Source organism: Sphaerodactylus townsendi, linkage group LG02, assembly GCF_021028975.2.
Source record: "Sphaerodactylus townsendi isolate TG3544 linkage group LG02, MPM_Stown_v2.3, whole genome shotgun sequence".
Taxonomy (NCBI): Eukaryota; Metazoa; Chordata; class Lepidosauria; order Squamata; family Sphaerodactylidae; genus Sphaerodactylus; species Sphaerodactylus townsendi.
In genome coordinates, this window is record NC_059426.1 from 70,888,809 (window position 1) to 71,135,317 (window position 246,509).

Genomic DNA, 246,509 nt, shown 5'->3' on the forward strand with positions numbered 1-246,509 from the left:
TTCCAGCCAAGTGGAAAACCATATTTAGGAGCAAAGACACAATACAGGAAAAATTCTACCGCCCAGGCCTCCCTCCCTCTAAGGTGTTCATGATGAGCAGTAAGAAATATCCATTGGCTTCCTTCACTGACCACACCTTGCAGGCTAAGGTAATGTTCATGATTCAGTGTTGATGGATACTGTTAGGTGCCCTTACAGTTTCCTCAGCAGCAACAGCTCTACTGGGCATTGAGAACTTGTGTGTGTGTTTCACGTATTCAAGTACAAGCCTTTATGTTGGCCCGATTTAATAGCCTTCCTTCAACTGTGACATCCGGCAGATACCAAAAAATCCCGAAACATCAAAGGTTCTGTCGATGTGGCTCACTTGACTCCCTGACTCATATTCTGCTTCAATGTGTCCTAAATGCTGATGTACGATCAAGTTTGATTCACCCTCTATTATTGGCAAAGAAAATACAAAACTCTACTTATGTTGTACATTTTCTTTTACAGGACCATTATTTTGATGGTACTTGTTCAGTTGCTTCCTTCCTGGACATTATTTTAAAACGTTATCTATTGTTTTTATTTGCTTATTGCTGCTGATCTATATCTAATTAGTTATTTAAATGTTTATATATTTGTTGTTATACTATGCTAATAAAAGGCATATTGATTGATTGATATTCAAGTACAGCATAAGGAGAGGCAAAACTCTTCCATTTCAAAATTTCCTTCAGAGACAGAAACTTGTGTTAACTCCCAAAGGCTGCACTCAGTTTGAGCTAACTAGAAACTCTACCCATTCTAACCTTAAAAACGGAGTCTGCCATTTATATTTGTCTCTTACATGCTCAACTATTCCCTTTTTCTTTTTGGTATTCTAGAGGCACCTTAAAGACTAACAAGATGTGGCTTATTGTTGGTCTTTCCTTCAGTTGCTTGTACCCCACTACTTTATATCACTCTAGATCTGAGCTCCCTTTCCCTTTTCTCAGATCTCTTTGAGTCTGAGGTACAGTCTGTTTTCCTACCTCTCCCCAAACCAGAAAAGTATGCAGCCCCCAGGATCACTTTGGAGCCTCACTCATTTAAGTCCTCTTTTCTGGCAACTAAAACTGACTAATGTATGTTACTCCTGAAACCATAAATCTTAGGTGAAGATCTGTTGAGGGTGCAAAATTTATAAAATAGAATGAATTAAAAACTAAATTTATTTTAAGAAACATACAGTGTTCAGAATATTTGACCACTTCTCCTCTCATCCTAGTGAAGTACAAGGCAATAAATTTACAGTGAAGGGTGTCTCCTCACCAGCAAGTGAGATGACTTAATTCTCAGACTGGGCAAAAGTGGCCACAACCTGTAAATTACTGGCCTTGCAGTGTAAATGTCTAATGCACAGATGTAAGGCTGTTTATATTGTGCTATGCTTAACATGAACTTCACCAGAGAACACTAAGTCAATCTAGTTAGGAGCCAGTGTTGCCAGCTGGCCTGGAGGAAAATGTCCTGCCCTTTAATAAAGGCTTAATGTGGGGAAATAGGTAGGTGAAATTGTTCATTGCATTGAAATAAATGACATCATGTGTAAAATAACATCAGACTAAGTCTCTATTAAAGAGGCAGGACCTTTTCAAATCTAGGTTAATTGGAAAAACCTATCAGGACCTCACCGTAAGCGTAATCATTGTATAAGGTAGCCAATCCTCCCTAGGCCCAGCTGTTCCTACTGCCGCTCATTGGATCAGTGGGAGCAAAATTGGGGATGGGGATAGAATTGCACCATAGAGTTTCAGATGATGTATTGAATTCACTTCTGGGGTTCATGCTGGAAGTGACATATCTGGGTTAGCAACCCTAATGTTGAAATTTTCAGTGGGCGTAGTTGCTTGTGGCCTCCGATAAGGGGTGGTGGTCAGTTGCTGCTGGACCCCTCCACCTCCATCGGGGTGGGCCAGCAGCTTGATCACATGGGTGGAGCAATTTTGCGCCTCCATGCGATCAAATGGGTGGTGCCTGGGGACACGGGATACCCATGGGCCCTGTTGCCAACTATAGGTTGGAAAATTCTTGGAGACTTTGTAGTGAGGAGGGCATGGTTTGGGGAGGGGAGAGACCTCAGTGTAATACAGCCATTTTCTCCAGAGGGACAGATCTCACCATCTGGAATTCAATTGTAATTCTGAGAGATTTTCAGGTCCTACCTGGAGATTGACAACCCTAGGCCTAACAGCAACTTCTGGGTGGCTTGATACCACCTGACTTGCATGACTCTACTAGACCTGGCTGCTTGCTACTGTTCGGCAGCAACCACCCTATGAAAGCCAGTATGGTATAGCAGTTAGAACTTCAGAGTAGGGACTAGGAGATGCACGTTCAAATCACCATCTTCCTTGTGGAACTTACTAAATGTTTTTGGGCCAGCCTAACCTATCTCTTAGAATTGCTGTGCAGATAAAGAGGAAGAGGGGAGAATAATGTCAGATGCTTTGATCCCCACTGTGAAGAAAGGTGGGGTATAAATAATATACAACAGCCTCCAGGTGATTTGATACAGCAACCTTTAGTAGACTTGCATGATTCTACCAGGCCTGGCTACTTGCTATTGTTCAACAGTAGCCACCCTAAGAGAACCATATGAACCACCCTATGATAGCTGAAGATGGGAGGCAGATAAAGGTATGTTGGTGAATGGCTAAGCAGGAGGGAAGGAGACAGAGAAAGGGGAAAGAAAAAGGGGTTGCCAGGAGAACAGAAAAAAAAAGAAATAGCATAGGGAGGAGAATACAAGCAAAAGTGAGATGCTACTTCACAACTCATTGAGAGTTCCCTATGATGCCAGTGAACCAGGCCCAGTAGTTAGCATCACACAACTGGGCCACAGTTTTCCTAGGTAGAGGTAGGGGGCGGAGCCAAAGACTGAGAAGCAGCTAAATGAAAGTTGGTTGGGTGAGAAGGAGATAGGATTGCCAATTTCAGATGAGGAAATGCATGGAGGTTGTGGGGAGGAAGAGGAGGGACATCAGAGGGGTATAATGCAATAGGCTGCACACTCCGAGTGGCCATTTCCTTGAAAGGAACTAAAGTTGCCAGCCTCCAGGTTGGGATTGGTGATCACCCAGAATGTCTACTGTTCTCCAGATGATAGAGATCAGTTTTCTTGGAGAAAATGGCTGCTTTGGAAAGTGAACTCTATAGTGTTATATCCTGCTGAGGCCACTTCCCTCCCAAACTTCATCCTCTGGAAGCTCCACACCCAGATCTCCAAGAATTTCCCAACCTGGAGATTGCAACTTTAAGGGGCATCAGATCACTGTAGCTGGGAAATCTGTTGTGATTCTAGAAGATCTCCAGACACACTGGAAGTTGGCAACCCTAGATGAAGAGCAAAGGGAAGAGGCTATCAGTATTTTCAACAGAGGGAAAGTGGAAATAGTGAGGAAGGGGGAAATTAGATGCCTCTCACAAGTCCTTATGAGTTCCCACGTATAAAAATCTAATGCAGTTTATTTTATTAGGTTGGCAGTCTGCAGCTGTCTCACAACATGAGTCTGGTTATTATCATGCCTCGATCCCTGTCGCAGAATCTTTCTGATGTGGAGAAGCGTCTCAGTGGGGATGTCTTCAAGTCAGTGATGGTCAAGCTGGATCACATCTCTTTGAGACCCACTGTAGTGACTATTCCTAAGTTCAAGGTGGACTCTTCCCTGGATCTCATGTCCATCGTGGGAGAGATGGGTAAGAAACTGGGGACGGGAGGATTAAAAGCAAAAAAGAAAGGGTCATCAACTTTATACAGTGAGTTATAGGGAAAATCCCATCCTGGACACTTTATTCCTTTCACTTGAATCCATTTGTCTTTACCTGAGGAATATAGGTGGACTGATTGGGAAATGGACAAAGAGATTCATGGCCTGTTCTGCATAGAACATTTACATTGGGGCTCTTCTGTGTGCAGTGAGCTTGCAGAGGGGTCTCTTCACGTTTTTCTGTTTGCACTCGAGGAGCCATTCTCTGTATGCTCCAATGCTACCTTACTGGTCTCAGTGCACCTCTGCAGCTTTTCCTGGTTTTCTTAACTCCACCCATCAGCTCCTCTTAAAGGCACACATCTAATCACACCTATAATAATAATAATAATAATTTATTATATTTCATAAACCGCTCAATCCCTGAAGGGCTCTGAGCGGTGTACAGGGCCCATAAACAAGGCCGATAAAACAATAGATAGAGATATAAACATGAACATTAAAACCCTTAAAAATTTTCCATAGCAGCATCCACATAAAATCGAATTAAAATTACATTATTTATGGCGTCCGGTCCCAAGGCTGGGAGGGGACCAGCAACACCGAGAATGATGGGCTACAGTGCCTTTCACTGGGATCATGCTCAGAGGGTAGCAGTGGATGAGAGAACCTCAGCACACTACCATTGGTGTGTAGTTTTCCCCTAGGAGCAGTCCTTTCCTCAATACTATTTAATATCTCCATGCACCCTCTAGCCCAGCTGGTCTGGAGCATTGGCCTGGGGTGTCATCAGTACGCTGATGTACTAATGCATGTCTGGAAATATTACCGAGTCATCATATTTTGATACATTGCCAAATGCAGTCTACCAGCCAAATGCTTGTAAACTAGGAAGAAATAAATCCAGGAGCTTTATCAAATTCATAATTTAATAGCGACTTTATGGCCAGGTCTGTGCTAGGTGATCTAATCCCACATATCTCTGGTGGCAGTTCTGGGTTTCTGTCATGAGTTTTCCAAGGTAGGAAATAGTTCATGAATCATCTGAGATTATATTATTTTATTCATTCCATCCATTATTCCTTTCTAGCATATGGCATTTTCTTTGAAGCTAACCTGTGTGGCATTTCTGAGAACGAAGAGCTGGCTGTGTCCAGTGCCCAGCACCAAGCTGTGATGGAAATCAATGAGGAAGGAGTGGAGGCAGCTGCTGCCACAGCTATTTCCCTGGCACGTACAGCTAATTTCTTTGAAGTACAACAGCCCTTCATCTTTGTGGTAGTGAATGAGAAGAGGATCCCCATCTTCATGGGTCGCATCAACAATCCAAAGGCATGATAACTTCCTCCTTGCTCCTATCACCTTCTGTCTCTAAGGGTGTCACATTGTCCATCAGTAGAATTGTCTTAGGCTCATATTTCAGTATTTACACATGATACTTTGCTTGGTGAGGTGGATTCACAGGTCCCTTTTTGTTTTTAAGCATTACTTTAAAAATCTTTCATTTCTATCTTCTGTGGAGGTCGGGTTCTCCTTCTGTTTTAATTTTTTCCCAATGTATTTGCTCCTCACTGGCCTAGGAAAAATCTCATTGTTTTCATTTATGTTAACAGATTGAAAAGGAGGTCTCATTGTAAGAATCTTTCTTTTCCCAGATGTACTGACTGCAACAATCCTATTAGCCTCTTGCATTTTCACCTGCTTGATAAGGAATAAAGAATGACCATACTGATTAACTTGAATGTTATTGTTGTGTTTCTGGAAGAGGATGCTAGAGGTAATTTTGGGTGAGAGGGTTTTATTAGGGTAAGAATGAATGTCAGTTTATTGGATGAATTAGAAATATAGGCCTCATGGAGATCCTGGGTTATTGTGAAAATGATGAAATCAATTTTCAAGTTACTGAGGCTTCAGAGAAGAAAAGGAACCTAAGGAGAACAATCCTCCCTGACAGAAAATGTACCTGACTAAATATAAAAGGAATAAAACCAGATTTTATTTCAAACATATAGGATGTGTTTTTATTTTATAGAAAATCACTGCTCACAAGTAACCAGCTGATTTAATGTTCCTCCCTATCATAAATTTCCTGAATAGAGACTACCGCAACTGAATGAGGTAGTTTCACATTTCACTCTAAAACTCTGTACGACAGGATGTATTTTATTTTATTTGTGTGCATAGTTTTGTGTGAAGGAACAGACTTGGAAGGCTTCCCCCCATTCCTTCAGGCCAATCTCTCGGAGGCTAGCAAAGCCTAGGGCCTTCCCAAGTCACCATTCAGTGATGCCTCCCCTTTTTCTTGGTTCCTGGCAGTACCAAAACAAACTGGGTAGTAACTGCTGCCAGCAACTCTCAGAGTATCTCCTGCTAAACAGAGCTGCACATTTAACATTTACCTGCATTGCTGTTTACAGGTTTTGCTTAGTTGCTTCACCTCCTGCTTCACTCCTAACAGCTACCATGGGAGCAACCTTCACAATTTTGAGCTATTGACTTCAGGGATGGAGAGCTTAATCTGTGCCCTTCCCCTTTACCATACTTCAGAGAGCAAGACCAAATAGGCATGGTATGGTTCCAGAGGTCAGGCTTAGCGCATTCAAAATACAATCAAATTTAATAAATGACAATACAATGTTTAATAAAAACAATATGCATGGTCTGTTTGAGCTTTCAAACTAAATGATGTTTAAATAGGCTAGGCTAGTATTCCTTGAATGTGCAGTAGTCTGAAGTTCAGCATTACCTTAGTTCTCAGAGTTGGGATTTCTCTCCAGTGCCCTTGCCACATGAGCAAGGTGGAATCCCTAGGTAAAGCTTCAGTTCTGCATGGTGTGTGTCTCCCTGGGCAAAAATTATAGAAGAAAGAACTTCTTCCACAAGGCTTGAGAGTTTATAATCTACTCTGGGGAATTTGCCCCACCTTGGGGTTGTTTAGATCCTCCTTCCTCAAGAGGAAATGAATCAATTCTACTCATTCAGCTGTCCACATCTCTGTGCCTTTGGGTGTTGCATAATGCTAGCAAAAATTGAAAATATTATGTAAAAAGGAAGAGCCAAAATTAGATGGATTGACTCAATAAATGACCTCAATAATGGCCCCCCGTTTTCAAGATCTGAGTAAGGCTGTTAATGACAGGAGGTTTTGAAGGTCATTAATTCAAAGGAGCACCGTAAGTTAGAAGTGACTTGAGGGCACAAAAAACACTGAGATCTTCTTTCCTCAAAAGGAATGGAACAGATTCTATCTATTCGACTATCCATCTCTCTCTCTCTCCCCTGGTTGCTGCATTCCATTAAGACATGAGACAATAAACCAGTGGTGGGATCCAAAAATTTTAGTAACAGGTTCCCATGGTGCTGGGATTCAAACTGTGGCGTAGCGCCAATGGGGCTGGGTGGGGCACGACAGGGGCGTGGCCGAGCATTCCAGGGGGTGGAGTATTCCTGGGTGGGGCTGTGGCAAGGACGCAGCTGCTGCGCCGGTCCTTGGGCGGGAAACGAATGCACGCAGGCGCAGGCTGCCATGCACGCCGGTGCACCTCCTGCTAGACTGCTTCAAGTTCTGCGCGCTACTGCTGAGAGGAGGGGTGTAACTAAGGCAAAAATCACATGGCAAAATCACCAATTAGTAACCCCCTCTCGGCACACACAAATGATTAGTAACCTACTCTCGGGAACCTGTGAGAACCTGCTGGATCCCACTTCTGCGATAAACTATTGTCTTCTGTTGGTCTCTGGTCTCAGTTGTTAGAGTAACCAAGAGCTTGAGTGGTTGGCACTTCAGGCTTGATAGCATAGCAACTTCCCTAACACCCTCCTTTCTTCTAACTGAATTTTCCACTCGATTCCTGAGTGTAATCCCAATAGTTGAATTTTGGGGTAATCCCAATAGTTGAATTTTGGGGTTTAGATTCATTTCTCCTAAGTGTGTTTCTTCATGTGAACCTCCCTACACACACACACCTGTAGTCTTGAAATAGTACAGGCCAGACACAGGCTTACATGCTCATCTGCCATTTGTTAATACACTCCAAAGTTGCAAAGATAAATCAGACTTTGAGCTCCTGACTTTGGTTTACTAAATTTCTCAGACAAAAACAATCTGGAACAATCTCTTAGGTTTCCTCTCATAAAGCCAGACTATTGCATTTTAAATAAAACATTCTGTAACACCCTCATATATTTCCACTGGTATATTCTGTCTTCTACTTTTTCTTGCCAGGAAAGTACACAGTGTATTACTTAAACTAAGGAAAACACAGAATCCCTTCCCACTGCATGCACAGACTTTGTGAAATTTGAAACATTAATAATTAATCTGAAAACTTTGATCTGGAGAGAAAACACATCTGAAAACAGTCTAATCTGGAAGCTTCCCATTCAGACTGCAATGAATATGTAAATGAAGCAAGTGGTTTCATAAAACACTTTTATCATGTACTTTTGTTCAGTTGATGCTTTGGACTACTCCAATAAGATCAAAGACACAAGAAGAGAATGGGACTTTCTCCACTTTCCTTCTACTGACAAAATGGGAATTTGTTTCTAGGACGGGGCAGGGGGGGCAGGGATCTGTCTCTTACTCTTTCATATCTGCAAGCTGAGCTGCATAAGGACTGGCCATTTCTGTTCATCACTGGAAGTTTTTAAGTGTAAGGGGACTTTTTTCTTTCCATAACCACAAAGAATAGCAGCACAAATTGTCAATATAATATCCACAAGCAGGTTACAAGATCTATTCAATTCTGGTATTTATTCTTTTGGGGGGAAATGCTACAGGCTCTTAGCGCCCATGGAGATAATCAAATAATTCCATGATGCTCAGATATTTTTTCTCTAGAGCAGTACACTTTTCCAATAGTTATCACTTTTTTGATCCTGCTGAGATAATGATGAAAATAGTCACTACAAAATTGCTCAATATCCAGGGAAGAGTGTATATTGCTAACTCCAGCTAGTACAGATCATCATGGCTCAGCTGTTATCAGGACCTAGCTGGAAAATGCATATTACTCCTCTTTTGCAGTCACTCTATTGGCTGCCTGTTAGTAACTCGGCTCAGTTTAAGTATTGGCTATCACATAAAAAGCCCTTTATGGCCTTGGACCCTCATATATGTGGGATCACCTCTCCCGCTATGCTCCCACACAACAGCTTGCTCATCTGAGCAGTGCCTTCTGAAGGGCAACAGGTATATTTAGAATATATAATCCTATCAAACAGAATAACGAGCAGAAATGTGAATTGTGCGGCATGTCAAATGAGAATAGTTATCTCTCAAAAGACCAGCCATTTTACCTCAGAAGTTCATAAGCATAAGGAGAACTTTAACTGAGAGAGAAAACATATAAACAGTATATACATATCAACAAAGTATCACATATACATGGTTACATTCAAGGTTCATCGTTTGTTACAGTTTTGGTTGTGCTAGTAATCTTAAACAGTATCTTTTGGTCAGAGCACTTTTACATGGCATTGGTTAAGCAGTGTACAGAGCAACCTCTTCACTCAGTCAGTCAGGGAACAACAGAACATTACCAATGGATTTTAACTGTCACCTTTAGAATGTTCATGCAGCTTCCCAGAATTTCATGCTGCTTGTGCTACTGCTGCATGCAAACAAGGCTGCAAATTCCAACGCTTTCTGCAGATGCTATGTTGCAAATGGGCAAAATCAACAGTTGCCCTTATATATGCATTCTCTATTGTGGACTTTTCCTCAATGATGAGGTCAGAAAGGATCCCATTCTCCTGGCTTTCGGCAAACTATGCAAAACTGAACTGTTCAAGGAGGCTTTTCTATATAGGCAACAGGTCAGTTCTATATGGGTAACAGGGCTGTACTATAACAAAATGGTTCAGAAAGATACTTAGGAAAAGAATTAGGGACTGTAAGTAGGATCTGTTATGTAATTTTTACATCATTTAACCTGTCATATTAATACTTATGCTTCATTTCAACTCTATTTTCAGACACATGGTTGGTTCCAGCTTTCTAAAATACTAATCCTATCACATTGTTTACTGAATATCCCATTCTGTTGATTGTATTGACTCTATAATTGCCAGGTCCCCAGTGAGAAAAGCAGACTATAAATAACATAAACAAAATGAAATATATAACCCAGCATAGGAATGATCCTGAGCAGGAGCAATGACCACTCTGGTGGAAATAGAACAGTACCCAATGTACCACTCATTCCCATTTCCTCTGTGGGTTGTCCAGAAAGCAAAAATTGCATAGAAAAGATATTATTTTATTTGGGAGAATTGTGAAGTTGCCGAGGGTGATCATCTGCAAAATGGATTGAGGATCAGCCTAGAGATGGATGGACTGATGAAGTCTGAAGAAAGAATGTGCAAATTCATCTTGGCAAAACTCTACACTTTTTAGAAATATACAGTAGCCAGAGATATAGAAAAAGGTTTGGTTTTATTTAAAAGGGTAGCCACCTCCAGCATTATAAAGTAGTGCTGCTGGATATTACAGGGAGTCGACAAAATATACAGGGACAATAGACAATGTTATTAATGGCATTATATATAAATAGAACAAGCAGATAACAGAAGTCTAATAGTCCCATTGCTCTGTTCTGGAGCCAACCACTCCACACATGCATCCTCAGAATCACGTAGAGACCTTATGTCTCTTCATCTCTCATATACAAACTTGTACTCCTACATATCAAAATTATTATACAGTGAGAAGTATGCACACATATGCCTCAGCTGCAAGGAAACTGGATATGCTCCAAATAGGTTAGCAGCTCTTGGACAAGGCGGGGTCCTTTGATGATCTCCTCCCATGTCAACTCAGCAAAGGACCAGGTGACTGTACAAGGTGACGTACACAAAGCTGAAGGCTCCGGCTAAAGAAAAAAAGGAAAAATATGGAGCAAAAATGTCAAAACAGTGATATAGACTGATATGTGATATGCATTGCAGACACAAGAAATTAAAGCTAAGTGGAAGATTTTTGATCTCTGTATTCCCTTTCATATTATATAATTTACTTCATTTATAGACTCTACCTTTCTCCCCAGTGGAGATCCAAAGTGGTGTAAATGGTTCTCCTCTCCTCCATTTTATTTTCTCAACAACCCTGTGAGTTAGATTATTTTGCTGTGAACCGCCCTGAGCCTTTTGGGGGAGGGCAGTATACAAATTAAAGTTCCATTCCATTAGACTAAAAGAGGAAGTAACTGGCTTAAATTCAGTAAGCTTAATGGCAGAGTGGAGATTCGATCCTAGATCTCCCAGATCCTATTCCAAGAAGGACTACTACATCACATTAGCATCAGTCATGGCATAACATAAGGAATGCATCAGTAACCAGTGGCTTTTCCTTACAGATCTTCCCAATGGAAAGGTTACATTGTGGGAGCACTGCACATGTAGAAGTAAGGAACATGGTAGTAGAAGTGGAGGTAGAAGTAAGGAACACCAATAGAGGCAGAATCTTCAAAAATGTGCACCTTCCATCTATACAATGTCCACGGGTATTTTAACTGCTATCTCTCTAAAAATATGTTAACAAATATGGAACACTTCAAGCAGGGGAATATGGAAGCAGAATGAAGCAAGGAATATTGTGGATGCTCCCAGAAACAGTGCAGCCAAAGGGAAGCTAAGGAGAATCAAAACACCCAAGGTCAATGCTGATTTTCTTTTAGTGTTCCTCAACTTGCTTTAGACATGCTTCTAAAAGTTATTTTTATTTCACAGATTATCCAGTTAAATCCAATTTTATCAGTACCTTTTTGAAAAGCAATATTTTTTTCAGCATTAAAAACTGATTTGGGAAGGTGGGTATGGTGGTATTATGATGTCATAAGAACCAGTCAATCTATTTTGTGCACACTCAACTTCTGTGAGAAACTAGCAGATATGGTTTCTCTTAAGTTCATTTTTTCAGGGAAGAAGGTATATCAACACAAAATATGCAAGTACATATCCAAAGTGATCTGACCACAAAAATTATGTAGGTCTGTACATCTGCTAAACTGGGTGGGCAATTTTTTGTTCCAGAGAGTTCTGATACTCTTCGTTGATATATGATAGGCAGACATTGAACAAATTAAGAAGTTTAATCTTACTTTGTTTTCATGCTGGGGAAAAGCTATATCTGTGGTAACTGCCTGTTAAAAGCATATATGTTTTCTCAGGGCAAGAGACCAGCAGTTCTGTAGTGGGGGACATTCACAGTTTTACAAAAAAATACAATAAGCCATGAACAGTCCTCGATCATCACCATCACAGTGTGAAAGAAACATCTCAGAAATCATTGTTCATGTAGCTATAGGTTGCTGTCTCAGCAGAATAACATTAAGAAAACAAGTTATGAACTATCACAGTGTGAAAACAAACTCTGAAGGAATGGACTCTTTTACCTTCATTTTCTTTATTGCAGATTCCAGACGTTGAAGGAAGTTCTGGCAAATCATAACTGCCCTGGTGATGCTGGATGGCAAACCTCTGATCTCCTGGGTATTATTTATAAAATGCTGGAGGCATTGGGCATACTGACATAGTCTAGTTTCCATGCTATCCTGTGAGACAAACGAGACAAGGCTCTGAGCAGCTGCACATTTACTGCTGGTATGCGCAGTTGCTTTAAATCAGTGATCTTCAGCCCAGAGATCAAGACCTTTAGGAGGTTAGAGGAGCCTCCCCTGCTAGCCTGCAATATCCTCTACAGCTGCTTCTTTTTATTGCCTTTTGGAAGAAGCTACTGCTAGTGCATATAGGCAGAGAACATGATGCCACAACTCCTGCTTCTCTTTGCTGGCACAGTGAGAGTCAAACTAGAAGTGATATTTGTCATATCTTCTCCAGAGGGACTGGTAGCCATTTGCCACCTGACGGTCCTGTGGAGCATACAGTCACTCAACAGGGCACATAATATCTTCTGGGCTTATATGGGGTCAAGAAAATAAAGCAGGGAGAGGCAGGAGGCTCTCTTTCCCTCACGCTATAATCCTGGCTAGAATTGGGGGCCCCCACAGCACTTTTAGAGGAAGTTCTCCATGGGGACCAACAACTGGAGTTTGGCTGTCAATCACCATGGAAAACATGTATCAAATGTCTAGTCTGGCCCTGAGAAGAACAGTTAGGCAGTAAAGTCCACCCTGTGGTGGAGATGATTCCCAGATAGCTTTGACCTTTGACTTGCTCCTCCTAATTCTCAGATTTTCTTTCCATCCTTTGCCGTCTTGGTCAGCTTGCCCATAGTCCTGACTTCGTGCACTAGCTTTGATATCTCTTGATCCCTCTTTTCCTGTCAGGTGATTCTGATAGCACATGCTTGCAACTCAATGAATCCCGGATGTGGAAAGTTGATGACCTCTAATTCAAACCACTTGATGTCAAAGCACCAAAAATTATCATATTTTAGAAATGACAGGGGCAGTGCAAGGTGAATTTTAGTACAGCTGGGTCTCCTATGGCCAGGAGTTTCAAGAGGAGGGACAAGGGACAAAATTCAAAGGGCCTGGGCATGCTGTGGTCTCAGGAAGCTGGATACATCATATGGTTCATTTTCATATTATAGCTGGGTCATATCTGGGTGTTACAAGGTAGACCTTGGTCTGGATAACTGTGGTTGTTCTTTGCTGCCCTGCCATTAACAAAACTGTAGAGAGGAGAATATTGGCAAGTACATTTCCTATCATTATAGAGGAAATAACATTCTCCTTTTGTAACTACTAAACACCAAAGCCTGGAATCCAGACTTGCATTGCAAGTGGCACTTCCGATGCTTCTCCCCCGTTTCTCTTCTGTCAAATACAGACAGTATGCATGTCAATAAGAGCCCCATCACTATTAGGAATAACTCCTCTTCAGCTGTAGCGCATGGAATAAATGCGACTAAAGATACAAAGGGGGAAATGAAGGGGGAATGAAGGTGTGTGGAATGATTTCACATAAAAAATGTTTCCCAGACACAAAGTCTGACCACTGAGAAAAATTGTGGCAAGCTGTGCATGCAGAAAAGGCCACTGAGTGCCTCCCACAAAGAAACAAGAGGTTGAACCTAAGGGATTAGGGGCTGTGTTCATCTATGGTACAGCCTGATCTGTGAATTGCCTTTGTTGTTGCGCTTAAGATCCCTACACCGCTACCAATATAAATAAAAGATCAACTCTGCTGGAGGATGGAGTCACTCAAAAGAAAATGCCACCCAACAGCTGAGGTGCTAGCTTGAAACCAGCTATAAACCTATTAAAACTGCATGGATGGCAAAAATACAAGGGTTCTCAATGTAAGCCTGTGTGACCATATTTCCTTCTACACTCACATTCCAAGGAGCTGTAGCATGGCCACAATCTCCACAAACCTTGGCCAGGGTTACCCATTACAATTACCACACTCAGACAACGCGCCACAAATAGCCAACTGAAACTGCAGTTACCCAGACTAACCACAGATAAGATGTTATTATGTTTGCCAACTTGGGGACGCTATTTGTTAAATAAACAAACTAATGTTAATGAATGTCTTTCTGCAGGAAGCAGGATGTCTTTCTGCAGGAAGCAATAAAATGGATTGCAAATGAGTACTTAAAATAAATGAACAGGCAAACTGTTATGCAAATGGGTTTACTAATTGATCATGCAACTTCAGTGTTACATACAAATGCTAAAAAGGGGGAATTCCACTTAACACATGCAAATTACACGTACAAATTGCCCTTTTATCACTTTTAACGATTGCAAATGGTTCTTTCTCCCACCCTGGGTATTTCACAGGCATATATACTCCACTGGCTTTACTACCACCAGATCCTCTGAAGATGCCAGCCACAGAGGCAGGCGAAACATCAGGAGAAAATCCTACTGGAACAGGGCCATACAACCTGGAAAACCCACAGCACCCTAAACTATTCAAACACTGAGCATATCCATCATAAAGCTTTCTCTCTTGGAATTTTTGTTTTCCTCAAAATGACTGTATTTCTGATATATGTGACAGCAGCTCTGGATCAAGCTAGCAGCAGATTTTGCTCTACTAAGGCAGCTCTCCATCACTGCCTTCCATCCTTACCAGGTCCATGGACTGGTCACTGTTGCCACTGTTTCCAAGAATACATATTGGTCCTCTTGACAGTCTACCTCCATAACCCTCATACTGCAAATGAGAAAAATAGGTGTAAATTGGGGACCCATGATGGAACACAGGTAGGAAGGGAATCCCACCCCCACCCCCCCGCACTGGTCCCTACTTCTCTCTATCTTTTCTGAGACCTTTCTGTACTTTCTCCCTCATTTCCCACTCTTTCCAGGCCTTCTACTTCCTTCTGTTTTATATTCTTGCTCTCTTCCCAGCTCTTTCTCCACTTTCTCTCCCAATATCTCCCTCCCCTCTGCTCCCAGTCCTTGCTGTGCTTTCTCCCCTTGGCTTCTCCTCAGAGACAGAGGAAAAGGGCAAAGGCTCCCCTCCAGTGGTGAAATTCAGTCTATTTGCACCACTTCGGTAGAACCGGTAGCTAATCCCACCACTGAGTCCCACTACCAGTTGTAATCCCATCACTGAGTCCCATCACCAGAAGTTCGGAACCAGTTATTAAATTATTTGAATCCCACCACTGCTCCCCTCCCACTGCCCTTTCTGCTGACAAAAACACATATAAGCAATTCCCCCCTTTTTTTTCTCTGGGCCCCTGCAAAGGCATGCTCAATGGAACCTCTGCGCTGAGATTTTATCTGTGCCTTCTCCTCCCATTCACCACCCATTCGCCATTTCCCCACCACAATCTCCTGGAGACTTCTTTCTTACCATTTTTAAAAAATCTGGTTTAACAATATGACAGTATACCTATTACTGACTTTTTTTAAAAGCATAAAGCCCATGGGTGCAAAGGAAGGGGAGGAATAGCAGACAGACAGGGAAATGGGGCTAGGTGTAGTTAGGATTGCTAAAAACCTGGGTAAAAAAATGCCCTGCTCCTTTAAGAGAAGCTTAATATGAGGAAATGGACAGCCGAAACTTTTCATAATATGGAAATAAACAACATCACTTGGTAAATAATATCCCATTAAGCCTCTACTGAAGGAACAGGTCTTTTATTGTCCAGGTTATTGGAAAGTATAGATATGTGCAAACCTGGTTTTAGAAGATCTTTCAGAAAATATACCAAATAAGGTTTGGAAAAACCTTCAGCTGGGCTGGGGAAAACTGGAAAATCAATTGAAGCACAACAGTTTTATGTGGAAACCAAAATAAAATATGCTTCAGGTTTCTTTGTAAGGGGTGATGCAAAGCAAGGGCTACAAGTAGCAACCAAACACTGAAGGATGCAAGTCTTTCATTTTAAAAAGAAAGCGTACAACTCACTTGGTTGACCTGGGGCCAGTCATACCCTTTTAGACTAACCTACTTCACATGACCATTGTTAGGATAAAATTCATGCTGCCCAGATTTCTTGGAGACTGGGGGGATAAATATCAAATAATTATTAATAGTTTTACTATTTGAGTTTTGAAACTTAAAGTTTTCTTCTGAGGAAGTATTTGTGTTTTTCCCTGCTCTCTCATGCTAAACAGCTAGACATTTTTAATGAAATCTGGTTTCCCTGAACTGAAACTGCTGGTTATTAAGAAGTTATACAAAATTGAGGAAGGAATATATTCTCCAAGTCAAATGAGCTAAATTTCTTCAGTCCTATACTGTTTATGATACTGCCCATCATCCCGGCAGTCAGCAGGATAAGCTTAAGTGGGGTAACTTTATGATTTTGTGAACAGACTGAGCTATGATCTTTAAATTTTGACATTAAAACAGTTGTTTTCTCATAAACTTGTATGCTGTCTTGAGCACATCTTGAACACGTAGAATTGTTGTACTGGAATCTAGTCTCAGTCAAGAAGGGAGACAAGTTGGTAGGGGAACAAAGAGGGCAGAAAGAATCTACCATTAGTCTTACATACCTCAAAGATAACGTGAAGATCTCTTAAACTTTTCTTCAAGCTTTTTATAATGTAAATGGTATTGGGCAGCTCTTCAGAACACGTGGGTCCAGGAATAAGAGGGCACCCCTGGCATAAGCTCCAGATCATCATCAGTGCTGACATCAGCGATGCAAATTTGTGCTGTCCTGTAACAAAAGGAAGACTGTGCATCAGAGTTGCCATTGAAGCTAATTTTAACAACATCTCCACAAAATCTGTTAGAATGTCAATAGCAGGAAATTATACCACGGTGAGTGATAACTCAAGATTGAAAAGGCCTTAGCAAAATGTAATGATCACATTTTTGAAAGGGAAGCAGAGTTGGGGAGAGTCATTTTTTCCTCAATACTATGGAGTGATTGACCCTCTGGCAAAGTGTAAGAGCACTGGATTGTATTGTCCAAAGTGGCTCCAAGAGGAGAGGAGTTAGGAAATTATCTGATAATTTAAAGTCAATATTTAAATATAGAAGGGACTCTCACTATCTAATTTCAGAGGAAAGTGGGATTCAATCACTTCTCCTCCTGGTTCCATAGCATGGAATTCATGTTGCCTGTAGGGATTTAGTCATGTGAGAACACCACTGGATTGCATTCACCACTGACCAACCTTCAAAAAGTAGCTTACTGGTAAGTGATGGCATGTCTAGGAGGAATTCCCTAGTGATCATTTAATTCAAGCTAACTGTAACCTGGATTGTAAGAACTAGTGGTCAAGTATTAGCAAGTGATAATGAGAATTCTGACATGAATTAGGCCTTTTCCACACAAGTTGTTTACAATATTTCCTGCTGCGAAATGCTACATTTTTCTTTGAATTCTACATTTTTTCTTCTGTTTGGCCGTTTCCGCACAGAGGCGGAAACGGCTAGGTCGGCGCATTTCGCACCGACCCGACGACACTGGGACCGTCCACACGGACAGTCCTGGCAACAGCCGGGCAGCCGGGCGCTTGCGTGAGCTGCCGGTGAATCTCGCTTCGACCCAGCATACTTCCCGGGCTCTCGGCGCTGCCACCAAATTGCCTCGGGGACATGCCTTCCCCTGGCCTCTGGCGCATCGCTTCAGCGGCGAGGGTAATGGCGTGTCCCCAGGCCTCGGCGATGCACCGGAGGCCCAGGGACAAGGTAAGTGCCGGGTGGGGAAGGCGTCCCGAAGCCGCTGCTGTTCGCTCGGCAGCAGCTTCGGGGCGGTGTTTCCCCAACAAGAGCGCTTCCAAGCGCTCTGGGGAAACGCCGGCTTCGGGCCGAGCGGGCAGCGTGAGGGCGGCGCGGCTGCAATGCAGCTGCGCCCCTCTGTAGCGTAATCGGCGTAGTATGCCTGGAGACGGCGTTTTTGCCGTCTCCAGGCCGCCATTAAATGCCCGTGCGGAAACGGCCTTTGATTCTAGAAACGTTTTCCCTTCATTTTATCTCTGTTGTTTTCCTGAGCACTTTAACCATGATTTTTTCAATTTATTTCCAAGCTAGCTTCCCTTGAATGTGCAATCAGATGGAAATGATCTTTATTCTCTTTCCCTCCAAACATCTGCCCTATCAATCTATCTCATTCATGTCCCCATGTAGTCGTCCAATCTCCCCTTCAGCCAGTGGTGGGATTCAAATAATTTAACAACCGGTTCTGGTGGTGGGATTCAAATAATTTAACAACTGGTTGTTTACAAGCACCATTTTAACAACCGGTTCTACTGAAGTGGTGCGAACCTGCTGAATCCCACCACTGCCTTCAGCCATTTTCTCCTCCCACTCCTCTGTTTTCAAAAAGAATAGACAGCCAACATGGTGTAGTGGTTAGCAGCAATGGACTCTAATCTGGAGAACCAGGTTTGATTCCCCACTCCTCCACATGAAGCCTTCTGGGTGAACTTTGCCTAGTCACTGTTCTTTGAGAATTCTCTCAGCCCTTACCTACCTCAAAAGCTGTCTGTTGTGGGGAGAGGAAAGAAAGAGTTTGAAAGCTACTGTGAGGCTCCTTACAGGAGATAAAAGCAGACCATAAATCCAAACTCTTCTTCTTTACTTTTTTTCTCTGTGTCATATTGAACTAGTAATGTAACACTGAGGCAGAGATACAAAAAAGCAGGGGCTACTGAATCAACTTTGTCAATTTCACATAGAACTTGCAATGTAACATCGATAGTTTGATTAGTGATTAATTAATTAGAACACAGGTGTCAAAACTCACGGCCCTCCAGATGTTATGGACTACAGTTCCCATCATCCCTTGCCAGCATCATTCTGGCAGAAGATGATGGGAGCTGTAGTCCACAACATCTGGAGGGTCGCGAGTTTGACACCTGTGAATTAGAAGTTTAAATCCCCTTTTCCCTCCCTGAATGCCCCCAATTGAAATTGGGACATTGTGTGTTAAGTGCAATCAAGTTGCTTCATAGTCTAAACTCTAGTTGATTCATAGGTGACCCTGTGAATCTATGTCCTCCAAAATGTTGTATCACTAACAGCCTTGCTGAGGCCTTGCAAACTGTGGGCTGTGCGGCTTCCTTTATAAAGTCAATCATATTGAGTCTTCCTCTTTTCCTGCTGCCTTCAACTTTACCTAGCCTGATTGTATTTTCTGGTAAGTCTTGTCTACTCATAATGTGAGCAAATAGCCTCAGTTCGGTCATTTCAAGGGACTCTAAATAGAACATATAGTTTGATCCATGGACAGGAGGGGGTGTTTGCTGTGGCTGCAGGGACCTGTATCAGAAGGAGAGATATTTGTATGCTTGTCATTCGCATTGACTTTATGTATATAATTTTATATTAACTTCAGGACAAGTATCCATGCAAGGTTTGTTCTGTGCTGCTTGTTTGAAGCACCACTGAAAACAGGGTTTTACACAGCAGTTAACATGGCTTTATATTTCTTTTATACTTTATTCCTGTGGGCAAAATGGAGAGCCAGATTGGTGCAGCTGCAATCAGAGTATCATCTGGGAAACTCAGGTTGAATCTCCGTTCTGCTGGGATGCTTTTTGGGTGGCTATGGGCCAGACACCTACTCTCAGCCTAGCCTACCCCACAAAGGGTAAAATGTAGAAGAGGAGAATGTTGCAAGCTTCTTTCTGATGACCTCATTTCTGTTCTTTGGGGGGGAAAGGTGAGGTATAAATGGAGTAAATAAAAATAAAAATAAAAAGGCTTCTTCATGCACAGCTTACCACAGATTTTCCCAGGGGTCAAACCTTGTGACTTGGAAATAATTCCTGTGAAATAATTTTGCATACCTTCCCGCCCACCCTGTGGTTTTGGGTCCCTCCTTATCTCTTCAGTTGCATTTATTCCACATGCTACTGCTGAAAATGTATTATCCATGATGGTGGTGGGATGTCATCTGTGTGCATCTGCTTGAACATTACATTGCTAGTTTGATATGACAAAGAGGGGTTTTTTAAAGTTCCTTTTGAAAACAAAGGAGGAGGAGGAAATGGCTGAAGGGGACTACATGAAGTGTAGATCAGAGCCAGGTGTTTGGTGGGGCAGAGAAATAAAGACTGTTTCAACTTGATTGAATGCTCAAGGAGAGCTGGCTCTGAAATGGAGGGGGGGAAGTAAAGGTGCTTAGGAAAACAATCAAATCAAGAAAAAAACTTGTGGAATTTTTTAAAAAAACATAGCATTTGGCAACAAGGAACATTGTGAACAACATGTGGAAAGGCCTAATTCATATAAGAATTAAGAATTTTCACATGCCAATACTTGACTATTTGCTAGCTTGGAGAGGAACTTCATTACAGATGTAAGTGAGCCAGTGATTTTGTTTTTAGTACAAAAACCTAAACAGCATGGAGATGATCTGGCCACAAGTACAGTGTGTCAAAAAGAAAGCTGGTAATACAGAAGTCTTCAAATCAGTAAAAAAATGAAATAAATTTTCACTGTTCTATGGGATTTAAGTTTAGCGGACTAAAAGTACATTCCTGGGGAGTGCTAAAACCGCTCAGGAGGCGGCATGACTCCAACACCAGTTTAAATGCCCCTTGCACTAGCGTGAAGGGCATTTACACTGGCACAGAGGCACTTAGACTAGGTGTTGGCAAACTATGTGGCAGTCTCCCACCCAGGTGTCAGCACTACCCTGGTGCCAGTTCTCCTCTGGTGCAAGCAGGGCTGGAGTGAGGGGGAACCACACCCACACGTGTGCATCCTGTGCCCCTGCCACGCCCATGCTGCAGAACATCCCCACCATGCCCTGGCCCCATCACCGCACCAGCGTACACCCTGTGCATCGCGCACCCCCCTGGGTGCAAGAGCCCATACCAGCACTGAAGGGATCTTCCTGGGGTGGGGCTGGCTTCAATTCGTTTTCTGCGTTCTCTCTACCCTGGAACACTTAGGTTGGCAAGATCAGTGGTGCAGCCCATTGAGCTGCATGGGCCACTTTCACAGGGAAAGGGGCAGCACCACTTTTGACTTGCTGTTTGTGACAGAGCAAGCCTCTTTGAAGGTGCCACAGCTGCACCATGGCTGCGCCTTCCCCTGCCACAGTACAACTACCTTCTCCACCCAGAACTGCACTGCGCATCTCAGCTGGGAGTTACGTGTTCCATACTGATACTGTTGTAACAGAAAGTCAATAATTACCATAATAATATTATTATATAAATAATAATATAATAATATAATTAAACCCAAACTCATCTTCTTCCTTCAACAGATTTCCCAGCACTTAGCAAGGGAAACAGTGTGCAGAACAGGTTAGAATCTTTTGATTTCTGCCATTTACCCTACACGTGCCTGCGTATTTTCAATGGGGATTTTTTTTTTCATTTTGGAAATTTTTTAAATTAATTTTAGGATCCTGAAAGAAAAATTAGAAAACATAAAACATTTTTAAAACAAAATAATAAAATCTGTTTTAAATTAAACTGGGATTTATATTTTTCATGGGTCAGTGAAAACAAAAAAATAATCTTGTAGCTAGGCAGTGGTGATAGGCCATTTCCATTCATTTCCATTCTCTTGTCACCCTTGACCCACCTGACACTCCACAGCCTCTCTCCTATGAGTAATCTCACAGATATATGCCTGGCAGCAGCAAATTAGGGTGGGTCATGCATGCATACCTGCCCTAGGAATTTGAGCCAGGCAGCACAGCTGTAAGACTGAATACATTCTTTGGGTAGAGAGATAGATACGCCACTTCCTCTCCTGACACAACAGGTGTAGCTTATTGCTTATTAATGCCCTAAAGGACAGTCTAGAGGAACTTCCCCAATTCATCAGACAAGAAGAAACCAAACAATGGAATTTCAGAATCAATTGACATGAGGAGCAACAAGAGAAAATACTTCGGTAGCGCCATTACTGATGTCAAATCCGTGGCAATAATGCCTATTAGGAGGTGCTGCCAGTATGTCATGCCATTTGTATACTGTATCTCTGATACCCATTCTCTACTGACCTCCCCTTCATAACAACTCATGTTACTTCCTCCATATTCCAGACCAAAGATTTCCAAATTCATAAAACTCTACAACTCTCATGAATCCACTGAAGGAAGATGCAGTGAACCAGACTGTATTATTGTCAAATCACAAAACACAAGCAATAGAATAATATTATTTTATTGGGTGAATGAGCAGCTTTTTGAATTGTTGAACAAATCCCAACTAGTTAACTAGTTTTGCTAATTCTCCCTCATGATAAACCACATTTCCTGTTGTATGGTTGGCATTTTTTTTCCTGATAGGATTTCAGAAATTGGCTCTTATGGGTTTTCCAGGCTATGTGGCCATGGTCTCACCATGCCATACTTCTGAAGATGCCAGTCATAGATGCGGATGAAACATTAGGAGCAAAAACTACCAGACCATAGCCACATAGTCCAAAACCCCCACAACAACCAGTTGATTCCAGCCATAAAAGCCTTTGACAATAAATTGGATTCCTGAAATTTAAGAATTTTAGGCAGAAGCCTAACTGATGAAGCTCACAACTACCTTTCCAGGTTGGAAAACACCATCCATTTAATTCCCAAGTGTCAGACAGCTGTCAAAACATGAAACCTGTAAAAAACAAAGTTTCTGACTTACATGACCAACATCTACTACAAGAATACACAGCTCTATTGAGGTTCTAAAGCTCTCAGGCTCTTTCACTTTTATACGTCACAGTGGGCAAAATATAGTAAATACATCTGATAGATCAAGTATGCCCCAAAGACTTTAGATCAGTGGAAGAACCCTGGCATCCATCTATGACATCTTTCACCTTGGGCTGATTTGTTTGTTTATTTGTTTTCCAAAGTAGATAAACTTCTAGTCAAGCACCCAAACAAGAATCCAGATATGCATTGCTGCCCAACATGACCAATGATTGTTCTATGGGCAACTTTATTCCCACGTATCAGCACTTTGAGTGCTTCAACTGAATATCTTTTTCCTGGTAGTCATCTCTCCACGGAAGTTTTGATACATCCCCTATGAACAGTGAGTCTCCTACTTCACGGACCTGTGAGATGAAGAACCACTTCCTTCCACTAGCTGAATCTAGCTACCTTTCTGTTCTCATCACAGTATCTGCTAAGGAAGCCTTCATGCAATGGAATGCAGTGCTTGCCAATCGCCTCTACTTACTCTGCTTCATTCTGCTCCAATTCAGTGTTTTCCTGCTCCTTAACTGCCCCTTATCTGTCGCTTAAGGGTCTTTTTATCCCATTCTGTTTGCTGGTGATCACGCCCCTGTGCTGACATCACTCTGGTTCCCAGGAAGAGTGGCATATTACTTTGGTGAATCAAGGGACAGGATGTGGGGGGCAGATCTTTGTAAAGAATGAACTCATGGGCATGTCTGGTTGAAGGATTCCCCCACAAGAGGCTGGGCCTGATGATGCAGAGAAAACTTTAAAATGAAGTCATCTGATATATATAGTTTTCACCTGGAGCAATTTGAGTGCTCTTGACAATGTAAAGAACAGAAAGGGGTTTTCCAAGCCGAGGAAGTCTTTGCTGGCATCTGATAGGAAAAGATGCTACTGAGTTCCTGTGTCCAGCTCTGAGGAGCACATCTTGGAAAGGATGTTGAGAAGATGAGGGTTACAGACATGATTGATAGAGCATATAGTACTGGGAAAAGTTTGAAGCACTCACCAAGATATAGCCATTATGTGCCCAGGTTTTAGCTTTGCAAATATGAAACTTTAAAGCCTGTGTCCACATGGCTTCCAAACTGGAACATTTCATCAAAGCATCCATATGAAAGCATTCCTTGGTCATCCTTTTTTTCAGGTTTTCCCCTGCTTTGTTCTAAACTTTCCTCAAACCTATGTTGCTTTTACCCTTTTGGAAAGAACATAGTCTAAGTGCTCTAGCACACTATTTTGATGGAGAATTTTGCAATTTCAAAGGACCTGCCTGTATCGGTGCCATTTTACTTTCAACAGTCCCTTAGGGTCACCATTTTCCCCACAGAACCCCCAGAGGGCTTTTTGAGGACTGGTAATTGTTATAGCACTATAATGCTAAGCATTTATGTCTAATTTTTCCTTAGTCTTTAGAACTTACAGAGCAGATCTCAGTTCATTTCTCAGCAGTCTCTCAGTCTCACACAATGGTACTCATTTCATTGTAGAGAACCACATTCACAGTTACCCTCAACCAAAAGAGCCACATTTACTTTTATCCCTGCCATGGCACCTGCATCTTAGGGAGTATTATAATGTACCTTTGGCTGTGGCAGTTTCAAGGTGGGATCCAACTACCAACTGCAACCCCATCCAGGCAAGGGCTTTAACTACATTCTTGAAAAATGTGCGTAACTTTTTTACTTATTTTGGCAATTGCCAAAACTTCTTTTTCCAAATGTTTAGGGTTGCACCAGGTTCTAGCTATGAGCATTTTGAATGCAGTCAGCTGAACTAACACAACACAATACTTTAATACCCCCATTAAATAATCTTGAAGGTAACATAAATTACCATGTTATTCTATTAATTTCTAAATCAACCCTGTTCCAAAATTTTCAGATGTATGGATAGAGCCACCACATGTGCAAAACATTTCCAGTATGTATTTGGTCTGTCTAACACTCTTACTGTTGTTATAATTAAAACTTTCAGATTATTCTGTGTTAGTGGAGATCAGAGGCGAAGCTGGGAGAAACAGAGCCGGGGTGTAGTCGTGCCCGCAGGGTCGCAAGGAAGAGGCGAGACGTGGAGATATCATCTGGTGGAGAGAGCCAGCAGCAGGAAGCGCGGGATTCCGTGAACCTGGCAACTCTGCAGTGCGCTAGTCCCCGACACCTTTTATTAGGGTTTCATTGTGGGCGTGCAAAGGGGTCGGATGGATGGGAGAGCGGGAGAGCGGGATGTGATGCATGATCTCATCGGGCTGCTACGTGCAGGAGGAAGTGTCCACGTCTGGGTCTAATCCCCACCTGAGGGCGAGAGCCCTTTTGTCCCTTTGTCTGGGACACCTGGTGACTGCGAGTCGGGTAGTTCATGACCTGTGACTCACGGGGGAACGGGGGTTGGGGGAGCGTGTGCGCCCAGAAGGCCATAGCCGGCACCGGCATTCCAGGCGCTCTTTCTACGGTTCTGCTGGGTTCACGGGTTCACCCCTACATCTCCCCGCTGCTTCTAACGTTTTAGAAAGGGAGCCGAATTAGTTGGGGCAATTTAGGTAAAACGCTTTGCCTCCCCCCAGGAACTTGCTCGAGCTGGTTGAGCTGTTTGTGCAACATGAGAACCTGGCTATGTATGTAGGAAAGTCCATGAAGGGTTTCTTACACATTAAGCAAGCAAAGGCAGAGACACATTGACTTAAAGCTGCAGTGATCCAACAACAAGGCGTACAATAATCAGACTACAATGAAGAATTGTACAATAGCATTCAACTATCCCCTGGCAGCCAGCTCCAAAGGGCATGACTCACCTCAATGGGGCAAACACATCATACTTCCAGATTAGATACAATATCTTGCAACTCATGCACTTTCATATGAACTTCAAATGGGAGTTATCAGAGAGATTAAAACAAATAACATATTATGTACATTTTCACAACTCTTGGTGATGCAGTAAACAGCAAGTAATCAATAGCTGCTGATTATCTAAAGTCGCTTAAGGAGTTCCTGTTGCCTCGGAGGCCAGAGCATCCAGAGCAGTGGAGGTGGAATTAATGGACTTCCGCAGAAGGGCACAGGCCAGCCGGCCAATAGTCTTGGCATGCTGTAGGTAGCGAGTCCTGGGACTCCCACCAGGAGGCTGGCGAGGGAGACGGATTTGCTTTGGAGAGAGCAACTGGCGTACGCTCCGCAGGAAGGGTCGAGGGGAAGTGGGTGGAGCGGCGACGGCGCTTGGGCTCCCGCGGTGGAGCCTGGGGCAGGGATCGATGGTGAGACGGGCTAAGACAGCAAAGAGTTCCGCCGGAGAGGCGAAGCGGGGATAGAAGTTGGAAGGTTCTTTCCCCGCATAAGTCCAGGAACCAATCTTTAGGAAGGAGGATGTTCCCCGTGATATAGGGGAATGTCCTCTATGTGTAAGAAGTTCCAGTTGGCTTTTGAGCCGGTGCGGACCGGCCTCGGGCCGGCTTCTTGTCCCGCTTTACATCGGCAATGCGGGCACAAGTGTTGGACTGCCATGGTATTGGCGACAGGTCTTGGTGATGAGGGAGAGAGCTTCAGCGGGAGGGTCTTCGAACAACGGTCCCTCCCCAGTCAGTGCTCATGCGGAGTACCTGATAGACGCAGGGCGCTTCCATGAGCAGGGCCTCAGGCCAGACTCCTCTAGGAAGTCCCTGCAGGAGCTTTGCAGACGGGAAGCAGGCAGGAGCTCGAAGCAAACTTCCCACCCCCCAGATATTGGCCATTCCAAGCAGAAGGATCGATGACGCTGGCAGCCGCAGCAAAACCGCCTCCCAGATGCTGCTGGCTTGATTTCTTTAAGATCCAAGAGGGGGTGACCGAGCTTACCACCGCAGGAGGCAACAGAGCAAGCAGGATGATGGTGACTGTGGAATTTGCAGTAATAACCAGCGAGAAAGATACCAGCGACAGATCCTCGGGTGTCTCGGGCAGCTTAACGCTTGTTGCAGCAACTCCCCGAGCCTGGCTGGTCAGCGTTGCCTTGATGTCCCCCCAGGTCATCCGGGTCCTTGGACCGCTCTTATTTCGCCGGCGGGCTGCTCCGTCGAGGTCAAGGGGCAGGGCTATCCTCCAGGAGATCCGCCTCCATTTCCGGGATGGGGTTGGTTTCCTTCTGGTGCCACTCCATGGGCTGGGCCGGATATGGTGAGCTGGAATCCACAGGGGACCTGTAGGAGAAGGACTGAAGCATTAACCCCTCTTCCCCAGGTTATGAGGGGGGGCGGGCCCCACCAGGCTCGATCTCGGAGCTGGCGGTAGTAGACTTGGGTGTGGGGGAGAGGCTTGGACCATCTGCAGCGCCTCTCCATGGTGTGGATCTGCTGCCCAGAGGGTAGGGCGAGCAAGTTTAAGTAAAGTTCACGTAAGTATAGTCAGTTGGATGAGACCGACCAAAAGGGGGCCACCCAAAAAGGGGGGCTACCTACTCCCCTTTCTTTAATTTGTTTGGATGTGTACGGGAGGGACGAAGGGCAGGCAACTCCTATGGAGCGTTGGCCTCAAAACGTCATCAAGATGCGTCAAAGCGAGGGTCCGAGCCCCCGGGGAGGGGGGGGCGAGCGGACCGTTAAGGAATTGTGGGTATGCATACTTAATTTGAGGAATAAAAGGGATTCTGGGGGCTTTCGTAGAGAGGGGGATGCATCAGAAAAACAGGACAATCACACACTTGCGGGTTGGTCTTTGGGACAAAAGACTGGAGGAAGTTCCATCTTAGGGTGGATGTACTTACCGTGACCCCAAAGGTTAAGGCAAACCTGGCGCCTAGAAACTGGGATCGCACCTGAGTATCTTGGGGAAATGCCGCCCGCCAAAACCACTCCTTAAGGGGCGGTTTCGGCTAAGCAGCCGCGATGGCGCAAACTACGCTTCTCAAACCAGGTTTGTTAGGGGCATAGTAGGGCAACCCCCTTTTAACCTGGGGCCTGTCCGCTGGCGAGTGCTGCGGTACCAGGACGGACGTATGATTTTAATTCAGGGAGGGCCAAGTCAGCCAATTGGCCCTCCCGGGCCTTTGCATGGTTGAAAATTAAAGCGGGAGAGAAAAAAAAGAAAAGAGCTTCTGGGCAGGAGTTCTAGGGCTGAGACGGGGAACACAGTCGGGGTTGGGAGGTGGAGATCTCAATGTGACCGGCTGCTAGCTGTTCTTCTTCTGGGCAGCGGCCATCACCTCATTCAAACGGCGGTCTTGGTGATCCATGTGGGGGGGGGAGTAGTGGGAGTGGGTTTATCCATCCCAGACTAAGGTCGTCTTGACCTGACTCATGAGATCCCTTCCCCACAAGTTAACGTGGATGTCCAAGACGATGGGGCGGACTGTGAGTTGCCGCTCGAGCCCCGGGCTGCAGACCGTGAGCGGGCGGATGCTCCATCTCGCGGTTTGCTTTCCCCCCACCCCCCAGATGCACGGGCAAGCCTCTGTTGGCCACTGATCAGGCCATTCGGCTGCTCTGATGACGGTTATGTCAGCGCCGGTGTCCACAAGCCCCTTGAACGGACACCCTTCTATGGCGAGCTTCAGGTACGGGCGGGAGCTACCGATGGGCGTCTCCACTGCCGCCACAGTGGTGCCGGCTGCGCCTCGATGGCTATTTGGGCTCGTGGCCTTTATTGAATCGGCGGCAGGCAGCGCGTGGGGCAGGAGGATCAGCTGTGCGCAGCTGATCCCGCTGGGCAATTCCTGCGGGATGTTTATCCACACCTGAATGTGAACGGCTCCCTGATGTGTGGAGTCAATGACCCCTGGAACGACAAACAACCCCTGCTCAGCGGCGGAGGCCTTGGGCAAGACTAATCCGACGGCCTCCGAGGGAATGGGATCGCTGTACTGGGTCGGAGCAACGAGGATCTCATGGGGGAACTTGAGGGAAAGAGGTTGGGTGCAGGTGAGAGAGATACCACTGGAAGGAGGTGGTTTGGGCGCGGGCCTCGGTTCTTGGGATCGGTTCAGTATTCTCCTCCTTGGTCCTGGGCTGGGGAGAGGCCCGGGTGCGAGTTTCCCGATGGGCATTCGCTTCTCCAGTGAAAGCCCTCCCGACACTGGGGGCACTTGGTCCTGGGCCTTCCCGGGGGCCTTCGCCTCCTGGGAGAGGATCCTCCTCCATCAGGGTTGTAAGCCCCCCCACCGGGCGACCTACAATCCTTCCGGAAGTGCCCCGGCTTGCCGCAGTTGAAGCACTCGCCTTGGGGTTGCCCCCTGGTGGTGGAGAGTGCTGCAGCTAGGAGACTGGCCTGATGGGCGGGAGATCCGATATCCTGGCAAGCCTTAAGCATATCGGCCAGTTCGGGGTTCTTCCCCAAACCCGTGATCACTCTGCGGCACTCGGCGGAGGCGTTCTCCTTGGCGAGGCACATGAGGAGCTTATGCTGGGCTACGTCGTTGTCGACCTGTCTCTGCAGGGCCTCCTGGAGCCTGTTCAGGAATTCAGCATAGGGCTCCTGAGGCTTCTGCCGGACGTTGGAGAAGCTTTGGGTTGGCTGTCCGGTAGTGGGTACTTTCAGAAACGCCTTGTAGGCGCAGTCAGAGGCGACCGTAAGGGTGGCCTCCGGCAGGACGATCTGCGCATTGGGAAGGGCGAAAGCTTCACAGCCATAAAACTGCGCGGCAGTATAGGCACCGCCAGAGGCTGCTCCTCTGCTTATGCATTGCTGGCGGTACTCGCTTTCCCAGACAACATATTGCGCAGGGTTCAAGAGCATGTGGAAGGTAGTTTTCCAGTCCTCCGGAACCATTACGTGATTCCGCATGACTGCCTCCAACATGCCTCTCACATAGGGGCTGGTAATTCCCACGTCCCGTATTGCCTTGCGGAGCTCGGTGAGAACGTTGTAACCTATGGGGCGATACTCGACAACTCGCTGGATGACTCCATCTTCCCCCACGTGGTCGGTGAAGTGGACGGGGCACATAGCGAGGAGGTCGGCATCATCTTCCATCAGGGTTTCCTTCCTCCGCAGATCATGGTTAATACACTCTGCTAGAGTTTTGAAACTCGTGCCATTATGTGGCATTGATGGAGGTGTGGTGGCTTCGGAAATGGAAGGGGGAAGCGGAGCAGAAGGCGGAGCGAAAGGAGGAGGCAGTAGAGCTGCGAGAGTGCAAGCGGGAGAGTTTGAATGAGGCAAGGAAGCAAGTGAAACAAGAGGAGGACAGGCGTCCGGTTTAGTGGATAGAGAAAATTCCGGGGTTGAAATTGTAGGTGAAGGATCGAAAGGAGGGAGATCCATGGCAGAGAAACCATGGACCTGCAGGCTGATGGCGACATAACATTGCCTCCACATCAGTAGCAGCGACATCGGCGCGCGAGGCTCTCTGTGCAGAGTGCGCCCGATGATTTCCCCAGTCCTTAAGATTCAATGTCCCCCTCTCTGGGTACCATGGACATTGCCTATCAATCTCCCCAACCAATTCGCGCAGATCCCTTTTCTTTACTGAGACTCTGGCGCTTTTTGTCAGCGTTTTCAGTTCGCCAACGTGCTTGTCATAAGCCGTGCTTTTGCAAGCTCCCATACTTACCAGTGGTTCGTCAGACGAGAGAGTGTCCTAGAACGCGGGTCCGAGGATGCGCCGATCCAGTGGACGGTCGGTACCGAGAACGTGGGTCCGAGGATGCGCCGATCCAGCGGACAGTCGGTACCGAGAGGCCCTTTCCCAGGCGACGGTAAGCGGGCGGAGGTTGGAGATTCCCAGGTTTCGGCACCAGCTTGTAGTCTTGCCCGCGGGGTCGCAAGGAAGAGGCGAGACGCGGAGATATCATCTGGTGGAGAGAGCCAGCAGCAGGAAGCGCGGGATTCCGTGAACCTGGCAACTCTGCCATGCGCTAGTCCCCGACACCTTTTATTAGGGTTTCATTGTGGGCGTGCAAAGGGGTCAGATGGATGGGAGAGTGGGAGAGCAGGAGATCATCATGTGATGCATGATCTCATCGGGCTGCTACGTGCAGGAGGAAGCATCCGTGTCTGGGTCTAATCCCCACCTGAGGGCGAGAGCCCTTTTGTCCCTTTGTCTGGGACACCTGGTGACTGTGAGTCGGGTAGTTCATGACCTGTGACTTACGGGGGAACGGGGGTTGGGGGAGTGTGTGCGCCCAGAAGGCCGTAGCTGGCACCGGCATTCCAGGCACTCTATCTACGGTTCTGCTGGGTTCGCGGGCTCACCCCTACACCGGGGGGCATGTTTTCCACACACCCCCATGGGCTCCCACGCCACCCCCTGCCCCTGCCCCCCCTTGCCACACTTACCTGGTGGGGAGGGTCACTCAACAGGCAGTCCACCAACTTGCATTCTGTTGATAAATATACAGTATTCTCCTGGTCAATTCTCCCAGTAACAAAGCCAGTTTGATCAAAATAAATATATTAGACATTCTTTAATCTATTCATCAGCACTGCTGTAAATATTTTGTAACCTATAATAAAGATAATTGCCTACCCAATTTTTTTTTACTCTTAGGTTTTTTAAAAAAATGTTTTTGCTTTATTCCACGAATCTGGAATATTTTGCTTCTGGAAATACTCACTGAATTGTAGGGACTATATGCTGAATTTTTAAAAATATAAAAAGCTATTCTGAAATTCTTCTGGAAATCCATCTGGAGCAACTTGGTGTCTTATTTAATGTAAACTTTTGTATCACTTGTCTTAAGCCATTAGTGAATGTAATGTATACTTTCTAAACAACTTTGAATACCTAGAAAGTCTGGCTTATCAAATTGGTACCGTTTCTGAGATAAATTTACAAAAGCTGTTGTGGTTTCCAGAGGCGTATCTAGGCAAACCTGAATTTGGCGCCCCCCCTCCCCCATGGGCAGCTGCCCTCCCTCACCATGACCAAACAATGATTTTTTTTTACACCAGGTCGTTTCAAAGTCACCATCACATTATAGAACATGCCCCAACTCACAAATCTGAACACAACAATGGGCCATGCCACACAACAGAAATAAAATGTTTTGAAAACATTTTCAAAATGCTTTCAAAATGTTTTATTACTGCTATGAAAACATGTTATGGTGTTGTACCCAGTCCCCCCCAATTGGGGGAAACAGCATCACTTTCAATGTTATTTAAACTGGGGAGCCCAGATTCTCCCTTTAAGGTGGATTTAAAAGGAGAATCTGGGCTCCCTAGTTTAAACAAATGATGCTGGAATCCCCCCCCCCCAAACAGCATCATTTTCAATTGTGTTTAAACTAGGGAGATGAGATTCTCCTTTTAAATCCACCTTAAAGGGAGAATCTGAGGTCCCCAATTTAAACAACATTTAAAGTGATGCTATTTTGGGGTGGATTCTCCCCCACCCTGAAACACCATCACTTTCAATGTTGAAACTTGGGACCTCAGAGTCTCCCTTTAAATTCATGCCGAAGACCCTACTGATGATACATCCCTGGTTTGGTGAAGTTTGGTTAAGGGTGTCCAAAGTTATGGACCCTCAAAGGTGTAGCCCCCATCTCCTATTAGCTCCCATTGGAAACAATGGGGGATGGGGGCACTCCCTTTGGGAGTCCATAACTTTGGACTCCCTGAACCAAACCTCACCAAACCTGGGTGATATCATCAGGAAAGTCTCCCAAAACATCTCTGAAATTTTGGTGCTGATAGCCTAAAAACAGCACCCCTGCAGGCCAAAAACAGAAAAGCACTAAAAATACCAAAAAAATCACAAACGAAGCTGCATTTTGGCGCCCGCCACAAGGGGGCGCCTGTGGGCAACTGCCCAACTTGTCCAATAGGCAAATACGCCATTGGTGGTTTCTTTAGTGCAGATCTTTATACTTCAGAAATATTTAGAGGAATCATCTGTTTGTTGGATAAATGATTTGACAAAAGTTTATCTTCTTTATTCATTTTCTTAAAATACAGTTGTTTTGCAGAAGTTATGACTTTACTATCTGATAATCTAAATATTCTGGTGAATATGTGTACTTTTTATTTTGTATTTTAGTTGTATAGAAAGCTATTTGGGGAATAATTCTTCAAATGTATGCTTTGGTTGTGTTCCAAAATAAGTATAAACTAATATCAAAAATGGAATCAAATAAAAACAATTCAATAATGTTTTTCATTTGTCATATGGTACATCCTATTTTGATTCAGCAGCAGAATATATACATCATCATCATCCTAAGACCCCAATACTAATGGTATGCTATTAGTATAGTACCTCTAGTCAGCTTCTTGTGGTTGTAAAGCAAAAAGGAAATAACTGAATTTTTTAAAAAATTATTTATTAAATTTGATATTTTATTTTCCCTGGCCAAAACTGGCTCAGGGAGGCTAACACGTCCTTCAATAACAATTATTAATACAATGTACATAATTAATAGTTAAATCATTTTAAACATTACAACTTTAAACATATAGTAACAATTTTACAGATGGCAGCTAAAACATACCTTGGAAAGGCTCCAGCTACATAGTGCTGACACTGAAGTCCATAACAACTGTGATGACACCTACAAATTATGGAGTCGCATACTATTGCCTCTGTGATTGGCAACCACCAATGCAGTCAACCCACTAATGTGGCACCAATCCACCAATGTCATACTACTGCTCTCCACATATAGAACACCAGAACACAAAGGTCGATTCCCCATAGTCAATTAATTGTATGATAATCATGCGAAATAACCAGGTTTCAGCAAGAACTCCCCACTGCCTGATCGCCAAACACGGATTCATTCCAGTTCTGGCACTCCCTCTCCCCTTTATCACGTGTTTTTTAAGAACCTGCATGGAAGTGCACCTTTTTTAAAAAAAACACTCGCCAAATCCAGATCTGTGGGGAGGCTTGGAGGTTGAATCTAGATTTATTTTTCCCGCTGTAGGAAGTGACGCGGAGCCTTCCAGCCAATCAGAGCACGGCGGGCTGTGTTCAATTCGTGGGCAGCTCTTTTTCTTTGTTTTGCGCTGGCGGAGGCTACATGGAAACGTGGCTACATGAAACATGGCTGCGTGGAATGAAAAATAAGGAAAGTAGTCAACTACCTTAAATAATGATGCCAAAAATGAGGATACTTGCTGTTACAGGGAGAAAATGGGGGACTTACTACACTGTTGGGCACTCAGAGAATCTGCCCACAACATGATGGGTGACCTGAAAAGAATGGTATGTGGGCAGATTCTCCCTGACAATGGACAGTGTGGAACCTGAAGTGAACAGGTGAAAGGGAGGGAAATAAATCATCTCCTGCCTGTTGTGTTCGCGCGGGAGCGCCTCTAACCTGGGATTGTGCAAAAAGATTGCTAGTTAAGCAATTTTCGAAAATCCAAAGTTAAGGGGAATGAAATGGGTGAAACTGTTTTGGGAAATAGCACCTGTGTGAAGTCCCCACCCCCCACCCCAACAGTTTATATAACATCCTACACCTGTTGTACTTGGCCTGTGCAGAATCCACCAGAGTGTACAAACAAGGAAGAACAGATGGCAGCACAACAGTGTCCTTATAGCAAGCCTATCAATACTTACTGAAGTACTGTACTATTGGTAAAATGTGGCTGGAACACACACTGGCTGACTTTCTGACATATCCTTAGACCCATTTCCTCTTTAGCTAAATGTGTGATGGAATAGACTCAAAGGCTATAATTATTTCTGTAAGTGAAATGCAAATCATCTGGTACTGGATGAGAGACTAGGGTAGGGCATATTTCGGAATGAATCTGTGAACCAAAGTGCTAATTTTCTTGCATGTCAGGTCCTGCCTGCTTGCTTTTTATGCATTAATCTCAAGAATACATGACGTCAGAAAAGGATGCATTGGTCTATGTGAGAGAATGGCAGTGAATTAACCTTTGCATACGTACTTGTAAGAAACTTCCTGACCCTGAGGCAGTGTGAACTGTTAAAAATTAAACATTAATTCCAATAGCAATGCTCTCATGTTTTCAGTGCTTTGTGTTTTAAATTCTGGAGATAGACAAGACAAGCTGGGTTCCTTCTGTGCAGGATGAACACCAACCTTTTCTTTTGGAAGACCATTCATGAATAGTTCAGCTAGTTGAACAATTACTACTTTTACTAGCAGTCTGTGTTCATCCTGTGCATGCTGTTGTTCTTAACCATGGATCGGAGGGTCTGAGCACTTTGCAATATCCATGGCCTGGAAGTTAGCAAGCAGGAGGGCCTAGGGCCAGCTTGGCAGATATGCCCACACTGCTCCTGGCATCTAGAGCTCTATGCTGACCAACACTGTTTATTCACGCTGGCACCATCCCCTAAAACCTAAGCAGAGGCATAGCTCCAATGGGGGTGGGGCGCAACACACCGGGCGCATGCCCCTAGAAGGGGTGTGGCGAGGGTGTCTGGGGGTGGGACGGGGCATTCTAGGACGAGGGCAGAGGATGTACCAGTGCACCAGGCACTTTCCCCTCTGAAACTAAGCTGCACCTTCACTGGGAAACAAACATCCTACCACCACCTCCTGATCTGTTCAGTTCTGAGAAATTCTATTTCATTTCCCATTCTGCAGTGGTTTACAAGAATAACCGGGTAGGCTACCAAACAGGCCATTTCAGCTTGTGATAGCATTTTTTTAAGTTGGTGGAACTCACCCTTCAGCATAAGGTCAAAGGAGACTAGTACAGTGAATGATGTGACAGAATACTCTAGTATCCTGTGTAATATTATGAAGAATGCTGGGTGCGTTACAGCTGTGAAGATCAGGGGGTATCAGAAAAGTGAAGAGGGTTTATTTTAGAGTTAATTTCATTTTGTGTCAGTTCCAATGGAAAAAAATTGAATGTTGGGATGTACAAATGTTGGGAAAGACGACATATGAAATATTTTCCCTTTTGGAATGAGTGAAATAATTTTTAAAATAAGGTTTTAGTCACTCAGAACATGTGGCATGAAATTTTTATGTGGTATAATTTACAGCATTTGATAATGATAAATTGTATTAAAGTTGTAAACGTTCAGGGGGGGAAATCAGAGAGGGGATTGTTCTTAGGACTTTTTCTGCCATATTAAAATTTGGAGAGCACTGGGGGGGGGGGGGGATCTTTTGGAATGTGTGAAATTCAGGGAAGACTGCATTTTCCACCAACACAAGGAGTCAGGTAATTCTCTCTTTCTGCGGCAGACCCTGGATTTGCCTCTCATTCTCTTTGCCCAAGGACTGCATTTCAGGGAAGTCAGTGGGCTGCGGCTTCAGAAGAGAGAGAGGAACTGATGGTAGTGCCTTGTATCTAATTCAATATTTTACTCACTCTAAAGATGTAGCATGATATATTTATGCAGGGCAATCTTCAGCATTAGATAATAATCCCTATGTATATTGTTGACATATACAACATTTAATTGTTCAAATTTGGATAATTTTAGCAGCCCTGGGTTGAGAAATACCTGGAGATTTGGGAGTTGAGTATGAGGAAGGCAGAGTTTGGAGAGGGGAGGGACTTCAATTGGGTATAATACCATAGATTCCACCTTGTAAAAGATGTCATTTTCTCCAGATGAATGGATCTCTGTCATCTGGAGATCAGTTGTAATAGTGGGAGATCTCCAGCCTTGCCATAGAAACCAGTGGTGGGATTCAGCAGATTTGCACCACTTCGGCAGAACCGGTTGTTAAAATGGAGCTTATAAACAATCAGTTATTACATTTTTTGAATCCCACCACCGGAACCAGTTGTTAAATTATTTGAATCCCACCACTGATAGAAACCCTTTAGTGGTGTAGCTTTACACTGGTGTTGGAAGCAGGCTTAGGATATAGGGAGTTGACTAAGATCAGTTCTATCCATGGCGTGTCTTTGGTGCCTTCCAGTTCTACAGTGGTGTAGTTGTTACATCGATGGCACACTGGCAGGGCTGACCACTAGTTATTTATGCCAGCAAAACTCTGAGACATGGCTTGGGGTTTAGTCATTGTCCTAAACCCTATGCCAGTTATGGGCCAGAATTTAGGATGGAGCTGTCAGGCATTTATACTTGATAATTTCATAAATCTGCCAAATAATATAACGTTATATGCTAATTTATAAAGGATTAATTTATGTTGTTAAAAAGTAACATAATTTAAGTCTAATAGGAAATGAGTATTGCATATATATCAATTTCCCCCAAAATTTCTGGTTTTGCTTGAGAAAATAAACCACCATTACCCCTGTTTAACTCCATAGCTTTCAAGATTTCTGGAAAATTTTACATCTCTACCTAGCATTAATAATTGTGTAGTCAAGGACGTAGGTAAGGGGGGAGGGTTTCCTCGGGTTCAACCCCCCCATTCATGTCCGAAGCTCCGCCCACCCGTATCTGCTATGGTTAGCTTTTATGGAAACATTCTTAGTGTTTTTTCTTTGTTCTTGGCCAGCAGGGAGTGCATTGTTTAGGCTAGCAGCACCAAACTTTCAGGGATTGTTTGAGGGACTCTCCTGATGATACTACCCAGGTTTGGTGAGGTTTGGTTCAGGGGGTCCAACGTTATGGACTCCCAAAGGGGGTGCCCCCTTCCTCCGTTGTTTCCAATGGGAGCTAATAGGAGATGGGGGCTACACCTTTGAGGGTCCATAACTTTGGACACCCTGAATCAAACTTCACCAAAACTGGGATGTATTATCAGGAGAGGCTCTTACTGATACCACCCAGGTTTTGTGAAGTTTGGTTCAGGGGGTCCAAAGTTATGGACTCCCAAAGGGGGTGCCCCATCCCCCATTGTTTCCAATGGGAGCTAATAGGAGATGGGGGCTACACATTTGAGGGTCCATAACTTTGGACCCCCTGAACCAAACTTCACCAAACCTGGTGGTATCATTAGGAGAGTTTCCTAAAGATACCCTGAAAGTTTGGTGCTGCTAGTTTAACAATTGCACCCCTGACAGCAGGCACCCCCCAAATTTCTTCAGATTCTCCTTTTAAATCCACCCCCTTTGGCATGGATTTCAAGGGAGAATCTGAGGTCCTCAGTTTAGAAGAAGAAGAAGAGTTTGGATTTATATCCTCCCTTTCTCTCCTGTAGGATACTCAAAGGGGCTTACAATCTCTTTGACCTTCCCTGCTCACAACAAACACCCTGTGAGGTGGGTGGGGCTGAGAGAGCTCCAAAAAGATGTGACTATCCCAAGGTCACCCAGCTGGCGTGTGTGGGAGTACACAGGCTAATTCCCCAGATAAGCCTCCACAGCTCAAGCGGCAGAGCAGGGAATCAAACCCGGTTCCTCCAGATTAGAATGCACCTGCTCTTAACCACTACGCCACTTTGAAAGTGATACTGTTTCATGGTGGGTGATAATCCACCCCAAAACAGCATCACTTTCAATGTTGTTTAACTGGGGACCGCAGATTCTCCCTTTAAAGTGAATTTAAAAGGAGAATTTGGGCTCTCTAGTTTAAACACCATTGAAAGTGATGCTGTTTGGGGGTGGATTCCAGCATCACAGCGGCTGCCCGGGGGTGGGGAGGACGGGACGCAAAACTGGGCTCCATTTTCCCTCTATGCCTCTGCCCAGAGGGGAGGGCAGAAGGAACTGCCAGCTGCCGACTGGGAGCCCAGCTGGTGGGGGCAGGGGAGGGAAGGGCGGGAGAGTCTGCTGTCCCGGCTTTGGAGAGCTACTTTTATAAGCGCTAGGCCGGGGGCGGGGCTTGGGGAGGCGTGGCAATGCCCTAGGGGTGGGTAGGGTGTGGCCCCACCCCCGAACCCCCCCCCCATAAAAAATCTATACCTACGTCCCTGTGTGTAGTGCACAAGCTGAGAGGTGACTAAGCTCCATTGTGATATCAGAGTGGATGCTGGAATGCATTTCTTGGTTTGCAACAAGTGGTTTGGCAACAAGCCGAAAGCTGCAACTGAAGACTCCCTGTGTTATCCCAAAAGATTTCATCCATTGGTTGGTGTCAGCTTGGGCCAGCAAAATATCCTGGGATGAGCAAAGCATCATGGACATATTGCAGATTAAGTATGGAGTAGGCAGGGAGAGATATACAGAGGAAGCAGCTTTTGTGACTGAACTGCTACGTGTGCAGGTTCATTTAGTATGCCCTGCAAATATTCAAGTTCTGCCAATGGGCTTTTTGTGCCCCAGGTGTACATGCTACCTTTCACTTCAAATTGATGTGCTGAAAATTTCAGTCGCTGCTATTCCAATGCCCACAAAAGTTGTCTTTAATTTCTAGATTAAAAGTTCTTCTCTAATGGGAAATGAAGCCAGGAATGTAGCTTGGGGCTCCAGTTTACTGTAATCCCAGCATCACTGCACGTATGCCAGGGTGGAGAGTTTGCAGGAAATGATTGGCAATTAGAACTAACATTCTTTTTTCCCATCTTGTGAAACAGAGGGAAATAATTCCCCACAATAGGAATATTTGTGCCATCTATCTTCAGCATCAATATAATTTGGATTTGGCTTGGAATTTTGCCACTGGTATTGCCAGGCTGGTATTTACCACTGGTATCTTTTGCCCATTCCAGTCAAACTGAAGGAGAAGATGGGGCTTGGGGCTTCTGTTTAAAATATAGCCACCACCAAGGAGTTACACACAGACTCACCACTTCTAGACATGGCTAGAGTTTTCCAGGGAAAACAGAAAGTGACTTAAGCTGGCCCATCAAAGAAATATTCGAGAGGGCAGACAACTAGGCGTTTCTATGACAAATCAAATTTAATGGCATCACCATGGTATTCATAATGGCAAGGCGATAATTGTACTCTTGAAAGACTACCTCTACATGTGAGAAGTCTTGCCACATGGTTAAACTTGTCATTCCGTAGCTACGTTTGTCCTTTGCTCAGTACTTTCGGACCAAACAAGAGGTGAAGGCAACAGTCTTGTTTGTTTATTCCGATGTCTGTCCCACTTACCTGAAAAGGGGAGGGGGTGTTTCATTTTAATATCACAAAGGCTTTTTTTAGGTGAATGGAGCTGAGCCCTACTTGCTCTCCTCATTATTTCTCCATGTTCCATCTACTCCTATTCCATCTCCAATACCAGAAGGAAACAGGACCGGGGAAACATGTCTGAAGCATAAAGGTTTAATTCCCCTCACTCCTTTCATTCAGCTGCATATCACAGCAGACACATGGGTGCCACTGTCACATTTAAGTTTACTTTGACCCCTTCTGCACATGAAGAATAATGCACTCTCAATCCACTTTCAATGTACTTTGCAGCTGGATTTTACTGTGCAAAATAGCAAAATCCACTTGCAAACAATTTGTAAGTGGATTGAAAGTACATTATTCTGCATGTGCAGAAAGGACCTTTCATAGGCCACAATCCGAATGCAGCAGTCTGACATCCGTTCTGAACTGGAGTTACCTTCCCACACTGACTTTTCTTCATTGTAGAAGCATTGTTGAAGTGAATGCAGAGATACTTCCAACATCAGCTGTAGTAGTGCACTGCCGACCCAGCAGTGCCGTAGTAGAACGTTGGGACGCCAACGGACCTGCGGCCTTGCCGGTCGCATCGCACCCCCACTCCTCATCCCCCCCATGAGTCACGGGTCATGAACTGTCTGGCTCAATCACCGGGCGCAGGGACAATGGTCTTGCCCCCAGGTGAGGATTAGGCTCAGACGCGTACGCTCCTCTCCGCACGTAGCCAGATGAGATGATGATCTCCCCGCCTCCCGCTTCCCGGAACTCCCCGAGTAACAATAAAAGGTGCCAGGAACCGGCAGACGGGAGACTCGCTAGGAACACGGACCTCCGGTCTCCCGCTGCTGGCGATCTCCACCAGATGTTATCTCCGCGTCTCGTCTCGTTCTTACGCTGACCGCGTGGGTCGACTACAATCAGCACAGCATTTTCACAGGACCTTTCTCCATATTTTCCCTGGTCATCAATCTCCACCACCACTTGCATGCCTATCCCCAGCCCTTGTCACTGGAAGGCTTTTCGCTGGCTTAAAAAATCAGTACTTGCTAAATTGCTATAGTGAAAGAAATTAGACCTATCTCAGAATTCAGCTGTCTTGGGATGTTGTGGATCACCTTTGGGTTTCAAGGCAAAATTGATGGTGAACATTTCACTTCATTTTGCTGGGGGACTCTGGCAGGTTCTTGACAGCTTTTGTGATAGAGCAAGCAGCGATATTATTTAAAAAATTTCCAGAAGACCTTCCAGTGGCTTTGGGGTGGGAGGTGGGAGCTGATTGGAATGCAGCCACACACAAGCCATTTCCTCTGAGAAATCCCCTGATAATGCACTGCTTTCCTTAAGAGTAGAGCACATCTCACTTCGCTGTTGCCTTCCTCGGGCAGTGAAGGTACAGACCCCCTCTGTGTATCCCAGTGAGTCCCAGTGATGCAGACTATAAATAAATGTAAATAAATGTATGAGGTAGGGAGGCCAACTCAGGCTTGGAAAGTTCCTGGAGATGTGAGGGTGGAGCCTGGAAAGGATGAGGTTTGGGGAGGGGAGGGACTTCAGCATTGTGCAATGCTACAGAGTTCTACATCCGAAGCAGATGGTTTCTCCTGGGGATGATTTTTGTGGTCAGGAAATCTGATGTAATTTTGGAAGATATCAGGCCTCACCTGCACGCTGGCAATTCTAGTATAAGGCTCTATGTTGCCACCCATTGCCTGCACTTATGAAAGGCCTGAAGAAAATAAATTACAAATATCCTGAATTTACTGTTCGACATATTTTTGTGGAATAAGAATTAAGGGCGTGACTAGCACTTAATGAACAAGACTTGCCTACAGATGAAAAGTAAAGAAAATAATTTAAGGCTTTAGGCCAGTGATGGCGAACCTTTTCGAGACCGAGTGCCCAAACTGCAACCCAAAACCCTCTTATTTATCGCAAAGTGCCGAGACAGCAATGTAACCCGAATACTGAAGTTTTAGTTTAGAAAAAACAGTTGGCTCCGAGGCGTGCGTTACTCGGGAGTAAGCTTGGTGGTAGTCGGTGGCTTTGCTTTGAAGCAACTGGGCAACTCTTCCGACGGGTGAATCACAACCCTAGGAGGGTTTACTCAGAAGCAAGCCCCATTGCCAGCAACTGAGCTTACTCCCAGGTAAAGGATCACGGTTTAGTTCTTCGCATGAAAATCAGTGGGCCTTAATAGCACTTAACAGGGTTCCCTACGCTGCTTCCCCAAAACTAGGTCTTAGGTTTAATGCTAATAAACGAGCCCAGCGGCCCAGGCCAGCCTAGATGTGTGGGGGGTGGGGGTGGGGGTGGGGGCGACTCTGTTTGTGCGTGCCCACCAAGAGGGCTCTGAGTGCCACCTCTGGCACCCGTGCCAAAGGTTCGCCACCACTGCTTTAGGCTATAATTAGGAGGGAATGTTACCCAAGGTGGAGATACAGTCTCTCAATATAGTGAGGAATATTAGCTTAGAGCAGACTGCTTATTAATGTTGTGAGAGACTGGGTAAGGAATCTTTAATGCCAGTATAAATGAAGATCAGCTCTCAGAGGAAAATCCACGAAGAGGAATATAATGCAAATTTGACAATCTTCATTGTAGAGATAAAGGGTTTACAATCACTTGGTTCAATGCAATAAACATGCTCACACAGAGTTCCTAAGACAGTGGTGGCGAACCTATGGCACGGGTGCCAGAGTTGGCACTCAGAGTCCTCTCTGTGGGCACGCGCAAACAGAGTCGCCCTCAAAAACCCCACACACATCTAGGCTGGCCTGGGCCACTGGGCTAGATTATTAGCATTAAACCCAAGACCTAGTTTTGGGGAAGCAGTGTAGGTAACCATGTTAAGCGCTGTTAAACCCCACTGATTTTCATGTGAAGAACTAAAGTGCAATCCTTTACCTGGGAGTAAGCTCGGTTGCTGGAAGTGGGGCTTGCTTCTGAGTAAACCCTCCTAGGGTCGTGATTCACCCGTTGGAAGAGTTGCACGGTTGCTTCAAAGCAAAGCCACCCACTACCACCAAGCTTACTCCTGAGTAACGCACGCCTCGGAGCCAACCATTTTTTCTAAACAAAAACCTCAGTATTCAGGTTAAATTGCCGTGTTGGCACTTTGCGATAAGTAAGTGCGTTTTGGGTTGCAATTTGGGCACTCGGAGTCAAAAAGGTTCGCCATCACTGTCCTAAGATATAGATAGGTTGGGAAATAGATTTGGAATAGAAAGGGGCATGGGATATATGCGTAATATGACCTGATCTCATGTGAAGAAGATCCAGGGTTCAGAGCCAAACGACCAGTATTTGGTTCCAGGGGGCAACGCATTGGACACAGCGACAAAGAAGGAAAGGTGTCAATGGCACTGAGCAATTGGTTCTTTAGGGAGTAGGATATTTATAGAGTAAAGGTCTACTTCTAGGGGTTTCAGTACAACCTTTGGGGGATATCAGGACATCCTCTGGGAGGTGTTCGGATAGATTGTTTGAGAAACAACAGAGTGTATTATAAGGTGATCAAAAGAAGTTAATTTCAGAAGAGTATATCTACATTAAGATAATCAGGGGAGGCAATGACATCAGGAGTCTTCTTGTGGCTGGAAATGAGTATCCATTCAGCAGGGCTACTGTATCATTTTGAGGACACATTCTTCTTTGGCTGTTCAGCTGAAAATGTGCTGCTACGGCAAGCAAACTGAGAGCATAAGAACTGGAAAACAATTCCTGAAAGTTTCTTGCAGGTAGATCTGGCTATTGCCAGAGAATGGGCTCCCCATCTCTGCAATGCCAGCATTACCCTTCAGGCTGGCACACAGGCAGGGGTACCCATGAATAAGCACTCCCCCACCCCCGCTATGCCGGGGCGGTATGGTAACAGGAAGGCAACTGTAATTTAGTTTCCGAAACACTTGCAATGTTATGTAACATACCAATGTAAAAAAAAAAAACATCAAGAAGGCAACTAGATAATATGACTTTCTCCACATAGCTTAATTTTCTTGGGTTTGGTGCTACTAGGAAGTGGGGATTTTTCTGTGCCCCACAGCATCACCGTGTATTTATGTGCATCCTGGGTTTTCCCCAGCTTTTCTCCAATTTCCGCCAAGCCTACTTTCCTCAGAAGTTTTGGGAAAGATCTCAGCAAAGCCTGGCGACCTGCTATGTGAGAAGAAATGTAGAGATTTTCCTAACCCTGCCCACACAGCAGCTATTTTCCTTTTGCCAGCCTTTTCCTCATCACTGGGATGCTCTTCGGAAGGTTTTTTTAAATGGAAGTTGACATACCAATATAATGTTATATCACTATGTCAATTACAGTTTTAAAAAAAATCCTTTAAAAGTCCTCTCCCCAGGCCCAGGGTTGACATGGATTGGGAATGGCTGCTACAAGGATTGGGGGAGAAAAAATGTAGGAAAACCCACCGCCTGCTTCCATGCCAGAGGAGTGGAATGTGACAAACCTCTCACTAATTTTTAGAAAGGATATCCAGAGTGGCTGTAGGGAATTACAGGCCCATTAGCCAAAAAAATTGTCTCCATTTAAATTAGTGTTATTAAAGACAGAATTGTTCAGCACATAAAGGAACAAAGCTGCTAAGGGAGAACTAGTATGGTTTCTACAAAGTGATGTCCTAAATCACCATTTGGAGTTCTTTGGGCAAGTTAATGTATAAAGATAAGGATTAATCAGTAAACATATATTTGGACATCCAAGTTTTGTTTTTTTTTACAAAGTACGTCACCAAAAGTTCCTGAGTAATTCAGTAGTCTTGGGACAAGGACACAGGTAACAAGTTGGTTCAACATAAGAAGCAGAGAATAGGAATAAATGGAAAGTTCTCACAATGGCGGGAAGTGAGTAGTGAGGGCCCACAAGGGTTGTTGCTGTGCCAGTGCTATTTAATTTGTTGCTAAATGATCTGGAATTGGGGTGAGTGGTGTACTGCCCAAGTTTGCTGATAAAATCAAACTATTTAGTATAGTGAAAACCAAAGATTATTGTGAAGAGGTTCAGGCGAATCTATCAAAATTGGCTGACTAAGCAAATGAAGTTCAATGTAATTGGAACAAAAATCCTAACTTTAAATATATCCTGATATATTCTGAAATGGCTGAGTCCAAGACAGAAAGTGTTCCTGGGGTTATTGTGGATGACTTGATGTAAATGTCAACCCAGAATGCAGCAGCAGTGAAAAAGGCAAATTCCCTAAAGGGAATGAAAATAATGTTGGGTTGCCCTTGTATAAAGCTAAGGTGTAGCCTCCTTTGTGCAATTCTAGCTGCCGTATCATGAAAAGGACATTGTAGAACTAGTAGGAAAAGTACAAAGGAGGGCAACCAGGATCATTAGAGGGTTTGAACACCTTTCCTGTGAGGTAAGGATGAAGAGGCTGAAATTTTTCAGTTTAGAAAATAGATGGTTGGTGAGGATGATAGAGGTTTATAAAATTACACATGAGATGGAGAAAGTGGAACTTTTTCTCTCATAATACTAGAAGTTGGGGGCACCCAATGAAGTTACTAGGAAAAGGGCCCAGGAAGGTATCCCACCCCTCACCCTGTGCTGATCTGGCCTGGCAAGCCGGCTGCAGGCTCACCAGTTGAGGCAGCCCCCGCCCCCCCCCCCCACTAATCTGGGTTTGTGAACTCACCGCAGGCTAGTCAGCCAAGGTAGCCACCCTCCTCTCCCCTGTGCTGATCTGGACCAGTCATCCCTCCCAGGGTCCAGCCCAACCAAATCACATTTATGTCATATCTGACCCTCACAATAAATGAATTTAAGAGCAGAGTCCTCTTATTTGCAATGCACCCAACCTCCAACTTCTCTGCTTCTCAGGCAAGTGTGGTGCCCTGGTTAAGACTGTCTAGCTAACATCTGGGAGACCCAACTCTAAATCCCCACTCTACCGTGGAAGCTTGCTGGGTGACCTTGGGCCAGTCACACACCCTCAGCCTAACTTACCTCACAGTACTGTGGTAGGAACAAAATGGAGGAGAGAAGTATGTAAACTGTTTGTGGTGCTCATTGGAGAGAAAGATAAGGTATAAAATAAGAAAAACAAATAAACTAATTTCTCCCCTGAAATTAAAGGGACAAAGGGAGCAGCATATTATCCTAACCTTGGGAAAGAAGTGGGAACAGTGAGCTGCTGTTCCATTACCTTATTTGCCACTAAATTAAACTTTGGAGGAATGAATAGACCTGTGTGGCTCCATGCATATGTATGTTTGATGGGATTGGAATTGTCCATATTTGTATGTGGGATTTTGATTTTGAGTATCTTCTGAGGACTGAATGTATGTTGCGGCGGTATCATCTTTTAACCACCCTTAAGTGATCCTTTAAAAAATCTACTTCATCACTATGATTTTGAGTTTGACAGTATATAATTAATTATAAGGGGTAACTTAGCTATCTTTCAGTATCACTTTGAACCATCACTGTAAAATACATCTCATTGCCTCCAAATACCTTGTCCACTCCATAGTCAAATTAGCAGAAATGCAGATTTTAAGAAAAAAGTGACTGTCATCATCCTTGAATGAACATGGCTGGGGGTGGGATGGGAGGCTACTTTTACTTTGAACATGGTTTAAAGAAAGTTACAATTAAATAAAGAGAAGGGTTTTTTAAAGACGTCTCTCCTTCAATTATTCTTTACCACCTTTTGATCCTGCAGGGCTGCCAATCTCCAGGTGGCAGCTAGATATCTCCTGGGATTACAACTGATCTCCATGTGACAAAGATCAGTTCACCTGGAGAAAATGGCCACTTTGGAAAGTAGACTCTATTACATAACACCCCATTGAAGTCCCTCCCCAAGTCCTGCCTTCCTCAGACTGCACCCCAAAATATCCAGGTACTTCCCAACCTGAAACTGGCAACCATACCCTTTGCTACATTTAAAGTCACGGATGCCAAAGCTGTCCCCTTGCCCCAGGATCACCTAAGCATTATAAAAGTGATAGGGTCCTTCAAAATTTGCCTAGAGTCAGAGGAAATCTTGGGCAAGCAGAACTAAGCAGGGTATATTGGTCAAGTTTAGGACACTGCCACTTTAGGAGCAACACCAAACAGTTGCCATGGATTGGGGGGGGGGGGGAGAAAATTTCCTATTGTCAAAACAAGCTCTCATTATTTAAATGAAAGTCTTCATGTCTCAAAATTTAAAGTCTTTTTTTTTCATAAAAAGTCCTGGGTGAGGGAAACCTGTGATCCAGGTGGGTCAGTGTATCCAATGGCTCCACCCTGGCTGTCACCCTTGCACAGTTGCACAGTCTATCTCACTAGTGTTTTCTCTGCAAGTTTTCCTCTCCAATTACTTCATTTGCGGTCACTTGGGGTCAGTATTTGGTGAGAATGCTTTGGTGATATGTACTCAAAATAACTCTTGCCAAAGACTGGCATCATTGTAGGTCAGTATTGTTAATTTTGAACTTGCCACCCCCAGTTCCTTGATAATGAATAGTTGGTCTGCACATTGCACCAGAAGATGAGATTGTAGGGAATTGGGAATTACTCCCCCTAAGCAAAAGTAAGGGATCTTTTACAAAGTAGCCCCTGGGAACAAATATCATAACTATTGACAGCTCATGTTGACCAGTTTACTAGGCATTTTGTAGATAAACTTGTTCACATCTAATCCAATCTAGGCTCCTCATTAGCAGTAATTCTGGAGAATGGTCCAGAAATTTCAACTTGGCAGGTTCATATGGAGATACTTTTCAGTTAATTCAACCTGAGCACATGGATGAGGTTCTTGGAGAGATGCAGCCTACCAATTCTCCATAACTCACCATGGAGATGTTGACAGTGGCATTATCAATCATTTAGTACACAAAGGTACAATATCTGCAATATTAAAAGAATCTTGCTAAAGAAACCATCATTAGATAGCACAGACTGAAATCATTATCGTCTAGTAGCCAGTGTCTCTTTTTTGTGGAAGGTCTTGTGTAGTCTTACCCACGAGGCCCCAATGAAGAGACGAGACGCAGAGATTTCATCTGGTGGAGAGGGCCAGCAGCAGGAAGTGCGGGATCCCGTGATCCTGGCAACTCTGCCGTGCGCTCGCCCCCCACACCTTTTATTAGGGTTTCAATGGGGGCGTGTAAAGGGGTCGGGCAGGCGGGAGAGCGGGAGGTCGGGAGAGCGGGAGAGCGGGAGATCATCATGTGATGCATGATCTCATCGGGCTGCTACGTGCGGGAGGAAGCATCCTGTCTGGGTCTAATCCTCACCTGAGGGCAAGGGCCCTTTTGTCCCTTTGTATGGGACACCTGGTGATCGTGAGCCGGGTAGTTCATGACCCGTGACTCACGGGGGGAACGGGGGTTGGGGGAGCGTGTGCGCCCGGAAGGCCGTAGCCGGCACCGGCATGCCAGGCGCTCTTTCTACGGTTCTGCGGGGTTCGCGGGCTCACCCCTACAGTCTTGGAAAGAGTGGTGGCCAGACAACTACAGGTTCTCCTTGATGAACCACAGAATCTAGATCCCTGTTAGTCATGACTCAGAGACAACAAGTCTTATGGAGCAGTTACACCAGCAAAGCTTCCAAGCTTCTATTGAACATGATTCAGAAAACTCTGTTGGTTCAAAATGATGCAGCTGGGGTCCTAGGTGCCCATCAGAGAGACCACATTAAGCCAGTTCACAAGTTACACCTGGTTGCTTTTCTTTCCCACTGACCTGGTGAATGTTTCCTTTATCTGTCATACACACTCCAGCTTTGTCTGTTTCTGCTCTCTTATAACTATGGTGATGGGTAGACTAATATGATAGCCATGTTGAGAAATTGGCCTGAGAGAAGGGACTCTGGCTGTGGCTGCTTGGATGCTCTGCACATGTTTAGATTCTGGGTAGTGGCAGCCGCTGGAGGATGGTCAGAAATCTGTCTTCGTAACAAGAGCTGCAGTCAGTCACATGGATCTCTGTTAAACATAATTTGTATAATTTGACTCATTCTTACTTCATGTGCAAATATACATTTAAGTGAACAAATGTGTGTGTGTTGTGTTAATTTAATTAATTAAGTAATCTATCATGCCCTTGATTCAGTCAATCCATCTCATGTTGGCTTACCCTCTTTTCCTAGCATTATTGCCTTTTCCATTGAATTTTCTCTTCTCATAATGTGACCAAAGTACAATAGCCTCAGTTTAGTAATTTTGAATTCTTGGGAAGGTCCAGACTTCATTTGATCTAGAACCCATTTATTTGTCTTTTTGGCAGTCCATGGTATCCGTAAAAATCTCTTCAAACCCCACATTTCAAAGGAATCTACTTTCTTCCTATCAGCTCTCTTCATTGTCCAGGTTGTAAACCCATACATAGAAATAGCAGCAGCAAGCCTTTATTGGTATAGACAACATTACAACAATAGTAAAAAAAACTGATTTTAAAAACCCCATAAATGTGCAATACAGGAAATAAATGTTGGAAAAATGTATAGTCTGATTAAAAGCATAGCATGTATCTGTTATATAACTATACTATACAATAAAAATTTATTTTAAAAAAAGGAAATAAATGTTAAGTGAAAGTAAATCTACTGGCATTTAGTAATTTCCAGGAGAAAGTCTGCCACTATCATACAGAGAGAAGGATCAGGATTGTCCAGCAAGTAGCGTAATCTAAATAAATCGGGGAGATCCGGTAAGTGTAAAGGAGTAAGATTCACATACTTTAATCTGATTTTCTTAAATCTGGGACAGTGTAATAATTGGTGGGCCAGAGATTCAACTGAGCCAGCATTACATGGGCACAATCTTTTAGACTTTTCTTGCTTGCTAAATCTGCCATGTAACAAGGTGGAAGGCATAACATTAAACCTGGCAAGCATTACGGCTCTCCTTTGAACAGGGTTTATTGATCAATACAGGTAGTGTGCCAAGTTCAAATGGGATAGAAAAATACAGGGAGGAGCAAGTTTTCTTGGCTGCAGTGATTTGGATAGAGAACTCTCTATCCAATACATAGTAATAGGAAATACTATGGCATTAACTAACTTGATTTTGGTTCCCAGTGACACATTTTCACACATGAGACTCTTTTCTAGCTCCTTCCTGGCTACTCTTCCCATTCACAACCTTCTTCCGATTTCTTGATGGCAGTCTCCTTTTGGGTTGATGAGGTGGTCAAGGAATAGAAAGTCTGGAACAATTTCTATTTCCTCATTGTCAGTCTTAATGCTGAGTAATTCTGCAGGAGTCACGACTTTTGTTTTCTTGATGTTCAGCTGAACAAAGGACTCTATCATAACTAGTCTTCCGGCATTCAAACACAGGGGAACCCCACTTCCTTCTAAAGTCATAAATCCGTTCCCTAACAAAATGTTCTTGGGAGTCAAGAGGCAATCGCGTGCCCAGTGTTTTCTCCATCCCCACCAGGTATAAACCAGACGAGACCGGTCTGCGGTGACCCATAGCTTTGTCTGTGTCCGAAGTTCAGGACTATGGGAGAGGGCAAGATGCAAATCAAAGCACGCCGGGTTGGGGTGGGGGGCGGAGATCGGGGAACTAACACCCCACAGAAACGAGTTTTCTCAGAGCACTTTCCCAGTAACATCAAGCGACGCCAGCGACAGGGCACCAGAACGAGTAACCCGCGTGAAGCGGGGTTGTAAGCACTGAGCAGAACCCCGAGGGCTTACCGGAGAAGGGGGTGGGGGGAGAGATACACCACATCCAATGGGAAGGCGAATCCCCTCTCGAAGGGTTAACGGGCAGCCAATGGGAGTCGCGCGGAGCGGATCCCACACGCTCCATTCAAGAATCTCAAGTATTCAAGATGGACGGAAGGGAATGCGGAGAAGAGGACTGGGGAGCTGCATTTAGTGTCTGCCACCTGCATGCCTGGGGCGAAAGGGGGAAACCCCAAAGTTTTAACCTCTGCCACTGGGGGAGGCGAGAGACGAGAAGAAGCAAAACAGCTGCTGAAAGGGTAAAGATGGCCAATGACTGGCTCCTGGGCACAAAGGGGGTGCTCCCCTCCAAGGACAGGCAATGCCGGCCTCGCCCCCCAGAATTTCCTTCCACATTAATGGCGTTTAGAGCGTGGGACTGATCGGTGGTGGTGGTGTCTGTGGAGAGGGGGCTGGTGGTCTGCTCCCGTTTGTGGAGGGAAAGGGTGTAAAAAGTCCTGTTGGGAAAGCAGGGAAATAGAAGGCTGGGGGATCATGTTTTATTTTTTTATTTATTTTTTAAACTTTTATACCGCCCCATCCTCTAGGGGCTCTGGGCGGTGTTTAGCTTTCTTTTCTCCTCAAATACAGACAGGCCAGTTAATTCACACCCGTTTTACCTTATCTGGAAAGAATGGCAAACTGGGAGGTCTTCTGGTTTCCTAACTTGTCTTTCGTGGTCCTTCCCTCCCTGCAGAAGAGGCAAGAGCCCCTGAAGAGCCCTTGGGCCAGTTCACTTAAGTACTTTTATTTAAATATGGGATCACTCTAATTTACCCTTTCAGCCCTTTGCCAGCTCATACCATTGGAGTGGGTATAATATGTGGGAAGAGAGTGTTTGCACCCTTCTTGTTGACTAGTGGGACCAGAAAGCAAAAGTAGGACTCTTCAGACTTCCAGGAATATCCCAGATTATACATGACACCCAAATTCCTGTCTTGTCTCACTATTTGTTTATGTATTGATACAAGAGAGAAAGTGGGAGAATTTTAAAACAGAATGTACAACTTAGCCAGTATGAATTTTTTTGTTCACATTACAGGCACAAGACATGTAAAGTTCTTTTAATGCTGTGTATGAAAACTTCCTGTGTTTTGAAATCATCTCAGAATTTCCCGTAGGAGGATATGTACTCAATGGGATTTGCGGTGTCTCATTCACCACACCTCCTCCCCTCCATATGTGTGCTCTTCCCTCTATAGTCCAGAGGGCAGGGAATCATGAGCTGTTCATGGCACAGCACAGTATCAGGAGGGAAGGAGTAGCAACCATGTACAACCCCCAGAGCTGCACCAGGCATTATTTTCTTAGGTATTATTTGTGGTTAACTAGACCAGAGTAATAGAAATCTCTTGTATGGAAGCCAGTGTGATTGAAGTGTGAAGAAGCTGGCTGTGTTGTATCAGGATAGTGCCTTCAAATTATTTCTTTGGTCATTCAAAAAGCACTGCCACAGGAGAAAGGATGGATGGACCATTGGAGTGTCTGCAAAAGGAATGCTTCTAAAGTCCTTAGACTCTGAAAACCTGGAAAAATTCTCTAACCTCAGCAACATTTAGCCCTTCAGAAATCCCAGCCATTCCAACACCAAGCCTAGTATTTGCCTTGGAGCAGTTGTTGCACTTAAGAGGAAATGCTGACTCTTCAACCAAAATGTGTGCAAGGTGAATGTTGTTGCCACACATGCCATAAACTGTGCAGAAAACCACATCATGTATGTGTGGTTGGCAGACTTGGCTTAGGTGTTTGGACAGCAAAAGCTGCTTGCTGCAATGAGAGGCAGAAAACAGTTTCATGTGTTTTGATATTCACCATGATGGCAGTCAATCAGAGCAGACAAGTCTATGCAGATTGAAAGAAAAACCCAAGAGCTGTTTGTGTTAATGAACTCTGACCCATGGTGGACCAAAGTGTTAGTTTGTGGTGGGCTGTTTCTGCTAAGATCCTTTCAAGTTGGACCTGTTGTTATCATGCTTAGTCCCTTTGCTGCCATGTCTGCCAGTCCTTGTTCCTGATTAATATACTTTGGCAACACTTATTTATTTTGTACCTTTTTTTGCCACTAGTTAACTTATAGTATAATCACATGCTCTTTAAAGAGTTTATTACCTGGGTGGTGTATGTGGGGAAATAAAATTGTGATGTATTTGAATTTTCTAAAGTGAAAATTAAGGAGCAAAGAGAGTGAGCAATTTGTTAAATGTTACTCAGGTAGCCTAAAGTGGCAGATAGTGCTATATGTTAGTTATCGTGATTCTGTGATCCTTTCTGACTGACTTTCTATTATATTAGGGAAAGACTGGTATGTGAAATGGTTATTTGGACATTTCTGTTCTCCCTGTATTCCTAATGAAAACCACTGTTAGCTGAACTGCTTTTTCCAGGCAGTCCAAATGCACCTTGGGGGAGGCTAATGTAGAGCAAGAAAAGGGGTGACAGGTTGTGAAATAGCCTCAGGCTTCCCTTTTCAATTGTACCCCAGCAACAGCATTAGGGCATTTTAATTAAAAGTTATAAAAAGAATCACCAAAGTACAAGTAATGTGCAGCTTCTGCTTTTAAAGCAAGGTTTGAACCTAGAATGTGTAGTTTTACTGAAAGCAGTATTAGAGTGTATAGGATATGTTATGATACATTTCTAAAAAAGAGAGAGAGACATTTCTAACAAAATCGGAAGTATGGTTGCCCAACTTCTCTTCTCTCATTTTTTTTTTTACAAAATTGTTTAGCTGCACACCTTAAATGAACTGACAGTTTTTATACTGGGCTCCACCCTCAAATGCCAGACTAAGTTATTTCAAGAAGTAACACTCCAACATGGAAATAACCATGTAAAATTGCCAGCTTAAGTATTGTAGTCTGACCCGGGGCGGGGGGGCGGCAGGTAGGGGTGATTTTTTTTGTTCACTACGTGGATGGGGACCACCAAGGAAGACTGGAGTTACTGTGCAAATGAAGGCAATGGCAAACCACCTCTGGTTCTGGTGGGTTTTCCAGGCTGTGTGGCTGTGGTCTGGTGGATCTTGTTCCTGTTACACTGTGTAACAGACTTCCCTCTGTGATACACCTCTGAAGATGCCAGCTACAGATGCAGGCGAAATGTTAGGAACAAGATCCACCAGACCACGGCCACACAGTCCGGAAAACCCACCAGAACCAGTTGAATCCGGCCGTGAAAGCCTTCGACAGTACAAACCACCCCTGCTTCTCTCATGCCTGGAATGACCCATGGAAGGAGTCGCCATTAATCAGTTGTGACTCAATTGCACTTTCTTCTATTTGAAATTCTTGTTCTTCATTGAAAATTAAGCTAAGGTTTCTAAGGAACACATTAAATGAACTATTTTAGTGGAATATGTCCCCTTGATAACTTTTGTGAAATTAATGTTTTTCAATTGTATAGCACTTTCATGTTCAAAGTTCTTAGCATTCTACCTTGTTATAATTCTTAAAGCATTCCTATATGGTATGCCAGTATCACTGTTGTAGATGGCAAGCTGAAGTGAAGAAGAAGAAGAGTTTGGATTTATATCCCCCCTTTCTCTCCTGCAGGAGACTCAAAGGGGCTTACAATCTCCTTTCCCTCCCCCCCACAACAAATAATCTGTGTGATGGGTGGGGCTGAGAGAGCTCCAAAGAACTGTGACTAGCCCAAGGTCACCCAGCTGGCATGTGTTGGAGTGCACAAGCTATCTGGTTCACCAGATAAGCCTTCACACTCAAGTGGCAGAGCAGGGAATCAAACCTAGTTCTCTAGATTAGAGTGCACCTGCTCTTAACCACTACACCATGCTGGCTTAAGAATGAATGACTTGCCTACAGCAAGTTTGTAGCAAAGGTAACTTTTGAACCACGGACCCCACATTTCAGGCTCTTAGCCAGCATGGTACACTGGCTTCTTGTTAGTCATTAACATAGTGAATGGATATTCACTTATAATCAGGGATGTAAATTGTTACTTCTGATCAATGTGTTTCCCTCTTGTAGCATTAATAGATTGGGGCCTCTGTGTCCAGTTCACATGTTCGAAGCCTGTCTACAGTGTGAATATTTTGGACTTTATTCCTTGTTGACTTCAATCTATTATGTTGTTTGAGCAGTATTACTTTCATTTTAAAAGCAAGACAAGCAGCAGTGATAAACCACAACCTTTTTACTTGAAAATGTATTGTTCGAAAGCTGTATGGTGATAAAGTATTATATACTGTTCTAGTACAATTCTTGGACCTTTGTATGACTTGTCCTGTTTAGTTCGGTCTGATCTGTGTTAATCTTCTTGGGCCAAAGGTGACTGTGAATAGGGCACAGTGGAAAATGTTTTCATCCTTGTTGCATATACTGTTGCATTCATAAACAATTAATCATATTTATCGCACATTTGCCACTGAGTTCCAATTATTATCCCTGAAGTTTTAAAGTTCCTTCTCAAATTATTATAAAACATGCTTATGAACTCATTTGAGTTGATTGAAGAAATTTTGACCATCAAGGCATGTATATTTGTTTTCATTCCTTAATGGGGAGCATACACACACATCCACATGCATATTCTTGATCTGACAAATGTTCATGGCCTTTTTATGAAGCCTGGTTGTTCTTTTGGCAATGAATATTATATTAGTGAATTACATTAATTGGTAAATTGTTTCAGCATTGTTTTATCCTTTGTCTATTCATAGAGTTTTAAAGCAATGAAACTGATTAAACATAGCAGAAAATACCTTGGGGAAGAAGTAATTTGCCACTATTTATCCAGTGTACATTTTTCCCTGAAGAGGTGTGATGGCCAGACATATTTTAATAGCCTTGGACAGTTGAGTAAAAAGAGCAGTCTAATAAACTGCATTGTGAAAGAGACATGACTATAGGCTGTTAGTTCTAAACATCTCTGTTATTAATTGAATTTGTGCACCCAAGAAAGCCATACAGATGTATAGCAACAGAAAATCTGGATTCAGCAATGAAACAAACCTTCGAGGAGAAGTGTGGACAGGTTGATACCAGCAAGGGTTATTCCTGATCCTGAAATGAAATGCTATATGTGAGAAGAGGGATTTGATTACATTGTTCTTGCCGCTCATTCTACTCTCCTTTCACTTCAGACTTCCCAAGACAGCTGTTTTCCCCCTTTGCTGTAGAAGTGTCTTGTCCTTTCCCAAATACTATTTGGTCATAGGATTCAGCATCACTGGTAGGTGAATGACCCACTGGTGAGAAATGAGGGCATCCTGCTACGCCACTGGCCAGAATCCTTGCCGTTAAATGAGTCCTTTTCTTCTTCTCTACTGTGGAACTCCCCCAGCCAAATTCCCTAGTGATTTAGGGTAGCTATTTTGTCAAATGATACACCTACATATTTGCTGGTGGGTTTTGGATATCTACTGAGACAAAGGTATTATATAGTTTTGGCTTGGTGGAAGACTGGCCCTAGGTTTATTTATTTTCATTTATAGTCTGCCTTTCTCACTGGGACTCAAGGCAGATTACAAGTACAGTAGAACTGTTCCGTCAATTAGTAAGCTAGTTACAAAATATGAGAACATTTTGAATCTAACAGCAAGATTCCTGGTTACTTCTTTACCTGGAGTTTATGCAGGTCACATTCCAATACCTTGTTTTGGGATGGGGAAACCATATGAACACAGGAATCTTATTAGTGGCTGATGTTACATCCCATCTTGATATAGACTGGTAAAGTGCATGCAGACCAATGCATTCGCAAAAACGTGTGATGAAAGATGATGTTGAGCGCAGTTTTCTAGATGTAGCTGACTGTTTAGTAGCTGAAGGAAGGAGAAGTAGAATGAATGCTGGCCCCATCTGTGAACTGGCTCATGCTGATTGATGTAAGTCAAATGAGCAAGCAGAACAGGGATTTGTATCTCACTAGTCATGAGATACAAATTAGTCTTAGCAGAAAACCTTCCCAAACTGCCCCAGAGGACAACTTGATCGACATGATAACAGACAGCAGGTCTTGGTACTGAGAAGTTATTCTGCCTCTCTTTTTTTCTCTCTCCCTCTAGGTGGAATTCTGAGCAATCTTTCCAGAAACCTCAAATGCTCTTGCTGGATGAAGACTAAAGTGAATGAGCTGAATTAGGCTGGACAGTTTTCCACACACAGTTATCTAAAGAAATGACACTGATACAGCTAAATAAACATGAGTGGCCTGGGTGATCCTAAATGCAGAGAGGAAGTCATCTGGTTTCAGCATAGAGAGTTGGAGAGAGCAAAGAGCCTCCTGAAATACTGGGCATGACCCCTGCCCGAGGCTCTTTTCACATTGTGCTACTGTCAGTGCCCAACCCAAGCAGTGCAATGTAAAAAGGGCATTGGGTGGGTGGCCACAGCAACATGAACCCTCCATGTCACCATTTATTGGCAGAAGTCAGAGGAGAGGAAGAAGTCATGGGACCCTGCTATGTAAAGTAAAAGGGATGCATGTTAGTGTAGAATTATAATGCCTTCTTCACAGCAGTCTCTGTAACAACTGAAAAAGTGTTCATCCACCCTATTCCACACATGGACATATCCAACATCAATTTGCGGACTTAGTTCATGTGCCATTTGTTGATTTTTTTTATTGGTCATGTGTTTTAGTAGATTTAATTGAATGCTGATAAATGGTAAAGTCTGTATGAAAAAAGTTTTTGCTAATTCTAGAAGCAACAAATACGTGATAAATTGCTGACATACAGTCAGATGTGTGGTCAATTCACAGTTCAGTCCTAAGAAGAGATACCCCCTTCTTAGTCCAGTGAAATGAGGAAGGTTAGAGGAACTCACCTGGTTCAGATTGCACTGTTACTGGACTGTGAGTTGTGCACACCTTTTCTGTCCTTGCAGTTGCAATTGGGAGATAACTTGTTGGCTGACATATTATTATGTATTTGGTTTCCAGATGCTCATTCAGATGGTACTGCTGTTTGTTTAAGAACTCTGTAGACAGTATTAAGTTAAGGAAATCATCCACTACCTTGGTATTCTGTACTTATTTGAGACAAGTCCCTGCTGTTGAAATGCACCAAACTGTTCCTGTTTCTTGTGACTACTCAAGGATAATAGAGGCTGCTATGAGTATGGTTCATTTTTCTTTTTGAATATAAAACATCTTTATTATACAAAAAAATTCCTGCGCTGGTGACAGTGCTGAGGCTTTGCCCACATCCAGCCCCACCGTTTTCCATGTAGGGTTCGTGGCGCGGGGAATGATAGTGCCCGGGGATCACAAGCACACAGCAACCCAAAAACAAAACCCGCAGACTCCACTGCATAAACATGGGGGGGAAATATACCACGGCAGTGTCTGGGAAAGGGAATGGTGAAGGGGAATGTGAACTACCATGGCCCCATGCTGGGAGGAACTGCTCTTGGGTCTTTTACCTGGGTAACAAAGTTTGTCCCTATTGGAAGGAATTTACTTCCCTTCCAATCTTTTCTGTCCAGCACTGTTTGACTAACATATGTTGTCCCCTACAGAAAACTCCCCACTTCCCAAGAGAGGAGAGGACTGCACGAACATATGAAGCTGCCTTACGCTGAGTCAAATCATAAGTCAGTCTAGGCCAGTACTGTTGTCTCTGCCTGACAGCGGTTCTGCAAAGTTTTGGGCAGAAGTCAGTCCTAGTCCTCTTTCAGATGCCAAAGGTTGATCCTTCTGCATGCAACTCTCTGCATGCGAAGCATATACTTTTCCATTGAGCTATGACTCCTCCCCAAGAATTTGCCCTATACACACAGCTCTTTCTGCCCCATTCCAGAAAGCACTGTATTTTCCATATACAATGGATTCTAAAGTTCATATGTGCTTCCAGGAGTACACTTAGGAATTCCACTGTCTGTCCCACCCAACAGGTGCTACAAATGAGAGTGCTATACCCCATATAGGTCAAGTAGAATCCAATACAAAATCCTCAAATTGGGTCCTTTAACTCTGTGAACTTTCTCTTTTACTATGGGAAGATCCTCCACATTGTGAATCCAGCATTTCAGAAAGAACAAGAGGTTTGGGCGAAGGGTCCTGGTATCTCCACTCCCATGGGTGATGCTGTGTAGGAGCCTAAGGGCATGGAAAGGGGGCAGGATTAGTTGTGCCAGGGTGCCAGGTATGGCAGTGGAATTAGGAAAGGGCAAAACATGCTGTAGGGAGGGGGTCACCCAGTGTCCCCATCAGTCCCAGCCATTGTCCTTCACCATGTGTGACATTTCAATAATATATTTCCCTTCTTTGTATTTCTGGCTGGTCTCGAAGGCTTGTTCCTGGCAAATGAAGAAATTGGATAACATGAGTCTTTCTGCTTTGGTCATCTATTCACCTTGCCCTCCTCCCACACCTATATTCAAATGTAGAATTGACCCCCCTTGATTGCAAGTGAGGCAATGCAACCCACAATTAACAACCCAGGTGAAAGCAGACTTTCCATTAGAGACAGTATCATAGCTAGAGACTGGCATCTATAATGCTCCATGATTTTGACAAGGACCTTTATCTTATGTGTCGCATTTTTATCCCACTCTTCTTTCAAGTGGTCAGGGTGACATACATATTCTCCTGCTCCATCTTATCCTCACAACATTCCTGTGGGATAGATTAGGCTCAGGCAAAGTGATTTAGAGTGCAATCCTAGAAAGCGTTACTTCCTTCTTAACCTATTGGCATCAGTGGTCTCAGAAGGATGAAACAGTGTTTAGGATTTCAGTATTAGTAAATTTCATAGCACTGACAATTTGAACCTTGGTCTTGCCTGTTCTTATCTGAAACCATAAATCACACAGACTCAGGAATAGTATGAGGAAGCTGTTCTTCCAACTGGGGTAGTGTTATCTTCACACCTGGGAAGGATTTGCAAGAATCATGTTTTGAGCAGGCTACATTGTTATCTACAAATTTAAGCTACCTATATCCAGTACTCACATATTTCCAGCCCAATGTAGTCTTGCAGCTTTCACAGAAAATATCGGCAACTGAATGGAGACCAGTGAGCAAGAGGCGTTGTTCCGCTGGACCGCAACCCACATTAACCCTGTAGCCAAAGAAATTACAGGGCACAGACTCTCATTTTATCCTTATCATTGTTGCACCCTGTTTTCCTTCACTTTCTACACAGATCACAGAAAACTTGGTGGGGAGTCTTCTGTCCTAAGACTTTTTTGGGGGGAAATCTACAAAAGAAATGCAAATGCCATTAATCTTTACTGATGTAGGGTGTTTGACAGACTAATTCATTAAAAGTTTTCAGCAGCTATAATAATGCAGCAATTTATACTTTGGTTTATTAATATCAGAACACTTGCTTTCATTTCCTTGGTCAAAAACCTGCTAAGCAAATATTTTCTTAAGAAATTGAAGTTTCACCATCAAAAACTATGTTAGGTTGACACTTTACATGTTTCACAAACAGCAGCCGGCTCAGAAATTTGATGACAGAACATTGACAACAGAAGAGATATTCGGAACAGTTGCACAGCGGCCTCTAATGGCCAGGGGAAGTAGCTACAGAACAGTGAGCTTCCTAAAAAATGTAAAGACTAGAACACACTAATGCTGAACTGAAGAATCACTGCAAATTGCCACACTGGTATTGGGGTAAGAATGAACGTTCAGGCAGGCACACCTAATTTTAGTTAAGATCTTGCTTCTCTTCCTCAAGCTAGAATTGGTATTGTGTATTCAGCTATAATGCATGCCACAGCAAGGCTCTATGCAGCAGTGATGGAAGTTTTCTTAAAGTTCACTGTTTGGTCAAATGAATTGTGGGGTGTCCAGGACATGCCATTAGATACATTTTCTATAAACCAAACATAGTCTCCAAGCGAGCTACAGATAGATGCAAATAAAGGTCTACCTATTGGCTGAAACCAAGAGCAGTCACGTTTTATCACAAGGACCACCGGCAACTCTCTAAAGTATGATAATTCTGGTCATCCTGACAGTCTCTTTCCAGTGGCAAGTTACCACAGACAACTGATGCCCTGTTGGGAGAGCAAGGGACCAAGGTGAAAGAAGGCTGCAGAACTGCATTCCTAAAACATTAGGGTCAAGGGTCACCAAAAGACTGACTGTCTCCTGTTATTATTTCCAATTGATTTCCACTGGGGAAAAAAGTTACTTTCTCCAGTAACCTGAATGAATAGGTTTTGAAAGAGAGGAGGATGAGTGAGGAAAAGAAGGTCAGACCTGGTATGATTTGGTCTCTTTCCATTTCATCCATGACATCAGACCTACTAGTAAATAGACCTTGCTTTGAGATGAAAGATACCAGAACAACATTTTTTAGATATGCACAGGTGGTTACACTGGAAGTTTCACACCCTTCAAACTCAGAGAAGCAGGAATAAGAGCTCTTTGGCATCAGTTGTTTGGATGATTCCTCTATTGTTCATGTTCTTCAGCCTGATCTTCACCAGTTTTTGTCCTTATCTGGACAAACATGAAATGAACAGTTCATCTAATTAGATGTTATTTATGAAATGCTGTCACCTTATCTATGGAAAGTGAAGGATTGGCCAATAACTAATACAAAATATTCACAGAAACTCTCCATAAACTGTAAAATGTAGGCTCTTTAGTCTTCTCCCATATAACTTAGTCAATTGGATCCTTGCTGTTGCCAGTCTCATATATTCTTACCACTGAGAACAGTGCAACTATATTTAAGGCAAAAAACATTCATTGCATTCATTGAAAATGCTGGGGGGAAGAATTAGGACTAATAAAAGGAAACACTTCTTCACGCAACGTGTGATTGGTGTTTGGAATATGCTGCCACAGGAGGTGGTGATGGCCACTAACCTGGATAGCTTTAAAAGGGGCTTGGACAGATTTATGGAGGAGAAGTCGATTTATGGCTACCAATCTTGATCCTCTTTGATCTGAGATTGCAAATGCCTTAACAGACCAGGTGATCGGGAGCAACAGCCGCAGAAGGCCATTGCGTTCACATCCTACATGTGAGCTCCCAAAGGCACCTGGTGGGCCACTGCGAGTAGCAGAGAGCTGGACTAGATGGACTTTGGTCTGATCCAGCTGGCTTGTTCTTATGTTCTTATGTTCTTAACATTCCAAACAACAGCTTGCTGGATTGTATTCAGTAACCACAATATGGCAATGCTGCATCCCAGCCTATGACTTAGTTTGACTGACTTGGAGTTAGGCCTTCTCATTGCAAGAGCCACTGAAAAAATGAGGAAGAGAAGGAAAGGATTAGGGGCGGGGGTTCTGCCAAAATTATGGCATATAGCGCGGCACCTGGCTAGTCTCCTGCATCGTAACTGTGCACATGTGTATCGTACCAATAACAGCACTGTAAATCAGAGGTGCAATCAAGAATCCTCTGTGCGTTGAGACAGGATTAATCATGCCCTCATTTTGCAAAGCTAATAAATGATGCTTTAAAAGATAAGGAACAGTAGCTGAAGAAATTGAATAAAATAATTAAGGCACATGGTATTGATATTATTATTAGTTACTTGGTTAGGAAAGAACTGTTCCTACCACTAGGAATTTCAAATCAAATCAGGAGGATGTCATCCTTTCAGTAGTTTGAACCAGCACCCGAGAGAGAAAACAAAGATGACACAAAGCAAGATGCTGAGAATTTCTTTGTAATAGCCTGAGAGTGTTGTCACAAATCCAGCAGGATGATGTTAAGACAGAGGAGGAAATGGTGCGATATTAGGAAATGGCAATGAGGCCCCAGGAATGGAGACAGGATCTGAAAAATGCTTCATTTTTACTGAATTTGTTTTATTTCTGAAAATTGTCTCAAACACTGCTTAACAGTTGTACTTACTTATTCATAAGCACTTATTCCTAAGCCCAGATTGTGTTTACTCAGTTATGGGGAAAGTCCTTTGCATGGATCCAGACTTATTGTTGTTTTATTATCTCATATGTGCCAGAGGTTGGCATGCTGAACCCTGGCTCAAGTTAAGCTCTGTTTAGTGGTCTACATGCTATCATATATGTCCTTCCCCAAGGAACACTTAAATCCTTCTTGGGTGGCTTCATTTTTCAAACAGCATACCATCATTTAAAAAATCCTCCCTTTGCCTTGCAGAACAGAAATAACAGCTATTACTTTTTTCAGATATGAAACAAAAACATATCCCTATCTTTGTTCCTGTTTTCTTCCCATGTTGCACCCCTCCCCCCCCCAAAAAAAACCCCAATTGCAGGAGGACACTCACACAGAATTGAAAAGATAGGCGCGACCATGACTCCCCTGGAAGGACTGTGGAGATAAAGTACAGGAGTTATAACCATCTCCCTTGAAAGAGTGTTCAACCCCCTCCCAAACCCAATCACCATCCTTAAAGGTAGAGATCTCTGATATGAAAACTGTCAGACTGCATCTGGAAAGTGCTAGTGAAAGAGCCCCAAAAGGTACTGGTGTAAGAAGGGCCTACTAAGTTGCTGAGTTGGCCCTACAACGGGTAATCACACAGTGCCAGCCATCTAGTTATGTACTAAGCTGCCATTAAAGTTTGCCACCATGAAGCAGGGGCTTACAGACCTTGGAGATGAGCTCATCATGCTTGGCCAAGTGTGCCCGGCAATGGACACAGCTGTACGTTCGGTGGCACCGAGGCAGGTAACTGCGGAAGGTTTTGGTAGGGAGATAGGCAGGCGGTGGTACTGGCTCACAGCTGGGCATGACAGGCTGAAGAACGATGCCCTGTCGAGGTGGAGGGGCAGGTGCCGTGCAGCCTCCACACAAGCGGTCGCAAGTGAAGCAACGAAGCAGGTTGGCTAGAGCCGTGTTTCAGAAAAATGAAGTTTGGGGGGGCTGCACTGCCAGGGCCCCCCCAGATGAGAACCAGACTGAAAGGGAAGTCACCTGTGGAGAGAAAATGGCAAACAATTATCCAGCAAAGAAGCAGCCCTGAAAATATTTCATTGAAGAGCATTTTGTAGTTCTTCTCCATATATCTTGCTTGGAGTAGTTTACAGAAAATAGACTCAAACAAGTAAAACATATATATGGCATTCCAGACCATTGTAAAATGAAACTGTTTAGCAGAATGTTTCCAGATGAGTCATCTGGGGTGGCTGAGAAAGGTATACAGTGTGACTTCTACTATGACTCTGCAGAGGAAAGCAATGGCATCCCCCCTCTGCTTCTCACTTGCCTTTAAAGTCCCTTGCTGGGGTCGCCATAAATCTGCCGCATCTCGATGGCGTATTACACACATATACCCAGCTTCGAATTGACAGTTTTGAATGTATAGTTTTAAATGTATCAATTTTATTGTGCTCAAATAACATTGTAAGCCGCCTTCAGTCTATTCGAAGAAAGAAGGATCAAAAATACCATAAATAAATAAATATGAAACTAATAACAATAAATCAGCAGGTTAAAATATTGTGAGTTAAATAATTGCTTCATGTTCTGTCAGACCCTTGGGAAGGTGCCCTGAACCCCTTTTGGAGATAGGAAGTTGTCGCATGTGCAGTGTAGAATAAAGAGCTGCATGAATGTATCAGTTTGGAATAATTGCCACTGGCCCCCTTTCATATTCAGAATTAGTCTAGGCGTTGCAATGGGGTCAATCCTAAACATGGCTTCTCAGAAGAAAATCCCATTGCACTTGATGGAGCTTACTCCTAGGAAATTATAGGACTGCAGGATTCTCAAATCCAGCTCTAAACGTGAACTACAAAAATAGGTGTGGGAGGGGTCTCTACCTTTTCAATATGCCAGCTGGGTTCAAAAATAGGTTACAGAGAGTCAAGGGAATACTCATTTGTGTTAAGCACTTTTGAATATGCAGGATTCAAATCCCTAGTCAACCTGTTTTTCAAGTTGTTTTAGATTTTTCTTGTGAAGAGGAATGAACCGAGGAAATTTATTTACATTTCTTTTCTGATCAGTCCAACAAATTTATTTTTTAAAAACCTCGTAAATTAATGTGGTGGGGCAGACGCAGCCCAGATTGAATTCAACGGGGTTTACTTTCAACCTGGTGAATACATAATAGCATCCTTAACATTCTTGTTGTAAGGTTCCCACTTAATATAGTACCCCCTTCTCTAGAATGCCTACTTGGGTTTTTTTTAATGGCTTTTTTCCCGGATCTGTTCCACTCTCACATGATGCATGTTAATGTACCGTTACACAACATGTCACAGAACCCGAGTGGATCTGTCATGTGTGAACACATCGTGAAAAAGGACGCCTTGCCCAAGACGGTTGACCGAGCGATGGAGACGACCAGCGATTCGAATCTCTCCCGCCCATCCCGAAACCATTGCACTACGCTGCCTTGATGCCCACTGACCTTCAGCAGCCAGTACATTTTTCCTGCACCCACCCACAATCCGAAACCTCAACCCCTTCCTTATTATGTCAGCGAGAGAGCCCTCTATCGGGGCTTCGTCGTCATTTCCATTTAAAGTCTCCCGCTCTTCTACTTTCTATGACACCCGACCCTGCGAGCGCGCTCTCTGCCGGCACCAAGGGGCATTGCACTCCCTGAACTGACTTTCGTATGCTCCATGGGTCCGACGGATTTGCACCGGGGGCATTAACGTCTCTGTCGGTCCTGCAACGAAGAACGTGAGGCACGACGACGACGCCTGCAAGTTCAGGTCCCAAAAGCCCGGATCCTGGCCATTGCAGCTACCGTCATCACGGCGAAGCTCAGGCACCCTGCGTCTGAGCGATACCCTCCCCCCACCCCTGTCCGCTTCGTCTTATCTGTCCCGGAGCAAGGACGCGGGGTGGGGGGGTGGGGGTTGAGTAAAAGTGGGAGGAGCCGGAGCAGCTGGGGACCCCCCCCCCCGAATCGCTGCAGAGTCTGACTCACGTGGCTGCGTGCGCGAAAGAAAAACAAAGGCAGATTTGCTGCCGCCGAAGTTCCCCTAGGGATGTTGGCATAAAGAGACGCGGCTGGGCTTTGCAATGCTAACCGTTGCTTGAAGAAGGCCAAAGGATGGGTGGGCTTCGCCGAGCCAAGCGCAGAGGGCGGCAGGCAGGCAAAGTTTCCGCGGCGCCGTCCGTGCGGCCCCTCTGCGCGCTGCTCACCTTGACGCCCGTTCCCGCGGGGATCTGGCCGTCCTGGCGTTCCGCAGCCGCTGGGCGAGGGGTCGCGTCAAGGGGAGCGCAGCTTCGAGGTAGCCAAAGGGCTGCTTTTGTGCTCCGTCTGTAGTCGAATGTGGCTGTCTGTTGTGGAACTGCATCATAACATTGTGAGTCATCCCTCCTCTTCCCTCCCCCCCCCCTTCAGCCTCCCGCTACGTCAGAGAGAGGCCGGAGACACGGATCAGAGAGGGAGGGGGGCCCGCTGAGGCTTCCCAGGCAGCGATGCTGGCACAAGGGGGAGGCGCAGCGGGGCAAGAGGTACGGTGGGGCAGAAAGATCGGGGACGGGGGAGACGAAGAGCCAGGGGGTCGGTCAGGGGCGCGGACAGGGAGGCTCGGACGACAAGGATGGCGCTCTGGAGACAGACAGACGTGCAGGTGATAAATCCCACATTGCGCGCCTATGGCAAACTCTGACGCAGGAAGAGTGGAGAGAGACGAAGCTAGGGGTCACGGGCTGAAAATCTGCAATATCACTCTCTGATGCGCTCGTTTCAGTACCCCCAACACCCAACCAGCCTGCAGAAACCTCCGCCTGTGGCACCCCAAGCAAACATCACGGCCTGAAGCCTCCAAATCTCGATATTCCTCAACCTTGAGCGGCTCAAGTTGAGCCACCAGAAGCACCGTCATTGTTTGTCCCAACCTCCATCAGTAATTGCTCGGGGAAAAAGTCCGACAGACCCCACCCCCAATTTCAGGGATAAAAATTATGCACTTTTCAGAAGGGTACCTATGAACTGTTTAGCACCATTTAGATCAGCAATAGTTTGCTCATAGATCCCTGTGGGTGCAAGGTTATTTACTTACTTTATGTAAGATTTATACTCTACCTTTCTTCCCTCTCAGGGTCATCAAAGTGGCTAACAATTCAAATTAAAACATACGAACTAAAATATAATGTCTCAGAAAACAAAATGTATCTTTGTTACTCCCTGAACTGACAGGAGCTTTTCTGGTTGAAAGCCCAATATTCAGTATAAAAGGGTTAAGGTAGATATCCAGAGGTGAAAAGGGGCTGATTTGTGATATGGTGTAACAAATCAGCTTCTGTCAAGTCTTGTCTCCAGTCACAGTTCTGCATAAATCTTTGTTCCAACAGTTTCCAGAAACACCAAGTCTAGATTCCATGGCCTCTGTTCTCTAAAGCTTTACTACCCCCATTGTATGTAATACCCCCAGAAGATGCTACTGTAGGGATGGCAAAAGCTAATGGGTGCAGGCTTCATTGCATAGTATCAGCATTCACCATACTGACACCATACTGACATACACATCTAGAAATTTGTATGCACTGACACCCCCTTTCCAACCCTGCAGTTGTCATAGACTGAAAATCATTTAAGTAGGGCTTAATTCTAAATAATTGTTATTCCAGAGGACATTCATCTGATGCTCCCCAGATATGATATTTTCATAGGCACCTAACATATTTTCATAGGAACCTTTCCTTCTCATTTCATCAGCTAACCTTCCTTACAAACACATTTTGAATTGTGCAATACTGATGCCCAATTTGTCCCCACTAGGAATCTAATGCATCTAGGTTGGTGGTTCCTTTGATTCGTGATCCACCTGTAGAAACTCATAAAAATGTTTTTATGGAATCAACATTGATATTGTAGTTCAGTTAGTGAGCCAATGGTCTGAATATCCCAAACTCATTCTTGGCACCTTCACTCCACCAGCTCTTTGGACAACCATGATCAATTGTGTTGGGTGCAGAAATATTGGGAAGCTGTGGGTTCCTGCATCTCTCCTGCAGAAGGAAGCCAATCTGTCTGTCACTATGAAATGTTTTGAAGATAAATCTATTTTGGCTCCAATGTTATACTGTGCTCTAGGAAGCTGTCATTGAGAGAATGTAACCAAACTGTCTTAAGTATTTTTCTTCCTGTCTGTCTCTCAACAGTCGTTTAATCTTCTCCATCCTGGGCTGTTCATTTGGTCTTGAATTTAGACTATAGGCCCGTGGTGGCGAACCTTTGGCACTCCAGATGTTATGGACTACAATTCCCATCAGCCCCCTCCAGCATGGCCAATTGGCCATGCTGGAAGGGGCTGATGGGAATTGTAGTCCATAACATCTGGAGTGCCAAAGGTTCGCCACCACTGCAAGTATAGGCAGAAAGTCTGCATTCCCATCCCACACTTGATGCTGTTTATATTTGTATCAGTAGTGTAACTAGGTGGAATGACAGAGACATCTTTCCTAGATGCACTTTAGATATAAGACAAGATTAGCCTCAACAGTCAAGTTTTGATATACATGAATAAACAGAAAGTATATTCCAAGCTTGGGTGGCTCTGTGAGGGCAGCAAACTATATTAAATGGCACCTTGTGACTGATTGGGTCTATTTGACAGCCTAAAACTGTAAGATGCATTCTGTCACTGAATACTGCTAGGATGGAGAAACCAACTACTTCTGACTGGACAGCAGCAACCAAGTCCTCCCACCCCCCTTGCTCTACTGTTTCTGGACAGATTCACCATAGAGGTACAGGTACAGAAGGTGCAGTATATCCAAGCTATGGGAACTTGGAAGTTCAGAAACTGTAGTCTTAAAAATACATGAGCATTGGTATCATTCCCACCCCCACCCCCCAAAATTTTAGAAAAATGTCGAGACTCGAATAACTTCTGTTTTATAATGTGGAGGGTGTATACAAGACAGGAATTGGTAACTTTCCCTACTGGCTTCGGTGCATCACACACTTGGAAAAGCGACATCTCCAAAAATGCTTTTTAAAATGTTTAAAGTGTCTAAAAGAAATCATCTATGGTCCCGTGGATAAAAGACAAGAATGCCCACACTGGTATAATACTCTGAAGAAGTTTTTAAATTGTATTGTAAATGCTTTGGTCAAAGACCGTAAATAAATCTTACTCTGAAGAAGTCTGCCATAAGATCGGGAATTGATGCTAACAATAATCATTTTATGCCCCAACCCAGAGATCTCGCCTTTTCATGGAAGATGTGACATATTTCTCATCCTTTTGTATGTTTGACTTCTAAGGCTGCTGTGCCAAAAGCGAGTTTGTGCACACTTCACTGCATGAGGTCAGCACATACCACATGAGCTGCTGAACCCATGGCCACACAGTCCGAAATCTTTCAAAATCTATGGCAGATTGGGGGAAGTGCCTTTTAATCGTTTAGCTATAGACAGTCTGAAAGGTCGTTGCTGGCGCCGACGTAGTGGAATGGTACCATCGTTCACCAAGGAGCAGGAAAAGAAAAACATACTTGTCAAATGCATTCTTGCCCTTATTATTTGTTCAGCGGAACTCAAAATGAAGACATAAAGAGGTTAAAACGAAAGTAATAAACTACATTTCCCAAGAAGCCATGCACAGAGCACTCATGTCCCTCCTTCTCCCGTGAATTTCATGCGCGAGGGAACTGCATTTTCCGCACAATTAGGAAGGGGGGGGGCAGGTTCTAGAGGCACACGCGCAGCCGGACGTATCTCCTTACTTCCGGTGCAACCGGCACTTCCGCCGCCTGTTCTTCTTGGGGTGGCTTCGTGTGGTGTGGATCCTTTAGGTGGGTGTCTCTGTTCTCTGCTTCCCGAGGCTCGGGCACCGTTCCCTTGGAGACGCTCCGCCTTAAGGCAGCATTTTCTGCTGGGTGTGACGCGCAGTACCGCAAGGACAACAGCAGAACCGCCATGGGACCGTTCTTGGGGACCTCGGGGGGGTCGGTGAAGACGAATGGCCCCGTTTAATTCACCTGTAGGCTGCTTCTTACTGCTGAAGTAGTGGAGCAACAGTGGTTTGGTGGGAGTTGGAACGTTATTGAGTGAAGAGGGTAGTCGAAACGAAATACAAAGTGTACCCTTACCTGGAATACAACAGATAAATCTTAACGCTGGATTAAATCTGGAATAATCTCAGCCTCAGTGAAGCGAATGTGTAGGAATATAAACGTGCGGTACAGATTGGCAAGTGGCAGCTCTGGGGCCAATTCTGGCTCTCTAAAAAGTGTTATCTTCCCCTTCCCCCACCAATTCAGAAGCATAGTTGTATGAGAGCAGGTGGATGCTAATCTGGAAAACTGGGTTTGTTTCCCCACTCCTTCACATGAAGCCTGCTGGGTGACCTTGGGCTAGTCTCAGTTCTCTGAGAACTCTCTCAGCCCCACCTACCTCACAAGGTGTTTGTTGTGGGGAGAGGAAAGGAAGGAGTTTGTAAGCTGCTTTGAGTCTCCTTAAAGTCGAGAAAAGCAGAGTATAAATCCAAACTTTTCTTCTTGTTGTGTATTAATAAAATAATGTGTTATAGCCGTGAGTTTGCTCATGGTTTAACATTTATTCTTGGAGGGGAGGTCCATTACCCTAAATCTACTGGCTAAGCATATACCAGAAGTATAACCCTCTTGTCTGTAAGGCAGGCTGCTGCAAGCACAATCTTACAGTCTTCACCAATTAGTCCCTTTTCTGATTAATGCATGTTGACCAGGTTCCAGTAAACTACAGTCATCGAACAGGTCCAAATAACACATTTTTGTTGTGCTTGTACAATTCAAGGACTAGTTTAATCTATTAATGAAACATAAGATGGCAAATCCTCAGGGTTGTTAACCAATCTGAGAAAAAATTCTTTTCAGCCCCAATTATGGTCATTAGTTAGGTGTTAAATGTAAAAGTAATACACCTGTTTTGTGTAATTTTGTCAAACGTAACTGTTCTCTATAACTTGGATTTATAAATGGGAGAGAAAGGAAAATACATCTTCATTCCTCTTAATTGGATTCCATGCTTTATGTCCATAGGAGTTGTAAGGAGATCAAGATGGCAGAGGAAGCAGGGGATGAAAAGAAACTGGTGGCCAAATTTGAGCTGGAGAGGGAAACAGAGCTCCGCTTTGAGGTTGAAGCCTCACAAACTGTCCAACTGGAGCTTCTGACAGGCATGGCTGAGATCTTTGGAACTGAACTGACTCGCAATAAGAAATTCCCCTTTGATGCTGGTGCTAAAGTGGCTGTCTTCACTTGGCACGGCTGTTCGGTACAACTGACTGGCCGAACTGAAGTGGCCTATGTGTCCAAAGACACCCCCATGCTGCTGTACCTCAACACCCATACAGCCTTGGAGCAGATGCGGTGGCAAGCTGAACGTGAAGATGAACGGGGTCCTCGTGTCATGGTGGTGGGCCCCACGGATGTTGGCAAGTCAACTGTTTGCCGCCTGCTACTGAATTATGCTGTGCGCTTAGGGCGCCGACCCACTTTTGTAGAGCTAGATGTAGGCCAAGGCTCAATCTCTATCCCAGGCACTATGGGGGCTCTCTACATTGAACGACCTGCAGATGTCGAAGAAGGCTTCTCAGTTCAGGCTCCCCTTGTGTATCACTTTGGGTCCACTACACCTGGTACTAACATCAAGCTCTATAATAAGGTAAGAGGTTTGAAGTAATGTACTGATCCTCTGCATCCATCTTGATCCTGCTGGCATGTGAGGTGAAGTTTTGTTCTATGATAATAATATCATCAATATACTTATTCAAAATCAGTCAGATCTGAAGATATTTAAATCCAATGATTGGAGCTGTGACTTATGTCTTTCTACAAACATGAAAAGGGGGCTGAGTTGGTAGTAAAATATGAAATCTTTAAAAACTTAATTGGAAAATTTAAAAAATTCAAATATGATAAAAGAAGTGCCTACAACTTAAGAAAGATTCCCTTAGTGGTCCTTGCTAGGCAACCACAGTTTTCCAGGATGGGTTTCTGTGAGTAAAAATGCAGGGAGAGGGGGCAGGGTCCTTTCTTTTTTAAACAGATTTTTATTTTGAACAAAGAATTACAGAAAAAAGATTTTAAAAAGAAGTAAATATAAACAATAATAATAGGGTTCTTTCGGCCTTTCAGGAAGGACCCATTGGGGCCAGGCCTGAGCTTTTGTATCCCATCTTGCAGCTAGGTTTACCAGCCCCAGGTTAGGAAATTCCTGAAGATTTTGTGTCAGAGTCTGGAGAGGGAAAAAGACCTCAGCCAGACATAATGTCATAGCATCTACCCTCCAAAAAAGAAGAACAACGGTTGGATTTATATCCCCCCTTTCTCTCCCGTAAGGAGACTCAAAGGGGCTTACAAACTCCTTTCCCTTCCCCCCCTCACGACAAACACCCTGTGAGGTAGGTGGGGCTGAATTCCCCAGATAAGCCTACACAGCTCAGGTGGCAGAGCAGGGAATCAAACCCGGTTCCTCAAGATTAGAGTGCACCTGCTCTTAACTACTACGCCACTGCTGCTTCAGTCATTTTCTCCAGGAAAACAGCTCTCCGTCATCTGGAGATCAGTGGTCATTCCAGGAGATCTCAGGCTCCAGCTGGAGAATGGCACTCTTGGCCTGACAGCAACATTGGGTGACTTTATATCACCTGATTTCCATGTCTCCACTTGGCCTAGCTGCCTGCTACTGTTCATTAGCCACCACCCTATGAAAGCCAATGTGGCATAACAGCCAGAGCTTCAGAGTAGGATCTAGGTGCCCCAATTTTGAATCCCATCTTGGAGTGGAAGCTCACTGAGTGATTTTGGGCCAGTCACAAACACTCAACCTAACCTACCTCACAGGGTTGTTGTGAGGATAAAAAGGAGAGGAGAATAATGTAAGCTGTTTTGGTCCTCACTCTGGAGAAAGATGGGTTGTAAATTAAGTAAATATATATAATAAATGTAGCTGAAGATGGAAGACAGATAAGGACAAGCTGGTAAACTGCTGAGAAGGAGAGACTAAGGTAGGGAAAGGGGAGAGGATATGGGATTTGTCAGAAGGAAGGAAGGTTGAAATAATGTGCGGGGATACAGGAGAAAGTGATGTGCACCTCACAAGTCCCTGAGGGCTACCATCATGCAAGTGGAATTGGCCCAGTGGCTGGCACCACACAACTGTGCTACAGTTTTTCTTGGTAGACGCTGCTGGGGTGGGTGGGGAGAGCTGAAGTCAGAAGGGTAGATAAAGATATGTTTGCTGTTTGTTGGGAAGAACAGAGGGAAGTTTGAAAAAGGGAGACTATTGGGCCTTCAGGAGGAAAGAGGAAATAGTGGGGGAGGGGATAGAAGATACCCTCTGCAAATCCTTGCAGGTTCCCACTTTTCTGTATTCTAATAGCCAAACCTGAGAAAACATATGGTCAGCCAGTGCCGATTTCAGCTCAGAGGAGATATGATCTCAGGATCCAGTCCCCGACAATAATCTTGCTGATGCATTTTGGCCCAAATAAAGTTTCTAAACAGTTTTCAACAGTAGTCCCATCTAACCTGGATTTAATTACAGCATGGATCTCTTGTGGTTGGATCATGCTTATTCAAGAATAGCTGTAACTACTGTATCAGTTGAAGCTTTAATGAAGCAAAAGGAACTGTGTATTATTTGACTGTGTATCGCATATTGCTGTATGTATTATCTTGCAATGTAATTTCTGCATAATTTAACATGTCATGTTAATACTTACATGTTGTTTCAGATTTCTGCTTGATTTCAGATTTTTGCAATCTTGATACTATTACATTGTTCATTCAATGCCCAATCATGTTAATTGCACTGACTTACTAATGACTTTCAATGAGAAATGGACAATAACGTATGTAAAATTAAAAAGTAAGAGAGGAAGAGAGCCATAGCTCAGTGACACAATATGATTGTTACATGAATAATTTCTCAGATGCAACTCCAATTAAAAGAGTGGCAGGGCAAAGAAGCCCTCTTCCTGAGTCTCTGAAGCATCTTTGCCAATCAGGGTATACAATATTATCGAACTGCTGGACTGGCATTAACATACACTGAAGTGGGGCATCTACCAGAGTCCATGACTGTGGATCCCCCCACTTATTTGCTAGCACTTCACCAAGGCCCCTAGCTACACTCATTGCCTAGCAGTGGTGGCGAACCTTTGGCACTCCAGATGTTATGGACTACAATTCCCATCAGCCCCTGCCAGCATGGCCAATTGACCATGCTGGCAGGGGCTGATGGGAATTGTAGTTCATAACATCTGGAGTGCCAAAGGTTCGCCACCACGGGCCTAGAGCCACTTGGAAAAGGGCTGCAGTTAGTGGTGAATGTAGGCACTGGAAGAGCTCACAAGCAGGCAAGTGAAAGACATGTTGGCAGGAAGCATGTGGGTGGGGGGAAGGGAAGTGGTGTGTGTGTGTTGAATTGGTGGTGGGCAGAAGAGAGCAGGGGGAAGGGCCTGGGAACTTGGTGTCCACAGCCCCTCAAAACCTCAAACCAGCCTTGTCTAGGTGGACAGCTTCATACTTTCATAAATGGGCAGCAGAGCTTTATGCTTTTTGGAAAAGGTCTATGGCAGGGGTAGGGAACCTGCGGCTCTCCAGATGTTCAGGAACTACAATTCCCATCAGCCCCTTCCTGCATGGCCAATTGGCCATGCAGGAAGGGGCTGATGGGAATTGTAGTTCCTGAACATCTGGAGAGCCGCAGGTTCCCTACCCCTGGTCTATGGTAAAACACCTTGAATTCTTTGCCATTGTGGCAGCCAATCCATGTTACAACTATTCTAAATTTCTGCTGCTTCTTGCTTCTTCCTCTGTGCAGATCACATCCCGTTTGGCTGATGTCTTCAACCAGCGCTGTGAGGTTAACCGTCGAGCTTCAGTCAGTGGCTGTGTCATCAATACTTGTGGGTGGGTGAAGGGATCTGGGTACCAGGCACTTGTACATGCTGCTTCAGCATTTGAAGTTGATGTTGTAGTAGTGCTGGACCAGGAACGCCTTTACAATGAATTGAAGCGGGATCTGCCCCACTTTGTTCGAACAGTGCTGCTCCCTAAGTCAGGTGGAGTAGTGGAGCGGTCCAAGGACTTCCGACGGGAATTCCGTGATGAACGCATACGTGAATACTTTTACGGTTTCCGAGGGTGTTTCTACCCACATGCCTTTGATGTCAAGTTCTCAGATGTCAAGATATACAAGGTGGGAGCCCCCACCATCCCTGACTCATGTCTGCCCCTGGGCATGTCACAAGAAGATAACCAGCTCAAGTTGGTACCAGTTACACCTGGACGTGATATGGTACACCATCTGTTAAGTGTTAGTACTGCTGATGGCACTGATGAGAACATCTCTGAGACTAGTGTGGCTGGTTTCATTGTAGTCACTGGAGTGGATCTGGAGCGACAGGTCTTCACAGTGCTCTCACCAGCGCCTCGTCCTTTGCCCAAGAACTTCCTGCTTATCATGGACATTCGTTTCATGGATCTCAAGTAGACAGACTCCCTCATAAATAAAACCATTAAGATCATGAGTGGAACAGTGTTACGACATAGACTGGGGAAGGGAGAAAGAAAGGAATCCTCATATGTGAAGAGCACAATTTGGAAATAATCCTTTCTGTTTTACTATCCTTTAGAAAGAACCACTGAGTAGATAGGTTAGATATTTATTATTACGGCCTTTTGGCCAGCCAATAGTTTAAAGAACCACTGAGTAGAGTGGTAGAGGGTGAAACTGGGAAGATTTGTGGATTTGTGTTTATGACCTTTTATAAAAGAGAAAAAAGGTGTGTGAGAATGTTGGCTCACTAGCATTCTTCCTTATGTCTCCTTTCATCTGAGATTTCAGGCTCTGAAACTGGAATCCTTTCCTATCCTTTCACTGTTTTATCTCAGTGAGATTCTCTTGAGAGGGCAAAGTCTTTTATATTTTTTAAAAGCAATAAATTCCTTAAAAAGTTGTTGTTTTGATAAATAGGCATATTTGTGCTTCTTACATCTAAGTAAAGCCTTAACATAAATACATAAAGGGTAGGGCTAGGCAAGTGGAAATGTTTTTATTTGGCATACAAATTATAAAAATAATTTCATTTACGAGGTAGAAACATTCAAAATATTTAAAAAGAAAATGGTGGCCACTGAAAATAGTTGAGGAGTTGGACTTACAAATACCTCTGCCCGTTTTCATACCATAAGGTAGCAATTAAAAATACAGAGGGAAAAGAGTTACAAGAACCCATATTGTGATGTGTTACAGCATTTTAGTGTCAGAATTATCAGGAGATTAGAGTGTAAAGGCCAGAATTTAAAACTGAACTGAACAGTTATGTTTTCCAAAATGTGAGCCAGTATTTGAAAGTTCCTGTTGAATCTGAACCCTCTCCACCTCTAAATCAGGTCATTGGATCAGAGTACAGGTTTGAATTTAAAAATGCCATGTAGTGGCCCATGACTAGCCGCAACTATGATTAAACATGGCTATGTAAATAAATGCTTGAGATTATTTTTATACACTCTTGGAGTTGGTCCAGGCATCAGTGCTCCCTATCCATGCTTGAAAACATAGGCAGGATGGAGGGCTGCTGCTTAAACTCTGCAATTCAGTCTAAAGCAGACAGTGTAGGTAAACATACTGGTGAAGGAAGGGAGAAGAGATAACACTTCTGTTCACTTCAGGGTCCTTTCCTTCATGCTGTAGTTCTCAACCAGTCTCTGTAACTTTTAAAATGGTGGTTGAAACATTTTTTTCCCTTTTGATCTAACTGTCACTATTGTCAAAATTGTCAAGTTGTGAGTTCTCAGACAGTTTGCATTCGTGGCAGTTAGACCTGCAGAGCCCAAGCAATGCATAGTTCAGCTGTTTTGAGGCTCTGAGTTAGGTAGCTTCAACAGACCAAAGAGAGGGAATTCAGCAACACAGATCTATGTATTTTAATTGCTATCATATTGCTATTTCATTATCAAGTAATAGTTCATACTTAATATGTGATTGTTTTCTTCCCTCAATCCAGATTTGAAGTTCCCATGCAATTTGTAAGTTTTTATGTTTAATGTGTTTTTTTATTAGGCACTGAATTTCTCATATGAATACATTTCAAAAGTGCCATTTTAATTAATTCTGAAGTGGTTAGTACAGGTGCGCTGAAACAGAGACTAAACTTTTATTGACCTGATGTGAAGGGTTTTTATTCCCATTTTTTCTTATGGAGACAGTATTGATCACCGTTCAAAACAATCACCATTCAAAACAGTTTCGTTCACATCAATTCTATAAATGCTGGAATAGACGCTATAGTCAGTCAGGCAATCAACATTATTCTGCAGAACTTCTCGATGGCTTAAAACAAGGATATCTGAAGAACTGTCTTGAACAGTGTTTTATATCACTTTGGTTGGCCCCAATAAAAGGCAGTTCATAGATTATGTTGTTCTTGAATTTTGCCTGAGTGAAGATGGAGATGAAGCCTTTATAGTCTGCTCCCAGGCTCTGCTGTCTACTCACATTTTCAAAGTTAAAACAGTTCACCATTAGCTGCAGGGTCTTCTCAGCTGCAGTGCTTCAGATATACGGTAGCCAACTGGCTTAGAGAAAAGTGTCCTGTCCCTTTAATAGAGGCTTAATGTGTGGAAATGAGCAGCTTAAAGTTTTTCATGGTGAGTATAAGTAAATAACATCCCATTAGTCTTTATCAAAGGGATAAGACATTTTTCTCCAATCATGTTGGCAATCCAGCTCTGATGAGGAAAACTCCTGCTCTCAGCTATGAATCTAACAGTGGTTCTCAGCTTGGGGGTTGTGACCCCTTTATGGGTCGAATGACCCTTTCACAGGGGTCGCCTAAGACCATCAGAAAACGGTCTTTTTATATTTTATATATACCAATTTTATGGTTGGGGGTCACCACAACGTGAGGAACTGTATTAAAGGGTCGCAGCATTAGGAAGGTTGAGAACCACTGATCTAACATACAGCTTTTTCAATTTCTCTTTTCGGTCTATTGACTTCAGTAGACTTAGACAGCTGTAACTCTTCCTAAAATGGCACTGTTACTTGCCCGGATTTTTATGCAACTCGTATTTAAAACAAATCCCTTCTATTCTTGATATATAAGAACGTTGATCTATTTGTTCTGTTTTAATGCTATCTTTATAGTTTGGTTTTGATCTTTGCTTCATATATGGATGCTTATAGGCTGTGTTTTATTTGAGTTACCGTTGAACATAGTGAGACCTACTTATGAATAGACATACATAGGACTGTGCTGGAAGTTCATAAGTTCTAATTTTTTCCTGGTTTTGTAGATTAAAAAAATACTTTTTGAATGTTTCTAATTTTTATTTTGTGATTTTATTTTACTTGTAAGCACCTCAAGAACCACCTGGTTGTGAAGCGTGATATAATGTTTAAAAATATCTAGTACATGAAGTGGCCCTTTGAAAGGCAAAGAAATGCCTACTCTGAAGGCTTAGTTTTAGGCTATGGTTACTTAAAAAATCCCGTTTATGGCCTAAGCTTACCATATGTCCCGATTCGGCCAGGACAGTCCCAGTTTAAAGGGTCTGTCCCAGTGTCCAGTGTCCCGTTCTGGCTGCCAGAGCCACCTTGCCCTGGCGGAGAGGTAAATCCACAGGCGGCTGGCTGGTTGTCCCAGTTTGAGCCTAAGAAATTATGGTAAGCCTATTTCAGCCTAGTTCCAGTACATAAAAACTTTCATAGTTTGCAGCCTACTTCTTCACATAAAGACCAATGAAATCTAAGGTGCAACGAGGTTTGGGGAAAAAATCACACCCTTTTGATAGAGGCTGATTGGATATTATTTATCAGGTGATGTCATTTACCTCCATATCCTGAAAAGCTTAATCATATATTAAGCTGCTATTAAAGGGGTAGGACATTTTTTTTCCTGTTTGTTGGGAATCCTGCCCATAGCTATCTTCAACTATACGCTGGTAACGATCGAACAGGTGTAAAAATCTCTTTCGAAATGGAGAATCGAAACATATTTCTCATCACGTACGAAATAGCCTGTTAGTAATAACGAGAAATGTTCGGGATTGAACCCCGCAAATTTAAAGCAGTAAACATTAAATGGATGTATGAGCAGTGTGTGCAATTTTTAAAATAATTCGCATTCAAAACGTGAACGATTGTTCCCAGCATTAACAAGAGCGTACAACCCTACATTAACAATAAGCAAACCCATTTTAACGTCAGCCAATTCTCTCTTCAATCAATGGCAGCGCAGATTTATTACGTCAGGGGAAAGCTAACAAACGATTGGATATCAACTTGCCAAGCGTAGCCTCAGCGTACAAATAAGCACGCTAAACTCGGGATCACGAAGAACTAACACGCCAAATGATAGTTTGCGCATGCTCATTATGTATTCTTCGACCCTGCCCATTTCTTAACTCCATTGGTACAGGTTCTCTACAAACCACGAGAATATACAGACGCATGCGCATACAGCTACCTTCCTGCTGTTGCTATTACTTCTGCGCCTCTTTTCTTCTCAATCACGATTCGTAGAGGTGTGGCTCCTCCCCTTATACGCGAGCGAATAGCTTCCCCTCATTGACTTTATCAGTTCTCTGGCAAGGCTGCGGGAGCGCGACTACAATTCCGACTGTGAGAAGAGGGCGGGGAGGAGGGGGAAGTGTGTGCGGAGCGTGCGTGCGGGGGAGCGCGCCGGCGGGCGGAGACCTGACCAACCGGCGGCGGCTGTGGGTGCGCGCGCGCGCGCGCCTCGGTTGCTGGTTGTACGGCTTCTCCTGCTCTGTGGTTGGGCCGCGCGAGGGAGCGACCGAGTCTCTTGCCGCACGGGGAGGATATCGGGTACGGCAGCGACAGTCGAAGCCGAGGAGGACGGTGTTGGCTGGTGAGTAGCACTTCAGGGTCTGAAGGGAGGGGCAGGCTCACCTTTACCTCAGGATGAAGCGGCCGTGGGCACGGAGGTCACCCGATGTCGGAGTAGAGGCCCAACGGCGGTCTGTCTTTTGCCGGGGCAATAGGTGGAGGCAGCGGCAGAAAAGGAAGGAGAGTGTGGGCGCTCCCCCTGCTTTTATATCTGCTCTCCTTCCCCGTCATGGACGGGTCGCGAGAGTAACTTCCACCTCACCCACCCCTCTGGGCCTTTCGTGCGGACGGGACACCCGCTGTCCCCCCCTACTGTTCGTTATCTCTTTGTGACACTCAGGTTGGTTTCCAGCCCTCAAGCCTTTAATTGCGGAGTACTTTGAGTTGCAAAGTATCTCCTTTGGTTTCGGTTTGGGCAAGTTACTTTTTTTTCCGAATCACGTTTCTCTGTCCTCCCCACTCGTCTTTTCTGTTTAATTAAACTAGCCACTTGGCAAGACGGTAACCTACTTAAAGGTGTTCTAAAGGAGTAGCTAGTGCCTATATAGTTGTGACTGTAGTTTTGGGTTAGGCTCAGACATGTGACATTGATTGGTAAGGTCTAGGAACTTAGGTGAAAGTGGAGAAATCTAGGTTTCTGTTTCTGACTGTGATCACAGTTTCTACTGTAAAATGCAGATAGCATTGCTTATTTTTTATGATGATGTAGGTAATCCCCAGCAAAACAATTGAAGTGTTTGGTTAAAATGCAGAGAGATTAAGGATATAAAAGTACTAGTAGGGCAGCATACTTAAATTAATTGGCTAACTTTTTAAATACTAAATCTTACACACCGTCTCACACACACTTTGCACTTGCTAAGCTTCCTTCTCAGTTCATTTACACTGCATGGGGGAGAAAAATCAGCAAAGAATCATTATCCATGTGGGTATGCCTCTCTTTCTTTATCAGTTGCACAAATTGAATGTCCAGTAGTAAATGCACTTCATATTTTCATGCAGAAAGTCTGCATTGTTCTTTGCTCTGCTTTTCAGAAAATAAATCTTTTCTGGTATGCATAGGCACCTTGGTGACAGATGAACACACCCTTGTCTGGTAAAGATCACGTGAACAGACTCTTAAGGAGTTAGAGGTGCATGTCTCTCTTCTTCCTGTAGCTCCTAAACAAGAAGAGAACAGGGTTTTAAAATAGATATGCATCCCTTTCAGGGTCAATGACTCTTATCAACTACAAATTTTCCTTTACTCAGTTCTTACAATTGGTATTCAGTCTTCACTGCTACATCTGTTAACCCTTCTTTTTAAACATATTCATGAATGTCTGCTACCTCCCTTATATACAATACTTACTTTGTTTCCTTTCCCTGTATCTCCATCCCTTGACCCTTCTCATCTCTCAAGTTTCGTTGTATCCCTTACTCCTGTTTTTATTTCTGCAGTGTATGGTGCTTTTTCTGTCCTCTGCATGACAGTTGAAACTCTTGTCCCATGTGTTCTCCCTCCCCCTTATTCTTTCCTGCTTCACTGATACTAAATCTGTTACATGGTCCTGAATTATGGAAGAGAAGCAGTGCCGCCGTAATAATGCAGCATATTCTGCTTTTGATGCCCTGGGAGCAAATTGATAACTAGGGTAAGTGACAAAGCACTGTAGTGATATGTTAGGAGCAGCTGGCCTCTGAAAGAAATCTCACTGCTGCAATTTCCACCAATTCAAGTGTCAGGGAAATCTTCAAAGACAGTCCTGCCTAGAATGCATTACAGTAGTCCAATTTAAGGTTGTAGGGGCATGGAGCAGTGTAGTGAAATCCAGAGGATCTTAGTTAGGGACCAACTTGTTAACTAGATGTAACTGAAATAAGGCACTCTTGGCCACAGTACTGACTTGTTTATCCATTCTGTAAAAAAGGTCTCTGTTCAAACTTGCATTGTCAGTATAATATTGTAGAAATGGATTATAGTTTGTTTAAAGAAAACATACTTGCAGTTGTTCTGGAGATGGTATGTTTAAGTGAACCTAGTTCACCTAGGCAAGACAGCAGTTAAAAGTTATTTGGTGATAAGTTAATTTTTTCCCTATGAAAATTATATGTCCCTTAATGAGAAACTTGCCCTTTTGATGGGGAAGAAAATGGCATCTGTTCAAACAAGGACAGTTAGGGGTATTTTAAATACAGCAGTAGAAAGAAACATGAAGAAATTTGAAAACCCCAGAATGTGGGAGTCTTTTTAAAATAGTAAGTAGATTGTATAGTGATATGGACTCTGTCTGCAATCTTTACTTAATGTGATTAGTTGATAAGTGGGGGAAGTAGGGTTGATAAGCAAAATCACTTTAATTGGGGAAATAGCACATAGGATACTCGCTGCCTTCTCCTTGTGTGGGTTCAAGATAGTGCCGTGTTTCCCCGAAAATAAGACAGTGTCTTATATTAATTTTTGCTCCCAAAGATGCACTATGTCTTATTTTTAGGGATGTCTTATTTTTCCGCTCCACAGCTGCATGCTCTGGTGTTCTGTTCAACGGGCATGCTTCCAAACAAAAACTTTGCTATGTCTTGCTTTCGGGGGATGCTTTATATTTAGCACTTCAGCAAAACCTCTACTACATCGTATTTTCAGAGGATGTCTTATTTTCAGGGAAACAGGGTAGTAGTTGCCCTTTTTATACCTTACATTCCCAAATTATATGAAAAGAAGATATTAGATTACTGCCTGAAAACAGACAGTCGGCTTTAAAGAAACTCTTCAGAATTTTGCAATATTTATAAACATATGAATTAGTAAACTCTGCCAAACTATAACATTTTAATCCAGTTTTGCACTTACGTTAGTGCCACAGAACTCTGCCCTCCTAGAGTTACTGCTGGGGAGAGCTGTTTTCCATATATAATTGCTTCAAAGTTTCCCCATGTAACACATGAACTGTCAACTGATTTCTTCCTAGTGTACATGTGGCACTGTTTGACATCCTTTGTGGGACATTGAGTATGAGGAGGATCTAGCCTTTTGAGGGGATCAATTGCTAATATGTTTTGGAGTGGGAAGCGTGGCATAGTTCAGGATGACAAATTGAGGAGCATAGACTTTTTCAAGAGTAATGAAGGTATGAATTTCAGGGGCATAGGAATTTGAAGCCAGGAGTGCAGTTATTGGATAAGAACAGCTTTCACATAACCAATGAATGAAATGTGATGGCAGACAGTACATTGGAGTGGAAATGTAGATACCAATAGATTGATGATACTGCTCAGGTTCATCTGAGAGAGATGTGTTATGGAATGACCAAGTGAATAGATTTGAAAATTGGCTGCTCCTTGAGTAATATGTGGAAGTAACACAGAATGGTCCTGCAAACAGAGAGGGGGGAGGCCTATGAAACCACCCCTGGAATACATTTTTAAAATGGACTCAGAAAGTTGTGGAACGCAACAACAGTGTCAATAAGGAAGTATGAAGGGCTGTCTTGTTAAAAAGGAAAGCTAAAGAGAACGAACGTCGGGATGGAGGGAAGGAAGTTTCTGTTGATATGGGTAGCCTTAGAAAAGTGGGTTTGGGAATGGGTTGCAGGGGTTGAGGTAAAAGTCTGGAAAATATGTTTATTGCTTGATTAGAGCAAGTTACTTATGGGAAGTGTGGGGATTAACAACTTTTCTGATTTAAATTCTTCATAGTCAACAGTGGAGAATGATAAGGGATAGATAAGATAAGAGGAGGAGCTGGAAATGAATGTTACAGTCAGATTGGAAGAACAGATTGTAGAATAATGAAACTCCTCTCACATCCCATGCTGACTATAAGGTAAATCAGCTTGATTTCAGGATGACACCAGGGTGATCATTGAAGGCCAGTTTAAGCGGAACAGCTGCGTATAGTTCTTAACTGAATAGGAGCTCCATTTTTATCAGCAACATTTTCAAAAAGTTACTCTGAATTCCTGTTCATATGTTTAACATTTGTGCACCAACTATCCTTAGTTTTGGCATGCATTAATTAATATGGTAGATAATTACAGGTATTTAGTGATTGCCTATGTTTTAAATAAGAGTAGACTCCAGCATAGTTACCGTACTTGAAATAGGCATTATTACCAATCCAGTGAATTTGAATTTTGTGGTCAGATTAGCCTTTCCATTTAACAGGGAAATAATAAAAGCGAGTATTTTTACTGACCAACTATTATATTTACCACTTCCTAGAGAAACATTAAGATTCTGAAAGTGAAAAGAAGCTAACAGTGTAATTCCAGAAAGCATTACACGCTTGAAGTCAGTGGAGTCAGAGGACTATAATTCCGTTTAGGATAGCCCTGCAAGTTTCTGATTTGAAGTTTTTAAAGTGAAATATTTTGGAAATAGATTTTCCCATTGCCTGGACAGTATTCAGTTGAAGTTGTTTTATCAGAGATAGTGATACTGAGGTTGCCACTGTTGTACATAAGGGATACATGTTGGTGTAATGAGTAGGAGGTATGTCTTTTTTCAGTGTTGTTACTTCTCTGACATCTCCATTGAATTTTTTTAACAAAATAATTTGTATTCTGGATTGCTAGTTTTCTTTGTAATTTTTAGTCATTCGGCATTGGGCCAACCACTTAACAGTTTTAGAGCAAATTTGATATGCAGTAGTGAGATAATTTTTAGATACAAAAAAGATACTGCTTTGGGAAAATTGGTCTTAGAAAGAGCAACTAGTGAGGCATCTGGTAAGCATAGACTCTGCCTGTTTTATCAGTTTACACCTAGATTACAGAGTAATGAATTTAAAGAGCAGATTATCGTTAAAGATGGAAATTTAAAAACTTTATCAAGAAACAGCTGGAGAAGCAATTGGCCTATTTCAGATATGAGTAGTATTTAACAAAGATGTGTAACTGCAGATTAAAAGCATTCTTTACAGAGAAACTAAGTATGTTATTTAGTCTATGTTGCAAAAGATCTTATAGAGTTTAACTTGTCTCGAGTTTCCGTTAGGCAAAAGGGTAGGGGTATAAATTGAGCCTAAACTAAATCATTTTATTCAGAGTGCATCTGAAGAACTATTCAGTGTGACAACATCACAATTTTAAATCACTTTTGCATAGTAAGAAGTCCCTGTAATCTGAGCATTTACCTCAAACTTCAATTAATCTTTAGAATTAAGTAATTTTTGATTACTCAAAACATTTGTTGCCTACAGAGTCTGAAGGCAGTTTACAGTTGAAATGGTAATAAAACTCAGTAAAATACATAAAGCCTCTGTATAAATCAATAATTTAAAAGTAAAGACCATGAAGAACTAAAATTAATTGAATGTTACCATAAATAAAATCATCTTCAGCTGTCTGCTAAAGATCAAGAATGAATGACCCAGGCGCATCCCCTTTGGGAAATTGTTCCATAGTTGTGGTATAATCACTGAAAAGGCCTTGTCTCATGTACCCACCAGAGAAGTTTCTCCGGTCAATGGAACAGTCAAGAAGGCCTCTCTATATGATTTTAGTACATGGGCAAGAACGTAGGGAGAGGAAATTCCTTCAAATACCCTGGGCTTTAACAGTTAAAGCCAGCATCCTGAATCAGGATTGGCAATTGATCAGAAGACACTGTTATTCCTGTAATATCGGGGCTAAATGTTCCTGATGTCTGGCAGTGAGCAGCAGTCTAGCCATGACAATCTTAATTAGTAGCAACTTCCGAACTTTCCCAAATACAGCACATTGAGATATTCCAGTCTGTATGTAACTAAGGCATGGATCACTGTGTCTAGATTGATCCACGAAGCAGGGCAAAACTTCTCCTTATCAAGAGCCCCTGGAACTGAAAATCAATCACCTGCTCTAGCACCTTGCCCAAGACTGGAGGACTGGAGAGTGGCCAGAAGTTCTCCAGTATAATAGGGTTTACAATTTTCTTATTCAAAATGAGTCTAATGGACTGTCTCCTTGAACACAGGTGGTACAACCCCCATCAAGGAAGCATTTACCCTTTACCCCAGGGGTCCCCAAACTTTTTAAACAGGGGGCCAGTTCACTGTCCCTCAGACTGTTGGAGGGCCAGACTAAAAAAAAACTATAAACAAATTCCTATGCACAAATGATTGTAAAATGTTTGATTTCACCTTTCAGCCTTTCTGTCATGGTCTATTTTTAGAACAGTGACCAAAGTATGTCAAGTACAGGGTGGGCTCCAAATATTGTTGGGGAGGCTGTGAAATACCTTCCCCTGTAAAAAAAAGCAGAACTTTCCCAGTGAAGCATTCCATCTAACCCAGGATTAGGTATCTTCCTGGGTTCTTCCTCCCTAGCAGCCAGCGAGCGATTCACCAGCCTGGCTGATGCCAATGGGAGTGAGGCGCAACAGAAAGCCTGAGAGCAACACATGGAGTAGCCGAGAGGGAAGGGCGGAGGAGGAGTTGCCATGTGTAAGGTTTCCAACTCTGGGTCAGAAAATTCATGGAGATTTGGGGGTGCCATTATGTAATTGCAATCAACAGCCGTTGGGGCCGGTTCCTCCTCTCCCTCGAGCCCCCACTGCACATGAATGGAGCCATCGCCGCCATGCCTGGCGGGTCGGATAAATGCCTTCAGGGGGCCACATTTGGCCCCCGGGCCGTAGTTTGGGGACCCCTGCTTTACCCATTCAGACAGCTCCGCTCTGGTAGGTTTTATCGGCCAGGAAGGCCACGCGATGAGAGCATTGTTGGTAGGTCTCACCTCTTCAATCAATAAGGACCTTGTTCACGTTCTTGAGCACCACAACCTGAATGGTATCCACGTAAATTGGACAAGCAGAGATGCCAAAGGTGTATCATAACTAGCATCTAACTGAGGATATAAGCAATTTTGAATGAAAAAATAATTAACAAATTGATCACAGTGGGCTTTTGTGTAGTCAGAGCCCAAATTCCTTTGAGCTGTGATGTAAGAGCCCACAGAACAGCTCCACTGCAGACACAGTGGTGATGAAGAAACATTGCCTTTTAGCTGCCAACACCACTACAAAATAGGGTCTGATATGGAATTTGTGCTGTGCTTGGTCAGCCTTGCTTTCAGTTTTCTGCCTACAATGCTCTAGCCATTGTCCCTCTAGTTTCGTTCCCTTCAGTTCCCCCTGTAAACCAAAGAGGCTCCTTGGCTCTATCTGGGGAGAGCACATAGAGGTGATTATGTTAACAACATGGGTATTTCCCTATTCCAGAGAGCAATCTGGGCCTTGGCAAGAATAAACTTAACTGTATAATTAATACATTTACTAACATGGCACTAATTTTTTTTAGATGGGGGATTACTTGCCTATTAGTTCCTAACTCCTAATTTTTAGAAAGCTCTATGTTGTAAGAAAAGGCTGAATATAAATGTTTTAATAAATACAAGGCTCCAACAAGCATGTATTTGTAATTACTTACTGTATTTATACGCCATATAGCTTGAAGCAGGGTGATTATTTATTTATTTATTTATTTATTTATATTATTTATATTATTTATATTATTTATATTATTTATTTTAACAAAGAAGCTCAGAGACTCCTAAAGGAACTCCTAAAGAAATTCAGCAGTCATGGGATTGGAAGAAAAATATATTTAAGGATTGGTAATGACATAAACTGGAAGCAGAGATTCAAGCAACATGGGCATGTTTTGCAGTAGAATCCCCTAAGCCAGGGGTCGGGAACCCGCGGCTCGCGAGCCGCATGCGGCTCTTCCGCCGCTGTTCTGCGGCTCCAGGAGCCGAGCCGCGGGCCCCCTCTTCACCCGCCCTGCGCGGAGCAGGGCGGGCGCATCAATCGCCCGGCGGCCGGCAAGGCCGAGCCCCTCTTCACCCGCCCTGCGCGGAGCAGGGCGGGCGCATCAATCGCCCGGCGGCCGGCCTGGCCGAGCCGCCGGGCCCCTCTTCACCCGCCCTGCGCGGAGCAGGGCGGGCGCATCAATCGCCTGGCGGCCGGCAAGGCCGAGCCGCCGGGCCCCTCTTCGACCGGCCCTGCGCGGAGCAGGGCGGGCGGATCAATCGCCCGGCGGCCGGCCTGGCCGAGCCGCTGGGCCCCTCTTCACCCACCCTGCGCGGAGCAGGGCGGGCGCATCAATCGCCTGGCGGCCGGCAAGGCCGAGCCGCCGGGCCCCTCTTCAACCCGCCCTGCGCGGAGCAGGGCCGAGCCGCCGGGCCCATCTATGCCTGCCCTGCAGGCGTGGGGTGTGTGAGCGGGCGGGGGGGCGCGAGCGAGCAAGTGGGCGGGGGAGCGGAGGGGGGGCGAGCGAGCGAGTGGGGGGTGGGGGGGAGCAGGGGAGGGGGAGCCAAATGGCTCTTTGAGGGGAAAAGGTTCCCGACCCCTGCCCTAAGCATAGCATGCCATTAGAAGTTGATTTCCTGCATTCCCACACCAGCTGTTTGTGAGCCAGAAACTGGAGACCTACATAGGTGAATCACCAGACAACATAGGTTGGTGGTGTGGGGGGAGTAAATGTGTGATATCACACATTTGTGCCTCAGATATAAATCTCACCAGTTTAAAAAAAACTGTTTGGAGCCCAGTTTGCTAAGATGGGGAACTGGAAAGCTTTGGGCAGTAGCTGTGTCTCCATCTCCTAGTTGGGACAACTGACCTACTCTGATCTCCCAAAGTATTGGTGATTCTGATTTGCCCTGGGAGAGTAATAATCAGAGCTATTATAAGGAGAAGGGGTTGCCTCTGGAATGTCTAAACGTCTTGTAAATCTCAGGCCTCCTCTCTCACGATCAACTTTATTATCATTAGCTAGCTCCTTCAGAAACTGAGATGAAATTAATAACTTTTGACATTTTAGTAGTTCTACTGTGCACAGTACTGCTACTGAGTTTCTTAACTTCAATCTTATTTAAGTATAGATCTGCAGTAATAACTTTGTCATCAATGATTATTCTATTTGCCTTTTGGGACTGCTCAGGAATCATTTGGTAGGCAAGTTGTTACAGATAGGTTTTGTTCTGAAATAATACTTATCTGAACAGAAAGCTGTGTCTCAGGACAGATATTTGCTCACTTCACAGTCCTGCTGCTGCGTGCTCATTGGACTCTTTCATTTTCCTTGAAATTAAGTTCTATGTAGCTTTCAAGAATAGTATGCATCTTCTAAATTGAACAAACTTTCTCTAGGCATTTGATACCAGCAAAGTGTCTCAGATTCATACTGGAGGACTACTGACATAGTGTGGCTGCAAAATCTAATTGCATGCTGGCACAAGAAGGCTGGATTGCTTTGTTTTCTTTTCTGCAAGAATCAAAAGAACTGTAAAATGTTGCATAGCATATTATGTTGTATGGTCATATTAGGACTGTAACTTTTGTTTGAGAAAAAGAGGCAAATATGTAAGCATTTTATATAAATATCACACTGACTCTAATATTTTGCTAGTGTGTTTAAAGGAAGCAGAATAAATACTTTTCTATACATGTAGGAGTTAGCATCTTAATAATTCTCATACTACATTTTGTCCCAATATTACAGACATTTAAAAAATAACAGTTCTCTGAATTACCGTCCCCTTGAAATATTGCAGACCTTTAAACAACTTTATTTTGTTTTTTACAACAAAAAGAACAGCATGTTTGGTTTTATTGTTCCCAGAAACATAGTTACACCAGCATGAGCATCCTACAAGAATGTGAAAAAGGCTTTGCCATTCTGAAAAATGGTGGCTACAGGGGAAAAAAATTACATTTGCCTTTATTGACCCCAAAAGCATGTTTTGGCATCAAGATGAGCCTTCCAGGTAAATTTTAAATATCAAAATAGCTATATCTGCCATCTTGGAAAATGATAGCTAATGAAAAATAGTCCCAAAACCTTTTGCAGTAGTGCAAAAAAACCTTTTAAGCAGTAGTGCCCAGAAATTCACACAAAGTAACATTCTCTGTACATCTATTTCCTTGGGGTGTCTGCTGTAGATCCAGGAGTACTGAGAAAGATGAATATTCATGGTGAGGGCAGATGTTCAGTTCCCCATTTCCTCTTCTTTAGTGCCACTGGCCATGCTGTTTGGCCATGCAGGTCTCGAAGCTCCCAGCATTGCCTTTTCAAGGCTCACAGGAAGCAGTCTTGGCTAGGGAAAGGTAGAAAGAATTGGATTCTGCCAGTGCCTTCCATGAGCTTATGTTTAGGATACAACCCTATAATTTTCTCGGAGTTCAGCAGATGGACCTGGCATGTGTCACCGAAACCTGGGTGCGAGAAGGCGAGACCGTCGCCTTAGGAGAGGTCGCGCCACCGGGTTTCGCGTGTCTCCACCGATCACGAACACAGGGCCGGGGGGGAGGCGTGGCGATGTTCATCCGTGATTCCATCCCTTTTAGAGCTATCCCTGTCCCGGAGATCACTGGTATGGAGTGTGTCAGCCTGGAGTGGTTGGCATCGGAGAGGTTGGCTGTCCTTCTGGTGTACCGGTCGCCTAGCGCCCCAGGGGACGGCCTGACGCGGCTGCTGGAGGTGGTGGCGAACTGGGCGCTGCGGTTCCCCAGACTTATTGTCTTGGGGGACTTCAACGTCCATGTCGACGCCACCTCATGTGCGGTAGCCGCGGACCTGGTGTCATCCATGGCGACGCTGGGCCTCTCCTTGGTAAATTCTGGCCCCACTCACGAGGCCGGTCACACTCTGGATTTGATCTTTGGGTCAGGTGTAAATGTGGTCATATCCTCTTGTGATAGAGTGCCATGGTCTGATCACTATGCCCTGAAGGTTCGATTGAACATGCCACAACACCCCCATCTAGGCGACGAGCAGATTTTTGCTCGCCCGCGGAGACTTATGGATCCGGTTGGATTCCTGAATGCTCTATGGGACCCTGAACCCACCAGCACCCTCGATGGACTAGTGGCGGATTGGAATACCCGCCTCTTTAATGCCATCGAGGTTGTTGCTCCCCGGCGCCCTCTACGACCCCGGTCTCGGCTGGCTCCTTGGTACACCGAGGAGCTACACTGTCTGAAACTGGAGCTTAGACAGCTAGAGCGAGTGTGGAGGAAGTCTCGTGACGAGGCTGCGCGAACATCTTATAGGACGTTTATGAAGGCCTATGAGATGGCGATGAAGGAGGCGAAGAGAGTATTCTTCTCCTCCTCTCTCGCATCTGCTAGCTCCCGCCCAGCGCAACTGTTTCGCACTATTCAGTCGCTTACCTCATTATCGGAGGGTTCAAAAAATGATCAATTGGCTATTAGCTGTGAGGCATTTATGAGCTATTTCGCAGATAAAGTTGCGTTGCTCCGCCAGGACCTTCCTGCCACCTTGGAGACAATTTGCGAAGTGGAGGCTCCCTTGCCGTCTTCTGGCCCTTGTTTGGCCCAGTTTTCCCTGCTCTCTGAAGCCGCTGTTGACAGAGCCTTGGCTGCTGTTAGACCTACTACCTGTCCTCTGGATCCGTGCCCCTCTTGGCTTATTAAAACGTGCCGAGAGGAGTTGCGACCCCACCTGTTGAATATCATCAATAGCTCCCTTGAGCAAGGAGTCTTTCCTGGTGGGTTGAAGGAGGCAGTGGTCCGCCCACTCTTAAAAAGACTGTCATTAGATCCTAGTGATCCGGCCAATTACCGCCCCGTTTCGAATCTTTCATTTCTGGGGAAGGTAATTGAGAGAGTGGTGTTGGAGCAGCTTCAAGGTTTTCTGGAGGACACATCGGCCTTCGATCCCTTCCAGTCCGGCTTCCATGCTGGGCATGGGACGGAGACTGTTCTCGTCGCCGTCACAGACACACTCCGTATGCAGCTTGACCGAGGCAGATCGGCGCTGCTGGTATTATTGGATCTTACCGCAGCGTTTGATGTGGTCGATCACAAACTTTTGACCCACCGCCTGGCCGCTTCCGGGGTGCGGGGCACTGTCCTTAAATGGATTGCCTCGTTTCTCCGGGACCGGGGTCAGCAAGTGTGGTGCGGGGACAAGGCCTCCCGAGGGTGCCCGCTTCATTGCGGTGTACCTCAGGGAGCGCTGTTGTCCCCGCTGTTATTTAACATCTATATGCGACCCCTTGCTCAGCTAGTACGGAGCTTTGGGCTGGTCTGTCACCAGTATGCTGATGACACCCAGCTCATTCTGTCGATGGAGGGGGGAGCCGTCACCGCCTCTGCAGCATTGTTTGGAGGCGGTTGCTGGTTGGTTGAAGCAGAGCAGGTTAAAGCTGAATCCAACGAAGACGGAGATCCTCTGGCTAGGCCAAGGGGGGGAGGCGGGGGACTTTCAGCCGCCGGTGTGGGAGGGGGTCTCATTGGCACCGACCCCCTCAGTTCGCAGCCTGGGGGTCCACCTGGATTCGTCTCTTTCAATGGAGACCCAGGTGGCCCATACAACCCGGGTTGCATTTTTCCATCTTCGCCAGGCCCGGCGGCTGGCCCCCTTCCTCTCCCAGGCGGATCTGGCCACAGTGGTCCGTGCAACGGTCACCTCCAGATTAGACTATTGCAACTTGCTCTACGCGGGCCTTCCCTTGCGACTGATCCAGAAATTAAAATTGGTCCAGCACACAGCGGCACGTCTGCTCACGGGTGGTGCCTTTAGAGATCATATTATGCCCATGCTACGTCGCCTGCACTGGCTCCCAGTTGAGTTCCGGATTGTCTTCAAGGTATTGGTTCTAACCTTTAAGGCCTTGCGCGGCCTGGGACCCTCGTACCTACGAGACTGTCTGGCCCCATATGTCCCACGTCGGTCCCTGCATTCTGCGGAGGCCAATTTGCTGGTGATCCCCGCCCCCTCTATGATGCGGCTGGCCTCCACCAGGGCCAGGGCTTTTACGGCCCTGGCCCCTGCCTGGTGGAATGCTCTCCCTCCAGCTGTCCGGGCCCTGTGGGACCTCAATGAGTTCCGCAGGGCCTGTAAGACTGAGCTTTTCCACCGGGCCTTCGGGGAGACCGGCTGCTGATGTGGGTGCTCATAACAAACAAACATGCTGTGAAACATTCTAGACCCACTGTCCCTCTCTTAAGAGGAGTTTTAATAGTCGGATGCCATCTATTTTAAACTTAATCTTAAATCGGGTTCGATAGCTGAATGCTGCTGCATTTTAAGTCTTAATTCAATTTTATTTGTTCTATTGTTTGTCTGTTAGTGTTGTACACTGCCCTGAGCCCTCCGGGGGAGGGCAGTATAAAAATGTAATAAATAAATAAATAAATAAACAAACAAACAAACAAACAAACCTGTTCAATCTTTTATCTCCCTAATAACAATTTCTGTTAAGTAGAATAGTCTCCAAAGCTATCATCTTGGTCTTGCTGTGATTTACATTTAACAATTCATTCTGACTGATTGTTCCGTAAAGTTTCAGCAGTCAGCTTGTGTAGTTGAGTGTGTTGCCATGTGTGGTTGTTCTGTGTGATACAGAGGTTGCGGGGGAATACCCCAGTGTTTCCTGGAACTAGTCTTTATGCAAAGGTTGAATAAGAATTGGTCTAATAGCCCTGCTTCATTCCTCTGTTAATAGAATTACACTGCAAAGTTTGACAATCTCTCCTACTTCAGTTCTTATTGCTTGTATGAAGTATTTTTGATAGGTTGATTGTTTGTCAGCATTGTACCTCATGATTTCACCACAGTTTATTCTAATGTACCTGTCAGAAGCAGCAGTGAGATATGTAGTAAGGGGCCAAGAAAGCAATTTATTTGGCACGTGATTGTACACTGAGAGAAGCTTTGATTAAAGCCATGGGGTATAAATGTTAATGGCTGTTCACCCTAATTTAAAATATTTATACAGAGATGCCCACAAGAATTTATTTCAAATGTTGTTCAAATATTACACTAATGTTTCTTGAAGGTCTCATTCTTTCACTTTACTTAAGAGGAAATGAGAAAAGTGTAACACACTTATTAGACTGGCTTTCTTTTTAGTAATTGTATACTGCCACCTCTGCTTCACTAGCTGAAGTTCAGGAATTTTATCCATGCCCCTGACCATTAGCTTTTTCTTCCTGATAGTACACTTTCCTGTACTTGGCTTATATTTCTTGTTCCTTTTGATGTGCTATTCATGTCCCTGACCTTGAAAGTGCTGAAGTCTGGTTTTTTACTTATGTCAAATGACTTGGTTCTTCATGTTTGCAGTTTAGTAGGTCCCAGTCTGGTGGGTAAATAATACATTTTGGTGAAAGGTTGAAGACCTATAGTAGATAATCAGTAGTACCATCCCTTATATTCTTTTCAACTTCTCTTGGTCTTGCAAATCTTATCCAGCTGGCTAATTCCTTCTACACTAGGGGTAGATTTTTTAAACCTAGGATTACTTCTTCAGTAGAATTGTTTGCATAGGTTAATTCATCCAAGATAGACGTTTTCATTTTTCACCTTTATGTAGGCTTGATTCATCCATATAACCAATATCTTGGTTTTTAGTAGATCCAATTGTACCATGCTATCAAAACATTGAAATTTATACCTAAACTGCACCAAACTCTTTCCTAGTTAGACAGTTTAATTATCTTATTTTATTTTCACAGATAATTTAACCTCACAATTCTGTTAATCATTTCTGTTAGCGCAGTTTTCAGTTGATCAGGTCTGTTTTTCTTGGAAATGTAAGCTTTGTTGAAACCCACAGCACAAACCTCCTAATCAGGTAATATGAGTAGATCTCAAATATATGTTTAGAAAAATCACTTTGTAGAGGCAGTGAGCTGTATCCATCAATCTGTGGATGCAAGGACTGCAGATATTTCCTATATCCTCCCTCTCTTGCAGCAGTTCTTTGAGAACTCAGTAAAATTTATTTCCAGGGGATGAAATCTAGGTGGACTAATAGCCTCATGAGACAGAAGGCTGGAGTGAAGAGGGGGCAGGGATGAAATAGCCCTTTCATGCATCAGTGCAGAACTATTGACAAGATAGGATGACTTCCTCCACATATCACTGCAGCCTCCCAACATCACTATTCTGTAGGTCTGAGGACCCTGGGATAAATCGTTATGGTGTTGGAAAGGACTGCCGGGGCAATGGGGAATGAGGAAAAGATCTGTAAGTGCCTTCTGTTGGTAGATTACTGGATCCAGCCTGTGAGTCTTTCCTCCCCTTCTCTTTTATCCTTTTCTGTATTTCCTGGGCCTGGGAAATTGTTTTGATCTGAACATGATTCTGACCCTTTTACCAGCCATTGTCCCTTCCTCCAGGATTTTCTAGTAAGTTACCGGTAGTAACTGGAACTCTAGACTTTTGTCAGGACTGCAACTCCCAGCATGCACCAGCTCCCACCTTTTTCCAAAAAGAGCGGGAAAACCAACTGAGAAGCTACATCCCATCGGAACTTCAGAACCAATGAGAGGCCAGGAGCTGAAGGGAGGGGAAAAGTTGATTGGTTGCTGCCTGTTTTTGTAAATAGAATAAACACTGGAACTGAGGACAAGAATCCTCAGTTCCAGCACCCTGTAGTTAAGGCGACATAAATCAATGAAGTTCCTTTTTTTAAGTTAGCTTTGTCTGAGTGTGTTCAGCCTTACAACTTTTATCTTTAGAGTACTCAAAATCAAGTGTTAAATATATGGTTGCAATGGAGTAGCCATGTTAGTCTGTCACATCAAGATAAAAATCCAGTAGTACCTTAAAATTAACATTTATTTCAGTATGAGCCTTTGAGTCATAGTTCATTTCTTTATATATATATATAAAGGGAAAGTTATACTGGGAAATCTTACAGAGAAGGCTTGATATAAATTACTCCATGGATCTTACCTATCAGAAGTAGTAGTTAGCTGTATGAAAGCTCATATTGAAATAAATGTTAGTTGTCTTTTAGATGCTACTGTTTTTGTTGTTGTTGAATATAAGGAGACATACAGGTTTTGAATGAATCGTGAGTCAGAGATACCAAATGTATTAAGTTGAATCCAACTACCCCATGCAATTAAGGGTGGGGTGTTCTGTTAGCATTCCATCAGCAGATCATACCATCCTTAGCTGTGTGCAGAGGTTGGTTACAGGCCAATGTATTGGTGTGCTAACAAATTGGTGCGGGTTTTTAATTGAATAAAGCAGAAAAAATTGATTGCTTATGCATTTTAAACAGATTGAGGTATAAAATGGCCCAAGTATTGTTGATCATTCTAAAATTTTGACTTTTTCAGGGTGAGTCTCTGTGCCATAATTCCCCATTTTTTAGGTCTATATGGTTTTTCTAAAAGTCACGTTCATAAGTACAACTAAACATGAAAACAGTACTATTAATTTATGATAATGTAATAACATTTCCTAATAATAGAAGAAGGTATAGAATGATCATGGCAAGAATGACTACATTTGTTATAACAATAATAAGGCTTAGCAGTGAAACTTAATCTCTGTCTAGTCTGTCATGAATTATAATGATTTCACTGGCTTCTGGGCTTATTTATGTAATCGGTTAGTTTTTCAATGAAACTTTTTTGTATATCATATTAATCAGCCAAGTCTGAAGATACTTAAATCCAGCAATTGGAGCTGTGATTGGACAAGACAAACCTGAGAAAAGCCACATGTCTGCAAAAAATCTGAAATCTAAAATAATTACATTGGAGATTTAAAAACCCAAAAAAGATAAGAGGAGTTCTGTAACTTAAGCATCAGATTGACTCAGTGGCCGGCGAGGTTCCCACAACTTCAAGGAGAACTTGAACCTACCTCACAGGGTTGTGAGAATAAAAAAGAAGAGAATGATGTACTACTTTGGTCCCTATTGTGGAGAAAGGTGGGATATAAATGAATTAGATAAATAATAAATATAGCTGAAGAGGTAGGTTGGCGAATGGCTGAGAAGGACAGGGCAAATCAGAAGAGGATGTGAGTATTAGCAGGGGAGGGGAGAGAGGAAATAGTGTGGGGAGGGGAATACAGGTGCAGGTAAGGAGCCACCCCTCCCCCAAAGTCCTAAAGGGATGTCTCTAAAGTCAGTGAACCTGGCCCAATGGCCACCCCCTCACATCTGGGCCATAGTTTTCCTAGATCAGTGGTGGCGAACCTATGGCACGGGTGCCAGAGGTGGCACTCAGAGCCCTTTCTGTGGGCACACGTGCATAGAGTTCGTCATGTGGGGGGGACTTCCCCCCCACACACATCTAGGCTGGCCAGGGCCACTGGACTTGATGTGCATGCACCTCAGCGAGCAGGGAGGACTCGGCTGGCGGGCCTCGTGCCTGTGCTCCAGGTGGCTGCTGCCCGGGGGGGGGGGAGAGGCAGCAGAGATGCTAGAGAGGCGCAGAGTGGCACATGGGGGACTTGCTGGCCCCTGCTTGAGGGGGTTATTCAGGTTAAATTGCTGCATTGGCACTTTGCGATAAATAAGTGGGTTTTGGGTTGCAATTTGGGCGCTCGGTCTCAAAAAGGTTCGCCATCACTGTCCTAGATAGAAGCTACACCGCCCAGAGCCCTTCGGGGATAGGGCGGTATAGAAAACTAAACAATGCATACATACATACATACATACATACATACGTACGTACATACATACATACATACATACATACATACATACATACATACATACATACTGTGGGGGTGGGAGGGGGGAAAGCTTCAGACAAAGAGGCAGATAAAGACATGTTGGCTGTTGGGGGCTGGGAGAAGGAAGGGAGGAAGAGGGGTAAGCTGTGGGGGCTTTCAGGAAAAGGAAGGAGGAAATAGTAGGGAAGGGGGAAATGAGGTGCCTCCTGTAAGTCTTTGTGGGTTTCCACTTGTAAAATAATCTAAATTTGAAGTCAGCAATTTTGTTATGTCAACATTGCTTCCAAGGGACTAGTTTACCAAAATCTATTACTCAGGTTGCTCAAGTGCTGTCTTAAGCAGAGTGTAATGTATAGACATGTCATATGTGTAGACTTCCAAATTGGTTGAGGTTAATTGTAATTGCCTCTGTTTCAAAATCTATATATAATTACTCCTTAGAGTTCTGCATGAACTCATCACCTTTGAAGGACCTGGGTAATTTAGAGAAGCCCCTCCCAAGCACATCTTGTTTGCCTTGTTGATTGAGCCGTGCATCTACCTTATGCAGAATGGAATTCTATATATAACTTTGTCATGCAAAACAATATATGTGAAAGGAAGGTTTTTTAAAATGTTATTTTAAAATGTTATAAAGCAGTTGATATTGCCCTTCAGTATACATTTTATAGAGAATACACTGGATTGTATGTTTGATCTGTCTGTGAATGTCCATCAGGGCTGAATATTTTATCCACCAGTCCTGAATGCTTTTTACAATAGACAACTACAAAATTCTGTCAGAACAGAGATTTTGTTGAGGTAACATGCATATTCTTTCAAATCATAGTTATTTGGTAGGCTTACTTGTTGAGAGTGCACTTTGCTCTGAAGTGCCTAGTTTAAAGGCAGGCATGTTGATGGTTGAACTTCAGTTTTATTGTGATAAATTGAAGCCAGTTGAATGAGTTAATGTATGCTTATGAAGTTTCTCAATTTCCCCCTTAATTGGATTAAGTTCATTCCTGTGTTGTTTTTTGTACTAAATAAGACATGACTCCCAAAGGCTGTTCTTCTCCTGTAGGAGCCAAACTCAACTCTCAGATCTGTGTGAAATTTTCCTACATTGTGGTTTCTCTTGAATGTTGCAGACAGAAAATGCTTAACTTAATTTTTTTTCTTTTCTAGGTAAAAAGGGGAACTCAAGATGAGGAGCTGTAATCGTTTAAAGAGTTTTAAAGCAAATATCAATGAATAAGGATTGGTTTTACTTGTGCGAAGGAAGCCTAGCCATGGATCAGTTTGGAGCATACTAAAGACACAGAAACAGAGGGCCTGGTCAGCATTTTTTAAACTGTCAATTGCATTTCAGATTTTTTACAGAGTATTGGAAAACTGAGATTGTTTCTAATTCTTTTCAGCTGGGCTTTCTCTAGAGACAATTGATTAATTAAAGATGTATATTGAAATGTAATTGCCTGTATTTTTTAAACAAAGGTGAAACTATTCTTGTTTAGAGCTTTGGGGCATTGTTCATAAGGGAATAAGTAGGATGACTAAAACATAGAACTAGGTCTTCAGCAGGACCCCCACTCCACCTTGAAAGAAATGGATTTACAGCTCAACCTTGTACCAGCTGTTACCCAGATTTATCAGTCAAGAGAGAAATAAGCAAAATTAAACAGCCACTGCCAGACAGCCCAGTTTTTGTGGAATCCGGAGAGAGTGCTCCTTCCACAGGAGATGAAGACTTGGGGGTGGGGCAGAGAAGTTGTATGTGCAAGACTAGCAGATTTTCTGGCAGGATAACTTTTCATTAAGTAACAACCAGCATACATTGCTTTGCTCTAAGGTCATATTAAAAAGGAAAAGGAGAATCTTTCCTCCAAAATCTGAGCTGGAGTCTACCGTGAGCTTTTCTTTTTAAAAATTCTGGTGGAGTCCTAGTGTCATTATTGATCAACTTCTTTGGAATTTTTACCCGGCTCAGCCTGCCTCTATGCTCTTAAAAAGTCAAGCTGCTTTAGTTGCTGTATTTTTCAACTCTTTGTTGAAGAGGACCACCTCTTTCTGAAGAGGACCACCTCCAAAAGCTTCTTCCTTTCAAAGCTTGCATTGTGCAAGAACTTTTAACTTTTATGAGCTATTTTTAGTCTCTAGAACTTTACATCTGAGCACATATTTATATTTTTAAATTTTCTTTCTTCCCTAGAAATCTTAGGAGTTAGTATAGAATTCTCTTGACTACTGATTGACATTTCAATCCTAAGTACTTTTGTGTTTCATTCTATTGGCAATACCAACTCCATCTGGATTACACTGTAAATCTGCTCAAATTCTGCTAAATCAGTTAATTTCAGTAACCTGGGTAACTATATTAAACATGTCCCACTCACACATATGCTTTCCTTTTTGTAGGTCCCTCTCCCCATTTTTGTATCCATTCTGACTTCAGTTGAGCCTGGGCTATGCTGCAGGGCAGATCACCCACCAGAGCTCCAACATGCCAGCAGCATCTGGAAAGAGATTCAAACCCAGCAAGTATGTCCCAGTATCAGCTGCTGCCATCTTCCTAGTAGGAGCTACCACTCTCTTCTTCGCTTTTACGTGAGTTAACACAGTATCTATTCTTGAAGACTGTTGTTGAGAATATCTAGTAGCACAGTTTTATTCTGTTATGTTCAGTATGTTATGTTGTCTTTACAGAGATGGTTGGCCAGTTAAAATAAGGTGTAGGGAGCTCATATTTCATAATCCCATGCTGAAAGAATAGATAATTATAAAATCACAGTGGGAGGAATCTGATATTAAACATAATTTCACCTGCTCAGAATGTACCATTTTGGGCATTTGTGTTTAGTTCTGAAGTCTGCAGGCATGTTGCATATGAGTTAAAGAGGTAGTATGAGATCTAATTCACATTCAGCAGACAAGATTCACTTCCATTTCTGGCTGAACACTTCCATTCCTGTATATAAAAAGTTAATTTGTGGAAGTAACAGATTTCATGTAAGAGAAATCTTAATTGTAATATATATAAAACATAATATTTCATGCTGTAGGGTTTATTGAGGAAGTTCATGTTTAGCATCATCACTGAGTCTGTGACAAGATGGTGACTTTGGGTTTGGGTAGCCCAAAGGAAATGATACAACCTGTACTGGGAGACCTACCAGAAAACAATATTGGTCACTGAGATTTCTTTACTTCACTGAGATTTCTTAACTAATAAAAATTTAACTGAAGCTGTAAGATAATTAAAAGAGTTTGAAGATCTTGTCTGGATTTCCCTATTATAAATATTAGCAATCTTCAGAATCTGAAATCGAGAAAAGTGCAATATGACAGCTCTAAAATGAAATTGCATTAGAAAAACTAACAAGGAACGTATAGTTGGAGTGTTGTACAAAATCACTAGTTTCTTTTGATTGCATGAAGCTTGTGGACTCCATGTGAAGGTGTTTTTTAATGTGTAATGGTTCTTATCTATAAGTCGGTTGGTTAATACTGTTGACTGCCTGGTTGCCATTCAAGGTCTTTGAAGACAAATAGTTTTTATATTTCAGACAGAAGTCTTCGTCTGGATCTGGGTGCTAGCAATGCATTAACCATAAATGAAATGCTTTCTGGAGTATTTGCCATTGATTACCATTGTTAAATTATTGTAACTGTAGAATTTGGCTGATGTTCACATATTAATGCACAAACTTGAATAACTTCATACCATTTCTAGTTCAAATATGCTAATATGAACTAATGGTGATTTGCCCTTTTTCATGGCAGCTGTTTATGCTGACAGAATGATTGTCCTAACATTGCGGATTGATGAAAAACCACATGAGGATTCTTGCTGATCCTGGGAGATGAGGCCACTGTAGCTTGCATAGGGGTCTTCATTTTATGTGCTTTATACTGAGGATTCTCTTTGCCTTCCCACAGATTTGTAGGTAGATAAAAGTATCATTCCTACCTGGAGTGCAATGAGGATTCTTTTCCATAGTTCAGACTAGGAGTGGCAAGCCATTTACTTGTTATGCCAGCACAAGGAGCCACTGCCTGTCTAGACAGGGCAAGCTTCTAGCATGGAAGTGAAAACTCCTTCTGCTGTATTACTCGTTAGTCATTTTCTGGTGATACACCCACAGCATAATGAGCTGAACTAGTCCAATGTTTGTGGTATGCTTTCATGTAAGAAATGGATGAGGCTTGGGCTATTATTATAGAAGAGCTACTGTAGGCTTGGGCTACTGTAGAAGAGAAATTAAAGTTGATTTCTAGACTAAAAGCAAACTGTGTAGTCTCAATAAATCATCATTGACGTATCTTTCAGTATTTGTTTCAAGAGTTGCCTAACTGGATCAGACCACGTGTCTGGCATTCTTTCTCTGAAAATGGACAGCAAAATATCTTAGCAAGCTCACAAACCTAGTAATGGCCTACCCCTATTTTCCTTGGATATTCTCAAGGATGTGCATTTTCCTTATAAAGTGAATTATCTTCAATGCCTTAAAAGGTTCTGGATCTGATCTACCAGGTTTGCATTCCATTAAAAAAAATAAAGTTGAAGCACTTCATTCTACGTGTTGAATAAATATCTTAAAAGCTTTTCTGGTAGTTAAAACTAAACTGAAATCACTAGAGCATACTCAGTGTGGTTTAAATGTTATATTCAAAACTTTACTTGGAAATTTTTTTTCAAGTATTTCAGTACATCTCTGTTACATTCATGTCCATTAGTCAAATTATAAGGGAAAACTACAGAAACAGTTCATATGCTAATGCCACTACACTATGTTCAAAGATCTGATATATTACTAGTCTGTTTCTACAGTTTAACTTTCAGTGATGGCATCTCCAGTTTCACTTTTTGTTAGTTGTTTGTGGTGGGGCAGATCTACTTTGGAATTGATTGAATTCTGTTGACTTTCACTAAAGAATTATTCTGTCTGAGTCTATGAGCAGCATAGCTACCGGTAGTTTGGAATAATGTACTAGCTCAATATTGGCCTTTGACCAGTAGCGCTCCTGTTCTGACAATTGGTCAGAGTACTTGGTTGAATTTAGACAAGTAATAGACATTTATACTAGTAGAAATTGTTCTGAAATTGCCAAAAAGCAGAATTCATTCTCAATTACTGGATTTATTGCCTTTTTTAATTAAGAGGTTCTATTATTCACCTAAAGTGTGGCTAATCTATTCCTCTGTGAACTTGCTCAGTTTTTTTTTTAAGTCATGCAGGCTTGTACTTATCAAGTGGGTACTCTAAGTCACCTGCTCCAAATGTACTGTCTTTAAGTTATTAGACCCAGAATGAGAGGAACACATTTTGTTCTTTTTATACCATTATAATTTTATAAACTCCTCATTCCATCTTTTTCTAAACTAAAAACTCCTGTTCAGCTTTTCTTTGCAGAGCAAGGGTGTTCAGGGTTATGTGCAGAAAAACTGATTTTCTGATTTATGCATATGACATCTATCACTGGTGTTGATCAGCAACCTTTGTCTACTCTAGAATATGCACCTGACTGTCACAATGGCTATTAGAAGTATTTTCTTCGTTGTACAGGAGAGTGTTTCTGTCACTGAATGTAAGCAGTCAGTGAAAGGAAATATCTCTGATACTAAACCGCGATAGCGTCGCGATAAGCAAGTATGCAAGGCAAGGCAGGCGATGCGATAGCAGCGCAAGGCAAGGCAAGGTCAAGGCAGGGAAGTCCATAGGGAAGAAAAAGTTTAGCAGCAGAATCAGTTTTAAAATGTATTATTGGGGATGAGTCACATGATAGTTTTAACAAGGACAGTTTATCCTACAATATACTTACCCAACTAATGTTTAAGCCTTTATTCTCACTTTAACAAGCATGCATCAGGGAGCTGAGGTTTTCCTCCATTGTATATTGCAGTACTGTACACAAGCAGGGGAAATGTCTGTACATTTAAAACACTAGTTTTTGTGTTTGTAATTTAAATCTGTTGAAATGGCCATTTACTGGAACATACAATGTTTGTAGGTCAGCTAAAATTGACTACCCTACTATTTACAGTTTCAGATGAAATCTGAAGATCAAAGTCTCATGATTTAAATAATATTCAAAATGATTTGCGGTGGTCTCTCTCTGCTCTGTAGTATTTGGTTAAACATTACCTTAGAAGCAGACTTCAGAATTCTGTCTCCCATGGTTTTGGAAGATTCAGGTCTAGCCTTCATGTTTATAGACTTATTTATAAGCTGCATTTTCACAGATGTGTAGGTGCAGGTGTAGAAGTATGAACAATAATACATTATTTCAGATATGTCCTTGAGAGAAAAAAATAAAGTTAGCTGAGCCAATTTTTATATTCAGGGTACAACTTGGTTGCCCTGTACCATCTGTTGGGTAAGGAGAAGCTCTTCTTTCTGCGGACAGTTCCAACTTATGCTGCTTGATAAGCATGCATATCTAAACTATTTGCCTTGCTGGGAATTGTATAATTTTCCTGCAAGGTGGATTTGATTTAAATCAAATCAATTCAAATTGTGATTTAAATCATGATTTAAATCACTAATCAGTACAGCTTGATTTAAATAATGGTTTTCTACTTAAAGACTCATTCTTGCTGGTATAATGTTAATAGTTACAAACAGATGAAGGTTGCATTTTTAGATTAATTGTATAATTTCAGAAATTACTGATTTGGTTATACTATTAAAATACATAGCTCTCAATAATTTCATAATTATCTCAGTTTCATTCGGCCTTACATTTTTCTGTTACAGTATTTGCATTTTATATGTATGCCTGCCTTACCCATAGGTGAAGAAACTTAATTAAAATATTCCCAAACTGTTTCTCTTTTATGAACTAGTGTCATCGATTTTCTCCTTCAGGGAGAAAATAATATGGTAAACCTCAGACTACACATTGCAGAGATCTCAATTCTTGTACAAATCCAAGCCAATACTTGTTTCAAACCTCTTCCTGCAGGACGGTTTGGATGCATGTGTGTTTTTATTGCAGTGATGAAATGTGGCGTTCACTTTAAAATGTGTATTTCTGGAAGAGTTACAGCATTGATACAGGGGCTAAAATAAATGCAAGTGGATGAAGAAGTAGTGTTTGATTACATTTCTCTTCTTGTGGTGAGAAATTGACCATAAACTAGTGTTCATTCGATGTGAGTTTACCTTTTGAAGTTTTGCAATTTCATTACTCAAGTTAATCTTGTATTGCATCGTTACATTGCACAAGCATAACTTCCGATTGGCTCATCAGGTCCTTGGACTAAGAATTACGTTCCCAGGCCAAGAAGAGTATTTTAATTTATGGATTTAATTAGAAGAAGCGTTAAGATTATGTGACTAAGCTTAAATATAATTAGTAGTGGGTTTTCTTGTCTGTGTTGAGAGAAAAGCTAACCAAGGTAAGAAATATTTCCTGTTTCACAAAGATAATTTAATCTCCTTTGAGCAAAGTTCTGCAGAACAGTAGTTATATAGTGTATGTTGCTCAACTTTAGAACTTCGGCAAGCCAGTAGGTATTCATTTAGTCTGTACCTGAATCATAGGCATAGAACTGTACCTGAATAATAGGCATAGAACTGAATCGTAGGCATATCTCTCTTCATGGTATATTGTAGGCTTCTGGAAAAATTGGGATGTATCTCCCCAAACCTCAATTTGTGGCTTGTGTGTGTTAGATCAAGAAAATGGTAGAGGGCGGTTTGCCATGTAACCCTATGTACCCATCCTATTGTGTCACTCCTCTGTTACATCTTAGAGCCCACCAGGCCTGTTGTAAAGTAAAAACAGAAATATTGGGAGAATCCATCAGATCTTACACTTCTTGTATATTTCAGTTTTGAAATCCTAACATATAATTTGCTAAGGGATGGAATGTCACAAAGACGAACCCTCCACCAATGAGTCCTGCTTGCCCATTGGTCCTGCTTGCCTATTGGTGGGTAACATTCCATCAACTCACTTGCCTACCTTCCCCTGACATTCCATCCACTCGCCTGCCTGTCTTCCCCCGATCCAGGAGCAAGGTTGCTGGGCCCATCAGCACCCTCCCTGTTCACCTCACCCTCACACAACCCCCAAAAGCCCAGCCTGGCTGAGGGAGCAGCAACTCCTTGGCACCCGCTGCTCCACTAGGCCCGCCAATACACTCCCAGTTTTCCCTACCTCAAGTCTTTCTATTCTACCTTTTCAATCCCAACCCACCCATTTCCAACCTTCTCCCACCCCACCCCAAGCCACAGACTTAGAACCAGGCATGTGGGAAGTGTTGAGTTTCGGGAAGGTGGGTGCACTACGGCCCCAGTAAAACCCATTGCAGGGGAAAATGCATTGTTAATTAAACTTCATATATAGTCTGACTGGTCAGATTCAATTGGGAACTTTTTTAAAAAGTCACCAGTTGAAAGTATAGGTTATAAATGTTGTTGTACAGCTTTTAATACCCTGGGAAAATGTGGCGTAATATTTGTTTGTCTTTCTTGCCATGGTGAGCATTTTTGCTGGATCATTTCTGCAGACATACTGTTCTTCGGTGGTTCACCTGGCTTTTCTGAAGAATAGCATGATTTCAAGAATGATTCCCAAGTTCCTTCTGAGCTTGAAGCTGTCAAGTAGATGATTTACTCCTAACTTGGATCTGCACTTCTGAATGAAAATATGACATGGACAAGCCACTTCTGTTCTCCAGAAGTTGGAAAAGATGGAGAATTGTCCTTGGTTGCAGGCTATACTTTAAATACAATCCTCCAATTTTATCATGATGCCCAAGATGAGCCCTTCTCCCTTTGTTGAGGGAGTGACAAGGTTATGCTATTCAGCCATGATTAACCCCAAATGTATTAGATTTCCTGTAAGAAAAGAATTAAACAAAGTCAGTTTGGTCTCTTAGTTGGCCAAGATTGCTTTTTGCGCCATACAAAATGGAAGTTGGTAGATGTGCTAGTTTGCCTTAAGGCCAGAAATTTGAGCAGGTCATCTTATGACAGATTAGGCTGAGGTTCTTAGCAGCACATGTCACACAAGTCCTTGCTAATTCTTTTCTCATTCAGTGGAGGAAGACATCTTTGAGTGAGGGATGATTTCTGTTGTCAGACCTGGTGGCAGGGCTAATCTGACTACTTCGAAGGCAGAAGAAAGTCTCCTAGTTCACTTGTCTCTAAAAATGCAGATGTTTTTTGATAGATCTGTACACTAGTAGTGTTCCTAGGCTTTCTTTTTTCACTTTATATTGCCCAGTTTCATCTAACTTTTAATTCTTTTCCTTTGATGCTGGTGGTGTCGAATGTATTTTTAATTTTAAAAAATGGAACAGAATAGAAAAGAGTCAAGGTCAGTGGCGGGGCTACGAGGGGGCGGGGGGGCGCCATGCACTGGGCGCACAGCTTTGGGTCATGTGGGGAGCAGAAAATTCCCCTCAACCCCTCCCCCCTCATTGGTCGGCTGCTCAGCTCACCCCTGCGACACCCGCCCCACACTTACTTTAACAAATGGAGCAGGCTCCAGAGGAGGCCTGCCTGTGTTCCCTTCCAGGAGACTCTGGGAAATGTAGTTCCCACCAGGTCGTTTGCAGCCTGGAAGGGAACAGGCAGGCCTTTTCTCCAGCCTGCTCGGTTTGCTAAAGTAAGGGGGGGGGGGGTGCGAAAAAGCCAGAGTGTGCACTGGGCGCACTCTGGCCCAGCTACGCCTCTGGTCAAGGTACAGAAAAGAATTAACAACCACATCCAGGACAATTGCAATTACATTTCAAGAGAATGAATGAATGAATGAATGAATGAATGAATGAATGAATGAATGAATGAATGAATGAATGAATGAATGAATGAATGAATGAATGAATATACACACACACATACATATATACATACACATACACACACACATACCCTTTGGGGAGGGCGGTATACAAATATAAATAAATAAACAAAACAAACAGTGATATAATAAACAGTAAACTATCAATAACCATTTTGAATAGTAAATGATAATATAATAACGGGTACTACAGCTTTTACTTTAATATTCTTTACAGAAATCATAGAATACCCTCTATAACACTTACTAAATCCAATACTGATTTTAAACAATATTGTAAAGTAAATTATAATATCTGTAATCTCAGAGGCAGCAGAATGGAGCAGAATAGACAGCAAAAGGTGGGCTCTGTTGTTGGGAAGTTGTTCTTAAATCAATCATAACCAGTCTTTCAGGAGAGAATGGAAGGTGAATTGGAGACTTGATTGGGGGTAGAGGCTTCAACCACTGGGTTTCAGTCCCTGGAGCTCAGCAAGCAGGAACTTGGTTAACAGGCAAGGCTAACACTGATTTTGTGGAGGAGTTTAATGAGAGACTTTTTGAAAGGGAGGCCTATTTAAGACTGCTATTTAAGATTCCTAAATATGGATTGACAGGGAGTTGCTGCAATCACCTGCAGCAGCTGTGGTATGTTTGTTTTTTTGCCAGAGGATGTGGGTAGCTGTATCTGCAGCAAAGGCAAGTAGGTTGCTCTCTTGGAAGAGAAGGTTCAGTAGCTTGAGGCGCAAGGATCTATTCTTCAACACGTGGAGAAGAATGAGGGTTTCCTAAATAGAGTGGAGGAGACGTTACTTGTTGGGGAATACACTGGACATTTCTCTGAGGTGGGCAGTTCTCAAACACAGGAGGTGGGCATTTGGAGGAATATGACACATAGAAGTAGAGAACCGGGTAGCATGCTGTGAGTTTGAAGCTACAGAATCGATTTGAAGTTCTGCCCTTATCAGTGATGATGAGGATCAGGCACACGATCAATGGAGTCAGTCCTTGGAGAATGTGTAAGTAACAGAAGGTTCAGACCATGGAATGGCCCCAGCCAAGCCCCAGGAAGACGTGTGGTGGTGGTACGGGACTCCCTGCTGAGAGGAACAGAAGCAGCGCAGGCCTGACAAGATGTCATAAGAGGTGTCCTATCTCTCAAAATTTTGCATCCATCTTTACCATACATGTTTCAACTTGCTTGTTTCTGTGTCATACTGAATAACTTATACATTCGTCCTAATATTGGGTATGGGTAGTCCTCCTTTCATTTTGTCATCTTGTAGGACTTTAAATCTAATTCTTGGCCTTTTATCATTCCATATAACTTTTTTTCCCTGCCATTCCGTGAAAGTTTTTCCCCTGTATATAAATTGGTAACATCTGAATTAAAAAAATTAATTTTGGCAGTACATTTATTTTTATCATTCATCCCCTCATCCCACCCATAGCATATTTGAATATTAAGCTAAACTTTATAACATTGAAAACACTTAACTCTTTAGTATAATCACCATATAGCATACTAGCAGGATACCCATGCTTAGCTACAGAGATTATAAAAAATGCCCCCTCCTCTTCCCCCCTCCCTTTCATGCCACCCCTCACTCCCTCCCCTTCCCTTGCATGCCAAAAAACCTGAAACTACTGGAAACTACTAAAAATATGAAACGTACCTGATAAAATTACCCTTGAAGCTTGAAATGGCATGAATTCATAAAAATATACATACTAGAAAAATACTGAAAATATAAAACGTATGGCATAAACATACCCTTAAAGGTTGCAATTTAAGGAATTCATAAAAATAAAGATCCTTTAAAAACACTGAGAATACTAAAACATAGTGAAAATATAAAAATTGCCTGATAAAAATACCATGAAAGTTTCAAATGTAATGAATTCATAAACACTATTAACTATTTACAAACGGTAGGATGAGTTTCTGTCACAGGATAAAACATTAAAAGGCAAATAATCACCACCCCTAGCTTTGTGGTCTACGTAGCCATACTAATAACTTGTTCAACAAACAATTTTCATTTCTCCCTCAGATTAAGTGCTCAAAACTTCCCTGTAAACAATATTCTTGGTTTTTCTCTCTGGTTGAATGATGACCAAGCTGTCAGGTGAACTAACTCTGGAGCACTCTGAATGTCCCTCTCATTGTTATCATCCCCAACAAAGTATATCTGAAGAAATGACGGCTGCTGATGGGGTCCCGTCATGAGGCTTCCTATCCTGTGGTAGACCCATCCCTGCACTTTGAACGTTGGCATGAAATTGCTCTCTTTCACCTCTCGGGCTCCAAAAGACGTCATTTGGAAGCATCCATTGTGTTTCCGGGAAGCAGAAAGAAAGTGTTCTGCCATTGGATGCTGATGCGTGAGAAGGCTGTGAAGAGGTTCAGGATAGGGTTGAATGGCAGGGAGCTGAACTTTAATGCCACTGCAGCACATTCCTGGGGGCTCATCCCGCCACTTCAGAGCATGACATCAAGCACAGGGTGATCATAGTCCGAGATCAATCACTTTGTCTCCACAGTAATCAATGTGAGATCCATATTCAAAACCCGACAAATATTTTTTAGTCCAAGGTGATAATTTGATTTGTAATCTTTTTTTATTGTATTTGGCTGTAGCAGTCTGGTTAACATGAGAGTTGTTAGAGGAATATTTTTTCACATCCTCTCTATGAACTTCGGGGTGACATTCATCATACTTTTTCACAGCCTCTTTATGAACATCTGGGTTGTTTTTCGCATATTCTGCAGCAGCTTTCTGTAGTTGTCTTTTTTAAATCGAATTTGTAAATCATTTTCTGCGTTTAATCCCTCTCCTCCTTTTAGCTGTTTCAACAGAAGGAACAGGTTTGTATGCGGTGAGGAGGTCAGTGGTAGAATCCAGTTGGGCCACCATTGGCTCAATTGTGCTTGTTGTTTGGTGGGCATTATCAGAACTTGTCGATTCAACACATGGAAGTAGAGCGTCAAAGTACCCTTCATTAAAATCTCCTGTGAAATGAATCATTTTTACTCCCCGTACTGCATCTTTTAGCTTGGCAAGCAAAACTGTCACCTTTAGAATGTTTGCGCAGATGGCCAGAGTTCAACAATAAATGTGTAATAACTTGAGTAAAACTGAATATTTTGAAAAATCCTTTCTTAGTGAGCACCTAAACCACATAATGAACCGGTGTGCCAAATTTCAACTTTGAAGGTTTGGTGGTTTTTGAGTTAGTGGTATTTCGCGTTTATAGATATAGATTTTGTTGCCAAAATTATTTATATTTAAAACAATATAGAAAATTTTACATATATTTTTGGTACATATAGGAATTATTATTACCTCTGTTTGTTTGTCTTAGATTTTAAAAATCCTGTTATACATTTTGAGGAAAACCTCTCTTATTTCACTCATTCCAAAAATGCTCCTCCAAATTTCCCAGTTTTTTCCCAGAAAAAATTGTATTCTGAAAACTTTTTCATTCTATATGTTTAGACTGTGAAAAACTGGCACTTAGGAACATTGTTCTCATTCCAAAAGAGAAACGATAGGTTTTTTCCCCCAGTAGTCTCCTAGTTTGTCTGTTTTCTATTGGAAAATCTGGAAAAAATGACTTCTGGAGGAAAAGTTCTAAACTTTTGCTGTTTTCCCTTCAGGCCTTCAGATCTCTAGTATCAAACAAGTGACTTTGCCATATCTAGAGCTGGTTATGGCTTTGTGTTAAATGTAATCTTCACACAAATCTAAGTTTGTTGCTGTGACTTTCAGATTCTGAAATTGATGATGTAGTGATAGTATAACCTGTACTTTTCAAAGTTGTTGGCAAAATTGTATTTTCATATCCACTCAGATAATTTGATTTTAGTGTGTTTGTCCTGGAAACAGTAACCAGTTCTGAGGTGATGCAGTGTACTCTATACTTCATCATTCTACTACCTCATTTCTATTTAATTCTTTTGCAAGTATGAACCTTAGAATGTTGCAGCAAGCAAGACTGTGAATTTTGTTAGGGGCCAGGAATTTGTCTGCTGGAAACCACAATAATAAATCTTTCATTTGTTGGACATAGTAAGGTGTTTAATATCTAAGAACTCTGACAGGGTATTGTTTCAGCAAAGACAGCAGTTCATTGTTTCAGAGCTAAAAAAGAATGTAGTAATGCACTGCTGACCCAGCAGCACCGTAGTAGAACGTTGGCACACCAACGGACCTACGGCCTTCTGGTCGCACCGCACCCCCACTCCTCAACCCCGTATGAGTCACGGGTCATGAACTATCTGGCTCAGTCACCGGGCGCAGGGACAATGGTCTTGCCCCCAGGTGAGGATTGAAACCCCAGGCAGCTTACGCTCCTCTCCATGACGTGGCAGGTGAGATCATGCATCACATGATGATCTCCAGGCCTGTCTCCCGGAACTCCCCTCCGTTCCTCCCTTCTACGCCCCGATAGAATGATAATAAAAGGTGCCAGGAACCAACTTGCTGGAGAGTTCGCTAGAACCTGGACCTCAGCTCTCCCGCTGCTGGCGATCTCCACCAGATGTTATCTCAGCGTCGTCGTTCTTGCGCTGACCACGTGGAGTCATTACAAGCTGGTGCGAGGCAGGGGAATCCTCGAACCTCCACCCTGCTCACCGTCGCCTGGGAAAGGGCCGCGGTACCGAAGTCCGCTGGATCGGCGCATCCCAGGGACCACCCGTTTTGGGGTATCGCCTGTCCTCTGGATCCGGCGCTGTCAGAGACACGCAGCGTCCTAGGACACTCTGGGTGGGAACACGGTGAAGCCGGGCTTGCAAAGCAGGGCTTATGACAAGCACGCTGCAGGCTGGCGTGGCGAAATGCGGCAGGGTCTGAAGAAGGGAGCTGTTAAATTGGTTGAGGAGATTGAAGCTCAATGTCCATGGTACCCAGAGGGGGGGGACATTGAATCTGGGACTATGAGGAAAACATCGGTAGCACTCTTCGCGACCAAGAGCCCCTCCAGCGGCGCCCGATGTCGCTGCTACTGGCGTGGGGAACAATGTTATGTAGCCATCAGCCTGCAGACCTATGGCTCCCCTTGCTGTAGAGCCGCCCTCCTTCGATCTTTCACCTTCAATTTCAACCCGAGATTTTCTCTATCCGCTAAATTGGGCGCCCTGTATCGCCCCCCTTGCTCCTTGGCCATTTCCAAACTCTCCATGGCTCAGCCTCCCTCGCCTTCATTTTCCTAAGCCACTGCACTCCGATGGCGCCCCACGTAATGGCGGGTTTCAAACTTCTGCGCCAGGCGTGTATACGATCTGCAGAGAAAAGGAAAACCCTGACCGAGGAGCGATACGATATTCTTGCATTATGCCCGTCCATTTCACAGATACCGAGGGGAGGGTGGCGTCATTCGGCCCAGGTTGTCGAGTACCGCATCCCCTTTAAGCTATAACATCCCTCACTGAGCTCCGCCAAAGCGATGCGAGGCGTAAAGGAATCACTAGCCCCTCGTGAGAGGCATGCTGGAGGCAATGCGAGAATCACCTAATGGTTCGGACTGACTGGAAAACCACCTTTTCGCATGCTCCTGGGCCCTGCACAATTTGTGATCTGGGAGGCGAAGTTCCGCCAGCAATGCATCAGCAGAGGGAGCCGCCTCGGTAGCGCCTACTATAGCCGCTCCAGCTTTACCGGTTTGATGCTTCGTAAACCCCAGCGATCAGATTGTCCTGCCTGAGGGCCACCCTTACGGTCGCCTCTGGAGGTGTAAGCATCAAAGTCCCCAATTAGGCCAGCCAACCCAGAGTTTCTCCACCATCGGCCAAAACCCCCAAAGACCCTATGCGAGTTTGTAGATGGAGAGCTTCAGGGCGCTCAGAGGAAAGGCAGGTAGATAGAAGAGGCCCAAGCGAGCTCCTCATGCGCCCTGCAGCTAAAGAGAGCGCCTCCGCAGTGCCAGAGCAATCACAGGCCTGGGCAAAGATCCTGAACTGGCAGCGACATGCTTAAGGCGCGGGACATCGGATCTTCCGCCCACCAAGCCTCACCGCCAGCACTCTCCACGCGGGAGGCAGCCTCGGAGGATGACTGCTTTAACTGCAGCAGACCGGACGCAGAAGAGTGTAGGCAGCGGTGAGGGGGGGCCTACAACCCGATGGAGGAGGGTCCTCCCAGGAGGAGAAGGCCACCTAAAACCCCGGTGCCCACGATGCCAGAAGGGCTTCCCACTAGACGACTGCCGACCGGGGAAACTCCCGCCGGGCATCTCCCCAGCCCAGGGACCAAGGAGGAGGTACTGAGGGGAGCAGACCCAAACACCAAGGCCCCTGCCAAAACCACCCCCCACTCGTGGCATCTGCACCGCGATGCACCCAGCCTATCTCCTTTAAGTTCCCCCGCGAGGTTCTTGTGGCCCCAGCGAGGTATGGCGAGCCCATCCCTACGGGACTATTGGGCTAGTGCTGCCAAAGAGCCTCTGCCGCTGAACAGGGACTGTTCGCCGTCCCGGAGTGTCGACTCCACGCGCAGGACCGATCCATCTCCCAGGTCTGGACAAACATCCCACAGGAATTGCCTGCGGAGCCAGCTGCGCCAGTTGATTCTCTTGCCCATCGTTGCCGGCTGCCGACCCAATAAAGGCTACAAGCCCCAGCAGCCAACATGAAGCAGCCCGCACCACCATCGCAGCAGTGAGACGCCTATCGAGGCTCCGCCCATACCTGGAGCTCGCCATAGAAGGATGTATGTTCAAGGGCCTGGGTGGACACCCGGCGTGATGTTGCCGGCTATCAGAGCAGCCGGTGGCCCGACCAGTGGCCGACCCGAGGCTTGCCCGCACATCTGGGGGGGGTGGGGAGACAAACCCGAAGACGAGCATCCGTAGCTCACGGTCAACAGCCCAGGACTTCGGCGGCAGCTCACAGTCCGCCCATGTCGTTTAGTGACATCCATGTCAATCTCTGGGGAAGGGACCTTATGAGTCAGGTCAAAGCTTGGTCTGGGATGGGTAAGGCCATCGCAGATCATTGATCCAAATTATTGCCTTCGGGGAATTCACTTTCTAATTTCCGTGGGAAACTGTTTCCCCCCCTCCCCTCTCTTCTCCTTCTGTTTTTCGACCAGTAAAAGTGGGAGGCCAATTGACTGACTGGCCCTCCTGGATTAAAATCTGGGCCCGTCCTGATACACTTGGCACTGCCAGGACAGGCCCCAGTTTAAAAGGGAGGCTGCCGCATCAAATTCAGAAGCCCCCCAGTGGTGATGGTATCATAGCACCATCATCACTTCTAAGGCAGCTTGGCGAAACGCCTTATAGGAGTGGTTTTACGTGAGCGGCATCTCCCAAGATAATTCGATCACAAATTTCAAGGCCACTCCAGCCTTCCTGCATTATACCAAGGTCGCGGTAAAGTGCAACTCCTTGCTAAGAAAACCCCCCCCCTTTTTTCTTTGTGTCACGAGGAATCTGCCTCTAATCGCCTGATTGATTCATTCCCTGGATGCACCCATCACCCCCAAAAGGCGCCTTCCAAAGCCCCTTTGTGTTGCTGATTAAGCATGCATACCCACAATCCCCAGGACCCGCTTCTGTCCCCTCCCCTCGAGGCTCGGACCCTTGACGCACCCTGATGACGCTCTGAAGCCAATTCCCACCAGGGTCGCCTACCTCCTGCCTCCTGTCAAACAATTAAAGAAAGAGGTAAGTATTTTAATGGGATTGCATTAAAAGCAACCGACACGCAGGCTGCAAAACAAGCCTTCTTATATTAAACTCTAAACCCCCCAACTCAAACAAAAGGCTTCGATCTTGATCTCAGCCACCCAGCTCTAGAACCGAGCCTGGCGGGACCGCCCTCCTATAACCTGGGAAGGGTGTGTTTCAGTCCCTATTCCTACAGGCTCCTGTAGTTCCGACTTCGCCATGACGGGCCAGCCCATGGAATGGCGCCAGGAGAATAACCCCATCCCAGAGATGGAACACATCTCTCTGAAGGATCCCGCCCAGCAGCCTCAGCAGGAACGCCGGCCCGGCGTAGGCGGGTCCAAAGACCGGATGACCTGGGGAAGCGTCAAAGCAACCGCCAGCCAAGCTTCAAGAGCTGCTGCGCCAGCAAGGCCACCCCGGGCGCCCGAGAACCTCTGTGCCGCTCTCTTTGCGTCATCACCGCCAACTTCGGCAGCCACCATCCTTTGCCTGCTCTGCTGCCTCCCTACCGATGGCAATGGCCACCTGACGAGCTTTACAGACCAACATCTGGGAGCAGTTTGCTGCCGCTGCCAGCGCCTCATCTTTCTGCTCTGGGCCAGTACACAGGAGTCGGGGAGCCTGCTAAGCTCCTGCCTGCTCCCCGCTTGCAAAGCCCGGAGACTTCCTAGCGAGTCTGGCTTAAGCCCCTTTATGAATGCTTCATCCATCAAGTACTCTATGAGCTGACTGGGGACCCGATGGAGTCCAAACCCTCCCGCCGGGCTCTCCCTTGTCACCAAGACTGTCGCTAATCACGAAGTCCAACACCTGCGCCCGCGTCTCCGGGCGCTGAAAGAACCGACCCGGCCCATTCACCGTTCGCCAACTGGAACTTCTGCGCGACACGGACATTCCCCGTGTTTAGGAACATCTTGCTCGAAGGGTTGGTTCTGGACTTGCGGGAGAGAGAACTTTCAACTACATCCCTGCTCGGCTCTGCGGGACTCTCTGTTGCCTTAATTAAGCCTCCTGTCGCCCTGCCTCAGGCTCCACCTCGAGCCGAGTAGCCGCCCTCCACTCTGCCCTACGACCCTCTTGCCGGAGCGTCACGGTTGCCCTCTCGAGCCGAGTTCGTCTCCCTCGCCCAACTTCCTAGTGGAGTCCCGGACTCGCTTCTTACAATGCTAAGACTATTGGCCGGGCTGGCCTGTGCCTGCGAACTCCATCAACTCTACCTCCACGTCTCCTGGATGCCCTGGCCTCCGAGGCAGCAGGAACAAATCAGCGACCCTAGATAATCGTGCAGCTATTGATTACTTATTGTTGTTGCATCACCAAGGTTGTGAAAATGTGCTGCGTAATATGTGTTGCTTTAATCTCTCTGATAATTCCCAATTGATTCATATGAAAGTGCGCGAATTACGGGAAGTTGTATCTAATCTGAAGTATGATGTTTTGCCTCAATGGTGGTCAGCCCTCTGGAGCTGGCTGCGAGGAAGGATGGTTAAGTGCTATTGTACAGCTCTGCATTGGTTTAATTGTATGCCCTCATTATCGGATCTTGTTTACGCTTCCAATGTATGTCTAATGTGCCTGTAACCTATGTAAGAAGCCCCTCGACTTTCCCTTACCTCGCAGCCAAGTTCTAATGTTGCACAAGCAGCTCGGTCAACTTCGACCAGACAGCGGAGGAGACAAGCGTCCCCTAGTAGCCTCTTAGCAATTCGGTCCCCTTTTTTCTAAAATGTAAGGAGGAGATGTAGTAATGCACTGCTGACCCAGCAGCACCGTAGAGTAGAGCGTTGGCACACCAACGGACTGACCTTCTGGTCGCGACCGCACCCCACTCCTCAACCCATTATGAGTCACGCGGGTCATGAACTATCTGGCTCAGTCACCGCAGGGACAATGGTCTTGCCCCCAGGTGAGGATTAGGCTTAGACGCTTACGCTCCTCTCCTCACGTAGCCAGGTGAGATCATGCATCACATGATGATCTCCCGACCTCCCGCTCTCCCGGAACTCCCTCCGTTCCTCCCTTCTACACGCCCCCGATAGAATGATAATAAAAGGTGCCAGGAACCAGCACGCGGGAGATTCGCTAGGAACACGGACCTCCGCGCTCCCGCTGCTGGCGATCTCCACCAGATGTTATCTCCGCGTCTCGTCTCGTTCTTGCGCTGACCACGTGGGTCGACTACAAAGAATTTTCTTGAATTCTAAGCCATACTTCCCTTTTGCAGCATTCCCTCTTCTAATGCAGGGATAGTCCTTGTAGTGAACCAGCTTACAACAGGAGAAGGTGGCTCCCATTTGCAATGGACCTGTTTGCCCTCAAGGACAGCTAAGCTTCCCTAGCCCACCCTTGATTTCTTCAATACAGACAAACTGCCACCAGCAGGACCGTATTTCTGTTTCCCAAAAGGGAACCTGCACTCTTCTGGATTTAAAAAATAAGAGAGAGATTGACTGCCTTATGGCTGAGAACACCCATCTCCTCAAGTAAGTGAGAAAAACTCCACTCCCCTTTTTATATCCACTTGGCCAAGATTGTGGATGGCTTCAGAAAGTATCATTCTCCTCACAATATTAATGTTTTTTAAAAGGTAACCAAAGTAGGCAGGTTTTATTTAGACAGACATTCAATTTAGAAACTTTGTAACATTTTCACACCTCTGTCAGAACTCAAATAAATGTAACCAAAACGCAAGAGAAACAACCAGTACAACCTGTTCTTCACTAACCCTGCTATCCTAAAACCCCTGGTCTTTTTCCAGTTTGCCATATTCTCAGCCAGAGCAACTGTCAGCAACTGCTAGCAGTCTGGACTGATGCCAGCCTCCCCGTGATTGGTGGAGAGCTGTCAGTGGAAGAATTAATTCCAAGTGGGTGCTGTAAATCCATCACGGTCCTCCACAACAGAGTGTGTTCCATCAGATTCTGCTAACACAAGGCCAGTGCGTTTTAGTGAACTAAAAAGCACTTCGTGTCAGAGGAAAAGAGCTGCGCAGCAGAAGGGGTGCAGCCTTGTGATCCAAGCTATTATACTGTTGATATGGTATTGCAGAAAGGCTCCCTGTGGTGAAGGCGAGGTGACTGCATGCTGTCCTGCACAAGAGCACATTTTCTGTATCCACCTCTGTTTTTCCTGCAAGCATTACTGAGCAGCAGTGTGAGACTAGAGCTCATGAGGTTTAAAATGCTAAAAACATAGATTGTGTACTAGTAGAACTTTTCCACAGATTGTGGAAACAGTGAGATGCTAGTTCTCAAAGTAATTCAGAAGAGCTAAAATCCAATAAAAATTAATTAATCATCTACTAGATCTCAGATGACTGGGACTTGCAATTGGGTCTTCCCAAGTATGATGATGGAGAGTATGATCCTTCTAAGCTCTTGCAATTAGAATCTGGCTAGACAGCAGTCATACTACTTGTGGATATTGACAAGGTGGTATATGGAGATCAAATGCTTGATTACTAGAATTACCAGAATATCAGTAGTTGGAGAGAAAGATTGAAATGATTTAAAGGTTGCACTGAATTTATTGTACGTTTGTGTGTCTTTAAACTGAGTGCTGAATAGGAGAGGGAGAGAGGGAGTGGCCATAAAAGGCGGGAGAGCTGTGATTGGTTTTTGTGAGGAGTGGAAGAGTTATAAAAGGGGGTGGAGATGGAGAGTGCCAGAGATAGGGAGAACTGTGTGAGAGATTGAGACTGTCAGATTGAGAGCTCTGAGTGGAAACAGTTCTGTGCTGAAACACAGAGAGAGAACTCTGTGTGCGACTGAGAGTCTGTGCTGAAACACAGAGAAGGGAGGACTCTGTATGAGAGATTGAGAGGCTGCGTGAAACACACAGAGAATTCTGTGTGGAAAAGGATTCTAGGTGGAAAAGAGATCTGTCATATCTGTGTGAGATGAATTTTGGCTGTGCAGAGTTAGAGTGTCAAAACTCTTTCTGAGGAGAAAGTGTCAGACCAGAGACAGAAGCTGTATAAGAGTGAAAAGGGTCAGAGTGACTACATGCTGACTGGAAGTTATATAAAGTCACTGGTGCCTCAGTTATATATATTTTAACCTTTGAAAATAATTTGTTTGGAACCTTTCAGTTACCAACCTATTGTAAATAAAATCTTATTTTTGTTCAGTGAAATATTGGAACTCCCACCTGATTTTTCCTTAGTACCATGAGAAGGAATAGAATAAAGGGGGGAAATAAAGAGGTTTTTGGAATTTTATTCCTGGTGGCAGCCTACAAAATTAAACATATAATTAGAGAAAAGGAGCTAGAGAGAAGGACATGTCACATTTGGTGGCAGCTCATTTAGGTTAAAAAATTGGACTCTCAGGAAACATCAGATTATAGAAAGGGGTACGTCACAAAGATCTTGTGTTTCTTGGAAAAGGATTTGTAGTGTTTAGTAGTAGTATAGCTAGGACTATGTTAAGACATGCTTCAGACCTATACTATGACAAGTTTTAGAGGCTCTGTAGCATTATTTTTAGGTAATTTTTATCCACTGTCTTGTATTTAGAGGCTCTTTTTAATCTTAGACCTTAAACTGTAGCTTGTTCAGTGTGGTACAAAATGAAAATTTATCACCACCAGGGCAAGAGGGAAAGCTGGAGTGTTTTTTCTAACCTTCTTATTGAAATACAGCCCAGAACCTTTCATGGGCTGTATTTCAGTAAGCAGCAGATAAATGTTAAAATTAGACACAGAAAATTGAGGTATTTGAACAAAAGTGATCAAGCACAAGCAGTTTGATACTATTCTGGGTATGCAGGTTCAAAAAGAAATAAAAGGGAGAATTGCTTCAGCAATCATAGATGCCATTGTGTAGCAAGACCGATATCTGCAACTATTGCAAACACAATTCAGCCAGTTTTGAACTGAATCCTACCCTGATCAGCCCCTGATCATTTTCTGGAGATTCAGTTGTATCGTTTTGAGAAACTGCCCCTCCCCAAAGATTTTATCAGTGTGTATATATCTAGACCATAAGTGTCAAACTCGCGGCCCTCCAGATGAAAAAATGTCAGTCTGACTTGGGAGAGTAATGAATTAAACCTGCCATCAGTGACAATTTCAGAAATCACCTACTTTCTTAGCCTGATCTGCTTCTCAGTGTTATGATTAGATAGAAGAGAGGGGAATACTTTGCACTGTAACATGAGCTTCTTGGAAGAAGGGTGACATCACAGGATAGCTTTCTAATGCGAAATCTGTGTTTTTAGAGACTTTAAAAGTTTCTTGACCCTGCAGATTTTTTTGGACTGAAATGTGTTGGCCCATAATAAATGTGCTTTGGAGTTCTTCTGAAGGTTTTTTTTTCTCTGTGGCTGGTCATGCTATCCTTGTGATTCCTGCCCATAGGTCTTTTCATGTCAATCGGCGTGTTTCTCACTTAAATATTTTGCAAGTATATAGGCTATTCTAAGCCTGTAGAATGGTTGAAGAGAGAGAGAGACCCATGAGCAAAATCAAAATAGAAGTTGGTTATATTACATGGAACTTAGGAAATTGAGTGGCAGAGACTGCATCTGTTGAAGTGAGCTTTGATTCATGAAAATGTATATCCAGGGAAAAAATGTCGGTCTTGGGAGGCTCTGCTAAAATCTAATTTTGTTCAAAAGACTGATAAAGTAACTGTTCCTATTTTGTACATAGGATTGTATATAATACATCAATTCAGCATAAATATAACTGACTGTAACTGCCATAATGAGGAATGCATTTTAGGTGTTGTACATCCCTGATGAATAAGCTGTATAGTCTTTCTCCTAAGTGCTCTCTACTACCTCTGCAATAGGTTTGGAATGTCACTGGCATAGCTGGAGGCCTGGAAAATTCACTAATGGGAGTAGAGCTGTAAAAGAGTCATGTTTTCTCACCTTCCATTTTGTTGCAGAAAGGAAAATGTGAAAGTGGATTGGGCATACCTGTGTCATTAGATTTTTGGGAGGGAGTCTGACCTGGATGCTGGCATGATGATGTCTGTAAGGAGAGAGTGATAAATAAGTTGGGTTAATTACTGGGTTAAGCCTTGATAGCTCCTGCTGAAACACCTCCCAAAACATTGCCTCCTCCACTAGGGTGAGGCATTCAGCACTTTAATACACGGGCCACCGTTCATTTGCAACCACCTTTCTTTTGTTTTCTTCTCATAGAGCACTTCATCTGAAAAGCGGATGGCAAGGCTAGCAGACACAGTTACCCATTTGCTATATTTGCCTCTTTCTGCTTTGTGTAAACCTGGAAGCAAATCTTTTAGATATTTGTTCTACCATGTATACACAGAACAGTTCCTTTAAAAAGAATCCAAATATTTTATTCTGGATGCAGCTTGATCAGCAACAACATCAAGCTCCTTTTGGCATATCTTGCCAGCGATCTCAATTTCCAGAGGTTTTTAATTCCACAGGGGCTTATCTAGTCTTCAAACTGCTTTCTCTGGATTTTTAAAGTGGCAATGGTTTTTAAGATATCAGCCTTGAGCCTCAGAGAGAAAGGCAGACTATACATAACCAAATAATAATGATATTTGCATGTCTAATAAGTGACCAGATACTCAGACTAGATAGTGATAAGATACTTGGACATGAAGAAAAGATGAACTGATTGCTAGACTGACGGGGGTTTCCTTAGTTTAATGGCAAAACATTCCATATCTTTCCTTTTATTTACCCAAGACAGTTTCTTTACTTTACTCACACAAAGACTTTTTTGTATCCTGTGCAGTCTTTTCAGATAATTTGCTAAGTATTTTACTTTCTGACTTTCCCGCATGGTTGTTTGTGTTGCTGGATGCTGCTGTTCAGAATATGCTAAAGTCAGACTCCCTTCTTCCATCCACCACTCTTTCATTCTTGTAATGATTTTCATTAGCAGGCCTGGTGCCAGTAGGCTGAGATTGTTGACTCAGTTTTTAGCTGCTGCTTCAGCCTCTCATTGCCCTGAATTGGAGATTAAGCCAGTGCTCCCACTGACCCACAAACACAAGAAGAGGGGGAAAATGGCGTTTGCATCCTTATGGGTATTTTGAAAATAAGCCCTGGTTGGAGAGATAATATGGGGAAGGGGGCCTCGTTCACCCTTTGCTAATTGAGAATGTCTCCCTAAGACTTTTCCAGTAGGTTCAGAGTCCACTGTCATTTAGTTGGCTTGTAGTCGAGCATTTCCCTTCCTGGCTTTGTGTTTCTGCAGCCTAAATCCATCTGTTGATCACGACTGCTCTGAATGGGGAAGAGGGACAGATGCTGTCCTAAATCTGGGATTAAACTCCCAGCAGCAAAGCAGATTAGGGTATTACACTGGTGCCTTCAAAAGGGAAACCCGCTGGGTCCTGAGCTCAGGCTTTTCTATGAAAAGGACTTTTGAAACCTCCCTGCCATCTTTATGTTTTCTGATCTCAAGGTTCTACCTGTATTTTATGAATTAATGTTGATATCTGCCCTGACACATGTGACTACAGTGTCACCTAATGATAGGAATTCTGAGCTTAGTATTTCCCCCCACATTGGATTTTACCCCAAGACAGAAATGTTTGTTTAAAAACAAAATCACAACCCTCTCACATGGGGTGTTAATGGCATTGTATTAAATTTGTAGCATAAGATACGTAATATCAATAGCTACCTTTGTTTAGCTGCAAAAGTAACATCTTTTATTGATTTGAAAGTTAGTATTTTTTTAAAAAATAGCATCTATGGTACTGACTGCACACGTGCAAGGGTGCTTTGTCCTCTCATCGCACCCACAGCCACTCGGTATACATAGATAACCTTGCTCTGAGCCATCCTGAAGTACTGAAAGTCACAGTCACATTGTACTTATTATACTTTCATTGTCATTCACTGATTTGAACTAAATAGAAGCAGCACTGGGGCCATCTTGCTATAGGAAATAGAAAGGGCCAAGTGAGAACAAGGCAGAGTAGTTGTTTGAAGTGGTTGTGTGGCTATGCAGAGTGGCTAATGAGGAATGGACTGACATGTAGCCATGGGGGGCTGGAGCAGTGCAGCATGATATGACTGTCATACCCCAGAACATACTGTGTACCCAGTACATCCCATTCTGGTGCATTCCATGCTGTCATACCAGGCCCACTCCATGATCATCACTGTTCTTTCTTGGTCAGGTCAACATTGGCTCCTACAAGGGGCAGTGCCTTATTACTGTTGGCTACATAGAAAATAGTATTACCAAAGACCCAGCAGCACTAAGTTAGGCAGATTTACCAGTTCTTTCTTACACCATGTCATGCTTTACATTATAAAAGGAAGCACGATAAATGGTAAAGGCTAATGGTTCTGTATTATTCATTTAATTTATAGTCATGGATAACTAATGAACATAATAATGTAGGCTAGGACTAAAGAATTGAAAGCAGTGCAAGAAGTGCAAACAAACAAAAACCTGTTGGCAGTGTAGATGAACTAAGACAATATTGTGTAAAGTTTGACATATTATACTAAAGATCTATAGGTAGAAGATATTAAATTTTAGTGAAGGGTGGGGGGATTAATATATAAAATAAACATTGCATGTACTGTAATACTGCCTCTTACAGAACCTACTGAACTGATCCATCACGCTATACTGGTTGTGGTGGGTTTTCCGGGCTGTGTGGCTGTGGTCTGGTGGATCTTGTTCCTAACATTTCATCTGCATCTTGGGCTGGCATCTTCAGAGGTGTATCACAGAAGGAAGTTGGTTACACCCTGTGTCCAGACTGTAACAGACTTCCCTCTGTGATAACCTCTGAAGATGCCAGCCATAGATGCAGGCGAAACATTAGGAACAAGATCCACCAGACCAAGGCCACACAGCCCGGAAAACCCACCACACCCTGTTGAATCCGGCCGTGAAACCATTCGACAATACATCATACTATAGTTCTAGTCTCTTTGTAAGAATGCCATCCTGATATATTATACACATTCTGCAAAATGTTGGAATATGGTGGTCTTCCTGATAGCTTCCCACAGACCATTATGCAACATGAGAACCACCTTAGAGAATGTGCGCGAGCAGGCAGTTGCTGCTTTAACTATTTTGTAGGGTGGCACTTTCAAAGAAGAATGAGCTCAGCTGTCACACAGAATTAGCAGAAGAGGCAGTGCTGCAAATATATAGTCCAGTGACATTAAGGGGTTGAACTGAACCTGATAACTGAACAGCAGCAATTAAAGTGTCTGAAAAATGAGAATGATGTGAACGTTCTGCTTATTGTTCCAAGTCACAGTGCTTAGTACCAACTGGAATTGCTGGGTTGTCTTTTCGTGAGAACCATGTAGAGTGCATTACAATAGTCTAGCCCAGGGGTAGGGAACCTTTAACACTCAAAGAGCCATTTGGACCTGTTTTCCACGGGAAAAGAAAACACTTGGAGCCGCAAATAATTTTTGACATTTAAAATAAAGATAACACTGTATATTTTGGGGTTTTTTACCTTTTACTCCACTCATTCTGAGAAGCACATGGATGCGCCCGCCCTGCTGCCTGCAGGGCGGGCAAGGATGGGGCCAGTGGCTTGGCCGGGAAAGCGCCTGCCCCGCTCGAACGGGGTGGGCGAGAGGGGAAGCCCGTGGCACTGCCCAGCCGGCCACGGGCAATTGGTGCGCCTGCCCTGCTGCCTGCAGGGCGGGCAAGGATGAAGCCAGCTGCTCGGCCTCGCCATCCGCCGGGAAAGCGCCCGCCCCACTCTAATGGGGCGGGCGAGAGGGGAAGCCTGCGGCGCAGCGCAGCCGTCCGCAGGTAATTGGTGCGCCCGCCCTGCTGCCTGCAGGGCGGGCAAGGATGAAGCCGGCGGCTCAACCTTGCTGTCCGCCAGGAAAGTGCCCGCCCCGCCCCAACGGGACGGGTGAGAGGGGAAGCCCACGGCGCGGCCCAGCCGTCCGCAGGCAGTTTGTGTGCCCGCCCTGCTGCCTGCAGGGCAGGCAAGGATGAAGCCGGTTGCTCGGCTCGTGGAGCCACAGTGCAAGGGCAGAAGAGCCGCATGCGGCTCTCGAGCCGCAGGTTCCCTACCCCTGGTCTAGCCTTATGGACACCATACAATGGATTCACATTGTATCAGCTGAATCAAAATAGCAGGACATTTTCTGAGCTAAGTGAAATTAATAGAATGCTGTTTTTGCAACTGGGCTAGCTTGCTTCTTCAGAAATAAAGCTGGATCCAGTATCATCCCTAGGCTTTATCTTTATCAAGACACGAGCATATTCAATGACTGTCCACATGATGTTCTCAGTTCTTATGAAACCTTTATTTGAACTGATCAAAGGCATACCCTTAAAGTGGTTACAAATGAAGGATGGCAATAACATCTGCCTAGAAAATTTTGGAGTTCAAGGCCTTATGCATCTCCCACAAACAGAAGATTGTTATAAGGGTTCATCCTAACTTCAAACCCAAAATCAACTCTAGATTTCACCTGAACTAGGAAATGTGTCTACCATCATTATATCCTAAACCATCTCATCTGAAAGAAAGGGGTGACACACACCTTGGGTGTTAGACCTGTCCTGAAGGCCTATCACTAGAACTTGCCATATCAGATAGTTGAGCTGTCTCTTATATCCATAAGTTCTCCAGACGAGGGAAAAACCACGTCTAAGGCTGTGATGAACCCACCCTCAAGGCTTGCATTTTAGAAACATATGCGGCTCTGAAGCTGACGGTTTCCCCTGATCTTACTCTGTCCACAATTCAGCTACTTGTTTCATTATCCAGGAATGCCTCCGCAGAGGAGATCTGTAAGGTTGCAACTGATCTAGCCTTCCACATCCGCCAGTCACTATAAATTAGATCTATATAGTTCTGCTGCAGCAGCCATTGGTAGGAGAGCATCACAACACATTTTAGACACCAGACAATGTCTCACCCTTGTTTAGGGACATTTCTCTGGAAGGTTCCATACAAGATGTCCACCTGCCTCAGAAGGAGAATGGACCATTGGATATTTACTGTGAAAGGTCCTTCTCCTCTGAGAACAGGGGGACATCTTGACCCTCCCAAAGACATTGTCTATGCACATATATTCTACTACCACCTCACATCATTATATAGCAGAACAGATACTACTGTCTAAAATTTCTGTAAATTCTTGTGCTTTCTGTCTCTACTATTGTTTCATCATTCAAATATGTGAAGCTTTAATAATAATGGTTATAGTGTTCTCATCTAGATAATGAGCAAACTGCTTGCGCAGTTGTCCAAACTAAAAGGTGGTGATTCCCTCTGGTGGAGACAGAAAGTTCAAGATGCTAGTTCCTGCCTCCCTGAACAAAAGGGTGGGAATCATCCATACAAAATGTCTTGTCTTCCAAAGAAAAGAATCTTTTATGGTAAGTATCCAACAGCCCATTTCCTTCCCATCTGTTACCATCTGAGCCACTGAGGGCCTTATGTGAGACAGCTATATATACCTTAGCATGGTTAATCATTTCACCTATCATGTAATGCTGATGCACCATTACTAACTCTAGTGCAGGACTAAGGTCATATTGGTGTCATTCTCCTTGTTAGGGTGAGATTGTAAGAAATGGATTATCATTCAAAGGCCAGGCTACATCCCTTAAATAGGGTTCTCTGTCCTCATTCTGTTTTGAGGAATGAAGAGAAATACAAAAACAGGTTAAAGAATTATGAATGTATGTACTTGGCCTCGAATATAAAGCCAGATAAAATTGTATTAGCATTGAAAATTAAGAAATTTCACTTGGGGGTGGGGGTGGCCTACCTCCTATTAAGCAGCATTCGGTAGGGGTGTGCCAAAAGCTTCTTAATGGGAGATAGACCAACCCTACAAGCAACTGTTAAAGAGTCACACAGATACAGCAAGCCATGCAGGATTTCAAATGGCAAGAGGAACAGGGTTACCTCTCTGGCATTCCCTGCAAGAAGGTAAAAGAGGGCAAATAATCATATACACTGCCTCTCATCAAACATTTGCTATGAACTATAGTCAAATCTCTGACACTGCTGCCTTGAACAAATATGCTTTGGATATTGTTGGTTTCTATTTATATAGTATTTTATTATTTTAACCTGTGTTTGCTTTTACCCACCATGTCACCCCAACCCTGAATTAAGAGCCTTCTTTATTTAAAGGCACACTTCAGTTTTGCTTCAGTGATTTCAACAGTGTTAATTTCAAACAAGGATTCATCAGAGATGAATTAATATTCTACGTGCCCTCCTCCCTCGGGAAACAGAATCTAACGATTCTGTAGGTGTCCAGTAACAGGCAGCTGAAAAACAAAGGGATGCAACATGAGACTACTTGGACTTGCATCTTTTGCATAACATAAGTATACTGACTGCAGAGGGGAAACCACAGTGCAAATGTCTGCCAGGATATGTAATCTGATGTACACCAGGATAATTAAAGTCAGCTATGGGAATTGGGGAAGTCGTATGGTTGTGACCTGCAAACCCCATGATAGGTCATTACTTCTATGGTAATTTGGGGTGCAGCTATCCATTCATCTAATACCAACACTTAACTCGTGGATTATTTGGGCACCCTTGTTTCTCCCCCCCCCCCCCGAAGTTCATGGGGTTTATTTGTTTACCAGACTTTTATGCCACCTTTCCGTCCAGTTAGGGTCCACAAGATGACAAACATTAAAACATTTCAACAGTTAAAAACAGCATTTGAAATGGTAAAAAAATCAGTTCAAACACAATATCAGAACCAGAGAGGTGGGCCTATAATTGTTGTTGGGGGTCTGCCAAACAAAGCAAACATCTTCACCCAGTGACAGAAGACACCAAGAGAGGGAAACAGACAAATCTCTCTGCAGACAGTGTTCCAAAGTTTTGCTCAAGTCCTTTCTTGGCGTTAGGTTGCAGGGCAACTGAAGCCGGGCCTCTAAAGATGACTGGAGAACTGGGTAGTAGACAGTGGTGGGTTTCCGCAGGTTCTCACCACTTCAGCAGAACCGGTTGTTAAAATGGTGCTTGTAAACAACCAGTTGTTAAATTATTTGAATCCCACCACCTGAACCAGTTGTTAAATTATTTGAATCCCACCACTGGTAGTAGGTTCATATGGGAGAAGGCATTCATTAAAATATGTGGTCCCAGGCCATACAGGAGTTTGGATGAAAATACTGGCAGCTTTAATTGAGCCATTGTGGGGCTGAACTTTGCTATCCTGTCAAACGCCTTCCCAGGGCACAGTTAATGTTCCTATGCCATTTTCCATTGGCTGTAACTCTTATATGTTGTTGTTTGGAGGATTGGGGCAATGAGCACAAAGAGCCTGCACAAAAATTGCACTCTTTTTTGATTCACTATTAAATAGGATGCCCACATAATGTAGGTTGAGGGTAAATTCATACCCCAAACCCCGGTGTCTATGAGGGGAGATTATTGGGGGAAGGTAATTGAAATGAGTATTAGAGAAACTTATATAGCATAAAGCTGAGTATCTATAAAAATAAGGTTTGGGGCTGCCTGTGGCAAAGCAGAGAGGAGTAGTCAGTATCAGTTAAATGTAGAAAGGCCTGTGTGAATGCTCCAGCTTAATGAATCCAAAGACTGGATTCTGTTGAGTTGAGGAACCTTTATTGGGGAGCGTGAATTTGCTAAGGGAAAATTTGAGAGGAGGAAGATGAGTGTTATTGTGCACAGTATGGGGAACATAAATGATTTGGTTTCGTCATCATCTCCCCCAAAAGTGAATCAGCTTATTGATTCATCAAGTATTGCCTACTCAGACCTGCAGCAGCTATCCAGGATTTCAGACAGAATTCATGCAACATTCATTAATCATCCTATGTGCAGGGTTCCCTCCCTGCTTTGCTCTAATCTTCCATCGAGTGTTGGACAACAAAGTGGGAGATCCAAGTTTGAATTCCCAGTTGTACCATTGAAGCTCACTAGGTGACCTTGGGCCAGTTACATTCTCTCACCCTAATGTAACAGGATTGTTACAGAAGCGTAGCAAGGGGGAAAAGCGCCCAGTGCACTGGTGCAGCCCCTGCCCCGGAACGCCCCCGCCACGCCCCCACAAGACGCGTACCCAGTGCATCATGCACCCCATCCCCTTGGAGCTACACCTCTGGGTTGTTATAAGGCTAAAATGGAGGAGAATGATGTGTGTTTGATTGTGTGTTCCTGCATTGCAGGGGGTTGGACTTGATGGCTCTTGGGGTCTGTTCCAACTTTGTGGTTCTATAATGTGAACCATCTTGGGTCCCCACTGTTGGAGAAGGCAGTGAATTTAATATATAACATGTTTCTATTCATAACAGAAGCAAGCTTATTAACAAAACATTCATTTATTAACACAAACAACAAGCATTCATTCATAAATATCTTTGCTGTTGGAGGAATCGCTCTTTGAATCTGACCCCAAAGGGATCTTAGTGAGGGCTTTTCATGGTTTTCTGGAAGAAAGTCAAGATCCCAGAACTGCTTCTGCTTCTTGATCACATGCTGGATGAAACTCCACATCTCTGGGATTACTGCACACACTCCTTCCTCTAATAAATTCTTAACCTCATTCAGTTTATTAAGTGCTACATTATTGTTGTTGTTGTTGTTGTTGTTGTTGTTGTATTTATAAACCGCCCTCCCTCGAAGGGCTCAGGGCGGTGAACAAAACATAGAAATAGAGCACACAATAAAATCAGTAATATCAAATTGGATTAAATAAACATTAAGCAGCGGCTTTTACTACAACTGCACGTCAACTCAGTGGGGTTCAGTTCTGTGTGGTATGGAGGGAGGCGAAGCATTTGATGCCCCGACGATGTCCATCTTGTCTGTTTGGTACAGAATGAATCTGCTTTTCTCGTTGCACCAAAACAACTCAAGCTTAACTTGATCGAGCTCCCAAGAGATCCCCTGCATTAGCCATGTCCTGATGGTTCTCTTGGAGGCGGAGGACATCTTGATGGGTGTTTCATACCCCGTTCTTTGGCAGGCAAGAACTATTTTTTTTCTAACTTCCTGTCTTGCCAGTGGACTCCATTTTAAGCCAGTATTTTTCCTGCCTCATTTGGGAGTGCACAGACCTTGACCGGCTCCTTAGCTTTTGTGATTTATCTTGTTATTCTAGTCCTCTTTAGTCTGTGTGTTTAGTCTTTCATGGCTTCTTCAGTCTTGTCTACCCTCCCCTTTTTTGGAGTCTGCTTAAGAGGATAGAAGACAGGTAAGATTCTTAGAAAATTTTGGCAACTTTTCTACTGAGACAGCAGAACGGCTGCCCCATTTTCTCTTCAGAAGGAGCAGTTTTCTAGGGGCGCTGCGGAAGCCATCAGGACAGTCGCTGCCCGAAAATGAATTTCCCCCTCAGGAAGCCACATGGCTGACTGGGAGTACGATAACGATTCCCCCTGAGGAGGCCGCTTAGCTAACTGAGGTCTGGGCAACCAAGCCTCCGGAGGGCAGAGCAACTGAGTCCAAGGAGGCCACATGACTGTTTGAGGGCAGAGCAACCATCCTATTCCCAAAGGAGGGCAAAGCAACCATCCTCTGTCAAAAGGAGGGCAGAGCAACCAGCCCGCACCCGGCGGAGGACAGAGCAACCAGGCCCAGTGAAACTGGGGATGGAGCAAGAAGGGTGCTGGAGGCCATTCGGCCAACTGAAGCCAGAGCAACCTGGCTCTGACGAGGAAGAAAAGGCATGATCAGCAGCAGCACTGCAAGGACGCCCCGGGACGAAGCACCGACGGAGCACAAGCTGCAGCTGCGATCCCCTGACCCGAGCGCCAACACCAGGAATGTAGAGTGTTCAGGCAAGATCCACCTGGACCTAGGGAAGTAGGGAAAGAGATGAGCCAGGCGCGAGTAGCATTGCCGAAGTCACTGGCCAGGGCTGGCAAGAGTTTTCCCCTAACAACTTTGTAGCATTGCTGGCCAGAACAGTGAATGAGGCAGTGGAGTCCTCAAACCGGGTAGCTCTGCCCACTGTTTCAGCCAGGAGACCATCTCCCTCCCCTATCAGGTTGAGGTCCAGGTCATCCTCTCGGGGCCATTCAGAGGGAAGGAGGCCCTCTCACCGAAATCCTGTAGACTTCCCTGATGAAGATCAGTTGAGTGAAGGGGAGGGGGGGGGAATGGCCAAACCACTTTTCTGATTCTGAAGAGAATCCTCCTGACTCTTAATGATCGGGTAGCATGGTTTTTCAAGCTGGATGACCTTCCATTCCTAATAACCAAGACCATAGCTGTATTGGATCTTCAAAATCCAGAGGATGCTCTGGACCCCACAGGGGAATCCACAGAGTCATGCAGACCTATCAAGGCAAAACCCAAAGGGAGTAAACAGTACATTCCCAATGTGGATGTCCAACCTGAGTGCTTTCCCGTCCCAGAATTCTTTGAGAGTAGGATTAAGAAAGATTGGACCAATCCAGCAGCAGAGGCTTACCTGCTACCACCAAAAGATTCATTTCTTGATGGTAATCACATCCTTAGCTGACTTGACAATTTTGTCTCACCAATATTTTGATACTATGTGCCCTGCTTTCACTCATGTCTCATCCAGAAAAAAATATCTACCTCATTTCTGAAGAAATATTTGTGTACAATACCTCTAATTGCGCCACGAGAAAAGCTGTCACGCTTCACATTGCTTTCCTTTGTCTCAGATTTGAGAGGAAGTTTCTTGCCTAGTGTTCCTCTGCCTGATGTGCGCCATTGCTTCTTAGCCCTGTAGATAGGCCTGGAAGATATGCCAGTTAACCTCACCGTTTCTTCCACACATTCCTCTATGGTGAGAGTCGACCTCTCTTCCCTAATGTGTGAATACACATTCTGGGTTACTTGCTGAGACTGGCTTCAAATTGTCCACCCTCTGCAATTCAGTTTGAAGTAATAGCGAGGAGAGTTATCTGCAGAGTTTGAAAAGGATATAACTGTTATAACAGTTTGAAGTTTACCAGACAGTATGCTTTTATTGACTGTTGCAGAAACTGCCAGTCAAGTTTTTATACATATAATTTGAGGGTACAATCCAGTCAAAGTTCAGTGCTTTTAAGTACTCATTTATTTCAGTGGAAAAGGTTGAAGCATTTCCACTGAATCCATGGGACTCAAAAGGGCTGAAGTTGCAGCTGAATTTCACTCTGTGGGTGTGGGGTTGTGTGTGAAGTCTTCAGCCCGTGCTCTGAACAATGGGGAGAAAAGCCATAGAAAAGAGAAGCTCAGCCCTTACCACATTCACCCAGAGTCAAAGGCTTATATTACACGAGGCTTTTTAACCATGTGATGGAATGCTTTGTTTGTGGTCTTTTATGTAGTTTGACAGATACCAAATTATTGTTGATGTGACACTTAGAAACAATTCATTAACCTGCCAGTACTATGACCATGATGATTAGCACTGGATGTGAAACTGAGAGTATTTCGGGAATTTTGGAAATGCTTTTGAAACGCAAAGAGAAGTTGCCACACTCAGTTCCTGTTGACAATGCAGATGTGTACATGTATTCACATATAACTACTGAGAAGGAAAGATCTCAGAAGCTAAACTGGGTCAGTACTTAGGTGGAAGACCACTAAGGGAGACTCTGCAGAGGAAGGCAATGTCAAACCACCTCTGTTGGTCACTTCTCTTGGAAGCCCCTTGCAGAGAAAGGGAAAAAATGTTTCCCATAAACTTCAGTTTATAATAGTTTACTCAGGGTACTGCATTTTGTAAAGGCTTCCACAAGTAAAGGCTATAATACAAAAGGCTTTGTTACTGCTATAATAAAAACAACTTCATTTCATGGAACAGAGAAATTAAAAACAAGGAGAAATCATTCTGACATTCCATAGATTAGCCACATTTGACCCATTTATAGTCTCTTTCAATCCAACCATCTCAACCCTGGTTTAGGAAATAGCCCCTAAGTGACCGCTGTCTTTGACTGATCTGAACAAGACATTGTATAAGAACAACATGAGCCAGATGGAATGCGTATGTGGGACATGGAGAAGAAAGCCTTATATTTTGTCGAAGGCTTTCACGTCCGGAATCACTGGGGTGCCGTGTGGTTTCCGGACTGTATGGCCGTGTTTTAACAGCATTCTCTCCTGACATTTCGCCTGCATCTGTGGCTGGCATCTTTCAGATCCTCTGAAGATCATCTTTCAGATCCTCTGAAGATGCCAGCCACAGATGCAGGCAAAACGTCAGGAGAGAATGCTGCTAGAACACGGCCATACAGCCTGGAAACCACACAGCACCCCTAAGCCTTATATTGCCCATGATATATATGCTGTTGTCTGGAGAACAATTGTAATTCTGAGAGATCTCCACGCTCAACTCAGAACTTCACAACTCTCATTACAACGCAAAATCAAGCTGATTGCGTTCTACATTGTACTCCTGCATTCTGACTCCAACAGTCCCCTCCCCCCATTTTTGTAAAATTTCCTCATTCTCATCATCTGACAGTTGTGGGACAGGATTTGAAACTCCTGCTCCTGCTCTGTCAGCCATTTTCTCAGACATTTCTCCTGCTCCATCGGCCATTTTCTCAATGGAGGGGAATGTCTCCATTTGGAAAAAAACAAGTTTTGCCAATACTTGTTTAAAAATGCTTTTTTAACAAACTGCATTTTTAATAAACTAGGAAAGCTGCACATAAAAATGATTCTTCAATGCTTATTGAGAAACGGCACTATTTTGCCCAGCAGAAACAGGATCCTTTCACTTCTGCCAGACAACACATAACCACACTGCCATTTTCCCATGGAAAAAGGTACAGAACCTGCCAACAGAATTTTGACTTTGTTATGTGCAGTCATTTTATTAATACATTTTTATTTTCCCAACACATAAAAGGAAAAAAATACACATACCACTATACACTCCCTCACCCACACCCACAACTACATTAGTACAGAATGGAAATATAAAATACAAAAATCGCAGGAAAAAATAAAACACAAATTTGACAATATCTAAACACAGCCAATTATAACTAAACACCATACACCCACATAATGACTTCCAGCTATCTCATGGTTGAATTCTAATCCGTTCTAGGTTCATGCATATATTTAAAATGAAACAATTTATCAACAAACTCTATCATTATTAATATTCTAATTCAGTCTGCTGTTTTCTTTTAGACCTCAAATTGTGCAATTATTTCTCTACTACCATATGTTTTCAATAAATAGTCTTAAAAGGTTTCCAGTTTTGTGGAAAGTTATCTGTGTTACTGTCTCTTAGTAAAGTTGTCAGTTTTGCCATTTCTGAGAATTCTGTGATTTTCAGTGTCCAATCTTTCTTTGTTGGTATTTTGTTATCTCTCCATTTCTGTGCGTACAGCGTTTTTGCAAATACATGAAAAGCAGTGTGTATTGATTTGGGATATCATCTCCCAATAGTCCAATAAAAAAGTTCAGTTTTTTTCACAATTGCTGTTTTCAAAATCCATTTTGTATTTGTTTTAGAATTATGTTCCAAAAGGATTTGACCTCTGTACACAACCAGATATGAAAAAGGATCCCTCGTGTTTTTGACATTTCCATCATCTATGTGATATACCTTTATACATTTTTATGTATGTCTATATACATTATATATTTTTGCAATTTTTTTGCATCAAATACCATCTGTATATCATTTTATAATTTATAATTTATTTCAAATCACTCTTCCATTGTCTCGGCTACTGCTCCAGTAGTATATTCCTGCTATCATTTCTGGCCCATTTAATCATCACAAACTTTACAACCTCATCTTCTGTGTCCCATTTCAGTACTTGGTTATCTGCAGTCATGGTGATATAATCAGAGTACTTTTAATTCTAGTCATACCTAACTTTCATCAGCTATGCTATATGTACAAAACAGGGTAATTAAATGCTGAGATAAAATTGCAGATAACTAACTGAATACCAATATTGTCTATAATTATAAGGTTGCATAATAAAAAATTAAGGACCTCAATGTAGACTTAGTTTTATAATTGCTGTTTTCCTATGCATATATGGAAATAAAGCTGCCGTATATAAAATTGTTTATATTAATGCACCTTTTGGATCAATTTTTTATTATATGCTACATCTGCATCTTTGAGGTGTAGTCCAAATCTAATTTATGCTTTATGATATATTTATTGTAAATCACTTTGAAGGACTTGTGTCTGTAAAGTATTATAAAATTATTATACTCTGACTCAAATAAAGATGTTAGTATGGCCAGTTAACATGCATCAGTTAAGAAAATTGTATGCTTCTGCATTAGAATATAGTCCCAAACAAATATGAGAATTATCATTTGTTTCTATTCACTGCCTTGTAAAAACCATTATTTTGTGCATCATTGAATATGGTACTTTGAAACAAAAGCATTTATAGCTCATTGAATGACTATCATCAAAATTTCAAATGGATGGGAAGCTGGGCTAGGCAGGTACTAGGATCCAGGAGGAGCATTTTGCAATAATGAAAGTCCAGCAAGTTGAGTTCTGTGGTGGAGGAATATACAATCTACTAACACATTTTTGTGAGACAGAGTATAATAATAGTGAGTTCAACTGACTGCATCAGAAATTGGAATTTGGAGGCTTATTTATTTTCCCTTTTATTCCATGTTAATCCAAAATAACACGTGGACTCTCTTCTTGTTTTGTGTAATAATCTAGTTAATCCATAAGCATTGAAAGTACAAAGTAGTATCCCCTGTTACAGACCTGAATAAGTGCCTAAAAGTATGTTGAATATTTCCTTTTAAGGTTCAAATTCAAGTGTAGTCTTGGGATGGAAGCATTATTGTACTTGATTTCATCACTTTCAAATCTCTAGTAATCACCTGCAATCAAGCGCTGTGTATATTCTTCACATCTATATTTATATTATTCACATCTATATTATATTATTCACATCTATTTTTATATATAAACTCTTCAACTCCCCTCACCTCAGCTATATTTTCTCTTTCAGTATATGTGTGGAGAGCTTTTACATCTGCTGCCCAGTTGAAGATAAGCTTGCTCTGAAGTTCTATTAATGGTTTCAGTGCAGTGAGAAAACATTTGGGTGTATCTAACTTGGTTCTGAGGAGGTTTTTACTACCCCTTCTGCTGACAGGGCAGGACATCTTGTTTGGGTTATTCCCACATCTTTCTTTAAGGAGGCAAGAACTGAATTTTCTTTCACTGCCTGTCTTCTCATGTGAGAATCTTCAATTGTTTTCCTGCCTCTGACACTAACCCTATTTGCCTTCCCCCCAATTCCAGTCATTCCCAAATTACTGCAAAGAGTCAGGGAGCTGAGGACCCAACTCATTATAGTGGCCATGCACTGGTCCAGATTACCATGGTTCTGCACACTTCAGGAGATGTTGGTCATCCCTCCAATGACCACTCTAGTATCATAGGACATGCTGAGTTGGGGCTCAGTCTTCTACTCTTGCCTGCCATGGCTCATTCTCATTGCATGGAGATGGAGCAACAGCGATTCTCAAAACTCGGATACTCTTCAGAGGTCATGCCCATCATTTTAGCATCTTGCTAACCCTCCACTGTCTACATTTATAACATCATGTGGAAGGCTTTTGTCCATTGGGCAAACAGGAAAAAAGTGGATTTCATCAAGCCCAAGCTATTCTTGGTGTTAGAATTCCTCCAGGAGGGCCGCAACTCCGGTCTCAGAAGCTTGACCCTGCAGAGACAAGTGGCAGTGCTAGCTACTGTGTTGCCAAGATATGACAGGGCATGCCTCTCTAAGCACCCACATGTTCAGAGATTACTCCAGGGGATACCTCAGATGGATCCTCCACTATCATCATTTTTCATCAAAGAACCCTCATACTGTTCTTTCAGCTCTCTTGAAGCTTGTCAGAGACATCTCCCTACATTGGCTAAGGATGAAAGTCCTTTTTGGTAGCCCTTTTTGATAGCCATCATATCTGCTTGGCAAGTCTCAAAGCGAAGAGCTTTCTCTATCTGTGTTTTTTTTTTTGCATCTTTCATAAGTAGTCCTGAGGACTGACCCCACCTTTAAACCTAAGGTGGCCTCCTGATTTCATACTAGCCAGGAGATCAATCTCCCATCCTTCTGCCCCAATCCTGCCATCCCAAGGAAAGGCTTTGGCAACATTTGAATGTCAAGAGAGCGGTTAAGACCTTCATTATTAGAACAGAGTTTATAAGAAAGATGGATTCACTGTTTATATTCATCAGTCCCCCTGACATGAGTCCTTCCTTGAAGGATGTATCCTAGAAGCCTATAAGGGTTTATAAGCATTTGGAAGTACCTCAAGGCATTACGGCCCTCTTGGTCAGAAACTTGGCTACCAACATTTCTCTCTCAAACCGAGCTACAATTGAAGAAATCTACAAGGCAGCTACATGGTCAAGTGTATCCACCATTAGACACTACAAGCTGCACACTTTTAGCTTTGCAGAGACAGCCTTCAGCAGAAGGGTGCTCCAGTATTTGTTGGATAAATGATTGATGACCCATCCATTTGGGGGGCACTGCTTTGGGAGGTCCCAAACAAGGTGTCCTCCAGCCCCATCAGATAAATAAACCATTGGATACTGACCTGTGGGGACAAGAGGACATATTCACCCATCCTAGTAATCATAATCATCCATCCACCCTGTACACCGAAGTTAAAGTTATATTTCTATCTTACCTTTTGCTTCCTGTTCCTATTTTTCAAAGATTTTTTCCTCACTAAATTATTGTTACATGCCAGTTCTTGCAAGAAGATTACACAGTTATCACAGTTATGTACTCAGAGCAATAGAAAAGTACTGCTTCTGGAAAGATCCAACTGAAGATGGGTGACTCCCATGTGAGAAGACAGGAATTGAAAGAAAATTCAGTTCCTGCCTCCCTAAAGGAAAGGTGGAAATTACCCAAACAAGATGTCCTCCTGTCCCCATAGGAGAAGGACCATTCATGGTGTATAGTCTATGGTCCTTTCTGTCCCTCCTGTACTTATCGTCTAATAGTACAACTAATAGGATATGTTTTTTCTTTTTCATTTGGACTGTCTGGTCAGACAGGCTAGACTTGTTTCTCTTCCTTCCTTCTTCACATTCTTGACAAGTTGGGTAACAGTTGCTTGTCATTTGTCCAAAACTGTTAATCATTTAAAGAGCTTGTATACATGCTTAAGTAGTATCTGGGTAAGCAGATAAAACTTAGTGATAGCATTTTTTTATTACATAAATACTTTCAGTGGTAGTAATTTGTGCATGTCAGAATGTGTGTGCTGACTTCTACACACTATTTCCGTTTAAAACTGCTAGCCCTGTACAATAGATAACAGTGTCAAAAGTTTATAGTGTGCGATTTCTACATCATACTTCCTGAGAATTCAGGACACTTAATGTACATTATTTCAATAATCCTGCAATATCTAGTAAAGTAGGCCAGTAGCATTATCCTTATACTTCAGGTAAGGAGCCGAGGGATTGGTGGCTTAACAGAGACCATCTAATAAGTTTATGGCTGAAGTGACTGCAGATATTTATTTCCCTGTAACCACAACAGCTCTTGTTTAAACCAATCCATCTCTTACAGGCATGAAATTGGTTCACAGAAATGCAGGAGAAGTGTGTATCTACACGCCACTGTATTGTTCCTGTTAATGACTTTGTCTAGAAATGACAGAAAATATAGAAAAAATAGATTTTGATTTCCTAAAAGACTGGGAATTTGAAATATTTAATCCTTAGTAAAACTGGCATCTGGAAACTGGGCCTACCTTTTCAGCCTAATGAATAAGACACATTCCATATCTATTTCTTGCCTTTCCTGATTTCAAATTTGTCTAGGTATAAGGATAAGTTGGCCTTCATGTTTCTTGCAGGGTGTGTGTTCATGCATATGCAAAAGTTGTTTACGGCATTGCAGGAGAGCATTTGATTTGTTCCTTTGATCTGAGACATTTAACAGGTGGTACCTGTTTCATTTTGCTGTATTCACCTCAGAAGAAATGTTTGAATTGCCAGCTTCTGTATGTTGTGAATGAAAGAAAATGTCTGTCTTCCATGAATGTTACAATTGGAGAAGTTGTATCTACTGATTGTTCTGTTTGTTTACAGTCACTTACCAAAGAGGAGCCTCTTGTGCGCATAATTGGTCAGGCATTGCATGATTGTGACAGCAGTGGTCAGGCATTGCATGATTGTGACTGCACAGACAGACAGCACCTCAGACAATGTTGACTGTCTGTAGTCTTCCAAAGAATTAAAGGGCATTTGTGCGGGGAGATGATGGTATCTAGGCATCTTCCAAAAAAGGTTTATTTAAAGAAGAATCTCTGGTGTTGAGATTACTTTACACTATGCTTTGAGGATTAATAGTGTATGAATGTGAAGTTATATATTTAGTCTTTTTAAATTGTATAAGAGTGGGTGGAAAGGAGATCCAGTGGATCCAGTGGAGCAGTGCTTCTAGTGGCTTGTGATATGTGTATTATTAAATTTGCCTAACTTGGCCACTTACTATGAGATATTCAGTATCTCGCCTGGGTAGCTCCTTGACCATGAACTGTGATTCGTAGAGGAAGGGTAGATTCTAATAATCCTTTCAACTGAACACCAAGGAAATTGCATGTTTTTGGAAGTGTGATCAAAGTCTGTTTGGCATTGCTATACCATGTAGTGTTTCTACAAGGCTAATTCCCTTAATGTAATAGAAGCCTGATAACTAAGACAAGTCCTGAATACTGTGATCTGAAGTTTGGTGCGTACAGTGCTTCGCAAAAGAACCTGGGTTGTGCCCTATAGCTTCAACTTTCTTAAGAACTTGAACACCTTGTCCAAATAATGCACTTGTGTTACGTTTCAGAATATCTACTGCAGGGGTCTGTAACCTGTGGCTCTGGAGCCACATGTGACTCTTCTGCTGCTCTATAGTGGCTCTATACCTAAACAGAAAGCCAGGCAGAGCAGTGCAAGAGGCACAGCCTGGTCTGGAGGCCAGTGGCCAATTGCCTGTGGAGGCCACCAAGCTGGGTAGGAGCTTGTAGCCAAAAATCACCAGCTTGGCAGCGTTGTTAGAGGCACTGTGGACTGCAGCTGTGGTAGCTGGTGGTCCTTCTGCACTCACACTCCACTGTGGTTCCAAAGGGCATTCACCACCTGAGTCAGTTCCAATGGCAAGCAATGTCGGCACACTTGCACTCTTCTTCTCCCTGCTCCTGCAAGTCAGGCAAAAGTGCTAGAGAGGAGGAAGGTGCCATTTCTATGCCTCTAGCTGGGTTTCCTCCACCCACTCTGGTGCCCACAGCTGCTAAACCCTCCCTTCTGGGCAGGTCCAGCACGATCCCTATGAAACCAGGCTGCCTGGAGAGCATGCAACTTTGGTCTAGTGAAACAAACCAAATTGCATGCAAGACAGATATGTGATTCTTTTATTGCTAGTGTAGCAGTTGTGGAAGACATTGCAACTGTTCAGGGCTCTATTGAGCCCTACCCTTCTCAATTTGTACTTCAAGACACTGAAATGAAGTGAGGACTCTGTTGTGTTATGCAGGGTGTCTGTGAAAATAGCAGTAGTAAAGGCAAACAGAATAACTTCATTCTGCTTACTCAAGGGTGTAGGAGGGTTATTCTTTTTCTTCTCCATCCGTCATTCTGGAGCTTTAGATACGTGGAAAGAGCTCAAACCTTTTATTGCAGGTTGAAACAAAAAAAAATTGTCAGTATAAAAGGCTACCCAGACTATCTTAACTCACTTCTGCCCCACCCTTTCTCTTTCTACAGGTGCCCAGGGCTCAGCTTCCATATCTCTCCAATCATCCCCATTTACAATGCTGTGGTCTTCCTCTTTGTGCTGGCAAACTTCAGCATGGCCACCTTCATGGATCCAGGCATATTTCCTCGAGGTGAGAACTGTGTTTCTGCCTAGCAACCAGCTTGCATGGCACTAATCTGAAAAAAATTGTTCACTGCTATTCCAAGTCTTCACATTAAAGCATAAGAACATAAGAAAGAGCCTTGTTGGATCAGATCAGAGTCCATCTAGTCCAGCATTCTGCTACTTGCAGTGGCCCACCAGATGCCTTTGGGAGCTCACATTCAGAGCAATGCACTTTTGATAGCTCTGGTTAGTAATTTTCTAGCCTTAACATATTTTGATGCGAAGCGTTAAGTTCTTGTCCACTGAAGAATCCTGAGCTAGTATTGTGGATCTTAAGATTTTGGTCTGAGTACTTTGACTCGTTTATCTACTGAGAAATCAAATCCTAGAGAATCTACTGATGGTTGCAAAAGGTCTCCCACAATAGTGGGAAATGAAGGGCAGTCCAGACATCTGAGAACCCTGGCTGCTGCTGATGTTGGGGATGTAAAAATGGGATTGATTGTTGGAAGACATTGCAATAATTTGTTTCTTTAAAATGTACGTTTTACCCAAAGAGCCCAAGGCAACTTGCTGCCTGTGGTTGAACTGGAATAAGTCTTGCCTGTCAGAAGATGGAAGTAATATCAGCTGTGTCTAGTGGTGAGAGACCTGGACTCTCCCCCTTCCTGGCTCCTGCTCTTACTTTTGCTCAGCACCAATGAGATTGCTGGCTGCAAGAAGGAAGGTGCTCTTTGTTCTACTGGATGGTGGAGACCGTCTTGCTGGGTTATTCTCCACCTTCAGTCAGAGAGGCAGGAAAGTTGCTTTGGTCACTTCCTGTAGCCGGGTTGCCGCTGCTTTATGCCCCAGTATCTTTCCTGCCTAGGCAGAGAGTGCAGGTTTTTCTTCAGGCTCTTCAGTATATTTGTGTGTGTTGTGTCACTGTGAATCGGTGTTAGTTTGTTCTTAGTGTTTCACACGTTCTCACCGTCTTTCCACCCCCATTTGTGTGACTGCGGCGTGAACATTCTTCTGTTTTAAGAACATAAGAACATAAGAACTAGCCTGCTGGATCAGACCAGAGTCCATCTAGTCCAGCATTCTGCTACTCGCAGTGGCCCACCAGGTGCCTTTGGGAGCTCACATGCAGGATGTGAAAGCAATGGCCTTCTGCTGCTGCTGCTCCTGAGCACCTGGTCTGCTAAGGCATTAGCAATCTGAGATCAAGGAGGATCAAGATTGGTAGCCATAGATTGACTTCTCCTCCATAAATCTGTCCAAGCCCTTTTTAAAGCTATCCAGGTTAGTGGCCATCACCACTGTGGTGGCAGTATATATATTCCAAACAACACCAATCACACGCTATGAAGAAGTGTTTCCTTTTATTAGTCCCAATTCTTCCCCAGCATTTCTGCAATGAATGCCCCCTGGTTCTAGTGTGTATTGTGAGAAAGAGAGAAAATGTCTCTGTCAACATTTTCACCCCATGCATAATTTTACAGACTTCAATCATATCCCCCCTCAGACGCCTTCCAAACTAAAGAGTTCCAAACGCTGCAGCTCTCTCCTCATAAGGAAGGTGCTCCAATCCTTCAATCATCCCTCATAGTTCTCTTGCACTTTTTTTCTATCTCTTCTATATCCTTTTGAGATGTGGCGACTAGAACTGAACACAGTAATTCCAAGTGCGTCGCATCCACGGGTTTTATATAAGGGCATGACAAATCTTTGGTAGTTTTATTCTCAATTCCTCCTAATTATCCCCAGCATAGAGTTTGCCTTTTCACCTCCCACACATGCATTGAGCGACATTCCCATGGAATCCACAACTAAGACAAATCCCTCTGGTCTGTGACTGATAGCATTCGACCCCTGTAGCGTGTGTATGTGAAGTTTGGATTTTTGCCCCACGCAAGTATCACTTACATTTCCTCACATTGGAACTGCATTTGCCATTTCTTAGCTCCACTCACCTAATTTATCACAATCATTGGAGTTTCTAACCTTTTGTGGTTCTACCACCCTACATAATTTGGTATCATCTGCAAACTTTGGCCACCACACTACCCACCCCTACTCCAGGTCATTTATGAATAAGAAGAGCACTGGTCCCAAACGATCCTCTTGGGGACACCACTCACATCTCTCCATTGTGAGAACTTCCCATTTATACCCACCCTTTGCTCTGTTCCTCAACCAGTTTTAATCCATAGGAGGACTTCCTCTTATTCCTTTCATTGCTGAGTTTTCAACAGTCTCTGGTGGTGAGGAACTTTGTCAAAAGCCTTTTGGAAATCCAAGTAGACAATGTCCACTGGTTCCCCTATCCACATAGTTCATACACCCTCACAAAGAACTCTAGTAAGTTTTAGTGACAGGACTTGCTCTCCTACAAAAGCCATGCTGACTCTTCCCTCAGCAGGTCTTGCTTTTTCTACATGTTTAATAATTTTATCTTTTAATGATAGATTCTACTAATTTTACCAGGAACAGATGTCAAACTGACTGGTCTGTACTCTCGGTCCCTAGACCTCTTAAAGATTGCACATTGGCCATCTTCCAGTCTCAGGGATGGAGCCTGATTTCAGGGATAAGTTGCATATTAATGTGAGAACATCAGCAATTTCATGCTTGAGCTCTTTTTAAGAACTCTTTGGATGAATGCAATCTGGGCCAGGGGATTTGCAGCATTTAGTTTATCAATGGCTGCCAGAACTTCTCCTTTGTCTACCACTAACTTCGCTTAGTTCCTGATTCACCTCCTAAGAAGCTTGTCTAGGTGCAGGAATTTTCCCCACCTCCCTCTTGGGTGAAGACAGATGCAAAGAATTCATTCAGCTTCTCTGCAATCTCCTGTCACCTTTTTTAGCACACCTTTGTTCCTCATCGCCTAATGGACTCCACCGCTTCCTTAGCTGGTTTCCCGTTTTTTTGATGTGCAATTTGAAGAACTGTTTGTTGCTAGTCTTGATGTTCGCAGCTACAAGCGCTCCTCATAACTTTTTGCCTCCTTACAGCTAACTTGCTTTCACCATTTTTGTGTTCTCTGGTAATGGCCTCTTCATCAGTTAAGTTGGACTTCCATTTTCTAAAAGACATCTTTTTTTCCTAATACCACCTCAACCTCCCTTGTTAACCATGGTGGCTTTGACTGGGCTGCCTTTCCTAACCCATGAACACATTCCAGCTGAGCTTTTAAGACTGTGTTTTTAAATAACCTCCAAAGCACCTTTGGACATTTTGACTCTTGATTTTCCCTTTTCAGCTCTCAAGACTCATATCCCCTCATCTTTGAGAAATTTCCCCTTTCTTGAAGGCAAATGTAACTACATTAGTAGTTGTCACTTGTTCAAGATGCAGAGATACTGAATTGACAGCATTGTGGTCGTTCTCATCGGCTCAACAACACTGACTCTCCTCAAGACCAGGTCCTTGTTCCTACATAGAATTAGATCTAGGATCACATCTCCCCTGGTTGGTTCTACAACCATCTGCTCTAAGCCACAGTCATTTAGGCATATATCCAGGAATGTTCTCTCCTACTATGACCTGAACATGCATTTTCCCAGTTTTATGTGGGGATAGTTAAAACGCCTACTACCAATGGTACATTTTGCTTTGTTGGCCCTCTAATCTCTTTTCCATCTCAGAATCCTCTTGTGCACTTCCTTTGGTCAGGGGACCTATATATTCCTAATGTTAAACTTTGCTTCACCCCTGGTATTGATGTCTCACAGTGCTTCTGTAGAGAGGAATCCTCAGCTCCCCTTGCATTGTCTATTTTATGTGACACTATGCTCTCTTTGGATGTAGAGTGGGCCACCCCACCCCCACACGCTCTGGTCCCATCCTTCCTGTAGAGCCTAACCTGGGATAACAGCATCCCACTGGTTCTCTATTCCACCATGTCTCTGATGCCCACTATATCAATGTCCTCTCAAACTCTGTACCTAGCTCCCCCCCCATTTTAGGTCTAATGTTTCTACTATTAGCATAGAGACACTCTATACTCTGGGTTCTTGTCCTTAACCTGGGATTTATGTGTTTTGGCTCCTCTAGCCTTTGTAGACACTACTCTATCACATTGCTATGTTCTCGCTTTGTATGTGGTTGATTTAGAAAAACTCCTCTCTGTGTCTGCATCCCCATGGACTCTTGTATTCAATCAAGTCACCTCAGCTCCTGTCGCTTTCCAAGGATCATAAAAGCTGTTCTGCTACCTTTTAACGTTGAGCTCTGTGCAGCCTGGGTTCCTCTTTGGTTAAGATGAAGCCCTCGGCCCTTTGTACAGGTCTGCCTTATCCCAAAAGGTTCCCCAGTTCCTGACAAAGCTGGAAACCCCGTCTTTACACCACCTTCTCATCCACGCATTGAGACCTCTGTAATTGCCTAGCTCTCCTCAAGGCTGCGGAACAGGTAGCATTGAGAATGCCACCTTGGGGGTCCTTGGATTTTTTTAACCTTTTTTCCTAGCAGCCTAAATTTCTGCCTAGAACCTCCCCGCTACATTTCCCAATGTCATTGGTACCAATGTGGGACCACAACTGCTGACTCCCACCCTAAGTAGCACTGTCTAACAGCCTATCTTTAGACTAAGCGTGACATCTCAAGTAACCTTCTCGTAGACTCAGGTAGGTAAGTCACAAATATGTCATCACTTCTGTCACAAACCCAACTCTCTATATTCCTAATGATCGAATCACCCACTAAGCAAGGAGCCCCCCCACCTCCCTCGGGTATCCCAGTGCTAGAGGTGATCTGACCACCAGCTAAGGAAGGGGTCAGTCCCATCTAAGGGAGCATCTTCCACCACCTCAGACTGGCACCCTCCTCACACCCAGACTCATTCCTCCATGACATCTGAAGAGATGTTCACCTTGGGAGTGGGGACCTGGCTGCTAGTCCCCAAAGCCTCGCTTGTTGCCCCTCTGCCTCTCCTCAGCTTCCAGGTCTGCCACCTTGGTTTCAAGAGAACGCATATGTTCCCTTGAGTGCCAGGAACTCATTGCAGCTGTGGGCACTCCACGACTTCTGCCCTAGTGGCAGATAGTCATACATGCTACACTCATAGTGCAAAACACTGGAAAGCCCCCATCCCCCCCCCCTGCTGGCTCTGTCTCATATCTAATTTTGTTTAGATATATTCAAATACCACTCTTAATTAGTGCCTCCTCTTGCTCTATACCTTCTACTATCCCTTAAAATATGTTTTATTTAGTAACACTCCGCGCTACACAAGTAGGCTACTGGTTCCTAGTAGACTAACTGAAAAGATTTAAAATGTGAGAAGCCCCACCTTTCAGCACTAACTGAAAAGATTTCTACAAATGTGAGAAGCCCCCCCACCCTCTGTGCAAGCCCCCCACCAATCAGCAGCCCTAGGGACAAGGGAGAAAAAAGAGAAACCCCTGTTTAAAAATAATACACTGTTTAAAAGATGTGGCTTCTGGGAGAAAAGCCCCTCTGTCAAGCTCCTCAGCCCTTCTGGCCCACTGTCCCTCCACTGCACTTTCTCTGCTGGTTCCAGAGACTAACTGAAAAGATTTAAAAATGTGAGAAGCTCCCACCCCTTCAGCACTAACTGAAAAGATTCTACAAATGTGAGAAGCCCCAACTCTTCAGCAGCTTCCACCAACTAGCAGCCCTAGGGACAAGGAGAGAAAAAAGAGAAACCCCCTGTTTAAAATACACTGTTTAAAGATGTGGCTTTGAGAAAAGCCCTCTGTCAAGCTCCCTCAGCCCTTTCTGGCCCACTGCTGTCCCTCCACTGCCTCTCTCTGCTGGTTCCAGAGACTCAACTGAAAAGATTTAAAATGTGAGAAGCCCCACCCCTTCAGCACTAACTGAAAAGATTTACAAAATGTGAGAAAGCCCCACCTCCTCTGTAGCAAGCAGTTTCCACCCAATCAGCAGCCCTAGGACAAGGAGAAAAAAGAGAAACCCCCATGTTTAAAATACACTGTTTAAAAAAGATGTGGCTTTGAGAAAAGCCCTCCCCTGTCAAGCTCCTCAGCCCTTTCTGGGCTCCACTGCTGTCCCTCCACTGCTCCTCTCTGCTGGTTCCAGAGACTAACTGAAAAGATTTCTAAAATGTGAGAAGCCCCACCCTTCAGCACTAACTGAAAAGATTTACAAATGTGAGAAGCTCCCACCCCTTCAGCAGCTTCCCACCAATCAGCAGCCCTAGGACAAGGGGAGAAAAAAAAAAGAGAAACCCTGTTTAAAATACACTGTTTAAAAAGATGTGGCTTTGAGAAAAAGCCCCTCTGTCAAGCTCCCCAGCCCTTCTGGCCCACTGCTGTCCCTCCACTGCCTCTTCTGCTGGTTCCAGAGACTAACTGAAAAGATTTAAAATGTGAGAAGCCCCACCCTTCAGTGCAGCACTAACTGAAAAGATTTACAAATGTGAGAAGCTCCCAATCTTCAGCAGCTTCCACCAATCAGCATTCTAGGACAAGGAGAAAAAAAGAGAACCCCCCGTTTAAAAATAATACACTGTTTAAAAAAAGATGTGGCTTTGAGAAAGCCCCTCTGTCAAGCTCCTCACCTTTCTGGCCCACTGCTGTCCCTCCACTGCTCCTCTCTCTGCTGGTTCCAGAGACTAACTGCAAGATTTAAAATGTGAGAAGCCCACCCCTCTCAGCACTAACTGAAAAGATTTACAAATGTGAGAAGCTCCCACCCTTCAGCAGCTTTCCCACCAATCAGCAGCCCTAGGACAAGGAGAAAAAAAGAGAAAACCCCTGTTTAAAAAATACACTGTTTAAGATGTGGCTTTGAGAAAGCCCCTCTGTCGTAAGCTCCCTCAGCCCTTCTGGCCCACTACAGTCCCACTGCCTCTCTGCTGGTTCCAGAGACTAACTGGAAGATTTCTAAAAATGGAGAAGCCCCACCCTTCAGCACTAACTGAAAAGATTTTACAAATGTGAGAAGCTCCCACCCTTCAGCAGCTTCCACCCTCAATCAGCAGCCCTCCCAGGGACAAGGAGAAAAAAGAGAAACCCTCCTGTTTAAAATACACTGTTTAAAAAAGATGTGGCTTTGAGAAAGCCCTCTCTGTCAAGCTCCTCAGCCCTTTCTCTGGGCCCACTGCTGTCCCTCCACTGCTCCTCTCTGCTGTCTCCAGGGACTAACTGAAAAGATCTAAAAATGTGAGAAGCCCCACCCCTTCAGCACTAACTGAAAAGATTTACAAATGAGAAGCTCCCACCCTTCAAAGCAGCTTCCACCCAATCAGCAAGTCTCTAGGGATACAAGGGAGAAAAAAGAGAAACCCTCTAGTTTAAAATGCTAATTGTTTAAAAAAAGATGTGGCTTTGAGAAAAGCCCCTCTGTCAAGCTCCCGCCCTTTCTGGGCTCCACTGCTGTCCCTCCACTGCTCCTCTCTGCTGATTTCAGAAACAAACTGAACAGATTTAAAAATGTGAGAAGCCCCAACCCTTCAGCACTAACTGAAAAGATTTACAAATGTGAGAAGACCCACCTTCAGCAGCTTCCCACCAATCAGCAGCCCCGACAAGGGAGAAAAAAAGAGAAACCCCTGTTTAAAATACCACAAAAAGATGTGGCTTTGAGAAAGCCCTCTGTCAAGCTCCTCACAGTCTTCTGGCCCACTGCTGTCCTCCACTGCTCCTCTTCTGCTGGTTCCAGAGACTAACTGAAAAGATTTAAAAAATGGAGAAGTCTCCCACCCCTTCAGCACTAACTGGTAAGATTTTACAAATGAGAAGCTCCCACCTTCAGCAGCTTCCACCAATCAGCAGCCCTAGGACAAGGGAGAAAAGAGAAACCCCTGTTTAAAATACACTGTTTAAAAAGATGTGGCTTTGAGAAAGCCCCTCTGTCAAGCTCCTCAGCCCTTTCTGGCCCCACTGCTGTCCTCCACTGCCTCTTCTCTGCTGGTTCCAGAGACTAACTGAAAAGATTTAAAATGTGGAGAAGCTCCCACCCCTTCAGCACTAACTGAAAAGATTTTACAAAATGTGAGAAGCCCCACCCTTCAGCAGCTTCCCACCCAATCAGCAGCCCTAGGACAAGGAGAGAAAAAGAGAACCTGTTTAAAAATACACTGTTTAAAAGATGTGGCTTTGAGAAGTTCTCTGTCAAGCTCCTCTCAGCCCTTTCTGGCCCACTGCTGTCCCCACTGTCTCTCTGCTGGTTCCAGAGACTAACTGAAAAGATTTAAAATGTGAGCAGCCCCGCCCCTTCAGCACTAACTGAAAAGATTTACAAAATGTGGAGAAGCTCCCACCTCGTAGCAGCTTCCCACCAATCAGCAGCCCTAGGACAAGGAGAAAAAAGAGAAACCCCTGTTTAAAATACACTGTTTAAAAAGATGTGGCTTTGAGAAAAGCCCTCTGTCAAGCTCCTCAGCCCTTCTGGCCCACTGCCAACCCTCCACTGCTCCTCTCTCTGCTGGTTCCAGACTAACTGTAGAAAAGATTTAAAATGTGGAGAAGCTCCCACCCCTTCAGCACTAACTGAAAAGATTTACAATGTGAGAAGCCCCACCCTTCAGCAGCTTCCACCAATCAGCAGCCCTAGGACAAGAGAAAAGAGAAACCCCCTGTTTAAAATACACTGTTTAAAAGATGTGGCTTTGAGAAAAGCCCTCTGTCAAGCTCCTCAGCCCTTTCTGGCCCACTGCTGTCCTCCACTGCTCCTCTTCTCTGCTGGTTCCAGAGACTGCTTTCAGGGAGATGATTTTCCCTCAAGACTGGCTTCAGCCGCTCAGGCGCCATTTTCCCCCCGAGGGAGGCGCTCTACCGCTCAATGGCTGAAAATACCAGAGTCGCCCTCAGGAGTTGGTGCCCTTCCCCACACAGCCTTCAGCTGCTAAGTCCCAGGGCGGCTGGAGGATCCGCCAGCGGACTCCTTCTCCTTTGTCACACCGGCGTGTGGGCAGGCGCCGCTCGGCCGGCCCCAGTCCGGGGTGTCAGGGTAGTGTTTGCGCTGGAGAGGTGCGGCCGTAGCAGCGAGATCGCACTGCGAGGAGAGCTCACCCCATTCAGGGGGTTGGGCGGGCGCCGGGCTGGGTGCTGCACTCCCAGGCAACCAGCTATGGAACCTCCACCATATCTGGCTTGGCTAAGCGAGGGACTCGGGAGGCGATCCCCCACGCTGTCCTTTACTCAGGTCAGACAAGAAGGCGGGAACCCAGGAGACGGCGGGAGAATTTTGGCAGGCTCCTGTGCTGCAAACTGGAGTACTTGCTCTCCTCAGCAGCTGGTGCTGCTGCTTCATTCCTCCATTAAGGAGGAGGTTTCTAGGCAGATTCCAGCGCCCCTCCCCCCCCCAGCCTTCCTTTCCATAGGAACAGACCTAGATCCCCCAGGGGCCATTGGTGGAGCTGGGACTGGGGTCTCCCTGCCCTTCCGAGGAGAGTGATTACAGGGAAAGGGGAGGTCTCGTCTGATCATTTTTCTGACCGGAAGGATTTCCTCCTGAACCAACTGATCAGGGCCAGCGTCCTTTTAAGGCAGAGCAGCTATCTCTGCTCTTGGCCAGGAACAACGCAGCCTCACAACTGCGGGACTCGGAGGGAGCAGTGGATCTTTGTGCCTCTGGTGCGCCCAAGCCCATTAGGGTCTTTCCCAAGGGCAGCTCTGCTATTTTCCTGCTGAGGAGGAACCAGGAAAAGATCTTTTCCCCTTGCCTGAATCATCTGAACACAGGTTTAGGAAACAATGGATCAGTCCTGCTGCCAATAAGAGTTTCCCACCCTTCTTCAACAAACTATACTTGGCCCTGCACACCTCAAAAGACTGGTGAAAACTCCCCTGGTTGATGGGCCGGTAGCTGCCTTACACTCAGGGGGCTTAGGGTAACTGGAGCTTGCATGGCTTAGTGGGCTAAAACAGCCTTCTGCTTGGGCTACAGGGTCAAAGCTTGCCAGTTCTAATCCTCCAGGGATGAGTACTTTATAGTGATAGGGAAGCCAGTTTAAAAGATTCCCTTGACAGGAAGGTGGACCATAGCCTCTGCTAGTACACAAGGGTGTGGCCATGGCGGTCAGGTTCCCTGCTCCCTCTGCTACAGCGGCCAGAGCCATTATAGAGTGGTTGAAACATATTTTGGCCATCATCCCTCCCGAAGATCAGGGAATTGGGGAAGGAGTTGAACGGATTCTTGTGTCAGTTTCTTTTTTAGCAGACTCCACCCTGAATGCATCTCTCACCAGGTCCCATACCAGGGCCTGGTCCTCAGTGGCACGGCGCCTCCTCTGGTTAAAACCTTGGCAGGTGGATGTCCACTCCAAACAATGGTAGTTTCTAGTTACACTTTCCAGGGGGGGATTCTGTTCTGGGCTGAGCTAGAAACAATTCTGGTCACCACTAAAGAAAAGGAGAAGATTCTGTCCCGTCACACTAGGTCAGACAAGGCTAAATCACTCCCAGACCAGCCTTTCGGTCCTTTCGGTCAACCTCCTAGGCCACTCAAGACCCGAGATGATCAGAGTGGCTGACCCCAGGTAACTTCCGCATACGCCAGTCCTTTTGGGGACAGCAGTGATTCAGTATGTCTTCCCTAGCAGAGCCCTCCACCGGCAACAACAAGGCACGGTGGTGCCGGCATTCCGATCGGAGGGCGCCTTTTGTACTTCTCACACCAGAAGTTGTCTCCTTAGGTTATTCTCTAGAATTCCCTTTTTTGCCAGGAAACAGGTTCCTCTCATCACCCATCAGTGTCATTCCAGTCAAAAGGGACAGTCTCTTCCAGGCTGTCGATCATTTGATCTCCATCAGGGCCATAGTACCAGTTCCTCCGGAGGAGGTGAGGAGGGGAGTGTATTTGCACTTCTTTATAGTCCCCAAGAAAAACGGGGACGCTGGGCCATCCTCTATTTGCACCACGTGAATCGCCACCTATGTCTTTTTCATTCCTGGATGGAGATCCTTCATTCAACAGTGTCAGCGATCTAGCAGGGCGATTTCATCACCTCCCTGGGCTTAGCAGAGGCGCACCTGCATATCCCTATACATACTTCTCACCAACGATTCCTTCGTTTTACCCTGGGGGACCAGCACTTCAAATAAGTAGTGCTCCACCCCTATCTCGATGACCTCATCAGGTCGAGGTCAGTGGCTCAGGCGGCAAGGGATGTGCAACTGGTGCAGCAGGTGCTTTCAGACCATGGATTCGTCGTCAACCTTCAGAAGAGCTCCCTCCAGCCTACACAGAGAAGGGAACACCTGGGGTCGCTCTCAGTCTCAACTAGGTGTACTCCTTTTGTGCCACCCCACAAAGTTCAGAAAATCCATCAACTTGCTTCTAGTTTATCACAGCCAGAGCTTTCACCCCTCTGCAGCCGGTGAATCTACTGGGGCTGTTACTATCCACTATGGACCTTGGTCAATGGGGCAGGGCCCACACTTGACCCCTCCAGATCTTTATTTATTTTATTTATTTAATTAGGCTTTTATACCGCCCCATCCCCGAAGGGCTCTGGGCAGTGTACAGCATATAAAATGACAATATAAAATAGTTAAACATTTAAAAGTAACGATAAAACCAGAAATTCTTCCTGCGTCCTTGGGCCACACAGATTATTCATAGGAAGAATCGTCCCTTGGCCATCTCTCCCTCAGGGCATCTCAGTCTGAGATGGTGGACAGTTCCGTCCCATCTGGCCAGGGGGAAGGTCTCTGCTCCTAGACATCAAACTCACCTCCTTTCAGAAGCCAGCCTGATGGGCTGGGTCGCCACCCTGGGTCGCCGATTCGCCCAGGGCAGCTGGTCGCATTCGCAGTCAGCACTGCCGATCAACGTCCTGGAAGTCAAAGGAATCCTGTTGGCTCTCAAAACTCCCGAACTCAGCTCCTACAGAAGCATGTGGTGGTGCACACAGACAATGTGTCAACCATGTGCTATATAAATCACCAGAGGGGATCGAGATCAGCAAATCTTCACAGAGTGGCCTTCAGGATACTTCCTGGGCAGAAGCCAATCTAGTGCCATTGAGAGCGGAGCACATTTGGGGCTGCCTGAACACGAGAGCGGATTGGCTCAGCAGGTCCAGGGTCTCCAATGCAGAATGACAGTTCAAATCACATGTATTCTGGAAGATAGTGCACAGATTTGGTTTACCTGCGGTCGCCCTGTTTGCATCTCCTCTGAACAATCGGCTTCCATCCTTCTACACGAGGTTTCACCATCCCCAGGCGACAGCAGTGGATGCTGTGGTCGCACCGTGGCCGAAGGGTCTTCCGTATGTATTTCCTCCTTTGCCTCTCTTTCAGAGACTGCTTAGGCGCCTCCACGCGGAGGGGAGGGAGATGATCCTGGTGGCTCCGGATGGGCCAAGAGGATCCTGATACTTGGTTCTGCAAGAACCCTCCATAAGCCCCCCTTCCATCTACCATCAATCCCAGACCTTCTATCACAGGTCCTGGAGGCCAGAAGGTGTGCCAACATAGCAATTTACAATTCCGCATGGAAAGTTTTTGTTAGGTGGTGCAGACAGAAACGCCTAGACCCCGAGTCTCCTCTCCTACCGCCCATTCTAGTCCTTTGCAGGTCGGTTTCTCCTCTGGTCTGCGCAGTGCTACTCTACAGCGCCAGTGGCCGGCTCTTGTGACTGTGGTCCCTGAGGTGCAGGGGGTTCCCCTGTCTAGGCATCCAGACACTCTGCGGTTTATCAAGGGTGTTCAGCAGTCACAGCCTCCAGTGGCCCATCGCTTCCCTCGGGGAAGTTACATGCAGTCCTGGATGCCTTGACTAGATCTCCTTTTGAGCCGGTCCCGTCAATTCATTCTTATGTGGCCCCGTATGAAGCTCATAATTCTGGTTGCCATCACGTCTGCCAGGCGTGTTTCTGAGATTTAGGCCTTGTCTGTCAGCATCAATTTACGTCAATCTTCCCAGATAGGGTAGTGCTGAAACTTGATCCTTCCCTCAGACCCAAGGGGCGTCAGGTCTCCATTTGAGACAGGAGGTCGTCCTGCCAAATTCCTGCCCTAGACTGTCACATCCAAGGGAGCGAACGTGGCATCTCCTAGATGTGCGCTGATCTCTTAAGGCATTCATTATTTGCACAGAGGAAATTAGGAAGACAGAGTCCCTTTCACTAATGTGGTTCCCCCCAGGATAGGTGAGCCCATGTCCTCGGCAGCTGTTAGTTCCAACAACAAAGCATGCATCATCTAGGCACATAAGGCTAGCAATCTTTTGTTGCCTGTTGGGATCTCAGCTCACTCCACGGAGCGCTGTGGCTAATGCAGCATTGTACAAACAGGTGTCCTTGGAGGAGATATGTAGGGACGCCACATGGGCTCCACCCTCTTCGTTCATGAGGCACTATGGACTAGCCTCCAGGGACGCAGTTCAGGCCTCCTTCGGCAGGAGGATCCTGGAGCACATTGTTGGGGATTAACGGAACCCACCCTACAGGGTAACTGCTTTGGGAGTATCCAGCAAGATGGTCTCCACCATCCAGTAGAATGACCCATTGGATACTCACCGTGAAGGGGTCTTCTACTGTATGTTGGAGACCGTCTTGACCTTCCCTTTGTTTCGTCGTTCTCTGGAAATGTGCTCCAATCTTGTTTTTGTTTTTGCCTTGTTCTGTTAGAGGAGCCTATCTTATGTACTGAGGCTTTGGTCCCTTCCAGGGTTACTTTAGCTTCTGACTAGTTCAGGCAGTTTATAGTTCGGTTGCGTTGCTGTTTGTTCCTTTCGTTGTGAGTCTGGTCGGCTGGTCAAGATACTGGGGCAAAAGGCAGCGGCAACCCGGCTACAGGAAGTGACCAAAGCATCTTTCCTGCCTTTCTGACTGATGGTGGAGAATAACCCAGCAAGACGGTCTCCAACATACAGTAGAAGACCCCCTCACGGTGAGTATCCAATGGGTCGTTATTTGCAGGACTGGGCCCTTTTAGGCAGCTTTGGAATTAACACCTGGCTTCACAACTCAGCTGTTGCTGGGGCTACAAAGAAGGGGGCTGCCATAGGCAGGACCACCACTGAAGGGGTGGGCATCCAAGGGAGGGAGCCACTTTGGGGGAGAACAAGGGTGAGGGCCACCCTTTCTTGTCCAATTTCTTGGGTGGTGAATCGGTGGGACTGAATCGGTCTCTATTTGAGTGTTGTTCTTAGCTTTTTTACATTTTTTAAGGTTTTGGGGTAATTTCAGAGTTTCCCCCCCTTTTGGATGGGGAATAATATGCCTAGACAGGGGAGGAGATGGGCACAGGGGGATCACCATTACTGTGGTGATGTGCAGGAGGAAATGTAGTGTTGGGAAGCAGAGAGATTGATTAAAAGGAGGAGGATTAGATAACCCCTTCTGGTCTGCCTCCCACCCAGCAGTATTTGGGAATGCCTGCCAGCTGGCCTATTGCTCCAGTTGTTAGTCCATAATAAAATCTCTCATTCATTACTTGATCCTGGATGAGAGAGGTTGATCTGGTGTGTATTACTAAGACTTGGATGGGGGAACTAGGAGGACCCGATCTTGCCCAGCTGTGCCTCTTAGTTTACTCAGTACAGCACTGTTCCAGACCGGAGAGAAAGGGGGGGGGGGAGGAGTTGCTGTAATCCATAAAACTTCCATCCCTCTTGTCAGGCATCTGGTCTGTGTGGTGGCTGGATTTGAGCATTTGCTCTTGCTGTTGGGCCATGGAGACAGAACAAGTTTGTTGCTGGTGTATCGTCCACTCGTTGCCCAGCAGCCTCCCTGTCTGAGCTAGTGGAGGTGGTCTTGGATGTGGTGTTGGAGGCTCCTGCCATGGTGATGCTGGGGGATTTCAGCATTCATGCAGAGACTAACCTCAGTGGGCCAACTCAGTTTTTTATGCTCTCCATGACAACTGTGGGTTTGTGTCAATTTGTGACTGACCCAACTTATGCAGCAACACATACCCTCAATTTAGTCTTTGCCATAGTGTTACCAGGCAGATCTGTGGTAGGACAGGGGAACTGTTTCTTGGACAGTTCCCTTGTTACCTGAAATAATGGTGAAATTAGTGAGAGCTGACTCAGGGTTTAGCAAAAGGTTGGGCGTTCTTGGAGTCTTTGTTGCCTATGTATACCAAGATCAACTTTTGCAAGAAATTCCACAGGAGAGCAAAAGAAAGTTTAACAATTTATTTGGGGATAATTAGGGTACACAAGTACGCAATAATCAAAGCAGCAGAACACACACACAGTCCTAGGATATAAGCAGTGTTGAGTGGATAGATTTGGAATAGATGAAGGGATCTGATCCTGGAGCAGAAAGGTCCAATGAACAGAGCGGAGCAGCCTGCTCTTAACTCTGGTAGAAGACAAACCAACATGTTGGGGGACAATATCGACAGAGAGGTGTCCAGAGACATTGAACACTGACTGCTGGGAGTGCCATCTTCAAGGGCAGCTCCACATAAAGCAAATTACAATAGTCCAACCTGGAGGTTACCAGAGCATGGATTACTGTAGTCCAGAAGGGGCTGTAGCTGGTGAACTAGCTGGAGCTGAGAATAGGTATTCCTGGCCACCCCCAGCTTTTGCACCTGTCCTTTTCAGGGCAATATAGCCCCCTCAACTACAGAATGTTCTCCTGGAGGCGACCTCGGGCATCCTGATTGGGTGATTTCCCAATCCATACTCAGGGAGGCAGGACTAATTTAATGTCACTTCCTGTGTGGGATTGGGATCCCTTTCTGCTCCAGTTCGTTTCCTGCCTGAGCAGGGAGTGCAGGGCTTGGCATTAGCTCCAAGCTATTTCTTCTATTTTCTTCCATTTCTTATCATTACTTCCAATTCTTCCTTCAACTTGTTTTCCTTCACTCTGCTGTGTTTTTTGTGTGTGCTCTCAGTGCTCCTGTCTCTACCTCCTAGCTAAGTCTTTCCCGCCAATCGGGGCTGCCTCAAAATGGCCGCCACCCGATCCTTCTCCCCTCCTCCTTCTGAAACCTTCACAAGGACATCTGCGGAGGGAACAAGGGCAGCCACCCGAGCAGGGTCGCAAGTGCCCAAAGTCTCAGATGCCTCTTTGGAGGCATCGCTCGCAACGGCGATGACTCATGCGGTCGCCGCATCAACATCCCAGGCGGCCGGCAAGAAAGCCGCGTCGAAGGGGAAAAAGGCGGGCGCGAAGAAGAGCGCCAAATGGCAGAAGCGCCTTAGCGGCCAGCCGGAGAGCGGGAGCACCAGCGCCCCTGTAAGGGCCGCGGATGGTGAAGCTCCCTACCCCCCCCCCCCCCCCCGGATACCGAAGAGGAGAAAATGGGGGCGGCCAAGGCTCCAGCCAGCAGGCTAAAAATGTTCCCCACAGGGATCCTGAAACCGCCTCTGAAGACGGCAGTTCCACCCATTCCAGGCAAGATCGGGCCAATGTGGGGGGGGGGGGGAGAGACCAGTTAAATGCTGCTAATGCCCCATCCCTAACTGATGTCTCTTCTTGGGCTTCAGCCATGGTGGGCTCATCACAAAAACCTTTCCACAGTCCTGGAATTGGAATGGAAATTACATCCATCAATCTTCCAATCGATAACGCAAACGTTCGGGATTCCTGTCATCGATCTGTTCGCTTCAGCGGAAAATCATCAACTTCCAAGGTTCTTCACCAGGTACTTCCACCCTCGAGCCCAAAGCACAGACGCCCTGACCCTCACAATGGCCAAAGAGACTTCTCTATGCCTTCCCTCCTATTCCCATAATTCCCAAACTCCTGAGAAAGGTATGGAAAGAGAAGGCAGAGATCATCCTGGTGGCACCATGGTGGCACAGACGGCCGTTGTTCTGCTCCCCAGGTGGTTATTTAGGTGCCCTGCACCCGGCCAAAGCAGAATGTAAGACTCACTGATTCAGTTAACAGTTCAATACTTAAAGCTTTAATTGTAACAATGTTGACAGACCCTGACTCCTCCCGGGTCTAACTAAATAAAGGTTACTTTGTTGCAGAAACTTTCTGGAGTCTGGAATTTATTGTAAACACTGTGAATCTAAAACATCTTTGACTGTTTAACTTAAATACTGAGAGTGTATAACATCTTGGACTGTCTAACTTGTTGCTGTCACCCAGCTTCCGTTGGCACCTAACTGCCAAAACCAGACGGGTTGCTGGGTAATAACTGCCATAGAACACCAGCCCTAGGGCTTCTTAAAGGGACAGAACTAAATTAGGTTCCCTCCCATTGAATACTATACAAAACATAGCTAAACCCATTCTATATAAAGGGCAACTAAATCTTAAAGGGTCTGTGGGGGCATGACAGCCGTGGTTTTCCTCCATTCTGCAGCTTTCAACCACCTCCCCTCTACATCTGCCCACTCCGGTAGACATGCTGTTCCAAGGGCCATTATACCATCCAGACCCCCAATGGTTCTGTCTAACCGCCTGGAAATTGAGCGCGAAACACTAGCCAGAAAAGGATACTCCAGGAAAGTCGCAGAAACCATCATGGCATCACGCAGACCCTCTACCATCCGTATATATAACTCCTCTTGGAAGTCTTTTGTACAGTGGTCTAATAACGACACCGACCCCATGCGTCCCAAAACTCGACGTCCGAAGAGCTCTAAAGGCTTTCATTATTAGAACCGAAACCATTAGAAAGACAGAAAGCCTCTTCATCAACATCTCCATGCCCAACCAAGGTGGTATCATGTCCAAAGTGGCCATCAGCTCCTCCATCCGGCTGTGCATCATTGAAGCGTACAAGGCATTAAAACTTCCGGTCCCTCCGGGAATCACGGCCCATTCCACGAGAAGCGCAGCCACCAACGTGGCCCTTAGACGACAAATACCTGTAGAAGATATATGCAAGGCAGCCACCTGGTCTTCCTCGACCTCCTTCACGAAACATTACAAACTGCACACCATAGCGCCAACAAGGTTGCCTTTGGGCACCGTGTGCTAGAACACATTTTCGGGGACTAAAATACCCACCCAACAAAGGACACTGCTCCAGGAGGAGTTCCCAATCAGGGATGCCCAAGGATTCGCCTCCAGGAGAACGGTCCATTGGTAGACTTACCCTGAAGGGGCCTTCTCCTGGATGGCGACGAGGGCATCCTCGCCCCGCCTTGAGTTTTCATCTTCAGACACATAGTGTATACACTTAACCTTATCCTAGAAAAGTTCCACACTCCAGGAACTCACAGTTCTCATTCGAACCTTATTGTTCTTCAAATCCTGTTTAATGTTAATTCTTCGTTGTGTTGCTTCCTGTTGTTATCTGCAGTTACCGTTTCTGTTCTTGTTCTTACTGCTGTGTTAGTCAAATACTGGAGCAGAAAGGGATCCCAATCCCACACAGGAAGTGACATTAAATTAGTCCTGCCTCCCTGAGTATGGATTGGGAAATCACCCAATCAGGATGCCCTCGTCGCCATCCAGGAGAAGGCCCCTTCAGGGTAAGTCTACCAATGGACCGTTTCCCCACTTCATGGACCTGAGATCCACTGACATGCAGCATCTCCATCTTGTCTGGATTCAACCTCAGTATTAGCCCTAATTCAGCCCATTTCTGCCTCCAAACACCTGTCAAAAACATCAACCATCTCTCTTGATTCAGACTGTGGAATGATCTCTCTCCTGAGGCACATCAAGCATCTTCTTTTATATGCATTTAGAAAACTAGTAAAGGTGCATCTATTTTCTCTGGACTTTGGCTAAAGAGATGGTTTCCCCCTTCTAGTAATAGGAATTTTTACGTTTGAATTTTAAACATATGAATTTTACATATGAATTTTGTATATGCATTTTAAACTGATTTTATGAATGTTATAAATGTTGATGCGTCTTAATAGGTTGAATGAATGAATTTTATCAGTATTTTGGTGTGTGTGTGTCTATGCCTATATCAATAGCACCAGAAACAACCACCTTAGAAAATAATATCAACAGTAATTACCTATAACAGATCAACTGTAGAGGCATGCTGAACTTGCTTTGCAGTACTAGATCTGAGTGTTTTCTTCCATTTCAGCTGATGAGGATGAAGATAAGGAGGACGATTTCCGAGCTCCACTTTACAAGACAGTGGAGATAAAGGGAATCCAGGTGCGCATGAAATGGTGTGCAACATGCCGCTTCTACCGGCCTCCACGCTGCTCGCATTGCAGTGTCTGTGACAACTGTGTGGAGGTAAGAAACTAGGGAGAGAAAGTCTGAATCTGAATTGGTTATCCTACAGAAATGGAAGAATTTGGAGTATTCTTTGCATTCTGAGATCAAATCCAGGGTAGTAATTCAAATCAAGTTTAGATCTGGTTTTGAATGCTTTTTTTTAATTAACCAAAGTAGGGCTACGTCAGCTGGTACTGGTTACATGGTTCATAGTGATGGCCCATTTTATAGTAGTATGTCAGGAGGAGCAGCAATAGAAAATTTAGAAAATTCACTGTTTGTTTAGGATACATATATTGCTTTTGCTTGCCAGTCCACTGCCACAAAACATTACCATCCATCCATGATATCAGACATGTACAGACCAATATAATCAGTGCAGGCCAGAACTGTGTCCGAAGCCAGCATTTAAACGAACGTAGGCCAGATAACTCCAGTAGATGAGCCCTGCCACAGACATGGTGGATCCATGACAATTCAAAACGTAAGCAGAGCAAACAGCACAAAGTGCATCAAGCCAGATCAGGTAACAAGTCAGCCTTGTTTGGTAGCTTTCATGCTTGTGAGCATTGGAAGAGAGCTGCAAGAGAAGCAAGCATAGCAGAGAACATGAGTGGCTGCATAGGTAAAAGAGGTCAGTACAAAAGATACATAGTGGTTACAGTGCGGAAGTTGCAAGAGAATGGGCAGAACGCGCACCTGGGCTCAGATCTCTCCTGTTTACCTTCATGACGAGGAACTTGGACTTGCTGACACTGGTAGGTTGATTGCTATGTTATTACCTTTGTTGCTATGAACATACTCAATCTTCTGCCTGCCCTCTGCAGTTGATGGGTTGTATCTTGTCCTCTGGTATGGGAATGAATATCTCAGAGAAGAGTCATTTTGGGGAGCGTTTGTGGCTCAGTAGTAGAGCATCTGCTTGGCATCTCCAGTTGAAAGGGCCAGGTGGTAGAAAAGACCTCTGCCTGAGACCCTGGAGAGCTGCTGCCAGTCTTAGTGGACAATGTTGATTTGGATGTAGCAAGAGTCTGATTCAACAGGAGGCACTTTGTGGGTTCCTGTGGGTGCAGTCAGCTGGAGGGGTGGGGGGAGGGGGAGGGGGAGGGAATGTGATCTGACAAATTTGAATGGGATGAAAACTGAGAGTAGATGGGAGTAGCTGAGAGCTCAGAGTGGCTGTGCAGGTATTAGGCACCACAACGACATTCTCTTGGATGTGAAGTCTCTAATTCAGTTTTATGTCTTTACATTTCACTGGCAGGAGTTTGACCATCATTGCCCTTGGGTGAACAACTGCATTGGACGGCGCAATTACCGTTATTTCTTCCTGTTCCTGCTGTCACTTACAGCACATATTATGGGTGTATTTGGCTTTGGCTTACTGTATGTTCTGTATCAAGTGGAAGAGCTCTCTGGGATCCGCATGGCTGTTACGTATCCTCTTTTATTTGTCTGGAGACATGGTGTTCCTTAATAAAGATGAACATTGATGTGTCCGCTTAAGACAGGGGTGTCAAACTGATTTGTTACAAGGACCAGATATGACATAACTGTGACATGGTCAGGCCAAGTCCTGAGGCCGGGTGTGGGGTGTGGCTGCCTTGCAAGCTTGTCAGTTCAGCTCAGCATGCGGGGGGGGGGGGGGCAGCACTGGGGAGATGGCTACCTCAGCTGGCAAGCCCACTAGAGGCAAAACAGCACTGGGAGAGGTGGTCAGCATTGAGGAGTCCCCAGGCCACTTGTTTGACACTCCAAGCTTAAAATATAATGCTGGACAATTACTATGTTGGGAAGAAGAATTCCAGAACATTACCCAATGGTCTTTGATTATGTTCCCTTGACTGTTTGACAGTATGGCTGTGATGTGTGTGGCTGGCTTGTTTTTCATTCCTGTGGCTGGCCTTACAGGATTCCATGTAGTGCTGGTAGCTAGGGGTCGAACTACTAATGAACAGGTATGATGCATTTCACATTTAATTTCCCATCCTACTTCACTTTGCTGTGGTTCCCCTGATCAAATTTTTGTCTTGGTAGGTTACAGGCAAATTTCGAGGTGGAGTAAACCCATTTACCAATGGTTGCTGTAAGAATGTCAGTCGTGTCCTTTGCAGCTCCCCAGCACCCAGGTAAGTTTGTCCAAAATATTAAAGTTGTAGCAGCACTGTCTTTCCTTGGGAGAGGGAAAGCCTTAAAGCCAATTACTAGGGGAGGAGGGCCTGTAGAAGGGTAGAAAAGTGATGGATGCTATCCAGAGCTTAGTTATAAATACTTCAGCAGATAAGTGTTGCTGTAGAACAAGCAGTAGAGAAAGTACTGATGGCCACAAAAACAGACAGCTGTAAAAGTGTGTTAGATTTGGCTTGGTCTCTCAGTGGCTATTAACCATGGTGACTAAAAAGAACCTCCACATTCATAGGCAGTAAACCTCTGAATACATATGTCAAGAGGGAACATCAGGAGAAGGTCTCGGCCTCCATGCTCTGTTGGCGCTCCAGAGTAAATGGCTGGCCACTGTGTGAGACAGGACTAGATGGACTACTGGTTTGATCCAGCAAGACTCTTCTTATGTTCTTGAACAATTGCTCACAACAAGATCAGGCCTGAGGGAACTGTAGCCTGGTACACAGCTGCAGATTTCTCCTCCCCTTCATCAGAAATTGAAGTGGAGAGAGTGGTTGCCAGTGAAGGAGTAGTGTTTGATTAATGAATGTCAAAGTTGTCTGCCTCAAGGCCAAGAGCTTCTCCACAATATTTCTGAGTTCCTTTACATGCTAATAGAGTGGATGAGTAATCCTTCCATTTGTATCACTCAAGGTAAATGTTCTGCAAAACCAACAGTGGGTAGTGCCAGCCCTCCTAGCATCCTGCTTAAGGTGAAGGACAAGGCCTGTTAATCACAGGTTAAGTTTGTGATGGTTTCAATGATTTCTCTCTCTCCTCTTGCAACAACTGCTTTTGTGCTTCTCACACCTGTGTTTTATTAGGGAGGACTGAACTTTGTAAGACTATAAATGTTCTATAAGTAATAATCTCATCTAACAATATTCTGCAATATTTTATTTAATCTTTCTTTTCATGTTCTGACACAGAAAACAGGAACAGCTGTTTAAATTTACATTTTAACAAAGAGATTATGGCTTGTATCCTTGGCAGAGTTTGAAGCCTTCCTCCATTGAGGCAGTCTTACTGGGTCATAGTTTGGTGTACATTGTGTTGTTATAGACAAGTATTGGTAGTTTGTCTTTCCAGCATATGAGAAAATAACCCCCAAACAGATGAACTTGATCCTTAGCCCATTTTTTTTCTGTTGTGTTGTCGCAGAAGATTGCAATGAAAACTGGTCCAAAGAAGCAAACATATCTGGGTTTTGTTTTGTCACACTGAGCTAACAACCAGCCTTTCATCTGAGATGGTTCTTCCCTTGATTAAAATATCATAGTTGGTTTCTTTCTGTAACTTCTCTGGTCTGGGGGCTTCTTCAGATAGTCAGAGTGGATCAGGGTCTTAAACTTTAATAGTTTCCCTACGTGTGCATTAGTAAATTTGTTGCACTTGTCTCTGCTTCCACTGAAGATGATGTAGTTAGTAAGAGAATTGTTCTCAGTACTGATATACCATAATGTTGTGCTGCTGCTCTTCTGTTTCAACAGGTATCTTTGTCAAAGTTGGCATTTCTCTGCCTTTCTCAGGAAAGCCAACTATCTTGAATTACATTGGTGTGTATCAGTGCAATGTGAACACAACAGTGCTTGCATGACATTTTCCAGGCTTCCCATTCATGTTACTTCTTCCATCCACCTTGCCTCATTGGCAAAAATGTCTTTGATCAGTAGAAAGAGAAGTTAGTATCCAAGTCATACTTTCCAAAGTGAGAAGTGTGCGTACATGTGCATGCATTTGTACTCATGCTGATACTATGGTCCACTGTCTTCTTTACTATTTGCTGTCTTACTCTGAAGGACAAATATTTTAAATGGCTCTATTCAGACATCACAGTGACAACCCAGACTTTGTGTTGAGCATGAACCCGGTTTATTGTCAGGCTCAAGTGCTAACAAAGCATGGCGTGTGTAATAGCCATCACGTGCAGGAAGGAGTCCTGAGAATGTCTGGAAAGAGCCTGTTTTCCTTGAGAGTTGACATTCTCTTTCACTAATCAAAGTTTATGCAAAGGATTGGGTATACAGCTATCTTTTCTTATTATATAAAGAATTCATTGATATAAACAGAACAGAAAAAAAGAGAAATTGAAAACAGTGTCAGAACAACAATTATAATTATATCAAATGAAAAAGAAAAGAAAGAATGTACACATATATAATAAGTGACAGCAGTAAATAGTGGTATAATAATGAACATTAAATATTGATTATCCTAATAATCTTGCCATAAATCATCAGATACCCTGTTCAGTATTTGATAAATCCAATAGTAATATTAAACAATATTATAAGATGTATTATAATAAAATAGAATAAATAAGAAAAATTTGCAGTGTCGATTACTATTGTAAAATTCTAAAAATACTTCCCAAATATTGAAAATTAAGTTCACATAGTATTATAATCCATTCATAATATATTTAAATGTCCCCCCTTTTGACACCTTTTCAATACATTTGCTCTTTTTGCACATCCACTGCATATGAAAAAGGTGCCATCCACTTCTTTACATTTCCAACATTTCCCTTTATAATTCTTGTCCATTTTCTCAATATTATTTGGAATAATATTCCACTGATAAAAAGTCTTGTATCAGTTTTCTATTAACATTTGACACTGGCTGTAAATTTTAAATTTTTTGTCTGTAAGGTCTCCCATTGTTGGAGAGATTTCTTCTCAAAATTTTGCATCCATCTAACCATATGCATTTTAACTTGTGTTTCTGTGTCAAATTGAAGTAGTAGCTTGTAAATTTGTCCTAATAAATGTTCTTTTTGTTGCATTATCACCTTTTCAAATTCAGTCAACTCCTTTATTACTAGTTGAAAATATAATAGCCATTGTATTCTTTTTTTTGCCTTCATCTTTTACAAAACTTACATCGTTCTCTGTTTATTCTCACATTAACCCTGTGAGGTTTTTATTGCTCAAGGTCACCCTGCAAGCTTCCATGGCACAAGTGGGAATTTGAAACCCGAATTTACCAGATCCTGATCTGACACTTTATCCACTACATCATGCTAGTTTCCTGTGCCATCAAGTCACAGCTGACTCATGGTGCCCCATAGGGTTTTCAAGGCAAGAGAATTTGGAGGTGGATTGCCATTGTCTGCCTCCACATTGTGACCTTGGTTTTCCTTGGAGGTTGCCCAACCAAATCCTTAACAGGGCCAACCCTGCTAACCCCTGAGATCTGACAAGACCACGCTATGCTGGAGGTATCTAGGTCAGGGGCTCTCAGTGTTACATATTGGTAAATTAGTATGCAACTTGAAAACACAAAAAGCTTCAAAAGTAAATAACTGTCTTGCTTTAAAGCTGGTAAATATTCTTTATACTGGGATTTTGCTGTACAGTTGATGGTATACTGAATGTGGATTTGCTACTTATGCTTTTTAGGTTCTGTTCTGTGCACTGTACATCAACCTACAAATCAGAATTCACTAACACTAACTTTTCTGGTCAGCATTACCATGACTCTGTGTGATCCTTTCCTTTAGTACGATTTGTTCACCCTTCACAACTGTAAGTGTGAACGGACTGCGGGTGTGAAAAAGCTGCTTATGTTTAATTACATGAATGAGTATAAGAGAGGGTGGATTACATTCAGAATTCCATGACTTAGCATTTGCTTTTTGTTGGTGCTTCTACTTTCGGTGGATGGCACTCTTTTGTTTACAGTCTTTCAGTAATTACTACTTTTTTCTGTGGTCTCCAGTTGTGTGTTGTTTCTTCTATCTTACATCCTTGAAACACAGCTGGCATATTTTCAGTATTTTAACACAACAGAGAAACTGAAGGAAAGACAATGCTCAGAGTGTTTTCTGTACAGCAAGGTGGGGCACAGCAGGGTTTGCCATTAAATCACAGGTGCCTGTGAGATTCCTTCATATTAAGTAGGAGACTTGTAAGTAACGCATCTTGTATGATGACGAACCATTGAAAGGAGGGTTTCTTCCTCTAGTGGCAACATTGCCTTTGCGCTTCTTTGATGCAAGAAAGATCATGCCAAAGAAATTTTTCCACTGTCCTGCTGGGTCACATCCCTATTGACTTCAGTCAAGGAGAGTGTTACTTCTGTTTTTCCCATTCTTCCCTAGATACCTTGGGCGGCCAAAACCAGAGCAGACTGTGGTAGTGAGACCACCATTCCTGCGGCCAGAAATATCAGATGGACAGATTGCTGTAAAGATCATGGACAATGGTATCCAGGCTGAGCTGAAGAGAACAAAGGTAAGGAGGACATGAAGACGGTGCCCAAGCAGTGACTTTTGCAGAATCCTGATGGTGCTGCTGTGCATGTGAGTAGGGACCAAATGAATTACTTAAATATCCTTCCTCCATGTTACTACTCTTTGTATCCCCCCTGGTGAGTGAAGATCTCCCTCAATCTTATGTGGCTAGCGCTACATAGGAATTGCTTCTTCCTTCCATGTGGCTGTGCTACATAGGAGTGGCTTCCTTTTGTGTTGTGGATAATTCTGACTTGCCCTTCCTCTCCATCAAGCAACTGAGGCATGCACAGTCTACAATTATACTGATAGAAATGCTAGGTGGCAGCAAGTCCTTCTGATTTTGCTTGCTCCTTTGTCCAGCTAGGGGCAATGCTCAGGACTTAAAGTCCTGCCTCATCCTTCTGATTGCTCCTCTGCACTTTGTCTCTGCAGTCCAAAGGAAGCCTTGAAGTGACGGAAAGCCAGTCTGCTGATGCTGAGCCACCACCCCCACCCAAGCCAGACCTCAGCCGCTACACAGGCCTGAGGACGCATTTAACCCTGGCCACCAATGAGGGTAAGAAGACCATGTCAGGCAGACAAGGAATGTAAAGAATTGTGCACTAGGCAAATTATAAAGTACATAATTTGCCACAAGGGAAGCAGTTTATGACTACTAAACCAGGCAAAGTATTGACAAACTCCAGTGGCAACTGAATAAGCTTTGGAAATAATCATTAGATCATTTGAGTTGCTTTTAGCATAGTATTGAAGTAGAGTTGGTTCGTTCAGTAATCAGCCTGTCTTCTGTTTAAGGAAGCCCTCCAGTGAGTTAGTGCAAAAGATCTTATGTTAGTAGATAAGTTATCTTTTTCTAAAAAGTTATGTGGATTTTAAATTGCCAACTTTAGCTCTTTTTCAGGGATGAAAATTGATGAGAGCTGTCTGGGCTTGGGGGTAGAAATTGACTTTACTAGTTTCTGCTTGCATGTGGGGGATGTAGGACTACCAGGAGGTAGTTTTCTGCTTTGTTATGCTGTCAGAGCTGGTTGACACGCAAAGCTAGTGTCACTTCTCTAGGCAGGTGTGATACCTGGTGAATTTTTAGTGTGATTTCACTGTTTCCAGTTTGATCAGTTTCCTGAAAGAAAATATAACTGGACTGCTCAATTTTTTTAGCATTAGTTTTTACTGGTCAGTGCTATGCTGCATCTTAAAAGGGCTCATTGTCAGGCCCCAAATGCTAGGTCTGTCCAGACTTGCATGCTTAGGCATGTGATTTCATTGTTGGGGAGATGTTCCTCTTCCTCCATTTCAACTCCACCCCCGTGATACACTCCTTACTTTCTGACTGAGTTGTTGACCTCCATAGTGTGTGTCCACCTACCTGAGGCTCTTGCCTGGTTGTCGTACTTATCGTATGTGAAACTGCTGTAAGGTGTTCCAGAGAGATTTTTGGGACCTCCTGGAGAAAATGTAAAGTGACTGCAAATAACACTGCTTGAGTGTGTCTGGTCTTTTTGCCCTCTATAGACAGCAGCTTGCTAAGCAAGGACAGCCCTCCAACTCCAACCATGTACAAGTATCGACCTGGCTACAGCAGCAGCAGTACTTCAGCTGCAATGCCTCACTCCACTAGCGCCAAGGTAATGTTTACAATGAAGGGTTGGGGTCGCTGCAGACAGGGAGTAGGAAGTAGAATTTGCACTGGTTTAGTGTATAATTTTGATCAATGGGCTTATGCAGTGGTGGGATTCAAATAATTTAACATCCAGTTCCGGTGCTGAGATTCAAATAATTTAACAACTGGTTGTTTACAAGCACCATTTTAACAACCGGTTCTGCTGAAGTGGTGCAAACCTACTGAATCCCACCACTACCCACCATTACAATCAAGAACTCTGGTTCCTGTATAGAATATGCATTCCATCACACTATGTGTTGAGAATTCCAGTCCACTTTCACCCTTCTTGTCCTCCCAATGTGTATTATTTACATGTGCCTTCCCTCCAATGTGGTATACATATATTTTATTCTCCTAACAACCCAGTAAGGCACACAATGGCTGAGACTGAGGTCTGGTCTATACTGCAGAAAATGGTGTGGTTAATGCTGAGGTGGCAAAATGGGTCATACTGTTTCAGATGTAGAGGGAGTCACACATTAAATGCTTCTCCATGTTAAAACTTCCTGCAGTTAAAGCATTAGCATGCCACAGAAAGAAGTTCTAACCTAGATGTGTTATTTTTCCACTTTTAATTTTCCAGACCTGATTGAATGGGGCAAGGTCACTTAGTGAGCTTCACCAGATGAGCATGGATTTGACTTGGGTTTTGTTGATTTATGAGTACACTGGCTCTCAGATTATGTACCTTGCATAATTGTATTTATAGTACATTTGCAGGGCTGTTCTTTCTGCATTAAGAAACCTGGAGCGTTTGTGTTTTTACTTGCAGTAAGCTCAGCTGTATATTTGCAGTGTGCTTTGAAGGGAAAAACTCTGCAAGAGATCTTGCAAAAAGACCTGCAAGTGTCTAATCCATTTTTCTCTACTGCAGCTAAGCCGAGGAGACAGCCTGAAGGAGCCTACCGCCATTGCTGAGAGCAGCCGAAATCCCAGCTACCGCTCTGAGCCAAGTCTAGAGCCAGAGAGCTTTCGTTCTCCCACCTTTGGCAAGAGTTTCCATTTTGATCCTCTGTCCAGTGGCTCCCGCTCCTCCAGCCTCAAATCTGCCCAAGGCACAGGCTTTGAATTAGGCCATCTTCAGTCAATCCGCTCTGAGGGTACCACTTCCACATCCTACAAGAGCTTGGTGAACCAGACACGCAATGGGAGTTTGTCATATGACAGCCTTCTTACACCCTCTGATAGTCCTGACTTTGAGTCAGTGCAGGCAGGTCCAGAGCCAGACACCCCCATGGGTTATACTTCTCCTTTCCTTTCAGCCCGGATTGCTCAGCAGCGGGAGGCTGACCTGCACAGTCGTTTCTCAAGTTCTGGCTCACCTAAGCACCAGCCGCCTCGTGATCCTTCACCTGTCCGCTATGACAATCTCTCGCGTCACATTGTGGCTTCCATGCAGGAGAGGGAGAAGCTGCTGCAGCAATCACCCACACCACCACCTCTGGCCAGGGAGGAGGATACAGGGTTAGGAGACTCAGGCATCCAGTCCACGCCAGGCTCCAGCAATGCCCCACGTACCAGCTCCTCCTCGGACGATTCCAAACGTTCGCCTCTTGGCAAGAACCCACTCACCCGCCCAGTGCCGCCTCGCTTTGGTAAACCAGAACCATCACATGCACTCAGAGTGCGCTCACTGGGCTCACCAGATCAGCCTGCAGCCCTCCACCTGGGCAAATCTGTGTCTTACAGCAGCCAAAAACAGTCACCCCAAGCCATCGTCCCAGAGACAGAGGAGGTGGCCTTGCAGCCTTTACTGGCACCAAAGTAAGTACAAGTGGCACCTGTCTAACACTTTTAAGTGTTCCTTGACTTGGTGGAGGATGAGCTACATTCAGCCTGGCCCCGTCACTGCTCTGACCCAAGGACACGCAAGCATTCTTGTTTCCTTCCGGCAGCATCTGAAGGGAGTGGCTGGGGGTGATCTACAGATAGTGCCTGCTCTCGTCTGCCCCTTCTTTCCTTTCCTCCCTCTGGTGTGTGGACCAGCCCATCTACCTTTCCTGTCACTGTAGAATGTAGTAACATCCTGTAATATCATCTTCCTTTCCGTGGGGTGTGTGGGGCTGGGGTCTTCCTTTCCCTGTTTTCCTTGGTTGTGAGGGTGCCATTAGGTTCCATGCGAATTCCCTGTACCATTTGTATGATGTCTGCTATGTTCCTTCCATTTGTATTTCCCTTCTCTGTGTTGGCAATGTGTTTGAGTCTCTTTAGCCTCTGTTTTAGAATGGGTTGTGAGAAATCATCTGCTCTTCTGAAGATACTGGAAGCATGAGCCCTTCTGTCACTTTTCCTGAGGAGTTTTCTTATGTCAAACACCTCCTTCTTATGTCAAACACCTCTTTAATTCCTTTCAGTGAATGTTGTATTGACCCCATGTAGCACTGTTTCTTAATAGTGCTACATGTTTAGTATCCCAGTCCCTTAGAGTGAGTTTGTGGGTGACTCTTGGTGGTGTTATGTTGATGGTGCCCTGCCACTTCTCTGTGGATACTGGCAAGCCACTGTTCTCTTCCCTTCCACAACCCCAAGCAGTGCAAGATGGTTCCCCAGCTTTTCTTTCCTTACCCTTTCCAAGCGTGTGATACCCTCCATTTCCATTGCCATTGAATGAATGGTCACTTCCTGATGCCCTTATGTCCTTCCTTTTCCCAGAGACGAGGTGCAGATGAGATCCTCCTACAGCAAGTCCAATGGACAGCCCAAGAGCCTGGGCTCAACTTCACCCACCCCAGGCCAGCCACCTCTCAGCAGCCCCACTCGTGGAGGAGTCAAGAAGGTCTCTGGAGTGGGTGGGACTACATATGAAATTTCTGTATGAGGAGAGGAATCTCTCCACTGTCATCTCCTCCTTGGGTGTTTCTTAAATGCGTTGTCCCTGGTGAGCAAGAAAGGGGGACATGTTCAGCAGACAGTTACCCCATCACATGCATGGACTTCTGAAATTTAAAAAAAATCAGTTTTTTGAGATGGGGAAAACTGGCAGGGACAATTACCTTTTTTAAACTAAAATGTCTGGGATTGGGAGAGTCCCTAAACGCTACAGCAGGATTTCAGCCTTGCTACTCGGCCTGCCCTCTTCCTCTCAACCAGCCAAGAGACTGCAATTTGTAGCACACACTGCCGAGAGAGAAGGGGAAGGGAGATGCTTTCTGTCAGCACTCCTCTGTGGGAGAAGGTGCAAGCTGTAGCCTGCCCCACTACCAACGAGACAGTCAATTGTGGACCTCGTGCAATTGCTCGCCTAGTGCGGTAGGAGTGGATCATTTTTTTAAAGAAAAAATTATTATTGTTATGGATTCTATTTTTTTCCTCTTCTGAGTTACTGGGTGGGTGTGTGTATATATAAATATATATAAATATAAAAAAGAAATTATATATCTACCCATATTGAGGGAGGCAGACCCAGGCAGAGCTCACTAGCAGGGCCTAAGGAAACATGTATAAAGCATTTAAGTTGAAGCGAGTCTGAATGACTGTATCAGATCAATCACTTGCTTTTTGGGTCGGGCAGCCTAGAAGATGAAGACACCCCCATCAAACAGCCACCTCAGGTTCAGGCAGGGCTCAGTGAGTGTCTAGCTCAACATGATAGTGGATCTTAATGCTATCTGCCTAGTGACTATAGCCTACCCTTCCTCTGCCAGCTAGTCATGATTCTGGCTAGTTTACCCAGCTCCTTCCTCATCCATTCCAGGTCACAGAGGGGAAGGACAAAGTCCATCGTCTTCCCTATCGCTGTTCACCCAGGGCTGTATCCGGCTGCAGAACTTTCCCCATGAGTAGATCTTTTTCTAGAGGGACTTGGAAGGTTCAGGAAAATTAGGAAAGAAAAGTCCTATGTTTTTAGCTTCAAGATAGACTGAGGCTTTTAAAAAGCTCCTCTCAGCGAACAGATGTCATCCACAGCAAGGCTAGGCAGATCAACATGCAAAGTGCAAATTGAGTATTGGAGGCATGGAAAGGTGCTTGGGATATTGTGCGTAGGAAGGAGGGTAGCCGTGGCATTGGGGCTGGGTCCCGTACATGGAAATATCACTTTGTATTTAGTAAAGCCTTTTCCCAGGTGGTGTTCCTACCTTTTAAAAAAAAACATTGTTCTTATGAATTACTCCATATTGATTTCTTGTGGTGTCACAGTTATTTACAAATTGGGCAAGAGAAAGAAGAGGAAAAAAACAAAACCAAAAAGCAATATTTTTCCATATGCCAAAAATCTCTCTCTACCCATGCAAATAAAACACACAATATTTTTTCCATATGCCAAAAATCTCTGCCCATGAAAGTAAATAGAAAACAAAACACAGCAATCCAGGAATCCAGCAATTGCCAGGCACTACTGACTCTTTCTCTATGGCAATATCTTTACCGCGCTCTCCACAGAGCCACACTTTTATTTTTATTATGATTAGCCATTTTAAAATTAGGAATAAAAAATATAATGAGCCACTCCCTCCATGCTTGTGTCCTTCTTGTTTTGTTATCCTGGGGAGGTTCTGATGGTTGTCCTTCAATGTGGGCTTGCAGTGCTGACCAGTATAGTAAGCTTCCCGGTAGATGGCACCGTGGGCAGTGCCCTGATGTGTGACATTTACGTGCAGAGGATTTTTCCCCCAAAGGTAAGTGAGCCTCATTAACCGAGGAAGTGGTTATTAATCTTTTGACGGGACTGGTTCATAAGTTCATTTGCACAAGTGGAAAGTTTTTTACCTGTGAATCAGGAGTTTCGTGCTTCCTCGTTGTAGAGAATTCCTAGGAGCAGCAAGGGGGAGTATTCTGGGATGTAATGAGAGGGTGCAGGTTAGAAAGTCACATTCCAAGAAAGTCTGCCACCCAGGAGAATCCTCCATTGGATCCAAGCCAGAGCAATGTATGGATCAAGTGATTCAAGGAAGGAAATGCAAAAGTGAAAAAACCTACTGTGAAAGAGTCCATAATTATCAACTGTGGGAAAATCCATCTGAAAAATGTTATTATGTTTTCAAAAGTAGGTCAGTGCAGTAGGCTGTATATCCTTGTGTGCCATTTGCAGCTTCCAAATAATCTTGAAGGACAGCCCCACTTATAGCAAATTGTGCTAATCCAGACCAAAGGATACCAAAGCATGAATCAACAAGATTTGAGACAGGAGGAACTTTCTGCACTAAATGTAGCTGGAAGAATTCATTCTTTGTAACTGCATTAACCTGATCTATGAACAGTACAGACTTGAATGTAAAGTAAAAACTCTACAGAGGTTGATTATTGTGGGTTTTCTGGGCCGGGTGGCCACGGTCTGGTAGTTTTTGCTGCTAGTGTTATGCCTGTATCAGTGGCTGCCATCTTCAGAGACATGTCATGGTAAGATGTGTTTCTCTATGTGGGTCAGTGTGGAGTGATCATATTGAGGGGTACACATATTGTCCTGGTTTGTGGGAGGGAAAATGTCTGTGGTTGTTGGTTTAGCTGTTTTTTTTACTACCACCAGCCAGATTCTTTCATTCTTGTCAGAATGCTGTGTTTTTTACTCCCTATGTATATTTGTCCATATCTGCTTTGTATAGGATAGACTCCTGCAGAAGTAAGGGGACTCTCTTGTCCTTTGCTGATTGTAGCATTTGGGGTTTTTTTTCCTGTTGGGTCTGAAAACTTGTTTGAAGGTTATAATTTCATCACTTTTCCCATTCAATCGGTGATTCCCTTGATGTACGGTAGAAATGCCTTCAGGGGCAGTGGCAATGTTTTTCTCAGTCCTGTGTTTTTCTCTTCGTTTTATAGGTCTTCTGATTTCTGTTGTGAAATAGTCTTTTTTTTTTTCACAGTCCAGTCTAGGCAATTCAATTAATCAAGCGAGAAGGTAGGGTTGCACAGTGTGTCAGATTTTTTAGATTATGCATGATCAGAAACTCTGGTAGACTAATCAAAATGCATCTGTGAACCTCGCCTTTTCACTGATACTGAGTTGTGGACAAACATACATAGGGACTACAAAATTCAGCATTCTGACAAGAATTAAAGAACAGGAAAGGCACTGCCAATTAATCCAACCAGGCACTGCCAATTAATCCAACCTGAGAAATCAGCAGTATCTGAATATGTTCTAAAAGTAAGCTGGACATGGGATCTTATTTAAGACACAGAAATTCTTGACAAGTCTGATGGTTACTATGTCAGACTGCACAGGGAAGCCATTGACATTCACAAGCACTGGGGAAGTGTTAACAAAAAAGGAACAAAGTCTGAAAATCAACAAAATCTGGCTACTGGTACTAAACAAAACACACCAAAACCAAAAACCAGAGACATTCAAATGCAACTGCAATTGAATTCCACTGGCCACACGCAAATGCTCCTCACCTCACTCACACATGGACGCATGCACACACACGTGATGTGAACAAAATGTATACCCTACCATACAATCATTCCACAGTGTCCAACAGAGAGAAATGCCTCTTAGCATGACATGCCTTTGAAGATGCCAGCCACAGATGTGAGTGAAACGTTAGGAGCAAACATTAGCAGACCATGGCCACACAGCCTGGAAAAACCCCAACAGCCAGTTAAGAATGCCTTGGGTCTGAGCAGAGAATCCCAGCAGTATTCTTATAAAGGGATCTAAACTATAGTATGGATCATCTCAGGAGTTTGTTCTATAATAGATGGTATTGTAGTACATTGCAATGTTCACTGTGCCTATTGTCTCCATTTTTACTACAATAGTGTTTTCTGCCTTACAGTCCTTTCTTCATCAGGTTATGTCGAACCATAGGCCAGTGGCACTCACTCTGACTCGTGAAGAGTTGCATTCAACTATTGCTTTCGTTTAGCACATTTATTTCCATCCTGGTATGACTAACTGCTCCTCAGGGGTGCAACTTATCCTTTCCCTTGGTGCTGCCTGTTTCAAGATGGGAATCAACGGCCAGCCAGAAGCCTCACGGGCCCTGCCCACTTTCCTGAAATATGGGACATGTGTGCTATATTGGGGAACAGCACTCTGAAAAGATATATGCCCCTCCCAAGCCACTGAGTATTATTACCCATTCCATCCCCCCACCCCATCCACTGTTTTTCCCATTCTTTAGTCCTAGCCCCTGTATTGTGTTGGTTACTAGAAATGTTTGCTGTTTCATGGAATTGTTTTTCATTTTTTTATCCACTTGTAGTCTTAGCGAGAAAGACAGGTTGTAAATGATGTTAATAATAAAATATCCTGAATACTTGCAGTAAAGGCCAGAGATGGATCCAGATAAGAGCTTGGGCTATCCAGAACTGCAGTTTCTGTATACCCATTGCACATTAGCATTGTAATACTGTCTTTTAAACTAGAGTTGGCCAGATTGTGCTGTGAAGTGAAAGGTAGCGCCATTGCATTAATGGAAGTTCTGGCTATACTTGGATAGCCTGCGTAATTTCAGGAGCGGTGTTTGTGAGCTGGAGTTAAAAGTCCTTCATCAGTTGCACTGTCTGTTCATATGTATAACCATATATTGTTACTTTGGCTATTATATGCAAAAAAGTGTCCATAGGCAACAGAAAGGGAGGTTCAAGATCACTCCCACTGGTTCCACCCCCATCCTATGCGAACGGATCTGATGCTTGCACAAATTGTTCATACAAACTCTGTCTATGCAACCTGTACATGTGAAACTGGATATACAGTGTGTGTGTTCCTATAGGTTACAATCAACTTGAAGGAGAGAGGTGTGATCACAGGCTCACTTGCCTGCATTGATTGTATATTTGTAAACCTAAGCAGATGCCCTCATCCAACATAGTAGATTGGGGCTGTCAGCATAGCTAGCAGAACTGCACTATGGAAGAAGTCATGGTTCTCTGAAAGCTGTCAAGTTCTTGAAGTCATTAGCATTCCAAATTAGGGAAGGTATTATTTTTGGTCCTAAATATGACAATTGAATCAAAAACGTAGAATGTGATGTGATTGTTTAGTTATTCTGTTATCTCTCAAGGGCTCTTTTCTCTGATGTGTTTTACTGGAAGGAGGAAAATGTTTAACCTGAAGTCATACAAACAGCTTTCTAAGCTTCGGAATACAGCAGTCCTCATGTTTACCTAGCTAAGTCTTCTCTTCCCACGAGTTCACTCCTCATCAGAAACGTTCTGATGTCAAAAAAGAGTTCATTGACTAATAGTTTTATACCAAGTTAGGCCTGCGGGGCAACGAGCTTAGTCCCGGCTGCAGCTCTTGAGGGTTTCAGACAAAGCAAAGACTTCCCCAGGGCCTGATCCTGACGATCCCTGAATGAGCCTCTGGTGAGTCAACCTGGCTTGACTGGCTTTTTCTCATCTCCTTGCTTTAAAGCAGCTAAAGTTTGGTGAGGAAATCGTCTGCTCATTCAAATACTTTTGTACATGCAAAATCATTCTCTGAGCCCTCAAAACAGTTTATAAAAAAGTAAAAAATTAAAACACATGCACACACAATTATTAAAATGGTGACTCTATTCCTCCTTTGTGGTAGCTGCATTTTTTATTGATTCTCTACCTCAAGTGATGACAACGCAATAGGAGTATGCAACGTTTTTTTTCCAGGTATTTTTAGGGATTTGGGCCTCAAATTTTTTCAGAAAAGCTGAAAAAAGGTGAATACTCATGCTGCTAAATGTTTTTTCCCCCTAGCTTTTTTCCCCTAGAAAATTTTGGCTTCATTAAAGTCCATGAGGAATTTTGGGAGAGCTCTGGGAGAATATTGTTCCTCAATGTAGAGTTGCCAAATTTGCAGCGAAAGCACAGGTGAGTCTCTTTAAAAGAGCCCCCAAGTTTGGTGAAGATTAGGTCAGGGCTGCATTTGTGTGAGCTCCAAAATGAGATTCTCCATCTTGTCCAATTGAGTTTTCTGTTGTTTCCAAAGGAAGATGGGGGGTACCCCCTTTGGGTGCCCATAAAATTGTACCCCCTGACCCAAACTTGGAGGTTCTTCTAAGGAGAGTCACCTACGTCTGCGCTGCAAATGTGTTGCCTCTACTTTGAAAAACAGCTCCCCCCCCCAACAAAGTCCCATATTGCATGCAATTGGCATGCAAAATAGTTTCTCAGTCTCCCATCCTCTCATTGTTTCTAAAGGAGAAAAAAAACAGCTTGTGAGCTATCATGGGTCAGTACCTCTCACCCTAAGAAAAACACAAGCCCAACAGAACTATACCAGAACCCAACCCAGTGGAACCACAAACAAATGCATTGCAAAACCTAATAGGACCAATGTAAAAAAACATAGAAACACAGTACAAAAAAATCAACACTTTTTGCCAGCCCAGATGAAACTGCAAGCCAGTCCAAAGTACAGGTGCCCAGCAAAACCCAGGCACACTGGCAACAACAACACTTCCATTTTCCCAAAGAATTAATGCCTTAAAAAGTGAGCAGGAGGAGTTCTGAGTGCAACCCTCTCTCTGCAGTCTCACACACCATCCCAGCCTCAGAGGTTGAGCCTTTGGTGTTGTGGCTGCCTTTCATCATTGGTTCTCCTCTTCCCACCTCCCACCCCTGCAAAGAATGTTAGGCAGAAGCACATCTCCATTAGCTTCATCATTTGTGGCATTCCTGTGGATTCTCCTGGTTTCTGTGTGACGCACTGGTTCTTATGCCACTGCGTCCCTTTCATCTCCCAACAAAATGAAGAACAATTTGGGTGCAGCTCCATTATTCTCAGCCTGAGATTTTGGTTTGGGGTGGCTGGCCAAGCATCACCTTCAGCACACACACCCTCTCCCATATAGTTACTAGGGTTCAGTGGAGGCTTTTGGGCGCAGTGTTTCAGAATTACATCTCTTTGTCAAGACAGGTTTTTCAACTACAGTCTAGATCATCACTATAGGGCTCAGGTCTATTCAGCTTGGAGGAAACTCATCATAAATGGCCAAGATCACTTTCACCTTTCTTCAACAAACCTTCACCTGTGTAATCAGAGAGAGAGATTTACTTGAAGTGCCATTTTCTCCATTGGCATTGTTTGAGAGTTATGAGACATCTCCTTGCACTTCGCATCCTTGCTACGAAAGATACCAAGGCAATCAATCACGGTTGGCACAGTTATCTGGTGGGTCTTGCCTTAACATGTTTATGTGTTCATGGATACAGGCAGCAAATCCTCAGCTTTGTTCAAACTCCAGCACAGCCTTGTTGCAGTCACAGTGTTCCAGGCATGCAAAACACTTCAACAGCCAAGAAGGACGAGGGAGCCACACCAACAGCTCAAACCCTCTCTGATGAGGACAACACTTCAAAACAGGAATCAGAGACTGAGATGGAATGCACATCTATTCCATCTTCAGATGATGTAGTGGGGTAATCCCTTGCCATTGTCACCGACCAAGGACTTTGGGATTCTATTCAGAATAGTTAATTTGAATGGTAAAAGACTTATACCTTCATTATTCTACCGCAGGTCTGAAAGTGTCAGATCAAGTAATGAGGATATTGTATACCCAGACTCAGGTCCAATCTTTCTTCCTTTGGTTAAGGGAATTAGAAATATAGTGGGAGTGGGGGTATGGAGCAGGTCAGTGTCCAGTCAACCCTCAGTGAAACAGCTGGAGAATATGTATAGGATCATGGTGTAGGATTGTGATTTCCTTTTCCACCCCCACCCCCCAGAATGAATTCTGTAATTATGGTTCCATCCAGATGTAGTTTGGGATTGCGTTCCTGTCCTATGGATGAAGAAGGTGAAAAGTTGGACACAATGGGTAGAAAAGTATATTTGTCAGGCACATTGGCACTGAGAGTCTCAAATTTTACAGCAGCATTGGATGTTTCTCTGGGACTGATTAGCCCAGCGTGGACAAAAAGCTGCAGTATATCACAGTACAACCTCATGAGTAGATATATCATTCTAACAGACTCATTTTTATCTTATTCAGGTAAAACTTTCCAACAAATTACAGAAAGGAGGAAAAGTCTCTTGTCAGAGTTCTAGCCCCATTGTTCTTCACTTTTTAATCTATGGATCCATTGTAAGTTCTTTTTGTAAAAAAATGCTGCTTCTCTTATTGAACTTACATACTACAAAGAAATGCATATCCCTACATGTATGATGTTGTTCCATAAAATGGTCAACAAGCAGAGCCTCAGTCTGTGCAGTCCCAATTTTTGAGGCATGCTCTAACATGCATTGTCTCACCATTCTAGATGTCATTCCCACATACATAAAGTGCTCTGGCATGTCTGTCAACACCTGCTTCTCGTGTAGTAGATGGGTGTCCTTCACACTGTGAGATGCTGACATTTCTGAAAGAGATTCTGGATCTCATGAGTTGCAGCTTCCAGCCTGGGATTCTCTGCAGAACTCAGACTCAAGATATCCTTAAACATGAAGTACAGAAGGTGGCCCACACAGTAAATTAACTTCAGGTTCAATGATGTTGCTGCAGTCCTGATATTTGCACCATCATTGGTCACCATGAAGCCTATGATGATGTCCCTGCATATCCAGTCTGCTATCTTTCTATTGAAAATGACAGAAATGTTGTCTGATATGTGCACTTCATCAAGAATCGCAGAGCAAAGCCTTGTGATAGGCAACCCATCAGCCCTCATGCTGCTTAGTGGTGTGAATGTGCTGTCAGCGAGAGGTAGGCAGGTCCAGATACTGGATGTGAAGTGCACAGTTCTACTACAAGTCTTCTCCTTCACTTCCCCCCCACAGGAAACCTAACAGACCCTGACAGCTTTTTAAGAACCCCTGCCAAAAAAAGCTAAGGTTTTGTTATGTAAAACTTCACCTAACCTAACCTTTCTTCAGGGTGCTGTTTTCTTTCTTTTTTGATTTGTTTAAAGAACCACTACCTAGTGACTTCCTGTTCTAGAACCTATCTACGCTTAACCTGCAACTATCTTGGAGATGGAAAATTAAAACTTTTTTAAAAGTGAAAAATACTAAAATTTGCACTAAAATTTGTCTTTTCTTCTTTACTGTAAGCTCCCCAATTTCAGATAAAGAAATTGAAAACAGCTCCTTTTCAAGCTGCCTAGAGCCTGAATTGATGAACTTGTTTTCTGAGGCTGCTAGGCTTCAGTTGTTATGAAGCTCAGAGCTGACACTGAAAAGGTTTACTGTTTACTAATTAACCATTTGGTAAACAAGATCCTTGACTCTTCTTAACTTCTACCACATGCCTAATTAGGACGAAACTAAAACCCTACATCCAGAGGCGTAGCTGTGCCAGAGTGCGCCCAGTGCGCACTCTGGCTTTTTCGCCCCCCCCCCCCACGGCGGCGCCCCCCACCCCCACTTACTTTAGAAAACTGAGCAGGCTGGAGAACAAGTGTGCGGGGGCGCAGCAGGGGGGCCGCTGTGGGGGGAATCACGCTGGGGCCCCCGCAGCGCCCCCCCTCACGCTTTAGAAAACTGAGCAGGCTGGAGAACAGGCCTTCCTGTTCTCCAGCCTGCTCGGTTTTCTAAAGTAAGTGTGTGGGGCCAGGGGATTTTGCACCCCCCACGTGACCCAAATTCGTGCGCCCGGTGCGTCGCGCACCCCCCGCCCCCTAGGAACTTCGCTGCTGCCTACATCTAAATTAAAATTTGAGGTTTTTAAATTAATTTGTCATGCGCCCTTATTAAAACTGGATTCTGTCGTGACTATTACAAGATGCCTCAAATGAAATCCGCCAGGAAGAGCACAACAATATAATTCCACCAACTCAATAGAGCAACAAGGAACAAAAGCTTCCTTCCCCCTCCCCCACCCAAAAAAAGCAAATGAAGGAAACTCAGGGAAGAAGAGCCTGGCCCAGTGTAACACCTCAACACAACAGAGAAGCAAACACCACAAAATAAAGGGAAGGGGGTGGGGGTGAGGAAGAATAGGGCAAAGAATTGAAAAAGCACCCTCCCCCTAGCCTAAATCCTAAAACCCAGAGAAAGAAACCAATAGAGGGGAAAACACTCTCATACACAAAACTAAAGGAAATACCTCTAAAAAAACCCCCAGAACCTCCCACACAAAGGCAAAAAAATACAAGAACCTCTGAAACCAGCTAAACTTCGAAAACAAACCAACCCCCAAAGAACCACACAACCAAACAGGAGAAGGCAACCAGTCCCTCAGGCTTTGCAAGGATTTTTGGCCTGTCTCCACTCCTCCCTGGTTACACACCAGAAGACAAGCAAAAGAGAGAAGGGGTAAAATAAGTCCCCACCTAAAAAAAGCCAAGAAAATGGTTTTTAAAAAACCCCAGCACACAAGGCTCTAAAAATACGACAACCCTTAAACAAGCTAAACTCTATGCAACTGAATGGCCTTTAGGTTTCACTAGGTCCTGAGCCCAAGTTCCACATGCTCAGACCACCAACAGGCAAAGACTGAAAGGTGCAACAGGTGCACTTCACAAAAAATAAAATGAACCAAATTATTTAAATATTTATTTATTTATTATTGCATTTATAAACCACCCCATCCCCTAAGGGCCTAATTATTTCACAGTGTCTGTGGGAAAATGGCATTTCTTGTTTTTACTTTCTCTTTTTTATTCAATCAACAATATTATACAAATATTTATCAATAATCAAGACAATATAATTTACAAACAAACAAAACAACAACGTAAATTATAGAGCTGTCAGAAATACATAACAGGCTCAGCTTATTCACTCAAATAATCATATAACCAGTAATTTGTTCCATTAAGGATTACATCAAAATCTATAACTTACTGCTAGGGGAAAAAAAAACCCTTAAGTATATAGTTCCCAATTCTGTTTTAACTAAAACACTTACTGTATATCCAAACACAACATTTCTATGAAAATCTTTATTGTATCTTATGTCATTACATAACTAACTTGTCTAAGTATTTCCAATCTTATTTCTAATATAAATCTTGAAACTAATCTTATCCATAACACTTCACTCAGGCCGTTTCGGCACGGAGGCGGAAGTGGCTGGGTCGGCGCATTTCGCACCAACCCAACGACGCTGGGACCGTCCGCATGGAGAGAGAAAGAGCCAGGACGACGGGCGCCGCAGAGCGCCATCGCCCGGCCGACCCAGCATGTCCCCGGGCCTCCGGCATGTCTCCGAAGCCTGAGGACACACCCCCCCGGCCCTGCGTGCCTGCTCCAGCGTCGCAGGGCAGGGGGGCGTGTCCCCAGTCCTCGGCGACGCTCCGGAGGCCCGGGGACAAGGTAAGTGCAGGGAGGGAGTAGGGGGGAGGCACCTTGAAGCCGCTGCCGTTCGCACGGCAGCGGCTTCAAGCCGGCGTTCCCGGGAAAGTGCGCTTTCCAGCGCACTCCGGAAACGCTGGCTTTGCACCGGTAGGGCGGCGCGAGGGCGGCGCGGCGGCACCCCCTGTGCGAATGGCGGCCTGGGGATGGCGTTTTTGCTGTCCCCAGGCCGCCATAATCCGCCAGTGCGGAAACGGCCTCAGTATTTCAAACAGTAACATAAAATTGTTCTCTTATATTTTTATTCGCCTTCTGGTGACTTTATAAATATCATAATTATTAACTAGAGTTGTAAACTTAATGATAAACTCAATGTCAAATGTTTGTAATCCTCATTGCTTCTCAAAAACACAATTAGCAGTTTCCATACTTTAGTACAACTTTCTATGCTTTCATTATTCATCACTGTTGATAATTTATCCACTAACATATATTCTGTTAATTTATATACCCAGTCCTTTATTGTTGATATTTTCAGGGATTTCCATTCTTTAGCATGTAAAATTCTTGCAGCGGTGATCAGATACAATACTAAAGTTTCATTTTCCTTTTTAAAATACTGTATCTACTAAATTCAACCGAAAAAAAATTCTGGCTTACATTCAAATTCATTTTTCAATATACTTTTCATCACTTCAAATATTTCAATCCAGAATATTTTAACCCTTTTACATGTCCACACTTATGCCAGAAAGTCCCTTTTTCCTTATTACATTTCCAACAGATTTCTGATATTCCTTTATATATCTTAGCCATTTTATTTTCCTTTAAATTCATACAGCTGGTAAATTTTAAATTTCTCTTCCAGACTTTTCCCCACTCTTCCATAGTAATTGTTTCTCTAAAGTCTGGGACCATGTGATCATGCTTTCTTTTACTTGTTCAGACTCCGTTTCAATATGTAGCAGCAACTTATACATTTTTTAAATAAGAGATGCTTATCCTTTACATATAGTATTCCGTAACTAAGATTATTTATCTTCAAAACCTATTTTTGTCTTGCTTGTATTTCTCTTTTAATTTTCAATAACCACTGCCAGTGCTCCTTATTAATATTAATTTCCTCCCTTTCTTTTAACATGTAACCTTCCTGTTTTTTAAACAGTATGTCTTTATACCTTAAATATCTACTTTTTAAACTCCCTCTCAAGGTTGTTTCTTCATGTGGTGAAATCCACATCGGTGTTTTGTTTTGTTTTAATATCCTATATTTCTCCCAGATTTTATAAATTGATTTTCTTATATATGTAAATCAAAGCTCTCCAAGTTTGATAAATCTTCATTGGTTAATAACATCCATTCTCAAAACCACACTAAACCTGCAGCTTGATAGTAAAGTTTTAAAACAGGAAGGGCTAGATCACCTCTCTCTGAAGAATCACATTAAATTTAACATCTTATTCTAGGCTTCTTTCCTTCCCAAATGAAAGATAAGATTTCTTTTTCCCATTTTTCAAAATGCTTTTCTGGAATTATTACTAGTATGGTCTGAAATAAAAATAATATATTCGCTAACACATTAGATATTATTACTGCTATCCTTCCAAGTAGGGATAGCTTTAGTAGGGAGCAGCAGTGCCGTAGGAGGTTAAGAGCTCGTGTATCTAATCTGGAGGAACTGGGTTTGATTCTCCGCTCTGTTGCCTGAGCTGTGGAGGCTTTTCTGGGGAATTCAGATTAGCCTGTACACTCCCACACACACCAGCTGGGTGACCTTGGGCTAGTCACAGCTTCTTGGAGCTCTCTCAGCCCCACCTACCTCACAGGGTGTTTGTTGTGAGGGGGGAAGGGCAAGGAGATTGTAAGCCCCTTTGAGTCTCCTACAAGGAGAGAAAGGGGGGATATAAATCCAAACTACTCCTGCTCCTCCTCCTCCTCCTCCTCCTCTTCTTCTTCTTCTTCTTCTTCTTCTTCTTCTTCATTTTGCTCACTTTTAAAAATCATTACTGATCTTTTTCCATAATATTTTGTAATATTTTTGAAATTGTAATATACTATATTTAGCTATATTAATTCCTAAATACTGGTATTTAACTTTCTTTATCAAATCATAACTTCCTGAAATAGCATTTCTATAAATGTGGTAATGGAAGGATAACTGTGGGCCCATGATTTCTGCTTCTACAACAGTAGAGATTTGGGACAAAGTGTTCCATTTGCTGTTTCAATTGTTCCAATTAAAGATCCATTTATTAAAATTCTAACTTGCTGTTTTGTCTAAATACTTGGCATCTGATTTAAAAATTCTGTTCCACAATTCACATTTTAAGACTTTCATTAGAAATAACTAAGATACTTTGTCAAAAGTTTCTCAGAATCCAGAAAATATAAATGTGGTTTCTGCCCTTTTCTCTTTGAGTATTCAATTGCATTCAATAAATGTCTGATATTATCTTTTATATATCTCCCTAAGACAAATCCTGTTTGATCTTCATGGATTAAGTCCGTAATACATTGTTTTAGTCTTTCGTCTGTGATTGTTATGAACATTTTATAATCCACATTTAGTAATGGGATTGGTCTATACTGTTGTGGTAATAATGGGTTATTCCTTTTTTTATATATTGAAGTCATATTCACTTCTTGCTGAGCAGGTGATATATCCTGTTTCTCTTGTATTTCATTCATTACTCTTTATAAGGGCATTGTTAATATTTCTTCTAAAGCATTTATAATAGGTTGCTGTCAAAGGTGCTTTGCCCTTCTTGAATTTTTTAACCACAATATTAATGTCCATTATTGATCCATGCCCACCAGGGCTCAAGCCAGTGGTGGGATCCAAAAATTTTAGTTACAGATTCCCATAGTGGTGGGATTCAAACTGTGGCGTAGCGCCAATGGGGCTGGGTGGGGCACGACAGGGGGCATGGCCAGGCATTCCAGGGGCAGGACATTCCTGGGCAGGGCTGTGGCAAGGACGCAGCCGCTGCGCCGGTCCTTGGGCGGGAAACGAATGCACGCAGGCGCAGGCTGCCACGCACTCCTGCTAGACTGCTTCAAGTTCTGCGCACTACTGCTGAGAGGAGGGGCGTAACTAAGGCAAAAATCACGTGGCAAAATCACCCATTAGTAACCCCCTCTCGGCACACGCAAATAATTAGTAACCTACTCTCAGGAACCTGTGAGAACCTGCTGGATCCCACCTCTGGCTCAAGCTATTTCTGCTGCTCTTCAAGGAAACATCAATCTTCTGGATATCTGTAGGAAGGCTACAGGGTCATCTCCTTTAACATTTGTGACACACTGTGCCATGAACGTAGATTCTTGAATAGAAGCAGCTGTTGGGAGAGCTGTTATCCCATCACTAGCAGGGCCCGGCCACACGTTGCTGTGGCTTATTGTGGCGAAATTGGAAAGGAACAGATTTTGGAGGGCTTTTCTCAAAGCCACATCTTTTAAAACAGTGTATTTTTAACAGGGGTTTGCAGGGGTTATCTCTTTTTCTCCTTAAGGCTACTAGGAGCTGAGACTGCTGGAGGTGGGGCTTAACAGGGGTTAACAGAGGTTACTCTTTGTCCTGGGCTGCTAAAGGTGGGGCTCCTGAGGTGAGTCATTCAGTCTTTAGTTCAGTCTCTGAACCAGCAGAAAGGAGCAGCAGTGGACAAGGCATCTGGGCCAGGAAGAACAGAGTGACTCTGGTGTTCATTTTGGAGGGCTTTTCTCAAAGCCACATCTTTTAAAACAGTGTATTTTTAACAGGGGTTTGCAGGGGTTATCTCTTTTTCTCCTTAAGGCTACTAGGAGCTGAGACTGCTGGAGGTGGGCTTAACAGGGGTTAACAGAGGCTACTCTTTGTCCTGGGCTGCTAAAGGTGGGGCTCCTGAGGTGAGTCATTCAGTCTTTAGTTCAGTCTCTGGAACCGAAATGGCCTACTTAAATGGAGCGCAATTTCTTTCTTTTTTCTTTTTAAAAATAAATTAATTAATTAATTAATAAGGACATTTCTTGAGGGATAGTAGGTACAGATAGCTCCAAGGGGCACTGACTAAAAGTTTAATATCTAAATATCTAAACAAAAGCAGATATGAAGGCAGGAAGCCAGCAGGGGGGATGGGGGCTTGCCAGTGTTTTGCACTGAGTGTCACATGTATGACTATCTGCCACTGGGCCAGAAGTCGTGGGTGTGCCCTCGCTGCAATGAGCTCCTGGCACTCAAGGAACGTGTCCGCTCTCTTGACGCCAAGGTGGCAGACCTGGAGACGCTGAGAGAGGCAGAGAGGGCAACAAACAAGGCTTTCAGGGACCTAGCAGCCGGGTCCCACTCCCAAGGTGACATCTCTTCAGATGTCATGGAGAATGAGAGTCTGGGTGACAGAGGGGTGCCAGTTCGAGGTGGGAAAGATGCTCCCTTAGATGGGATCCCTTCCTTAACTGGTGATCAGCTATCCTCTCAAGACTGAGGATACCCCTTGGGGAGGTGGGGGGCTCCTTGTAGTGGGTGATTCGATCATTAGGCATATAGGGGGTTGGGTTTGTGACAGGCGGGATGACCGCATGGTGACTTGCCTGCCTGGTGCGAAGGTTGCGGATGTCACTTTTCGTCTAGAAAGGCTGTTAGACAGTGCTGGGGTGGAGTCAGCAGTTGTGGTCCCACTGTGGTACCAATGACATTGGGAAATGTAGCCGGGAGGTTCTGGAAGCTAAATTTAGGCTGCTAGGAAAAAGGTTAAAATCCAGGACCCCCAAGGTGGCATTCTCTGAAATGCTACCTGTTCCACGCGCAGGGCGAGCTAGGGCAAGCGGAGATACAGGGTCTCAATGCGTGGATGAGAAGGTGGTGCAAGGCAGAGGGTTTCAGATTTGTCAGGAACTGGGGAACCTTTTGGGATAAGGCAGGCCTGTACAAAAGGGACGGGCTTCATCTTAACCAAAGAGGAACCAGGCGGCGGGGCCCCAACGTCAAAAGGTGGCAGAACAGCTTTTAAACTGATTCCTGGGGGAAAGCCGACAGGAGCTGAGGTGACTTCGGTTTGGAATACAGAGTCCATGGGGATGCAGACAGAGAAGGAGGTTTTTTTAAATCAACCACATACAAGTGAGGAACATAGCAATGTGATAAGTGATAGTGTCTACAAAAGGCTAGAGGGCAAAACACATAAATCCCAGATTAGGGACAGAGACAGAGTATACAAGTGTCTCTATGCTAATAGTAGAAGCATTCGACCTAAAATATGGGGAGCTGGAGTACAGAGTTTTGAAGGAGGACATTGATATAGTGGGCATCACAGAGACATGGTGGAATGAGGAGAACCAGTGGGATGCTGTTATCCCAGGTTACAGGCTCTACAGGAAGGATAGGACAGGGCGTGATTGGGGTGGGGTGGCCCCTCTACATCAAAGAGAGCATAGTGTCACATAAAAAATAGACAATGCAGGGGAGCTGATTCCTCTACAGAAGCACTGTGGATATCAATACCAGGGGTGAAGCATAGTTTAACATTAGGAATATATTATCGTCCCCCTGACCAAAGCGCACAAGAGGATTCTGAGATGGAAAAAGAAATTAGAGAGGCCAACAAAAGCAAAAATGTCGTGGTAATGGGCGATTTTAACTATCCCCATATAAACTGGAAAAATTCATGTTCAGGTCATAGTAAGGAGAGAACATTCCTGGATATGCTAAATGACTGTGGCTTAGAGCAGATGGTTGTAGAACCAACCAGGGAGATGTGATCCTAGATCTAATTCTATGTGGGACCCAGGACCTGGTGCAGGAAGTCAGTGTTGTTGAGCCGATAGGGGAACAGCGACCACAATGCTGTCAGATTCAGTATCTCTGCATGCTTAACAAGTGACAACTACTAATGTAGTTACATTCGCCTTCAGAAAGGGAAATTTCTCAAAGATGAGGGGATAGTGCGCAGGAAGCTGAAAGGGAAAATCAAGAGAGTCAAAAATGTCCAAGATGCTTGGAGGTTATTTAAAAACACAGTCTTAAAAGCTCAACTGGAATGTGTTCCACAGGTTAGGAAAGGCAGCGCCCAGTCCAAAAGAAAGCCACCATGGTTAACAAGGGACATTGAGGAAATTATTAGGGAAAAAAAGATGTCTTTTAGAAAATGGAAGTCCAACTTAACTGATAAAGAATACCAGAGAGAACACAAATGGTGGCAAAAGAGAAGCAAGTTAGCTGTAAGGGAGGCAAAAAAGGATTATGAGGAACGCATGGCTGTGAACATCAAAACCAGCAACAAACAGTTCTTCAAGTACATCAAAAGCAGGAAGCCAGCACGGGAAGCGGTAGGCCCGTTAGATGACAAAGGAACAAAGGGTGTGCTAAAAGATGACAGGGAGATTGCAGAAAAGCTGAATGAAGTCTTTGCATCTGTCTTCACCCAAGAGGAGGTGAGGAAAATTCCTGCACCTGAACCAAGCTTCTTAGGAGGCGAATCCGAGGAACTAACGAAGATAGTGGTAGACAAGGAAGAAGTTCTGGCAGCCATTGATAAACTAAATGCTACCAAATCCCCTGGCCCAGATTGCATTCACCCAAGAGTTCTTAAAGAGCTCAAGCATGAAATTGCTGATCTTCTCACTTTAATATGCAACTTATCCTTGAAATCAGGCTCCACCCCTGAAGACTGGAAGATGGCCAATGTCACACCAATCTTTAAGAAAGGATCTAGGGGGGACCCGGGAAATTACAGGCCAGTCAGTTTGACATCTGTTCCTGGTAAATTAGTAGAATCTGTCATTAAAGATAAAATTATAAACATGTACAAAAGCAAAACCTGCTGAGAAAGAGTCAGCATGGCTTTGCAGAGGCAAATCCTGTCTTACAAACTTGCCTAGAGTTCTTTGAGGATGTAAATAGGCATGTGGATAAGGGGGAACCAGTGGACATTGTCTACTTGGATTTCCAAAAGGCTTTTGACAAAGTTCCTCACCAGGAGACTATTGAGAAAACTCAGCAATGAAGGAATAAGAGGAAGTCCTCCTATGGATTAAAAAAACTGGTTGAGAAACAGGAAGCAAAGAGTGGGTGTAAATGGGAAATTCTCACAATGGAGAGATGTGGGAGGGTGTCCCCAAGGATCCGTATTGGGACCAGTGCTCTTTAACCTATTCATAAATGACCTGGAAGTAGGGGTGGGTAGCGTGGTGGCCAAGTTTGCAGATGATTCCAAATTATGTAGGGTGGTGAGAACCACAAAGGATTGCGAGGAGCTCCAAGCGAACCTTGATAAATTAGGTGAGTGGGCTAAGAAATGGCAAATGCAGTTCAATGTAGCAAAATGCAAAGTGATGCACATAGGGGCAAAAAATCCAAACTTCACATACACGCTCACGGGGGTCACTGCTATCAGTCACAGACCAGGAAAGGGATTTGGGCGTCTTAGTTGATAGTTCCATGGGAATGTCAACTCAATGTATGGCAGCTGTGAAAAAAGGCAAACTCTGTGCTGGGGATAATTAGGAAAGGAGTTGATAATAAAACTGCAAAGATTGTCATGCCCTTATATAAAGCCGTGGTGCGACCGCACTTGGAGTACTGTGTTCAGTTCTGGTCACCACATCTCAAAAAGGATATTGAAGAGATAGAAAAAGTGCAGAGAAGGGCAACGAGGATGATTGAGGGACTGGAGCACCTTCCTTATGAGGAAAGGCTGCAGCGTTTGGGACTCTTTAGTTTGGAGAGGAGACGTCTGAGGGGGGATATGATTGAAGTCTATAAAATTATGCATGGGGTAGAAAATGTTGACAGAGAGAAATTTTTCTCTCTTTCTCACAATACTAGAACCAGGGGGGCATTCATTGAAAATGCTGGGGGGGAAGAATTAGAACTAATAAAAGGAAACACTTCTTCACGCAACGTGTGATTGGTGTTTGGAATATGCTGCCACATGAGGTGGTGATGGCCACTAACCTGGATAGCTTTAAAAGGGGCTTGGACAGATTTATGGAGGAGAAGTCAATTTATGGCTACCAATCTTGATCCTCTTTGATCTGAGATTGCAAATGCCTTAACAGTCCAGGTGCTCGGGAGCAACAGCCGCAGAAGGCCATTGCTTTCACATCCTACATGTGAACTCCCAAAGGCACCTGGTGGGCCACTGCGAGTAGCAGAGAGCTGGACTAGATGGACTCTGGTCTGATCCAGCTGGCTTGTTCTTATGTTCTTAACAGTAGCAGCAAATCAATTGCAGAGGCCAGCGGTACGTGCTCATGCAAACACGCAGCCTGATACTGTGCGATGTCATTGATGTGTGTGCCCGCATTCCTTGGTGGGGAATGGAAAGGCACCCCTCCCACACATCTAGGCTGGCTGGTCATGATCCTTTACCTGGGAGTAAGTTTGGTTGGTGGCAATGGGTGTCGCTTCTGAGGAAACCCTCTGAGGGGCGCAACGCAGCCATTCAAAGTATGTCATGGTTGCTGTACCGAGCTTACTCCTGAGTAATGCGTGCCTGGTTTTCTTAACCATAACCGAAGTATTCAGGGAATCTAGGGTGCCTGGACCCTTCCTCCCGTCCCTTGCATGTCGCCCCTCCCTCTCTTCCCTCCCTCACTTCTCTTCCCTTGCATGCCACCCCCCTCCCTCCTCTTTCCCTCCGCTAGGGTGGGTGAGTCATATCAAGATACTGGGCCCCCTGCCTCCCCTACCTTGCATGCCACCCCTCACTCTCTCCCCTTGCATGCCACCCCTCCCTTCCCTCATATGTGTGTGTATGTGTTTCACTTCCACTCAAGTTACTGCCTATGTACTGTTTTCACTGCTCATATCTGGCCATCTGAGTGAACATTCTAAGGGTGACAGTTACACACAGGCAGCTGCATGTCCTTCACCATGGAGTGCCAGGAAAAAGGCATTTTACCTGGGCCAGGTGTGAAATTTCAGGTATGTGAACATCTAAAAACACTCTCGCCTGGCTGACTATAGTGGCTGGAAATTTTCAGAGGAATTGGCCCAGCAGTTACTGAGTCATACTACCACTAACAAAAACACTGTTAGCTTTTTATATATGTAAGCACCAGCCCCTATACTGGTCACAGAGCAGGTAACAGGATCTGAGCAAAAATCATTTTCATGTCTGCCATAACACTGTAAGCTGCCACAACATCATTACTAAGCAGAATAAAAGAGAACTCCATTGTATTGTTATAGAAGTAACAAAACAAAGGTCTTTCTCTAAACCAGTCTCTTTGGCAACATTAGTTTGCAAGATAGGAGCCTGTCAGAAGTGTGTGTGTTCTCTTTGTTCATTATACCAATTGTGTGAGGATAATGAAGACAAGTTGAAAGTATCCATAAATGTTCTGGCTTAGTACACATTTTATTCTTGGTCCGCATCCTGAAAAATGCTTTAAGAAGCGCTGATATTTGTCGTTCTGTGTGATTTTTCTCTTGGTGCTGATCAGACCCTTTTGATCTGAATAAAATTAATTCTTTAATTTTAGTTGGTTTTGATTTTTTCCTTTAATAATCTAAACTTGGTATCCTGGGTTTAAAGAAAGGAAGGATTTCATTGTCTTCCTTTGAGACTGGTTGAAATCTAAATTGGGACATATCAAAAGAAGATTCCTGTCTTCCATTGAGACTGTTTGGAATGCAGGGTCTGCACTAACATATATATAGATTATTTAAATTCTGAGCAACACCTCACCTACACCAGGGTTTATGCTTGCTCCTCTCAATGTGGGGATGCATAGACAGACCACAAAGATGAAAGTGTTGGACTTCCCTGTAACTGTTTTTCAAGTGGTCTTCTGTGCAGACACACACACCCTTTCCTGCTGTGGGCTATTTTATACTATCAGTGTAACTAGATGACTTATCTGCACTTGACTTACCTTTCGCCTGTGGTAGCGCAAATACAGAGGGATGAATGCCTCCCTCCATAGGCAGTCCTATGGTTGGGGAAGAAATATTCTTTACCTGGAAGCCATGTGGCTTACAAAAGAAGGTTCTGGTCTCATTTTCTCCCGTATCTATATACCTAATAACAATGTGCAAACCCCCACCCCCATCTGCGGATATCTAAATCTGTGGATTTAAGACACAGGAGCACTAAACCAATAGTTCTCCAAACTTAGGGGACTCTCAGTGTTTACAGAAAAATCTTAATAAACACACACACTTCAGGTTCAACCCCCCCCCCCCAAAAAAAAAACCCCTACCTCCTTTCCTGATGGCTGCAGTGGAGGAGTTGATGGGAGTCACAGCAAGCCCGGCAGCAGAGGCTGACAACATGCTTGGCTCACTATAGCTGCACTGGGCTTGCCAGTACTGGAGGTGTTGGGTAGAGGGAAGAGATGCAGCAGGCTCAGTAGTAGAAGCCACAAGCTATGCAGGGGTTGCTAGAGTGGAGGAGATGGAGATGCACCAGGCTTGCCAAGAGTGTAGGTCATTGGTGGTGGCAGAGACAGAGGAGATAGTGGGTCTAGCTCAGGGGTCTGCAACCTTCAGCTCTCCAGATGTTCATGGACTACAAATCCCATTAGCCCCTGCCAGCATGGCCAATTGGCCATGCTGGCAGGGGCTGATGGTATTTCTAGTCCATGAACATCTGGAGAGCTGCAGATTGCAGACCCTGGTCTAGCTGCAGAGACTGGATGCCACACCAAACTCAAGTGGGGGTGGGCAGGGAGCTTGAACTGCTCTGGGCTTGCTGGCAGTGGAGACAAGGGCTGGGGGGTAAGCTACAGTAAGTTCCCTGGAAGTGGCAATGATAGTAAGATGGAGGCATTGCTAAGCAGAAGGGACCATTCCCCGAAAGTGGGTTCCAACTTGTACATTCTAATTGCGAAAATGGGCAAACCAAAGGATTCTTAAATCTGGAACTGTGGATAATCGAGATCTTTCTATCCCATGCTTGCTTAAAAAAATCTGAAAAGTTAAAAATGTGAAATGAAGAGAATTTGTAGCTTTAAGAAATCATGGTTCTCATTGGCTGCTGCTAGGCAACCACAAGCATTCTACTCTAAGTTTCCCTCAGTAAAAGGTAGTAGTAGGGGGCAAGGCCCTTTCCAGGACTGTTTTGGCTATTAAGGGAGGACAGGCAACCACCACAGGATGTCTTCATACCACTCTATCTGCAAGACTCAACTAGGCTTGGCTGCTTGGACTGTTCATCAGCAGCTGCCCTACAAAAGCAAATGTGGTGTAGCAGTTAGAGGTCTGAAGCAGGGTCTGGGAGTCCCAGGTTCAAATCACCGATCTGCCATAGAAGCTCACTAGGCGATATTGAGCCAATCACATACTTTCAGCCTAATCTGTCTCACAGTATTTTGAAAATAAAGAGGAAGAGAATGGTGTAAGCTGCTTTGGTCCTTACTGCTGGGAAAGACGGGGTATAAATTAAGTAAATAAATGAGATGCAAATAAAATAAGTTGGTTTACGGCTGAGGAGAAAATGAGAAAATATGGGGATTGTCAGCAAGAGGAAAATGGAAAATATGTTGAAATGGTGATTTAGGAGAAAGTGAAATGCCCCCTCCCCCCTTCTTGAGGGTTCCCTACCATGCAAATGGTACAGCACTACACAACTGGGCCATAGTTTTCCTAGGCAGGGGCTGTGGGGGAGATAAAGACAGAGGAAAAGATACAGGTAGGTTTCCTGTGAAGAAGGGTTGCCAACTATAAGGTAGGAAATTCCTAGAGATTTGGAGGTGGGAATGAGAGAAGTAAGCAGGAAGATAGGAGGCTTTCAAGGACACAAAGAGGAAATAGTGGGGGGGGGGAGTGACTCTCTCTGCAAGTGGAGGGGAAGTGACCCCCTCTGGGTGTGGGCAGAGGTCTGTGGAAAGGTTTAGCATTCACCCTTAGCATCTCAACCAATTTACTGTTTCTAGTTGTAGCTATCATATTAACAAGCAATTCCTTTATTATTTCAGCAGTTGCTAAACTGGCTATACTAGATTCAGCAGGGGCGTCATTAATGGATAGGAAAGGGTGACAGATGTGATATACGATAAACCTTTGTTTGCTTTAAATAATGAGCAAAAATGTATTACCTAAACTCATTTCCCAACCCCCTCTCTTTGCTACTTTGTTCTCTGTAACAAACAGAAAGAATGCATAAGAGCAGAGGGAGGGAGGTGCAGTTATGCAGTTCAAACTAATGTGAGCAACTAATCAGCTGAGATGGAAGGAAAATGTAGTCAGATAATTCAGTGAACCCACAGGAAGGAGAACATGGACAAGAAAATGAGGTACACTATTTGGCGCTTTTTAGGTTCCAAGGCACAATTCAAAAGTTGCATCCAACATGAACAGCAGTAAGCCTTTCACTACCTCCCCCAGGCCTGGGAAGTACGATGAACTACTGTGGTCCTGCAGAAAAACAGTGATTGTAACGGCAACATTTACCTGGAAAATATTCTACCTCTTATTAGAAACTTAAAACAGGAGACTTGCTCAAAAACCATAAAAATAAGGCATATGCTTCAAATTAGCTACTAACTCTCAAAGTGCCCTCAATGAAGGAGGATATGATTTTTTTAAGGATACAGAAAGTAGTGACTGAGCCACCCTACGATGATCCTTGTGCAGATGTTGCTCCTAAACCACTAAATGCCTATCACCAGTTCATTCCCTGCCTTTCTAACTTATGGTAACCTCAATTTTCTGTGATGTAACAGGTGGCCTCTGGAGTATGGAAAGAAAACAGAATGAGGCTGTACCATTTTTCCTTTGAGCCAAGACAACTGGTGAAACTGTAGTCACTGCATTACCTCATTCCAGCTTTTGCTGTGGTGGAACAAGACCTTGGTCAACAAAGCTGGACAAATTTTAACTGCTTTGAGCTTTGGCAGGTGTAACCAAAAAGGCAGGCAGCACAAGGGGCCGACTGTGCTGCAGCTTGCCCGTTTGCTTGTAAGAGTAACAGGATTACAAGAAGTTGATGGAAAGCTTCAAAAAACCCCTTGAAACTAAACTGAAAATGTCAACATCTCTCCTTCAAGAACCTGTCCAAGCATTAGCAGAACTCTACAGTTTCACATGTCTGAATGATGAAACACACAAAGGCATATTTTTCCATATCACTCCATCATGGAACTCAGGAGGACACAAGGGAGAAAGATGACGAAGGAACTAGGGTGCAAGATACAGATGCAGAAGTACCAACAGTCCTCACTTGGCAGTCATCTTGCTTGTTTGTAGGAACCATCAGAAAATGCCAACCATCTTGCAAGCACACTGATTAGTCAACTTGTTTTGAAAATGGCAATATGGAGACATCCACCTTACCACACCATTATGATTTACAGTCCAATCATTACTTCTTTTTCCTTCCTTAAACTTTATGAACTTTCCATAAAACTTCCAAGTGTTCAGACATTTTACTATCCTCCTAAGAAGTGAAGAGATCCCCACCCAGCCCTTGGAATCTAGAATACACATCACACCAGACTGATTATGCTCCAGCTTGCCGCCAATTGCTGTATTTGCCTACAGCCAATGAAGGGTATTTGCATAAGCAGGTACAGTTTACCAGATGTTCTGCGCTAGAAGTGGTTCCACAGGAACTGCCTGATTCCTTTCCCTTCCTTTCCCCTAAACTGATCAACTTGAAATTTGCACCAAAGGTCACTCCAAAGAAAACTCCTCTGTATGATCCTTTAGTAAGCAACTCATACGTAAGCAGAGCAACATAGGAGAGTAACAACAGTGCAAGTCTACAAAGCAGAGGCCTTCAGAAAGAATTGAGGCCTCCATTTGGTTTTTAAGGGCAAGAGCAGCTTCTCTATCTACACAGCACAGTTAATCCACCGTCTTCTCATCAATGTGCTGCCTTCTCTTGTCATATTCTATTCAGAGAGAGCTGCTTACTGCAATCAGGTTATTAGCCTGTCCAGGAGTAATCAGAAGCTGTGCCCCATGAATAAGAATGCATCAGTGGAATTATCTGTGTATCTGCAGCAGATTACAGAGCTACTTACAAAGCTCTAGATTACTTGAGGAGGCCGCCTCCAGGATTCCTTCAATCATTAGCATCTCCTCCAATAGAGATTTAATTAAAATCTGAGACAGGGACATCCCAACTTAGGATCATTTTGTACCAACCCCCTCCCCCCCCCCAAAAAAAACCCCCCCCTAAAATGGGCAAAGATCTCTGACAAAAGACATTTGCTTGTTTCAAGTCCCAGGCAGTCTGTGTTCCCTAGACAGACACCAATGGAGTCCCAGAAGGTCCATTTAGTAGTTGTCTTCAACATGTCGCTCCACAAAGTGAAAGTATATGAGTCAGCAGTGGTTCTGCCATCATCGCTCATCCTTTTTCCAGCAAGCTCCCAGTACCTTCCTGGAGCACTCTCCCCATCACACTTTCTGGCAGAACTTTATCGGAGGCTGCTACTGCTGCTGGCTTGAGAGCTGCCCACACCTGGATGCTCGGGGCTATGCCGGTTCTGAGGAAAACGAAAGACATAAAACAATAAGAATGGTTTATTTTAATTTCTTCTTGCCGAGGCTCAAGGTGGATGATAACTGAAAACAATGGAAGCAGCATGAGCCACGAAGGAGCTTCAGGCCAGAAAAGAGGCCTCTGCTCTAATGCCCTTCATTTCTGAGCAGTGTCTCCAACTTTCCTATAACTGGTTCTAAAAGGTTTATCCCACAGCTCACCTTCTTTTTCTTTTTCTCCTTCTTTTTTCTTTTCCGCTCAGGATCATCCTCTTTTTTCTTCTTCTTTTTCTTGTGATCAGAATCTGAAGGTGTTTCTGCCAAGAAAGATTCCGTAGTTGAAGAAGGCATCACTCAGATGGATGTGGGGAATCGTGATGGCTTAGGCTACTGAATGGAGGGCGAACACAGCACCAGATGAGGAAGCATCTTACCTGGAGGGACAGGATCCTGTGTACGGCTCTGCTTGTGCTTGTGTTTGTTTTTTTTCTTAGGTGGCTGGATGTGCATTAAGCGACACTGCTCTGGCAGCTGCAACACCACAAAAAGAAACAGAGGCACATCTATACAGCATAGTTGCAGAGGGTAATTACGAGGAAGTTCTCAAGACTTACTGGGAAAGCTCACAGTAGTTCACATTCATCAGCTTAGAATTCCTGGGCCTTTTCTGCATCAAAACTTCCCAACTATTCTGAACACACTAAGTGAGATTATCTGCCAGGTCCTAATTTTCCAAACACAGCAAAAATCAGGCTTTGCTATACTCAGAACTATCCACACCTGCTCCCAGCCAACTGTAACACACCATCTGCCAATAAATTGAGTATTTAAATTTAAATTTAAATTCAAAGTTAACCCTGCTCTGCATACCTGCTCAGTAACCAAGGAAGAGAAAACATGAATCTTTTCTATTACAAAGCAAAGAACTTCTATCCCCTTCCACTTGGGCTCTCTATTACCACTGTGCACACCAAACAAAATGGATCCCAAGGTAATCAACTTAGCCTCTTATCTTATCTTAGCCTCTTATGAATAATACACTGATTAATAGGAATTCACGTTTTCCCTGTGATCTGTCACCTCCAACTCTTACTACAGCTTCACCCATGTGTGTATCGTATTGTTCAGATTTTCCAGCACGGGCAAATTTTCCTTTCTGTCGGAGACTACAGTGTCTATAATAAAAATGTCCTCTCCTTCACCCCATTCCCCGTTCAGTTCCCATCTTTGACTTACCGGGCCTGCATGGAGACGAAAACCTGTGAGCATTGTACCAGTTATAGGGTTGAATGAGCTCCCACAGATGGGGGGCTTCTCAATGAGGGAGCGAAGACTGCTGTTGTCATGAGAGCCTGGCAGATCTATCATCCCTGGCAAGTCAGGCAGGAAATTACTGAGCTTCTCCTTCACCTTTTTGCCACAAAACTTGTTGTAAGCATGCTCCAGGTTATAATAGGTGATGAGATTAGTGCTTCCTGTTAATTCAGTGGTGCCTGATGCAAAACAAAGAACAATGTAATGCATACTGTGATTAGTTTATCAGGAAAAACCCCATTCAGAATAGGCCAGGTGTGGCATGCAAAACTATCATGACCCAAATTACTTATGCAGCAAACTTCTTTATCTGGGTATGAAGCAAATGCATTTTTTTCTCTTACCAGCCACCCCATGACCATTATCTGGACCTATCACAGCATTTTGACCCTTCTTCGCTATAACACATTTAGGCATACAGTACTTTTGCAAAGACAGGAACACATACGTTGCCAGAAAGAAAACTACCAAGTAGTTAGGATAAATTATGTCAAGAGGAACTGTTCCTGACAACTCAGAGACAGCATATTAGAGTAGAAAATCAAACACAACAACCTGATCCTACAGGAGCAAGTCCCATGGTCTCCGAACAGGGCTTGCTTTTAAGGAAGAATATCCACAACTAAAGTGCAAATGTCAGGATCAGGCCTCCCCTCTGTGCTTCACCAATTCCAAAGTTAGAAATTAGATTCCAAAGTTAGAAATTAGATTAATGATTTAACAACACAATCCTGCAGGCATTTTTTTCATATTTTTATTTTATTATTATTTATTGCATTTATATGCTGCCCTTCCTTTTATGGGATTAGGGTGGCTTTTTATTCTGTAATTCTTGAGTCTCAAAGAGGAAGGTGGACTTTAAATTGAAGATTAATCATCATCATAATCAAATTAATTTTGCTTAAAACCAATTCAGTTGAAAACTTTCTAAAATATGCTTACCATTAGCCTCCTAAAAAGCCCGCAAGGAAGCCAAGCCAGCCTTCCTGGGCATTTCTTAAAGCACCACAGAAATCAGGCCAGGGTATGGGCCTGAAGGCACATGATGTGCCAACCTTGCTGAAACTCAACAGGTCTGGCCAATGCCTAGATAAGAGACCTTCTAGGAACTCTTACGTATGCTGCTTTGTGTAACATGGAAGCAAGATGGACCAAAATGTAACAATAACACATCTGAGAAGAGGATGCTTAACTGCCATGTCAATGTACAACTACACAGCCATATGTGTTTCTATTGTGACTGTTATTCACATTTAAAGAATAAAACCCTTCCACTTTCTAATCTATAGGTAGCAAGAATGCATTATCCTGTTCCTTCAACCCTCTCAAGAATGCTTCAGTGACCCAAACAAGGTTACAACAATTTCTACCTTTCCTCTGGTTTCTAAATTACTTCACTTGTAAAAGTTACATAAATTCTTCTGGGCAGGAAGGGATAGATGTATTTTTAAAGAGGTATTCCCATCCATATTTATTTCCAAAATATATGGAAGGTCAAGAATTTAGGTAAATATACTACATTTAAAAAATCCTCAAAGAGAAGTAGAGGAATATTTTTTTAATTACGGCCTACCAAACAGTCACAAAGGGACAAAATAAAGTTTCAAATTTGTCAGAGTTTTTCATCAAATGGATATCCAGTGCAAAAAGCAAAAAGTTTGGTTGGAAAAGAGAGGAGAGATAAATATATTTCTGGTAAAATGGAAAGGCCCTGGGTAGTTTGTAACCTTCTTGAAACTGAACTCACTTATTGTTGTACACTTAACTGGATTAGATGGCACAGCATGCAAAACAGATTTATGGAGGCAGCACAGCCTACTATGTCTCACAAAAAGATTTATGTGTGGTTTGTTTGTAGTAGGGCAGAAGTGAAAGTGTCCTTCCACTGTTAAAAAAAGTCCACCACTTGTGTTCCCCCACTCCCCTGCCCCAAAAGGATTCTGAAGTGGTAATCCCACTAGAATGGAGTTCTTGGAGAACCTAGGAGGAGCAGCCTGAGGTTGAAGCCAGAAGGGGAGCCCAGGCAACTGTGGTACAGAGTCAGAGGCATCTTAGCTGCTGCCGCCACTGCTTCATGCCTAGGGAGTGGGGAAGCCTGAGTGGCTCACTCACCGCCACTGCCTTCCATCTTGGGGTGGGGGAAGAATGGGATGGGACTTTCCCCTGCTAAAGGGAGCCACCAGCACCAGGCAAAGTCTCTCTGTGGCCCTGCTTCCCCCTCCTGCAGCCTATTTAGGGGTGGAGGACAGCTCCCTGGCTGACCTCCTGGCCACCTCCAGAACACAAGATACAAGGTGAGTGAGCTGGCCCTTCTCCTCCTTGCCTGGTGATGAAGTGGCTCTTGGAGGAGTGGGCCTTGCTTGTAGCGGGCTGTGCCTGAGGCTGAATGGAAGGCACCTGTGTGAGTCTCTTCCCTCCGGAGGTGGAATAAGCTGGAGGATGATTATGATCCCACTGCTCATCCCAAGGGCTGCTCTGAGTAAGCTCGTCCTTCGGAGACAGGCTCACACCTCATCCTCCTCTCCCCCCCCCCCCCATTTTCATTTAGACCCTCGAGTTGAGCCATCTGCACTATGTGAGCCTATCCTTGCTGAATCTGGACAGTCTGATCTCAGTTATCAGGAGGGGGGGAGCCTCAAAGGCACTTAGGGGGTCAGCTCATTGGCAAGGTGTTGGCACTGTCATACCACTGCATTAGATATCACTGATTGGGTTTGGGCAGTGGTGCTTAAATCAATGGCAATGGTCATGTTCATCTTGCACACTTTGGAAAGCGGTGAAGGACTGGGGTGGGGTGTTACTATGGGGGAAGGGCAGGTCTGGTGTTACAAGAGAAATGTTCCTCTCGAAGGCAGGAGGACCTTCAGTGCAATCAATACTTCATTTGTATCTGAGGGAGCAATTTCTGTGCTCACAGTAGGCACTAGGACCCCTGCAGAGCATTCCATCACAAAGAAGGTCCAGAACAAAGTGGCGGATTAATGTAAAAATTTCCTGAGATCTTTTGGTGAGACAGAATATAGGATAGGAAAGAAAACTAATGCTCATTCCTTCTTTGAACCAATCAAATTCCTCTTCCTTTTTTGAACATTCAAGCTTACTAGAGAATTCTTGTTAACCTAAAAGCTATAGCTCATTACTTTGATGGTTAAGTTGATGCCAACACTCAAACCAAGAATAGGAAAATTAGTCATTCAGCTTCATGTTTTCATTATCTTCATGGCCTTTTTTTTTTTTTTGCCAACCAGTAAGGTCCAGTTTAAAGATGTATTAACAGCATAAGGTGCTAGCTACATAGAATACTTATTTGTTCTTACACCCTAAGGATATTTGAATCAATTTTCTTAAATATTTTTTCAAGGCACATAAAGTAATAAGCTCCGATTGTTGACCTAAACGTTTCTAAAGAATGCCTAAGTTTTATTGCTCTACTCTCAGGGGAAACTGTTTTGCTGACACTGGTAAACAGGCTCCATGCAAAACCAAACGAAATGGTTAGATAAGGAAATTGGAAACTTCACAAATTGAAAATAAGAAGAATCGTCTGAGGGTCTGTTGAACTGAACCAGGGGGCAGTCTTCAGGGAAGAAGGGACTGCGTTCCCAGAACAGCCAGATGCCCTAAGGCCAGAGGTGTCAAACTCGCAGCCAACATGCTGGCAGGGGATGATGGGAACTGTAGTCCATAACATCTGGAGGGCCGCGAGTTTGACACCTGTGCCCTAGGAGCTATTCAGTTCCTACACGGGCTCTCTTAATAGGCGCTTACTTTGGAGTAAGCCTAGTCAACTCAACGGGACTTCCGGTCGAGGTTTTGGGGGCTCAACAATGAATTTTTGTGGAAAAGAGGCACAGTAGCGATACGGCCTCAAGCACCCGCCAATCTAACGTCTTCACTACGAACTTCACTTCCGCCAAGCCCGTAACTTCGACCGTTGATTGGCACAGCTACAGGAAAATGCTCGCCTGGCATACTTGAGCTGTCCTACTGGACAAAAGTTCCTTGACGTCGTTATTGTTCCTAAACTACCATTGGCCCTAACACGCATCCCCCGCCTCCAACCCCCGGATGGCAAAACAGCCCATGAAGCCCGCTCCCAGCGGCAAATACCTGGTAACTCGCGCATCAAGTAAAAAGGGCTGGCTGCCGCCGCCGCCGCCGCCGCTTTGCGCGCTGCTTCCTCTCCGACGGCGGCCACCGAAGGTACGGGAGGCGGCCCGCTCCCAGGCCCTCCTGGTTTTCCTGACCCAAACCCCAGCGCAGCAGTAGCAGTGGACGGAGGTGGTTCTGCCCCACCGAAGAGAGCGGAAAAATTCTCCATTATCCCGGCGTGCTCCGCGTAATATCCTCCCATTGGCTCCACATTCTGACGATCCCTTACGTTTGTCTTGTTTTCATTGGACAACATTCAACCCCGCCCACGGATCATAGGCCAAAAAGCCTAGAAACCCAATCCTACTACGATTGGTCGATTGTTTAGCATCTCAACGGCGCATTTTTATAACGTCAGTATAGGGAGTCAAAAACGCGGATACTCCAAAATCGTGCCCTTGTTTGTGTTCTGAACAGCCAATGGTGGGGTATACAGCTGACCAATACAAACACGTTATGCTTCCTTAGTCCCGCATTTTTTTTAATTGGCTTTGATACTGACCAATGAAATGAAAGCAAGTTAAGACGGTAGATCTTGGAGTCAGTGTCGTGCCGGGGTTCGAACAGTGCGAAGTGAAGATGGCGGTACTGGCGCCTTTGCTGGCTCTGATTTACTCAGTACCTGGGATCTGCCGTTGGCTGGCTCAGCCCTATTATCCGCTATCTGTTCTTCTCTCAGTCGCTTTCCTGCTGGTGCGGAAGGTGCCGCCGTTCTGTCATGGGTTGCCCACCCAGCGGGAAGACGGAAACCCCTGCGACTTCGACTGGGTGAGAATCTTCCCGGCTCCACTATCTCCTCTTTCTTCTCTTTTCTTCCCTGTCGTCAGGCTTCGCACCTTCGCCCTCCAACGTAGCTTCCTTTGGGGTGATGATTGTCATATTTATATTCCGCCTTTTTAAAAACTGAGACTTGAGGTGGATTTCATAGTGCACAGGTGTCAAACTCGCATGATGCTGGCAGGGGATTATGGGAACTGCAGTCCATAACATCTGGAGGGCCGCGAGTTTGACACCTCTGGCATAGTATAAGGGAAATACCATCACCAGGATAAACAATGCAGTAGGATTGCAGTGGCTCTGGCGTGTCTATAAATCCCAGGAGGGCAGTGCAAGAGGGTGGGTGTTCCAGTTCCCTCTTATCTGTGCTTAGAAAGTAGCGGGCTAAAACTTTTTTATTTTAGGCTTGCGGAGCTTTAGAACCCATGTCCCTCTACGAGGATACAAGATCAAGGCTTCCATGTTAACATAGGAGCGACCCCACATCTCATGTCCTACCTGAACTATTGGTGTAGGGTCCCCTCCGCCCCATAGGTTGTCTTGCAACAGCTGTAGATTCTAAATCTTCAGCCTTTTCTGCTTCTGTTTAAGCCGATATTTTAGCCCAGGGGGTCTACCCACCTAGAAGGACAGAAGGAACAAAACCCATCACTAGACAATGGGCTGCTATTAATGTTGCAGAGGTAATCATGGTGTTTGCCATAACAGACTAGAAATGGGGAAACTCACTGTTTCTGCTGTGATTCAGTATTTTTCACCTTTTCTTCTTGCCTGCACTAGGAGCTGTTAATATACTGAACTGTTAACTTGTAAAATAAGTGTTTTAAATAGGAATCCTGTAGCTGCTGGAGAAGTTTATGGTGAAGACATAAGAAGTTTATGGTGAAGATTGTCTGCCCTTTGTCACGTTATCTATGTTGGCTGAAGTCATTTAAGGGTTTAACCTTGCCTTCATAGGCATGTTGCAAAATTCAATTGTCTCTCACTTTATTTGTTGTTTCTGTACACTTCAAGCAATTGCAAAATGTGTTTAATTTTTTTCTACTTGGCACTGACAGTATGATTGAAGAGGAAATGAAATGGAAGTAGTATGGTTAGTAGTGTTTACATGGCATGTATTGAAGTAGATGAGAAGTGTAACATCAGTCTTAAAAGCATTTGGATCTGTTATACTCTTTCTGGGTAGCTCGGGTAGCTCACCTTTTTCTTCTTCTGCCTCCTGCCCTAGCGAGAAGTGGAGATCCTTATGTTTCTAAGCGCCATTGTGATGATGAAGAACCGCAGATCCAGTGAGTTATGCGTGCTTGCCTTACAGTTTTCTGCAGTAAAGCTTTTACTCTTGGAAGGATGGAGATGTTCAGTAAGAAATTGACCACTTTTTGAATAATCAGAAAAAGAACCTACAGGCATTGTTTGCTTAAACTGAAAGCTGTTAGCAAAAGTCACCTGATACTAGCAAATCAGTTTGACTTAAACAAATAGATATGTAGTCTGTCTGATATACAAAGCACTTAAAAAGTCTGAAAGGTTCTTAACTGAATGGCTACAGGGAGATTACCCTGTTCCAAAGTAATTCCATTATAACTATGCATACCTGCTTCAGGAATGACTTCAAACTGTGCTGAGGTTAAAAAATGGGAGCACTCAGAAATCTATAGTATCAGATAACCTTGCCACATCAGAAAAAAAGTTTCAAAGGGAGACTTCAGCTTGTAGTGTTCAGTTACAATTCATATTTAGTTAAGATATTCAGACTTGGTCTGAGTAGATTGAAAAGGGCAGACTCTCTAGAGAGCAGGTTTCTTTTTACAGATTTGTGTGCTATGTCAGCTTGATTTGCTTGCTCCTCTCCAACTGTGAGTGGCCTTCCTGACTGGTTCACTGATTAATTTGAATGAATCTTGTATTCAGTTGAACTCTGCATAAGAATGTGATGTACTGTCTCTTGAATTGCATACTGTCTCTTCCCTCTTGCTGCTGTTCTTCTGTTTGTACCATTGTATGTTTGTCAATTGATATCACTTCATGAATCTGAAGAATTCGACTCTGGCTCACAAAAGATTATGCCACAAATAACAGTACAATTTTATATAGTATTATTCCAGGCTTACTAGAGTTAACAAAGTAACAGCTACTAATCTTGAATCTGTCACTGTTTCTTTTGCTTCATGAAGATGAATATTCAAGATAGGGAAGTCCGGGGGCAAAACTTTTAAGGGCTAAATTCTGATGTGTTATGGGTGGAGTTTAGGTGAGGCAGAGAGATTGAGATGAGAGTTAGATAAGATAAAAGGGTTTTAAAAATCAACAGGAATGAAAGTACAAAATACAAACCTTAGAAAGTTTACATGGTGACTGTTAGCTATAGAGACCTGTTGCAACTTATATTAAACACAAAACAGTAGCATGTAAATAGAATGTACCATTATGTGGTAAAACTCTGACATTTCTTCAAATCATGGACTCTGCAAAGGGAAAGAGAAATCATCCCTAAATTATCAGATTTTGGCTTCAGATATGCACATTTGGGGCCTGTTCAAGTTTCAGGAAGAGCTCCTTGATCCTGTGCTGATGTACATGACAACTTACTTTCTGTTTCTCAAGTTACTGTGGACCAACATGTCGGAAATATCTTCATGTTCAGCAAAGTCGCCAATGTCATCCTTTTCTTCCGCCTTGACATCCGGATGGGACTGCTGTATCTCACTCTCTGCATAGGTAAGATCCTTCAGTGCAGATGGCTGAGATTACACCACATACGCTGGGCCAGAGACAGGAAGAAGACAGATTAAAAACCAGCCTTGCCTCTTAAGAACTTTTGGACTCGTAAATCCTATGAGAGGCAATTATTTGAAATACTACTGAGTTACTGTAGACTGAAGTTCTTTATTTAAATGATTTCATTTTGAAATGTACCCGGTATTTCAATTTGTGAAAGGAAATGTAACTTACTCATCTTAACATCCCACATGAATGCTGTCATCTCTGAAGAGTTTCTGCCAATTGAACAATATCTCTTAAAGAGTCTTCATGAATTGTTGGCACCATTCCAACATGGTGCTAAGCCATGCTTCTGTGTGTACCTTTTCAGTGTTCCTGATGACTTGTAAGCCACCTATATACCTGGGTCCTGAATACATCAAGTATTTCAGTGATAAAACCATAGATGTAAGTATTTCATCTTCCATACAATTCTAAATGTCTCCTCCTCATCTGTTTGGTCTGCACCTTGGCCTGCTTGAGGAAATTGCTGACAGGTCTGCAGAGGAGAGCTTTTCAAAATAAAGCTGAGGAAAGAAAAAGGGTTTTAGTTGGTCATAACAGCAAGGCATCTGCTAAATAAATCTTGCCCTAAGCTACTCCTCCGTCTGACATCACAAAAAGTCTGTTCTTGGAGCAAGCACTCTCCAGCCATGATCGGGCTTATGTATTTGGTACTAATATGCTCCCTATCTATCTTTGTGTAGGGTCTTGATCTGGAGCTACTTTTGCAAGGGTTTGTATGTATATGCAACCACATATGTATTTAGTGTATGAATGGTTGTACCTCATAATAGGTTAACCTATTTTTCAATTTTTACAAATACAGTGTATATCACTGGAGCATGTGGATGGTGACAACTTGATTCCTCTCTCTTCCTCTACAGGAAGAACTAGCACGGGATAAGCGAGTAACCTGGATTGTTGAATTCTTTGCTAACTGGTCTAATGAATGCCAGTCATTTGCTCCCATTTATGCTGACTTGTCTCTCAAGTAAGTGCTTCTTCTCTTTATTAAAGAACTAGAGTAGTCCCACATCATAGCTCTAAGGCCAAGCTGGTGGCCAGTGCCCTGGAATATAAGGCAAGTAATTTATCCCATCCCAATCTGTCCTGGGTGAGAGAGGGTACATGTGGATTTTCTTAATTTGTAAACTGGGGATAGCAGGAATAAAGCCATAAAGACATATAATAATCAGAATTTTAAAAAATCATGAATGCATGTGTCTGGCTGTGCAGGTCAAATTAAAACCAAATTCTTATGTATGTCTCCTCTCATATGGTAGAAAGGCTATTGTACTCAATTAGATATGGAACAAATTATACAGTGGAGAATGACACTGAAACTTTGGTGGCCTCCATGGAAAAGACTGAACGTCTGCTGAAATAGATGATATAGATAGATATTTATTACGGCCTTTTGGCCAGCCAATAGTTTAAAATCAGAGTACATGTGAATACATAGCACTCCACTTATACAAAAATATAATATAAATTAAAATCCATTATAAAATATATTGATAAATAACATTAGCTTCAGGCATTATTACAGTCCTCATCACACAGTGCAGCTCTTTGTCTTAATAAGGAACTACGCTTGTTGTGTACCAATATACAAAATTTAGCTACCTTCTGTGAAATGGCGGAAACACGATCTTCTAATAACATTCTTACAGAATTCGTATCTGAGTTATCTATGAATGGATATACATGACAAGTTAACAATGGTTGGATTAACAGCTCCCTTTCACCTTCATGTAACTTGCAATGCAGTAAGATATGTGACACTGAGTCTACTTCCCCTGAGCCACACACACAGGTTCTCCTGTGCCTTGGAATATTTTGGAATCGTCCCATCAGATTAGCTGACGGGAAGGCATCGAAGCGAGCCCTAGAAAAAGCCCATCGGCTTCTTGCTGATGTTATATCAGATAGATAAGGTGCAGCTGAAATACCTATCCATGATTTTAGTGGTTTATATAGAACAGGTAGCCGGGGAAAATCTGTTTGCATCTCAATGTCAGTAAGACGTTGATGGACCATACCCATTGCTCTGCTGCTTCCAATCTCCAAAAGTTGCATTGGATCAAGACCACACTGTCTAAGTTTTGATATAATCTTTTCTAGCCATCCAGGGTAGGGTGTTGCTGCCAATAATGAAGGCATTAATCCCTGGGGACAGGAAAGCACTTTAAGCCAGTATTTGATGGTTAATTTCCAAAAGATGGTCTCAACTTTGGCCATCCCTGCTTCTTGCCTTAATACCACATTGGCTGTACATTTCGGTGTATTAAACGGTGTATTGGAGATTGGAAGTATCTCAGAAAAATCGATAGGACTCTCTCCAATGGCACAAAATCCAAAATCATTGCCAACAGAGCACCATAGGTCAATTGGGCTAAGGCTTTGGCCTCAAACATTCTAACTGCACTTGGGATGAATCCGTTCCCCTGTGAGCGAAAAAACCTCAAGATTGCCTGTGAACTTCTTTGAGCCGATTGAATAACTGATTGTACATGGGCTGTGGGTTTCCCATTGTATTGGTACACCACTCCTAAATATTTGAAACATTTTGTTTGCTCTATCTGTTGCCCTTTCAGCTGCTATTTAGATCTCTTGAGTTTAGTATTGAAGTGCACTATCTTAGTCTTGGTATAATTGACATTTAACAGTTCTTCTGTGCACTTTTGGTCAAAAATCCTCAGTGCTCTCTTCAGTCCTACCCTACGCTGAAATAGATGAATGCACAACGTATATTATACACAGTTCTTTAGGTATGCTGAAACTGGGGCATCATCGGCTTTCAATGCCTTGATTGTTTCTCTTAAATTTAAATGATGTCAGGTATTGCTACCTTGTTTGTCTCTTAATAAAAGATTTCTACAAATACACAGTAGGAATCAATAAAGAGATGATAATTTATGCTGGGAGCCATGCTGTCATTATCAGGGTTAGCACCAAAGGTGGCTGATATGCCTGAATCATGCTGCAGGGAGTCCTACAGAATGAGTGACACCTCCCTGTAACATTTTCCAGATGGGCAGCATCCTTTGTATCCATTCCCCAGACATCCATTAATTCCATATTTTGATTCTGTCCCTCTGTATCCACCCAATGCTTGCCCAGGGCCCAGCAATGTGCCATATCCTCCTGGTGCATGAATGCTGTTTTTGGCATTTGTCTGGATCAGTATGGCTGTACAACATATTCTCCCATGGAAAGAAATTTTAAATTTAAAGAGAACTAGCTTGGGGAGTAGCTTTACATTTTAGTGAACTCCAACAAGAGCCATGGAATGAAAAGGAAAACGTCTACAGTACAGTCCTGAGCAGAGTTACACACTTCTAAATCCACTGAAGTCAGTGGATTTCTAACAGTGTAAACTCTAGTTACAATTTCACTGTTAGTAGCTGACCAAATAAGTGCCAGTAGCTTATTTGCTGCTTACTGGTTCTGTTTAAAACTCTACAGTCAATTCTACCAGTCCTACCAGACAATTACCTGACTCCTAGACCTTTTATTCTTATGCTGTTACTGAAGGGAGAATTCAGACCTTTATAAACTCTAGGATAAGTACAGGCTGCAAGACACCTTTCTGGAAAATCCTGTGTTATACAATGATGTTGTGTAATTAGTGTAGAAAGTGATTTATATTTTAGGCCTAAGGGGTAATCCTCTTCCCTAGAAATGCTGCATTAGGCCCATCGCAATTTAAGGTTACAGATGCAGGTCTGTAATATAAGACAGTGATTTTGTTGCCTCTCAGTGGGTTAATGCCTACTCAGAGGAGTGACTGAAACAGGAGACAAGGGGGGAATTGCACTGTAATCAGCTGACAATGCACATCTAGGCTTTCAATGTTTCTTTACAACGTTTGCTACATGGTTCTTTACTATTGTTGTATTCCACCAGGTACAACTGCACTGGGCTGTGTTTTGGAAAGGTGGATGTGGGCCGCTACCCTGATGTTGCTACCAGGTGAGATATTCAGAAGCCCTTGCCCTGGGAATCTTCTCAGGAGTGCGATGACTGAGAAGGCAAAAATTGATGTGTCCCTCTGGCTGGCTGTGTGATCTGCAGTACCATGAAGACTCCTTTTCCATGAGTGGGGGCAGACATTAGAGATGGAGTTAGCTATGTGCTTCTTTTATTAATCCCTTGTACCAATTGTCTCTTCCTAGGTACAAAGTCAGCACCTCTCCTCTTACCAAGCAGTTGCCCAGCCTAATCCTTTTTCAGGGAGGGAAGGAGGTGATGCGCCGGCCACAGATTGATAAAAAGGGACGAGCAGTCTCATGGAACTTTTCTGAGGTATTTTATATGCTAGATTTCTAAACCACTTTGCTGTCAAGAAATCCAATGTTGATAACACAAAGTGACATGAGAATTTTAGCATGAATATGTCCTATTAATATTTCCGCTGTGGGATTCTTTCCCAAAATGTAATCCTGACCTGAAGGCGCAGCTGACATCATTGTGGTATCCTTTGTAGCATCATTTCAACGAAGCACTTGACACATGAAGCGAACACCATTAATTGTATTAAAAAGGATTATTACAATACTTGCAGAATAGACAATAACAAGAAATGTATGCTTCAAATATTAAAGTGACTTAAGAATGACAGTTCACATTCAATCACAGTTCAGGTTCAAGACAAGAATCCAGATGTTGTCATGATTCAAAGGATTCTTCAGTATACAGATACCAAGTATCTGTATTGAAAAATTGAATTGAAAAATAAAGTAAACAAAAATATTCTGACCTTTTGTAAAGATTAATATATTTACTACAATAAGGAACAAAGAATGTAAAAGCTAGTTATTTTTTTCCAAATACAATAGAGAAGAATTCTGTAGAACCTTATTGAACATAGTTGCAATTTCAAACATTTCCTTGTTGCTGAACAATGAACTCTTCAATTCTGATACACAAATAAATGTTCCTTATCTACACCCAGCATGAGGGGAGCTACAAAAAATCAATAAATTGAAGTTTAGAAGAGCCTTACTTTTTATATAATTATAAATAAATAAATAAAATTAAAACTTTTTAGTTTTCGTTCATAGATACTCAAGGATCCCATATACCTACATGATACTCTGTTTGGAGATTTCTAATGGCAGCCAGACTGGAAAGCCTAAAGTGAATTTAAAGGGATTGTTATGTGGTAATCAACATAACTTACTGATGCTGTGCTAGTGGTTTTACTGAATGCCACTGAAATTGGAAAAGAACTAGAAAGTATATTGTGTATGTGTGTGTGTGTGTGTGTGTGTGTGTGTGTGTGTGTGTGTGTGTGTGTGTCTGTGTGTGTTTGAAATCCATCACACATAAATACAGGCAAAATTAAGATCACACTAGAAAAGTAAGAGCATGCATAGGGAAAATTATGCATAGGGAAAACTTGCTGTTGTTCCATATTATTGCTCATAGAGGAATATAAGTGAGGTATATAGTTCACAAAATAAGCTAAAGACCAAATGGCATATTCAACTTTAGCCTGTAAATCCATTCTGCCTCCTTGTGCAGCAACAACTTATAGGGATCGCTGTTATTAAAAGGACGTGAAGTAGTTTTTTCAGTGACAAAAACTTGAAAATCAGTACAGTTCATATGTGAGAGTGATGTGCTACTGTACATGTTCTAATAGAGGAGATACTTATACCCACATTAAGCCCCATGAACATGTAAAGTGCTGTACCTCTGAGCCAAAACTCTTCCACACACAGATGCGAGCCTTGCGCTGAACAAATGGAGAAGATATCAGGCTGCCACTAAGCAATGCTGGTTTCTATCTTCCACAGGAGAATGTGATTCGGGAATTCAGCTTGAATGAGCTGTACCAGAGAGCCAAGAAAACATCCAAACAGAGTGAAGAGATCTCTGAGGAGCAACCTGCTGCTACTGAGCTCCTCAACAGAGAGACTAAAAAAGATAAATAGAACCCATTGGACTGGACTGTGCTCCCTTGCCATTTAGTTTCCCATTCTTCATTTCCATCTTAATCCCTGTCATGAGTCACTGGGCAACTGCCTCTATCCAGGAGTGCAGGGAAAAGAATGAGGCTCCGTGCCAATTCTGTTTGCTGCTTCTCTACTTGTGTCCCTTTCACCTGTGATGTTTTGTTTTGTTTCCTGATTTTTTCCTCAGGATGATCTGGGGCATATTTTGAGGAGCAGATTAGAATAGTTAAGATGCAGTATCTCACCTGTCATGGGAATCAGATTATGTTTTGGGGCTTCAGGATGATTAGTTGAAAGATTTTGCAAATGAATAGAGGCATTTTAAAGAAGCAATACTCTGTTGGTGGGGGGGGGGGGGTGCCGAAAAAGGGCCCCTTCTGTTCACCAATGTTGTTAAGAGCTTCCAAATATTGTCCATTTCAACAAATACTTCTGTCAAAACTGACAGTTCATGCCTATTGACTTGCTCTTCTCCAGGGTGATCTCTTTGGCTGAAGAAATACTGAGAAATTTTGTCAATGGTAGGTTTCTACTACTCACTGTCCTCCATGACAGGAAGAGTAGAAATCCTGATTTCGTTTTTTTCCCATCATTTGGGATTTAAATCCTTGAGTGCTGGATGTGGAATGTTAGCTGAGCCTGAACATGCTGCTATGCCAGAGACTAAGTAGCTGCCAAGTCTTAAAGGACCTCCTCTTCTCTGTATCATCTGGTCGGTCAGGGATGTCCTCTACAGGTAGCTGCTTCTTCTGCCTCTAGTATACAATTGTGATTTATAGGGATGTGGCTAATTTTATTTCACTGTTAACATGGGAAGTTTAGTGTTTGTTTTTATCATGCTCACATTTCAGTCTTCTGGTTCTATTAATGATCTTCTATATGTGCCTCTAATAAATTGGGAATGTTGTTTATCAGAGTGCTGCTTTTTTCTGAGTTACAGTACACCTGGTACCTGTGCTGTGTTACACAAATCATGGCTTGGATCATGTGAAACATTTCTGCTGACAGAAGAGGTTTCGGTTTGTCCTGGGACTGATGCCCAGGAACAGCATGAATGAATCACAGCAGGAGCTGGTGATCAGCTGAAATCACCCAGTCCTCTTTTTGTGGAAATCCTCTAAAACACTGCTTCTCAACTGGTGGTATGCATCCCACTGGTGGGTCACAGAAGTAGTCTAGATCAGATGTAGTGATTGTTATAAAAATGTTAAGAATTCCCTTTGTCTAAGCCCATTTCCACTTGCAAGTGTGATCAGCCATCTGTCACAGGTTATCCATCTGTGACCTTTAGGACTCAAGTAGTAACACTGGAAACTTGGCATTTCTCATAAACTCTCATTCCCCCATCCACCAGCAAATGTATTTGATGTACCACTTCCTGAGTTACCACTGGTCTCATGTACTGGCTGACCACTGTATGAAATAGGATGCTAGACTAGATTGACCACTGGTCTTATCTGCCAGGAATTACTGATTTTGCTTCTGCAATGTTTTAAAGGAGACTCCTGCCAGATAAGACCAGTGGTCAATCTAGTCTAGCATCCTATTTCATACAGTGGTCAGCCAGTTACTCTGGAGGGCCAGCAACAGGTCACAAAGGCATTGCCTCCTGACATTTGGTATTCAGAAGATTACTGACTGAACGTGGAGGTTCCCTTTAATAACTGCTGATAGAGCTAACTGCCATGAATCTGACTAATCCTCTTTTAAACTAGGTTATGCCTGTAGCCATCAGTTCATCCTCTGGCAGTTAATTCTGCATTTTAAGCCCTCATTGAGTATAGTAGTATTTCCTTTGGTCTGTCCTGAATCTACTGCCCATCAACCCGAGTTGCAGTATTTTGGGAGAGGATGAAAAAGTTATCTGTTCACGCTATCTACCCCTTGCATTATTTTATCAAGCTCACTCATGTACCCTCTTAGTTGTCTCTTCCAAATGGAAAAGTCCCAGACGCTTCAGCCTTTCCTTAAATGTGCTCCAACACCTTAATCATCTAGGTTGCCCTATTCTGTAATTTTTCCAGGGCTGCAATAACCAGAACTGCAGAGAGTATTCAACATGAGATCTAAACAGGGGCATTATAATATTGGCTGTTCTATTTTCAATCCTAGTAATCCCATCATAAGAGTGTCTTTTTTCACTGCTGTAGCACACTTGGCTGATGTTTTCGTTGAGCTATCCAATATGATCCTCTCCTTCTCTGCAAGTTCAGACTTAGCTGTAAATGATAAATATATCCCAAAGTTTTTAAACAAATATCATTTTCAGCAAAAGTGGGGATTCCTCCCATCCTGGTATGACCCAGATTCTTTGATATAGTGGTAGGAAAGATTGAGAATCTGTTTTCCAACTATCCATGTCAAAAGTCTGCTATCCATGTCAAAATGAAATAGGGATTGATCTTCTGTGGGGGACACCCATTTTTACACCTTTTCCAGATTTCAACTTTTTGTAAGGCTACATCCAGGGTAGGAAAACTGTCCAAACAGAAATCTGGATAAATCTAAGTGACAGTAATTTCATTTATTTTGATTCTGCTGTAGCAAAAGCCTAGGAAATCTATTTTGGTCATGTATAGGAAAGCTCCACATGATGTAGAAATGGAACAGCCTAACCTACTTCACAGGTCGGTTGTCAGAACAAAATGGAGAGAACTATTTTTGCTCATCTGGATCCCCACTGGGGAAACAGGTGGGATAAAATCAAAGTAAATACATCTGATAAAACATGACATACATAAAACAGGATACAAGGCTGAGCCAACAGTAGGTCTAGTGTAGGGCCAGGATTAAGACAGAAGAACAGTGGTTCAGGAAGCCCTCTGAGGCAAGGAGATGGCTAAAAGAAGAAAGCAGACAGTATGGGTCCTAGGAGAAATTTACTAAATGGTACAAGACTAGTATTTCAGCTTAGTAGGTGACAAAACTTGTGACAGTGGGGTACCATCTTTGAGGAAAGAAAATGACAACTACAAATGCATTGTTTTATTCTTTCCAGAATGTGGATTTCAGTTTTTCTCAGAACAATAGCCCCCTCTACTGTAAACATCCTTTGTATTCTGTTATGTGAGTGAAGTAGGTATGAGAGTCGTTAAGAGTAATGAATTGTGAGTCTGTTCGAGCAAAACCACAAAGACGCTACAAACTGTTAAAAACTTGTCACAGTAAATGTGGAGCTTAACGCACTTTAAGCCATTGTAACACATGCCGAAGTCCGTTGTACCTGCATGTCCAGAACCCTCCCCTTCCGGCACGTTTTGCAGTCTGGAGTTCCGATGCTGGGGCTACGTTCCGATTGGCTGCTTCGGCCAGTCGCGCTTTCCTCGGTTCTGGGCTGCGTTGTTTTTTTAAAAAATAAATAAAGAGCGTAGAACGTGTAGGAGGGTGGGCGAAACCATTTTTTAAAGGGGGTTTACCAGTTGTTGTAAAACGGTGACTATTAATCAGACCGTCTGGACAGCAGCGGCTGAATGTCCACAAGGCTCATCTGCTTCTGAAGGTAGCGTTTCCAGACGTCTGCGTGGTTATTTGCATTGTTATTTTCATTGATTCTTTCCGCGCGTGAATGGTTGAAACCGCGGTCGCATTTCCTTTCTTAGCCTGAGGATGTAACTGCACGTGGCTCGTGCTTTGCTTAAAAAAAAAAAAAAAAAAACACCACCGCGGACGAAACAGGTAATGTATGTTCGCTCTATGAAAGGCTTTGTAATTGCGGAGACCGTATTTGCCGTCTTAACAGTCTTAAGTGTTGGCGACGGAAGAACAACACCGACGTGCTCCTGAGACTATGCTGTGTGTTGTTTTACTGCACCCCTGTTATTCTTTCTCGCTCATGTTCTATTAAGTCGACCCTTAAGCCTTTCTTCCAGTATCGTTGCACCTTTTAGAAGCCGTCATTATTTATCTTCTATATGGGCTGCTTTTATTGCCTCCTGTTTTCTTCTTCCTGCTCTTCGTAGGCACCAGCATGCTAAATCCGAGGACAGCATTTGAGACGGGTTTGATCATAACAGTCTCAAGGAACTTGTTTTAAGATTCGCCATCTAAAGTTAAAATTAACTGACTGGTGGGGAAATTCTACAGATCTCGCACTTCCTGCCTGAAAAGTTCTATGTAAATGAACAGATGAGACCTGTATTTGCAAAAGGATATGTGATTGATCAGGCGGAACCATCCCCAGTGCCTTCCCTGTGATTTCTTCCTTTGTTAATTTCTGACTAGCTGATTAATCTGACACACACACTCCCCGAAATTCTTCCATGGCTTTTCATACCTTATTCTGAATTGTTATGCCTTTCAGCTGAGGAAACAACCCATGAAATATTGTTTGCCTTATCCTCGCCTTGGCTTTTGTTCTTTAAGTAGAATGCCCCCTAAAGGGCGGAAGAGGAAGGCAGCTGCCCCTGCAGTAAAAGCTGCAGAGTCCAGTGAGTTGGAAGAAAAGGGGATTGACCAGTCAACCAAGAAACTGAAGGAGGGATCAAGCCATTATGTGGTCATTGAACACTGGTGAGTGTTTTTATATCTTTAGTGGGGTGGACCCACCAGGGTTAGTGTGTCAGGTTAGATTCTGGAAGAACTAGATTTGAATACCCCTCTGCCATTGAAGTTTACTGAGAAACTTTGGACTGGTCACACACACTCAGCCTGACCTACGTGATAAGATTATGTTAAGGATAAAATGGAGAAGGAGAAAATATTGTGAGCCACTTTGGGTTCCTCTGGGGAGAAAAGGGAGGGTATAAATGAAATAAATTGCTGCAAAGGGGATATTTTAACTGTGGGAAGGACTCTGGAGTACAAAAATGCTGCGTACTGTTTGCACCTACAGATAAAAGTATGCTTTTTCCCCCTTTCCAGTGAACAAAAAAAATGACACTTGGCCTTTCCTAATTGCCGTAGCTAAATACACATAATTCATAGGATTTTTCATAATAGATGAAAGATTATGTGTGCTATTGAACTGGAGAGTTCCTTCCATTCTCTCAAGATACCATAGGAAATAAAGAGAAATATAAGCTCTTTTCTGGGCAGTGAGCTGGAGGTATGGTAAGAAACACTCTTAACTGGGGCTAAAGGAGACCTGCCTCCTAGGCATCCAGACCATTGAGATATTTTTGGTTTTGAAAAACTGTCAGGTAATGTTTGGGGTTGTCTGTGAATTGGGAAAAATAAAATGCTCCTTTTTTCCCTGCAGTAAAAGCTGACGGGTGTATGGGCGCCATGCTGATGCTGTGGGCCAGGCCCTGCGCCAGGCCTTTCCTGATCTCACAGTGGAAATCAATCCTGAAAAGCCCCGCAGAAATAGCTTTGAGGTGGTCCTGTTGAAAAAGGATGGCACCAGTAAGTGATCTCTCTACAGGAGGCTTGCCAGTGGGAGGACTGCTGTGGGGATTAATCTCTCTAGAATGTGTGTAACCAGGCTCCCACCAATCCGCTGGTGAACAGAATGCTCAGAAACACAAATCCCTAGAGCTCTAATCTGAGCTATAGCCTGGAAAAACACCAGCAGGAGCCAAGCTATGAGAGGGGCTCCTGCTTTGACACTGAACACTGACTCTTATTCCAGAGGGCTTGGGGAGGACTGTTAGTGAAGTCCTGGAGCCTGTTAGAAGACTGGCCCAAAGACAGGTAGATTGTCCATTTTAAGGGTCTCTTCAGCTGTTGGGATGTTGTGTAAGGGCAGCAGTTTGTGTTCATTGCTAAGGTTTGATATAGGGGGAAAGCAGCTGCCTTTTTACAAGATTATGAATATTACATTTTAAACTTTTGGAATATGTATTTTATTTCCACATGATGAGTGTTCTGGAATAACAACTGCTCCTTTGCCAGGCTTGTTAGCCTTTTGGGAGACAGAATCTTGCCTGACAAAAGAAATCAGAGACTGTGACTCTACAGAGATGAACCTCAAGGTGACCCCAGCAGAAAGTTTTACCTGCTGCAGTAGCCATCTCTACAGGGACAGACCCTTCTGTGCCATTTCTCACTGCTGGCTGTTCTCCTTCCTGTTTTTATTTACAACATCTAAGCCCATCTTTCTCCCAACAACTAGGATCTGATGTGTGTTACAGAATTAAAATACTCAGTATCAATCCAAACAAACATTATCAAAAACACTATTGAAGATAATTCAGTGTTATGACTCTTCCAAAATGCTGTCAGGATGGAGGTCCACTGTTTGAGGAGTAGATTCCATAAAACAGGAGTAGCCACTGAGAGAACCAATAGATGGGTGGCAGCTGCCTGAACCAGGGTGGTGTGGCAGGAAAGGGAAAACCAAACAATGCTGCTGTGCAGCATGAAGATACTATCTGGGTTTTTAATTGCCCTGAATCAGAACAAGGTCTGCTGGAGGGTGAGTGGACAGATACTACTGGCAGAGCTTGGACAAGAATTCTTCAGAGGCAGTTTTTAAAACTAGCAGCTGTTAATTGCTTTGACTTTTCTGATCATGTGGAGGCTTTGTTAATTGACTTAATTGGAAACAGGGCACAATAGTGTCTGGTCTGCCCTAGTATGGTGGATCTTTGATTCAGTAGTCATAATCCAGTCACCAGATCTCTAGAATCCACTGTTCACTTCACATGCTTCCAGAGTCATTTTCTAGAAATGACTCCTGCTAAGGGAGAAAAATGGGAAATCCATTGTTCAGGTGTCTGCTATTGATGGCTTCCCTTTGTGGAGAGCTGGCTGCTTACAAGAATTTGGCAGCAGGAACTGACTTCTTGATATGCTTGTGGTTTGTTTCCAGTAATATAAGTAAAATGTTGCTGGTAATTGGCTTCTGCCCTTTTTGATTTAGAAGAAGAGTTATGGAGCGGCCTTAAGAAGGGACCACCACGTAAGCTGAAGTTCCCAGAACCGAACGATGTGGTTGAAAGTCTGAAGGGAAGCTTTGAATAAAGTGAACTGAGCAGGATGGCCAAAGGTAAGCGCTATGCAACAAAGTAATTTATTCTAAGAAAATGGGGGACAGGACTATCTTACTGATGCACTCCAAAAACCAATTTACTGTTTCAGATTTTTACTACTTAACTGGCCAAGACACAGACCAGGCTACATAGTCTGTTTTTTACTGCTTCTCTTCCTCAAAGGAATCTTGTGAATTGCACAAAGCAGATACGGTGTAAGAGGCCTTTGGGAGAAAGCAAAGTAACTGTTTCATGTCTCTACAAGTAGAAACCCATCACTAATTCACCCTCAACTGTAAGGATGGGCCCTGCATTCCTCCAATTAACTACATATTGGTCTATGTGATTTAGACAGTAGTGTGTCCCAGGCTCACTTGTAGGATTGGAAATAGTTCAGGATTGAATGAGTCACATATGTTAAAAGGCTCAAGACTAGTATGTCTTGACCAGTGGTTCCCAACAAGGTGCCAGGGATGCTGTGGCACCCACCAGCACTTTTTCTGATGCCTGTCAAGTATTCTTAGGAAGTGTGCAGGGCCAGTTAGGGATTTTGACCAGCAAGGCTTCTCATTGGCTGCACTGTGCTACTGAAGTTAAGTTGTGGCAATCATTTTGTGATTAGATCTGCCTTCTTTGGCAGCCATTTTGATGCCGCACCCACCATGCTGTATCAGGACACTCCGATCCGTAATCTAGATGACTACCAGGCCTTGATGGTAGCACCTCAGTTTTTAGAGAAGTACCCCTGATTGAACCCTTCGTAGTTTTCTGCCACCATCTTGATTTATCTATAATCTGTCCCAGGACCCAGGCAAGCCGATGCTGGGCACCAGGTGGGAGGTGTGTTAGATGTTTATCAAGAAAACTAGATCTTTTGCTAATGATTATTTTGTCCCCATAGGACATCTACTGAATTGTTCATCCCTTGTGAACTGGAGCATTTATGATGGGATATGACCAAGTGGGGTAAACTGCAAAAACCTCAGTCATTTCTTTGAAATGGTTGCTCTTCCTTCACAAGCAAAATCTGCCAGAAAGAGCTGCCTCTTCCCACTTCCATGGCTTTTTGCTTTGTTTATCTGAAATACTTGAGAAACTTTCAATAAAGTTCAACATGGTAATAATAACTGATTGTTCAAGTTAAATTCTATTTAGTGGCACAAGGGGTTGGTCCAGGTTTGCATACGGGTTTTATGCAACTTCCAACATGGTTTTCTGGATCAATATCAAGCAGGTCTTGTCTTTCTTAGAAAAAGGCAAATCTTTCCTGCCATGTGGGATTTGATCACCAAAGTATGAGCTTCTGGAAAAAGCAAGTAGTATGCAAAAGATAGACTGAAGTTTACTTTTTCCTCCTGCCCAAAGCTCTAGTAGGAAAGGCATTTTAAACCAGTTCTGGGGACCATTCTTAGTGGAGAAATGGGAGTGGGTGGGTTTTGACTCCCCCCCCCCCATATATTTTTGCTATTAAATTACATCACTTCTCTCTATTATGTATAGTTTTGGCTTTTAAACTCCAATAGAAACTAAAAGCATTTGGTACAGGATGATAGAGATACAGGTCTCTTTGCAGAAGCTGTGAATACAAGGAAGATGGTTTCAATGTAAAAGTTATTTTACTTTGAACAAACCACAACTCAACATTTATTCCACTCTTTGTGCCATCTGCTCTTCAGAATGTTCTTAGATCCATACATTGAGAGCTTTAGCATTTGGTACAGGATCATGGAGATACAGGTCTCTCTGCAGAAGCTGTGAATACAAGGAAGATGGTTTCAATGTAAAAAAGAAATTTAACACTCAACCTCTGGAGCACCTTTTCTAGACAAAATAAGAAAACGAGCAACAACTTATTGGATCAGCCTGTGAATAAAATAGGACAGCTGTCCAATATTCATGTAATTAGCAGTGGACAGTTCTGACTGAAATACTGGAAAACTAAAGAGTTTTGATTAGGGTGCAAACCATGATGCAAAAGGAGATAACCTACCTAAATATATATATATGCCAATCTATACTACTACTGTTTGCCGCTGTAGAAGAGAATAAGTACCACTGATGGAAGAAACATCTTTCAGAAGGGGCCTCAATATTTCCAGATAAGCAGCTCCTTACTTGAAATGCTTTTGAATTTCGACAGAACAATCAAAGCAGCTATTGGAGAAATGTAGCAGACGACAACCTTAACCACCAGAGTAATCTCTAAAGTGGAACTTTTTGGGAACAGGAAAAGGCAGAGTATGGTCACAGCTGCTGTGGTAATATACCCACCCCCCACAACCACCATGTAGGAAATTTAACATACATCTGACTTGCTGTCTCAGTGCAATGATCTGTCCTGCAATTATATCACTTTCTCCGATAGAGGCCAATTGTAGAATCCCAGGGTAACAGGCAGTGAAAGGTGGTGTTATGCCTGACAATCTCCCCTCAACATTTCTGAGGAAGTACAAAAAAATTCCACTTACATTAGAATCTAAAACTAGTACCTAAACACTAAGTGTGGCTTTTAAATCACAAGCCTACTACAACTTGTCCCATAATGTAGGGATTAATGGTAAGCCACCACACATCACTGCATCTGTCCGCAGGCCCGCACTCACTAATTCACAACATCCACCTCGTTTTCAGACACTGGAGAGGAATCTGGCCTGACGCACTCGCTATAAAGGAAGAACTCCTCTACCCCACCAACATCTATCTCATCTTCTTCTAAGATGGTCAACAGGGGAGGCAGCTTACAGTCCAGGTGATGCTGCACAGCTTGATGCTTTGTTTCTGCACCTGAGGTTGTCTCTTCACAGAAGGGAAGCCCTTGCTTCTCAGGACTGGGCAAGAAGGCAGTAAGGCTCATAGCCCCATTTTCCAACACAGGCAACTGAAGATGGCCTGTCCAACTTTCCTCTTCAGGAGACGTAAGGCTGCACAAAGGAAAGCAATCATTACTGGACAGAGATGTCACAAGTGGAAGGCAACCATTAGCACAGTTCAGAAAGGGAGCTCCATTTGTCAAGCCACAAGTTCCATTGCTGACTGTGGAAGCAGAACACCCTTCCTGTCCTTGCAAGGGATTATTTTCTGCCTCAGTCCACTGTGGGGAAACTGCCACCTCTGCTGGATACCAGTGTTTTTCCTCAGATCCAGTATTTTCTAGTGAAGGGTTACTGGCTGTTGGTGCAGGGCTTGATGTAGGAACACTCTGTGGAACAGTGGTGTCTTTGGATTCCCTAACAGCAGCAGCATCATCTGCCAGAAGGTAATCCAGCATGTGTTCCAGCTCCCCAGCAGCAGCCAGGTTGTCATATTGTTCACCCTCAGCCAATTGGTCTAGCATGAATAGCTGGTATGAATCCCCACCGACGCAATCTCCATCAACTGAGGTCACAGCATCCCCAACCTCTCCTAAGGGGGTCCTCTCTGTGAGAGAGGGACTCTCTGCTTTTACAGGCAGAAGTGCGGTGGAGCTTGCATGGCATTGCGTGGCTGTTACCTCTTGCTTAGGATGTTTGGGTTGGGGCAGGGAGCCCTCCTCTGCCGAAGCACACACAGACCCTGCAGCTCTCATGGGCTGTGTAGCAGATGTTTTCTGTACCACCTCCCAGCAGCTGCAATTGATCACCTTCCGAAGCATCATTCGGCCAACCTGCCCAGCCTCCTGGGTGGGGTTTAAGCTTAGAGCTGTCTCACTGGAGCTGCGCTTTCTACCTTTAGTAGCCTTTGGAAGCAGTGGTGGACTCAAGAAGTCATGCAAATGGCTAACCACTTTGGCTTCTTTGGTCTCAATCTTCAAAGTAGGACTTTTCTTACGCCAGAAGCGCCTACTGGACTTTGAGATTTTGCTGGAAACAGGAACACTATGGTCTTCAGTGGTGCACGGCAAAGTCAACGAGGAGAGTTGTGAACGGCTGAGCTTGATCTTTTTTGACTCTTGCAAGCCAACCACAGCTTGCTCATCTCTGGATCTGGCCTGCACTTGGTGCAGATTACTAATTTCTTCATTGCCCAGATTATTCCTTATAGTGCCTGCAAGACGTTTTTTAGCTTTCGTTGTTAGGAACTCTGCCATAGCACAGGAGTCTGCAGACATCTGGTGTTTGCTTTCGCTCTTAATTACTATTTCTTTCTTTAAAGTCCGTTTCTGACCAGTATTGCTATTGTTACCTGTTCCCTTGGTGAATGGAAGCTGTGCTGCTGTATGCTGCTTTCTCGCAAGTGGGTGGGATGTCAGGCAGTGTCCACCAGAGGCAGGAGAAGACTGCATCAGATGGCCCTCTGGAATGGATACTGGACTGGACAACTGTAGGCACTCCCGGTTTAAACGACGGCCCAGTGCCTTTTTTACCAGCTTTCCTCCCTCTAACTGTAGAGACTCTAGCTCCGACACCTGAAGCTGCTGGGCAGCTGCAAGAACATCCTGGGCTTCTTCCCGGGACACCTCCATCTCAGAGGTATAGAGGAAATCTACTAGTTTACGCAGTGGCCCAATTTTCAGCCCCCGGAGCTCCAGCACAACCTTATGTCCCTTGGGAGGCATCTCACGCTCCAAACGCTCTGTGAAGAAGGGGCTGCAAGCTGACAGGATACAACAGTGTGCAGGAACAGCTTCTCCTGTAAACAACATAATTATTAGCCGGTATTGTATCAGCAAATAACCCCAGATGTACTGCTACCTCTAAAACTCCTCTTGACAAAGGATGTTCCTCAGGACCTGGCTGTCAGGTGCTCTGGCCCCCAATATACTATTTCCTTGGGATTTCTCAAGTGCTAATTTTCTTTTCCAAGCAGCAAGCAACTCCTTTTGTTAATATGCAGAGATGTATAGTTTAATTTTCCTTCCACATAAACACATAATTTCAGACAGTTGTTTTATAATGTATGCAGATACAAAGCTCAGTTACGTAGACTTATTTGCTCCCATTACTCCTTCTGCACCTACTATAATTAAAATATAATTCTAAAAATATTAGTTTATCTCATCCCACCTTACCTACACCCATCCCCCCCAGCCTAATTTTGAGGAATCTCTAGTGCTAACGAAAATGGTACAGGAGGGCCTAAAATTATTCAAAGAATGTACTTGTACAGATACACTTTTCTTTGAGGTAAATATGCTTTGATTTGTTTAAGTAGAATCAGCTAATGAAAAACACTCCAATCTGTGTTCCTGTATCATTCCAACAGGAATCCAAAGCCACTTACTTCAATTTATATCCTCACAACCACTCTGAGATAGGCTGAGAATGGAAACTTGCCATGAGGGTTCCTTCTCACTTGGCGGTGAGGAGGGTATCTTAGAAGCTTGGGTGTTTCCCATTGGCTGCTCAGGGAAGCAGGACTAAAACTCTCTACTTCCTGTCCTCCTATCAGGAACTTGTGAACCGGTTTAAATTCTTTCCAAGCTAACAAACAGGACAGAAGGACCAAGGTAGGACATAGAACAGACATACACAGTAACCATAAGAAAAAGTGTTGAGGGAGAAGATAAGTGAAGTAATTCCCCTCCTTAGGTATTTCCAAACAAGTAACAATTAATCTAACCTCTAGAACTGTGCTGAAGTATTTTATGGGTGTTTTTTGGTTTAGTCAGCTCCATGTACTTTGTTCTTTGCCTTTAAGAGCCTGTATCATTTTTTTCTTTCAGCGCAAATCTGTTGAAGCAGATAATATCTTGAGGTCTTGGATTGTTATTGTTAAAGGTTTTTAATCCTATAGACCTATGGACCCCTTCAAAGTCAGCTACCAGGAGTATCTGGTAATTAGAAAGATAACTATTCAGCCATGAATTCAGTCAGACAATCTTTTCCTTCCTGATCCTCCATTTCACAAATGCAAATATGATTACTTTACCTGTTCTGTAATTCCATCAATTTATTCTTTATCAACACATTTTCACTTTCCAAATCTGTTAATTTCCTTGTCATAATTGTCAAGGCACCCTTGTTAGTTGATGCTAAATTAAAAGCTTCTACAGTGGTTATTTCAAATTCTTCCAATTTTTCCATTAAATCACTTGATTTAGAGTCAAGTAAAGTGCCCATGTCTTTCAAGATATCCTCTTTAGCAGAGTTAACTGCCAATTTTAAATCTCTTCTCCATACCTTCTTTGTAACATCAAGTTCTTGTTCTGAAATGTCAAACTTACACTCTGAAAGAATCAGAGTCAGGTGTCGCCATTTTTCCTTACTTAACTGTATCAGCTCCCAGATGAGCTGTAAATATACTTCAAAAGAAAGATATGACAAAAATCACAACTGGTCTTAACAAAAATCAAAGTAATTTCACTGCCAGCTATAGTAATTAATTCCAATTTTATGGCTAGGGAGAATTCATTTTAAAGCTTTTCTCCATCAATCCACCTGCAGCTCTTGGAAGCCATGTGCTTCCTCACAGCACCATGGCTATGCCCCCCTTCATGGACATGTCTGGATGCAAAATCTGCTTTCCTCTCTAGCAAATCCTCTATGGATCCCATGCCATCTTCTGAAAGAAGGTCTGTGGATTGGAAAGCTGCTACAGAGGCTTCTACCAAGAGGACCATCAGCATTTCTGTAGCATGAGGTGCTAAGGAGTAAAATATTTTAGTGATGTTGTGGAACTATTTGCTAATGCTGTTTCCCATTCTGCCCATACCAGCCTTTCAAAATAGGATGGAACAGATTTATCTGAGGAGGGTAACCTCAGGAAAGACTTCTTAATACATTTTGGCCTGGATCTGCCCTCTTTGTCCAACTCAGGATCCTCAGAGAGGTCTAGTCTTAAGCCAGAAGAAACTGATAGCCATTTCCATTAAACCATCTGGCTGGATGTTCTGGTATGGTTGGCTCCTAATCAAAGGAAGTTGGCTCCTAATCAAATGGCAGTCACACAGTTGCACACAGTGAACAATTCCCTTCCTCTTTCTCCTCATATGGAAGATGGTGTTGGATTTCCCTAGAGGTAGCCCAGAGTGGGCACCTGAGTAGGAGGCCTTTCTGGCTGCGTTAGTGGATCACTGCCTGGTGTTTTCCCCTGGGTTAATGATCTGACTCTTCTCAGTATGGTTAGGAGACCTTGGAAGGAAGTGATGAGGCTGGTCAAGAAGGTAGCTGGAGATGCTGCAACTCCTCCTTTAGGGACTGTTTTACTATTTCAGAAATCTCAGGCCTTAGAAGTTTGCCCTCCAACAACCACCAGAGGGGGTGGGGTGATATGATATTACCTCAGAAGCCTTTGTTCTTCAATATCTGTATTGAGCCTGCCATTGTTGCCACCTTGGGCCAAACTGCAGCCATTTAAATCTTTTCTGAAGGGGGAGCCCTTTTCAGGTCTTTTTCTAATGGCGCGTTCAGCTGCTTTCTTTTTGTCAGCTGAGAAGTAGGAGTCCATCGTTACTTCTCTGATGGCTTCTGAGCTGCAAGATTCATTGTCTCCCTGCTGTATCAAGAACACCAGATGCAGGCCTGCATCCTCATCAGAGGAAAAGTCATCTCGGCTTCCTGCATGGTGCTCCATGGTGTTCTCCATTAATTTGGCGGGGGTGGGGGTGGGGGGGCACGAAGGACGGAAGAGGAAAGCATCAAAAAGGCAAAGCAAAAACTAACAAACTCAGCAGCTGAAAAAAAGGAGGAAAGTTGCAGTTGGTAAGGCAAAGGATTAAGGAAATAGTTAAGGCAAGAAAGAGGTTATTATAAGAAAAAAGTGGACAGGGGAAATTCAGCTGCTGCATAAGACTACCAGGAGCTGCCCTCCCTTTGCGAGGCAGGAATGAAGCGGGTATACAAGTTCCTCCCTGGAGGGCAAGGAAGTAGAACATTTCAGTCCTGCCTCTTGAGCAGCCAGTGGGAAACACCTAAGCTTCCAAGAACCCTCCCAAGTTCAACCAGCAAGTTTCCATAGCAGATTAGAGAACGCACCTGGATCACGTCACCACACTGGCTCTTAAATGTTCGGAGATCTATGGAGATTGTGCTAACCTGGGCTTTCTAAGACTGAGCTACTTCAGCCATATGTAGAGCATAATGTAAAAAATGAGAGGTAGCATGGGAGCATGGAAGTTGCACTCTTTCCCTTTCAAGCCCTTCCCATTCATATGAGAGGATTTAGTGCAGGCTGTACTTACTCAATAATGAGAAAAAGGTACTCTGAACATGCTCAGAGGCTATTTTAATACTTTAAAAGTGTGAAGGCTAAGCCATGGAGCTGAAAACAAACTGGGGGCTAAGCCCCAACAAAAGGGTACACACCTATTCCTATTGAAAGACACATCTCTTACCACCATGAATTAAAGATACTTTTGGAACCTATGCAATCAAGCTACCAGTTAGGACTAGAACAACACTTGACATTGTTAGGAGCCAATATTAAAATTCTAGCCATGAGCCTTTTGTATATTTTAATATTTAGAATTCACAGACCCACCACAGAGATTCTATGTACCCAAGAGATGTGTCATCAAACTTTTCCCATCAAAGCATCCTTTCCCTATTTCTTTTCCGTTGTAAGATGATTACCTTCTGCCTGAAGGACAACATCACAAAATAAGTCAGCCCTCTGCTGGCGATGGAGCTGCAGGAACACCATCCGGAGAAGACGGGAATTCCGATACAGAATCTTGGGATTTGCAGCTGGGGAGTCCATGGTATAAGAACTTCCCTGTCTTTGTTAAGCATCAGATTTCTGCAAACACAGAGCTAAGAATGTAATTACCATTCTATACAAGTAGTGCTCTTCACAGAGTATTCATAGTAACTAGCCTCCAGCTACCAGACATGAGAAAGATGCATGCAAGTTTTCTTTCATCTGACTGCCAAAACACTTTAATTTGACCTGCTTGTACTACTCCACAGTACACATGACCCTGGAGAGTTATTTTAGTTTTACCTCAGTGAATAAGTATAGAATGGCATGGTTAAAAACACAAGAACTTGTGATTTGCCAAGCAGTATCTGTACTTCCCAGTTGAATCAAGTAATAATATTTGGAACTCTTCCCTTGCCATACAGACATATCAGATCTCAAGCATTCAAGTAGGTGATTTCAGTCAGGAGCAGAAATCTTGCCTCTAAATACCCCTTACAACCAACACAGAACAGTAGAAAAAACAGTCAGCTTAAAAATCAAAATTGGTAGACTTAAAGTCAAAAAGAATCTATTCAGGTTGTAAACCCAGAACTGTCTACATAGCACAATGTGGTCTATCAGATGTCCCAGTTTCTTTCAAAGCATCTCAACACTATAGAACATAATGCAAATCCTTTTATATCAGAGTCCTACTGCTCCATAGTACTCTACAGAAAAATTCACTGCTATTGCAATGTATCCCTTACAGCATGCATCCTAAACATGATGCCACGTGCATTTAAGTGTTTTTAAAAAGTGGGAGGGACTATGCGGGGTGTTTGGCTGTGCAGATTAAAGGAATCCTGTTAAAAAGAGTTTCTGCCTAAAATGCTGAAGAGTTAATATTAGAGTTATATATAACCTTACTCTCTCACATTTTGTGGTTGACTCCACATCCTGTGGCAGACATTTTATCATTGTGTTAACTGTCCAGTGCCAAAATTCCAAAAGTGGCCAGGGTCTCAAAAAGGCTGGGGCCTCTGTCTCACAGGAAAGAAATCAAAACTATCTAAATTGTGAATAGGTGTTTTTGTTGATCTTGCAAGGTTCAGGAGGCATTTTTAAATATATATATTTTAAATTATTGCTACCCACTGTGGAAGACCGAATGCACTCACCATGTTAGGGAAGTACATTCAAACTGGAACAAGCATAAATTAAAACTGTGAGAATATAGTCAACAGAACAGCATCAGATTAAGTGTAACAGGCTTGTGCTGGTTAACAGCCTATCCTAGCATCAAAAGTTCAATAGTTTCTACAACGAAAAATTATGGGAAGAAAACACATCTTAATTTCAAGAAAATGAAAGCAGTACATATGCATAAATGGTATTTCAAACAGCAATTGGGAAGTTTCTAATAAAAGTGTAAAATCTTGATATACCCAAGAACATCAAGTAAATAAAACACTAACAAATTTCCAGAGTAATATAATAGATGAATGGCACCACAGAAACTGATAGTACTCTGGTGTTTTAACTAGCTTTTATAAAGATAGTAGACAGCATTCTCCTTACATGTCTGCAACTAACCACTACAGTCTTTTAAGAAAAATTACGCGTTAAGTATGCCATTTGCACATTTTATAAAAACACAACTATGACTGAAACGTGCCGACAGTTCTATTACTAGCACAACTGTCATTTAACAATGATGACAATCCCTCACAGGTAGGCTGAACGTGTATGCTACAGGGAGCAACTTCCATTTTTGATACCCTATGAAATGATAAGTAGATAATAAGGTTGTCACTGTTATAATTTAACGACTGCCAGATACACAGCAATTAAACATGAGATGAGAGGTTTTCCCACTCCAGTTATCTTCACAAAAGGCTCTACCTGTTAAATTTCTTCATTTCTGCCGACTATTAAAGGAATACAGATAGAAAAATGGTGCAATACCAGCAAAGAAGTATATGATGCCATTGGTCATGAATATGATTGGGATTTCACATGTAAGATCCCACAAAAATGAAGTGATTCCAGATTTAAGCCTTGTGAAATTATATGGGAAAGACAAAGTCATGGCCTGCCAGGAAACATTCCAGAACAATAGAGTAGTGTAAAATCCCCCAGAAATGTCATCTATTGGCTTTTTACTTCTGTATTAAAGTTATTCCTGCTTTCACTATCACAAAATATATACTTAGCAACACTGACAATTGCTAATGGTTAAGTAATATCTTAGACATAAAGCACCATTTATATCGCTGGAGGAAACTAACAGTTTTTTGAAGGGAACAAGGGTACTGTCAGGTTTCAGAGTAACTACTATTCTCAGACAGAAATAACTCAGTAAATAACCTTTTCAAGCACAGAATTCTCACTTTGAGAAAGCTGCAGCATTTCTCAGCACAGGAGACAAAATGCATCTTACACAGTAAATTCATTCACCTTCAACTTTCCCAAGACCTGTATAGTTTTACTGTCACAGAATAATCCAGCATGTAAATTACAGAAGTGATCCACACTGATATTACCACCAGAGTAAAACCAGGACTGAGAACGCAAAAATGCAATCCGAACAGAGTAGATCAAGGCTAGTGTGTAAATTACAGAATAATTTACTTCAAAATATCTACCAATCTGTCTCTCACACACAATCAGCTGACCTACTCATAGAAACAAAATACTCTTCTGTGCTTCTTCCTGAAATTCCCAAAGCAGGCAACACAAATTCACACCCCTTTACTTTGTATTCAAGCAGAAAGCTACCCCAGTTCCCAGCATGAGGCAGATTCCCCACAAGTATGATTTAAAAGGGCAAAAAAATCACCACCACCCCATCCTGATTAGGAGAACGAAGTGGCTAAAAGGTGTTTATTAAAAGAACACCCAAACATATTGTCATCTTCAAGACAAGCCCCGCTCCAGGTAAAAGTGTCTTTATTTAACAGCTGCTTAGGCAGGCTATAATTAACAGAATTCCTGTCTGCATAACCATGCCAGAATAAAGGCACCAGCCCAAGTGCTGAGTGTAAATCCTCCCCAATTTAAGGACTAGAAGATCATAAGAAGGAAAATAATATCTAAGAAATTCTAGAAACAAGCCCTACCGAGGACAACAGTTTACTTTCCTACACCGGTCAATGGTAATTAATTTTATATTATAACCCCTAGATGTTTTACATGGTGGACATTAAGTTTGCTAGCTGCCTCCAATGCTCGATATCCGGCCGAGAGGCAGCAGATACTTGAAACAAGCCGTTCACCTGAAAGTTAGAAATCCTCACACCTCACCCCAATTAGGCAATTTCCACTAACTCCCATTTTGCGACAGCCTCGCCTTAATAAAGCGCCTCGTTCTCTTCCACCACCTGCGCTCCATTCACTCAACAACGCCCATAACGGTCTTGTCCCACTTTCGCTACAAAAACTTCCCTCGAGTCCCTTTGGTAATTTGTTCGCACTCGCCCGGCTCCCACCACTGAACGACACCGCCGAGGGTTTATCGCGCCGTATCAAAGGCCTCCGAGACGAAGGGAAGAAGGCGGGATTGCGCGGCACGCGCTGAACAAACCTCCTCGCCCGCGCTCAGAAACAGTTTTCCTATTGGCTGTCGCGCCAGCAAATAACAACGGAGACTGGCTTTTGGCGGGAGGGCCAATGGCGTGCTTTTATTTTAAAGGGGCAGGAGAGACGCAAGGGGTGGGGGGGTCGTCAATCGATCGCTTAGTTTGTGGGTTCTTTTGGAAGCTCGCCTGGTGTAAGTCTCCGGGGGACAATTAAGAAACAGAGCAGGCTGAAGAAAAAGCAGAAAATTGCAAAAACCAGACCGTTCTTCAGTTTTTGTAAAGGTATTCCCGGCATGCACGTAGGTAAGGGGGGGGGGGGTTCCTCGGGTTTGAACCCCCCCCCCATTCATGTCTGAAGCTCCGCCCCTCCGTTTGTGGGTTTTTAAAACATTTTAGTGCTTTTTTTGGTTTGTGGCCTGCAGGGGGCGCATTGTTTGGGCTAGCAGCACCAAATTTTCAGGGATTGTTTGGGGGACTCTCCTGATGACACCTGCCAGGTTTGGTGAGGTTTGGTCCAGGGGGTCCAAAGTTATGGACTCCCAAAGGGGGTGCCTCATCCTCCATTGTTTCCATAGGGAGCTAATAGAAGATGGGGGCTACACTTGGAGGGTCCATAACCTTATACGCCCTGAACCAAACTTTACCAAACCTGGGATATATTATCAGGAGAGTCTCTTATTGATACCACCCAGGTTTTGTGAAGTTTGGTCCAGGGGGTCCAAAGCTATGGACTTCCGAAGGGAGTGCCCCATCCTTTATTGTTTTCAATGGGAGCAAATAGAAGATGAAGGCTACATCTTTGAGGGTCCATAACTTTGGACCCCCTGAACCAAACTTCACCAAACCTGGGATGTACTATTAGGAGAGTCTCTTATTGATACCACCCAGGTTTTGTGAAGTTTGGTCCAGGGAGTCCAAAGCTATGGACTTCCAAAGGGGTGCCCCCATCCCCATTGTTTCCAATGGGAGCTAATAGGAGATGGGGGCTACACCTTTGAGGGTCCATAACTTTAGACCCCCTGAACCAAACTTCACCAAACCTGGGTGGTATCATTAGGAGAGACTCCTAAAGATACCCTGAAAGTTTGGTGCTTCTAGTTTAACAATTGCAACAATTCCAAAGGGAGTGCTCCATCCTTTATTGTTTTCAATGGGAGCAAATAGAAGATGAAGGCTACATCTTTGAGGGTCCATAACTTTGGACATCCTGAACCAAACTTCACCAAACCTGGGATGTACTATTAGGAAAGTCTCTTATTGATACCGCTCAGGTTTTGTGAAGTTTGGTCCAGGGAGTCCAAAGATATGGTCTCCCAAAGGGGCTATCCCCATTGTTTCCAATGGGAGCCTATAGGAGATAGAGGGCTACACCTTTGAGGGTCCATAACTTGGCACTAGACTGCCCCTGAATGAAACTTACCCAAACCTGGGTGGTATCATTAGGAGAGACTCCTAAAGATGCCCTGAAAGTTTGGTGCTTCTAGTTTAACAATTGCAAGCCTGAGCTGTAGGCACCCCCCAAATTTCCCCAGATTCTCTCCTTTAAATCCACTCCCTTTTGCATGGTTTAAAAGGGAGAGAATCTGAGATCCTCAGATTAGAAGAAGAAGAAGAGTTTGGATTGATATCCCCCCTTTCTCTCCTGCCTGGAGACTCAAGGGGGCTTACAATCACCTTACCCTTCCCCCCTCACAACAAACACCCTGTGCAGGTGGGTGGGGCTGAGAGAGCTCCGAATGGGGGGGGGGTGGGGGGGGGGGGGGGTGGGGGGGGGGGGGGGTGGGGGGGGGGGGGGGTGGGGGGGGGGGGGGGTGGGGGGGGGGGGGGGTGGGGGGGGGGGGGGGTGGGGGGGGGGGGGGGTGGGGGGGGGGGGGGGTGGGGGGGGGGGGGGGTGGGGGGGGGGGGGGGTGGGGGGGGGGGGGGGTGGGGGGGGGGGGGGGTGGGGGGGGGGGGGGGTGGGGGGGGGGGGGGGTGGGGGGGGGGGGGGGTGGGGGGGGGGGGGGGTGGGGGGGGGGGGGGGGGGGGGGGGGGGGGGGTGGGGGGGGGGGGGGGTGGGGGGGGGGGGGGGTGGGGGGGGGGGGGGGTGGGGGGGGGGGGGGGTGGGGGGGGGGGGGGGTGGGGGGGGGGGGGGGTGGGGGGGGGGGGTTTCCTCGGGTTTGAACCCCCCCCCCATTCATGTCTGAAGCTCCGCCCCTCCGTTTGTGGGTTTTTAAAACATTTTAGTGCTTTTTTTGGTTTGTGGCCTGCAGGGGGCGCATTGTTTGGGCTAGCAGCACCAAATTTTCAGGGATTGTTTGGGGGACTCTCCTGATGACACCTGCCAGGTTTGGTGAGGTTTGGTCCAGGGGGTCCAAAGTTATGGACTCCCAAAGGGGGTGCCTCATCCTCCATTGTTTCCATAGGGAGCTAATAGAAGATGGGGGCTACACTTGGAGGGTCCATAACCTTATACGCCCTGAACCAAACTTTACCAAACCTGGGATATATTATCAGGAGAGTCTCTTATTGATACCACCCAGGTTTTGTGAAGTTTGGTCCAGGGAGTCCAAAGCTATGGACTTCCAAAGGGAGTCACCCCATCTTTATTGTTTTCAATGGGAGCAAATAGAAGATGAAGGCTACATCTTTGAGGTCCATAACTGGACCCTGAATTAAACTTCACCAAATAGGATGTACTATTAGGAGAGTCTCTTATTACCCACCCAGGTTTTGTGAGGGTTAGTCCAAAATTCCAAAGCTATGAATCTAAAGAGGTGCCCATCCCATTATTTCCAATAGGAGACTAATAGGAGATAGGGCGTACACCTTTGAAGTCCATAACCTGGGCCCCCTAGACAAACTTCACCAAACCTGGGTGGTATCATTAGGAGAGACTCCTAAAGATACCCTGAAAGTTTGGTGCTTCTAGTTTAACAATTGCAACAATTCCAAAGGGAGTGCTCCATCCTTTATTGTTTTCAATGGGAGCAAATAGAAGATGAAGGCTACATCTTTGAGGGTCCATAACTTTGGACATCCTGAACCAAACTTCACCAAACCTGGGATGTACTATTAGGAAAGTCTCTTATTGATACCGCTCAGGTTTTGTGAAGTTTGGTCCAGGGAGTCCAAAGATATGGTCTCCCAAAGGGGCCCCCCATCCCCATTGTTTCCAATGGGAGCTAATAGGAGATGGGGGCTACACCTTTGAGGGTCCATAACTTTAGACCCCCCCTGAACCAAACTTCACCAAACCTGGGTGGTATCATTAGGAGAGACTCCTAAAGATACCCTGAAAGTTTGGTGCTTCTAGTTTAACAATTGCAACCCTGACAGCAGGCACCCCCCAAATTTCCCCAGATTCTCCTTTTAAATCCACTCCCTTTTGCATGGATTTAAAGGGAGAATCTGAGATCCTCAGTTTAGAAGAAGAAGAAGAGTTTGGATTGATATCCCCCCTTTCTCTCCTGCAGGAGACTCAAGGGGGCTTACAATCTCCTTGCCCTTCCCCCCTCACAACAAACACCCTGTGAGGTGGGTGGGGCTGAGAGAGCTCCGAAAAGCTGTGACTATCCCAAGGTCACCCAGCTGGCATGTGTGGGAGTGCACAGGCTAATCTGAATTCCCCAGATAAGTCTCCACAGCTCAAGCGGCAGAGCAGGGAATCAAACCCGGTTCCTCCAGATTTTAGAATGCACCTGCTCTTACCTACTATGCCACATTGAAAGTGATGCTGTTTCAGGGTGGGGGATAATCCACCCCAAAACAGCATCACTTTCAATGTTGTTTAACTAGGGGCCCCAGATTCTCCCTTTAAGGTGGATTTAAAAGGAGAATTTGGGCTCTCTAGTTTAAACACCATTGAAAGTGATGCTGCTTGGGGGTGGATTCCAGCATCACAGCGGCTGCCCGGGGGGGGGGGGGGCAAAACTCCATTTTTTCTCTATGCCTCTGCCCAGAGGGGAGGGGAGGGGCAGGGCAGGGCAGGGGAGTCTGTCATCCCCGACCTCGGAGAGCTGCTTTTATAAGCGCTAGGCCAGGGGCGGGGCTTGGGGAGGCGTGGCCATGCCCTAGGGGCAGGTGGGGGTGTGGCCCCACCCCCGAACCCCCCCATAAAAATCTATACCTATGTCCCTGATTCCCGGATGCCCAGCTACTGCTCCGCCTCTCTGTCCCCCCCCCCACCGCTCTGTCTTGTTTTCTCTTCCGTTTGGCATGTCTGCTTTTGTCAAAGGAGCGCAGAGTCGAACTGACAATTGTGGTTCGGAAAGTACCTCACAGGGGTTAGAAAAAGCCCCGGGGTAGTCACGTGTATATTTTAATAGCTGAGTGTTTGGGGTAGAGCTGAGCAGGTGTATAAAACGTAAATACAGTCGCGGGATTACGCTTTGCTTGTTGCTTGTTGAATTACTACCTATCGGGCAGAGTTTCCAGCGTCATAAAAAGATCACACCTTAAAGAGTTCCTCAAGCGGACGCACATGTAATAGTATCAGGGGGACTTTTCCCGATTGCTGGTGACATATTAACAGTACAATGAAAGTTTCACCACAAGGGGGAAACCGAGACCCCCCCCCAAAGAAGCCAATTTTTTTTGAAAAGTGCAGAGAAGGGCAACGAGGATGATTGAGGGACTGGAGCACCTTCCTTATGATCAGAGGCTGCAGCGTTTGGACTGTTTAGTTCGGAGAGGAGACGTCTGAGGGGGGATATGATTGAAGTCTATAAAATTATGCATGGGGTAGAAAATGTCGGCAGAAATTTTTCTCTCTCACAATACTAGAATCGGGGCATACATTGAAAATGCTGGGGAGAAGAATTAGGACTAATAAAAGGAAACACTTCTTCACGCAACATGTGATTGGTGTTTGGAATATGCTGCCACAGGAGGTGGTGATGGCCACTAACTTGGATAGCTTTAAAAGGGGCTTGGACAGATTTTTGGAGGAGAAGTTGATTTATGGCTACCAATCTTTATCCTCCTTGATCTGAGATTGCAAATGCCTTAGCAAACCAGGTGCTCAGGAGCAGCAGCAGCAGAAGGCCATTGCTTTCACATCCTGCACGTAAGCTCCCAAAGGCATCTGGTGGGCCACTGCGAGTAGCAGAGTGCTGAACTACCTGGACTCTGGTCTGATCCAGCTGGCTCTTTCGTATGTTCTTATTTCCTGTAACTGCCAGTGGCAAGAACACACATGCTGGAACTCTTTTTTCTCTGTACCATTGGTTTCTAAGTTTTCATCCATTAATGCCCGTCCAGTATGCAACATTATTACTAATGCCCAGTTTGAAAAATAATTTAAATAGCACACCAGAAAATCCAGCTGTTTTTATAGATTTTTTGAAAAGTGCTGTTAAGTCACAACTGGCTTATGGTGATCTGGTTAGGTTTCTAAGGCAAGAGAGGTTTGGAGGTAGTTTGCTATTGCCTGCCTCTATGTGGACTGAGAGAATTCTGAGAGAACAGTGACTTGCCTAAGGTAATCCAGCAAGCTTTATGTGGAGGAATAGGGAACCGAAACTGATTCTCCAGATAACCCAAGAATATGTCATTTGAGATCTATGTATCTGATCACCCTCAGACAGTACCTTAATGTTAGGTTTTATTATTTGCTGTGAACCCCTGTTAAGGGATGAAGGAAAGATCTAGGATTTTTTTCCTCAGGTGGGGTAAACAGTATGAAATCATGTCAGAAGCAATTGATGGTGGGGAGAAGGAGCAGCCTAAAATCCTGGATGCTCCTCCCATTTGCCCGCAAAGTTCTGAATGCCTCTCAAGATTTATAGGTTGCCTCCATTTAAAAACACTGATGTATTCTCAATTTGCTGTTCTTCATGAGAGCCATTTTAAATATTATAAATGAGGTGTGATAGAGGAGTGGTCTCCAATAGGTAATTGGCAGCTACAAAGTAGTTCATATATCAGAAAGACTTAGGAAAAGACTGCAAAATTTTACACTGTTTTATTTCATAAGATTTCTTCTGTTCTGCTTTACCACTGACAGGTTTATTTCTGATGTTCCTTCCTAGTGTTCATGTCCTGTTTCTGGGTCAGAACAAAACTTGGCAAGTAGCTCACCATATTTTTCAGTACTCAGAAGTAGCTTTCATTTCTTTTATTAATTTACTTACTTAATTTATACCCGACCTTTTTTCCCCATGGGGATGCAAATTGGCTTACGGTATACTGTTTTCTTCTCCTTTATTTTGTCCTCACAACAAGAGGTTCCGTAGACGGAGAGCGTGTGGCTGGTTCAAGGGCACCCAGCATGTTTCCATGACAGAGCTGGGATTCAAAGCTGGGCCTCCCAGAATCTAGTTCTACATACTAACAATTTTTTTTTTGCAGTGAAGTCACAGCCAATTTATGGCAACACTGTAAGGTTTTCAAGGTAAGAAACATTCAGAGGTAGTTTGCCATTACCTGCCTCTGAAGTGAACCTTGGTGTTCTCCCATCCAAATACTGACCTGGGCCAATCCTTCTTAGCCTCTAAGATCTGAAAAGATCAGGCCTGTCTGGCATATCCGAGTCAGGGCTCTACTTTGCAACCCTAATTAAGGAAAATGCTGGCAGTGGAGGATACTCAACAAGTGATAAGCACACTTTCCTGGATATTGTGCATAAAAAGAGTTCTCATGTGGATAAAATTTAGTTTTCTTGCTTTAAGAATATAAATCCCACAGTGCATCAAGAAGATGGATAATTTACAAAAAGCCTAAGGTGAGGGACAAGTTGTATCTGCTGATCCATCCGAAAGCTTAACAAACCTGGCATAACTATTGTAGGGGAAAAGTTAAACAGTAAAGAAGCTATAGCAGAGAAGGCCCTATCTCAGGTAACCATCTATCTGCATTTGAACACTGTGTGTTTGATTTTTGTTGGGAAATCACTAGTAAATATTGAAAAACTTACTGTGCCTAGCTGTTGTTCAAATATAGTTAGTTCACATGCAGGGGAGTTCTTTGTAAGAAGTTTCACGCCCTATTTATGTATTTATTTGTCTGTCTTCTTGGCTGTCCTTTTCCAACAGGGCTCAGGGTGGCGTGGCTGACAACCAAAAATAATAACATTACAACAACCAACATTATAAAAGTTTGTAAAATCTGATAAAATGTCATAATTTCCATGACACACTTGGCACCCTCAAATAAATTCATCCAGTTATTATCATCCTGGCAACAATGCAGCCATCATCATGGGGGCAGGGGGGGGAGGCTAGTAACAATGGAAAACGGTTGCTGTCCTTAACCATGGGCGTGGCAGAACAGCTTCGTCTTATAGGCACTCTGGAATGGCAATAAACCCTGCAGGGCCCTGGTCTTATTAGACAGAGCATTCCACCAGGCTGCAATTGGGACCAGGAAGGGCACAGACTTCCATTTAGTGCCCAGGATGTGAATTTAAATGCTGCTCAACAAATTACTAAGGCCATTGAGATGTCTTGTTTTCTCCTGTGATTTTGTGTAGCCCAAAAATATATTAAACCTGCTATGTTCTTGAAAACACAAACAGGATTTTACATAGTTAATTGCCAAAATGTTATAAGTAAAACAGTACCCGAAAGAGGGAAGCAAACAATGACATTTGTGCCATACATTAATTCTGTTTTGTAACCATTTGCCCATTTTTACTTTCTAAACTAACATATGTCTATAAAAACCTTTGAATCATTCTGTTCCTGGAAACGAAGTGAATTTCATTCATGTTGGAGGTATTGATTTATTTGAGTGCAAACCATGAACATAGGAGAAGAATAAAAAGGGAATACTGAAAAGATGTTTAGAAGCTGAACTGTATTCCATTTCAGATAAATGGATCAAATGAATGTAAACTAATAATCACAGTATGAAAATAATTTGCAGATGCTGTAATTGCCCTTGACTCACACAGCATTTGTATATTGGGTTCATTATTTTTCTTGCCCTACAGCATGTGGCTTCACTGCGCTTTCTAAGCACCTTTCAAAATGAGCCTCTGCTCACTGTTTATGGCACCCAGCAGTCTTAGTTGCATCAGTTAATATGTGAGAAGCCTCATAAACGGATGGTACTGTAACACAACAGAAGCTGAGGTTAACAGAGCAATCCTAAACAGAGCTACACCTTTCTAAACCCATTGACTTCACTGGACTCAGAGTGCTGTAACTCTGTTTAGGATTACATTGTCAGTGGCATAACCAAGATGTGGATGATAGTCAGCTCTATGTTCTGCTTCTACCAGATTCTAGGGAGGCTGAAGAAACTTTAAACTGGAGGCAGTTTTGTGATGGATGGGAGTCAACGAACTTAACCTGGACAAAATGGAGGTAATAATTGTGTGGTGGCAGCGGCATAGTATAACATATCAGAAGCTAAGCAAGTTTGCTACTTGCAAAAGAGACCACCAAGAAAGATTCTGCAGAAGAAGGCAGTGGCAAAACACCTCTAATGTTCACTTGCTTTGAAAGGCCCTTGCTGGGCTGTGACTTGATAGCACTACACACACACACACACACACACACACACACACACACACACACACACACACACACACACACACACACACAGTGTCAGGGTGAAGGTCTGACACGGAAATGAGGATATCACTTGTTCTAGATAGGGTTATGCTTCCCTTAAAAAGCAGGTTTATAGCTTAGGGGTGCTGCTGGACCCATGCCTTTTGTTAGATAAACAGGTGGTAGTGGTGCCTTAGGTGAGCCAGCTGCTGCTTCTCCTAGGCAGGAAAGATCTTGCTACAGTGGTGCATGCCCTGATAACATTTAGATTATCAGAAAGAGTTGCCCTTGGAGACTATCCAGAAGCTACAGTTAGTACAGAATGCTGTGGGTCGTAAGGCTCATATGACTACAGTCTTGTTCTATTTACACTGGTCCCAGTTTGCTTCTGGGCTCAATTCTGGGTGCTGGTATTGATTTTTAAAGCCATTATATGGCTTGTGGCCAGCCTACCTGAAGGTCTGCCTACTCCCATATGAATCTATCTGACCATGAGGCCCTGCTTCAAGTACCCCTGCCACATGAGGATAGATGGACCTGAGAAAGGGACTTCTTGGTCATGGTGCCAAAACTTTGGAACTCCCTCTGCCTACCATTGTTTTTCTTTTGTCTGTCATTCCCTCACAAATACTTGCTAGCCTTCCTCCCTGTTTGTGGTTGTTATATATTCGTATTCATGTAGGTTTGTGTTTGTGTTTAATTGTTTTAAGCATTTGTTTTTTGAATGCTTTTAATATCCAAAGTATTGTTATGTTTTGTTTTAATGTTCACCACCTTGGAAACCCTGAGTAGATGGAAAGATGGCATGGAAATGTTTTAAATAAATAAATGTCTGTTGACTTGTTTAGCTAAAGCAGTATATTTTCCACATTCAGACTCTGTTTGGACAGACAGAACAGCCTTAATGGATTGGGCAGGGGTCCTCCACCCAATCCACCACCCTGTGTCCCCCGGCTCACTATCCAAGTGCCTTTGGAAAGCTTAAAAAGTATTGCCCCCACTGTATGTCCCCCCATCATGTGATATTCAGAGATACATTGTTTCTGATCATGGAGGTTCCATTTTAAATTCTTCTTAACTTTGGTGCACAAAAATAGAAGTTAGATGAGGTATTTTCATACTAACACTTGGTTTTACTTTCCTTACAGGTGAAGCCCAATCATATTTGCCCAGAAGTAAGTTCTCTTAAATTTGTTGGAGCTTGTTCCTATGCAGTTCACAGGATTGCCGTTTCTGATTAAGATAGGCAGGGAAACTTGATTGAATACTTGCATGAGATCTGTATAATCTTTCCATACTTAATGTAGGGACTTCACAATCCTGCAACCCAATGATAAATACATTTACCCAGAGAGCAAAGAGGTAAGCTATAGGGACTTGTGTGACTGAAAGCCTGGATATGTTGAAAAAACTCTTACAAAACATGCTGTCCAACCCAGAAGCCCAGATGGCCAGGGACGTTGCTGCTATGCTGCCCTGCAGCCTCCAGAGGGCTTTTCGGCAGCACAGGGAGATAAACCCCCCTGCTACTGGAAAGCCCTCCATATGACTCCATGGACCTATACCACAAAAGGAGCGCATCTGGAGGCAAAGCTGGGGTGGAAGCCAACTAATGTCGACTCCACCCCCAGCCATGTCTCTGGAATGCCAGTAGAGTGCTCAGCACTGTATCAGGGTGTCTTGCAAGGCTGTGGCAACTGCCCACTGACGAATTTGCCCCTCTGCCAGGGTAAGTGTACCAGAATCCAAAAATCTCTGTTCAAATTCCAGTGCTCATTGGGTGATTTTTGAGTCAGTAGCTTTCTTACACCACCTCCTATCTCACAAGTTTGTTATAGGAATAAAGGAGAAAAGATGTGTATATGCTGCTATGAGCTCCTTGGAAGAAAGGTGGAATAAAAATGTAATAAATATATCTCCACTACATGCAAATTCTCTCCATAGAAAGCAAACAATATGTGAAAAAACAAGGACAGCCTGTCAAGTCGCAGCCAATTTATGGTGGCCCCTCTTGGGATTTTCAAGGCAAGAGGCAGTGAAACGAGGTTTGCCACTGCCTGCCCTGGACTTGCTTAGTGGTCTCCCATTCAAATACTAACCAGCCTCCCTGGGATCTACTGGTGACATGAGATAGAGCTGTCATCTGCTTATTGGTAGGGACTCAGTGCAAATCTCCAGAATACCTCTCCCAGCAGCTTTACATAGCTGTTGAAAAGCATAGGGAACATCAGAGATCAAGGGGTGGAACATCAGTCCCCCCAACACTACACTCTGAAGCCTACCCTGAAGGTCGGACCAGAATCACCACAGAACAATGCCTCCCATCCCCAAAAAGGTGATCCAGAAAGATTCCATGATTGTTAGTATCAAAGCCACTGAGAAGTCCAGAAGAATTAATAGGACCATCCTCCCACAAACATCTTCTGGCACGTGTTATCTACCAGGGCTGACCAAGGTCATTTTGGTCGCATAAACAAGCCTGACACCAGATTGAAATGTATCTGAACAATCTACTTCATTTAGGAATCTGTTTGGTGAGCAAGAGAGTTCCAGCATAACACTGTGAAAACTTTATAGCACTTAAAGAATTGTACTCAACAAACATTGGGGCCTAGTGGAGGCTCGTTGATAAGAGGAGATTTCCCATTTGTAACAAGATTTGGGGGACAGAGCCTGGGGAGGGCAGGGACCTCAGCAGGGTACAATGCCACAGAGACCACCTTCCAAAGCATCTTTTTTCTCCAGGGGAACTGATCTCTATAGTCTGTAGATGAGCTATAATTCCAAAGCTCCTCAGGCCCCACCCAGAGACTGGCATTCTTAATAGCTATGTTGGTCTGCAGTAGAACAGTTAGATTTTAGTAGCACCACCGAAACCAAAAAGAGTTTCAGGATGTAAGCTTTCAAGAGTCAAGGTTCTGTTCGTCAGACACAGTAATAGTGGATATCTGAGTCCCTTTATCCTAGTCGGGAGGGGTGTTGTAAAGAATGCTTGTAAAGGATGCAGAGGTACAATATATATTGTAATTAGCTTGATTAGAGCAGAGTGGAAATGCTTGGCAGAAAATTAGCATCTGTAGTGAGATAAAAATCCTTTGTCCCTATACAGCTCTGGGAAGTCAATTGTTCTGAACTTGTGAATGATTTCAACATCAGCAATCCTGTGTTGTAATTTCCTTTGAAATTTCTTTGTTTGAAGACTGCCATTATTAGGTCAGCAATGGAATGACCCCAGAAGATTAAAATGTTCTCTCACTGTGTTTTGCTCTAATCAAGCTGATTACAATATGCATCATGCTTTTACATTCTTTACAACACCACTCCCATCTTCTGACTAGGATGAAAAGTCTCAGATCTCCATGCCTGAGGGAATCTTGCCTCTCAAAAACTTACACTGTGAAAGTCTAGTTGGTCTATAAGGTGCTACTGGACTCAAATCTAAAGGATCCTGACAGGAGCAGATTGAGGGCAAACCTCCTTTATACAGAGAGAGGCAGAGACAGATACTTTGGAGTCCCCACAAGAAATTGTGAGGGGATAATCAATAGGAAAACCGCTCCCCATCCTGAGCCGTTGTGCAAGACTGCTTGAGCAATGTCCTGTTAGCTGACTGTTGAGGAGAATGCTGCTCAAAGTACCCAAAACCTGCGTAGTGATGGATGTGAAAAATATTTTTGAATGCAATCCTATGTGGACCTACTCCAGAATGAGAATAATTTTGTTCAACAGGGCAGACTCCAAGGAAAGTACCTATAAAATTGTTGCCTTTATCTTGCTTTTTCCAATGCTATATGAGAAAGGATTGGGATTGGAGAAGGATTGGGTTTGGCAGAGGGGAGGGATATTAGTGGAACTATATTGCCATAGAGTCCTCCCTCCCAACCCACCATTTTCTGTAGGGGAACTGATCTATCTACTGTGCAGATGTCTCCAGGTCCCACCTGGAGGCTGGCAACCCTAGCTGAGTATCTGTTTCCAACTACTGAAGGAGTACCTCTCAGGGGTTTTTTTAGGTTCAAAGATGACAGAGAATGTAAAAGCGTACAGAATTGCAGATCAATCAGGGAAAGGAGGATGCAATACCACAAATTCCTCCTCTGGGATATAATAAGCTTTTAGAGCTGAATCAGACCAATGAGAGTTGTCAGACTCAAGGAGGGGCCCAGGATTCTCCCAGAATCACAACTGATCTCCAGCTACAGAGATCAGTTCAGCTGCATTGGAAGGTGGATTCTACAGCATTATACTCCACTGAAGTCCCTCTATTCCCCAAACTCCACCTTCCCCCAGCTTCCTTCTCACATCTCCAGGAATTTCCTAGCCCAGAGTTGGCAACTGTGTGCCAATCCCCCTCTACAAATGATGCTCAGCTACCTTCATTATTCTGGGTCTGTCTGAGAGCACTGAACATGCTCAGTCCTCATTAAGCTATGTGATGGTGTGCATTTTTTAAATTTACAGTTTCCCCCCTGTGTGCCTAAGTTCCCTGGATATGCAGAAATCCCTTCTTTGACTATAGGTAGGCCTCTGGACTGGATTATTGTAAGCAAGCCTTTATTGGCATGGACAGCAGTAAAACAATAATAAAAACAGATTAAAAAGCATATACAACATAGGATATACATGTTAGGACGAAGGAAATCTACTGGCATTTAGTAATTTCCAGGAGAAAGTCTGCCACTATCATACAGAGAGAAGGACCAGGGTTGTCCAACAAGTAGTGTAATCTAAATAAATCGGGGAGGTCGGGTAAATGTAAGGAAGTGAGATTCACATACTTGGATCTGATTTCCTTGAATCTGAGACAGTGAAGTAATTGGTGGAGCCAAGAGATTCAAGCTGAGCCACATGTCGTTACATGGAGCACAATCTTTTTAGCCTTTTCTTGCTTATTAAAATCCTGCCATGTAACAAGGAGCCAGAAGAGCATAACATTGAACCACTGGCTGAGCATTATGGCTCTCCCTTTGAACAGGGGTTTATTAAACAATGCCACCAGGTAGTGTGCCAAGTGGCCCCGTTCTCAAATGGGAGAGCAATAGGGGGGGGAGCACGTTTTCTTGGCTGCAGAGATTAAGAGTGGAGAAGCTCTCTATCCAATAGTTGACCTTCTAATTTCCTATAAGCTTCTGAATAGGACAAAGGGCAAAGTGAATCCTCTGACAGTCGATAGAGAGCAATTTTTCTTCAATTATAGGAAAACCAGGGGTTTGGAGATGGGTGTCAGAAGAGCAGACAGGTGGACCAAGGAGATTCACGGTCCGAGAGAAAATGAATTACACTTCAGCCAGAATCTAAAGTCCTCAGCCATAGCGGCTGATTCAAGGAGTTTTGACCTAACTCCAGAGACAAAGAGCTGCATAGGGCCGCATAATTTGGGAGTCCAGTTATCTTGTGAAAAAAATTGGATTGAAAGAGAATTCAAGGGTAGTTAATAGCTTGAGATCCAAATTGGGACTCGAGTACATAAAAAAAAACCAATCTCGAGGCAACTTTGGCATTTGAAAAAATTTGAAGGCAGGAGAGGGATAAAGGGAGTGGCCACTGCTATACAAAGAAACGTAGTAGTGCTGACAATACCTAGTAAGATGTAGCTAGGACAGCTGGCCTTCCTCCTGGGTTTGCCCATGAAAGGTTAAAAAAGGAGAATGAAGAGGAACCAAGGTATTTATAGCGCCAGCACCAATGTTCAGATTTAGGTTGCTTTTCATTTGCCCATGTGAGCTTCTTAAAGCGCCTAGAGAAGACCAAATACCTTGGTTTTTCACTTAAGTTGTTATTGTCAGTCTGTTTGGATTCACAGTAATCCCACACAGCGCTTCATTAAGTACGATCCTGAGGGAGCCAACTCACAGGATCGAGAGAGAAGGACAGCGTCATCTGCATAGAGCAGAATTGATACATGGGATGTACCCAGTTTGGGGGCATGGCTGTTCACTGCTGAGAGACTGGATTATTGTAACCGCAGAGATCAGGGCCCTGCGGAGCCTAAGTGAATTCTTCAGGGCTTGTCAGACAGAGCTGTTCTGCCAAGCCTTTCCCATCCTGCCATCTGGGTTAAATCATTAGGTTCTCTTAAGGCCTCCTGTGTGTCTAGATAGGGAAGTCACCATCCTGGTTTTTAAGTATGTAGAATTACTGTGTTGTTTTATTAGGTTTTAAATACTGAATGTATTTATTATACATTTGATAGGGTTTTGCTTGTATGCCGCCCTGAGCCCTTTCAGGAATGGGTGGCCTAGAAATCCAAAAAATAAAATAAACTAATCCTTTGAATGGGACGTGTCAGGGAACCTTGTTTTGGAAAAACACAAGCTGCAAACTATACATTTTGTTACATTCTCTTTTTGTATGCTGCTGCAATATGGTATCTGCCTCTTGTATTAAACAAATATTTGACTGACTGACTGACTGGTTGGCTGATGACACCCAGCTCTATCTGTTGATGGGTGATGGACTGGAAACTGCCCCAGAAAATCTGTTCAAATGTTTGGAGGCTATGGTGAAATGGTTGCGTCAGAGCAGGCTGAAATTAAACCCATCAAAGACAGAAGTACTGTGGCTGGACTGGGAAGGAGGGCTGTGAGCTGCAATTATTTGATCCTGTGACATTGGCACCTTTATCCTCTGTCCAGAGTCTAGGTATGACTGTGGATGCCTCCTTAACGAGGGAGGCCTAAGTCACACAAAAAACCAAAGTGACTTTTTACCACCTGTGGCAGGTGAAGCAGCTAGCCCCCAACCTATCCTGTCCTAGCCACAGTTATCTATGCAATGGTCACCTCCAGACTGGATTACTGTAATTAGCTCTATGCTGGACTTCCCTTGAGACTGCTCTGAAAACTGAAATTGGTCCAGAATATAGCGGCAAGGGTTCTTATGGGGCACATAAGAGTGCACATTTCCCCTGTGCTTCACCTGCTGCGCTGATTACTGGTTGAATGCCAGATCAGGTTCAAGGTCTTGGTATTAACCTTTAAACCCTGAGTGGTCTGGGACCGCCATATATATGGGATCACCTTTCCCAATACCACCCCCAAAGAGCATGACACTCTTCTGGAAGCATGACACTCTTCTGGTCGTGTGGCCGTGGTCTGGTAGATCTCATTCCTAATGTTTTGCCTGCATCTGTGGCTGGCGTCTTCAGAGGTGTATCACAGAGGGAAGCCCCACAACAACCAGTTGAATCTGGCCATGAAAGCCTTCAACAATCTAGGTGTTGAGTTAACCGCCACGCTGGCTATTAAAGCTACTGAATGGCTTGGAGCAGTGGTTCTCAACCTGTGGGTCGGGACCCCTTTGGGGGTCATACGACCCTAAGACTCTCTGCATCAGTGTTCTCCATCTGTAAAATGGATGGCTACCAATGGCTACCAATGGCTACCAATCTTGATCCTCCTTGATCTGAGGATTTACCGTCTGTAACAGACCAGGTGATCGGGAACTGGCAGCAGCAGAAGGCCATTAGCACCACATCCTACATGTGAACTCCCAAAGGCACCTGGTGGGCCACTGCGAGTAGCAGAGAGCTGGACTAGATGGACTTTGGTCTGATCCAGCTGGCTTGTTCTTATGTTCTTATGGTCCCCAGTCAAAAGAGATTTCATTGGCCTCAACTAGAGACAGGGCTTTCTTGGTCCTGGTCCCCACGTGGTGGAATTCTCTGTCACTTAAAACTAGAGCCCTGTGGAATGTGGTACAATTGTGCAGGGCTTGCAAGATATTCTGCCATGCTTATGGTTGAGGCAATATGGCTCCCTCCGCCCTCCCCACCATTCCTGTCTCCTTCCTTTATCCCCTTCCTTCCCTTTTCTTCTTTCCCTTTTTGTCCTCCCCACTTTTTTCACTCAATACATTGGGGGGTGCATGAGCTACATTTGATGTAGCTGGAATTATTGGACTATTATCCCATTTGGAAAGTAGAACAGAACAATGGGGTGCTAATTTTTTGTGTATTTTATAAGTTTATTTTATTTTATTAAACTTCTATACCGCCTTTCCCCGAAGGGCTCAGGTCTAATTACCTATTGATGGCTTGAGTTATTTTAATCACTTTATTAAAGTATTATAGTAACTAAGTTTATATATTGAAGTGTGAATGCTTTATTGATGGGTTGTGTTGTGAACTAGCCTGATTCCAGCCTTGGCTGAGATAGGGTTGGGTAGACATCAAAATTAAGTAAAAACTAAAGTAACGTAAACCAGGCAAAAATATTCTCAATTGCATTAGGGGAACTGTAAATGGTATTTTTCACTATGTTCTGATAATAAATGTAAATCATTCTATACTATACTGCCAATATATGCTATGGAATGGATGCACATTCTATAGGATGAAAGAAGTGCTGACCTTTTGTTTGAAGGGAGATCATTCCCACATGGGATTTCTCATGCAAATTGTCTTACCACTACATGCAAATTGACAGTCACTGGGAAATGTAGTAAAGTAATTACCCTTGCAAAAGATATTGTTGTCCCAGAAGTTGCATCATTAAAATGTTGCCTTAGAACTTAAATGATATGAAGCATTCCCCGCCCCCCTTTTTTATGCAGGGTTCTAGTGAACTTATTCATATACTATTTTGTGTCATTTTAGTTGCCTTTACCAAAATATATTACATGCCTTTTAATGTTAGATTTTTCTCTGGGCAAGTATTCCTAGAACTGTCATCTACCCAAGAACTTTAGGAAAACCTACATCTACTTCATAGTATATATAGTTGTGGAAAGTGCTGTCAAGTCACAGGTGATTTATAGCAACCCAGTAGGCTTTTCAAGGGAAGAGACATTTCAGAGCTGGTTTGCTATTGCCTGCCTCCATAGTATGCATAAAGTAGAATTAATATAACAACCA

General features: G+C 43.8%; 8 protein-coding genes and 1 long non-coding RNA gene across 18 annotated transcripts in view; 5 read left to right on the forward strand and 4 right to left on the reverse strand.

Moving 5' to 3' along the window:
- The window catches only part of SERPING1 (serpin family G member 1), a 16,067-nt gene extending 10,599 nt beyond the window's left edge, over positions 1–5,468 (forward strand). The window contains exons 6-8 of the mRNA XM_048487140.1: positions 7–149; positions 3,504–3,723; positions 4,825–5,468. Coding sequence (XP_048343097.1) covers positions 7–149; positions 3,504–3,723; positions 4,825–5,072 — 611 coding nt within the window. The 3' untranslated portion in view covers positions 5,073–5,468. The remainder of the gene's footprint in view (positions 1–6; positions 150–3,503; positions 3,724–4,824) is intronic.
- Positions 5,469–54,411: 48,943 nt separating this feature from the next.
- YPEL4 (yippee like 4) lies at positions 54,412–65,589 on the reverse strand. 4 transcript variants are annotated; one of them, XR_007243558.1, is made up of 7 exons: positions 65,085–65,589; positions 62,792–63,115; positions 62,466–62,509; positions 59,191–59,299; positions 55,855–58,535; positions 55,245–55,295; positions 54,412–54,564 (listed from the first exon to the last, which is right to left on the reverse strand). XR_007243558.1 is itself a non-coding variant. In XM_048485254.1 (5 exons), exons 2-5 carry the CDS (start codon positions 62,930–62,932, stop codon positions 58,446–58,448), a joined length of 384 nt encoding a protein of 127 aa, XP_048341211.1. In that variant the 5' UTR covers positions 62,933–63,115; positions 65,303–65,589; the 3' UTR covers positions 57,355–58,445. The 4 variants fall into 4 exon arrangements, 2 of the variants coding, with proteins under 2 accessions (XP_048341211.1, XP_048341210.1); XR_007243557.1 differs by having other exon boundaries at positions 55,245–58,535; XM_048485254.1 differs by lacking the exons at positions 54,412–54,564; positions 55,245–55,295 and having other exon boundaries at positions 57,355–58,535; positions 65,303–65,589.
- Positions 65,590–68,782: 3,193 nt separating this feature from the next.
- Positions 68,783–77,429, forward strand: CLP1 (cleavage factor polyribonucleotide kinase subunit 1). The gene is made up of 3 exons (XM_048486580.1): positions 68,783–68,908; positions 70,136–70,760; positions 73,926–77,429. The coding sequence occupies exons 2-3, from the start codon at positions 70,155–70,157 to the stop codon at positions 74,595–74,597; spliced, it is 1,278 nt and encodes a 425-aa protein (XP_048342537.1). The 5' UTR covers positions 68,783–68,908; positions 70,136–70,154; the 3' UTR covers positions 74,598–77,429.
- Positions 77,430–78,556: 1,127 nt separating this feature from the next.
- ZDHHC5 (zinc finger DHHC-type palmitoyltransferase 5) lies at positions 78,557–171,130 on the forward strand. Its single transcript, XM_048484708.1, has 13 exons — positions 78,557–78,981; positions 97,540–97,689; positions 98,770–98,958; positions 139,485–139,606; positions 158,475–158,632; positions 159,879–160,051; positions 160,470–160,572; positions 160,652–160,743; positions 164,880–165,012; positions 165,447–165,570; positions 166,527–166,639; positions 167,552–168,441; positions 169,330–171,130. Exons 3-13 carry the CDS (start codon positions 98,855–98,857, stop codon positions 169,493–169,495), a joined length of 2,178 nt encoding a protein of 725 aa, XP_048340665.1. The 5' UTR covers positions 78,557–78,981; positions 97,540–97,689; positions 98,770–98,854; the 3' UTR covers positions 169,496–171,130.
- Positions 171,131–193,812: 22,682 nt separating this feature from the next.
- Positions 193,813–200,995, reverse strand: MED19 (mediator complex subunit 19). The gene is made up of 5 exons (XM_048483557.1): positions 200,610–200,995; positions 196,422–196,678; positions 195,620–195,716; positions 195,408–195,502; positions 193,813–195,190 (listed from the first exon to the last, which is right to left on the reverse strand). Exons 1-5 carry the CDS (start codon positions 200,905–200,907, stop codon positions 195,122–195,124), a joined length of 816 nt encoding a protein of 271 aa, XP_048339514.1. The 5' UTR covers positions 200,908–200,995; the 3' UTR covers positions 193,813–195,121.
- Positions 200,996–201,051: 56 nt separating this feature from the next.
- On the forward strand, positions 201,052–211,065 carry TMX2 (thioredoxin related transmembrane protein 2). The gene is made up of 8 exons (XM_048483556.1): positions 201,052–201,419; positions 202,657–202,717; positions 204,033–204,146; positions 204,520–204,596; positions 205,076–205,182; positions 208,101–208,166; positions 208,370–208,499; positions 209,996–211,065. Exons 1-8 carry the CDS (start codon positions 201,231–201,233, stop codon positions 210,131–210,133), a joined length of 882 nt encoding a protein of 293 aa, XP_048339513.1. The 5' UTR covers positions 201,052–201,230; the 3' UTR covers positions 210,134–211,065.
- Positions 203,711–213,486, reverse strand: LOC125425848. 2 transcript variants are annotated; one of them, XR_007243461.1, is made up of 3 exons: positions 213,378–213,486; positions 204,381–204,715; positions 203,711–204,189 (listed from the first exon to the last, which is right to left on the reverse strand). It is a non-coding gene; the product is annotated as an uncharacterized LOC125425848 (long non-coding RNA). The 2 variants fall into 2 exon arrangements; XR_007243460.1 differs by having other exon boundaries at positions 203,711–204,715.
- A 33-nt stretch (positions 213,487–213,519) lies between these two features.
- On the forward strand, positions 213,520–218,192 carry SELENOH (selenoprotein H). 6 transcript variants are annotated; one of them, XM_048483562.1, is made up of 5 exons: positions 213,520–213,653; positions 214,520–214,663; positions 215,352–215,497; positions 216,957–217,082; positions 217,967–218,192. In XM_048483562.1, the coding sequence occupies exons 2-4, from the start codon at positions 214,521–214,523 to the stop codon at positions 217,055–217,057; spliced, it is 390 nt and encodes a 129-aa protein (XP_048339519.1). In that variant the 5' UTR covers positions 213,520–213,653; position 214,520; the 3' UTR covers positions 217,058–217,082; positions 217,967–218,192. The 6 variants fall into 6 exon arrangements, with proteins under 6 accessions (XP_048339519.1, XP_048339521.1, XP_048339518.1 ...); XM_048483564.1 differs by having other exon boundaries at positions 213,522–213,653; positions 214,517–214,663; XM_048483561.1 differs by lacking the exon at positions 213,520–213,653 and adding an exon at positions 213,701–213,829.
- Positions 218,193–219,396: 1,204 nt separating this feature from the next.
- Positions 219,397–225,681, reverse strand: BTBD18 (BTB domain containing 18). The gene is made up of 2 exons (XM_048484541.1): positions 225,555–225,681; positions 219,397–221,673 (listed from the first exon to the last, which is right to left on the reverse strand). The coding sequence occupies exons 1-2, from the start codon at positions 225,679–225,681 to the stop codon at positions 219,668–219,670; spliced, it is 2,133 nt and encodes a 710-aa protein (XP_048340498.1). The 3' UTR covers positions 219,397–219,667.
- Positions 225,682–246,509: the final 20,828 nt, after the last annotated feature.

Bases quoted from the DNA above. Each gene is read 5' to 3' on its own strand.
- YPEL4 (XM_048485254.1), bottom strand. From the start codon at position 62,932: ATGCCCAGCTGTGAGCCAGTACCACCGCCTGCCTATCTCCCTACCAAA. The intron at 62,510-62,791 runs GTCTGTAAGCCC...TTATCTCCACAG, and splicing joins ATGATGAGCTCATCTCCAAG to TCCTTCCAGGGGAGTCATGG. The intron at 58,536-59,190 runs GTGAGTACTGGA...TTCATTTGCCAG, and splicing joins CTACATTGGGCTGGAAATAT to GAACAAGCCTTCGAGACCAG.
- TMX2 (XM_048483556.1), top strand. From the start codon at position 201,231: ATGGCGGTACTGGCGCCTTTGCTGGCTCTGATTTACTCAGTACCTGGG. The intron at 204,147-204,519 runs GTAAGATCCTTC...GTACCTTTTCAG, and splicing joins GTATCTCACTCTCTGCATAG to TGTTCCTGATGACTTGTAAG. The intron at 205,183-208,100 runs GTAAGTGCTTCT...GTATTCCACCAG, and splicing joins TATGCTGACTTGTCTCTCAA to GTACAACTGCACTGGGCTGT.
- ZDHHC5 (XM_048484708.1), top strand. From the start codon at position 98,855: ATGCCAGCAGCATCTGGAAAGAGATTCAAACCCAGCAAGTATGTCCCA. The intron at 98,959-139,484 runs GTGAGTTAACAC...CTCTTTCTACAG, and splicing joins ACTCTCTTCTTCGCTTTTAC to GTGCCCAGGGCTCAGCTTCC. The intron at 165,013-165,446 runs GTAAGGAGGACA...TTGTCTCTGCAG, and splicing joins CTGAGCTGAAGAGAACAAAG to TCCAAAGGAAGCCTTGAAGT.
- MED19 (XM_048483557.1), bottom strand. From the start codon at position 200,907: ATGTTGTCCAATGAAAACAAGACAAACGTAAGGGATCGTCAGAATGTG. The intron at 196,679-200,609 runs GTATTTGCCGCT...GTTTTGCATCAG, and splicing joins CTTGATGCGCGAGTTACCAG to GCACCACTGAATTAACAGGA. The intron at 195,191-195,407 runs GTGAGCTGTGGG...CGTTTTCCTCAG, and splicing joins AGGAGAAAAAGAAAAAGAAG to AACCGGCATAGCCCCGAGCA.
- CLP1 (XM_048486580.1), top strand. From the start codon at position 70,155: ATGGCAGAGGAAGCAGGGGATGAAAAGAAACTGGTGGCCAAATTTGAG. The intron at 70,761-73,925 runs GTAAGAGGTTTG...TCCTCTGTGCAG, and splicing joins ACATCAAGCTCTATAATAAG to ATCACATCCCGTTTGGCTGA.
- BTBD18 (XM_048484541.1), bottom strand. From the start codon at position 225,681: ATGGACTCCCCAGCTGCAAATCCCAAGATTCTGTATCGGAATTCCCGT. The intron at 221,674-225,554 runs GTAATCATCTTA...TGTTGTTTACAG, and splicing joins TGTTGTCCTTCAGGCAGAAG to GAGAAGCTGTTCCTGCACAC.